The sequence below is a fragment of the Dryobates pubescens genome, chromosome 16, assembly GCF_014839835.1.
Source record: "Dryobates pubescens isolate bDryPub1 chromosome 16, bDryPub1.pri, whole genome shotgun sequence".
Taxonomy (NCBI): Eukaryota; Metazoa; Chordata; class Aves; order Piciformes; family Picidae; genus Dryobates; species Dryobates pubescens.
The window spans coordinates 16,850,443-17,135,018 of NC_071627.1; the positions used below are offsets into that span (position 1 = coordinate 16,850,443).

The 284,576-nt window shown below is 44.9% G+C and overlaps 7 protein-coding genes across 10 annotated transcripts; 5 read left to right on the plus strand and 2 right to left on the minus strand.

Moving 5' to 3' along the window:
• The first annotated feature begins 2,797 nt into the window (after positions 1–2,797).
• On the plus strand, positions 2,798–65,370 carry ERGIC1 (endoplasmic reticulum-golgi intermediate compartment 1). The gene is made up of 10 exons (XM_054168250.1): positions 2,798–2,927; positions 25,723–25,784; positions 32,390–32,462; positions 42,916–43,010; positions 43,609–43,733; positions 46,578–46,682; positions 51,804–51,864; positions 53,062–53,162; positions 55,852–55,974; positions 61,881–65,370. Exons 1-10 carry the CDS (start codon positions 2,908–2,910, stop codon positions 61,986–61,988), a joined length of 873 nt encoding a protein of 290 aa, XP_054024225.1. The 5' UTR covers positions 2,798–2,907; the 3' UTR covers positions 61,989–65,370.
• Positions 65,371–66,901: 1,531 nt separating this feature from the next.
• RPL26L1 (ribosomal protein L26 like 1) lies at positions 66,902–71,212 on the plus strand. The gene is made up of 4 exons (XM_009904642.2): positions 66,902–66,988; positions 68,082–68,254; positions 69,055–69,195; positions 71,041–71,212. The coding sequence occupies exons 2-4, from the start codon at positions 68,087–68,089 to the stop codon at positions 71,167–71,169; spliced, it is 438 nt and encodes a 145-aa protein (XP_009902944.1). The 5' UTR covers positions 66,902–66,988; positions 68,082–68,086; the 3' UTR covers positions 71,170–71,212.
• A 1,209-nt stretch (positions 71,213–72,421) lies between these two features.
• Positions 72,422–83,848, plus strand: ATP6V0E1 (ATPase H+ transporting V0 subunit e1). Its single transcript, XM_054168495.1, has 4 exons — positions 72,422–72,614; positions 74,830–74,877; positions 80,474–80,601; positions 83,348–83,848. The coding sequence occupies exons 1-3, from the start codon at positions 72,511–72,513 to the stop codon at positions 80,565–80,567; spliced, it is 246 nt and encodes an 81-aa protein (XP_054024470.1). The 5' UTR covers positions 72,422–72,510; the 3' UTR covers positions 80,568–80,601; positions 83,348–83,848.
• A 2,483-nt stretch (positions 83,849–86,331) lies between these two features.
• On the plus strand, positions 86,332–107,887 carry CREBRF (CREB3 regulatory factor). 3 transcript variants are annotated; one of them, XM_054168470.1, is made up of 10 exons: positions 86,332–86,437; positions 95,489–95,656; positions 96,652–96,777; positions 97,750–98,833; positions 99,338–99,439; positions 103,510–103,704; positions 105,453–105,642; positions 106,089–106,162; positions 106,557–106,679; positions 107,352–107,887. In XM_054168470.1, the coding sequence occupies exons 2-10, from the start codon at positions 95,648–95,650 to the stop codon at positions 107,465–107,467; spliced, it is 2,019 nt and encodes a 672-aa protein (XP_054024445.1). In that variant the 5' UTR covers positions 86,332–86,437; positions 95,489–95,647; the 3' UTR covers positions 107,468–107,887. The 3 variants fall into 3 exon arrangements, with proteins under 3 accessions (XP_054024445.1, XP_054024444.1, XP_054024446.1); XM_054168469.1 differs by lacking the exon at positions 86,332–86,437 and adding an exon at positions 86,634–86,863; XM_054168471.1 differs by lacking the exons at positions 86,332–86,437; positions 99,338–99,439 and adding an exon at positions 86,639–86,863.
• Positions 107,888–114,779: 6,892 nt separating this feature from the next.
• BNIP1 (BCL2 interacting protein 1) lies at positions 114,780–120,055 on the plus strand. Its single transcript, XM_054168344.1, has 6 exons — positions 114,780–114,886; positions 115,014–115,106; positions 115,385–115,476; positions 115,939–116,040; positions 116,791–116,909; positions 119,126–120,055. The coding sequence occupies exons 1-6, from the start codon at positions 114,803–114,805 to the stop codon at positions 119,320–119,322; spliced, it is 687 nt and encodes a 228-aa protein (XP_054024319.1). The 5' UTR covers positions 114,780–114,802; the 3' UTR covers positions 119,323–120,055.
• A 22,707-nt stretch (positions 120,056–142,762) lies between these two features.
• NKX2-5 (NK2 homeobox 5) lies at positions 142,763–144,430 on the minus strand. Its single transcript, XM_009904639.2, has 2 exons — positions 144,133–144,430; positions 142,763–143,370 (listed from the first exon to the last, which is right to left on the minus strand). The coding sequence occupies exons 1-2, from the start codon at positions 144,428–144,430 to the stop codon at positions 142,763–142,765; spliced, it is 906 nt and encodes a 301-aa protein (XP_009902941.1).
• Positions 144,431–176,322: 31,892 nt separating this feature from the next.
• On the minus strand, positions 176,323–187,852 carry STC2 (stanniocalcin 2). Of its 2 annotated transcripts, none has more exons than XM_054168266.1 (4): positions 187,522–187,852; positions 185,124–185,266; positions 182,347–182,558; positions 176,323–178,783 (listed from the first exon to the last, which is right to left on the minus strand). In XM_054168266.1, the coding sequence occupies exons 1-4, from the start codon at positions 187,676–187,678 to the stop codon at positions 178,390–178,392; spliced, it is 906 nt and encodes a 301-aa protein (XP_054024241.1). In that variant the 5' UTR covers positions 187,679–187,852; the 3' UTR covers positions 176,323–178,389. The 2 variants fall into 2 exon arrangements, with proteins under 2 accessions (XP_054024241.1, XP_054024242.1); XM_054168267.1 differs by lacking the exon at positions 187,522–187,852 and adding an exon at positions 186,471–186,807.
• Positions 187,853–284,576: the final 96,724 nt, after the last annotated feature.

Here is a 284,576-nt window from a genome sequence, read left to right on the forward strand (position 1 = left end):
AAACTAGGTACTTTTAAGGCTACTCCTGTCAGGAAAACGTTAGTTTATCGCTCACATGAATACAAGAGTTAACTTTTAAATCAGTTTTCAGTATCAGTTTACTCATTTCAGTTCTAATGATGTGACAACCACCTCGAATGAACCTGTGCTTTTAGTTCCCATTCTAATATGCATCATGATCTAAGCAGCCGCACCCAGCTGGACTGTGGACAAATTCCTGTTCTTATCTCAGCCTCACTAGAAGCCTTATGTAATTAAACAATATTGTGACGAGGGTCTTATCTTGGGGCATTAACTTCTTCCCTTGGCAAGGATGTAAGTGAGCTGGACCCAACTGCAAAGCTGTTCTGGCATTGCACTGAGTCCATTACTTTCTTCAGAGTTTGACCTTTTAGTTGCAAATAAAATCTTCACAATATGAGCTCTTACTGTGTCATGTTCTTGAGCCCTGAGCAAAAGGAACAACTCTTCAAGGCCACCTCAGGATTTGTCCCCTGAACAAGTGAAGTGCTTTTGTAACCATTTCAGCACTCTCTTGGCTCCTGAGAGAGCTCATGCCTCTGCACAAGACAGTTCATAACAGTTAATGATATTGGGGCTTGCCAGGAGCCCAGATGAACACTTGGTTGTGTAACTACAACTTGATAGGCACTGTTTTGTTTTGTTTTCCACTACAGATAATGCCCTCTGGCTATGCCTGTGTAATTGGTTTGACCTCATGAGAAATGAGAATTGTCTCATTAATTTCAGTGGGTTGTTCAGTTTTGGAGCACAATGCAAAGTGCAGCAGGATTTCGTGGCTGATCAGTTAGTAATCTGCTGAATAGGCTTGCACAATGCAGTAGGACAATTTGGATGTCTGAGATCAAAAAACCCCAATTAGATGTTTTGATCAATTCCCTGCAGGCTTTTAAGGGATTGTGCCTTGTTATCTCATCCTTGAGATGCCTCCAGTTTAGTTTTGACTATTCTCAGCATGAAAAATAATTATTTTCCTTTGAAAGACTATGGCATTGATTAACAGCTCCAACTTTTTTTGTAGTGTTTCTCTGCTTGGTTCAATCTGAATTTAGTTTTTTATCCAGATATAGGTCTAGTTTCTGGTGAAAGGATAAAATGGAAAGGGGTGGATCTCTCAGTACAGAGATGCTGACAGCAGGAGTGGAAGAAAGCTGCAGAATCAATTAGAAAAGGCAGTATGTTGCGCACAGCATACTTAGGCTGCTGTCATTTCCCTCTCTCGCTTGCCCTGCTTTTAGACTTAAAAGGCAGGAGTAGCTGTATTCCATAATTTGATGTGTACCTTATGTGAGTCACAGCAAGTGGTCACACTACCTGCAGCAAGAAGTCCCCAAATTATGCTATTAGCTGGCAATGTTATTAAGGAAAGCACCCAGAATGGGGTATGGAGGTAACCCCAGATTAACCATGTGCATAGAATCATAGAATCAATAAAGTTGGAAGAGACCTCAAAGATCATCAAGTCCAACCTGTCACCCAACACTTCATGACTTGTAAACCCTGGCACCAAGTGCCACATTCAATCCCCTCTTCAACACCTCCAGGGATGGTGACTCCACCACCTCCCTGGGCAGCACATTCCAATGGCTAACAACTCTCTGTGAAGTTCTCCTCACCTCAGTCCTAAACTTCCCCTGGTGCAGCTTGAGACTGTGTCCTCTTGTTCTGGTGCTGGTTGCCTAGGAGAAGAGACCAACCCCCTCCTGGCTACAATCACCTTTCAGGTAGTTGTAGAGAGCAATAAAGTCTCCCCTGGGCCTCCTCTTCTCCAGGCTAAACAAGCATCACACAAACATGGCAGGGATGCAGTCAGATACAAGAATTCAGGTAAAATGGCAGGACTGGGGAAATGTATGACTTAAAAAATGGGAAGTTTTTTATTTTCAATCCTTGGCCTCCAAGAAAACTGCAGAAAGATTTTCAAGAGCAAGTGAAAAAGCCATGCTGGCACCAAAGTTCATCCTCTATCAAGATGGGGTATATGGAGGTGCCTATCTCAGTGGTGTATGGAGGGTTCTCCTTCCTTTATAAGCACTTTGAAGTGTTAAGACTTTCTCCAGTCTGTCAGTGTGGGTTGAACGGTCTCCAGGCAGAGAAAAGACCATGCTGCATTCACAAACATAAGCTTTTCCTATTGCGATGCTGAGGACGCCCACCAAAATCTGTATTGCTGAACCTCTGGCTGCTGCCCTGCTCCAGTCCCGTGTCTGCAGGCAGCTCAGGATCATTGCAAACTTGCCCGCTGACTCCAGAGCCATGCTAATGCGGACAGTGCCTGGGGACAAGCAGGTGCACGGGGCTGAGCCTGCTCGGCCACACAGGACCATAGCTGGGTAGCCGCGGAGGCCGGGAGGCCTGGGGCTGCGGGGCAGCAGTTGGTGCCAGAGCCCGGACAGGTGCTGAGAAGGGCCATGGGGCACCGAAAGAACTCTGGGGTGCTGTAGACACCAAGAGGGTCAGCTGAGAGGGCCACCAGGCAATGGAGTGGTACCAGGGGCCATGGGGTGCTGAGCAGACCACCATAAAGGGCTGGCAGGGCACTGCAGGCATCAAGTGGCCCTTCAGAGCTGGGGGCCTCGTAGAGCACCGTGAGGAGCTCAGCAGCTCTCGGGGTGCTGCCGAGATAGCAGGCTGGGGTTACGGCGGGGCCCGCGGCGTGCCGCCGGGGCTAGCCGCAGCCCCCATCCCCACCGCCCCCGAGACCGCAGCTCCCACCGCTGCCCGTAACCCGGCGGCGGAAGCGGCGGCCGGCTCCAGCCGCCCAATGGGCTGGTGCTGCGCGTCGGCGGGGCCCGTCACTTCCTGGCCCTGTAGCCGGCGGCAGCGAGGCGAGAGCCGGGGCCGGGGGCGGCGGGGCCCGCAGGCTACCCGGCGCCCGCCACCAACATGCCCTTTGATTTCAGGAGGTGAGTGCGGCCGGGCGAACCGCCCACCTCTCCCCGCAGGGCCCGGCCCGGCTTCGCCCGCCTCTCGGCGGGGCCGCCGCTCCCTGCCCGGCCTCCCCCGGCCCTCCAGCCCCCGGCCGGGGCAGGCAGCGCTGACGGCGGTGGGCGCCTCCCGCCCGGGAGCACTGAATTATGTGACGCCGAACCGCCATGGCGAGGCGAGGGTTGGGCCCGTCGCTGTCTGCGGGCGAGGTGAAACCCGCAAGAGGAGGATGGATGGATGGATGAATGGTTGGATGGATGAATGGGAGAATGGGAAAAGTAGGTCTGGGCAGGGAAGGGACATGGGAAACTGGGAGGCTCAGCCCAGTGAGTGGCTGTTATTATATAACGCTGTTGTGTAAAGCAAAGAGGAGGTGTGTAGAGTTTCGGACTCCCCCAGGCAGGGCGGGTGAAGCAGTGGGGCCTTGAGGGTGACCACTGTGGCTATTGCACAGGCCCTGCAGCTGGTGTTGGGTCAGGCTGCTGGGCCCCTTCTCCTCCCACAGATCCCCAGGAGCTTTAGGAGATCACTTGTTACGGTGAGGTTCCGTGTGAGGAAAGCTAGCTGCTGCGGCCCTGGTGGCTGGGAGACAACGTTGGCACCTCCACCTTTGGTTTCGGCATTTGGAGCAGGTGTGAGTTGTGAAAGTTTGGCTGTGGGCTTCCTGCATCCTGTGGGCCGTAGCAGTCAGTTTCAGATGCCAAAGCAGAAGCGAAAAAGACCCTTTTGACTTACATGGACCTAAAATAGCAAGTGTGGCTACATATTCTTTTTTGACCTACTCGTGAAACAGATTTGTAACTTTCCAAATTCATAGATGCCATTGCAGAACACACACAGTTCAGTTTTCCCATGTAGGTCTTGGTTAGAACATTGACATTACAAAAAAAAAAAAACACATTTTTGGTAACTGAGAGATACAGTTCTTGCTCAATGCTTCTCATGTAGGACCATCATGAGCCATACATCTGCACTCCTTTGAGGTGACAGGGAAATGGTGATACTGCAGGTTCTTAGTTATGCCCCCCAAAAGTAGTGTAATGTCTTTTTGCTGTACCTCTAAATCAGCCTCTCATTTATACAGGCTAACAGGATCTTATATGTGTTCCATGGAGCACTGTTGAACATGCAGGCAGTTGCTTCTGAGTGGAAACTTGCTGAAGCTGGAAACAGCATCTGCTGGATCATGTGGGATCTGGGGCCCAGAGCCTTGTTTCTGCTTTTCTGTAAAATTTTGATAGAAATTTCTTCTCAGCTTTGGAGACATTCTGCCAGCTGCAACTCCTATTGCCATTTATTTTCAGACTCCTACAATACGTGAACAACAAGGGATCCTGGGTTGTGGCTGTCACTTTGTAATAGCAGATACAATGTTAGTTCAGATGTCTTTGAAAATGCAGTATTTTGGGGTCTCAGAATGTGCATGTGGAGACATTGGCTCACCCAGAGTAATCATCTTAAGAGAGAGCAGTAGTGCTTCATTTTGGAATGGAACAAAGACATTAAGTAAAGGTATGGTTGCAGAGTTCAAGTGACAAAAACATGGAGCCGTGGCTTCGGATCTGTGTTTTAAAGATTTGCAGTTGCAAATAACTTCTTTGTCATTCAGTTTGGAGGAGTAGAAATAGGCACTTCAGAGCACCTTTTCAAATCAAATAAGGTTACTCAAGTTCAGTTCTTCTCCAAAGATGAATTTTTAAAAGCCTGTCATTCATAAGAAGAACCTGAAAAGTACTGAGAAACTGTTGTCATGCTCTACAAACCAGTTTCCTGTTTTCAGAAGCATGAGCAGAGTTTAGGACCAAAGCCTTTGCAAAGGTTAGAGGCTTATCTTTTAGTTGTTGTGGGTTTTGTTCTTTGTAGTCAGTGGAATAAAATTATTGAGGTTGGAAAATTTTACTGTCATAGGTAAGGTATGATGCATGCATCCAAAAAAAAAGCAGCACAGTTACTTCCTGACAACTATAGAATGTGCAGCACAATGCTGCTAGAGAAATAAGGTTACCACCTGTAGTAAGTTTATGAAGGAAGAGGCGGTATTTTTGATCACATAAAATGTGAGGTTTCTCTTTCACAGATTTTGACTGGATGTTGTCTTGGGCAGGTGCCAAAGCACCCTGCCTTCAGCACAGACTTTAAAGGGGCTGTGTATGATTAAAAGGTTGGATTGTTAAGAACTTTGAAAGCTGCTTCTTTGTGTCTTCTAGAGTCCAAAATTCAGAGTTTCTAAATGGAAAGGCATTATGTTCTTCTGGAGACCACATGGGTCTGTGTTGGTACCACACCTGAAGAAATCACTGCTGTTAGCTCTGTTAGCTGCTTTGCTACTGCAGTTGGGAAGGCCAGTTCTTTTCTTGGGTTTTTTTTGTATCCTCCTCTCTTAGAGCTGGGCTTTTTGAAGAGTGCTAGGGCACTGATAGTTAATATCAGTTACAGAGAGAACCATAGCAGACCAGCTAGAAGTTTGGGCTTGAGTTTTGTTTCCACAATAAATAGCTCTAGGAGGAATAGGTTGCCCCACACTCTTCTGCAGAAGGTAGAAGCAGAGATGACAAGTAATGAAAACAGCCCATGACTAAAAAAAGTCCCTATTCTTCACCAGTTAAAAGTCAAAGAAAACTTTTTGGTCCATGTGACTGAATCTCCTTCCCGTCTCCTAGACTTGTGGGTTCATATTTGGCCAGGCTGAAGAACCCAGAGTGCTTGAACGTGTTTCTTGGAAGTTTTCTTCACTGGTCAGAGTCTGAGGCATATTGGTTGGTATCAGATATGGAAATAGCTTGTTTTATTACTTGTCCTTTTTGGTACCATACTTTTTTTTTTTGCCTGTTGGACTTCTCTTTTCTTGGCTTATCAGTGCCTGCCTTTGCTGGTATAGAAGGCATTTAATTTGTAAATAAAGTAATGTTTTCACAGTAATTTCAAGTGCATAATAATTATTCTGTCCCAGGTATCTTTCATGTTTTAATAATACTTAGGGCTCACCTAATACTTTTCTTTTTTCAAAGCATTTCATTTGCACTAATCTCTGTAGTCCTGCTGGGATGTTGGTAAGGAACCAAGTTTTCAGCTTCCAGATTGGAGGCTTCAGAGCAGGTCTGTTCAAAGCATGTCACGAGACAGCAGCCCTCCTACAGAACTACTAAATCAGTTCATGTTTCCGGAAGGCCTGATTCCTCCTTATTTTTCAGAACTTACTTGGCTGCAAGAGAGAGGCAGATTTTCCCTTGTTGCCTGTCCTTCTGGCTTGTTGGAACTTTGTCAGCAAAGCAGCTTCATACCTATTTGATCAGGGATTTTGAGTAGTATTGCTGGATCTGAAAGAGTATTTCCCACTTGAGCCTGTAAGACCCAGTGTCACCTTACTTACAGCACGTGTGAATGGTTAAAATCGTGGTAAACTGTAAGCCTGGGTCATTTTGAATGGTGATTGTGGGCCAGAAGGATTCTCAGATGTTGTGTGGTCCAGTTAACAGGGAGGCTTAGCTTCAGCAGCAGATACTGGTGCTGGACTGCCCTGGTGTTGAGAATTACCAAAGTAAAAATGAGCTGACTCCTGGGCACTGAATGTGGACATGATAGAGAGAAAGGCTGCCTGAGGAGGTGGTGGAGTCACCATCACTGGAGGTGTTCAGGAGGAGACTTGACAGGATGCTTGGTTGCGTGGTTTAGGTGGTGTTGGATGATAGGTTGGACACAATCTTGAAGGTCTCTTCCAACCTGGTCTGGTCTATTCTATTCTATTCTGTTCTCTTGAATCTGTTGGCTTTTCTTGGCATCTGCCTATTTGCATGAAAGAGCTACTGATGGACTTGTAAAGGATGGTGAAACTTCTGAAGTATTTTGGTAGCTTTAACTGATTAGACTGAGAAAAAACTAAAATAGACTGCCATTTTTGTTCTAATTGTGGGCAATTCTCAGTTGTGCCTGGCCACGTTTTTGGCACAGAGTGGCAAATACCTGTGAATCCTTGTTTGTATATTTCACTGAGAAATTCAGAACGTATTTCCTATGAGTAATTACTATGATGTTTTCATTAGGCTTTGTTGGTTTGTTGGCTTGGGGATTTTGTTGTTTGAGGTTTTTTTACTGCTTGATAATCTGAATGAGGTAGCAGTGTGTTATACCTGTTATACCTGGATTTTGAAGGTCATGGGGAAGGAGCCAGGCTTAGGAGGGATTTAGATTTAAATGCTGATTTAGAGTGGAAGTTCTTTGTGGCAAATACTCTTATTCCATCTGTGCAGTGCAACAGGCCCCCACAGCCGGCTGTTCTTTGCCCCACCTGTGATAAATGATACTTTTTATTCTGATTCAGATAGAAACAAACATTTTTGTTTGGGGACACAGGCAGGTCTTTGCTTTGGTTCCTGTTTGTCTTTTTTGAAATCAAATTGTCTGGTCTTAACCAAAGCTGACACACTTCCAACCTTTTTGCTTTTAGGAGAGGCAGTAAGTTTGGGGTTAATTTAGACCTAAGAGTTTTGATGGCTAGTAGGCAGACTGATGCTCAGACATCTGACCTGGCACAGTTGTGGAACTGGTGATACAGGCTGCTTTGTCAACATCAGGGAGGTCTGTTTCTCCGCCTTCAATTCCCAGCCAGATTACTGAGGGCAAACCAGTAGATTGTTGGTGATTTGGGGGCCTAAGAAGAAAAATCTTTTCTGAGCTGAGCAACTTCTTGGACAACAATTTCTCATTCACTTGTGAGCCTCTGGAAAATAGCTTTATTTTAGTCTTCAGTCTTAAGAAAAGAAGGAGCAAAGCTGCCTTTCATAATCCTATCATTTTTCTCTCAACAAATTTGAGACAGTCGTGACTCAAAATCTTTCTGTAACCCCTCAAATCTTGCTTAAACTTGTGTGGGATTTGTTTGGCCTAAGTTAGAATATTTGCCAGTTGTTAAGGAGAAATAGTGACTGTGTGGTGTTTTGTCACTGCCTGATAAGCAACAAATGGTAGTGGAAGTGTCCGTTTGCTCAGGAGGTATAATGTGGAGTCTCAACCAGCTCTGTGTTTCTTACCAGATTGTGGTGCTCTGTACTCCAGCTTGCTCTCTCCCAGCACATTGTTTAATTAGCTACATTAACACACTAGTACATTTGGCAAAATTACTCACTGAATGTGCTCATATGTGCACAAATGAGCTCATAGTGCCTGTCCTCTAGAAGGTGCATGGTGGTGATAGCAACAGGTAGGTGTGTTCTTGGCTCAAACAGTGTGGAGAGGACAAAAGGGAGGAATAAACTGCTAAAGCCAGCTGACACAGCTTCTGATTAGATGAGTTGTGCCTACAGGTTTGTGAGGCAATGGCATATCAGAAAGGTCTGTATGTGCCCTGTACTGAGCTGAGCATGGTCACGCTCACATCCGCAGCCATAGACATTTCTGCCTGTACAATGATTTTGTTCAAAATCTCATGTCTTGAATGTGATCAGGGTGATCACATCACTTCTCAATTAATACCTACATTTACAGCTAGTGGCTGCAGCATTGGGCTGGTTAGATAGTTGCCTCTGTACTTTGCAGGGACCTACACTTTTCCTCCCTAGCTACTGAGGTGATAGCTGGCCAGAGTGCCTGGTAACTCTGCAAGCAGATTTTCATCTTGAACTGCAGCCACGTCTGGCAGGCGTGTTCCACTTCACATTGTGCAATGTCGCTGGTAAACAAACCCTCCAAGTGGTATTGCTGCCACCTTACGTAATTACTAAAGTTGATTTTGGTGCCAGGCAGTACCATGACTAACTTTGTTTCAACAATAGCCCTTTGAGGGCACCTGAGAAATTATTCTGCAGTCACATCAGTCAGATGGACAAGCAGAGTTGTACACAGTCTGTTGATGTTCATGCCACAAATAACTGAATCTATGTAGCCTGCATGTGTGTAAATGTTTCTTCCTAAGTCTCCCTAATGCTTTATCTATCTTCAAATATAATTGGAGTATTCCTAAGTACAGAACTATGGAATAGAATAGAATAGAATAGAATAGACCAGGTTGGAAGAGACCTTCAAGATCATTGTGTCCAACCTATCATCCAACACCACCAGTCAACTAAACCATGCAACCAAGCACCCTATCAACTCTCCTCCTGAACACCTCCAGTGATGGTGACTCTACCACCTCCTCAGGCAGCCCATTCCAATGGGCAATCACTCTCTCTGTGTAGAACTTCCTCCTAACCTCCAGCCTAAACCTCCCCTGGCACAGCCTGAAACTGTGTCCTCTTGTTCTGGTGCTGGTTGCCTGGGAGAAGAGACCATCCTCTGCCTGTCTACAACCTCCCTTAAGGTAGTTGTGGAGAGCAATAAGGTCACCCCTGAGTCTCCTCTTCTCCAGGCTAAGCAACCCCAGCTCCCTCAGTCTCTCCTCATAGGGCTTGTGTTCCAAGCCCCTTACCAACTTTGTTGCCCTTCTCTGGACACGCTCCAGCAAGGTCTGGCTTTATAGGAAAGTTTTATGTTGTTCCTTCTGAACTTTAACTGTCCTCCTTTGTTCACTCGTTGATGACACAGATGCTTTCTTCATGCCATCATAGTTCACTGCTGTGAAAATGACTGAATCACACTGTAAACAGAGTTGAAGCAATACCACCAGCGTGGACTGAGGAGCTGTGGAAGCTGTTGAGCTTGTATTGTGAAGCGTGCATGTGTGTCTTTTAGGCACCTAATTCAGATGTTGGATGTGGTGAGGAAGGAATAGTTTTGCAGTGAACGAAGAAATAGTGGAATTTTTTTTGTCTCCTCTCCAAATACAAGTCCTGAACTGTTGCCTAGATATCCCTGTGCAGAGCCAGCTGCCTCCAAAATGGAAAACCTATTCTGCCAAACAATTAAGCACAATCTCGCGACGATCTACAACCTCATCTTTATGCTGAAATGCTGGAGTATTGCAGTAGTAATTGTGGCAGACACACACCAGTGAAGGCTGCAGTTAGCTGGACAGTGTGATTCACTGCATTTGAATTTTGTTTGGATGTTTACTTTTTAAGGATATTTCCAAATGAGATGTATCTAGTTTAATCCAGAGAAGCCAGAAAGATTTGCATTTAATAGAGGAGCCTTCAAAATGCTGTGTTATGGACAGGATTGTATTACTGCTAACAGGATTTCAGGCAGTCATGCTTGCTTAGTTTTTAACAGTCATATCCTAAGGCAGATCACTTGGCTTCCTAATTGCTGTTCTTCTCTCTAGACCACTGTGTGCTGTAAATAAAGGAGGACTGGAGAGCCGACTAAACCATCAGTGCAGCCAGTAATGTAAATAGGACTTTGTTTTCTGATAAACGTGAAGTCTCAGAGCCTCAGTGGAGTTTCACATCCCCCTAAAACAAATGTGATCCTTCTGAACTGAAATCTGAAACTGGCTGCTGCATTACAAGAAGTTATATCTGGACTAGCAACCACTGGTAAATCTGAGCCTCAGCTACAGCAGCAGGTCTATCTTGGGTCTATCTTGGTCTATATCAGTCACATTTTTCTGGTGGGGTGGCATCAATAGGGATGTTTCTTGGAAACTGAGTCAAACCCAGGAACTTCACTTGGAAGCCAGATGATAACAAATTAGTTGTCTCAAGTCAGGGTTCTGGTATTCCTAAGTCTTGTCAGCTTCAGGCCAGTAATAGTCCCTTTCTGAGGGTCAATTACTGGTTTCAAAGGGAGCTTACTTTGCTCATGCACTTAGCAGAGCAGTGGCTGAACAGTTTTCCCTTGGTGTGGTTTTCTTGGCGTGGTCCAGCATCAGGTGATGAGCCTAGCAGATCTCTTAAGAGTTTCCCTAATTGATATGGAGAAATCTGTCTATAATATAGTAGGGTATGGATTGGCTTGTGTGCTTTTGAGGGAAGCCTTATGAAGAATAAGCTGTTTTCTTCACACATCCCCAGGGGTCTTATTAGACCCCAGGGATCTTTCGTCTTCCCCAGGGGTCGTATTTGTTCTTGCTGTTTTGTAGAACTCTCTGAGTTATGTACTGTCCTGGTGCAGCTGGGTCTTAAAGCTTTCAGAAGGCAGCTTCCACAAACTAATATGTACGTGGTTCCAACTAATCTTATGAGACTTATTTCAAAGTGTTCAGCAGTGCAAGGCAGCAAAAGAGTCTTAATGTTTTCTGATTCCTAGAAGGTATGGGGAAGACTATGGTACAACTCTTTTTTTTCTGTGGCTGTCTCCTGCTTATGCTCTGAGTTGTGTGTAGGTAATTCCATGGAAATCACAGCCCAACTCTGAATTTTGCTCAGCGTCTGCTAGAGATCAGGGCTTTGTGTCTGTGGTTGGGGCTGAGGAGCTGGATGCTGAAGCTTGTAGCAGTAGTGCAATCTAGCTTTAGGTAGTGAGATGGAGCTGGAGAAACATGGCAGGAGACAGAGGAACCCTGAGCTGTCAGGTCTCAAATTGGGAAAAGGAGAGATGTTTAGGACTCTGGAGGTCATAAAGTAGGGAATGGGTGAGCGATGGTGCTGGAGGAAGTGTCTGGAGGATGCCATGGTGGGAGGCCCTGAGATATGCTGGGGAGCTGCAAAAGCCACAATCTCTGAGCTTAAGGGGATGAAAGCTCCGGGACAGAGAGGGTTACATTCTGCTTATGACATTCAAGTATCTGGACAGTGTACTTAGCTGTGTGAGCAGCCATCTATGTTTGATCATGTTTCCTATTCTCTCTGCCTCCGTTCTCTCTTTCTGATCTCCAGAACACCATACTGCTGCTCACAAGTGCAGTTGCTCTTGCTTACAGTCCTCTGAAGGGCTGGATCCCATTAAATACCAATCTCCTTACTTGAACATTTTTTCTTCATGACATTTTTCTCCTGTTTTGATGAAATAGAATATAGTTTGCTCACTTCATTAAAAATACATTTCTCTTCCATCTTTCATTTTGACACCTGCTTCACTGCCTAAAAGGAAATAAAATGCTTGCTGGCAGGACTCCACTATTGAGTATTTGAGATTATAAATGCTTTCCTCCTCCTAATTACCTTTGAAATATGTTTGAGCCTAACATTTCATTTGGGAAAAAAAAGTGATGTACTGCTTCCTTTCTTCCATTCATCAGTGCCACCCAAAATAATTTGCATTTTTTGGGTGTACTTCAGCAATAGCAATTGCTGCATGTGCCTGGGTGATAGAGAGCAAGTTTCTTACTTACTCAAAGAATAAGAGCACAGAATTTAGAATGTGATTGACAAAAAGGTGTTATACAGGACAGCACAATGGAGTCAGAGAGGCTAGCAGGAGTGAGAAAACAAGAGCACGAGCTCCATGGAAAGAAATCAGTTTAAAAGGAAACATAACATATTCATTTTGTGTGCCCTCTTTCTGAGAGTGTTGTGGGGATTCATAGTCTTTTGTCCTAGAAATAAATGGATGGTTGTTTTCTTTTCCCCCTCATACAAATTGTGTACCTGCTAAATAACTAGCAGACCAGATGATGTAATGCTGCAGGGGCTGATGCCTCTGACATTCTCTCAGCCCCTTTCCCTAAATGTCCAGTTACCCAAAGCCTGAGTTATATAATTAATGACAGTCCTGGCTAACCTTGTTTTCTTGTTCTCAGTACTCCTCCTTGTTTCAGAAACTTCCTCTGTTAGTTTCATTATGTTCTTGGAACTCGAATTAAGAGGGAGGAGCTGGCTGGCAAGGAAACCTATTCCTACATTTCACTCCTAAGCTTTAAGTCTGGAGAGTCAGCAGGTCAATGAAAAGAATATTATTTGGAGGATCATGCTTTGAAAACTGGTGTAATACAGAATTTGAGAACTGCAGTCTTCACCTGCTAGCAGTACAGATAAACTAATTTAGAGCTACATATGCCCCTCCATCTCCGTGCCCTGCTCTTCCTGTATCAGAGCTTGCTCAGTATTCAGGATCAAATGGTTTCCAATGTAATTTTGAAGCCTTGAGACTCTGACCACTAAAGCTCAACTTTTGCAGTATGTGTGCTAGTATCCTCTGGTGTGTAAATGAGGACTGGCTGATTACTCAATGGTGTTTGTGTATTCTCTGCTGTTACGCAGGTGTTAATCTTCTAAAATGTGTTAATAACTGCTTGGTATTTACAAGTATCGGCTCATTAGTCCTGCTTTGAATCTGTATGTGCATCTTGAGCTCAAATTCATGGCCAAGCTTTGGTATTTGTATATTCAGGGTTTACTTTCCATGTGAAGCTGAGTTTAACAGCATGACTTGTTTTACTTTCCACTTGCTTCCTAGTCAGCGTTCCAGTACACAAACCCATTCCTGATCACGATTGTTTGTAAACATGCACTCTAGGCACAATCCTGCTACTGAACCAAGGCTTGGCTCCTGCAGTGCACATTCAGTTTGTTTTCATAAGCCTATCTTCCTGCAGCTTTCCTTCTACAGACCTTCAAAGAAATTGGAACTTTGATCGGTAACACCTCATGTATCACCAAGGTTGGAAGAGACATCAAAGATCATCAAGTCCAACCTGTCACCCAAGACCTCATGACTAGACCCTGGCACCAAGTGCCACATCCAATCCCCTCTTGAACACATCCAGGGACGGTGACTCCACCACCTCCCTGGGTAACCTATTCCAGTGGCGAATGGCTCTCTCGGTGAAGAACTTTCTCCTCACCTCCAGCCTAAACTTCCCCTGGTGCAGCTTGAGACTGTGTCCTCTTGTTCTGGTGCTGGTTGCCTGGGAGAAGAGACCAACCCCCTCCTGGCTACTACCTCCCTTCAGGTAGTTGTAGACAGCAATAAGGTCTCCCCTGAGCCTCCTCTTCTCCAGGCTAAGCAACCCCAGCTCCCTCAGCCTCTCCTCACAGGGCTTGTGCTTGAGGCCTCTCCCCAGCCTCGTTGCCCTTCTCTGGACACATTCAAGTGTCTCGATGTCCTTCTTAAACTGAGGGGCCCAGAACTGGACACAGGACTCAAGGTGTGGCCTACCCAGTGCTGAGTACAGGGGCACAATGACTTCCCTGCTCCTGCCGGCCACACTATTCTTGATGCAGGCCAGGATGCCATTGGCCCTCTTGGTCACCTGGGCACACTGCTGGCTCATGTTCAGCAATCTGTCAATCAGCACCCTCAGGTCCGTTTCTGTTTGGCAGCTCTCCAGCCACTCTGACCCCAGCCTGTAGCTCTGCATGGGGTTGTTGTGGCCAAAGTGCAGCACCCAGCACTTGGATGTATTTGCAGGGTTTTTTAATCTGTAGATTTCAACTTGCTTGGTGAATGGAGGGCAAATGTTACCTGGTACCGCTCTGCAAAATGAAGAAGCCGAAGAAGAAAGAATTAATTGACTGAAGCAGAAATGACACAGTGAGTCAGTGCTGGGAGCAGAACAGAATTCAGGTCTGTTGGCTCCCACTGCTGCATCCCATCCGCGAGATCACAGCATGGCTGTCCCAGAAGCTGTCCTGAGCTGCTCTCTGCACATTATGTTCTCATCTGCCAGCAGACAGGAAACATAGAAATGTCATTTAAACAAGAATTAACAATCACCAGAGTCAGTAGTTCTATTTCTTCCTCTGCTGCCGACTTCCTGCCATTGTTTTCCCGCTCTGTAAAACAAGGTGATAGATTTCACCTATTTTGTTGGAAGAAGAGTTACTGCTTTTTATCTGTGCCGGCTTGTGTATGAGCTAAGTGTTCTTGCAGAGTTGTCAGAGCATGCACTTGCCTTTGGATGGGAAGAAGGGCAGCATGATCTGAAGAAGGGATTTCAGAATGAAATACTGAACTAATATTTCTCCATAAAAATAGAAAACTTAAGGCTTTTTATACAGGTATAGAGGAAGGCATTAGAATGAGATGCTTCTGCTTGCTTTCTGTGTAGAATTTTTTCCTTTGGTAGATCTGTGGAACAAAATTAGGGATTTTTGAACAGCAGAGGTAAAGCAAGGACCATAGGAAGTTGAAAGTGCTGAGGGAGTTGAAAGTCACTGCTTTTTGAGAGTAAAGTAAGAAGAGATTTTGCTTTAAAAGACATGTTCTCCTTGATGCTTCCCCAATAGGAAAAAACAGACCCAAAGTAAAACCCCTAACCACCAAAAAAAGCCAAACCCCAACCCCCAAAAAACACCAGAAAATACACCATGATAATTATTTCTGGCAGAACTTGCACTCTGTAAATCTAGTCATTTGATTTTAATGCTCTTTCCAGTGTCTGAGAGAAAGAGCCTGTCTTGCATTCTGACATTAGCTTCCTTCTCTATGTTGTTTAAATGTCTCAAACCTTCTTACATAGGGTAAGAAGAGGTTAAAAACTACCTAAGGCTGAGTCCCTGATGGCTTGTGCTGCTCAGTTGGTGTAGCTGCCCTGCTCCTGCTGTTCAAAAGGATCTTAAGGCTGCTTTGTTGACAGTTGTCCTAAAGTCATTATTTGAGAGCAGTGACCCAAGGAAACGGGAACAGTTGCTGCCTGTTAAAGAACTTTTTCTTTTCTTAAGTTTTTTAGCAAAGTGATTTTATTATTTCTTTAAATCTTTTGTTCTTCTAGTAGCATCAAAATACTCTGCATGCTTTCTCAGTTGCTCTTATTTTTTCCTAGCATTTTGTATTCTTTTCTTTTCTTTCTTTCTTTTGCTTTCTTTGTTTCCTCCCCAATGTCTGTCTCAAAGAAGCAGCCAAGAGCTGAAGTCCTGGAACAGCAATGTCTTCCCTTCTTAGTCTAGTAGCTACAGCCTGAGATTTTGTTTTACTTCGTATTTGTGTTATGGAGTGTGGGGTGGTGGGTGGGGAGTGCCAGTTACTGGGTCTTTCAGTGGGTCCTCTCTGGGAGCCAGCTCTTTTGCCGAGCTGCTTCATGAGACCTCTCAAATGTGTTGGCAACCACAGACCTGGAGAAGAGGAGGCTCAGGGTTAACCTCATTGCCCTCTACAACTACCTGAAGGGTGGTTATAGCCAGGAAGGGGTTGCTCTCTTCTCCCAGGCAACCAGCACCAGAACAAGGGGACACAGTCTCAAGCTGTGCCAGGGGAGGTTTAGACTCGAGGTGAGGAGAACTTCACAGAGAGTCGTTTGCCATTGGAATGTGCTGCCCAGGAAGGTGGTGGAGTCACCATCCCTGGATGTGTTCAAGAGGGGATTGGATGTGGCACTTGGTGCCATGGTCTAGTCATGAGGTCTGTGGTGACAGGTTGGACTCGATGATCCTCGAGGTCTCTTCCAACCTTGGTGATACTGTGACCCTGTCACAGTACAGGGAGCTGTTGGGAAGGCAGGGTTTCTCTTAAGCGTTTTATTCTTGATTAGTTGATGGACATCTCTTTGCCTGAGCAGTCAATAGAGCACAAAGATACAAATGGTCTTTGACACAACAGAGCATGCCTTTGGTGGGAAGGTTTCTCTAGAAACACCACTGGGTGCTAAAGGAAGGGCGTTTCCCTTCTGCCATTAGTCTCCAGCCTGAACTTACTCCGACAACAATCTCTCCAAAGCTTCCTTTTGATTCCATGAATTCATATAGAAGATACCCAATGTGGCCTGGGTTTTATGTTTTTCTCCATTCTGCCTCCAAGCTACACTGATTTTGGAGGGCAGAAGACAGCTTTTGAGACAGACATGGTGGTTAAATACTCATCTTCCCTGTGTAACACCAGCTTCCACTAAAATTTTCCTGGAGAGAGAAAATGGAGTGTGTTTGTGCATGGTCATCTTTAAATGTCAGATGGACTTAATCCAACTTGTATTTATCCTGATTGAATTCCTTCCTGCTTCCCATGTCCTGCTTCTAAATGATGAAGCATTTTATGCAAAGACAATTGCTGGATTCTTAACTACAAGTGGTATCTCTGCTGAGGTACTTAATAGCAGCAGGTATTAAATGAATCATAATCTGTAAGCTCTTCTGCTGTGTCTAGGGACAATTCTTCAGAGGTAGCAGCAGAAAGTAAGCTGTGTGGTAGCCCATGCTGTGGACTGGTGAAAAACACAGTTCCAGCTCATTTCGTGTGCACTTGAACATGTTTCCTGGAGTGGGGTTGAGGTTGCTCATTCTCCTCTCCCCATTTCATGCATGCCTTGGTTTCCTGAACTCCTAATGTGCCACTTCTGTTCTGAAATGACAAAAATAGGTACAGTTACACAGATTTTGTGGGAAGAGCTGGTTGTCTGTCTCTGCAACAGATCTATTGCTCCCATGGAGAATTAAATAAAGGTGACTGGACCAACCACCTCTGCTCTCTGAAGTCATGTGGCTGTAATACAGCAATGTAACAGAAATGTTTGAGAAGGCAGATAGGAAACAGAGGAAGGACAGAAATGTGTGGAGTGGCAAATCCCAAGGTTATGTCCTTGTCTTCAGGGAAAATGAATCTTTGTAGTTAAGGATGATTTGTTTCTCCAGTGGCAGCTGAATAGAAATTGTTAGTTGCCTGGATTCACTGATGTCTACATGAAGTAATTAGAGAGTCTGGTGTAATTCAGAGGGATGTGGCCTCAAAATGAATTTATTTAGAATGTGTCTCAAAGAAAAGAAGCCACTAGACTATTTCTAACCTGTTATCAGACAGAGCTGCCTCAAGATGACTCTTATCAAAGATTAAATGGGTGCTGGCTTGGCTTGACTGTCCATGTTTGTGTTTGGTAGCTGCCTTGCTCTTTGTGTACCTTCCACAGTGCATGTAGGTTTCATCAAAAGCAGCATGGGATTGTTGTTTTGAGTGACTGTGAGTTCCTAGAACTGCGCCATTCAGCAGTTTCTCTCTTTGCCTGAAAAAGAAACTCCATGTAATTAACAAGTAGAGTGTTTGATCTTTGGACAAAAACCACCTTTTGTTGTTTGTTTGGTTGGCTTTTTAAGAATGAATTTCTTGAAACTTCACATGTCTGCTTGGCATTGGATACCTCTGTGTTGTGTGTCTTGAACATGACAAGGTGACAGGCACAGTGCTTAATGGGAGAAATTCTCTCTTCCACTTTGTAGCTTCATTTGCTGGTGAGTCTGCAGTGAATGACTTTGTAAGGAACAGACATTAGTCAGGAATTGGGGGGGGGGAGGTGTGTGTGTGCAGGAATACTGACATCATGCCTTCCTGGATTCTTGAAGTTTGAGGTCTGCAGCCATGCTCTCATCCCCTTTTGTTTGGTTGCAAGAAAGATTTGACCGATAGGGAACAACCCAGCAGCAATATTGCACTTGAATGTACCTCCAGTTTGCAGGAGCTGTGCGAGCCGGTGTTAAACTGGGCAAGGGTATTACCAGCACATGAACAGAAGGGGAAGCAAGTTCTGAAAACTGCTTTAACCAGCTTGTCTTCCCCTGTGCAGTGGCAGGGAAACATTTCTTGTTTGTTAAAAGGCCAGCCTAATCTTGTTTTGCTTTGTGGAGCAGAGAGCTCAGTCTACAGATTCAGTGTTAGCTGGTGTGCCAGGTTTCTGAGCTTACTTTCTTGGTGTACAAAAGAGTCAGTGGGTTTAGTGTGACAGGGTCATGGCTCTGAAAAGGTTCTGAAAAGGCAGGCATATTCCTGCTCTCTGGCTTAATCTTGGGAGTGAATTAACATGTACTGCACAAATGTAAATACTGTGTGAGAAGAGGGAATCTGAGTGATACAGCCTGTGACAATGCCACACAGCCTCTCCCACTGAAGTACTGGCTGCCACTGAAGACAGAGTTTATTGTGTCTTTGCTTCTTTGTGTTGCAGTTTAAACTTGAGCCCATGACTAAGGGCTCTTGTTGATCCAGGAAGCCACCTCAGCTTAAGAAGGTGTATTGTTCTTCATTTCTTCAGACAACCAAGCTGTCCCTCTGTATGTCATAGGTGCCTTGCCTTTCACTGTTTCAGTATGCACCCCCTATGTTTCCCAGGGCAGTTGTGTTTCTTACCGAGAAGGAAGCAGTCGGGGACAGAGCTTTTACTGGCCTTGGCAGCCCTTTAGGACAGTTTAGTCTGTGAGGCTTCACCAGATGTGTTTTACTTATCTGGATCTTCCTGTGTATCTTGGAAACACTAGACATCTCCTCCACACCCTTTTTCTTCTGGGAGCCATTATGGTATCTGATAGATTATGATGGAGATGTTGCTTCTTGCCCATCCTACATGTCTGGCGCTGGGCCTCCAGTGTGCAGCATGTTGGAGTACTAGCACTGGTTCATCAGATTTCCTAGTGCACTAACAGTATAATCTTTGTAGTAGTTTCAAAGTTAACTTTTTTCTGTGTGTTACTTGGTAATTCTTCATTTGTCTAGTTTAGTCAGGTCTGCTATAGACTTACCAGTTGTTTGGTTAACTGAATAGTAAAGGTATGTTTCTGCTGTTAAATGTGTTGTTCTTGCAAGTCACTTCAGGTAGAGTTACTTGTTAATTATAGAACCAATAAGGTTGGAAAAGACCTCAAAGATCATCAAGTCCAACCTGTCACCCAAGACCTCATGACTACTAAGCCATGGCACCAAGTGCCACATCCAATCCCCTCTTGAACACCTCCGGGGATGGTGACTCCACCACCTCCCTGGCAGCACATTCCAACGGCTAACAACTCTCTCTGGGAAGAACTTTCTCCTAACCTCGAGCCTTAACCCTGGTGCAGCTTGAGACTGTGTCCTCTTGTTCTGGTGCTGGTTGCCTGGGAGAAGAGACCAACCCCCTCCTGGCTACAACCACCCTTGAGGTAGTTGTAGACAGCAATGAGGTCACCCCTGAGCCTCCTCTTCTCCAGGCTAAGCAATCCCAGCTCCCTCAGCCTCTTCTGGTAGGGTTTGTGCTTGAGGCCTCTCTCCAGCCTCGTTGCCCTTCTCTGGACACATTCAAGAGTCTCAATTTCCTTAAATTGAGGGGCCCAGAACTGGACACAGTACTCAAGGTGTGGCCTAACCAGTGCTGAGTACAGGGGCACAATGACATCCTTGCTCCTGCTGGTCACACCATTCCTGTTACAGGCCAGGATACCATTGGCATTCTTGGCCACCTGGGCACACTGCTGGCTCATGTTCAGCCATCTGTCAATCAGTACCCCCAGATCCAAATTGTTTCAGCAGCACCAGGTTGTCTCTTTTTTTCAAAGAGATCTCAAAACTACTGATATGTAATAAAATTTATGACAGTTGTTCATGGTGCACTGGACCTGTTCTTGAGGGTGAGTACTGTCACCAGGAATTAGTGACCTCAACTTCAAATGTGGTATCTGCTGGAAAATAGATGCCATTTCTGAATGCTGGGTAATGTGGGAGGTGGAGAATCAAGTGGTACTTCACTTCCACATTCTGCTGTGTGAATCACAGCCACAGACCCTTGCTGCTAAGGCAAGATGACATGATGTATTCATGCCCCTTAGTTAAATCAGTAAAAACAGACCTTGCAGAAGGGTCCATGAGCACATCCCACTGCAGCTTGCTCCAGAGTTGTGTTTCAGTGCTTCACAGACAGAGCTAAAGCATCTGCTCTTTGCAGTAACTCCACACAGTGAGTCAGTAATACAGGGAGATGGATAAGCTGTGCTCTGAATGTCTGTCCTGGGTGCCATGGCCAGTGCAGTGGTCCTTTGTTTGTGCCAGGGAGGATTTGGTATCATTGATGCAGATTACAAATGCTGTAATCTAAAGGAGGAATTAGTGTTTTTTCTTCTCTGATATGAATTCCTTTAGGTATCAGAGTTTCCATTTGCTCCAACACTTCAAATTTAACCACTGTTAGTTCTACTTTTAATTGCCTGAAGTTCTTTGCCTCTTGCTCGTGAAAAAGTTAACAGCATCTTACAGAAGTGTTGCTGTAATATTTTACTGAAGCTCTTTTCCAACTCCAAAGATATCAGAGAGAAGTTTTCTGTTCAGAGGAGTGGCAAAGTTAAGTGAAATAATGTATTTATTCCTTCATTTCCTGAAATACTTCAGATCCAGACTTAAATCTGTTCAGGTGTGTACAAAGCATGCCCTGGCAGGAAGCCCTGCCTGCAGCAGCTCCTGCTTGAGGGAGTGAGCTCATCCTCATTCTCAGGGCAGACATTTGAAGTATCTGCTGTAGAAAAAACCCACAATGTTTGGGTAGACATCTTCTCCCCTGTGTGTCACCCTTCTTGTAATGTCAATAAAATAGTTTTGAAAGGAAAGTCAAGGATCAGCCTAGGGCTGATAATATCAACTTGTTTCCTTCTGTTGAGTTTGGTCTATCATTGCCCATCCAGCCTTGGACATGATTGTGGTTCTCCCACTCAGATGAGCACTACTGCCTCTGGCCTTGGCTTGCTAAACACTTTGATGGTTCCTGGGGCTCTAGGAGGTCCTAGATAAGTGAACATGAGGAACATAGATATCTGTCTGAAGAAAGAAAAAAAGGAATAGCAACATCCCATGTTAGCCTAGGTACAGCTTTTGAAGTCCTTGAAATCTGCCATCCTTTTGTTCAGCTCCCATCTGCAATTTTACCTCACTGTCCACTTAGGCAGCTGCAGTAGGGTGAGACCAAATGTGGTTTCTGTGTTCCTGAGTGTTGCACACCTGTCCATCAGGCAGTTGGACTTCTGCCTCAGCCCTGGCTCTGTTTCAACCTATGTAAGAATGATCCATCTGCTGCTCTTCTTTACAATGCTGTTTTACCAGTTTGCTGACATTCCTGTCAGAAAGATGAGAAAGTTTTTTTTTGCTGTGTCCTTTCAGCATTGGACTGAGAAAAAAGGATCATAGCATTCCCTCATGTTAGTTCTGAATGGTAATGGTGATTCCTGCACAACTCCGACGTTGCCAAACAGCCTTTCTTCATGTCTTTATTTGCTGCCATGCTCTCCATTGAAAGGAAAGACAACAGAGAGACTCGATGTGTCAGGAGATCCCTTTGTTACGCCGACACAGCCTAGTTGTGTCTTCAGCCTTGAGCTCTGGCATTCCAAGGTCCAGCCTTCCCCTTGTGAGGATATCTATGACCTGGAGGAAGAACTTTCCTAGCCGAGAGGTCATTGTTTCCACTCTGCAGCGATGTCGGTCGGTTAACTCCGAGATACTGCTCCACCGTACAAGTTGTGCCTTTCTGAGTGAAGGAAGGAAGTTGCCAAAAGCTGTATATAAATAATGTGCTGCCTGTCCTGTGGATATGCTTTGTAAGTGTAAAGTAATGTGTCCCTGTGTGGGAGTGGGGTAAACTTCTGCACAGTACTGCAGGTGAAGAGAGTTCACTTAAGTTACTGTGAGGCAGCGAAGGTGCTGCGTATCTGCAGTCTGCTTTCTCATGGTCATCCAGACTATCAAAGTGGATGTTCACAGGGTGGTACAGTGTGTCTTGCTGCATTATGAGCTGGCTGGTATAACCTTTCTGAACATCCAGTCTTCCTCCAGCATTAGTAATGCCTTCCACTGCTTTGAATGTGCCACTGTCAGAAGTCTGTAAGGCAGCTTTTGCAATACATACACCACGAGGTTCTTCTCTGTTCCCAGGGCACAAATACTTTTTCCAAGTGACCAATGCCTCAGGAACCTCGAGGCTTACTGGAATTTTTACTGCAGGTTCTTGTAGAAACATCTGACCCGAGGACAGGTAAAACCTGTTCCCATTTACCATGCATACAACTCCATGGTCTCCTCCCTCCTACATTACAAGTCATCTGTGGTGTCTAATCCTCATTCTTTTCTCTTCCCAGGACAGTGTAAGTGATCACCCTTAGGTCTGATAGGAGCTGTGGCTCTCACAAGTCTCTGATTTCCTCTGTTCTTATTGTAACAGGACACCCTGTTACTCTTGTCAACCTCATGGATTTGGTTGAGAATTTTGCTTGGGTTACTTAGTTATGATAATTATAGGGAATTAATGAGGTGTACTTTGGGGTTCCATTGTCTACTTACTTCTGGGATTTCTTCTCTCTGGTGTCTCTCAAACACATTTCAAGCTGTCACTGAATCATATGCCTTTTTTATCTTTTCTAATTCAGAATTCAATTCAGAGTTAACAAGATAGGTCAGCAGCTCCATCATTCTCTTCACAGTTCAATGTCTTGCAATCTGTTTGCACTTCCAGCTTGCCCGTCTCTGAATCCATAAACCTAACTGCTGTTTTCACCATCCTGGAGCAGGCTGAAGTGTACTTTCTCAAGCTGTGGCTGGTATCAGATGCCTTATGGGAACATGCCTGGTACCTTGAAGATTATTGTTCTCTTTGCCAAAGGATTAATCCTCCTGATCCAGGGCATGTCTTTTCCAAGCAAGTAGATGTTCTGCCAGGATACTTGCACATAGCCAGTCCTTACTCTGTTGGTCTGATGGCCTCTTGGGCTTAACTCATATCATGTCAGTGAGCAAAATCTAGCCAGCAGTGCTGATCTCTTATTGCCAATGTGTCTTTCTCCACTCCCTCGCCGTTAATTGTTGTGATCATTTCAGCGTCCTTCTGCAAGCTTAAATATACCCTCCCTGCTTGCCTTCCGTTCTGCTGCTTGAGTCAGACCATGGATGTCATCCTTCAAGCCTCTGTGTTCATCCATCAGTTCTCAGCTGAGCTTTCCTCCCTACCATCTGGTCTGGTCTCATTGTCTTTTTTCCATATGTTGCCTACTCTTGATTCTGTTATTCTGCAGTATCTGTCACATAAGTAAAAATGTGTTAATTCTACGGAACAGAGCCAGGAGAACTTTATTCAGTTCTCCTGGGTTGCTCTGTGCTCTTTTTGTCTGTGCTGGACTGTAATTCCAGGGCTGGGATGCTCTTTGCCTAGCAAGCTGTGTGTCTTTGCCATGCTTATACCTTGAGTGTCCCTTGCTGTGCGTTAAGGGCTTCATGTGACAGCTCTTGGGAATCTGCTGTACTGTGGTTGTAGGGAGGCCTGAGCCTGGAAGTATAGACCCAAGAGTTGTGGTAGAAGAAGTAGGAAGCAGAATAGCACAGAGGGGGTACACTGCCATTTAAGTACTTAAAGCCAGGTGGTAAGTGTAGCTGGCTGGGAGCTGCTGATCACCTTCTGTAGTCTCTTTGCCTAATCTTAGCTTACTTAACTCCATGTAAAACTTAATTTGTAGGGTTTGGATGTTACTTATTAAAAGTCTGGAAAGAGAGCCCTGCCATGACATCAACTTTCCACTGGCTTATTTAAAAAGCTAGATTTTAAACTTTTTTAATCCTGTGATGGGGTCATCACACTAGTAAATAGTTCTCATTGTAAGAACAGACTTCCTTTTATAGTAGCCACATGCTGCTGCTTTTACTGAATCCAGCATAGAGCTTTTTCCTGTTTCAAATGGTTCACTCACACTCAGCAGCTCTTGTGTGTTCATGTGCTCTCTTTTTCTTCCAGCTTTTTTAGCCTTGTTGATCTATTATTGTCACTTTGGCCAGACGACACCAGCTTTCAGAATTTAATGGGCTGTGTGCAGGAATGATCAGCTACTTCCTCTGCTTGTGTGACCATCATGTCATCAGCTACTCTGGGTTGCTTTACCATCTGCTGCTGCTGTTGCTTGGGTGTATGTGGAAAGAACGTAAACAGCACTTCCCAGATGTTCTCAGGGCAGCAGGAGAGCCATAAATGGACTGTTTGGTTCAGGAATATTACTAATCTATTTAGGAGATGGCAGCAAGTAGAGTCATGAAAACATTCAGCTCCATGTGTATACTGTGCAGCATGCTCTGACAAAGAAGTGTGTGACTGTGGGTTGTTGAAAGGGTTGCATGATTGCATAGCTTGTTCAGGTCTTGGACTGGGCAGGTAAATGATCTCTATACCTACTCGTTTTCCCTCTTTACCCTTCCTTCAGCTTCAGCTCCTGAGTGAAACACAGCAACAATGTCCCTTCTAATCCCATACGAGGCAAATGCTCCTTTGTTCACCCAGAGTACCTCCAAGTGATCTCAACTGATGAAGAGTAAAAAAGAGAATCTAGTTTTGAAGCTCTAGTACTCGGTATAGTAGGAACTACTGAATAAACACAGGGGTGTTTCATCTTGGTTCAGTGTAGGATAGGAGTTTGGAAACTGGAGTCTCTCATGCCTCTTCACGGCTGGAAAAAGCATCAAATCCCACCCACTTGTGGTATGGCCAAAAAAAAAAGAGTTTAGTTTGGAGGAGAACCTTTTTTCCCCCCCCTTCTTAAGGGGGTATGTGTCTGTGTTTTTAATGCATTCATTAATTTTTATTGAGTGGTGGAAAAACTGATGTCAGAGCTGCATTGCAGCGGGGCGTGCAGGAGCACAAGGTTGTAGGAAATAATACAGTTAACATCCCAAGTGCAGTGAAAGTTTAACCATGGAGAGTTTAAAATAGCAAAGCTGAGCCATATGGATATTAAAAGATATGACTGAATCAAAACAACAATCTATTATTAAACTGGATTTTGCTGGGGGAGTAGCAAACTTCTTGAATTAATTTCTGTTGTGTATCCAGTGTCCAAGGGTAGGTTTCTTGTCTCACTACCTTGATATCTGACTTTAGTATTGTCCATTTCTGGCTATTGCAGGGTACAGACTACAAGAGGCAATATAGATTGTATTTCACTGTTTGTTTGGGTTTTTTTGCCAGACCTCTCTATTCAGGAGTCTATAAAGTATCCCTTTCCTTTTACAGTGTTCTATAAACTTGTCCAGCATGACTCCTTCCATGGCAGCTCTCACAGTTCAGCTTGCACTGATCCACGACAGCAAGGCAGAGGGAGGGGGAGAGAGGTGCTTTGGAAGTTGGAGCCAAGAAGGAGCACAGTTACATAATTGTACAAAAGAAAAGGATTTGGGTTTGTTTTGTTTCAGTTTTCCTCCTTATATCCTGCAAACTGAAAAAATGTTGTTGGAAGGCTGGGTGGAAAAAAACTTCAGCATCATTAATCCCTGAGGGGCCATGAAATGTCCTAAAATGTTCCACCTGTTTTATGGCTGTTGCTTTTCCTCTTCCAGGTTTGACATCTACAGGAAGGTGCCAAAAGACCTTACACAGCCAACCTACACGGGGGCTATTAGTAAGTAACGCTTCTGTTTGATGTCCTTGCCTACCCCTGATCTAAAATTAAAGATCATTTGGCTTCACTGTCTCCAGGGATTTTTTTAAAAGAGAGAGTGAACACTGGAAAGGGTGTCCTTTGTTGCTGAGACAGCTCATTTTGTCCAGTCTGCCAGGTTTACTACGTGGTAGACTCTCAACAAAAGATATTAAAGATGCATTGTCATGCAAGGGATCTCCAAAAAATCTAGTGCTGAAATACCCACTCTCAGTTACTAAGTAGCTAGAGGGCTTTTGCTAGTGGCTTGCCATAAGTAGAAGCTGTGAGTCTGCTCCAGTGGTGGAAGGGCTAACTGCAGATTTTTCACCTCTAATAGGCATCCCCTCAGTCAGTATGAAAAACTCCTGGGAACAGTTGCATTCACACTTGGTGTAGCCAGATGTTTGCCTGCTGAAGAGATTTGAGGAACCAAACTACTGCAAGCAGGGAATACAGGTTCTAGATCAGTAAGGAGCAGTGTGGGTGGTAGTAGGCAGTGGCTACTGGTGAAGATGATGGGGGGAACAAGTGTTTCTCTCACGGTGTACTCAGTGGGTTCATCTGGTGTTGTAGGTGGGACTAATAAGCAGAGATCTTGTTTTGTTGTTATTTGTCATGCTTTTAAAGAAGAAAAATTGCTTGGGCAGAAACCATCGATAGTGATCCACTCTCACTCCCATGTATCAGTGTACAGACTTTGGCTGATAGAAATCTCTTGCCTTGGGCCCCTTTTCCTTCCTTCCTTCCTTGTCCTGAGGGAGGCTATAGGCTGAGTAATGCAATTTTGCCCAATTATGTGCAGTGAGCAGGCTGTGTGTAGTGGTAAACATTGATCAGGTTGATCCTGCCAGGCCTGTAATTAGATCCCTAATGCAGCTTTCCTGTTCCACTGAGCAGTGACTTCCTTTGATCGTGTAGCCGCTCTCCATTCATCCATTCTCGTAGATAGGTCACTAGCCTTGTATGTCACTGCTGACGTGAGTGATGTCATATCCCATGGTGGCAGCGGGGCTGGAACTGAGTCAGTACCAGTGAATCAATGGACACAAAGAAAAGCCTTTTGTGACCTAAAGGAACTCCTCACTTCTTACTGTGAAGATGGTCAAAGACTGGGACAAGGTTGCCGGGGGTTGCTGGACATACTCAAAACAAGTAGATCCAGTCCTGCGTTAGCTGACCCTGCTTTGACCAGGGAGTTGGACAGGATGATCTCTTGAGAGGTTCCTGCCAGTCTCAACTGTTGTGTTGAAATGTGCACATTTCTCTAAATATTTACTCTGGGGGAGTCCTTGTCCTCTGTGTTCTCCTGACCACTGAATTACTTCTGTGTTGACTCCCTTTTAGCTTTGCTGAAACTGTGAACAAAGGGCTTGAATCAAAAACCTGTTGGCTAATTCAGAGGCATGGGAGATTCAGCGCTTTAAAAGAACACTTTGAACTTGTCAGTGATCCTACTTTCTCTCCTGTTTTGGAAACTAAGAGTTCCCACACTGTAACTGGGCTTCCTTTGAGAGTTTGTCTTGTTATGAATCACCTGCAGGAGAGTGTGTTTTAGAAACAAAAAAACCATCAAAGGCCATGGAGTGTTAGGCTTTCTGATCTGCAGTAAACAGCTCAAGTGATAAGTCTGTTGTGGGAAGGCTTGAAGGCTGTGACTCTTACTTAAAATTATTAGCTGTCTTACTTCTCTCTATTGTTACTTGCAGCTTCTCAGGCTTTGATTTTCTTCTCTAACTCGTTCTCCTCCTTTTTGTCAGAGTCCTTTTAGACAGGTTGATAGAGGCTTTTGAACCACACAAGCAGCCAAAAAACTGGTGGCTTTGCATGTGAGGATCTTGTGTGCAGCTTTCCTTATGGGCTTGCTGTCTGACCAAGCCTGTGACTTGTAATTTGATCTAATGATAAATGCTTGTAAATGTTTTAGGGATGTCAGTGTGGAATAACACTGAGGACTTAAGGGTAAGGGAAGGTTCTGCCTCTCCAAAAATCTTTTAGTGTCTGGCAAATAAGTGAAATGGCTATGGATGCAATTTTTTGTTTGTTTTCTTGGAGTCCTCCAAGTTTTACAGAGCAGATGTAAAATTGTAGTAGCTGATTGTTGATTCAAGCCCTTCCCACATGATTTCTGCTGAAATGTTAGTTTAGTATCACTCCTGGTGCTGAAGGCAGGATTGCTGCAGTTGCTTTTGGATTGCAAAAAGGTCTTTTTTGAAAAGTTTTACATTTACTAGGGAAGAAGGCATGGATCAGAACAAAAGGGATGGAAAATAGCAGCTTTTCTTCTGACCACCAGGGCTCAAGTGGCCAACTTTTCTAGGAAACAAGCAGCTCAGGGACATGAATGGAAAGGAAGGATGTTGACTTGCTGGAACGAGCCCAGAGGAGAGCAACAAAGTTGGGGAGGGGTTTGGAACACAAGCCCTGTGAGGAGCGGCTGAGGGAGCTGGGGTTGCTTAGCCTGGAGAGGAGGAGACTCAGGGGTGACCTTATTGCTCTCTACAACTACCTGAAGGGAGGTTGTAGACATGCAGATGTTGGTCTCTTCTCCCAGGCAGCCAGTACCAGAACAAGAGGACATAGTCTCAGGCTGGCCAGAGGAGGTTTAGGTTGGATGTTAGGAAGAAGTTCTACACAGAGAGAGTGATTGCCCATTGGAATGGGCTGCCTGGGGAGGTGGTGGAGTCACCATCATTGGAGGTGGTCAGGAGGAGACTTGATGGGGTGCTGGGTGCCATGGTTTAGTTGTTTAGGTGGGTTGGATTGGTTGATGGGTTGGACACGATGATCTTGGAGGTCTCTTCCAACCTGGTTTATTATTATTATTATGAACGGTAGAAAAGAGCAGGCAGTCTCAAACACAGGCAAGTTCAGAAGCCAACTGGAGGGTTATTGAGGCCTTCTATTATGTATGGGTTTGTAATTTCACAAGTTGCAGTGGATGCAGCATACAAGATATTTCAGATCTGTGTAGCAACCTTTCTGGCTACTGAAAATTAATAGGAATGAAGGAGCCAGGAACTGTCCCCTGCAGTTAACTGGTGAGGTTTGTATAGGCAACATGCCCTTGCTGTGGGCTTCTCTGAAAAGTGTTCAGAAGTTACTCCTTCCTTTTTCTCAATAGAAATCTCTTCTGTCAGCCAGCAATGCCATCTCTATGCCATTCATCCAGTCATGCCATTGTTTTCCACCAGTTGCTTGTGCCAGTCTTTGTAGCCTGCCCACCCCTCTGTTACATGTCTGTGATGCCAGCACACGGCCATTCTAACAGACCTGACTAATGTGGTGACCACTTGGCCATGTTTGGGTATGTGGGCAGCAGCAGCACATGCCCTGGCTGGCTGACAGTTGGCATCTAGCTGGACAAGAGCAGTCTGACATCTTGAGAGAGGGGCCAGCTGCTGTAACAATCCTATTTAGCAGTCAGTGTGGATTCAGTCTGCGTGCACATGTTGCTTGCACACATGGTAATGTTATCCCGAAATACTCTTGTGTTGTTTGGAGCCTGGAGTTTTAAAATACACATCAGGAAATATCAAAGTTATGATTCACATGGCATCTGTAGCACAACCCATTCCTTGCACTTCATAGCAGTTTGCTCCACTGAATAATAAATGCTATTAATTTTATGCCTTAATATAGGCATGGGTCCACGTCCTCAGTCTGTGCGATGTGTTAAACACTTCACGTTTCCTGCACTTCTTGTGAGGTGGGGAGGAAGATTCAGGAACGTGCATAGAAGGGGTATGTGTCAGAAGGGATATGCACAAAAAGGTCAGACTGTCAAAGCTAGTGTAGGAAAAAATCTCTTGGCAGAATTTCTTGTCCTTTTGGGATTACTGATTAGCCACCAGCAGGATCTTCCAGCGTGTCTAACACCAGCAACCTTTGGTGTATTGATCGTGTTATCAATTAGAGTTTTAAGCAACCTGTCTTAGATGGTCCTTGGAGCTCTGTGGGAAACATGGATGTGGACTTGCAGTTAAGCTGTGCTTTATGCATGAATCCAGGCCTTTAATCTACTTTTCCAAATATAATGCAGTTGTCAAATGTGGGTGGCAGGAACTGCACATTTGCATGGAAGCAAGTAAAAGCCTTCACTGTGAAATAAGCCAGCTGGAGTAGTCTGTGTGTAAGTTCTTATGCTGGGAACAGCATATATGCCTGCAGCTCCAGGCCAGGGAGAGAAGCTTGTGTTCTGCATCTAAAGAAACCCTGATTCTGGAGACAGTTTAATGCATATGATTTTCACCTGAGTCTCATGCCAGACGCACATACACCCCCTCCCCGCCCTTTGCAGGTTGAAAACTGACTATGGAGTTTGAAGACTGCCAAAAGCATTGAGGAGCTTTGAAAGTCACTCTCTGCCAGGTGTTTCAGGGTGTTCTAGCAAGATTTTTTTTAGATATAGGTTAGTGGAATTTCACTGGGCTCTATTTTTAAACTATTGTCACAAGCCTTCACTGCCAGAGCTGAATTAGAAGATGAACCTCAGGGAGCAAATATTTTGTGTACTGGGAAAGAAGAGAATTCAATGATGCAACTAGCAAAGAAGAAACTTTTAAAAATGGAAGAGAGAGAAAGCTCAGGGAGAGAATTTACAGGTAGCAGTATCAGGCTTGCACAGAAGTAGAGGGCAGAGCTGTGGAAAGCCTTCAGGATCATAACAAGCAGAGAGGAATATGGGCAGCAATTAAAGAAGAAATACTTGTCCCTGTCAAGCACTCTTCTGTGCATACTAGGAGACATCTTGTGTCTCTGCTCTTCAGTGGTTAACAGTAAGAAACACAGGATCAACAAGTCTTGTGCCTAGGGTGCTTTGTTTGTACTCTTCCATAGGTTTGTATGTTCTCATAAGGATTTGCTGCTGTGCTTTAAGCAGACCTTTCTCCTGCCCCAGGCTGCATGGTTGCACTGTGCCAATGGATTAGCTGGGTTACAGCAGTGGTGGTCTGTGTCTTGACAGCCAAGACTTGGAAGCAACTGTGCAACCACCTGAGGTTTCTCTTTAGAAATTAATATCCTTTCTAGCTTTCCATTTTCCTGCTGGTCTTTGACTTACTTTTTCCCTTTTCTTTCTTCCTTCATCCTAGCTAATGGATTTTTTGGCATCCTTTTTAATCCTTTGCACTTTTCAGAGTGTCAATACGTTAGTCCACCCTTGAAATTATTCTGATGAGGAAGGGGAAGCAACACATTTCTCCTTCCTCAGAGCTATGAACTGACTAATCTGAAGAATGAGGCACAAGGCTTTAGGTCACTTGAGAGTCTGTCTCAGTATTTGCCTCAAGTACCTCATCTTTCCTTCCTTTACTTATCACATCCTCTACCCAAGAGGGTTTGAACAGGCGCAGTTGTAGGATAAAATTGCTCCTCAGCTAGCTGTTGCTTGAGCTTCCTAAGGGAATGGGTATTCAGGCTGTATAGGTCATGTGGAATAAAGCTGAGGAATAGGGTTTTTCTTCTATATTTCTCAATCCTAATTAGTGGCTATGGTAAAGTGATCATTTTCAAAGGGTGCTTGGTCATTACAACTCTGCTGGGATTGAGGGGTGAACCAGACTGTAATCCTGTTGTCACAGCCCTGGAGTAGCATGCCATTTCCTGGTTTACTCTTTTGTATAGTGATTCATGGTGAACTTGGCTATTTTGTTTAATACAAATACACATTGCAGTCCTGTCTCCTTGAGTTGGCACATCCTTGTCTGCTCCAATCATCCCTATTGAACAGGACTTACAGCTATCCTTCCTTCCAGCCTCTCCTGCATGGGTCACTGACTGTCACTGGTGCATGAAGGTCACTGTACAATGTTTTGAATAGTTTCCTGATGAAGAATAACCAGTAATATGTCATTTACTTTGGGTTCCCTCCTTGTAACTCTAGCTTGGCATTCTTAGAAAAGAATGGGACTTGTTGTCTGAGTACTTCACAGTTCCTTCACTGGGAATTTTCCATCTCTGAAGAGTCAATATATTGGCAAATAGAGAAATCAGAGAAGTATCCAGCATTGGCTGGACTAGGTCACTGTCACCATGTCTTTGCCGTCCCAGCTCTATCTAGGGGATAGTGTAGGCTGCAAGATGACTTACACATAGACTGAGAACTTGACAAACAACCAAAATGTCTCTTCATCCACAAAGCACTATGTAGCTGTATTGTACAGCTGTATTTTTGAAGCAAGGAGCTGCTGATTCTTTTTCCTTTTGGAGGTTTTAGTAGAAATAAAATTACTTTTGGATCAAGGGCTCCAACAATGTCACGTTGCCAAGCAGCTTTGTCAAGAAGAAGGTAGTGCTGACAGGCCAGCATTATGTCTTGGAGAATTCAGGAGACGTGGGGAGATGGAAACCGGGACGGAGAAGGTGGCCAAAGAGTTAAGATACCCAGCAGGTTGTTGGATATTGACATGACATTGAAGTCACTGCTCTGATAGCACAATCTGGGTCATTGTCTCTAAAGAGTGTTAGTTCTTGAGTGTGTCTGTGTGGCATATCCATGGGGGCAACAATATGCTTGTGTGAAACCCATTTTTTTTCTTTGTTAAAGATGTGAAGCTAACCTTTTTCTTTTCTTGCCTCTTTTCCAGTCTCTGTCTGCTGCTGTCTCTTCATACTCTTTCTCTTCCTGTCTGAGCTCACCGGATTCATAGCCACTGAAATGTAAGTAAAACTCATGTTTTCCTGTCTTTGAATGTTGTGCACATGTGATTCTTTAGGGCTCTATTCTTGCAATTTGGAAAACTGTGCCTGTAATCTCACTGGGTCAATTAGTTGTCTGATGGGGTTTAGATCATTTTTGATTGAATGTGGATTGCACTTTTTAACCTAATAAACTGCACTAGGCAAACTTAGTCCTGAAATACTTCTGATAGTAGATATGCTTGATCCCTTATTATCTGCATACTGGAGCACACTGGATATTTTTCATATGACCACAGATCAGTCAAAACCCTCTGGCCCTTTTCAGTTGGTGATCAGGTGTAAGCTAGCCTGAGTGCTAAGATGGTCAATGCCAGTCAGTTGCAATTTCTCTCTTCTTCCTTAGGCTGTTGATGTCTTGTTCTCATCTGAGCTTTATTTCCCCTTCCCTCTGTATTTTCTGGATTCAAAGTGATTCTCAAAGACTAGTTTATTTTTCCTTGGTGATACTGTATGTTTAAATGCTTGGTGCCTGCTGGCTGAATCCATGTGCTGTGTGCTCTGAGACTGTGGGCTCTTACGCAGATACAGCAGGATCTCTGGCAAAACGTTTTCTTTTCCCCTTGCTTTGCTGTGGATAAAATGGGTACCACATTCCATCAACCTTCACTGCATCTTTTTGGAGAGGTTTTCTTTTGAAAAATGAACCATAGGAAATATGAATTATTATTAGTTTAATGATAACAATACCTCATTTTTTAATGCCAGAGCTGATATGTGCAGATAGCTTTCCTCATGTGTGAACTTTATCTTCTTTCTTTTCTTCTCTCGAGCCCTACCTGGAAACTCAGTTGACAAATTTTGTGCCTGAAGACAGGTTGTCCTCAGTAATGTTTTGGGATCTTGCTTTGAGCAAGGTAGAAATAATTTCCACTTTAAAAAATGGCTCATAGGACAAGTGCTTGAGTTAATCTGTTTTTTTTTCTGTTCTCATGTTCCTTCTGCCTTGAAGTAAATTTTTCTCAGTAACTGTTAACACAAGTACCTTTGTTTTGGGTTCTAGGAAACATTCTCCATCATCCTGCTGAGGTGGCAGTGAGCTCACTAGACTGTGATGCACAGTTCCTGGATAGTTAGGAAGGGTGGCACTTCTGTCAGACTCACATGATGGTCCAGGTAGCAACAGATGTCACTGCTGAGCAAAAAGCCCTGAAGTGCATTGGGCTCAGGTTGACCATGGCTTACGTGGCTTCTGATAACCATGAGGCTCTTTCTTTGTGTTTGTATTGCTCTGACTTGGGTCAAGAATATAATTTAAAGAGTAATCTTAACCTTGAGTAATGTTTAACCTTAAAACGCTGGTGTAATCCAGCTCTAGCTAATTTCTTGATGCCCGTTGCACATTTACTTCAGAGATGGTATCTTAGGTTTCTTACTCGGTTCCCTGCATTTGTTTGTGAAGTCCTAGGGTCACCTGATAACACACTTCTCACAGGAGCTCAGGCTTCTTGATTTTGTTGTTTTAAAAAAGTAGGGAAAAGCTAGATAAACTGCTTCAAGTAAAACACTACTTCTTGCTCTCCTTTTAGAGCTCATTCTCTCATCTAATTTTGTTTTAGTTATTGCTTTACAACAACAACAACAATAATAATAATAGCTTACCTAATTTTGATCCACTTATTTGAGTGTATGTGCCTTTATCTAGTGGTAGTTTCCTGACTAGAGATTTTGTTTTGAATGGCAAAGTCGTATGATTCTCTGAGGCCTCTTCATGCTATTTTCTTAACAAGCTGATGCATTTTCCACAAAGGTATTAGAAGTGCTGTAAGTTCCTGCATGCTCAGCTGGCAAGTTTCTCGTTAAAATATCAGAGAGGTGGTAAATTGCCTTTCCCAGGAGGAGCTGCATGGGGAGGAGGTGTTTGTAAGCAGTAAAGCAGTAAAATTTTAGAGAGGATGTCATGGAAGAGACTGAGGCAAACGAAGGCAGGAAACTGATTTGTCATGGACCATCCACCACAGTAACTCACAGAATATGAAAACCTTCTTCTGACAAGTTAGAGGTCATCAAAGGCTTTCTTGCTGGGAAAAAGCACCTGCAGCATTTGTGAACAGACTCCCCTGCAACAGCGGAAATACTTCAGAAGGACACATAACAAAGTGTTTCCCAGCTCAGCAACTTCTAAAGCAGGAGTAAACTTATTCTGTCTCTTACTCATGGCTTTCTCTTCTGGGAAACCAAGTACCTTAGAGCTGTTCAAAGATGCTGTGAACCTCTTGTGCTTCCCTTTCAAGTGTGTGTTACTGGCAGTGCGTTGTGAGGCAGCGGAGTCTCTTCGCGTGGAACAAGGGTGCAGGAGTGTGGAGCTCTGTGTGGTCTGGAACAAACTGTGAGAACTCGGTGCCACCATTCAAACTGGGTGGTAACAAATAACAGGGGAGATACTATCTCACAATGATATGTTCAGCCTTGTTTGCCCATGAATCAAGCATTTATGAAGATATGGAAGATTCCTTATGTGCAAACTGTTCAATTTCCATCAACTTTGATTGTAAGCTTTGAGCTTTTGTATGAAGAGTCTCCTACAACAGGTATCTCTCCTGTTGTGTGGCTTCCTGGTGCCAGCTAGGACCTGAGTGATTAACTAGAGTGTGCACCTATATGGGGTGAGCTTTTCTGCTTTCCCAGCGCCAGCTGTGCTGTGAGACTGCATCAGTCTTCCTCCTCTGGTGTCATATTTCCCTGAAAGCACTCATGTGCTCGACAAGGCCAGATGGCTGCACATTTTTGATGGCCAGGTGAAATGGAGAGCATTTGGCCTGGTGACTTACATCAGAGACCTACCAGGTTCGCTGATGTGGACTCATGCTTACGTCACAGCCCTATTATGCTGAGTAATTGTGCATGGTGTTTGGGCATTGGCAGCCTGCTTCAGGGCAAGCCAGCAGCAACCTCAGCAGCAGCAGTGCCCACAAGATTAACTGTCTAACTCTCACCAACAAGAGGTTTCTTTGCTATCTGCATCTACCACATCTGGTGTGGTTTGTTGAACTCATGCTGTAACATGAGAAAATAAGGTCTGCTCTGTGCCACGCTAACCTATAATACTTGCTGGCTTCTACCCAGCCAGCTGTGGTTGGACCTTCTTCTACATTCATATGACTGTAGCAACTTCAATTCCTGGTATTACTAGAAATCTCAGTTTGGTCACTCTTGCCCAACTTCAAAGCTGTTACTCCTTGACCAGCCCATTGTCTTGGCACTTACAGTCTCAACTGCTGAAGGCTTGTCTGGGTGGCAGAAAGCCAAGAAATTACGCCCTTATCTTGAGGATAACAGTCATGACACAAACCCCAATCAGATTAGCTCTGTGTGGAAGACAGCATGCATCACAGCAGCTATGTCAGTAGCCTGTGTGGGCATTTCTAATGAGCACTAGGATTGTGTCTGTGCACGGGAGCTCACTGCAGCTAGGACGCTCAACTAAGACGCTGTGTGCACTACAGAGGACATGTAGAAAGTTCATGTGGCACAGGTACCAAATGCACTATAAATCACATCCTGGTTTTCTGCTGGCTGGCTTCCTGTCTAGAGACCCCTGAGTAGGATACAAAATACCTAGTTTCTCATCTTCTAGATTTATTAGGTGGCCCTAGCAGGCAGTCCTCTGAGCAGCCATGAAGGAAATCAAAGCTAAGTTCTTAGGTGGGGCTACATCCTTTTCAGGAAAAGCACATTGAAGGACTGCTGAGGGAAGAGGTTTTTCTTTGCCCAGCTGTAATCCATCATTACAGTTAAGGGCAGTTAGGTTTAACCCTGGAAAAGGATCATCTTGATTATTGTTGTAATTTATTGTTTCTTTTGTCCAGACTGAGAATGAATGAATATTTAGTCCAAAACAAGAAGACAAATAAAGGAGACCTGTGCTCCACATTTGAACCTCTGCAAAACTGACAGTATCAAACACAGTTGTCCCACTGAGCAAGTGACTCAAATGGCTGAAGAAACAAAGCTCAAGTGTTAAATGTGTCTGGTATTTCCTTGGCAGTAGGTGGAGAGTTGAGGCTGAGGGCTAGAGATTGCTTGGCATACCTTTAGCAGCCTTCCTCATTCATCCTGCTGTTGTGTTGCAAATCACCTATCTCTTGTTTAATTAACTCAGATCGGGCTAGAAGTTAATAGCCAGCAAGATGATAATCTTGCTGCTTTATCACTGTAATTAGGTCATGAATTATGTTCTGTAGGATCAATAAGAGTTTTCCAAGTGTTCCATCATTAAGGAGGAAAGATGTAATTAACTAATCTAATCTGCCTTGCATTGGCAGCCAGGGGAAGGGGTAGGAGGGTATGAATATGCTACTTGTGATATAAATGTAGCTGCTCAACAGTAATTCATCTACCACAACACACTGTAGAAAGCAACAGACTATTCCTGACAATATTTTCTTTTTATTTCTCTTTATTTTAATGTAGTAACAGGCAAAGAACAGTCTGAAGTGACAAGTTTGCTACTTGGAATGCTGGGCCCCCCTGCAAGGCAATTAATTACTTAGGTAGAATATCTGTAATAAAGCATAAAAGCATAAACTCTGAGCAATATCCAAATCCCTTGTTCTTTAAGGTGACTGGGTCATTCACTGGGGACTTGCTTTGATCTTTATGAAAAATACCTTGGCCAGTCTATGAACATCACACAGCCAAGCTCCTATGCTGGGGCCACATCATGTGCAGCACAACTTGACTGTTCATGTAGGCTGTCAGGTACCCGCAGTGTGGGAGGGAGCAAAACACCAGGAGCTTCTGAGACCAGTGTTGCTTGTTCATACTGAGTTCATTTGCATGCCTAAGACCTGCAGTGAAACAGAATTCTTATCATACCTGTCTTCAGAGGGGTTTTTTGTCCCTTAGCTCTCCAAGGTATGTGGAATTTGTCTTGTGGCTCTAGGGCAATGAAAATTTCTCCTGCACAGCCAAGCTGCAGCTGCTGTAAGCAGCATAGCTTGATCCTGGTGCAACAAGAGTTCCTTCTGCTGGAAACCTTAGCCTGGAGAAGAGGAGGCTCAGGGGAGACCTTATTGCTGTCTGCAACTACCTGAAGGGAGGTTGTAGCCAGGAGGATGTTGGTCTCTTCTCTCAAGCAACCAGCACCAGAACAAGAGGACACAGTCTCAAGCTGTGCCAGGGAAGTTTAGGCTCGAGGTGAGGAGAAAATTCTTCACTGAGAGAGTTGTTCACCATTGGAATGTGCTGCCCAGAGAGGTGGTGGAGTCACCATCCCTGGATGTGTTCAAGAGGGGATTGGATGTGGCACTTGGTGCCATGGTTTAGCCATGAGGTCTGTGGTGACAGGTTGGACTTGATGATCTTTGAGGTCTCTTCCAACCTTGGTGATTCTGTACTGTAATCAGAGCACTGCAGCTGACCTGTCCTTGGAGTGTAAGCCATCTACACTGGGAGCACAGTGCTACAGCTCAGGTATTCTAACACTAAGCAGGAGATGCAACTCCAGCTCCACCAGCTAATCCAGTTGAGGCCTATGAAATGCTGGAGCAAACTAGACCAGCATAGGGAATACAGCCTAGTTAGTAGTCAGGGAGGAACGGGAGTTGTAATCCTGCTCTCGCTGTGGACTAACCTTGAGACAGACACATTCTGTAGAAGGATGTAATACTTAGCTGCTTACCTCTCCACAAGTGCTAAGAAGCTTAATTAAATGTTTGCACAGTAACTTGGAGATTACCTAATAAAAGGTGCTATATATTTGTGCAGTGTTGTTCTGCTGTTCGCCCTGATGCCCACGTGTGGGTTAGCAGGAAGCGGAAGGTCGTGCCGTGATGTCATCTGCAATTTCTGACTCAAAGCTACACTGACGTCTTTCAAACCCTTCTCCTTCTTCCTGCCTCCTGGAGAGCTGTTATTCCTTCCTTTGTAGGACAGTGTTTTCTGTGCTTCCCATCTGAGCCAAGACCTAATCTGGGACAAAGACCACCTGAAAGAAGAACCGATTGAGATTCAGGGCACAGAAGGAAGATTACCAATGGCAGAGCAATAGATGCCTGCACAATTTATTACACAGTAGAGAATCTGCTGACCTCCTTGTTGCTTCTTCACACAAACTGAGAGGAAGATGGGTTGTTTGTTCTGTGTTGGGTCTTCTCTCTACAACTGAAAAGACAGTAGTGGAAGAATCTCAGCTTCAGATGGTTGGTTTTCTGGAAGGTGGTTCATAGAGCTGAAACAGCAAGCGGAGCCAAGAGAGTTTGCCTGAGAAAGTCTTCTGAGAAGCTTTGGCTGCTCTCAAGGAAGAATAATTATTTTTCCTCTTAGGCTTAGGGTCCTGGAGACCAGAGAATGTCTCCTGGGAGCTGGAGGACAAAGTAAAATGCAGCTTGCTGGAGTAAGTGGTTGTATCTTCTGTATGGCTGATGACTGGAGAGGAGGGTGCCTGGTTCTTTGCTGCTAAAGAGTTAGAAAAAAAGGCTAAAACTGGAAGCAGAGACTAGGACAAGTTAGACAGAGGCAAGGATAATGTGTTTAGAGAGCTCCCAGGCAGCATGTGAAGGTCTGAAGGGTCAGTGCAGTGTGTTTCCTTTTGTATTAAAAAGGGCCAGAGGCTCTTCAGCTGCTGAAGCACTGAAGAGTCCTATGTTAGTGGCCAGGGCTGCTAGGTGGAAATAAGTGACTGGAAAAGTTTTGTTTCTAGGGAAACAAAGGTTTGGGCTCATAAGTAAGTAGGGGGAATGGGTCTGGCTTTCTTTGGATAAAATCCTAAAGAAATTCTGAGCTGCAGCTACCTCCTTTCTTTCTTGCTGGCATGCCACTTGCATGATCTGTAACTTTAGCCAAAGAGGCCCTCCAACTTCTCCTGTGTAATGCTGCAAGTTTGTAAGCAAACGGGAGAAGCAGCTGGAAAGCCCAGCAGCACCACTGAGGAATGTGAAGTATTTTGAAGTGGCTCTTTCTAGAAATGAAGCAGATTCCTTCTGTGTGGATCATAGCTCCTGCTGCATGGAGAAACTTTCCTCCTTTTCCTTAAATTGGCAGTGGGAGGCCCTGCTGGGGAAGAAGCCCATTTCTCACCTGTCCTATTGCCCTCATTGTACTTTCATACTCTACACCTCAACCCTGAGTTATTGTGCCACTTTTGTTCAAATAGTCCTTAACAGCAATCAGTTAAACATCAACTCTTACATGCTTTGGCAGGAGGTATGTGCCATCTCTGGAATCACAATATGACCCTATACACTGCCTCTCTGAACAGTCTTAGAAGAATCTGTGTTTACATTGTCCTGCTGCCTGACCTCAGGTGGGATTTCCCTTGTGCCTGTCCCAAATTCACTGTTAAGGACTGCTGCTCTCAGGACACTTTATGTTCCAGGAGGGACAGTTACAAATTAGAGCAAACTTCATTTCTTCCACTGGAGATGTTACTTATTCATGGAGAGTTACTAGAGGTGGCAAATAGTGTTTTTCCCAACATCCCAGCTTTGTCCGATTTGAAAGTTAGGAAGGGGGTGTGCAGATTGGCTTCTTGGCTCTGGGGGGTAGGATAGAAGACGAGTCATGAGTGTCAGCTCTCTGCCAGCTCTGTCTAGACTTAGGTAGTGGTGGTTCATGGGGAGATCTTGAAAGGAGTAGCCCTGACCCTGGCTGTTTGCTTTACCTGTGAGGTTTCCTGAACGCATTTTGGGAGTGAAACTTCCAGTTTGTTGAAAATGATGATGTTTCCTCTGAGGTTTGCCCCAGCAAGCATGTCATTGTGCCCTGAGTTACCCATAGCAGTACAGAACCTCTGTAACAAAGCAGGTCAGCACTTCAGAGCCACTTGGAAACCTTTATGGGTTTGCTATCTTGGGCCCTCTGCAAGGTGATGCTGCCAGGAGGAGGCAGTGGCCAGAGATGGGAGGCAGAAGCCAGGTTCAGCAGGCAGGGTGCTCTGTGAGAGCTGGCACTGCGGGTCTGAGAGAGGGTAAGGAAGGATAGACTGGCATGAGCTGTCACATGTCTGAGGAGTGATAGACAGGGTTATGAAATTTGAAATGTGAGTATGTGAGGGGCAGGGGGCTACTAGGTAAAGAGGAGGAGGAGGAAGCAGGCGTGAGCCTTGCTCAAGAGATGAGTTGGGAACCGTTGGTCCAGTGACCAGAGTGCCGAACAGGAAACCAGTTTCCTTTATCTGGACTAATGGGTTGTGTGACGTGGACTAACTGGCCTAATTCTCTTTGCCTCAGTGATCCACTCTGCAACCAGGTGACCTCACTGCTTGCCTTCCTATGTAAGAGCTTCCACAGGCTGCCTCTTTGTCATTTGACTCCTACCAGTATCCTCTTCTCACTTGTTTATCACCCAAAGGCTTATGTGTCTTTGCTTACAGACCATACATTTTCTGACAAGTTCAGAACTGGAAATCACAAACTACAAATCTTGACCTCCTAGAGATTTTCTCCAAAGAGCTAGGGTGTGTGGCTGCACTGCTGAACCTGACCTGCTTCTCTGCCAGCCCTGGTACAAGTGCTCCTTTTTGCCAGTAACAAAAAGTTGCCCATGGCACTGGCTGGGCATGGCCCACATCTCAGAGCTGGGAAGAAGCCAGGTGCTATTACGAAGCAGGTTGGCTGTCAACTGGGACCTTGATGGGAGGACTCCAGAAGTGCAGAAAGGTGCATTGCTTTAGGGGATTAAAGCCTGTCCTGGCTGGAACTGCTCCTCACAACCATGTTTGGACATATGACTTAATCCTGATCTCTACCCAATCTGCCAGCAATAAACACGTAGAAGATTTAATGCATTCCACTCAGGAGGAGAGGACTCAGTCAAGAAGCTTCTAACTAGGTCACTGATGAGCAATTTTTCCCCTCCCTCTGTGTCATTTTTATTAATCACTTGAAAAATACGTTGAGTAATGATTGCAAGCAACTTGTCAAGCCAATTAAAACCAGAGAAAGGTAGGGCTGTGAAGCTGAAGACAAATGCTGTGCTGGTTTTAAATGAGTGTCTGTAAACCCCACTGACCTGTGAGTAATTACATCCAAAAGAATTGGCAGCTGTTTGTTTCTCAGTGTGAAGGCTGAGTTCTTCTGAATCCACAGGGCAAACAGTTCATTATGGTCCAGAGATGTATCACCAGAGCAAAATCACTTTGACTCTGTCTTGTAGCTGCCCTTAGTCTGGTTTGTCTATTAGCATATAGACTCTTCAGCAAGGGCTTGTCAAAGGGTTTCACACACTTTGAGCATTAAATAAAAACAATACAGGGCATTTACTAGGGAAGGTAGTGAATAGAATAGAATAGAATAGAATAGAATAGAATAGAATAGAATAGAATAGAATAGAATAGAATAGAATAGAATAGAATAGAATAGACCAGGTTGGAAGAGACCTTCAAGATCATCACGTCCAACCTATCATCCAACACCACCTAATCAACTAAACCATGCAAAATGTAGCTTGAACATCAGTTTCTATGGCTTTATAATCTGTCCAGCTGGAAGATCAGTTGTCAAATCTTCCCATTTGATGAGGCTGAACAGCCTTGGATTTTGAGGGGGGAAGAGCTGCTAGGCAATCTCACCATCTTCTCCTTTCAGTGTGGTGGGTTTCCCTAGAGTGGATTCTCTAGGACTGTTCAGGACGTTTAGCTGTGCTTGCATTGAGGTTTTTTTGGTTCATATTTTACATGTCAGATGGATTGTATGTGCCAACAATAAATATTTGTACTCGTGCATTCCTTTTACTCTATGTCTGCATTTTGTCTCTGTGAGCTATGTGCCAGCTCCGTGGGTGCTGTGAAACAACATTACTCTTTGGGAGACTGATGCTTGGTGCGTTAGATCCTGCTGTCCAGGATGTTTCTTCCCATCTGTTCCTGGCTCACATCCTCTTCTCCTTAATTTTAGTGGTTGCTTTTGGTTACCATTCATAGACTGAACTGAGATATTTGGGAGGGAGATACAAGTATGCCATGCTGCCTCCTCTTGCTGCTGCTCTGGCAGCTGGGTGGCAATAACAAATGGCAATTAGTGACACGAATAAGCTTTCCTGTGGGATAGTTGAGAGTGGCCTTTCTCTGAAACTATTTATGAAACTAATTGAAAAGCACATGCTTCCCTCTTTCCTAAAAGGAGGAGGAGCCTAGGCACATGGAGGGCTAACATGCTAGCCTGCTGCCACTTCAACATTAGGCTCTTGTTTTCTGTCACCTCTGCTTAGGGAAGGAGACCCCAGAGCAGTGTTGTTTTCTGCTGGTGTAAGGGGCTTGTTTAAAGTCTCCTGCACTTGCCACACAAAGAGTAAACTTAAATAATGATGTGCTCCATGCAGTTAGGGAGGGCTTTTCCTGCTGTCTCTTAACTCTGTCATACAGTCAAACCTTCTGCTTCTAAGTCTCCTTTGTTTTTCTCTTCCCATGTAAGTTGTATTTTTCCAGTGGAAAGTAGCTATGTTCCTGAGCTCACCTGTGTTTTCTGTCCTCCAGAGTTAATGAGCTCTATGTGGATGACCCAGACAAAGACAGTGGAGGTAAAATAGAAGTGAATCTGAACATCAGTTTGCCAAACCTGCACTGTGAATGTGAGTACCCCTTTTCACTTAATAGTTTTTTTGTATTTTAAGAAACACTTGAAATGAGCCCATCTGGTACAGTGGCCCTTCTGTGACAGAGTGAATGGAGATCAAGTAGCTGCAGCCTTTGCCAATACCCCATCACTGTCTGTTCCAAGCCAGGACACCTGTTTTCTTGGACCCTCTGCTTGCTCTGCAGTCCTTGCTAGTGGCTGACCTCCCTCACTGGCTTCTTCCTAAATCTCATCCTCTTGGGTTTTTTGTAGCAGTCTTTTTTGTCTCTGAGAGCAAGAAGCCTTCTAAGTATCATCATAATTCTGAATGCACCAGCTGGTTTTTGGCTTTTCACAAATCACCAGCCTTGTCCACCTGAAATTTTCCTATTTGTGTAATGGAGACTGCAGTCAGCTGGCATGGCATGGGAGGTGCCTTTGTGTCAGATAGGCAGTCTTAAAAGTTTGGTCACAAAGTTCTTTCTGAAGAACTTTGACTAATATTTGACAAATTATATTAGTAGCACAGTTTAGTCAAATGTCAGGAAAAAAAATATATAGATCTTTTCCTATGCAACTCTCCTGTTACCTGTTTTGATTTTTGTCCCATGCAGTGGTTGGACTTGACATCCAAGATGAAATGGGAAGGCATGAAGTGGGTCATATTGATAACTCAATGAAGATACCTCTCAATAATGGGGATGGCTGCAGGTTTGAGGGCCATTTCAGCATCAACAAGGTGAGTAGGAGTGACAGTGGGTGAATGCTAGCAGGATCCACCTATAAAATACTGATGAAAATCTGTGTCAGTGTTTGTCCTGTAGAGTGTACGTTCCTGTCTCTAATCAGTGGTGTGGCTAAGCCTCTTGGTGATGCCTGATAGTGGACAGGGGTGGCTGCAGAGTCAGACCCATGAAGAATATGTTAGATCAAGCCTTTTCTTCATTCTCCAAACCATGGAATTGAGAGGGTATTGCAGAACAGCAGAGAGCAGCTCTGTGCTGTAGCCAGGGCTGTCCCTTTCAGCTCAGCAGCCTAATGCTGAGGGGATCTGTGAACTCCCTACAAATGCCGCATGGCTTCTGTGTTTACTCCTCACATATGCACCTCCAAAATGTGACTCACTGTAGAGAGGTCTTTGGCAGTGTCTCTGTCCAAGTGTTCTTTTGTTCTGAGAGCTGCAGAACGACAGGAATGTTCCCTACTGGAGGGTGCCAACGTAGCAGAAGCGGCCCCGTGCTGAGATGTTTGGAATACAGGCACACACTCTGCGCATGCTTTGTCAGGATGTTCCGCTTCTGTCTCAAAAGAATGAAAATGCAGGCCTGGAGGAGGCTCCTCTCTGGGATGGGTGTGTGCAGAATTGAATAATCTTGCTATGTAATGCTGGAGATGACTAGCTGGGGTGGGGGAGGCAGTGGTGGGGCCCACTGATGTCCTAAGAAGGGCACACCCTTTATTCACGCCTCTTCTTGTACCACGGGCTACAAAATCCTACTTCCTTCTTTTCCTCCCAGGTCATGTTAAATCACATCTAAAAATAACAGTCAGAACCTCTTACTGATTCTGTGGCATGGAAAGGATTAGGGACCTATAAAGAGGATGTTTCTTTCCTTGCCTGTAAGCCACCAAGGTTACTGACAGCTGATAGCCCACAAAACTGGGAAAGTGCTTCTTGAAAGGTAGTTCTTGTTCTGTGAAATCCTAAAGCACAGAGCTGAAATACTTGGGGAGCTGACTGCTAGATGTGGTGTGTTCTGCTCACCAAAGCAACTCAGAAGGGGGTTGCTCTATGTGGCAGTGAGGAACTCCCTTGACTGCTTGATGTGTGAAAGACCACTGATTGCATTGCTTTGTGGCTGGTGCTGCTGCCAAAGGTAGGGGACCTTTGAAGAAGAGGAGGCTCAGGGGAGACCTCATTGCTGTCTACAACTACCTGAAGGGGGGTTGTAGCCAGGAGGGAGTTGGTCAGGTTACCAGCACCAGAACAAGGGGACACAGTCTTAAGCTGCACCAGGGGAAGTTTAGGCTTGAGGTGAGGAGAAAGTTCTTCACTGAGAGAGTCGTTCGCCATTGGAATGTGCTGCCCAGGGAGTTGGTGGAGTCACCATCCCTGGAGGGGTTCAGGAGGGGATTGGATGTGGCACGTGGTGCCATGGTCTGGTCATGAGGTCTGTGGTGACAGGTTGGACTTGATGATCTTTGAGGTCTCTTCCAACCTTGGTGATACTGTGATACCGTGATACCGTGACCTGACCCAGACCTGAAGCTCTCATGTATGAGCTGGAAGCGTTCAGTCCCTTGGCAGAAATCGTACAGGGTTCTGTATGAGCTGATGTCTGCAGTGGAATGTGGTCAGGCCTTGAGACTAGGCTGAGGATTGCATTTGAGTGTTATGCCCAAACCTGAAGAGGGAGGACAAGGCAGCAGTGAGATGATTATATGTACTACTTACTGCAGAGTGTGCCACCCTGTTTACTGAGCTTGTGTATGACACAGCTTATGTCCACACCTGAAAGTGTTCCCAGGAGTGCCCTGATGTTCCTCAAGACAGTTAAATTAGCTTTCCTGAAAGCACATGGAACCGGCATGTGGCCTCCCATGGCCCTAATGGTGAGGTGTCTCTGCAGAGAGCACAATGGGCACCAGTTATATAACTGGCCTCCCACTCTTGTCTTAGGCCATGTCAGATGGCCTCCTTAGTGTTGCTTAACTTCCCAACCTTTTGATGATAGGAGAAAAAAAATCTTTCATCTTCCGTGACAGTGATTGAGCTGAATCTGCTGAAGGTCTTCAGAGAGTAGGGCTGCTGACCTGAAAAGTGTGTGCATGCTAGATCCTGTCAGAACAACACCAATGCTCATTTTCTGCCTTGGAGCCGAGTCCATTGGTGAAATCTGTGTTCTTCAGAACTTGGTATTTCTCTGCATTAAAAAAAATTCAACCTAGAAAGTCCTATACTTGGAAGGGCTATTCTCAGGGCTAGAAGCTGAAGGTCTAGCCTAGTTTATTTGGGAATCCCCACTGGTTCTGATGTTGGGGTTTTTTTCCCTCTTTCTGTATAGAACTCATGCATAATCTTCTCAAATGCAAGGTTAGTCCTGACCAGCGCTGCTCTAAGAATGCATCCACAGCTCTCTGGGGCTGCTGTGCAGCCGTGGGCCCGTATGCGAATGTGAGCTGTGGGAGGAAAATGTTAAGCAACTGTTTGTTGCCTGTCAGAGACATGAATCTTACTTTAACAGGGATGAAAGACATAGCCTTAAGTGTTAGGAATCCCTAAAGATGGGAGTGATCCACTCATCGCCTCCCAAGTCAGCAGCAGCAGCAATGTGAGGGTGCCAGACTCTTGGGCTGTGGGATGTAACTGATCTCCGCTCTGTATGCAGTACGGTGGTGTTGGTCAAGTGCAGGAAGGTATTTCAGAGCCTCTCTCTGATGTGCCAGAGGTTGTACACCGCTATGTAGATACAGCCTACCGAGCTGGATGGATTCAAGCATTTGTGCTTCGTATCACAGAGCCTAGCAGTGCCTTGAGGGATAAAATGTGAAATCCTGTCTTCCTTGTCTGGACTAATTTTAGGTCCCTGGTAACTTTCACGTGTCAACGCACAGTGCCACTGCGCAGCCTCAGAATCCTGACATGACTCATGTCATCCACAAGCTCTCATTTGGGGACAAGTTACAGGTGAGTTCTCTTCTCTGAAAATTCCCCCTCTAGGGGAATGAATGCAATCATTCGAGAGTTACATGAAAATTACACGCTTGTGTTTTGTGGAAGGGCCATGTACAGCATGGGGAGGAAAGCAAAGCCATCCCTTGCCTTCATGAAAAGTACACTCGGTCTGGAAGAGTTTGCAAACTGTTGGCATGCCACCACTTCAGGAAGGAGCAGTGTTCAGTCATAGAGTGACTTTGCTGTTTTCCTCTGAAACTGAAAGTGTCTTTGGAAAAATACATGACTGTCTTTCTGCAGGGAGCAGAGGGAAGGATTCATGGCTCTGCAAAATCCCGTGCAGTACTGTTTTCAATATTAATACAGCAAACAAATCTTGTCTGCCTTTGCAGAGGAGCAGTGAGTATACCAAGGGAAGATGTGGGCTTGCTACTGTTTATTGTGGCACCAGACAGGTTCTTTTTAATTCACTTCACTTTACTTGTATAGCAAACACCTATTAGTCAAACCCGTTCCATGAGACTCAAGTTAGATGCAGAAATGCCAGTTCCCTGCTGGGAAGAAGTTGAACGTGTGCACTTGCCCTGTGGATAGAGTTTCACCAGGTGTTGCAAGTTATGTAATAATTCCTGATTTCTCAATAAGGAGAGATTACAGCACTTCTCTAGCCTACTTCCAAGGAGCTGGCATCATAGGTGGGAGTCACATATGTGCACACCCAGTTTGCGACTCACCCTAAACATTGCTTACCCATAGTCTCTCTGTAATCTTCTTTCCTCGGCACAGACGTCTCATTAGTCTGCTTCTTGTACACCCACTTCCAAAACCCTTTTTCATGCTAACAAGTCTAAGCAGTGCTTTGTAGTCTTCTGACTCCGCTCCTGGCTTCTTTTAGGAAATATCTTGTGTGGGAACGCTGAAATATTAGCATATAAATAAGCTTGTCTTAGTGTCTGTAAAGCACACTGAGATTATGAAAAATATTAGGTAAGTACTAATGGGGAGTTCTGCAGTTTGCGTGGGAAATCAGTGCTCTGAGGTAGTGTTCCCATTGTTTTATCATGGAGGCTTTGAGTAAAGGAGTCAGAATCAGCATGAATGAGATGAGAAGCCTGGACAGTTGTGTGCAAGCTTCTTCAGTTCGGGTGGTGAGAAACCTGTCTAGCAAACATGTAATTGGCTCCCGATTTGGACAAGTTCTGATTAGTATTTTCAAAGCTCAGAATAACTACTCATCATCTCTGTACACAAGAACGGAGCATGTAGGTGCTGCTGATCCTGTAGGCAAACATGAGTTCAACAGCACAAATTAAAGGAAGATATGTTCACTAAACAGGTGCTGCCAAGATACAGCAAGCAGTGTACAAAGCCAGCAAGTACAGAGAGCTTTAAATCTGTCTAGATACACCTTTGGATATTTTGGGTTGTCTTTACCTGCTTTGATGTAATATATGCTCATGTCTTAAAGGGGATGAGAAGCTTCTCATTTGCTTGTGTCTTGTGCTGGGAGTTAGTTCTTTGTAGGTTGTTACCAGCTCAGCCAGAATGGCCTACTAAGGTCCATGCTGTGTTCTCTAGAAAAAGCAGTCTGTTTGAGACAGAGTTTTAAATCTCACCTGGCACTGAATGAGCTTCAATCCTCGAACAGTAGTTCATGCACGATAGTGGCAGACTGTTGTAGATTTTTTTTCCCCTCATGTAGATGAGACCAAAATTCAAACCAATGAGGTTCTTGCATGTCAGGTAACCTAGTAAAGAATAAGGTGTGGAAAGTAGAGGATGATATGTTTTTTATTCATAGCATTCTCTTCAGTGCTAGATTGTGGTATTGAGTAATCCTAGTTTTAACCTCTGTGAGAGGTCTTGGCTTCCCTTGATAGTCGCAAGAGTGGAAGTCATTTTGGCCTGCTCTTGGGCTTTGCCTGCCTTATGTGTCCAGTTAAATCTTTGCATGCATTTGTAGAGATTAAAACCCAGGGTGTTAAAGGCCCTTTTCAAGCATCTTTGTGAGGTCCATGTTGTAGGAGAATAAAGTATTGGCACTGTTAAACCACAGACTAGCCTGCTGTGCCTCTACTCCAGGTACTAGATTTGGCCTTGGGAATGCAGGTGAGTCCTGAGAACGTCTGGCTAAACAGGATTGCTTAAGTTCTCTGTTGCAAAGCAATTTTGTTACTGTGGACAAAAGCTTACTCCTGTTGAAGTCCCTCCAGGTACTTAACAAGGTACAAACAAGTATGTTCCCCCAAGGAACACACCTGTGCACTTTGTAGAGCAGAGATTAATTAGCAGTCTACGGACAGAAAGTATTGTAATGGGACTCCAGAACATTCCACAAGGAAAATCATGGTAAAACACTCGACTGGGAGTTACAAATGCCATTCATATTGCAAAGACAGGAGAGGGAGATGATAGAATCATAGAATTGTTTTGGTTGGAAAAGACTTTCAAGATCATCAAGTCCAACCATTGACCTAACATCACCATGGCCATTAAACCATGTCCCAAAGTGCCATGTCCACACGTTTCTTGAGTACCTGCAGGGATGACGACTCCCTCGGATCCCTGGGCAGCTTGTTCCAATGCCTGACCACTCTTTCCATAAAGAAGTGTTTCCTAATATCCAACCTAAACCTCTCCTGGTGCAATTTCAGGCCACTTCCTCTCATCCTATCACCTGACATTAGAGAAAAGAGACTGACCCCCACTTCACTCCAGCCTCCTTTCAAGGACTTGTAGAGAGCAATGAGGTCTCCCCTCAGCCTTCTCCAGACTAAACAACCTCAGTTCCCTCAGCTGTCCCTCACAAGACCTTTTCTCCAGACCCTTCACCAGCTTTGCTCCCCTTCTCTGGACATGCTCTAGCACCTCAATGTCCTTCTCATAGTAAGGGGCACAAAACTGAACCCACTATTCCAAGGTACCACCTCACCAGGGCCCAGTAGAGGGGCACAATCGCTTCCCTACTCCTGCTAGCCACACTATTCCTGATCCAGGCCAGGATGCTGGTGGCCTTCTTGACCACCTGAACACACTGCTGGCTCATGTTCAACTGGCTGTCAACCAACACCTCCAGGTCCTTTTCTGTCAGGCAACTTTCCAGCCACTGTGCCCCAAGCGTTGCATGGTGTTCTTGTGACCCAAGCGCAGGACCTGATGCTTGGCCTTGTAAAACTTCTTAAAACTGACCACTGCCCATCGATCCAGCCTGTCCAGATCTCTTTGCAGAGCCTTCCTATCCTCAAGCAGATCAACACCCCCACCCAATTTAGTGTCATCTGCAAACTTACTGAGGGTGCACTCCATTCCCTCATCCAGATCATTGATAAAGATATTGAAGAGAACTGGCCCCAGTACTGAGCCCTTGTGACTGGCTTCCAAATGGATGTAACTGTTCACCACCACTCTTCAGGCCTGGCTGTCCAGCCAGTTCTCAACCCAGTGAATTGCCCACCCATCCAAGCCATAAGCAGCCAGTTTCTCCAGGAGGATGCTGTGGGAAATGGTGTCAAAGGCTTTACTGAAGTCCAGATAAACAACATCCACAGCCTTTCCTTCATTCACGAAGTGGATGCACCAGAGATGATGCACCACAGGACCTGATGGCACAGAAACAGACAATTGTGGAGATGGCTGGTGGCTTTGGCTGTGTGGAGTTCTGTAAGTTTCAGCCATGCAAACTCGCTTTGTAGACAGATGCAGAGCAGACAACTTTTACATATAGACAGAAGTGTGGATGCTGGGCAGCCAAGGGCAAGAACATAAGTCCAAATATACAGCTACCTCACTTTTTTTTTTTTGCTGAGCAACCATTCAAATATTTACTATTAGAGTGTTTGAAGTGGCCCTTAAAGTCTCTGGTCCAGATATGCTATGAGATTTATATGTATCAAGAGTGGAACATAAGACTGGTCCCCAGTCCAGGGGTTCCCTTTCTGCATATGCTATAGACACTAAGGATAGGTACAGTCTGCATGTGAGTTTGGAAATGGTTTCTGATATGTAAAATATTTGAAATGTCAGCAGACTGCAAGGCTCAGTAGAAGGTTCAGTTGGTTGCTTTTGCTCTCTCCTTGTTCCCAGCACATTACCAGTTTGACTTGCTGATGATTTTGTCTCTTGTAGAATTTCCTTTCTCAGGAGAGAAACAGCTTCAGTTGCTGCTTCCTCCAAACTGTCATCCACTCTGTAGCGTTCAGAATAGGAAAACAGCCATTAGGGTGAGACAAACACATCCACATGCCATCAGTTGGTGAGAGGGTCTGGGAAGGAGGTTGCATTGCCCTGTTAGTGAGATGAAACTCTGTCACACCCACGACCGTATACTTCTTCCAGAGGCTTCTTCCCTGTTGTCTGGTTTAAGGTCAGGAATTTCTGGGTTGTGGAGTTATGTGTCATTTCTGTATAGCTTGTGGTGCATTGTGTGAATGATGCAACCTCTGATCTACAGTTGTTGCTGTGGGATTTTCCCTGTCCAGAGAGTTCACCAATTGATTGTTCTCTTGGTGGACATCAGACTACAGATCATAGTATGTGGAAGGCATGGGATGGAAATCCTGTTATTCTGGGCAGACAGATACTTGCATGCCTGGGGCCTGCTGCAGGAAAAGCTGAATGGATGGTAGCGTTGGCATGTGTCCTTCCCATCTCCAAGGGCTCAGTACGCATGGTATGAAAGCTGGGCTGATGGGTTAAAGCTCTACAAGCCCAACTGCTCTGGCATGAGCTACCTTTACATGAAAGCTCTTGAGTTTTAACCTGAATGTGATTCCCCTTTATTTCCCTTTCAGCTTGACAAATGAATTTCATAGTTAACCATGCGAAAGTCTTAGGAAACATCTCACAATGAGATTTCACAGCTGGCTTCTTCCAGTTGCAATTTCTTTAGCTTTGGAGTGGTTTTGGAGTTTCATCTTGTAAGATGTTGTGAAATTTACTTTTTTTACTTGGAAGCAGCCTCTGTGGTGATAGTAACTGACTGACATTTCAAGTCATCTTTTACTGGTTTGATGCTGTGTTTTGGGGAAAGTTGAGTAGATCTTGTTACAGGATAGGATAGGAAAGCAAAAATTGAGAGTACCAAGTCAGAACATAGTTTCTTGACATGGCTTCACAAGTCTTTTTGTTTTCCAGGTCCATAATGTTCATGGAGCATTCAATGCCTTGGAGGGAGCAGACAAACTCAGCTCAAATCGTATGTATTCTTGGTGATTACAGGTCTTAGCCACTCTCTACAAAAGGGAAACCAGGGCAATTCATGCAACACTGGTGTATCCAGAAGCCTTTAATTTGCCTCTTTAACCAAAAATGATCCAGTCTTTGCTGACTGGCACTTCCATTTTCTCCAGTACTGTAGAGAAGGCTTGGCACAAAAAGTCCTTTGCACAGCCCTTCTGCAACCTGGACATTGGCTCCAGCTCTGCTATAACTAGCTCAGAATTACTAATTTATTTCCTCAATCTCCTATTCCTATAGCTTCCCTTTGCTGCTGTCACCACCACCAGAACTCTTCCTTGTTCTTGTGGTACAAGAACTAATACTCTTGTGGTACAAGAACTGGTACTCTTACCCTGTGGCTGGAAGGATAAACATTTTCATTGCCATTCTTTATGATGAGCAGCACAGACATTTTCAGTGCATGCTACAATTCGTAGTTTTTTTTGTTCCTTTGAGTGTTCAGGCTCCTGCAGGGTATTAGGATGCCCACTTCTTGGAACAAAATTTCTGTGGCTGTTCCTGAAGCTAGGCAATTATGTTTTCTTTGTCTTTCTCCCGGAGCCAAATATTGTGTTAGACTTATCTAAAGGATCCTGCAGAGAAATAACTTAGAATTCCATTTTAGAATTGTTTCAGCAGACAGAAAACCCAGCACAATCCATTTAAATAATGGGGAAAAAATATTGTTAAGCAGATGTAGGAGAAGGAATACAAGAAAAAAAGGAAAGGAGTGCATAAGAAATGGGGCTACACAGGTTGTGGTGCCTCATATTTTTGTGTCAAAAGAAGCTCAGTGAGCTGCAGCTCTGACAGCTCAGTGAGCTCTAGCTAGTTCTTTGTTTAACCAAGACAGCTTATTTTTGTGGTGCTGCTAAGTTTCAAGCAGTTAGAAAGTTTCAAGTGACCCAATACTCATGTCCATGGGTTCTGGTACTAAAAAAGTCTTAGAATGATAGGCAGGTTCTGGTGTCATCCCACCACCTTATTAAGGTTTGTGCAAAGGACATAAACATAGGATATGAAATTGTTGCTTAGTCACAAAACCTGAGCTAAGGAGGAGGGACCTCCCTTTTCTGTGATTTGTTTTAGCTGATTTTGCACATCTACACTGAAATGTGTAGGCTGTAGTTCCTTTCTCTGAACACTGATGTATACTTTCCTTTCCTGACCATAGCTCTTGCATCTCATGATTACATACTGAAGATTGTCCCGACAGTGTATGAAGACATGAGCGGCAAACAGCGATACTCGTACCAGTATACTGTAGCAAATAAGGTAAAGAAGCATGTGGCTCTCAGAGCAGCTCCTCATTGCAGCCCAGTGGATGCATGGAGGATCTTCAGTCATCATTCTTTCTCCCTCTTGCTCCTCTGCTCTGCAGCCATGTACATTTGTTTGTAGGTGAGCAGTAGCCTCTGCTGGGAGAAGGAGGAACTGAAGCTCTTTAGCCTGAGGCTTCCTGTTGCTCCTGATGCTGGCGTTTACCAGGGTTGGGACTGTGAGGGCTTGTCAGCAGGTGGTGATATTGTTTTAAAACTAGAGAAGGGTAATTTCACACGTTGGTTTAGCAGATCTAGATTTCTATGAGCTACGTGGAAGGCTTTTACGTGCTGCAGAAGCCCTTGTGATCTGTGTCAAGGTGCATCTGGATGGAAACTGCGATCCAGCTAAACACACAGAAGAGCACTTACAGATGGTTTTATTAGTGAAAGTCTCAGTTGTGATGGAGGTACCAAACAAACAAGTCAGCAGAGTTTTTAGCTTTTTACAAATACTTATTTCAGATATTAAGCCACTTCACCTGCAGCAGTAAATACATGTTAGTTGACTATTTCACAGTACCTGGTTTATTACCGTAGATTGTGATGGTTGTTGTAACTTCATAATTCTTAATTTATGTTAAATGTGAAGATGTTTTCATTTTAATAATACAAGGTATTGATCTTTGAAAATACCCAGGCAAATCTGTTTCTTTTTTTTAAGAGAAAAGAACATTTTGAAATGGAACATGATTGCAGTCAGGTGCTCAATGAAAATCCCAAATCAGTTTATAATACCTAATTACTGCTAGCTTACCATAACTGAGAATCAAGCACATAGTCTCATGGACTGCTTCTCAGATCAAGATTCCTGTGTAGTGACTTTTAGACTTGCTTGTACAGTGTGTCCCAATGATTTGGATGTCTCCCTCTGTTCAGATTAGAGTGCATTTGTTCTGCTTATTGTCACAACTGGTGTTCTGATAAGACTCTTGCAACACAAGTTCTGAAAGTAATGTGGAGAACAGCAGCAGCTTTTGACACTTCTCTGACCATGGTTGCAAACTGGGGCGTTCGGCCAGCACTGACTCATTAGGGCAGAATTGCTGGTGGGGAAAAGGGGAGAGGAAGGAAGAAAATGAGGTCAGTCCTATCAAAACTGAAGTGCAAAGAAACAGTGCTGCCTCTGCATTTTCTTCTCATTAAAACAATACAGATACTCGTATCGGTGCTTCCGTTCTTGACTCCCAGACCCATCAATGGGAAAGAGAGATTGGAAGCTGTTAGGATAGTCTGGCCCAGACTGACTAGTATCAAGAGAGGAATAGAGTCTTCAGTGTGGACTGTCTGCCTCCTCTCCCCTCTTATCTCCTTGACCCTCTGGTTCCTTTCTTCCTCAGATAGCCACAGTCCCAAGACATACTGCAGAACTTCTGTACTAAGAGGCCTGAAAATATTATGACTATAGAGTTCAGCTGCCTTCTGCTTCTCTTGTCATCCATGGGAAAGAAACTAAACAAAGGGAAGGCTGGAATTTATAAGAGATTAGTGAAGCAAATATATGCTGTTTTACTAGCTCTCTGTGGGCTTGCAGAGGGTAAAATTATCTTTTTTGTACCATGCACGTTTCTTCATCTTTCTGGAATATCTGAGGTTGTCTTTGCTTGTGTGTCATGGAGAATTGAAGTCAAAGAGGTCATCTGAGTTGGCAGGCATGTCTTAGAACTAAAGAAGGGAAGAGAAGCTGGGTAAAGAGGCAGTGTGGGCCATGCCAGTGTGGATGGCTCTCATTGGATTGCTGAATCCCCAGCCTGTTTTTCTTTGAATTTTCTTCTGTCTGTCAAAATAAATGTCCTGATCCCTGAAAATTGATGGATATTTCCACTGAGAGCACAGAAAAAAATACTTGCTCAAAAAGACATGACTTTTGATACTAAGTTGATGTTAGTATCTGCTCTCCGTTGGCATTGTGCAGTGTGTCTTGCTGGGATGTTGTCCTGTGCCTGATTGATTGCACTGTACCTGCTACTAAAGAAATGCCTTGTTCAGGAGAGTGTGGCTGGCAATCTGAAGATGTCTCTCACAAGCCAGCTGGGAATATTGTTTGAACCTTTGCCAATATTTCTGTGCTTAGAGTTTCAGTTTGGCTTTCAGTGTGATTTTTAAACATGGCTTTATATGATTCATATTGAGTGGGCCAAGTATTCATGTTGTTGGTCCCAACGTGAAGGGAGCCTTACAGACCAGAGCTGCTGCTTGCTATTCTAAGTGTGTGGACAAGAATTGGATTTTCAGGTTCTCACAAACTCAATTCTCTTTGATTAATATCCCAGTATAAAATGTACATACTGACAGAAAAAAAAATTCCCCTGCAACAGCTTCGAGGCTGCTGGTATTTAAATGGAGCAGATCTAAGCCAGAGAAATCAATGACAACCTTTATGTTCATTTCTGTAGCTTTGGATGGTGAGAGTAAGCTCCATCACTCTCTGTTCCCAGCTATGTCATTATCAGACTGTAGGTGCTGCTTGATAAGGATGGGAGGTGGGCAGTCATACGGGAATTAGCTGTTTGCTTCTTTCAGTCTGATCATTAAGCACTAACCAGTGGAGGAAGGGCAGGATTTACAGAAGCAGTTATGTTGCAGACGTTGTATCAGGCAGGAGATTGCTCATGTTTTCTGCCCTTTCCCCCCTTCTCTTGCAGGAGTATGTAGCCTACAGTCACACTGGCCGCATTATCCCAGCTATCTGGTTTCGCTACGATTTGAGCCCCATCACAGTGAAATACACAGAGAGGCGACAGCCTTTGTACAGGTTTATCACATCGGTGAGTGACTCTCAGCCTCTAATTCTCCCTTCTCCTGCCTGCCTTTCTTTTCTCTTCTGAGCATTTCTTGTCCAGAAGAATTGAGTTTCTGTGTTCAGAGACACAGAAACATTGTGACATGATTGATATAAAGCAGTACATCACTGCAGTTGAACTGAAGTGTAAATGAGGTAACTGGCAACCCCTGTGCCGTGACAATTTGATTTAATAGCTAGGTTCAAGAAGAAAATGATCCTGTTCCAGAAGTGCCAAACTCTGTCTAGGCAAGATGGGTGCTATTGCAGCACATCAGAAACTTGGAAGTAAAGCTAATGGAGTATGCAGGAAAGCATGCTGCAATAAACCATCTCTCTAATGATGAGATGCAACTCACAGAGGCTGCAGGGCAGCTGTTTTACTCAGGTTGCTACTTGGCTTACAGTATCACAGTATCACTAAGGCTGGAAGAGACCTCGAGGATCATTGAGTCCAGCCTGTCACCACAGACCTCATGACTAGACCATGGCACCAAGTGCCACGTCCAGTCCCCTCTTGAACACCTCCAGGGATGGTGACTCCACCACCTCCCTGGACAGGCCATTCCAATGATGAATGACTCGCTCGGTGAAGAACTTTCTCCTCACCTCAAGCCTAAACTTCCCCTGGTGCAGCTTGAGACTGTGTCCCCTTGTTCTGGTGCTGGTTGCCTGGGAGAAGAGACCAACCCCTTCCTGGCTACAAACACCTTTCAGGTAGTTGTAGAGGGCAATGAGGTCACCCCTGAGCCTCCTCTTCTCCAGGCTAAACAATCCCAGCTCCCTCAGCCTCACCTCATAGGGCTGGTGCTCAAGGCCTCTCCCCAGCCTTGTTGCCCTTCTCTGGACACGTTCTTAATACGAGTTTGCCAGGTCCAGGCATTTGCTTTTGGGTAGAAGTGGAGGAGAGCTGCATTATCAAATTCCAGAGGTATTTTCCTGAGGAGTTGTGTTTCGATCTGCCCAGATAACATCCTGCAGTACTGACCTCAGCATCTCTAACAAAGCTGTGCTGTCCAAACTGCTAGTTAGGCAAAGAGCTATTTAAAGATCTTCCAGAACTTTAAAAAAAACCAATGTCCTGAGGCAGTTGGCTTAGAATTGAAGCTGCAGTCTGCTGTGCCAGTGAGGCATATTAGAACATGAAGGAGTTGATAAATTGACTGGAACAAAGACCTTGGATTTTCATTTCTAAACTGTTGGGATCTTTTAATTGGAAGTAACATAAACAATGTGGCTGTGTTGCACTTAAAGATTTTGATTTTGCAGTTTCAGATAAACACCAAGTTCCTTTCACTTCACTTCAGAAATGCATGTGATCTCTAAGATACACAAATATCAAGAGAAGGAGACTCCAACAAAATCTAAATGTTGTGGTTTCAGACCTTCTCTTCTTGGCAGCCTGCTTGGTTTCAAAACATAATCCTCAAAAAGGTCAAACATCAGCATTTTATGACTTGGCATCTTATACTGCCTCTACTTCTTTCCCTAACGATTTGCTGTCATAGGTTTCTTACGCATCTTCTGGAGGGTGAGGATGTGGAGGTGTTTTTAATGGGAAACAGTGTTTGGAATTGATTGATAGCTGGCATTATTCTTTGTCATGTCTGCTGCTAGCATTAATTTACTGCTGCTACGCCATCGAATGCATATAAATAGCACCTTTGTTAGATTTGATCCTGTGCTTCAGAGTTTACATAAGGGGTCCACAGGAGAGGCTTCCCTCACTGGTTGCCACAATGACCTTTTGGATTTGAGATGGCCCCCAAAAGAATTTTGCCCCATCCTGTCTGCTGTAAAGTTAGCCAGGCATGCTCTGGCTGTTAGAATGCTAGAAAAGAAGTTTTACAGCTGATTTTTGTCTGCTTTGGTTTTTATGAATGGCTGTAGTCTCAAGCAGCTCATTTGGGGGTCATTTTAATTGAACATCCTTCCTGTGGAGAGGGGTGGATGACACTGATACCTGCAACAGCTGTTACGCAGTACATCAGACATGGGTGCCAGACCCTTAGACCCTTGTCAGATGTGGCTGATCCTTGTTAGAGATGCTGTGTCTTGACTATCAATCTAGACCATCCAGCCCTGGTACAGATGACCTGCTCTTGCTCTCATTTAGGCTAGGAATGTTTTACAGTAGGGCAGCCTTGGCTGTGTATTGCTACACTTAAAGCTTTAAAGTGTTCAAGGTGGCATTGAAAAGGTTGGAGGAGGGGAGCAGTGCTGCAGAGGATCAAAACACCTTTTGTCGTGGGTTTCCTTGCCCTGTTTTGATGACATGTGCTGTTCCGTTGTCCTTTCCATTGCCCCTTCCTGTATCTCCAGCATGGCCTTTTACATCACAGTTGCTCTGGAGACCAGTTACTGATGATGAGGACTGGGCTGAGGTCCAGAGAGGGATTGTGCTGGGGCATCTGGAGTCCCTGCTGAAGGGGGCTGGCCATGGAAACCATCAGCTTTTTCTGAGCAGCAGCTGCTTAATTTAAAAACCACGAGAGCGGCTGTGAGGTAGGGGGAAATCATCTGCAACTCCTTTTAGTGAGCTGATTGTTTACTAGGGCACTCCAGTGGCTTTCAGTAGATGGAAATGTGTCCTGGGCACCAGGAAGATCCTGTGAGCTTGAAAGAGACTTTAGGGAGGAAACAGTGTTGATGTTGGAGGTAAGGATATACTGTGGAGGGACTATTCCATGTGGAGAGGTGCAGTACAAAAGGCATTGGTTTACACGCTTCAAAAAATTCAATACTAAAGAAGATTTCTGTATTGCTTGTGAATCAGTGTTAAGCACAGTAGGTTTTGCCTGTGACACTTTACTGCATAAAATCAAGGCATCTTTCCACAAAGGGAAGCCATTCATGGCCTCGTGGTTGAGGTTATGGAGCAAGAGGGAAAGTTTCACTTCTGAAAATTTATGAGTTCCTGTAAGAAGCCAAACTAAAAGGAGGTTTTATCATGAGGTCAGTCTAAGGACTGAGAGGGGAAAGAAGGGAAGAAACCAAGCCAAAGTTCTTCTGAAGCATTCAAAATCCAAATAAATGAATAAGTAATTTTTTCCTGATACAAGATTATTTGGCTGCCCTCTGGGTGTAAAAAACCTCAAACTGGAAATAATAATAGGGAGCAGAGAATGGTTGCAGGGGGAATTATTTCAGCCATGGGACCTGCTACTGACAGATATAAACTCAGTCCCATGGCGTTTTTAAAACCAAGACAGCATATTTCTACAAGGTGTGCCACAGGTCAGCCAGAAATCTCTGGGTGGGATTCTGCAGCTTCCTTTGCTAGGAATTACCCTGGGGGTCCTACTGGTCCCTTCCAGTCTTAAAAGTAATTCTCAGATTTTAAGACATCCCAGAGGTTCACAGTCACGTATCTGACACTTGCCCTTTTGTCATCTTGCTTGCAGCCTTGCCTGCTCCTACATACCCACTCATGTTTTCTATTAGACTTCAGTCTGCATCCCAACCACTGTCCTCTGATCATACTCTGTTCAAAGCCCTCATGTGTGTCTCACGTTAGATGATCTCTTACTGCTGCAATTATTACACTTCTATATTTCTTTTCCTTCCTCCTTTAATGGTTGGGCCTGACTCAAGCTGTAACCTCATGGAGCCAAAGGCAGATCATTCCCAGTATGAAACTCCATTAAATATAAATAAGTTCCTGCTGCCTAACTTCCTTCGGCGCTGCGACAGAGCAACGCGCCACACGTATTAGAACCGTGATGAGAGAGAAACGCAGTGGTGCAGCTTCTGTGCTGACCTAAAGACCAGCCCTGGTGCTACCTCTTTTTTTTTTTTGTCACAACGAAACGAGAGAGCTGTGTGCGTGCTGGGAGGCAGGCTCCAAGCGAATGCCAGGTGTGTGTGACTCATCAGCACTCAGCAGTGCAGAGCTGTGCTGATGAATATATATTATATATATATATATTTCATTCTTTTTTTCCTATTTCCCACCCCCTTGCACTGCTGCACTGAAATCAGATTTTCCTCCCGTATGATGCAAAATCTTAGTGTTGGATGGGTTGGTGTTGTTGGTGGCGTAACGTCCCCTGTCAGCTGAGCTGCTGTGGGCTGAAATAAGCCAACTCCGTTGCGGTCCCTTTCCCTGCGTCACGCTCTGAGGGACAGCCAGGAGGGGGGCAGAGGGCGCAGGAGCCGGACTTGTCCCCTAAAAATACTAACTCTGCCTGGAGCTGGTGCTCTGGTTTTTGAAGCCTTTATCTGCTGGGATGCCAACTGCCCCGCAGAAGCCAGGTTTACTGCAGCTCTTCGTTTCATCCAGCTCACTGAGTGCACACGGCCGGGTTATAAATACGCATGTAAATGAGCGCTTTATCCTTGCTGCCTTCGCTCACCGGTAATGAACTGTTTGTTCTGGTGCCACTGCTAGCTCCCTGCTGAGCTGAACACTGCTGCTGCTATGTTACTTGTTTGTTAACTTTGCCCACGGGGTGTAGTGATGTGTGGGAGAAGAGACATGGCATGGTAGGTCTAGTGTGGCACCGATTCCCTTCTGTGTCATTTGCGTTGCATTTCCCCGAAACCCTGCTACATTGGCTTATGGATTTGGGGTTCCTCTCTCTCTCCCAGCTTCTAGCTCCCAGCAACATCCTAGGCAGGCCCTTCTCAGGAGGTAAGCTCTGCATCATGTCCCCTCTCACTGACCTGATGTCTCTTATTTTCAGAGCCACCTAATCCTATGTAATGTAAAAGGCCACATTAAAAGAGCACAACAGTTATGAAGTCAAAAACGTGGGAGTTAGGAAATGCCAGGCCCTACGTAATTACAGCTTGGCTGTTACATGTTATTAGGTTACATTATTGAGCATCATACTTTCCATGTGAACCCTGCCTTGTGCACTGTGTGGCGTGGGGTGGCACCCTGTGAGCAGCATTTTGTCCAATCCTACAGTATTTGATTTTTCAGTAGCAAGTGGTTTGTATGAATCCAGACCCGAGTATAAGTTCCATATTTCCACAAGGACTCCAAGTTAGTTATTGTCATGGTACTGATTCCTTTAAATATGTTTTCCTTTGTGGTTTCCTTGGGAATCAAGTTTGACATTGTCCCCATTTCATAGATACAGGAATTGAAGCAATGTGTTGCAAGTTCATAAGTGATGCCCCCTGATTTTCAGTGCTCTGAGCCAAATTGGTGTGGTCATTGGTTTGATGTATCAAAATACTTTTGTGGCTTTTCTAGCACTGAAGTAGGCTGTTATGCTAATTGGGGGGATTAATTCTTTTTCCCCAACTCTGTTCTTGACAATGATCACATGTTTCTACCAGTGTTTAAGTTATTCAGCCTGAGACATCTTGCATGGCAAACTTTGGCCCACAAAGAGTTAAGCTGGCAGTACTTTTGTAATGGGTGCCCTGTAATGGAAAGTGTTAGACAGACTTAGCTGTAGGTGTCACTGGTAGCTAGGTTTCTCTGTTAGTCACTGTCCTTCACATGCTATTTAAGTTGTCTTCTGCCTGTTTTCAAATGCTGTATCTTGTGAAATAGGGAAAAGACTACAAGGCTGTGGTATTTATAATAGAAAACAGTAGTAGGAAGAGATGAGCAACACAGTACTTCTAGAAAGCTTTGTTAGGTGGAGTTCATCCCAGAAAGGAGCAGCATTTGTACTGCAGCCTCCTAGGAGCTGGGATTTATGATCAGCTCAGGCTGTGATGAGTTCAGGATAGCACTAAATTGTTCCACTGTAGAGGATGGTTTTCCTGAATGATTGTGCTATAATTATGTTCCCAGTGCTGTTACGCAGGTCTTAACTGTGCTTCCAGAAAATGCCCTAGCAGCAGGCAGTATTATCCTTCCCCCCAGTTTCAAGCTGCATAGATGGTTCCCTTATCACTGACAAACCTGTCTCCTCTCTCTGTACATTTCAGATATGTGCCATCATTGGAGGAACATTTACTGTAGCTGGGATCCTTGACTCCTGCATTTTCACAGCATCAGAGGCCTGGAAGAAGATCCAGCTGGGGAAAATGCAGTAGCAGTGATACTCCACCCTAGTCTTCAAGGACAGGAGCGAAGATTGAGAAATCTACCACTACCTGTTTTTGTCTTTATTTTCTATTTGATTGAATCAGTAAGTTTTCCTCTAATCAGGCTGTTCAGTGAAGATGTCTTCAACAAATCAAGGGAATCTTCATGCATTTCAGAGCTCTCAGAGTGAAAAATCGGTGGAATCAGGGTGTGGATTTCAATTCTCTTCCCCTAGAGAGCGAGGTTGAAATGTCATACATGAAATTCACCATGAAATCTAAGTGAGGATGACAGTCTGTTCTCTGGGAAGTTCCTATGGCAGTGTACAAACTAGGTAGTAGATTGCAAAGAGTTGAACTGTCTTGTGGCACTTTTTTGGAATTCTGTGGGATTTGCATGATTAGACAATCGATTTTTGTATAAGGCAAAAGTATACATTAGGAAGGAATTACACCCTTGGTGCCAAAAAGGTGATGTGTCTGTTGGTGAGGAATGGGAAGTGTTAGTCCCCATAGCAAATTTTAGAGACAGAGGGCAGAAATAACATCAAGAAATGTTTTGTGCTTTTATTGAAAGCTCTTTTGTTTAGATATGACCTTTCTAATGAAATGAGCATATGAGAAGAGGAAGCCTTCCCCCACCTACCTTTTCCTGGGTAATTTGTGATCCAGGCAGTGGAGGGCCTTTCCTTTTCTCTGGATGTAAAAGTGGTTTCATTTCTTCCCAGAAACTGAATATCCAGTCTTGTGTTTACAGGTGGCATGAAGTAAAAACCAAACTGAGCAACACAGTTTTATGTGGCCTTTGCTTTGAAAGGGAATAGTTGTCTTTACAGCATTAGCTTTTATTCTTTCTTATGTTTTTTAAACACAGACCACCCAACAGTCTGGATTCTGCACTTCTGATTTATTATTATTGTTGTTGTTGTTGTTATTTTGAAAAGTGTGTTCAAAAAAATGCTGCAGTCTTCTGGGTGGAGGAGCACAGCCTACAATCTTGCTTTGTGTGTGTAGATCAGATACACCTGTCAACACACAGGGAGTCTGTCATTTCAGGATTTAAGGTGCCTCCCTTTTCCTTTAAAATTCAGCCAGGCATCTTCTTTGAGCCCTAGACTGACACTGTTCACCCACAGGTACACCAATTGCAGGGCAGGCATTCCCACAAGCTGGCCTCAGCTAGTTGTTGCTTAGTTTTACTCCTTAAAATGGTACCTGAGCTTCCATGCCCATTCATTCAAGCCTTCTCTTCTGGAGCCTCCAGTGAATGGAGGTGTGAGAGGAAAAACCACTGCCAGGTGGGGCTTGCATGTAGTGGTAGCCATGAGTTCAGTAAAATTAGACCCATGCCAACCAGGACATTTTCCATAGCCTCTTAAATGTTCCTTAAGTAGTAACAGTCTCTGCATGCTTTGTAAATGTCTGAGCTGAGGATACAAAAATTTTGAGTGTTTCAGGATGGATAAAAGTCATGAGAATACAAATCTTTAACTCAATGCTGTAAAATCTTAAGATGGCTGTAGGATTTCTCTTGGATAATATCTACTGCCCACTGCCCTTTCCTGGAGGCAAAAGTATCCGAGCCTTATGATGTAATAATATGAATCTTTGCATATTCAGTGTTAATGCTAAAGTCAGATACATTTCAAAAACTATTCCTCATACATGTCTGTTGAAATTGTCTCATTGCTTTGGAAGTAGAGAAGGTAGCCAGTTTTATCCAGACATCAGAAAACCAGAAGCCAACCCTCCTTCCCTTGCCGTCCTCTGTCCCGCAGTGACTTCGGACAAATTACAGCATTGGAATTCTTCCCTGTTCTTACTATGGACTGATTGCTGTAACTTTAGGTGTAAACTGGATTGTGTACCTTCCTGTATCTGTTAATGTATGGATAGATTTTATACATATTTTTTTTTTCCATTTACAAAAATCAACTTGAAAATGAGATGCTTGTCTTCATTTCGGTGCGTGCGTCCGTGTGCCCGCCAGCGGTACCCGCCGGATGGCGGCGGTGCCCGAGAGGAGCTGGGATTTTCCATTGCAATTGCTTCTCTTGCTAGCTGGAGGATTTCCTCTAATCCACTGTGACCAGCTTGAAGCTTATGGCAAAAATGTCCTACTTTTTCCTCTTGAATTTTTTTGCATCTTAGCTCACAGCTTGTGAACCCAGTGGATTTAGAAGGATGTGATTTTTAGTACTGTCCCAGCGCGTGCTTCTCCTGAGCTGTGCAAGAGAAGATCTTTGCAGCAGGGGTGGATTTGTGCTGTTAGTTTTCTGAAGTCTCTTCCCTCCTATGGTTTCTTCGACACAAACGAGCAAAGCCGATTGGAGATTCCTGTTTGTCTCTGGTGCGTTATTTCTGCCCTTCTCCCCATCCTCTGTCCGAATTCGGTGCTGCCTTCTCTGCAGTCCAGGCCAGTTCTCTAACCCAGACTAGTGAAATTGTTTGGCTCTTTTTGGAAATAGCAGATGCATACTTCAGTGTGCCTGCTTTCTCTGCCAAAATGTCCACTGCAATAACCTAATAAATCACTTTTTTCACTAGATGTGGAAACCAGATTGTACTCATGTTCTGGCAAAACTCCCCCAAAGAAACAGTCCACGCTTCAGTCCCCTAAACCAGGTGTAAGCATTTAAGTACTGCCAAGCCAAGGCTACCTTCTGGGTCTGCTGGAAGTTGTGGTGAGCTTGTCCTTCATACGTGGCTGGCTTGGGTCATGTAAGGATGCTGCCTCATGTTTACAGAAGAATCTGCTCTTCATCTCCCCAAATGTGAAAGCGAGGTAGTTACTGTCACAGCAGTCCTGCCCCGTGCATACGTGTCTCATTAGATGCCAGTTTCATTTTCAAACACTTCCTAGAGACAAAATTAGATTAGTTATGCTTTTAAACACCAATGCAACCAATTTCAAGTCATAGTGGGAGGAAAACGATCGCTTGTAGATGTTGATCTGGTTTTCCTGACTTTCAAGGCAGTATTTTGCCAGAAGTATTTGTGGTTTTCCAAGAAAGATAGCCCTATAGGAAGTGAAGTATTTAGAACTTGTATATACTCCAGTTCAAGTAAGTCCCTCTAAAGCTATGCTCCATCTTACAGCAAGACCTTGTGGCATAAAATTGTTAATGTTTTTAGCTCTAGGGAAGTCCATGTTTAGGTTTATTCTAGGCAGTGTGTGGCCCTGCTGAAGGTTGGTTTTTGAGGGGAAAAAAAAAAGTAATTGAAATGGGGTAAGGAGCAGTGGCAAGACATGCATTTGTGAATGTTTGACCTGCTTTATCAAATACTTGCATTCAGCTGCTGCTCTGTAAGAAGTAGAATCTGCAGTGTGGATGGTAATGTCTGTATTAATTTCTGAATATTTCTCATTTAAAGTTGTTGGGGTTGTGTTTTTTTTTTTTAATCTGTGTGGTACACAAACTGTTTGGCCTGAAAATGACTGTGAAGGGTCATTAGAATAGCCATTTGAAGTTGCAGATGAAATAAGCTCTTTGGAAGAAGGGAAAGAGGGGCAGGAGGGAGGACATAGTCCTGTAGTATGTTACAGTGATGATTAAAGCACAAATCTCTTTCATTTTTACAGTGGAGGTTATTAAAGAGTTCTGGCATTTCCCTTTTAATTTGCAACCTTATGTTAATAAAATATTAGCCTTTTTAGTTCTATAATAAAAAAAAAAATAAAGCTCTCATGTGTTTTAATTGGCTTCTTGTTGCACTACTATTGCAAAATCAATCTAAAAGGGTTTTGGTTTTTGTTGCTTGTTTTTAATTATTGTTTCAGTGAACTAAGTGTTATCACACAATGAAATCACTGTAAGCCAGGTCACTGTGTAGAAAGTTAACACGAGGCTCTTTTGTAATCGGTACTGAGTCATGTCTGGACATTCAGTGCTTGGTCTTCAACGGTACCAAGTGTCCTAGCCTCCCTTTTTTAAATGAGAGGTGAGTGGACTGTGCTTGGAACTTGTTGGGTTTGGCTTTAGTCACCATGCCACTTGGTATACAAAATAACTCCTTTTTTTGTCCCGCTTGCCTTTAATTTCCCTTTGGTCTTACTTCACTAAGTATTTAGAAACAAGTGTCTGAGGCAATTACTAAAGATTGAATAGAAAAGGGTTACAGCACAGTGAATTGGACAGTATTTATCTACACCATATTAAGAAACCAATTCCTTTTAAGTTCTGGTATTGTCAGCTTACACTGGTGTCTGCAATACATCTTCATGAAGGGAGAGATCCTGCCTGCTTCCAGAGAACCTCAAGTACAGACTGGAAATCAATTTTCCAGAAATGGTGCTGAAGGTTCCTTGCTCTGTGTAAATGACTAAAGGCACTGGGAAAGTTGTTTGTCTAAGTCGTAGCCTGCTGCAACTGAACAGCCAGGGAACTTTTCCAGCCTACCTTTTTGAACCAAACCCCAATCACGTAAAATCACAGCGAACGTTCTGTGCTGAACCAGTTGATTGGCTCATTTCTACCAGCAGCGTGTTCTGCGATAATTAATTTTCCGTGAGAATAAATGAACCTGTGTCCAGGAAAGATGTAAGGGCATCAAATGTGCCTGAAAAGGAAGCAGTGCGTGCAGGTAAGTTAATGTATGGAGGCGGGGTTGCTGGTGGCGGCACACACCAGCCCAGGAGGAGGGTCTGGGCTGAGGAGTTCGAACTTGGCAGAAGCCCTAGGAAAGCGGTCTCTCTTTTGCCTGAGGGCCGCGGGCTGCCAGACCTGGCTCGGAAAGGAAGAAACTACTGGACGGGTTTTGTTTTCATCCACATTCGAGGAGGGCCTGTATTTGGAGAGAAACAGCTGCTGGTGAAAAGGGGATGTTGGAACGGATACGGGAACAGCGCCGGGGACGATGCCCGGCTGCACCAGTGGCCGCCAACCGCCAGGGGGAGCGCGCTGATGAGCGCGCAGGATCACGCGAGATGCCGGCGGCCGCTCGGGGAAGCGGAAGCGGAAGAAGCTCGCCCTCCTTTTTCCGGTGACTGTCGCGGCGGCAGCAGTGGGGTAAGGGCTGTGCGGCCCGGCTTGCCCCCATCCGTCTCCATCCTGTCCTGGGCGACCCCGCACTGGGCCCCGCTGGTCGCTGCGCGGCGGGCCCCCTGTGGCCTACCCAGCGGGGCCTGTTGAGGGAAGCGGGAGGCGAGCGGGAAAGGACTTAACCGGTTTGGGGCCTGCTGGCGCCGATGATCCCGGAGCTCTGAGGCGGCACAGCCGTGGTCCTCTGGGCGCGGGAAGGGGCTGCTCACTGCCAGAGTGGGGGAGCGGCTTTAGGCTGAGCCTGAGGCGAGTGTGCCCCGCGGGTGCTGCTGGCGTTAGTGGTGCGGGCAGAGGGGGTGTGGGCGCTGGTGCGGGAGTTTGGCCCTGGAGTCTGGTGGCCGGCGTGGCTGGTCGGGCAGCCCTACCCCGGAGCTGCATTCAGCTCTACCTTTGGGAGGTCAGACTACAGAGAGAGCTGACGCCTCTTCGGCCTGTTCTTTGGTAATGAATTTCATGGTTAATGCAGATCAGGCAGTGTACGGTCTCTGCAGTGTAGCATGCCCCAGCCTGCTGTGCAGCCCAGGCCAGTCTGTACAGGAGGTGCAAGTGCACAGTACTGGAGAGTTGCGGAGTTAAGTAAAAGCATCATCTAATGGATCTGCCTAGGTCAGGATGAATGGCATCATGACTGACAGCTGTGGTGTACCTGATGACATTTAGGGAAGGCCAGGGGTATTTTGGGTTAACAGATCTGTTGTATGAAGTGTTACCCTGCACTGGCGCCACCAAAGCACTGAGCTCCCTGGCTCTGCCAATCCAAAATACACCTTTGTTTTGTAAAGGAAGGTGGTGTGCTAAATGCTACTCAGTCTGGTCTCCCAACTTCTGAGAACAGAGAGGTTTACTTTAGAAAGAACAGCCTGATATGCATATGTGGCAGATGTGTCAGTCAGAGGCTTAAACCTTGCTTGAAGTCAAGTTTGTAAGGGTATACAAACGGAGCAGGATTAAACCTAAGTTTAAACTGCTTTTTTATGTCCTAGCAAACGTTGTGTGGGTGGACACTACAGTGGGGTGTGTGTGATGAGCATCTCCCAAGCTGTTGTTTTTCTGTATGCAGACAAAATGAAGTTCAATCCATTTGTGACCTCTGACCGCAGCAAGAACCGCAAGCGACACTTCAATGCACCTTCTCACATCCGGAGGAAAATCATGTCCTCCCCGCTCTCCAAGGAGCTGCGCCAGAAATACAACGTCCGCTCCATGCCCATCCGGAAGGATGATGAAGTGCAGGTAGCTGCGCTGCCTGGTGCTTCAGCTGTGCTGCCATGCATGAACTTCTTTCTGCCTGTGTGTTAGCACTCACATACAGGCAGTGCACTGTGGGGGAGTGGACAGGTTTGGATTGATACTGGAGCCTGGCCGTGAGTCCTGCAAAAATAATTCCTGTTAACACGGACTTGGCCTGTTGAGTGTTGAGATGTGAGGCTCGACAGGGTTGTGGGCAACCTGATCTAACTGAGGATGCCCTTGCTTACTGCAGAGGGGGGTTGGACTAGATGGCTTTTGGAGGTCCCTTCCAACCCAGAATTCTATGATGCTGTATCAGTGGTGAGGAAGTTACAAGGAGCAAAAGTGTGCTGACAATGTTACGGTGCTTCAGTTTTGTATATTGGAGTGAAAGGCTTTTGACAGTAAAACACAAAGCAAAGGATTGGGGGTTTTGTAGACAGTTTGGGACCTGTGACATTTGAAAGATCAGTTTAGAAAAGAATCCAAGGTAAATGGCTGGGTTTTATTCAAAATACAGAGACAGGCGGTAAAACTGATGAAGAGCTTAAGTTGACTCTTTACCTTGTGGTTGCAAAGGCACAGTTCCTTCATTGCTGCAGGAAAAATACTGTTATGATTCCTAATATTTTCCATTTTAGTGATTGCCAAAATGCTCCAGGAATTGATGATTGTGACTCTATACAGAGAGCTGACCTGTGCAGCTCTGGTGGGATAATCGGATGGGGATTCCTAAGACCTGGTAATTGCTTAAGGGATGTTTTTGCAACATGGGTCAGTGTGTTTCTTACGTTGGTGTTTAGGTTGTCCGGGGACACTACAAAGGACAGCAGATTGGCAAGGTGGTCCAGGTGTACAGGAAAAAATACGTCATCTACATCGAGCGTGTTCAGCGTGAGAAGGCTAATGGCACCACGGTCCATGTGGGCATCCATCCCAGCAAGGTACAGCGTGTGAAGTGAGGTCTGGAATGTGCGAGGACACCTTGTTGGGAAATGCAGATGCTGCTGCTGGCATGAGTAGAACCTTGTTATAGCACATGTTTCAGTTGGAATAACAGGTTAAGTTACTGCAGTATTGAAGGGTTATGGTGTCATGATAGAAGAGAAGTGACAATTGACACCAAGAAGTCCTTGATGGTTCTATGGTTTATTTGCTAGAGAAGCTGCAAGACACTTCAGAGTCTTGCTAAAATACTTTTGAAGAGCTTGGTGTTTATAAAACATAAGCCAGATCCTTCAGAACAATCCTTCGCTAAGTAGCATTTGCACTGGTTAAGGTGGTGTTAGAAATGTTTAGATAGATGCTCAGAGTCGTGATGTGTTCTTGAGGGCTATTGTGCACTAAGTTCTGGATCTGGTTCTAGCCTGAAGTGATCTACAATGTTTAGAGTTCACGAAAACCCAGCAAAGTCTGTTTAGATCATAATAGGATAACATCTCAAACTAAACAGAACACCTGCACAAAGTCTGCTTTAAAGCAGATGCAGTGAGTCTCCTTCAGCCCTGCTGTGTAGGCACACATATTGAAGTGGTGGTGAAAGAAGTCCGGTTGTAACAGGTTTTCCAGTTTAAATGGTCAGTGTGTTGAGCAGAGCTATTCCAAAACAACATAATGACTTGTGTGCAGTAACAACACTTGATGGCCAAGGTGACCTCCAGCATACATATTGCTGGTTATTAAAATAGCAGTGAAAGAAGTTGAATTTTGTGCTGTTTCTTTATTTTGGTGAAAGATTTCTCTGACTGGGAATGAGACCTTGGTAAAGCTTTTCATAAAGATTTGTTGCTTAATTCAAAACGCCCAGAAGAATATTTTGTTTGTTGTGGACAGTGGAGTGGGTGAACAGCTTCAGCCTTTCTGAGATAAAGAACTAGGAATTAACTGTAAGAGGGACCAGACTGCACAGTGGAGCTGAGTGGACTGTGCAGCCCTGTTGCAGCCTGTGTGGCTTTGCTAGGATTTGATTGTCGGTTGTATTTTTAAAGTACTCCTTTCAGGAATGCCAACACGTTTGTTTTTTCTTTGTCAAGGGGGCACAGAGCACTGAAGGGTGCTCATGGGATGGAAGTCAGTGCTTCAGTGTGCTGCTGCTTTGTTAGAAGTATCAGCAGACAGGCTGGGCAGCTTGCCTCTTCTATTAGCAGATGTGTCCTTTAAAGTGTCTTCATAGGAGTTGCCGTGGTGCCTGGACTTCGCGCTGTTGCCTGTTGTTTAGCAAGATGTGTTGGCTGTTCCAGCCAGGGCAGCAGGGGTGTGATAATGGCCAGAGGCAGCAATGTGGTTTTCCAGTGTTCCCAGTTTAGGGTAGTGCTGCTTGGAACATGGAGAAATTAAAATAATGATGTATTGCTTGCCTTTGTGGTGGTGGGAAGAAGCCTTGGCTGTATATTGTGTTTTAGATAGACTTAGTATCCATCATGTTTGAGCAGCATGAAGGAAATTAGATTTTCTTCAAAGTAATTATTTGATTATGTAGAGGGATAGAAATTTGGCTGCTCTTCAGTTTGTGCAAATGTTGTGGCTGTGCATTGAGAAGCTGTTTATGTTCTGATCCCGAACATACCAGGGAAAATTAATGCAGCTCAGTGTTTCAAAATACAGAAGGCAACTTGGTACCTGTGTTCTACTCAAACCAAATTAGACAGTCTGTGGAAATAAAACATTGGGTGATTTGGCACAGTTCTGTCAGCGGTGATCTTCCTGGGCCATGCTGTGTCAGCATGGTTCTGTTGGTTGCTGTGCCTTTATGATGAAGGGACGCTAAACTCTTTGTGTTCTCTCTCCAGGTGGTGATCACCAGGCTAAAACTGGACAAAGATCGCAAAAAGATCTTGGAGCGTAAAGCCAAATCTCGCCAGGTTGGCAAGGAGAAGGGCAAATACAAGGAAGAAACAATCGAAAAGATGCAAGAATAGATCGTTTCCTGTTTGATACCATTAAAGAACCGCTAAAACTAAACCTCTTGTTGTGTCTTCTTTAGAAAGTCTTAATACAGTGTGTCTGGTCAGTGTTGAAGTAGTCATTCTCATGCTTTGGTGTTGGCTTTGTAAAAAGTACTTCCACTAAATTAAAATATTTATGCTTTTTTTACTTGTAAGAAAGCTAAAGCTTTTGTTTTTTTCCCCTCATGAAGGAATGTGCCGGCCAAGGTTAGGGGTAGTGCAATCCTGACAACACACTTCTAGTGACCGTTGTGCTTCTGTCTTTTCCACTGCTCTGTGACACTTAGATGAGTTCATAGTTTAAGATGAACTTGTGCACTGCATATATCATCAAACATTTGAAATAAGCTATTTCTGGCTAGGAAAATCTCTTCTGTGATCCTCTTAAATTACAGTGTTGGGGTTTTTTAATGTCTTCTGTATTTGACAGTAGAGGAGAACATTTTAGAGGGTCACCAGGTGTGTTGTGGCCAAACAGCACTGAATTTACAGGGTGATTCTCTGGGGTCTTGCATGTATGCCATAGCTCGAGGATGGGATTTTACCTCACCACGGCTTGTGAGGCAAAGCTGTGTGGTTTGAAAGGGGTGGGAGTGAAGGCAGCCTCAGTGCTGTGAACACTGCTGGGTGAACTTTTCTGTTAGAAGAAAACAGGTTTTTAGTGGTTATACATTGGAACTGCTGCAGTGCATTGAGGACAGCCCTGCAATCAAATGACTCCTGGCTCTGTGGGTGGTCTCTGATGGAAAGAAATTCAGCTCCTGTCTGAACAGTGCTGGGAAATGGAACACCAAGAATCGAGGAAAATTGCACTTCTAAGAAATTTCCAGGCATTAATACGTAGGCTGCTTTAGAAGGTGGGCTTTGAGAGTTGCTGCTTTGTGTGGGCTCGGAGGTTTTGCCCCCGCAGTTCTGCCAGTGCGCCGCTGGGAGGTTTTTTCTTCACCTTGAGTTAATGCACTGCAAAAGGCACTTTCGGTATCTGCTGCTACTGAGCTGGTGTACGAGCACGGCCGGCGCTCCTGCGGGCCGACGGCCGTGCTCCATGAGCTCCAAAACAGCCCTTCCAGCCCTGACCACGAAGGGAGCAGCACCCTACCCTCGAGCCCACTGCCTCTCCGGTGAACCGGAGCCGCCCGGCCCGACCCGCAGCGCCGAGCACGCCAGGTGCGCCACCGCCCGCCGGGCTCGAGTGACGTATCGAGCGCTGATTGGTGGGCGGGGCGCTGCGGCCGTGAGGCAGGGCAGGGGAGGAGGCTCCGCGCCGGCCGGACCAAGCAGCTTCCCTCCGTCGTCGCCCCCGCCAGCCCGGCCATGGCGTACGGTGGCCTGACGGTGCCCTTCATCGTCATGAGCGTTTTCTGGGGGATGGTCGGCGGCGTCCTGCCGTGGCTCGTGCCCAAGGGGCCTAACCGCGGGTGAGTGACCGGGGGGAGGCCGAGGCCGCTCTGATGGGGGCGGCAGCCCCTTTTCCTTCGGGCATAAGCGGCGGGAGGTCGATGTGTGAGGAGGCCCCCGGCGGATCGTGGGCCCGGCTCCCCGAGGCGGCGGTAGTCGTGTTGCTGCAGACCTGCCGGGCAGCAGCGGCCTTGCGGCTCTGGTTGTGTCTGGAGTTCCCCTTTCCCCCGCCGTCGAGGCCTGGCGGCCGTCGCAACACCCCACAACTCCTTATCGCCGTGCTCGCCGCTCCGCCAGGCCCGGAGCCGCCGCCTCCTGCCGCAGTCCTGCGGGCTCGGTCGCCGTACTGGTGCAGCGCGGAGAGCTGGCGGGCCCAGGCGCCTCTGCCAGCCGAAATCCGGCCAGCCGCGGGAGGCCGGAGCGAACGCCTGCGAGGGCTTCTTGAGCGTGGGGCTGGAGCAAGGAGCGGCGTCTGCGTACCTTAATAAGCCATCACGCGTTTGAGGTTTTTCTCCTCGAGCCCTCTAAACGTATGCATGCATAGAGTCCTGTGGCAGGGAGGACTGTTGTTAAGTTAGGTGGTGTTTGAACCTTCAGTTCCTTTTTCTTTTCTTACTTGGCTTCTTATAACTTATTCCACCATCCTTTAGTTTTTTTCACACTGGATGAGACTGAAAGAGTTGATGTACTAAATTTCCATTCTGTGCTTAAATACATGCTCGTGGCCTTGTAGCTGTAGTAGCCTAAGGGCAACAGTGAGGCATCTAAGCAGAGATGTTTTTCCTGCGGTGATAAAAAAAAGCAGACAAGATTTTTTGTCTTTTTCTTTTCCTTAGGAGATAATGACTACTTAATCTCTCTTCCTCTCTCTGACATCCTCTCTACTCCACAGGTACCAACTGTCTTTTCTCTTAGTTGCTTAACTAAAGTTGGAGGAATTTTCCTCAGGTTCTGCTTAGCTGTGATATTTACTGTCTCAATTTCAAACCTGATGTGAGTTTTGTATGTGAAACTTTTGCCTGTCCCTCAGAAACAGGTTGGAAATGTGTCTTCCAGGCATGTATGTGGGCCACCAACAGATTTTTTTAGTAACTTTTCCAACATGTGACTGTTTAATCAATATGAATAGGGGATTGCTGATCTCTGATTCTATGACACATCTACAGTGACACTGTGTAGTCTGTTAATTTCTCATCTTCTTACAAAATCAACAAAGCTCTGCCCCAAACCTGTTTCTGAATAGGTTTGTTTGTTTGTTTGTTTCTGACAAAAGAAGTCCATGCAAACTTAAACTGATTTAAGAATTTGCTCTGTGTAGGTTAAAACTCCCAAACAGTGACTCTGGGACTCCTTGGAAAGAAGGGCTTCCTGAAGCTTAATGCAGGCTACCTTAGTTTTGTGTCATTCATTTGAAAGTTAACAAGGTGAACGTCTGTTGATAGATGAAAAACATTCAAGGTTATCCATGTCACAGAAGGTTTGAAGTTACTGACCTAGCATGAGTTTTGCTTACTTAGTTTGGAGGGGAAATATATAGAGCAAAATATCTCTTTGTAGTTAAAAAAAAAGGAACACCCCCTCCACACCCCACCCCCACCCCCTCTACTTTGCTACTGAGCTACATTGGTTAGAAAATCTCATTTCCTTCCATTTCAAAATCATGTGTGTGTATAGCTGCAGTTTTACCGTTTCCAGTTTCATGAGCTGCTTGGTTCTTGCTTCTTTTCAGCTTAACTGTGGTTTCTGTCACAATTTTCTTTCAGCGAGGAAGGACAATCTTGCCCTACAGATAAAAAACCCCAAAATCTCCAAGGCACTTGAAATGATTCAATTTTCAAAACTCTCCTTCATGGTGCAAAATTAAAGTATGTATTTTGATACTGAAGTTTGCTGTCAGTGGAATTTTGGAGTGGAGAACACGTTTGCTGTAGGTATTAGAACATCCAGCTTTGGTAGTTTATTGACTTGCTGGTAGCATTGACTGTGAAATGGAGCAGAGACAATGACTACATAAGATTTTGCTCCTCTGTAGTTTGTATACATCTGCTTTCCTCAGAGCTGTGTTACTTCCTCTGCACAATTTTAGCTGGAAGAAGTTAGAACGCTCATGTTGAGTCACCTTCCATATGATCAAAGTTGAACTTGTTCCTGTTCGCTGTTGTGTGTTTTTTTCCTATCTATCTTGTGGTCAATCATAACATGACACCTAATCAGCTGTTTCCTTCTCTTTTGCAGTGTTATCAACACAATGCTGATCACATGTGCTGTTTGCTGCTACCTGTTGTAAGTATAAATAATGTCTTTCCTCTTAAAGCACAGTTCTCATGTAATTATAAGTCCCTTTTTTTAATATCTTCAAGGCTTTTTTATCTCTTCAACGCTTTTCAAGGGTGTCATAGAGATGTAGACATACTGTATGCTTTGCCAGCTCTTAGAATTCTTCTGAAGTTCTTCATACTGCTGAAAAAAAATCCAAACATTTTGCTGTTGGTAGATACTGCATTAAAACAAACATGAATTCCTCTTGTCTTCTGACACACAACTGTCAAATAGTGTTGAGTGCTGACTTGGTACTAGTCCTTTCCATTTCACTGGCTTAGTTGCTCCCACCCATAATGGCAGTTTGTCAGTTCTAGAATTCTTCAGATCCACAGTAGAGCAATGACTTTTGCCTTTTCCATTGTCATACCCTTACTTGTATTTCTAAGGTGATACTAACTTAAACCTGCTGATGACTTTTGCTTTAATTAGTTTGGTTGCATGTATACAAATGACATAGCTTTGGTGACGAACTTGTGATGCTTTGATACATTAAGACTGTTTCTTTTTAAATGCACAGTATGTTTTGAGGCTGCCTTTGTAAGAGGATTAGTAGAAATAACAAAGTGACTTGTAGAGGAACTCTTCATACCATGTGTGATGTTCATTGGTGGTTGTGGGTTTTTTTGTCCAGAGATAAGCCGGCTCTAACTGGAGTCTGCAAGAGGAAGCATGGTGGTTGTTTTCTCCATCTCTTTTTCTTCTTTTTTACCCCTCCTCCTTTTCTTCTTGTTCATTTTGGTGTTTTTTTAAAGAAAGGCTGTAGAGACTGGTCCAAGAAAGTGCTGGGTGGAAATAACTTTGAAAGGTGTTTGGGAAGAATCCATTGTGAAGAGTAAATTGGTAAAAGTCTGGTTAAATCTTCAGGGTTAAGTTGCAATAAAGTCATTATTCAGAGTTCGACTCGAGCTGAGTATTGTTTGCACTTCCTGAAGCAATTAGGCATTACTTAGAGAAGCATAAGGAGCTTAGCATGGAGAAATGCATCTCCGGTTTCAAAACTCATTCTTAAGAACCAGCAGCGCCAGATTGTCAGTGTTGGCATGTTCCAGGAGGACCTTCTCTGGTTCTGTGTTGGCTTGGCCTGTGGCGCAGGTTTTATGCAGGTTTGATCTAGTTTAGTCATGTGATAGCCAAGTTCCATGCAGGTGTGGCCTTATTGGGTTTGTTTTGGCTTTTTGTTATTGCAAGTATTTGACAAGTGTGATGTCTTAAATCATTCATCTGGGCAATTGTAGAAGTACAGCAGAGCTGATTCTGTTTTGCACTTATGACAGTTTTTAAAGTTAAAGTTTTACAGAGCAGATGTAGAAACTTTGGAAGAGCTTTGTTATGGAAGCAACTTGAATTTGTGGGGTTTCAGTGCTATGAAGACCTCCTTGCATGCATGTAAAGTATGTAGCAGCCCAGTCTCATCGTAGCTCCCAAATGCTTGGCAAGGAAAGGGCAACTGGATACTCACTTGTGCTAGGTTACGGTTGAGGAGAATGATGGTTTGGGTTTGTTTAAAGGTCTCAGTTAAGTTCTTCCTACTCTGTATTTTAGCAGAAATGGTGTTCTACTCTTATAAAATCCTTAATGTTTAGGGTTTGTTTTCTTTGTTTGAAGAAGGAGAATTTCCTTGAAGCTGAGGCCGTGTGGCAAGTGCAGAGTCACCTGGACTAAGATGTGGAATGTATTTGGTGTAGAGTGCCTTAACTCTAACTGCTGTGAACTCTTCACACATACAGTGGTATTTCACTTTAAGATTAGTGACTTCTAATTTTTTTTTCCTACCAAAACAGACCTATTTTAAATCTAGTGTCATTAATATGATTTATAATCTGTTCTTGCATGTCCAGTGAGGGAGTTTTCATAATCTCGTGGGCTCTAACTTGCTGTCTTCATTATGTTTGGCTTTCTCCAATTACACTTTGAAAAAAGAAGCAGCAAAATCTTACTGTGTTTTAAACCTCCAGTTATTACCCAGCCACATAAATTAGACATAGTGTTTGCTTGCCAGAATACAACAAAAAGCAGATTATTCTCTCCATGTCACAAGATGAAATTTGTCTTATCACAGAGTCTTTTAGTTCTGCATAGAATCATAGAACAGCCCTGGCTTAAAAGGACCTTGAAGGGTCATCTGGTCCAAGCTTTTTTCCCCCTCTGTTTTATTCAAGCAAACTTGTTCTTGCCATATCAGTTTCATTTTTGGGGGCAGGACGTTGGAAACAATTCAGATGTTAATTTCAGTGACTAAAGAAGGAGACTCATTTTTCATGCCAGTCTTCTGGATGCCCAGAAGAATGGTTTTTTGAGGATTCTTCATCGATTATTCTAGGGTTTAAATAACTTGTGTTATCCCAGGCATGGTCTCCTACATTGGTGTCTCCTTAGTAGGTGGTTGGTGCTGTAATCTAGTTCTTTTTAGAGCTGCTTAAAATTCTGATAGACCTACTGTCAATTCTTCTTGAGTTACCTTTCCAGTTCAAAGTAGGGAAAAATGAGAAATGCAGCTGGGGTTGCTTAGCCTGGAGAAGAGGAGACTCAGGGGTGACCTTATTGCTGTCTACCTGAAGGGGGGTTGTAGTCAGGCAGAGGTTGGTCTCTTCTCCCAGGCAACCAGTACCAGAACAAGAGGACACAGTCTCAGGCTGCGCCAGGGGAGGTTTAGGCTGGCTGGTTTAGGAGGAAGTTTTACTCAGAGAGAGTGATTGCCCATTGGAATGGGCTGCCTGAGGAGGTGGTGGGGTCGCCATTGCTGTGGGTGTTCAGGAGGAGACTTGACAGGATGCTTGGTTGCATGGTTTAGTTGATTAGGTGATGTTGGATGATAGGGTGGACACGATGATCTTGAAGGTCTCTTCCAACCTGGTTTATTCTATTCTATTCTAAAACCCCAATTTCCTGTCTTCATTAAACAGCACTTGATTGACATTAACTTTAGCTAGCTGATGAAAACCAAAGCCCATCACATTTCAACTTAAAGCTGTTTCTTCTGTGTTTGTGTATAATAGTGATCATTTTGAATACCCATGTTGATGACATGATGCTAATTTGCTTGTTCTGCGGAGACTTTTTGCATAGGTAGGTGCATAATTTGTGTGCAGCAATGGTACCCAGTAGCCTTTTGAAGAACACAGCCTGAGGAACTTGGTGAAGTATGAGGAGTTGCTGCTGCAGAAATGAGAGTTTACCACATTGTGTGGTACTGTCCATCTCAATATGTTTTGCTGTTTACAAAGCAGCTCCTGAAAGAGCACCGTGACACTCTACTAACAAAGGCCAGGGTCCTTGAAAAGCGGTGTATTATTTGCTACCGATTCTGAAGGATTAAAATACAGTTGCTCAACGTGACATTTAAACAGAGATAGCAGGACCTCCATTTGTAACAGGCAGCCTAGACAGATGGCAGTTGTGGTAGAAAGACCTTTTAAAAAATCTTTCTGGTAGAACATAAGGGACTTTAATTTCCTTGTCTGAGCTGGGTAATTAACGCTAACCGTTGTAACTGGTATCTGGTAGAATTTAAGGACCTGTGGGTGGTTGGAATGCTGTACCTGATTTTAGCAACTAGAACATTACACACTGGATACAGAGGCTTGCTTTGTTTTACTTTGAATGCTACATTTCATTTTGTGCTGTCATGGATAGATTGTTGTGTGGAGCAGCATCGCTTAAGCAAAATGTGGGAAAAGATTCTTCATGACTTTATCTTGGATGCGAGGGAATTGTGGAGCTCAGTGCCTAACTACCGCTCGAAGTTATTAGGCCCTAGCAGAGCAAGGAGGAGGAATATGCTATTGACCTATAATGCCACTGTGGCTCAGGGCTTGGGTATCCAGCATGGTGCCAGCAAATAGCTTTTGAGAACTGCACAGTGCTGCCTAAAGCATGGTTATGCAGCTGGAACACGTCAATATTTTGAATGTGCTTCCAGAGCATTTAATTCACAGCCATGCTGGGTCTGAACTCAGGAAACAGAGAAGTGAGATGTTTGTGCATGGAGTTCCTTCCTTCAGTACAGTGAGAGAGAGAATAATGTCCTTTAACAGGCTTCTAGTGTTCCTACCCTCCTCCTACTTCTGTTAGTTCAGGATGCTAAAGGCAGATGGTGCAGTGCTCTGGCACTCCTTCTGTCTTTTGTATCTGAAAATTAACCCTTGCAAAATAAGTTATGTGGTATTTGCTTCTCCCTTAAGTAAATTTAACATAGTGATTAACATGACTTCAGAATACTTTCTTCTTGTTGCTTTGAGCAGCAAAGTAGAAACATGTCAACCTAAAGGTTATTGGCTCTTCCTGGTGGTATCTTGCTGATGTTTTAATTGCTTTGTGCAGCCTGCTATGTATTTCAAGGCTGCAAGACTGCTGTAGGCTCAGCACGTGGTTTTAACTAGGGTCCTACTTTGTGCAAAACTGAGAGAAGCACTGAAAAGAATTATTTGCAATTTTTAAGAGGATTCCTGTATTTTCTTTAAGTCTGGCTCACATCTTTTGCCCTTGGCTGTTCTAGCCGTTTTACAGCAGACCTGCACATCATTTGCTGGTCAAAGCATCAAGGTTTGTGTGGAATTTTCCATGACTGCCTAAGCACTCTGATACATTTGTGGCAGCTCCCATTACAAAGCTGCTCTGCTTTTTCTCCTCCTTACAAAGCATTCTAGAAATAGCAGACAGATGAGCCAGTGTGTTCACTAAATGTGTTTATATAGTTAGTATTTAACACAGATTTAAATCCATGGAAGCATCCATCGCTGCTTCTGAATCTTGTAATATTTACAAAGCAAATACATCTTTTTAACAGTGGAATATTTATTTCTGTTTAGCTTTCCTGGATGTTTTCCACACACTACATTCCTCTTGTTCTCTGTTCTGGCTATGGCTTCTGCGATGTTAGTTTGTGAACCGCTCTGATGACAAGGGTGCTGCTCCTAATGATCTAGGATTTGTTGTCACACTGGTTTTGTTGCGAGTTCCTTATTGGGTGTTGTCTGTGTTCCTGTGGCATTGTACCCTTTTGCTTCAGGTCCCTGTTGGCTTCTGCAAGGTTTAAATTCACTTTTATTTGGTCTCTGATGAAAATAATACTGTGTCCAAGAGTAGATTGCCATACACTGAAAATAGGAGCAGATGAGAGACTCCTCCTCAGAGGGCTGTGTTGTGTTGTGTTGTTTGTTTGTTTGTTTTAAAGGATGCTTCAAAGGCACCGAGAAAAGGGGTGTCTCATGTTTTTATCTTCTGAGTCCTCAAATACCTGAGCTTCCTATGTCTCAAAACACTTTCCTGTCAAAGCAAAAGTATGAGAAAAATGCTGTGAGGCGTTTTTGTGCTGCTGGAAATTGAACAGGATGATTTATTGTTTCAGTTGCAGAATGGTAACTGGTACCAGATCTTCATTACTGATACCTGGCTTTATGTATGAGATTGAGTAAAATTTTGGTTTGATGCTAGCCCTTGCTGGAAGTCATCTTTTCTTCTCCAATAGTACTTGTGCTTTGGAAAAGCCTTGCCCTTTGTCATGAGCTTTGTAATTTGGCTGATGTTCTCTCTTGGTTTGGGGGGGGTTGTCTTGCAGTTGGCTGATCGCGATTCTGGCTCAACTCAACCCTCTCTTTGGGCCACAGTTAAGCAATGAAACAATCTGGTATCTTAAATATGAGTGGCCTTAAGGATCTCTGTCCTCTGCTGCAACTCATTGACTAGGTGAGTATGATCTGATTTATTAATATTTGGTATGGTAAAGCTTCAGGAGAAACTGAGCAGTAGTTTGAGCAGTGTGTTCAGAATTGCTGGCTGTTTTGCAGGAAAAATCTGTCTTTCTATAGTCTATAATAAAACATACTTCAGATATTAATGTTGACTGGATACCATGAAAAGCTTGGAATGAATTCTTGTATGGTTATTTTCTCTGCTATCGTGGCATGCATACTGTGCTCAGTAAGCAGGGGTTTGCAAGAACAGCAGCACATTTCTTATTCTTACAGTACCAAGGTGATTGGGTTGGGGTGTCTTTTAGTAGCTAGCATAAGTAGATTTCCTAATCTTTAACAATTGTTAAACTGCAAGCCCACTACGGTTTCATCCAAGACCTGCCTGATTCAAAAGGCAATGTACAGTTGCCCTCCTTCATTTGTGAAATCAGAGTGAGACCTGCCATCAGAAGGGTTCTTGCCTGCTGTCAGTGCATAGCACTAATGCTGAGCTTTTGCAGATGAGCGTTTTTATTTTCTTTAATGATAGCCTGTGTGCATTTTTAATCATAGATGAGCCTGGTGGTTGCTATCTGGGTAGTGCTATTGGAATGCTGTTGTTGCAGTGCTTGGCCGTGTTTTCTGACATGACCAGCAAAAATACAAAGTTGTGTTAAGACTGCCACGATGAGTTCAGGCTCCTCTAGAAGGGCAGCATTTGGAATTGAAGGTTCAGCCAAAGCATAACATGGGAGGAAGTACCCCTGATTTAGTTGTTATACTGGTAACTGAAGAATTAGGCATGCTTTACCTGGGGTGGGTTTTTTTGTTCTTTTAGGTTTAACTGTCTACCCCCTTGCTGTTACTGCCTTAACTTCTATTTACAGAAGTCCAATAGCTGCAGACAGCTGATAGTTGATGTTGCAGCTCAGTTAAATGCTGTCTGTAAAGCATCCTGAACATTTACCCTGAAGCAAAGCTCTATTGCTTCAAAGTAGGCTTCATCTGAACTGTGGTGTAGTCTGACTCTGGCATGTATATGTCTGCATCTTGTCTTTTAAGCAGCAAGCAGAAGCTAAAGGTAGACTTGGCCCTGCTTCAGGTGGAGGGCTGTAATTAGCTGCGACAGTCAAGATGAATTTCCTAGGTGCATTTTCACTGCTGATGTGTTAATGCATGATGAGTTGGCTAAAACAGACCTGTGTATTCTGGTAATGGGCATGCAGACCTCTGAATCCCACAGGATTTCAGTTGCCTGGGATCTGAAACTGAAATGTAGTTATCTGGACAGCTGGATACTTTGGATGTAAAACTTTGGCTTCCTTCTGATTAATAAATTGTCTGTGTGTTGCAACCAGCAAGGACAAACCAGAGATGAGATACAACTCTTGGACTCTGAGTGCCCACTAAAAGAATCAGGGTTTTTCTTCTCCCTTTCAGTGAAGTGTTTTCCAGAGAACTGGAGGTAAACTTCTGCCAGGGAAGGGAGGGAAGCAATGAATTGTAGGATGGCCAGAAAGTTGTGTATAGCTCATGCTGTTGTATTGTATGAAGCAGCTTAACCTTTGACATACCTGATTTCACTGGCTTAATTTTGGAATAAAATCAAGGTTCTTTGTGAAAAAGCTTCAAGTAAAAGCATGGAATAATCCTCAGATATCATAGTTAAATATTCTTTCTTGATAGAAATGTGCTGCTACAGGGCAGACTATTCCTCACAATTTTGTGTGAATTACTCATATAGTGTTGAGTGAGCTGAGTGGCAAGGAGGTGGCTGCTTTGATCAGGCTGCAGTGTCCTGGCTTTTGCTGTTGTGTGCCTCTGCACTCAGAGCCTCCTGTGGTTTCTCTCACTCGACAGCAGCTGTGAATTAGATTCCCTGTGAAAGAGCTGGGATATGTCTCTGGCACTGCTTGGAATCCCATAAATACAGCTACCATTTCTTGCTTGACCAGTTATTTTTGGCTATTAAGATGTACTTTCCCAGCACATCTTAAAAAGTAGTACACTTTTTTCTGCCTTCCATTTCTCTTTCAGTTGAGGTTTGGATGAGTAATTACAGACAATGTGAAGAGTTAATTCAAAGACAACTAAATGCTTACAATTGAGGATAGTCTAAGCAAACCCATTTTAACTTGACCAGTGAAGCAGGCTGAAAAGGCATGTAGAAGGCTACTGCATTCTGGGGAGGAGCTTCTGCAGATGCTGACTTGACTGATCCATGCCAAATTACAGAAGTTTTGTCTTTCTTTCTCTGTGGTATCCCTCCAGTTCAAATGTATCAGATGACATGCCTATAAAATCAATTTAAGAGCTTGGATGGCTATATATAAGAATATGCAAACTTCTGCAGCTGTGGTAAATACAAGCTGTAGCCTCTTACAAGCAATGTGATCTAGCGTAGCCTTTTCTCAGTAACTTGGTCGATTTATGGTCTGTGTTCTTAGACCAGGAACTTTGTGAAACAAATGTAAGAAGGGCTGTCATGCAGATACCTGGCTGCTGTTCCAGCATTAAAAACTTTCTAGTAAAACAGGTGTTCTTCCAGCTTATAATGTAGTGAAAACTACTTTCAGTAACTTCAGACACAAAAGTGCTAAGAAAGTAAGGAAGTATATACTGTTCCTTGAAGCTCTGTGTAGATGAAGTTCCTGACTATTTCTCAATGCGTTTGTGGAATGAAAATAGTTACAACCAGGCCTGCAATTAGTAAATTGTCTCCACAGAAAGGAATAATTAAATTGCCTTTTGCTTTGCAGGTAAAGAGGAGATTTCTTCCAGATGAAAAACTCTACTGACCCAAAGATGCTCTTAACGTAGCTGGTTGGATACCAAGCCTGCATTAATGCCTTAACCTTTTTATTGTGCTTTAAACTGGCTTGTTGAAAGCCCTGTATTTTTTCCTACTATACCATTTAACAGTGTGCCTAATGGAATTTATACTTCAATGTTACTGTACATTTTTTGCCTGTTAGTTTCAGATATGATGGATTTTTTTTTAATGGGTCATATGTTTTCATTTTACTCTGTAGGAACACTGTGTAAATCTTTACAGGTCGTGGGTTGACTGTTGCTGTGCTGTTCACTCCTGTTCTGTTTGATGGCCCTTGGGGGAAAAAAGTGTGTACAATTAAAGTCTATGAAGAGAAACAATGGTGCCACTTGTTAATGGCATTTAGTTTTCAAAATGAGTTGTGTTCCTGGGAAATTTGGTCTTTGGTTTCTTGTACCTGGAAATAAAATTGATCCTCTGCTTTATACGAAGTGCTCTCGTGCCATGTTTAACTGTTACGATGTGCTTTTCTGTGGTTTTAACAGCTCAGTAGCTGGACAGAGTTGAGATGAAGAAACTTAAATGATGTGGACAAATTGTAAATAAAATCATATTAATGTGATGAGAGGAACATGCTACTGCCTGTGCCAAGACCAGGCAAGACCTCGGGTAGTTCTAAAATTGGGCTGTTTGCAATCTAAAATTTCTGAAGGGTCTGCAGGAAAAAAGCAAACACTTAGCCCAAGAGCCTTTTCTCCATGAACTTCTCATCATCAGATATTAGGGGAGACTCTGATAACTTGAATAATTTGAATGAAACTTAAAAATAGTACTTTTGGTAGTAGATTGATTTACTCCCTGGTCTTTCTGGAAGGTACAGTCAGTAACAAGCATTTTGAATTGAACAAAACCCATGGTGATTGTTTCGTACTGACTTGACGCTTGCATGTGGAATTGCAGACCGGATAATGCACATGAGTGTGGGCCAGAGGTGAAAGATTGCTGAGGTTCCTCAATGTCAGCTGTGTCTGTGGGGGTTGGGAACTGATCTTGTAAGGAATTGTTTCAAAGGATATAAATACTGCCATGTGCACAGGAGTAATTTCTTACCTCCTCACACCACGTCCAGATAAATCACAATTATTCCTTACTGTGTTTTGTTGTTACTAACAAGGACTCAATATTTCTCTTTTCTTTTGGATAGCACTGTTTTCAGTGGGATAGTACTTGTAACTCTTCAGGAAATTCCAAGATCCTGACAAAATGCTGTATTTTACAGCAGTTGAAAACTGAACAGCATGAACTGCAAAAGAGAAGAGCGTGTCCGCTATTGCAAACTAACACAGCGACACTTCGGACTGGAATAGTGGATTATTGACTACTGAAACCTGTGTTTTAACATGTGAGAAGCTGTACTCTGTAATGCTCTGTAGTCTTGGGCAAATAACTCCTAAGGAAGATGGAAACCAAATGATCTTATAAAAGCTTATGTTGTTTGTTCTGTGGTGGTGTTTGTTTTTTCAAAGTGTGTGCGGAGGGTAAGATGTGTTGACATCATATGGGGAGGAGAAATACTTCAAGATGCTGACAAATTTGAACACATAACAGGGTGTGGTTTTTTAATAGATTGATCTGCCTGTTGTATTTACCTGAAAGTGAGACATCAAGAAAGAAAACATCCAGTGAGCAGCACTGGTATTAGAATGTTGATATTGTCACTTAAATGAGCTTTCTATTTTAGGCTCGAAGCTATCACTCATTGTAGAAGATAAAGAGAAGTAAAACAGAGCTTATATGGTGTGTTCCACTGTTGGTGAATTTGATGTGAAGAATTATTCAAAGCCTGGACAAACAAGCTGTAGCTCAATGTTTATTTAGGTGCTTTCCAGATAAAGACATTTCTCTTTGTCCAAATGGTTAATATGTTCTCTGAAACAGATACCAGATAGTAATGTGATTGAAGAAGTGAAGAAAAATGTTTTATTTCTGTTCTGCTGTCTGCATTGTGATTATTAAATGGTCTGTTCCATGTGTTGCGAGGAGTTAACACTGCTTTGGATAACTTCTTTTTTTGCCTGACTGCAGCCACTGGTATTTAACAGACAACACAGGTATCAAAGCCTTTAACTGTTTCCTCTAGGTTTTACCACAGCAGAAGCGAACACCAAATGTTACAGTGTACATGATGGAAGCTTGTGGGTGCTTGAAATAGCTGGGAAAACTGGGTCTGCTGGGAACAGTTGGCTCTCTGGTATTGATAACTGGGGGGAATGTAAAAAGTGAGGAAGACAAAGACTCCATGGTTTAGTCTTAGACTGTTAAGCCATAAACACATCACGTAGAGTTATGTCAAATGCTTTCAACTTCTTTTGTTTGTATTGTTTAGGAAATTGAAGTATCTGCATCATTGCCCTTCACAGGAAACTGTTCTGAAGAGTTTATGGAAGTTTGCATTTCCTCTCCTGGAAATCATGGAAGCAAAGGGCTTTAAGTTTATTTCCCGAGGTGGGGGGGCTGGTCTCTTCTTGCCAGAATCACGTGTTACAAAGTCCTTTGGGGAATGTCTACTTTTTTTTTCCTTTCTCTTTTTTCATTGTCAAGCAGAAGGGTGTTTAGGTACAGTGGAAAGCAAGTGGTGGTAGTGGGGGAAAGTAGTAGTAACAGCTGGCTCTTTTTTCTTGATAATTTCCAGTTGTGTCCAGGGTGGGTCTTGGGTGCAGATGCATGCAGGCGGTGGTTGGTTAGAGCTATATGGACCAGACTGGACCCATAGCAGAGCGACGGCCCGCGGGCATCCGCCACCCTCCTTAAATACCCTCTGCGCGCCTCCGCCGTCACGTGACGGGGGAGGCCCCGCCGGGGCGCCACCTCATTGGCCGGCGGGTTGACGGCTGGCGATTGGTTGGTGCAGCCTTCCCCCCCTCCCTCGCCCGCCCTTCCCACGTGAGGGGGGCGAGTCACGCGATTTCCGGGAACCCGTCAGGAAGGGACATAAACAAAACAAACCCCGAAGCCGCATGGAGGGTCCGGGCCGGTGCGCGCGGGGCGGCGCCCCCTGCTGAGCCCCGGCCGCTCGGTGAGTGCGGGCTGCGGGGGGCGGCAGCGGCAGCTGCGCCCCGGGGAGGCGGGAGGGGGTTACGGGGGGCTGTGGGGCGCCCTGGGGCCGCCCGCTACCCAGCTGGAGGGGCGGTGGCAGGCGGAGTGTATCCCGGCGGGGAGAGGGGGGTGTTAGCCTCTGTGCGCTGGGCAGGAGGCTGTGGGCCGCGGCGAGGGGTGTGTCTGCCCGGCTCCCAGGAGAAGGGAATGGGAATGGGAATGCTGCCTAGTGGACGGGAGCGGAGCGGCGGGAACCCTCCACCCCCTCCGCTCCCCTCGCTAGCCTGGGGGGTGTGGCTGCCGGTGCTGCGGGAGAGCAGCTGTGCGCCGGGGGTGTCCGGCTTCCAGAGCTGAGGTTTCGGGCCCGATGGCTGGGGGGACAGCACCGATGTGGCTTCAGAGCGTGGTGAGAGGGGCTGCGGAGGGAACGAAGCGCGGGCTTAGTCGCGAGTTGTTCGCGTCCCTTCTAACCTCGATCTGTCGGGAGCGGCCCGTGTCTTTACAAGGAGAGGAAATCTGGCAGCGAGCGCCAGGGAAACGAAAGCGCCGTCCTGCCGGGGGAGACCGGTCGTGCTGGTTGTACGGGTGGAGGGGTTGCTTGGCTGCCCGGGACCGCGGTGCCGGTGCGGGAGGCACTGCCGCGCCGGGGATCGAGTGCAGAAAGGCTCGGCAGTTCTGCGCTCTGTTTCTTTTCAGACTCGTAGTCGTTTGCTCTGCTTTCGACCTGTTTGAATGCTCGGGATGGCCAGGGTGTATGGGTTTCTCCGTCTGGGAGTTGCTGGTGTCCAGCGGAGCGGCTTCGCTCCGTAGGGACGGCTGCGGGGCCAGAGAAGACGAAGAGGGGTTCCCGGACCGGTGGGCGGTCTGCGAGTCGCGGAGCAGGGCGGCGGGAGGAACTGTCCCCGCTCTGGTACGGCATTTTATGTAACTGATTGGGGCGGGGGGTTACGGAGGTTGAACGGTGAGCGGCGGTCCCGGCCGCTTGGGAAGGGGTTACCTCCCAGGCATTAAGGGGGTGCGGTGCAGGAGAGGCCGCTCCGGCCGCCCCCAACCTTCGTGGGGGCCGCAGGGCGGGGGCTGCCTTCTACGGGTCAGGGGAGCCCTCCCCGCCCTTCTGACCACTCCGGGATCGGGGGAAGGCTGGCGCGGGCTCCCCGTGCCCCATGGGCGGGTAGGCATGGCTCGGGGCAGCCCGGGGGGCCCGGGGCCGCGGCTGGTCCCCTTTGGAGCGGCGGAAGGGGGTTTGTTTACATGTCGCCTCACCCTAGCTTGAAAGGGCCGCTGGGCGGGTGAGCGGCGTGGGCGGCGGCGAATGGGAGCGCGCGTGGCTGAGGAACAAGCCAGTGAGCTGGCGAGGAGGGCGGGGCGGGGTGGCGGCGGCCGGGCTAGGCTGCGCTCCGCGCTGGCTGGCGGGGCGGCCATGTTGGCTGGGAGGTGTGTTAGTGGGTCAGGGGCGGGGGCGCGGGCGTCCGGGCCGGACGGGAGCTGCTCTGCCGAGAGCCGCTCTGCCGCTGCCCGCTGGAGGGATGGGGGCTGGAGCGGAGCCCCTGCTTGTGGAGGCTGCCTGCGGCCGCGGCCCTCCTGAGCGCTTTGCTTCAGGGCGTCTCTCACTTCTAGGGGTCGGGCCACCGGGGTCCGCAGGCGCGGCCGAAACCGTTCAGCAGCCGGTGCACAGCCCGGGCTGGGGTAGGTGGTGCCTGATACAGCGGTGGTCCCGTTTCCCACCTTCGAGGGGAGGAGAGGGGGCGTTCCCGCCTCCTGCTGTAAGCCAGTTCCCACAGACTTGACTTATAAAATACTGATAACTTTCCTGGGCCGCCTCGGGAGCTGCCTCGGGAGCTGCCTCTGGGTGTGTCCCCGGCTTTCGGCATCTCTCACGTAGGTCTTTAACATCTCCCCGGGTTTGAATTAGTCTCCTGGTTCACCCAGGCCTTGAGGCGTGGGCAGCTTGCGCAAAGCCCCTCATGTCACCAGTGACTGGAGCCTGAGCTTTATTTCCCCTTCGCCCTGAAACGCCCTGGACGTTATTTTATTTTATGTAACTCTGCCCGCGGTATTACTGACATGCCCTAATCTCATCCCTGTGAGCCGGCCGTGGTTTAATGCAGCCGTCCAGCATGGTGAGGCCAGCCCGCAGTGTTTTCCTCTAATATGTAATGTAACTGATCAGATATCAGAGATAATTTAATGATCAGAAAGGAACTTTTTCAAGTTCTCTATTCAACAGGCTGACGGTTTCAATCACTCAGCTGTGCCAGCTGAAATGTTAGTTTAAAGTTAAGTGTAGTCTTTATGCTGTTGCCACTTGAGGATAGCTTGTTGAAATCCTGTAACACATAACCTGCAACACACCATCAGGTTCTGATTATCTTTCAGATACTTGAAACTGTTTTTAAAGTGATGCCAAAAAAGGTTGTCCCACTAAATGCTCCTGAGCATCTTTGTGGGGAAGGGGTAATTACTATTATTAGGCACATATTTTCATGGTGAGAGTTACAGAGGGGCAGCCACAGGTGCTTTAGAAACTTAGTCAGTTTTTGTTCTTGGCAACTCAAAATTAGAAGCCAGAGTTTCTATGGTGATTGCTTTAGCAGAAAAGATTTCATGTAGAAATACCAGTGCTCAGTGATAATCATTTTTAGAGTCCTGAGTAGTAACTGGGAGACCTCATGCATTGGTTTGTAGCCAGTAGTTTACCTGAGCAAAGAAAGAATTCTTCTGTTTGTTGGGAGTATTAACTGCTAAGAGAAATCTGCAGCAGAGTCATCAAGCTGTTGAACAGCCTTGCCCTGGTGTTGTTTTATTTTATTTTTAAATAATGAGAGTGTCAAAAGAGCTTTTTGAGGGACAAAGGTTCTGAAGTTGCTTTAGCTCTAGCAGAAACAAATTGGGAATAAACAGAAGCTTCTGTCCAACTAATAGACTGATAGCATGGTATAAGTAAGGGACCCCCCCTGATTTAGATTGCCATGGCTTGCATGTCTATGCTGTATGGTTTTGAAGCCCAATTAAATGATGCTTCAAAATAAAAGTGTGATAAGGTTATTTGGCCCTTCCTAAGAAGTGCTTGGAAGTATTGCTTAGCTTGAAAGTCAACATGAGCTTGGGAGTCAAGATGAAACTTTTCTTGCAGTCACCGATTTAAGGTTTAGACCTTACTGTAATAATTACCCTATTTCTATATGTGTCTATATATATATCTATTAAGGTCTTCCTTCTGGTTTTTAATTTATGCTGGTTTTTTTTCACTTCTTTGTTTCTTTCAGTGCTTTACCTGATGTGTTTTTATGACTTCTTGCTGGCTTTGAAGTAGGCTCTACTGATAACTAATTCCAACAAAAGTATAAGAAAATGTATTTTTACAGTATGACAAGTAGACCATTCCCTTTACTATAAGAGGCTTTTTTTTTCCCCTCCTGGAAACTACAGAATTGATTGATTTATTTTTTTTACCCTGAAAAAAAAAATCCTGTGGGCACATAGAATACAGCTGAAGATGGTAAGCTAAATTGTCTAGTTTTGCTTTTGTTTTCAGTCTTTGCTTCAGGGGAAAATCTCTGGCTCAAAGCAAAATTGAATGTTAGTCTTACTGCTAATTTTCTTGTGCAAACAACTCTCTTGAGTCTACAGTGGCATTTTAATAAAGGTTTAGGCAATTCATATATTAACTACAAAAAAGTTTTGTAAATGAAGTGTGTTAATTCAACTCTAACAGGTTTAAGGTGCTGTTCATCCCACTCTTGGCATTGAAATAAAAATGAAATCTGAGTCTTTGTTCCAGAATGTACAGAAAAGGTACCACTTGTAGTAGGAATGTATTATTCTGGGCATAGTTGTTCTAAAATACATGGATGCAATACACTGTTGGCTTAAAAAAGAAAAAGAAACATAAACACCACACAGGTTTTTTTACTTCTGCCTCTTGCATGATGATCAGTTATTGCCATCTGCCTGTTTGCTTGTGCTTGCTGAAATGGAATGCCTCTCCAAAGCTGGGTAGCTGCCTTTGATGTATAGGGACAGGAATTCAAACTGTGACTGTAGTGCTGTCGTCTTGGTAGTTCATCAGCTCTTTCACCTGAGATGTTGTGTGTGTGTGTGATTGGAGGCCAAAGCTTCAGTTTAGTGGTGTCACTTCCAGATCTTGGAGTCAGTCTGCTGTAGACAAGTAGGATTAGAAAAAGAATACTGAGGGGGGAAGGTAAGGTCAGCACAGGAAAAGGAACCATGACAGTGAAGCAGCAGTTTCCCTCTCATGAAGGGAAGAGGTTTGAAAGAAGTGAAACAGTCTTCATACCTTCAGTTCTTTTAAATGGCTGTGCTCCATCAAATTTGGGCTTGCAAATGATGTTTGCTGTCCAGGATAGAGAAAGCAATGGGCATAATGTCTTAGATACTTAATGCTGTCATTCTAGTACAAATAGATCACTGAGAGGCTAGAGAGACTTGGCTTCTTTGGGTAGTCATATGAAGGAGGCTGGGTGAAAGCAGGGGAAGACCTTTTACAAGAGTATCTTTGCTCACCTACTGAAAAAAACAACCAACCAAAAAACAAACCCACATAAAACCCCTCAACAAACAAAACCAAACAAAAAAATCTCAACCAGGCAAAACCACAAAAGAAAACTTCTGTGACTTTGTGGCTGGGGAGAAAAGTTTCTGAAAACAAACCCAAAAAATTGTGTCTGGCTAATAATTGAAGAATCATACAGAGGGAAGATGGGGGAGGGAAGAACACTGCACTCAGAAGCAAAACCTAAGAAAAGGATGTTCTGCGCTTGAAGCCCGCACTGAGCAGAGTGTGTTCTGCAATGAGAAACAAATTGGCACAAACCCTGGAAGGAAAAAAAAAGTTTCAAGAGAAGCATAGGAGAACTTCTTGTGTCTTCATAAAATGTCCAAATGCAGCAAGTGCTGCATAGTGCATACTGGTTCTTTGAAAACGTGGCAAAGTGCATAGTTCGTGTTCTGCCAAATTCAGAGTTTGGTATTTTCAATGTTTTCACCTAAGTTTGTAGCTTTAGTGCTGTTTTTCTGTCTGCATCAAACATGTAGCTTCTGCAAGCTGCTGTATGATGCAGTCACCATCATGAAAAGTGTAATTGTTCATGTAATATATTTATAACAGGCATTTAGCTGCTGTGATAATAAGCACTGTACCATCAACAGCATGGTGTAGCGACACCATGCATTGTGCCCTTTGCATTGCACAAAATACACATCTGAATTGATACAGAAATAGCAACTTTAGTTACAGCTGCAGGAGAAGTGATTCATACAAGTCACTGAGGAAGACTTTTAAGAGTTGTCAGGCTCAAAGTTGGCAGTTTAGGTTTGTCTCTTACAGGGACTTCTTTGGAAGTGATGTGTTGTGGCAGAAAGGTGGTTCACTAGTCTAGGGAAACGGCATGTGCGTGGTAATGGCCACACATCTCCTTAATGCTGCATGTTCTGAGTTCAGGTCCTGCTGGCTGCCAGTTTAAATGTACTGTTGCATCAATAATGTCATGCAATGAGCTTACTATTCAAATGTTTGAAATTCAGTCTTTTCCCAAGTGTCTTGAGACCACTATTAAATTATTCTAAATGCATGGTTTTAAGAGAGAAATCTAAATGCAGAGGATTTTTATTAGGATTTGTCATTCAATTAATGAATTATTAATTCTATAGAACAGTTGTGGTTACTCCTTGATGACTGATGGGGATTTTAACCAGTGTATATATGTGTGCCTGCTTCCGTCGGTACCCCAAATTCTTAATTGTTAGATGAACATAGCAGTTCCTGAGAAGTCTTGCCCTTGCTCATGCCCAAATGTGAATGAGCAAGCCTTCTCCCAGAAGCAGGAGTGCAGCTTTGTGCTGATGTGACTCAAGAATCTGCAGACACAGAACCAACTCAGGCACTGGCTCCTTAATCACCTTAATCTGATTTAACTGCAGGCTGCTGCCAAAAGGAGCGGCAGCACCCTGCCCACTGCCTTGGGCTGTCTATTCCACCTGCGGTTCCCTTGCTGTGAAACATCTACAGGATTTCACCTCTGATCTCTGCATTTGGGAGGGGCTGATGTAAGGCATTAATGAAAATGGTCCTGAAGTACAGAATCCTGCTATATTTACCTTCAGTAATTCTTGCACTACTATTCTTGAGCTCTGCCGCAGATCTTTCAGCTCATTCACATCTGTGTTCATTATAGAGAAAATAACAGCTCTGCCAGTCTCTTCTAACTCGGTCTGGGGCCAAGAGTGCCAATAATGACAAACTTGGTAAAAATGGGACTTGAACTGCAGTCTGCAAAGTTCCTTCGCAGTCAGATCTTAACGTTTGTGCTTCCATACGTGTCACTGGCTTCTACTACACACCTTTATTTACTAGCTCACATAAAGTACTGGTAATTGAGTTTGAACACTGAGAGTCTTTCAGTAAAGATCTTTGATGATTTGGGGAAATGTAGAAAGCAGTTAGAAGTAGGCCTGCTTTGTTGGGAGCATGAAGCATGCCTACATTCTGCAGCTCCCTGAGGCAGTGGCTCTTTTTATGGCCTCACCATGCTTCCCCCTTGCGTAGAAGTACCAAGAAAAATCTTCTGTTGTAGAATACTGAAAAGAGATCCTAATGATCCTAAATCACATTTAAATATTAATATTCTAAAGTGTCAAAAAATAAAGAGAATTGGGGGAACAATGAGATTAGCTGATACACTGCTTTAACCCAGGAGGACATACAGTGCCATTCCTGAATGGTGCTAGAAGTTTATAGCTAAAAGATCACCCCAGCTAAAAGTATTTTGAACATTTAATATCTGTTTTGAGGTATTATAAATGATTCAAAAGCTCCTTGGTCCTGACACATGGAAGTATCTGTCAGTTGGAACTGAAATCAGTGCCAGCATAGATTAAGCTTCATCCCCATTTCCTAGTTGTACGTGAAACACAGTGGAACAGTTTCAGGTACATGTTCTAGCAAAACCAAACAGTAACCAGTAAAGAAGCCGCAAACAGCTTCACTTCCCTTTTCTATTGTGCTGTAGCAGAACTGTGACAGTCTCCCATGTGAATGCAGATGGTGGTGGTGGTGTTCTGGTGTTGACGTCAAAGTATTAATCTGATGTTCTGTTGAAAAAGGCATCGAGCCTTGCCAGTCAAGTATAGAGAGAAAGTAACTTACTACTTAAGTATAGATTGGTATTAAAGGTGATATCCTTCTGTTCTCTTTCTTTTAACATAATACTGTTTATTTGTTTTAAAGAACAGGTCTCTTCTCCTAGATCAGTCCAGGTAGAAATGTGCATTAGCTGTTAGGCCACTTCTAACAGCGTAGGAAGGACTAGTTCTGCAGTGTGAAAGGAGGCGAGGGTTGTTGAGGCACGTTGCCCTGGGACACAAACTTCAGTTTAAATGTCACTTTAAGATAAGTGAAGAGTTCTCTGGGCATTTTAAAACAGAAAGGAGATTTTCTCAGGAGGAAGTGGCTCTTGATGCAGGGCCCAACAAGGAATGCTTTGGCAGTGGTGGCGTGGTTTTACTGAGGACTTGACTGTAACTGGACTGTAATTGTTGGTCTTACAGCTGCTACCGAAAAGCAATGTTTTGATAAAGAAATACTTTCTTTTTTTTTTCTTCATAGTGTCTGATTTTACCACAGTCTGATGTTACATAATGCTGAATATAACAAAAGAGCTGAGGTACTATCTGAAAGTAGGAGTAATCACGGAGATGCTGTCAAGTGCTGGTGGGAGGAGGGTTCTGAGCGTAGCTCCGCCGTGGGACACTGTTCCTTTACTATTTGTTGTCAAAACTAGAGAATAAACACAGCCTGAGCAGACTGCACCTGAGTCTGACTTGGGAGCAATTCGCAGTTAAGAATTCTGCTTAAAGAAACAAATGTATTTTAGCTGATAATGCTGAAACACTGCACAAGTATGGTGGTTCAGGGTTTTTATTATGCCCCTATAAAGCTGCTCTTTTTCTTGAAGGGAACTTTTTTATGTAAGGGTTGGCATCTTGCAGTACGAAGGCAGCATCCTTGGAGACAGTGTAGTTACAGAAGATACAAAGGTTTGATGCTATGGACTGTAGGGTTTTTTACTATTGGTTTGTTTTTGATAGAAGATTGTCCTTTTTTACTTACTCTTACTTATTTTACGAGTCTTTTGTCATTCTTTTAGTGTAGACATAGTTACTGAAGTCTAAGGCTCTTGCTTTTTAGTAGGTCAGTTTTTCCTTGCATCCTTTCAGGGTTAAGCAGGCTATGAGGCTTGGAATAGGCAGGATGTGAGTCTTCAGATGTACATTTGAGCTAGCACTGGCTCTGTAGAAACTACTAAACTGGTAAAAGTGCTCACAGATAAATTGGACCAATTTCCACATGTGCCTTGCTTGAAATTAATGGAAAAGACAGTTTGTTAGACAACTCTGAATTTGGCACAATGTTTAATTTGTACTGTTGGCAAAGTCTGTCTTCCCCTCCTCTGCTGCTGGGTGGTGAGCATTGCTTGCTGTTATCCCTCTGCCACTAGATGTTGCTGTATGAGTGATTGATATCTGGTGCTGGATGGATTAATCTCTTAAGCAAAGGAGAAGATAATGCTGAAGCAGTATTACTGCCTAATCTGAAATTAGTATTTTGAGACATTTGCCTGAGACATTTTTAGAATGTATTGGCTCTGTTATTAGTCATAGAGATTGTTTCTCTCCTGAACACCCAGCAGTTTGCCAGTCATTATTTCCAATTAGGGAGACTTTTCTTTTCATAGGTCTATAGAGCTCATGGTCTCAGTACTGAGGAAAAAAGGGTAGCAAAATGCAACTCTGCCAAAAAGGTTTTTGCTAGAACTTTTTTCTGTAGCATCGGTGGCTTTTCACTCATGAAAGAGGGCAGGGGAAGAAAATTGCTGTATGTTCCAGCATGACAAATAATCACTTTTTAGGGGAAATTCTTGTCTTTACTTCACTTTGCCTGGTTTTTAAGCACTACCTTTTCGGTGAAGCATTGCTTACCTCTGTGGGGGTTCCCTGTGTTTATTCTACACAGAAATCTGCAAATAGAAGAGGTCCATCAGGGTAAATTGAAGTTATCCTAAGGAAAAATTGATTGTATAAACTCACTGAGACTGAAGTAAAGCTGGAAAAGAATCTACAAGTGAATAAGACAAGAAGTTTGGAATTGGATTTAGGGAATCTGGGCTTGGAAATGCCTCAGGTAAGTCTGTTACCATTTTATGTGCTTCCCTAAATAATTTTGCTTCCTTGCTTACCAAAACCAACCAACCAAAAAGTCTAAGAACAGATTTGACTAGCATCATCAGGGAGAATTCACAAGAGATTCAATGGTGCATATTTTTAGGGTCCAAGTAGTGTCTGTGGTGGAAGCTTTGTTGCTGTTCTTGGTGCTGTTATTTGTTCACACAGCAAGATTCAGCAGAGTTGTCGTCTTGAAGAGGGTGGATGCCTGGAGAACAGCCTTTTATTACTGCAGTGATTCACACATCAGCACACTGAATGACTTTCAGCAGTACAGTGTTTCTCCCTTCCCAACCCTCAGGGCGAGTGTGTCTAGAAGAGAAATAGAGGTCTGGAATTAAATGTAGCAGAAAGCCTTGCTGCCCATTCCCTGCATGCCCAGTCATCCTGCATAATGGTTTTTTTGCAAAGTTCCACTTTTTTTCTCAAGAGATGTATAACACTCTGGATTTAGTCATAATAACTTTTGCTTTTGTTACAATGTCAGGTGGAAGTTTTGTGAGTTCTAATGGTCCTGAAAACAGGCAGCACTGCTTTAGTACCGAGTAGTTTGTGTTAGGCCAAAGGTCCTGCAAGCATATAGTGCCTATTGATACTCACAGATCTTGCCAGTACTCACTCTCCTCTTCTACAAATGCTAACATATCCCTGATCCTGGCAAACGCATGAAAATTTCAAACCAACAATAAAGAATGAATGAGCAGTGCTCTTGCTATATGGTGAATACAAATGTGCCCTTTGATTAAAGAGCTGCATGTCGTTAGCTGCTCTTTAAGCGTTCTCTGGCTCTGAGAAATTAGGTGCTTATCTGTGTAGGTAAAAGCCTTCCAGATGGCAAGTACAGCACCAATTCAGAGACTTGGATGAAATGGCAATAGTCTGTTACGTTTTCTTGAAGAAAAGAATGTGCCTTTTTGTGGCATGCTTCAACTGTCAGTATCAATTCTGTTGTAGCCCAGTGTAAGTGGAATGGACCCTCCTTTTGGGGACGCCTTTCGGAGCCATGTGTTTTCAGAGCAGACTCTGATGAGCACGGATCTCTTGGCAAGCAGTTCAGATCCAGACTTCATGTACGAACTGGTAGGTCTGTGTGTGTACACAACTTCCTGTCCTTAACTAATGTCCTGAGTTTGTGCAGTAATAAAGGGGCATTTGTTCAAGAGTGCTAGAAGATTATTCATTACTGCTAGCTACTGATTAGGGAAGAGCCTGACTGCTTGTCCAGCAAAAGTGGTGACTCCTCAATAGACGCTTGTTAAAGCTGGCCATCAGGAGAAGCTTGATACACAAGTCTCAAATAGAGCTGTGTTAGCATTATGTAATGATGCTTGAGACTCTTCCTTACATTTTTTTTTCCTGCAAGAGCAGCTGTATGCTTCTTCACCCAAGCTGTGAATGCAGGGGAAGCAAAAGAAGAGTTGACTCATGAGCTACTTAGCACTTTTTTATATATTTTTTTCCCCTTAAGAAGAAAGGTAGCAGCTCATAGTCATGAAGGAATCATGTTAGAATAAGGTTTTCCAGGAACTGGTAAATTTGAGCATGTTCTGTTAAGCACACAGCAAAGATGGACCTAGGTTACTGGAGACTAATCACAGCTTGCCTGTGATTTCTTCTGTATTCTAAATGCATGGATATTGGTACTAGTCTAGTTCCTGATTATCAGATGAATTTAGCAGAAAAAGAATCCAACAGCATTTGACTTCTGTCTTTAGCAGTCTCTTCAGAAGGATCCATTGCAGATGCATGGGAACTGGACTTCATTCTAACCCTCAAAAGAAGTTTTTAGTTACAAGCTGATGAGTCTTCTTCAGCTTCGCTGGAATTGAGCTCAACATACTAGTTTAAGTAGAGGGCAGAGACAGAATCGTAGCATCACTAAGGTTGGAAAAGATCTCCAAGATCATCAGATCCAACCATTGACTTAACACTGCAGAGTCTGCCACTAAACCGTGTCCCTAAGTGCCACATCTGCACAGGTTTTGAACACTTCCAGGGAAAGATAATTGGCCCTTTTTTGTATTAATTCTTAACTTGTTTTATTATGCACAGGACAGAGAAATGGACTATCAGCAAAGCTCCAGAGACAACTTACTTTCAATGGAGGACTGCAAAGACCTTGAGAACTTGGAGTCTTTTACGGACATCCTGGACAAAGAAGCTGCTCTCACCTCAAAGTGGGAGCAGTGGGACACATACTGTGAAGATTTAACTAAGTACACTAAGTTAACCAGCTGTGACATCTGGGGAACAAAAGAGGTGGATTACTTGGGCCTTGATGACTTCTCAAGCCCATACCAAGATGAGGAGGTGATAAGCAAAACACCTACACTGGCTCAGCTTAACAGCGAGGACTCCCAGCCTGTTTCTGATTCACTCTATTACCCTGACTTGCTCTTTAGTGTAAAACAGAACCCTTTAAATTCTTTCATACCTGGCAAAAAAATTGCAACCAGAGCAGCAGCCCCAGTCTGTTCCTCCAAGAACGTTCAGGCTGAGGCACCTTTGTCGGACTGTGTTCAGAAGGCAAGCAAACCTGCAACTCAGCCTGCTTCCAGTACACAAATCATGGTGAAAACCAATGTGTACAATAATGAAAAAGTGAACATTCATGTGGAATGTAAAGACTATGTTAAAAAGGCAAAAGTAAAGATCAATCCTTTACCACAGAGCAGACCAGCACTGAGTCAGACACATGCTGATGCAGCAAAGGAAAACACCTGCTATTGTGGTGCCATAGCAAAGAGACAAGAAAGAAAAGGCATTGAGTCCCCACACAGTCACAGTACACCTCCTGTTCTGCCTTTTAAAGAGACACAAGAACTGCTCCTCGGTCCACCCCAGGAAACCCCAGGGCTTGTTGTGGGGGAGAGCAGTCTTTCTGCCAGCACCTCAGCATCAGATTCTTCACAGAAGAAAGAAGAGCACAATTACTCTCTTTTTGTAACAGACAGTTTGGGTGAACAGTCTGCCAAAGGGGACCCTGAAGAAGATGAGGATGATGAGGACGATATTGAAGATGAGGACCATGATGAAGGATTTGGCAGTGAGCATGAGCTGTCTGAAAATGATGATGAGGAAGAAGATTATGAGGATGATAAAGATGACGACATCAGCGATACTTTCTCAGAACCAGGTACCAGCAGCCTTAGGCTTTGTTAACATGGAGGTTAATGGATTTGTCTACCCGGTGGGACAGAATGTTTTTTGAATGCTTTAGAGTTAACTGATGAGCAGCACTGATCTTAAATTATGAACTTTCATCCCAGATTTTCTAAATGCTTTGCAGAATGCACTCAATAAAAACTGTGCAAGGTCTCTATTGCCTTGGTCCAAGAAACACTGCATTAAGTGTGGTCATGCAACAAAAATAATTATAGAGAATACAGGAAGCCTAGCTCATAGCCTAAGGTTGTAGAACAACTACCTGCAGTTGTGATGATAGGATGTGCTTCTTGTGCTTCAGTAGGTTGCAGCTGTGAATTTATCCAGAGTTGTGTCTCTTGATAGCTGGTATTAAATCATAGCTGAAGGAAATAATTTCATAATTACTGAAGTCCTACTGTAGGTACAGTTTTCCAGAGAATTTAAAGGATACCTACCACTGAAACTAACAGAACCATTTCTTGGTGGTTTTCAGCAGTAACACTTAGTGAGTCTTCAAAGGATACTGACTTCCTCTCTTCTGCATGTAGAAATGGAGCCTTAACAACAGAAATAAGAACTAACCTTCACCTAGAAGGTAACAAAGCGGTAATGTTGTGTAAAAATAACATCTGAAGGGAAAGGGAGAGGACTGTAACCAAGTATTAGTTTCATTGTAGAAAGTATTACAGTAGTGACATTTTATAAATGCTCTGCTGTAGACTGTAAGAACCCAGGTATTCAGACATTGTGCAGGAGCTCACTTCAGGGGGAAAAGCAGCTGAAATTGTGCCTTTTTTTCCAGAAGAGCAGCTTCCCTAAACCTTGCCAGTGTTTGCCACAAGGAACTCTCAGATTAAATGATTTTCTGAGTACATTTCCTGAGTTGGTATTAACCTTGTTAAGCATTATGCCCTTTGTGTTACTTCTATGTGTACATAAAACTATTTTTATTAGCATTTTAAAACCTCTTCCTCCATTCTTCTGCACTGAACTCCCTCTCCTTTCTGGAGCTTTTGAATAGCTATTACAGCTCTGCAGCGATTGCTGTAGTGCACAGCGCTTTGCAGCCCACGGAGGCACTTTGCACAGAAAGCCTGGTAACCTTGAGAAAGAGCTGTCTTGTTAAAATGCTGGGATTTCAGTTGGAATTACATTAAGTGTTTGCCATTTTTTCACTTCACTGAGAAGCATTCACTGTTGCCTTCTAAACACAACTGCTTGTTGCACTGCAGTAACTGAGGAGCTTGACTTGGACAAGCTTGCTAGAACTGTGAGTGAGTGAAGCCCTTCACCTTGAGTGTGGTGATACTACGAGTTTCACTGTGTTGTGATGAAAATACCTGTCTCCAGGTATTTTAATTATTTCACTCTCAGAGTTTGTGTTGCTATTTTGCCTTTAGAGCAAAAGTAAACAATGTGGGTAAAGTTTCTAAAAATAGGCATGGCCTGGGAACATTGAACCTTCTTTAGTTCTGAAACCAAAGTGACTTTATAATGAAGATGTAATTTACTGAAAGGAAAACACCTTACCAGTTATTGCTCTGAAGTATTTTATACACAGTTTGCTTTTGTTTTTTCTTCCTTCTGTGTATTCTTGGAATACATGAAATGCTTTACTGAAGTGTTAGTGTTGTCTCAGGAAATACTTTGATACTCTAGGTGATCCAACTCTAGCAGGGGGGTTGGACTGGATGATCTTTCAAGGTCTCTTCCAACCGCTAACATTCTGTGTGATTCTGCATGATAGTGAATTCAGGAATGTGGAGAAATAACTGAAAATGTGACTGGCTGCTTGGCAAGTTTGGGCAGTGGGTTTTATTATCACCATGGTAGAGATGTAGTAATTTTGGTTACCAGTGAAGGTAATTTATTTGTGGGAATTATCATCCCAGGCCTTTTCTGGCATTTACACTAGTAATGGCAAGAAAAACTTCGATTTGTACCTATCTCATTTAATAGAAATATTTGTAAGTGACTGCTTCTCCCATCAGGTAGTCATGAGATTCCAGAAATAGGAGATGCAGCAACTGATTGAGTTTTCAGTAGCAGTGGAGAAGAAATAGCTGAAAAGTGCTTGTAGAGACGTGGAGGTAGTTTAAAGAAGTTGCGTTGCATCTATTCTGAGTACTTGGCCCATCAGGTGGGGGAAAAAAGAATGGTTTGACAGAAGTCAGTATGATTAACTGGTGAATTAGAATAGAATAGAATAGAATAGAATTAACCAGGTTGGAAGAGACCTTTGAGATCACTGAGTCCAACCTATCATCCAACACTATCTAATCAACTAAACCATGGCACCAAGCACCCCATCCAGTCTCCTCCTAAACACCTCCAGTGATGATGACTCCACCACCTCCCTGGGCAGCCCATTCCAATGGCAAATTACTCCTTCTATGAAGAACTTCTTCCTAACATCCAGCCTAAACCTCCCCTGGTGCAGCTTGAGGCTGTGTCCTCTTGTTCTTGTGCTGGTTGCCTGGGAGAAGAGACCAACCCCCGCCTGGCTACAGACCTTCATTCAGGTAGTTGTAGACTTAGTGGGACCACTTTTTCTTCTAATCTGGTAGGATGCAGAAGTCATGTCTATCCTGTTCTGTCTTTTACTTGATTTAACCATGGTGAATTTAAACCCAAAACAATAGTAAGGATACAGTAGGAGAGGCTTGCAAAGGATTTGAAGTGTAAATACAAGAACTCTCGGTTTTCTCAGAGCCCAACAAAGTAAGTAAGGCTGCTGTATGATCTTGGCTAAGAGGAGAATTGGGGGAGGATGAACACAGTGCAGAAAAGCTAAACAAATTAGTTGCACTCCTCTGTGTTACAGGCTAGGTTAGGTCGTAGTGCACTACATAACTTTAAAATGATAGCAGGTCAGTGGCAGAGTTGGAAGGCAGGATGCATTAAGTCAATTTAAGTTGCTAACTTAATTATAGTTTAAATAAGCAAACAGGAAGTCTTGATTTTAACCTTGTACATTTGTACACATCAGCTCTTAAGGAGATTTGTTTTCATCCATTGGCTTAATTCTGTGTAATCATGAAGATGGGCTGAATTTGTCCATAACTACATAATGAGTTACATGGTTTGATGTTTTTTCAAGTGGGAAGTGTTCTGTTTGGTTTGGGGGGGGGTTTAAGAGTATTTTGATATTTATGTTTAACAGCATCTGGGTAAGATGGAAGTACAGTTACAAAGATTTATGGTCTTTGAAACTATATTCAATGTAAATTGTCATTATTTTGATTATACAAGAATAAGGTTTTATAAAGCTTGGTTCCCTGTTGATTGCCTTTTAAAAACTGCCTTTTTAACAAACTGGAGAATCAAAGTAAATGTGATGATGAAATGATTAGAAGGAGAGCTTCAGAACCGATTGCGTCCTTCTGTGCAGCTAACTTGTACTCATGTTTTGGGGTTTGAGGTGAGAGTCAGACCAAAGCAAAGAAAGTTTAATTTTTCAAATGTTTTTTAAGTGAAAGCAGACTAATTGAATGGGGCTGTTTTAAACAGAAGAACGTGTTCTTGGTGCTACTGTTAAAAGATGAAGCAGAGCTCGAGCATAGGGGGTGGTGAGGCCTCGGTAAAGCTCACAGTCCATGCACTGGTTGGCTGTTCTTTATGTTTCATCAGTGCCTGTGATGGTTTAAAATGCTGCTTTTTTTTTTTTTTAATGTAAATGCAAGCTATTATACAGCATTTTAATGCAGAAGGTGATGCAGTGGTTTGGGGTTTTTTAACAGTATATGTTGTCTTTTAAATCCTGCTTATGCTTCAGAAAATAAAAACTGCAGTTTGTGTTTACGTAATTATGGTATAAATATTTATGCAGTGTGGATAGTGGCATTAGGGTTTCCATGTACTGCACAAACAGCTCATCATATCAATGAGATAGGCATCAGAATATCTCTCTGTAATATTGTGTAGATTTAATGTGGATCATTTCTCTTCATTGCCCCAAAGGGGTAAGGAAGAGATTGAACAGCTTGTGCCCAGATCCCTTCAATTTGAATGGGCTTTTTTTTATGGGCTTTAGGTCATTGTCCTGATAAGAGTCCTCTTCTCTAGTCTAATAAAGATGGGTGGTTTATTTTATTTCCCAAAGGTATTCACACCCAAAGGAGAGCAGGAGTTAGACTTAATGGTCCTAACAGGTCCCATCTAACTCAGAATATTCTGTGGTTGAATATTTTTGCTTTCTTTATTAGTATTTTGCTAATCCATTTTTATCACTTGATTTTCTTTCCACGCTTTCCAATTAAGGACTAATTAAAACGTGGCAACAAGTTAGGATTATGATCCAGCAAATTTATGGAGAAAGTAGTAAGGATGGAAGAACACTTTTAACAGCTGTTGTCTGTACTCTGCAGTGATGGGATTGGCAAAGAGAAGAGCAATAGAGCTTAAGGGGTCAGAGAACATATAAAGGGGCTTTCAATGCATAACTAATTTGTCTCTTTTCAACTAATGAAGCACTGTCAGTGGCTCAGTGTTTAACCCTGGATTTAAGGCAAGTACATGTAGTAGCTGATGCTGAAAACAAAGTCTGTTAAGTGTAAAACAGGCCTTGTCTGTGATTCTGCTCTTAACTTGTATACTCAGTCCACCCTTAAAAGGCCAGGAACAGTGTTGTCAACATTATGTAAACAATGCAATGCGTCCTTTTAGGCTATGAAAATGATTCTGTGGAGGATTTAAAAGAAATGACTGCAATATCCTCTCGGAAGAGGGGCAAGCGAAGATACTTCTGGGAGTACAGTGAGCAACTAACACCATCGCAGCAGGAAAGAATGCTGAGGCCATCTGAGTGGAATCGAGATACGCTACCAAGTAACATGTATCAAAAGAATGGTCTTCATCATGGTAAGAACAAAGTCCTATCTTCAGTAGCCAAACTCCCATCCTTGCAGGTGCTGAGAAGTTGTGCTTTGGACATGAAAAGAAATCATTAGAACACTGTCCGTCTGTTGCTCAGTTAGCGGAGCTCTGCACAGTGTCCAGGGAGGGCACAGTGACCACACAGTAGTGGTTCCTTCCAGAGGGTGGTGGATGAATTGAGAGTTGTAACTTCCAAGGGCTTTCACAGGAGACCCCAACCAAGAGTGTGACATTTTCTCAGTGCCATATTGTAAACATATTGGAGGGATCACTTGACTGATCCTTGCTTCTCATAGCTGTTAGTTTAATCTTGCTTGTCTTAGAAGTAAGCAGGGAACAATCTGAGATGCAAAGTTCACCTTAACCGTGGTATGCACTAAAGGACAGGCAGTTGCTGTCTCTTTTTGCTCCTCCCTGTTTCTTCCACCAATGTGAATGCAGCACAGTGAAGCAGTTACTATTCTGTATGCTGAATAAACTATTTCTTTAATATACCCTCTTACATACTTTAATTGTTCTAGTAACTGTGTTTTATTCCCATAACTTTCTGATCAGTAATTTGTTGTACTGCACAGATGACTACCACCACCCAGAACAAACCATTCTAAGGACTAATTGTTATCACAGGACTTCTTTGGTAGGCTGCTTCATTTTGAAGGAGAAAATGAAAACAGCTTCCTTGGCCATAATGTTAACATTCCCTTACAGTTGAAAATTACCTTCTGATAAACCAAAAGGGTATCTTTATTATTTTACTCAGGCAAGAAAATGAATTGTTTTACAAATTTCCTTAGATTTTATGTGCCTATTTATTTTGCAGTGAAATACCAGTACCTAAAGTCCTTATCACTTTCCCTTCTCATTAAGGCTTATATCTGTACTTGCTAGCAAGCAACAAATAACCAAACATGCCTTGAGGACTCAGGCCTCACCAGCAAGTGACCTGTAAGTCAGGTTCCTATGCAAGGGATTTGCACTTAACACCCAGAAGCTATAGAATATAACAAATGCAGGAGTTTTTTATTTTCACACACAGGCCTGTACCAAGGTCATCTAGTACTTCAGATAAGTACTGCTTAAATTACCAGCTCTCATAAATATTTCTGAGATTCTTAGGTTTAGTTTAAAATTTTTACCTTATGTAACAGCTGGCATTTTAAATAGAAATCTGGGAAAAGGCACATAGTAGTGGCAGGAATAAAGGTTTTGCCTTAAATAAGTCTATTTCCTCAGGAAAACCAGGCCTTTAACAGCTTCAAATACACATGCAAGGGGTTAACTGGCCTTTATGTGAATCATTTAAGTTCAGCATCACTGAAGATTAATTTCAGGACCAGACCTCGACACTCTTTCCTAATACAAAACCAATAAGATTAATTAGGAATTTAATCAGCTTGAGTGTGTGCAAGAGGATGTACTGGCTGAACACATGAGTTAGCAAGTTAGAGTTGTGGCAAAATAACTGGATTTGAACCTGTGGCATAGGTTTTTCAGCACAGCTGTGTATATACTGTCGGTCATACCCAGTTGCCAGGCCAGGATTTGCTCTTACCTGATCTGGAGATAATAATGGTACAAAGCAGGTTGTCTGGAAATGCTCTTTCTATTGTGAAACACCATAGGGACCACATGATTACAGTCCGTATCTTCTAATGAATAAAGGAACTTTTTTGTGCAGGTTTGTGTACATTTTGTGTCGCTTCCCAACTGATCTTTCTGTGTGTTTAAAACAGGCAAGTACGCAGCAAAGAAGTCACGGAGGACTGATGTAGAAGATCTGACTCCCAATCCCAGAAAACTTCTCCAGATTGGTAATGAACTGAGGAAGCTGAATAAGGTGATCAGTGACCTGACACCAGTCAGTGAACTTCCCCTAACTGCCAGACCAAGGTCAAGAAAAGAAAAGAACAAGCTGGCTTCCAGGTATGTACTAGGTAACACTTGCATGTGTGGGTAAATTTGGACTCCTGCAACTGTATGAGTAAGATTTAACTAATCTTGCCTTGAGATTCTGCTTCATCAAGGCAGTTCCTGCAATGGGCTAATTACCAGTTTATCAAGAAGCAGGGCTACTGGCACTTTGAAGACCTAGTTTGCCCATTCCTTAGATAACAATGTATTTCCAGTGGAAGCTGGCTTGCTTAGCTGCAAGGCAAATGCTTGATACAGTGACAAAAGTCACAAGTGAGCAATGTTAGCAAATCCAGGTAGCAGAGCACTTTTAGTGAAGGTGAGTGAATAGATAGATGATTCTGTATGTCACAGCTCTGGCAGCACTGGTTGATGAGTTCATGTGGCTAACAAGCAGATGCTCGTAGTGCTCTGGAATTTTTGTTAGTGTTCTAATTCTTCCCCTCTTCTTGCTATAGGGCTTGTAGACTAAAAAAGAAAGCCCAGTATGAAGCCAATAAAGTAAAACTCTGGGGTCTCAACACGGAATATGGTAAATACAACTCTTCACATCTTAATTTTTCTTGTGTTTGGACAAGTGTGTGTTTTGCACCGTCATGTAACCTGGGTCATGCCTGAGAGTTTATAGAGAAAAAAGGGTTGGTAGAACCCCCCAATTTCATTGGTACAAAACCAGTCCACTCCATAAAGTGTATGTAAACTTGCCTGCAGTGTTGAGCTACTTTACAGATGTAAATTATGTAAATGTCTGCATGTAATGGAACTTTTTTTTTTTTAAAGATGTAGAGATGTAAACTATTTCATCTTAATCTTACAGTAAGTGTGTTGTGATGCCTGTGACGCAGACAGAAGTGTGTGGACAGCTGCGGATCTCTTGCTCCAGCAGAAGCAGGCTGTAAATCTAATCCAGGCTTTTTGCCTTGCAGATAATTTACTGTTTGTGATCAACTCCATTAAACAAGAAATCGTTAATCGGGTGCAGGTACCTAAAGATGACAGAGGAGTCAACATGGAACAGAAGCTGAACGTACTTATTAAAGACACTCTCGGTAAGCAGTAAGCTTCGTGTATGTGCTTTCAGGTGTAGGGATGCATAATTGTAATGGGTTAGGGCAGATCCCCTCCCCACCACAGGCAGAAATAACGACTCAGACAAACGGATTGCAAAAGTGATGAAAGTTTAAATAGAAAGCAGTGAATGTTACAGAAAACCCAAAGCGCAGTGACAAAGAAAGATCCCATCCCCACCTGAGGGTGCATCCAAAACCCCCAGGGCTCCTTCTTCCCCCTCCCTCTGCTGGGCTAGTCTCAGCTGGCCAGGCCTGAGACTGCCCATCCCCCTGTGGCCTTGGGCCCAATCAGGCCCATGGCCGGGAGATCTCTCCCCCAGTTACCAAGTCTCGGAGAGGGAAGGAAAGAGGAAGTGCCAGACCCCACCGCAAAATTTATAGTGGTGCAAGGGATTATGGTAGAAATACCTAATTTCCTGAGTCCACCCACTGGGACGGACTTCTGGACACAGGAAACACCCCTGTGGCAGAGGGCACCCAGCCCAAACTACGACAATAATCTATGACACATCCATTTGCAAACAGTTTCAGTTGTCTACCTTTTGGTTGCTACTCAAAGTGTTTGTTGGCTTTGTGTTATTCAGAGGAATGTACAAACACTTGCGAAGAATAGTAACCTTATGGCACGTTTGCTTACCCTCCCTTTTTTAGGCCTACCTGTAGCTGGACAGACATCAGAATTTGTGAATCAGGTTTTAGAGAAGACTGCAGAAGGAGACCCCACCGGTGGCCTTGTAGGGCTACGAATACCAATGTCAAAAGTTTAAGACATGACTTCAGCTGTTCTCATCGGTCAGCTTCTACCTGTGTTGTCAAGTACTTCATTGTAAATTGCGTTCTGGTCTGCATGTCGGTTTAGCGTTCTGGAAACACTTACAATTAGGTTCCATTGTTGGTTTGTTGTGTTTTGTTTTTTTAAGTAACAAATGTAGTCAAAGAAATCAAAGCATGATATAAAATGCTTAAATAGCATTTTTTTGGACCATAAACCAGATAGTTTTCAAAGCTGCTTTAAGCTTCAACGCAGAGATGAAGATTCTTTTTCAAATTAAGTTGTCTAGGACCAGAATATATCACGTTTGTTTTAGAAGCAAAACCATGGGTTTGCTAGTTAAAAAAAAAAATAATCAGCATATGCCAGACGTTGTTGACAGGTTTATGCTTCAAGTAAAATGAGAGGAAGCTTTTTTTGGAGGTATTTTTGGTTAAAGCTGTCAATTTGAGGAGTTTGTTTTGTTTTGGTTTTGAATTGGAGTTTGTTTTGTTCTTAAACCAGTTAAGCTTTCTTTGCAACCATTAACTTGTACATAGCACACGTGGCATTAGAGCTAGTGTGCCATATAAGACTTTAATTTTTCTGAGCTTAATATAGTATTTAAATGTCTGTGCAAGCAAGAGAAATAAAGTATATTCTTTGTGCCTTGTATTTTGGAGGGAGAGCTATCAGTATAAGCTGGTAAAGTTTTGTATGAAGAAAAACCCCGAGGGGCAAAACCGAGCTGTATAGATGGTAAAGATTATAGGTTTTAATGTATTTGTTCCAGCTCTTAAAAAAAAAAAAAATTTTTTTGAATGTATATAGGAATATGTTGAAAATGTAGATATATGCCACAGAGTCTATGTATTGTATAAAAGATGGCTCTAGAAAACTCAATTTTCGGTACTTTGGCCGGAAGAAAACAAATACTTGCACATTAATGCGATTGTTTATTTTTGTACCAAAGACAAATGCAACTGATATGGCGAACTGCCAGTCTAAGTAAAGTTTTGCACAGCTTATATGATACTGTACTGAATGAAAAAAAAAAAAACAACAACAACAACAAAAAAAAGACAAAAAAAAAAAGAAAAAAAATAAAAGGTAAGGGTTAGGGATCTTACTGAACTGTGAATTATTTTTTTTTTTGTTTGGGTCCAATTATCTACAGAAGGAGCATTCATACACAACAATTATTATTTTGCTGGTCTTGTAGTTCGCTTCCATGGTAGATAAGTTGGTGGCCGTCTCGGAGTCTTTCAATCTTACCTTGGTTTTTGGTTTTTGTTGGTTTGTTTTTTTTTTTTCCCCCCTCTCTGCACTTAACTGTAGGAGATTTTAATATATTTGGATTTTAGTAAGCTATTGGTAAAAAAAAAAAAAAAAAATAGTTTTTGGACTTTGAGAATTTAAGAGAAAAAAAAAAAAAGAAAAAGAAGAAAAAAAAAAGACAAAAAAAAAAAAGAGAGAGATATTTAGCTTGTTGTAGTATACTTCCACCAAACAACCAAAATAAAGTTATTTTTATTGTAATGTGTATATATGTAAAGAGTTAAAAAGAGAAAAGACACCAACAACAAAGAAGAGCTACAGATACCTAATTCCTTAGTTGCCACTTTTTCCAGTTGATGTATTGTTATTATTATTATGCATGTGATGTTTCCAAGGATCAACACAAGCTTCAAACAAAACAACAACAACAACAACAACAGCAACAACAACAAAAAAAAATTTATAGACTTTTATATTTTTGTACAGGTATTTCGAAACTAGCTTCTTCAAACTTGTATGTGACTTAACTCTTGTTAATTCAGTAGTTTCTATGATTGAGGAATATTAACACACAGTTCTTATTTGCTCTTCTGCTAATAAGAGTTGGCTTTGTAGTCAGTGTTAACGTACAGATTAAAAGCTTTAGCCTTTGATGAGAAAGTCCTTTATCTCAAGGCAAGATCATTCTCTGGTTTCATGGACCCCCCCCCTCCCCTTTTCCTCCCTGTTCTTTCTCTCCCTATTTAAAGATGACAAAACACTGTTTACTGAAAATAGAAATACCAAATATTTTCAAATGTAGCTGCTGAAAAAGAAAAATGCAAAAGTCCATGAAGGCTTTCTCCCCACTCCCTTTGGGGGATTTCTCCATTTCTGGTTTGTCTAAGTTTGTTTGTACTGTGATTCCTTTTTGTTTATAAGTAGATTATTTTTATATCCAAGCGTGTAATATAAAAAGTCTGACTTGGTGATAGTGCAGTAAGAGTGGCCGATGAAGGTGGCAGTCCTGCCACGTATTTGTGAGTGTGCACACAGCTTACTTTGTATCTAAATATTTTGGAAGACTCAAAAGGGAGGAGGAGGCCAAAATACCACTACTGAGCTGTACAGAAAGTCTCTCCTGCAAGAGACTGAAAAATACCCAGGGCAATTTAGGCAAAACTCTGTAAATCCACTTAAAACTTGGAAAATCTGAGTGGAATATGGGTGTTCTCATTTCAGGTGGTTTGGTGGTGGTGGTTAGGGCGAGGTGAGAGTTGGCTGCTGCTTTACACAGTGGGTCAGATGTATTCCTGTTGTAATTCTTGCCGATGTTGCAGTTATTCTGGAGATGCATATGGCCCATAAAACCCCGACAACGAATGTCTCTCGTGAAGTTAAGGCCATGTCTGTACCCAGATTTGAATACTGTTGTTCTTTTCCGATGAATGGTGTTAATGCACTGCTCAGATACAAGAGGTCCTTATGCTATAGCCAAACAGCATAGACAAGGCAGCACTTCTAAACGTTAAGACAGCAGTTTTACAATCGGGTAAAAAAACTTCTGTGACAAATTAACTGACAAGGTATTAAAAAGCCCCTTTTTTCACTGCTCAGAAACACTGGGCAAGTACAACTTTATAGCTTTTTGTTTTTGTCTGAAAACCAGACTATGATTTTGGTCTAGCATTTCAAAGTAGACTTTGAATCTTTAGTGAATTCCATACCCTCGCATTTCAGTGTTTTCTATGTGTTATTTTAAGTTAAAGCTTTGAAATAGTTGAGCTTTTTAATGTTGACACTTTATTTTGTAACTATTTATATGTATGTATATCTTAGAAAAGCACTTTGTTTAAAAAAAAAGATTAAAGAAAAAGAAAAAGAAAAAAAAAAAAAAAAGAAAAGTTTAAAAAAAAAAGAAAAAGAAACTGCATTTTATATGATTCCTGCCACTTGCTGCTAACTCTGGGCTGGTCAGAATGCTGCAGCGATACTTGATATAAATAAAACCTGGCAGTAAAATGTAGAGTAAAGATAAGACCTTTTGCTGGTTTAACTTTATCATAAAGGTGACATAGGCAAGCTGTGCAGCTTTACATTTTAACCAGGGGACTCTGTGGCATTTAAACCGTCTAGAAATGGTTGTACTTTAATGCCAGTAACAATCTGCTTCCTCTAGTGTCATTAAAATATATACATTTAGTGTGTATACTTATCACAAACAGCAACAACAACAAAAAATAAGGGTATAAAAAAAAAAAAATAAACCAACCAACAAATGTACATGTTCTGTTTTTTGGCAATTGTGGCATGCATTTTGGGGTGATCTTTAGGGAAGAGCATTTTCTAAAGATGTTCAGTGTTCATACATGGTATGTGGATCTTAATGAAGTCCTGGATTTTCCTTTGGTTTGTTTTTGAGTGTAGGCATTGTGAATATTCACTTTTAATCCTATATCCAAAAACAAGTACACATTTATTATTATGATTTATTTTTTTTTTATTTAATACAAACAGAAGCTCTTCCTTTCTCTGATACACTGGATTCTCTAGAATTTGTTTCCACATTAAAAGCATGCTGTCATAACTGCTCTTGTTGAGATCTCGTCAGTCTGACCTTAGGTGCCACACTTTGAATTGATGGACTGCTTGTTCTACTGTACCATGTATGTTTCTCGTCCTTTCCTACTTCATGACAGATGATGATGTGGCTTTATATTGTGCCTTACTTGTACATCTAGAACTAAATGTCTTTCATTCCCTCTGAACTCTTCAAACCTAACCCTCCTGAAATTGAATCAGAACTGATAAAAGCATCCTGAAGGAAGTCTGGATAGATCTGATTCCAGTTTCTCTCAGTAGTAGTCCTTTTGTATTTATATGGAAGACCAGTTTTTGAATGGCCTTGCAAAACGTGGGGGTGCTCATGAAGGGTGGGGGTTTTTTTAGCCCTAAAACCCCTTTTGCTAATGCTTCTTTTTATGGTTTATTGAACACATATACTTGGTGAGTACTTTTTTTTCGTTTGAGATGAGAGAGACTTGCTACTAAAGCTATGTTTACGTGTGGATGGGCTGGATTTTCTTAGCATACCAGTTGAAATCATTGTGATTTCATGAAGTTGCGTTGCTGTAAATCTGAAGTGAGAGTCAGCCTCAGCTTGTGTTCAGTTCCTACTCCTTTATAGATAAGACTTCGTTCCACACTAAAGAGGGCCAGGAAAAAGTTCCTTTTAAACAAACAAGCAGACAAAACCCTAAAATAGATGAGGAGTCTTTTAACTAACCTAAAAGCAACCAGACACTTTTGAAACAGTGGTGTCAGTTTTGATTTTATTTTAAGAAATCCCCCCCTCCCCCCCCTTCCCCCCTTAATATTTATCTGATATTTGCCTTTATTAATAAAACAGTTAGCTTATTCACAGAATATAAAGACTGGATGTGCTTTTATTTTCCATAAATCTTTTAAAACATAGCTATTTTTTTAAAGCTCTAAAAGGCTTTATCAGGAGAATTTCAAAGGGTTGTATACAAGTTGCCTTCAGCAGAAATAGCAAATGCAATTCTGTTCCTCAAACGTGCTTGCTAGTCTTCCTGAACTTCTGTTGAGGCATCACACAGCTACGTACCTGCATACCGTGAATGTTAGCATCTGTATTTGGCCTTCAGACCTGAATTTCCAGAGTGCATCTAATCATGATTCTTACTTTCTTTTTGAGTTGGAGGCTTCAGTTGGACTCATCCAGTTAAGTGTGCTGCTAGATGTGGTCTTGGCTTATTAACACAGCCTTGCACACAGCTGAGGTTTGTTTTGTTTACCCCAGGGATTGTGTGAAGTACATTTCAAACAGTCGCTGCTTCAGTGACTGATTTCTTCTTGTAACTGTATTAAGGGCATTAGTATGTTGAGAAAACACCACTCTTGAATATCTCCCAGTATAATTTGGGATTCTTAAATGTCATTAATAAAAGATGGCACTTTTAGGTTATCTCTTCTTCGCAGCATACAAAAATGTCTCTATCTCTGTACAATTTGCATCTAACAATATGCCATGTTTTTTTCCCCCAGTGCTTCTAGCATGATAAGGAGGAGTGTGTGCACACTGAATTATAATCCTCAGCCTCTTAGACATTCATGGACTTCCACAAGAGCAAATACTGACTATGCATTTATTGTCTTTCTAATGAGCTCTGGAGCTAAAAGTGGAGGGGAAGCTATTTTAAGCCACACTTTGGGGGTTTTGTTGTTTTGGTTTTGTTTGTTTTCTTTTTCCCATTAAAGCTAGACCTTTAAACTTTACAGGTAACGTCAGTGTGGCAGAGTTTTTCCTTGACTTAAGAATATTTTGTAGTTGGGTGCCTGTGTGAGTCAAATTTGGGCGAGTTAATTAGCTGCTGTAAGGAAAACTTCTGGATTTGAGTTGGTATTGGCAATAGCACACTCTGCTTCGTCAAAATCCTCTGATTAAGCAAGAGAATCTAGTAGTAGCATTTAGTTTTCTTAATCTCTCTTATGGATAGTCTTACATTGTGATTTGGATCAGCTATCCTTCCAGAATATTACATCCAGATGAAACTTGCTGCTCAGTATTTGTGGTTGAGTGAACTCTTTAAGGCTGATGGCACATGCAGATGTAGGTGGTCGACAGGGAGGGAAAAAAAAAAGAAGGCATTTTGAACAAAACATGGCATCCTGTTCTGCCTGTGCTTGGGGTCATGACTGTAATGCTGTCCTCGATATCCTATAATCAACTTCCAACTGGAGCTCAGAAAAACTTACTGAAAGTCTTGTCTCTGTTAGAAAATAAATTTACCTTGTTAAAAGCATGATCTGTTAAGAGTTGCAATGTTTAATGTTGGTTAATAGTTGTGCAGTTTTTTTTGTTTTTTTTTTTTTTTTTAAAGAGGCACAATTAAACTATTGACTTTGTTTACTCTGTCACCCTCGCTCCCTAGCACTTCTATTCAGATACAAATTCATCAATGTATGCAACATCCTTTGTAATTTAAAATAAAAATTGTGGAGGAAATACTGTCTGGAATCGTTGTATGTGGATAGTGAATGCCCTTGGTCTCCTGATGCTGTCTCTTGTGAAGGGTTACAGCTAGGGAAGGCAACACCTTTCCCCCGAGGTCAGCATGGTGGGACCAGCAGGAGAACCTGGACTGCAGCCCAGCAGGTCCTTTGACTGGCCATCTGCAGTGGCCATGAAAATCGTTTCCAGCTTCAACACCTGCAAGCTTTGTCCACACCTGGTTTGTTGCGCAGCAAGGTTTGAGGGGAGAGAGGGGAAAGAGAGGGCCCCAGGGGAGGAGTTTGTAGGAAAAAGCAGGGAAAGGGCATGGTCTTCCCTGTTTGTGGGGTTTTTTTGGTTGGTTGGGGGATTTTTTTATGGGTCATAAAGGTATCTCATGTTCTCCCAGCCTCTTCACACTGGGTTGAAGACCTTATCAGTCTAGGCCTGTCCACACAGCACCCTTGGGAGGTTTGTTGGATTTGTTGGGCTGCTCGGGGAGGTGGTGGAGTCAACATCACTGGAGGTGTTTAAGCAGAGACTGGGATGGGGCGCTTGGTGCCATGGTTTAGGTGATTGGATGGTGTTGGGTGATAGGTTGGACTCAATGATCTCCAAGGTCTTTTCCAGCCTGATTAATTCAATTCTATATAAAAGCGGGCAGCTTCTGAGGCTGGTGCAGCCCTGCTGCCACGTTCTTCTCCAGGTGTCACGGCAGGTGCCGCTTTGTGCCCTGGTTACAGCTCACGAGGGCGAACGTGACCTTGTCACGGGTTAAGGCCTTGCACGCACCAACGCTTCACTACCCAGCAGACCTGCAAGAGCTGCAGCGCAGGCAGCCGCAAGGGCACACGATACGCGTCATGCAGCAGAGGGCCGACGCTGCTAAACAGCACAGCCGCCTGCCGCTCGCCATAGCGCGGGGGCTGGGCACCCCCTGCCCTCTCAGGCCGAGCCCCGCCGTCGCTCTCCCCGGTGGGCTGGGTAAGGCGGCCCCGGGGCGGCAGCAGCCTCCTGGTCGCCCGCATGAGGGCGCTCGCGGGCTGGCGGCGGGACGTGGCCTCCGCTTCCGCTCCCAAGATGGCGGCGGCCGCCGGCGTGCCGGTGCGGGTCTGCCACCAGGAGATCGTCAAGTTCGACCTGGAGATCAAGGCGGCCGTGCAGGTACCGCTGCTCGCTCCTGCGGCGGGTCCTCTCTGCCGGGGCTGCGGAGCCACCGCCGCCTTGTGCGGGGAGCCCCGGCCGGCCGAGGCCTGCCGCGGGCCGCGCTGACGGGGCCGTTGTCTTCCAGGACATCCGAGACTGCCCGGGGCCGCTCAGTGCTCTCACGGAGCTTAACGCTGCCGTGAAGGAGAAGTTCCGCCACCTCCGCGGCCGCATCCAGGTGAGGCTCCCGGGCGGGGATCGGCTGTTTCCTCTGTCCCGCACCGTGCGGCCTGTCCTGGGCTGCCTGCGGGCTGTTCCGAGTCCCGGCCGTGGAGTGTTAGTGCATGGGATCGGTCTTCGGTTAATTCATTCCCTGGCCGGGAGTCCCTGCCGGGGAGCTGTTAGTTTATCGAATCAGTTTGCTGTTAATTCGCTCCCTGGCCGGGGGTGGGTTGTGCGAGTTGCAGGTGGCAGCAGTTGTTGATCAGATTTTCGTGGTTTTACTTTCTGCCAAAGGAGCTTGAACAGATGGCCAAGGAGCAAGATAAGGAGTCGGAGAAACAAGCATTGCTGCGGGAAGTGGAAAACCATAAGAAACAAATGCTCAGGTGGGTCGGGCAGCTGGTGCTGTTTACAGGCTCCCTGTAACCAGAAATAATCCCATTTCTGTACAGTGTCTGTTGAATCCTGCTTTACCAATATGGTCCCTGGCACTGTGCTGTTTTACCCAAGAGCGAGGATCAGGGATGGAAAAAGCAGGACTCCCTTCTTTCCCCATTCCTGTCCAGACTCCCTAACCATGGTCTGGTCCTTTGAGCAATGAAGCATGTAAGTAGGTGGCTTGAGAGTCTGTCATTTGACAGCTGGCACAGCTTCTCCTTCCCTTGCTTCATAAATGATACACTTAGGAAACGAAATGACAGGATAAGGTATTGCTGTTCTGCAGTGTAATGCAAAGTCCATGCAGATATCTGGGGTGCTCAGTTACAGTGGTGATTGCTTTGTGAAATGTTTTTTCACTTGCAAGGTGTTACCATCATGTTAACAGCTTTGTACTCCTGTGATTTCAGCAATCAGGCAGCTTGGAGAAAGGCAAATCTAGCCTGCAAAATTGCTATTGACAACTCTGAGAAAGATCAGCTGCTGCAGGGAAGAGACTCCTTACGACAAAGGTACCAGCCCGTCCCATGGTGGGATCTGAGATTTAAGCAGTGGATGTTGCATTCACTTGCTTTAAATGGAAGTGGCATAATGGTTTTAAGTTACTTAATGGACTTCAGAACTACTTACATTCATTCCAGTCAAGGTTATAAACAAGCAATGGATCATTAAGCAAGCTCTTTTCATGCACAAGACAGGATGTGAGGATGTGTACCTTTGGCATTGGAAACTCGGTGTGTTTAGTGTCGTGGAACCACAAATGGGATACCCAGGATAACACAGTGGTAGTTTCTGTCAGTGCTTTCATATCAGCTTATGAAGTTGTACAGTCATGGGTGAAGAAGTGGTGAAGTATGGCCCCTCATGAGATTCTGAGCTACTGGCAGTTGTTTTGGTTCATGACTCTAATTTTTTTCTGATTTTTGTTTTCATCATAGAATGGCTTAGGTTGGAAGGGACCTTAGAAACCATCTGCTCCAACCCCTCTACCATGGCCAAGGACATTTCTCAACCAGACTTGGTTGCCCAAGGCCTCATCCAGTCTGGTCTTAAACACCTTCCACAAACACTCTGGGCAACCAGGTTTTTTTTTGATGGGTCACTGAAGATAATCTGAGTTTCCCATGCAGTGAAAACTAGTTGTGTCTTTTGTACGTTTGTGCCAAGCTCTGTTTTAAGCTCCCTGGCAGCAGCATTTTCCCCACAGTACCCAAAGTCATAATTTTATCCCTTTCTGCTTTGCTTTTTTCCTTCTGTTTCAGGAAGACTACAAAGGAAAGTCTGGCAGAGAGTGCAAGTAACATCACAGAGAGTCTGATGGGCATTAGCAGGATGATGTCACAGCAAGTCCAGCAGAGTGAGGAGACTGTGCAAACCCTAGGTACAGATGTTACTTGGATGTTTGGTTATGGATGGGGCAACTGAAGCACCTTCCACTAGTTCTCTTATGATGGGGACAGGCAAACTGACAACCTGCTTTGCTGTAGGAGATTGTACTGTGTTGATAACTAAAGAACCTGTCCAAAGCCTCTAATAGTCAGACATAAAAAGAAAGCAATAATAACATGCCTGATGTGGAGCTGTTTCCTGGGGTTTCTGTTTCAAGATTATGGAAAGAGTGTAGGAAAAGGGGGAAGGATGAGAAGCTTTTGGTTTAGTTTCACATTAAAGCAATTGTAAAAGCAGTGTGAGGTCATATGCTGCTAAGAGCATGTTTGCTTTAACTCTGTGCTACTGTCTTGGCAAGCAGTTGGTGATAGCAGAGAAAATAAAAGCCTAGGTACAAGTCCATACACAGAGGAAATCTAGCATGGCTGGAAGACTCTTTTTGCCCACTTTCCAGCTGGGATGACTAAGAGACAAGGAGATCAAGTGACTTGAACCCAAGGTCACTTGCTCTGTCAGCAGAGCAGCAGAGACTGTGAAACCAAGATTTCACCCAGTTCTTTGGCTTTGACTCCTAAGACAATAAATCAAATGACCTGTCAGGACGGGTGATTCATGAAGCATTTAGAAGTTAGGTCTGTGTTGTCTGGGCCTCTTACTAGCTGTGCTTTTGGGCAGAAGAGAGAACAGTTTAAAGACACGGATAAATTAGGCAACTTTTGCCCTCCTCCTTTCTGCCCCCACCTGAGGATGGCAGCTGGGCATGGCTTGTTCATGCAAAAGTAGCATGTTTCTTCTCCCATTAAAAAGACAACTTTGGCAGGCGCTTTTTCTTCCTGCTTCTGACTGAACCGCACCGACTGAGTTCAGCAAGGGGGAAAACCATCAAAGGTCATTTACAAAACCCAGCTGCAGATTCTGAATCTTCAGATAGAATTTCCCTTTTTTTCTGAGCAAGCCCACTCCTCAGTGAATATACATCTGTGGAGCAGGGAAGCTCTGCTTTGTCATTCACATTGGGAAACAACTTTGCTGCTTTCACTCTTAAGATGGGATCCTCATCATGGTTTGCAGAACATTAGAAACATATTTCTGCTATGCTTGTTCTTGTGAACCAGACAAGAAGCTTGAGCTGGACATTTCTTTAGTCACTTCAGTACAGCAGTACAGCACCACTTGCTGTCATACAGGGTATGCATTCTGTAATGTAAGGAATAGGAGACTCTTGGGTTTATACTTTCATTTAGTAACTTGGAAGGAGGAAGGCTGAAGAGTTTGGGGTAGCTATTTATTTGCTTGTTCTGTTTTCCTACAAGGAAAGAGAAGTTGAAAGGCTTCAATTTTCCATCTTGCTGTTTTGGCATATTCTCAAATTCTGTCTTTGGTTGAGACCAGTCAGCTTCCTTTAGTTAATGTTTCTCTTTTTCACTAGAAAACAACAGCAAAACCAACAAACAAACCCCAACATCAGCAAAACAAACCACAAACAAAAAACCCCACCAAACAAACAACAAAAAAAACTCACCCCCCCCCCAAAAAAAAAGCCTCACCCCAAAAGAATTATGTTAGTCCAAAAGAACTATTAAAAGCTCTAAATTGGTTGGGATGAATAATAATGAGTCTCTTGCTGCTGCATGCTGCCTTTTCACATCTGTACCCTCACCTGAATCACTTGGACTTACTGTTCTGGCCTGGGGGAACAGTTTTAAGTTGTGCAATTAATATGCACGTGTCCTGCTGCTGCTGGAGCTGCTGCTGGCAGCCATGGTGATTTCTCTCTCTCTCTCTCATTTAATTGGTGGTTCTTCCATTTTCACTTCACTCTGCTGCCAGCAAACTCATGTGGGCACTGACTTAGGTCATAAAAGTGAACTAGATTTGATCCGGAAAGCTAAAAGATTGAACATTTCAGGGTGTGGTGGGTTAACTCCCAGTTAAGGCTCAAAACCACCACACAGGGATAGGGTGCAGGGCTTTTAAACCATTCAGTACTCCTACTTTGCATTTTTCTTTCGCACATTGTGGCTACTAAGTTGTGAAAGCTTCTGCAAGAACAGTCTGCGTTTGTCAGTGTGACCCAGAAGGAGCTCCCAGGCGCTATCTGTGTTGCCAAATACTGCATGCTTATGTCCTGGCTCATGTATTTGTGAAGCAAAACCAGCTGATTTTTTTGATGTTGAGTGGGTTTTTTTTGCCCCCTTTTACTTTCAGCCAATTCTTCACGAACCATCCTGGAAGCAAACGAAGAATTTAAGTCCATGTCTGGGACGATCCAGCTGGGGCGAAAGCTGATCACGAAGTACAACCGCCGGGAGCTGACGGACAAGCTGCTCATCTTCCTTGCCCTCGCCTTGTTCCTGGCCACCGTGCTCTACATCTTGAAAAAAAGACTTTTTCCATTCTTGTAAAATTCCAAAGCTGAACTGGACTATTAGAAAAGGTCAAAAAGAGATGGCATAATGATGGTGGGGCTTTTAAATGAAATGATGAAGGCATATTGCAATAGTGAAGGGGCATTAGAGCAGGTGTGACTTCATGCTGTCCCCATGGGGCACCTGGCCTGCCTAAGATGAGATTAAATGAGCACGAATTGGGAAGAGGCAGGTAGATCAAGGTGTGGAAAGAAGGAACAGCAGTTTGTCTGTGGGCTTGGGGAACCAGACAAACACTTGAGGATCTAGGCACTCAAAAGTGTCAGTCTTAACTTTCAACCTCTTTTTCTTCTGCCTTTAATTTAATTTTTAGTCCTTGGCTTGGGCTGGAAGCTGCTTTGAGGTCAGCATGTAAGGTGCTGAGAGAAAAAGGAAGGAGGGAAGAGAGAAATACACATTCCATTAATAAACTATTTATTGTAAACTGAGCTTTGTTTAAAAACTAAGTCTAGTGGACTGAAAGGGCTTGAGAGTAATTTCTCATGTGAAAGTTCTGTTTAACACTACTTAACAGTAGTGGTTTCTTATGGATATTTTTTTCTGGGAGCATAGCACATGTGCAGTCTGGCTCTGTTCCTCTGGCCTTGAGAGGGCTCTTACCAAAGCAGAAATGGGAGCCCCTTTTGTTCTATAAATTCACACCATAGATTTGGGAGTTGCATTGCCAGCCTGTTGAAATCAGGCTTGTTTTGCTCCTTTTCTTTATAAACTTCACTTGGCAGTATTTTGCAAATATAAACTATTACTAAGTTTTATCTTTGAAGGTTTTTTTCCCTTGTTCCTGCAGCTGATTTATTTTCTCATTGAGTAAAATCTTTTAGAGTGATTACCCTCCCTACCTTGTGCTTTAGCAGTGGGAGTTGTTTTGTTGTAATAATACAAATGCCAACCTGCCATGCTCCACATAGTTACCCTCAATTACCAAAAACTGCACTGTGGTGTTTTTGAACCTTCCCCTCTGGAAATGGTTCTCTTGCTTCTGTGGAGCTGACTGGTAAAGCTGTGTACAAAATCTCACAGAAAGGTTAAATACCACCTGAATTTAGTAGCTGGGATTAATCTTTTTTAGAAGGTGGTGCTACATACAGGCTAAGAAATACAACTTCAAGCCAGCTGCAGTATGGTAGATTTGAGGCTATGTTACCTTTGTAGTTGGTGCTCAAGAGTGCCTGTAGAGCAAAGAAGTGACAAGTAGATCATCTCATTGTCAAACACTCATTTACTAGGTGTTGCCAGTAGTGACAACTGGCAGGTGCTGCAGGCCTCGTTAGGTACAGAAGTGGCCATAGGTTGAACAGTTGCAGTGGTGATTGTGTGGCTAAATGCATAAACAAGAAAAGCTGGAATTTGTAATGGAGTTCAAAATTGAGGGCTCTGCCTGAAGAGCCTTTCTCCTGGGGCAGTAAAAAGGGATTTGGAAAGCTTGGCACTAGGACTGGTCCATCCCGCAGAGGGCACCACTGCATGGGAGTGGGAAGCCTTTCCCGGCCCTGGAAATGCAGGAGGCAGAATGGTTGAGGCTTCTTCCCTGTCACTTGTCATGTTTCAGTGCAGCCCTCCTCATAGCTCTTCTGAGATACAGAATTACACAAAGACTGAAGTAAGCTGACAATGTGCCTTTTGTGGTTTTGAGTAAGAGAGGAGTTACTCAGCTGCTAACAAAGATACACTGCACAAAGTTAACGTGCTTTTTAATGGTAAGAAAAGCCTTGCTTTGGAAGAAATCTTCCTATAAGCAGGTTTCTAGCTAAAGAAATTATGATGTGGTCTGCAGATTTGGGCTACAACATAGCAAGTTGCATCCAGCTTGGTAGTAACTGGCTCTTGGGCTTCACACCCATCATCTCTGGTATCAGGCTCGTGCCCTCTCTGAACCTGCTCACCCCTGTCATCTGCACAGGTGTCTACAACCAAAGGGTGATAAAAATGTGTCCACCTCTCCTCCAGTCTTGGAAAACACAGCTTTAAACACAAACAGTATTTAAGGCATGAAAATTACTTAGATTTATAGATACATTTCAGAATGCTGGGCAGCAGTTCCTGTCTCAGATCAGCAGGGCAGTGCTTTTTTTATGCCACTTGAGAGCAGTCAATACAACTCTCTGGGCTACTTACTGCTCCCAGGCCAGGTGTAACAGCGCAGCTTTATTTTTCCAGCCAGCCTGAAAACAGCCTGGTCCTTCAGAAACACAGTTCCTGCAGGTGGCCAAACGCCCATGGTCTCAGTAGTTCCTCCCTCATGTGGATGCAACATAAAAATAGGTTGCTGCTAATCTCTGAGATACCAGGCCACTAAGCAGGGGAGAGAGCTGTGCTGTGAGCAGCCGTGCGGTGCGCCTCTGCGGGAAGTTTTGCTGGGTCTGTTTTGGCGACCTGCTCCCCTCAGAACATTGATCAACCTTAAACAAAAAGCAGCAGCTTTCTCGGTGCTGGAATCCCTGGGAAGGGTTTTAAAGGGGTGATCTAAAAGGTGGGCACTGTCAGGTAGCACTCTGGGGAAAAATAAAGCATCTGTTGCTGAATGTCTTGGGTTTTGCTCTGTTCTCATCTTGTTACTGAAAGTTCAGCTTTCAGGCCTTGAACTGCTAGAGCACTCTGAGGTCAAAAAATAGCTTCCAACAACCTTCCTTATGACATTTGCTCTCTGTTGCATCCAGATCTCATAAAAAACCCCATAATCTAGTCCTTTTTGCAAGCATACCTATTTGCTCTGTGTAAACTGACTGTCAATTTACAGACCTTAGAGACAAGGAAAATGAGTGAAAATAGAATATTCAGGACCGCTGCACGTTTTGAGGAGAGAGGAACTGAGTAGAAATCCTCCCTGGCATGCAATTAAGTTGACCTGCAGCACTTGGCACTTGAACTGTTTCCTTCCATGAGCAGCCAGAAAGCATCTAGGCTCCTGCTGGGTCACAAAAGACCTGAAAAGAGAGAATCAGTGGAGACAGTGAGATAAATGTTATTTCTTCTTTGGGGTAAGAAGAGTGATATGATGAAGCACCATCTCTAATCTGTGGGGCCAACCCCCAAGTGGTGCCTCACTTGATGTCCTAGCTTGGTGATTGAGTGGAGCAGAGCCACAGCTGCTGGTAGGTGCCTTGGATCCCTCCTATGCTGTCTCATCCTAGGATGTCTCAATCAGTTGGGCTTGTGCAGTCCTTCTGTGTCTAGAGGTGGATTTGTTTGCATCTTCTGTCTTTTGGGCAGCCTACTGGTCTGCATGGCCACTTCTGAATACGAAGGTGGGGTTTGAATGGTGCCAATGGTGTTTATCGGGGTCTTGCTTTTGCTGCATGCCCAGTTCTGTGCTGTGAAGGGTAAAAACTGGCATCACACCAATTCATTTGAAAGGGAGTAGTGTTTCATTAGGTGCTTCACCCTTCAAATCTTCCTTGACAAGTGCAGCAGACCCATCAGGGATGGTGAGAAGAGGATGGCCTCCCTCTGCAACTTTGGGCTCAAGTGCAAGGAGGGGTCTAGGGTTGAAGCCCTCCTGAGATCAGGAGCTTGAGAGCTGTTGAAGCAGATGGTGCCTAGGGAGCTTTAGAGGTAAAAATAAAGAGGGCTCTGAAGAAATGTTCAGAGCTGTGCTGGAGGGTTCATATACAAATGAAAGCAAAGCAGAAGTGCTCCTGTTATGAGGACCCTTCCTCTCAGACAGCAAGTATTGGATGTGGTCACTGCAGCTGCTAGTGGGGTTCACTCTCACAAAACTTGGGCAGAGAAAATCTTTCTCCTTCAAAGAATGTAATTCCCTTAAAACAAGGAAGTACTATGAGCTTAAAAAGGTTTTGAAATCTTGCTCTGGAGTTTAGGGGCTGGCAGCAATCTGCAGCTGTGGGTTATTGAGCTGATTGAACTTCTCAGGTGGTTAATTACTTCTGTCCTCCCAGCAAATGGGAGTGAAGCCATGCAAAGGATGCTGGGTGCTTTGCTGCACAGGTGAAGCCACTTAAGGATGATGCCTTAACAGGTTTAGAGTTTGCTTGTTTGTGAGACTCAGTGTCAGGTCCTGCTTATGGAATCCAACCTTCTGGGATCAGTTTGGTTTTCCTGCATACCTGTGGAAAAGAGGAGAAGCCTGGAAGCTGACCTTTGGTGGGAGAGGAGCCAGACAACATTTCCAGGTACTGTGCTGCCAGCATGTGGTTGGTGGGCTGTGGGTGCGATCCTGGGCTCCATTCTGTGTGGTTGTGGTGGAAAGCCTGTGGGCAGGAGCAGCTGCCCACAGAGTATCTGCGTCACCATAGCTGGGGTTGTGGGCATCTCCCAAGTACATCCCTGAAGTGTGCAGCGTGAAGGCCATGTGGTTAGATGTATGTTTTCAAGGAAAGTCATCTTTTGGTGATTGCAATAAAATGTGTGCCTGAGGGAAGGAACTTAAAATGGTTTTAATATATGGTATAAATGTGCTGAAAAGACTGACTTGATCTGACTTACAGGCTTTGTCGTTATTGGTTATAGTGTCAGCAAATACAGAAATGCCACAGGAGTGTTCTCTGTGGGGAAAATAAGTGGAGTGTGGTATTATTCCCCCCACACTCGAAGAATTGAGGGGAAATGGAGTCTGTGTTTGAAGTTCTGCTTTTGAAATGCTTTCCACATAACTGGCTTTACCAAAATGGAAGGGTGAATTCATAGCTTGGAAGTTTCTAAAAATGTCTCTGCCAAATGTGCATGGCTGCTATCACATGCCAAGTGGTCCAGAGCAAGCCAGGCAAGTCAGGCTGGAATCTTTGGGGGCTGAGAATATCCAGGGAGCATGTGCATACTTGTCTGCAAATATGTGGGGCTCATCTTTGGAGGGGGTGGGTGGGTGTGGAATCAGCTTCCCATCGCTTCGTCTCCCTGTTTGTAATGTGTGATTCAGTCAGAAGAGAAACCTTAAGCAAGCATTTCAGCAAGATGTGGTGGCTTTGTGATTGTATATTGCTGCAAAGTGCACCAAGCCTTTCGTGTAGCTGGTGCTTGAGGGCATGCTGTGTGAGACAAGTGCTCTGCGAAGGGGCAGCAGGTGCTGTGTAGGGCAACCGAATGCACTCAGTGCTGCCAGAGCAGAGTTGGCAGCCTCAGTATGGGCCAGCCCTGGTGCTCTGTGGTTTAACTGCCCAAATAGCCCCCAGTTAATATATTCTTTTGGGTAATTGCTGAAAGGTTGAAGTAGTTCTTTCTCTAAGGGTACCTGGTGAGGACAGGAACCTTGCTTCAAAACTTAGTGCTTTCCAAAGGGCTGGAAGTTTTCTCTGCTGTTATTCACTTCCCCTGGTAATGTTTCTCAGAGTCTCAGATCACTCGAGGTTGGCAAGGATCTCTCAAGTTCGTCTGGTCCAAACCCCTGTTCAAACAGAGCCATCTAGAGCTGTTGCCCAGGACTGTTTCCAGATGGTTTTTGAGTGCTTCCAAGGATGGAGACTCCACAACCTCCCTGGGTAGTCTGTTCCAGTGCTTGGTCACCCTCACAGTAAAAAACATACTTCCTGATGTGGAGCTTCTCAGGGCTGAGCAGCAGAAGCTGCTTATTTGTACTTCTAAATATGGTACTTTTGCATTAGTTGAGAAATAATTTCAGCTTAAAAGAGTTGGAGAGATCTTGCATTCATACTTAAATTTAGAGTACAATATCTGCTTCTCTTTTCTCATGCAGCAGTTGATGATATCAGTGAAAATTTCTCATAGACATCTTAAGGTATAAAATGGAATAAGGTATAATGGAATAAGGTATAATGGGCTCCACTGATGATGGTGGAATCTTTCCAAGGCTTGATGGCTGTAGAATCTGTCACTAAGCTATAAGGAAATGAGAAGATTAATGTAACCTAAGTTGTTCACAGGTAGAGAAGTAAGACTTCTCATCTTTCTGTGTTGTACACTGCATTGCTCAAAGACTGGTGGGGGAAAAACAAAATCAAGATGCCAGACCTTCCTGAAAATGAATCTCAAATGACATACTACTTAAACAGGATGAATTTAAATGACAACTAGCTACTGCAGTATCTGGAGCAGTATCATCTTTATCTTCCCTCAGGGCCCCTCAGTTTAGGAAAGATGTTGACTTGCTGGAAAGTGTCCAGAGAAGGGCAACAAAGCTGGGGAGGGGTTTGGAGCACAGCCCTGTGAGGAGAGGCTGAGGGAGCTGGGGTTGCTTAGCCTCGAGAAGAGGAGGCTCAGGGCAGACCTTATTGCTCTCTACAACTACCTGAAGGGAGGTTGTAGGGGGTTAGTCTCTTCTCCCAGGCAACCAGCTCCAGAACAAGAGGACACAGTCTCAAGCTGCACCAGGGGAGGTTTAGGCTGGATGTTAGGAAGAAGTTCTTCATAGAGAGAGTGATTGCCCATTGGAATGTGCTGCCCAGGGAGGTGGTGGAGTTGCCATCACTGGAGGTGTTTAGGAAGAGACTAGATGGGGTGCTTGGTGTCATGGTTGAGTTGATTAGATGGTGTTGGATGATGGGTTGGACTTAACCAGGTTGGAAGAGACCTTCAAGATCAATTCTATTCTATTCCCAGTTGTGCAGTGTACCTTGAATGTCCATGCTCACATCAAGTGCTCACTGAATAAGCACTTCTCAAGCTGACCCATCCCTGAAAACTGCTGTTCTCCTGGTTACAGGCTGTGCTGGGAACTTTGACTCATGGACTAATTGCAACTGAGAGTCGCATAACCAGTTATTACTCTGTCTGCTATCTCTGCACCTGTCCTATTGTGCCATCAGGTTTTCAGCTGTGCAAAATGAGCCCAGGGGCTCTTGCGTCACCCTGGTGCTCTCTAATGCTGTTTGAGGACTGGCTTAGCGCAGGTGTCAGTCCCTGCAGCTAACTGCGAACTCATTCAGGCTGAGACTGTTACATCAAACAAACTGAACTTCATTGGTATCTGCTTGCTCACAGAAAATTGTACAAACAGGGTCTGGGCTGTTCTGTGCAAGAAGGCAAATGACAGTGCTCCTTTGCTGAGGTGTTGTGCTCCTTACAGTAGCATACAATGGAAGAGTTAGTGCCAGTTCCTTCAGGTGGTGCTTTGAGAGAGATGCTCTGGATGTGCAAGTGCACTCTAACTGTGCCTTGAAGGTCTGATCCTCTTCCACATAAAGAGAGCGCTACAGCGTGAAGGACTGGGAATCTTTATTGAGTTAACTGAGTTCAGGGCCTGGCCCTTTGTGTGGTGTACATTGAGATCTGCACAGACACAGCACGTGAGGCTAATGTTAAAGTCCTTCACTGTCTATAATTATTCACACTTCTGCAAAGTCTCTGGAAAATGTTATCTAGTTGTGTCTGTGTCTCCATGTAAACGCACTTGGCTACGAGCAGCAAAGCCAGTACTGATTTCCGAGGCTAAATTCCCTCCTCTGTGCTATGGGCTGGGGCTGCTGGTCCCACCAGTGTGAATAATATGTGGAATAAACTCCCAGCTTCTGGCACCATGTGAGAAGTATCAAATTCTGTAGAAGCAGTGGTATGGCCTTCACAGTAGCAAACAAATATTAAATGTGAACCCTGTGGAACGCTTCACTAGAAAGCAGCTTTTAATTTTATTTGCCTCTGGTTTGGGATTTGTATTTAATGTCACAACCGTAAGCCTGTCGTCTAAGTGTTGGGTGCCTAAATCACAGGCTTGGACCACAAGTGATTGCCAGTTTCTCTTTGCCTAGCTGCATCCTCACCCACTGACTATTCCTGCTTACTCTTCTTAAGCAGGAAGGACCCAGCATGGCCTCCCTAGGCTTGCATGGTGTTGAGGCAAATGCCATGAGTCCAACACGGACCTTGGCTACTACTGTAAAGGAAGAGCTGCAATAATCATGGCCCTGTGTCTGCATCCAACTGATGTCTTGGGTGCCAAAATGCTGGATGAATCATGAGGTTCATGCAGCCATACAAACTCAGAGGAAGTGATTTGGTAGGAGTTGTGAGAAGCACATCTGGTGAAAGTCTCTCCCTGGGGTGCTGTGGCCGTACCTTAGACCACCCCAAACTCTTACTTCCACTTGGGCTTACTTTTATTTTTAGCCTCGCAACGAGGCCGATCAGATGTTGTCGCTCCTGACCTTTGTCTCCTGCTGCAACATCAGAGCTGCCTGGCGCAGGCCACTTATCTCCGGCTTTTAGAGGCTGCCAGGCAGGGTCGCAGGCTGCGCCGCGGCGCTGCGGAGAGCTTTGCCCCGCGCTTGGTGTCAGTGGCTGCATGAAAGGAAAATGCCACTCGGCTGCTCTGAGCCTGGCCTGGTGATAATGCTGCGTGCGTCCCTCCGAGCCCGCGATAAGCGCCCAAAGGGCAGGCAGGGAGAACGTCTCCTTGGGGATCAGCACACACCAGGCCCTATAGATAGAACCACATATATATAGAACAACATGAAAGCTTTTTGCTTTCTTCTTTTCAACAGCATGATGGCCAAGTATCGCATCCAGGGACGCTTTTGGTCCTGACCCCTCTGGGGCTCTGATCTTGTTGTACCCGCAAGTCCTTCAGTTTGTGTCATCCCAGTGAGCGTAGAGATTTGAAACCAATACTCACACAGGCTGTGAAGCATTATTTCTTAGTCCAAATAAATGCACAGTGACCAGGGGAGGATGAGTTGGTTTCTCTTTATCTCCAAAACGGACAGACAGCAGGACAAACTTTTCCTCTTTGGGTTATTGGCTTTTCGTGGGTGTCGCCCAACTACCAGTTATTGCTGCTGCTGATGGGAGATAACTCTGTCAGTGGCATCTAGGTGCTGACATTATGGCTAGCTATTCCAAAATGAAGATAAGATTGTTCTATATTGAGCAAGTCTATTGATCCAGTTGGCCTTCTGTCCTGTGTCTGATAATAGCAAATCCTTGATGTTTCCAAAGGGAAGCAAGCCATCCCTGCTCTATACGTAGCTATATGTTGTGCATATATATATATCAAAATGATTTTGTATTGAACAGTGAAAAACTCCTTTCTGAGCAGTGTTCTTAAAAGCAAGCTGCTTTTCCTTCTTCTCATCTGGGTGTAAAACTGCAAATGCTGCTAAGGATCATAATGTTCTTCCCATTTGTTTTAATGTCAGAGATTATACCTGAAAATAGCTGAAGCAAAAATGCAGTAGCTTAATGCCAGTGACTCCTGGCTTCCACTGACTGGTTTATGCCAGTAAACTGTCTGCTTACTCAAAACCAACCACCCAAAAAAGGGAGAGGAAAAGAAGGAAAACCAAAACAAACAACCCCCCCAAACAAATAAACAACAACATCAGCCCCACAGTTCTCTTTATCTTCATAGTTGTTTAAAGCAGTTTTGTCTTTGCAACAATATCTTTGGTAATTGCAGATTTTTGACCCAAACTTAGTAACTGATCTTTCACAGACTTAATGGTAAATAACTTTGCAGAAAATAGGGTAATATTCATGCTGAAAGACAGCAAGTGGGAATTTGTGTTCTCATTACTGCGAGTTAATTAATATCTGTAAAGAGGGTGAGTGGATGTTTAGGTTTGCAGGTTTCAGTAAGAGCTTCTGGCCTTACCGCCCTGTGGAAAAAAGACATTGCATTAGGTATCTGCTAGAGGACTGCAAAGAAGATAGTGAGCTTTGAGAGATAAATTGCCAGTTAGGAAAGCATAAGGCCTGGAACAGCCAGCAGTAAATACAGGATACTCCCCTCCAAAAGAAGAAAGCAAACAAAGCAACTTTTCTGTTCGGTATTAAACTCTAGATGAGGACTCTGCTGCTGTCCCTGCAAGAAGGGAACAACAGCAAAGCCATTTATGTGGATTCAAGCCAGAAGATATTAGTAGTCCTTTCTGCACTCAGCCACGGTGCCTGGGGCACTGGATTTGGTGGTGTTGCAGTAATAACCACACGTGTATTGTTAATTGACATATCTGAACCTAACTCCTATGAGGTACCTTGTCCATGACCCTGCAGGCGATGATGTTTGCTTGGGTCGCTGGCACGATCTGGGCACCACTCAGAGGGGCTGTGGCTTCTCTAGAAACATGTTCATCAGCCCCAGAGGCTGCTGGTGACACATGACATTTTCTTTGCCTGTGTACACTAGGGCATAAGATGTGACGTTTACATCCAAGATCAATTATTTTTAACTGAAGAATGGTAGCCCTGTGTCCAAGTTATCTCGGGGCTTAATTCACATCAGTTAAACCTTTTCAAAGGCTTATTAAAATTCCTTAAGTGTGTCCAACTTATCAGCAGTTGAGTGTTTGATGGCATTATACAAATGTTGCTATTGGAAATAACTGTTAAGTATTGTTTGCCTGTATTATTCTCATATATATATATTACGCCTGTGACTATTAATACTACTTAGTACTTACATGAATCCTTTCATCTGGGGATCATAAGGCATGGCCCAGAGAAGCAAGTACCACTGTCTACCTTCTAAATATGGGAAAACTGCTACATCCAGCCACTGTGCCTCATACTTGAGTTCAACATCTTCCACCTAATCCTGCCAGGCTGGGTTCTCAGTCTGCCCTGGCAGTTTTTTAACAGGAGCTGGATTGCCTAAGCCTTTCCCCCTTGGCACCCAAGCAATACTGTCTTGTGTAGGTAAACACAGGGCAGTGGTGATGCTAGAGAGCAAACAGATTGGTATCTAGATGAATACAGACTGCAATGCAATGAGGAGGTGACACTGGGCAGAGCAAAGGGAAGTTGGAGGGGAGCAAGGATGGGGTTTCGGATGGGCTCTTTCTGATGAGTGTCCCCATGCAGGCAGGAAATATGGCAAAATTTGATCACAGGGTCTGCCATTAACATCTTGATGCTGTGGGAGAGGATGAAAAGGAGAGGGATGGTCTCTAAAGGGTCTCTCCATATTCCTGTACAAATGCTCAGCAATGGTGAGGAAGGAAAAGTTCTGGATGAACAAAGGTGCAGCAGGAGGTTGGGATGGGGTTGTCAATGTGCACATGTGTGACTATCCAGTCAGAAACATTTGAGGTAAGTTCATAAGTGCTCTTAGGCATTTTGTTTCCTTCCTTTTTGTTCCCTGCAGTGTAAATACGGAGTTCCTTCCCATCTTGGGCAGTGTCAAGGGTTTAGATTCTATGCAGACTTGTATTTACTTCACATTCAGGTTCTGTACGGCAAATGCATTTTGAGGAGCTGCTCATTTATTCCAGAAGCCACTAGGTAGCACTGTGAAATCAAGTTCTGCATCGTCCTTCCCTTCCTAACCGGCCCCAGCAGAACAAAGACCATGTGGATTCCAGAACGTTTGCATGGATAAAGGTAGCAAGAGTGGGTTTAAAACTTTCCACTCTATCGGGTCTACAGTCACACGTGGGAGAAACCAGCCGCGATAGAAGCAGCACTGCGTTTGCTCGTAGCTGTTTCGGGCACTATTCATCAAAGTCCTGCCGCGCGTACATGCCCTGCCCTAGGTGTGAGAGTTGCCTGCTTGTGCTGATGAGGCAGAGCAGAGGCTCGCCCAGATGAAAGCCCCGGGTTGAAAGCGCCAATAGGTGTCACGTTTTAGTCTGCTCGTAAGTGACTGTTAGCATCCAAACTCTGCAACACAGATGCTGCAAGCATTTCTAAAAGTAATCTTTGTGCTTTGCTGGTGAAAGCTGCACGTGATAGCCAAGGTGTACTGTGCATACATTTCTTGCACATTTGCCTTATAATGAGCATTTTGCTGTCATAAAAAAACACCCCAACCACCAAACCAACTCTTTACTGGAAGATAATTGTCTAATTTTTATAGAGAAATTATGAACAGAGTCAATTAAGTGCAATTCAAGTACATTAATTTTCAGGTTGATATTCAACATTATCTTTGGTTAAACTCTGGAGTTTCTTCTCCCCTCAACAGGATTTATAGATTTCTATTAAGTCTATTTTGTTGCTAATTTTCATTGGAATGTATCACAAAGGAAAATGGGTTGTGGTGATTTCAGGGGTTTTCTTCCACAGGAATGGAGTCAGGTGAAAACTGAGGTTTGATTATTAATTGGCTTCATTAAAATGACTTTAAGTTAGACCCAAGAAATACTTTGGATTATGAATCCCAAAATTACTCTACAAATGAAATTGGCAGGTCATCTGTTGGCACTTTTGAGCTTCAACGTAGTAGTAGGTTCACTTTCTGAGTTTTGGTGAACTTGATTTCATAGAGTGAAGAGCATAAACCCACTGCACAGCAGCTTATGCACATTTATGTTTAAATACCCACAGCACCATATCACTGCTTTTTAAAATTAGCCCTCACTCTGGCTGCTGCAGGAAGAGGAGACATGATAAAGGGATTGAGCATCACGCTCTGCAGCAGCCATGGGGCTTAAGCACACCAGTTCCAGAAACCCTGAGCTGCCACCCCTGCTGGAAAGGTCTGTGTGACTACTGGCTTCAGGGATCACCATGTGCATGATAGTCACTGGCAGATGCCTTGGAGAACTCCAGCATCAGTGTTAGCTGAGGAGATGGAATTTAGCACAAGGAGAATCACAGAATCAGCCAGGTTGGAAAAGACCTCAGAGATCACTGAGTCCAACCTATTACCTGTCACCCAACACCTCTATATATTTTTCTTAACCTGATATGACTGTACCTAATGTAATGGTTTTTCTAGCTGCAAAGTAAGGCAGTTGGTTGTTATTAAGGCAGATGATCTTCGTAGGACACTTCCAGCTGAACTATTCCATTCTGAAATAACCATGTTCATAAGAACATTCTTTGAGATTCTGTCATTGACAGCCATCAGGGAAATCCATGGAAAGTGATGACCCAAAAGGGTGAAGTGTTTGCTCTAAGGGCTGCCTCTTGTCTTGTGCAAGCCAAAGGTGCTCCCATTTAAACTGAAACAAATGTCCTTATTTTGCCCTCAGAAGGGCCTGAATTTCTTGATGTTTGCACCTTTTTATAGGTTTGGCCACCCTGGCTTACAGCAAAATAACATTGTGGCATCACCTGTTGTTCTAACAGAGTTAGAACAGTTACTTTACCTTATCTGGTTGCTTCTGCAACATCTGCAAGTTATGTGGTATTTTCATCTCCCTGAGGATTTATGGTGACCTTCTGGGGACCTTAATCGTTGGATCAGTACGCTTCTGACACCTGTAGATCAACATAAACTTGACCTTTGGTCTTGACAAATCTATCACCACAGTGCCCTTTTTTTAAACATCCCCATGGTGGGGAGCAGAGGGGGTTTGGGCTGGATGGAAACAGTGATGGTGGCAGGGCAGAGTCCCATCCTCTCAAGGTCAAAAGTCAAAATGATAAAGGAACCTGGGTGGTTCACCACTGTACCCAAGCAGAGCTCTGAGAGAGTGGGGCAGCAGCTTGGGGAAAAGGCCCTCCAGGCTTTTGGGGTACAGCCAGGTCCCCAACAGGACCAGTAACTGTCTGAGATGCTGGCCCTGCAGTGACCCTGATGCCTGGGGGGAGCTCTGTAAAACACTACATTTGCTGAAAGCGCTGTCCCCTCCTTGGGGACTTCTGATAAGACAAGATCCGCTGCTTTAAAAAGCTGCTGGTTGTTGTGCTCATCCTATCTTTAGCTCAGGTCATCAGAAAGCATTTTCTCTTTTGGAAAGTCTCTGTGCAAAAGCTTTCCTGCAATCACTCCCCCACCCCATCCATTTTTCCATTCAAGCACTCCCAAGCAGGGATTTCTGTCCGTGTCTTTGCAGCCTGCCTGTGTTCAGCGGGCGACGGAGGACCCTTGCTCCTCACCTGAGCTCTGTGTCTCTGTAATGCAAGACATGAGGTTAACGGACACCTGGAGATTTGCACCGAATGAATGTCAGGGTCATAATTAAAAGAGGGTCTTCCCAATTCCAAGATCTTATCAACTCTGTTTACTGGGAAAAAATAAGCAAGTAAGCAGTGTGTGATGCAGCAATGACAGGCACAGGCTAGGAGTGCTCAGCAGAACACTAATTACAGCAAGGCTTCATTTTCACAGTGACTGATTTTTCTCCCCCCTCCAACCCTCCTCTCCCCTCCCCCTCTCCCCAAATGTTTTCCATGAAATATCAGTGGCACAAAAATTCTCAGGTCATCAGTTCTGCTTTTAAGAAAAAAATAAAACTACAGAGTGATGTCCTAAAGCCCCAAACAGTGTTATTCTCAAGTGAGTTTTTTGTTTTGTGATCTCCTCTAAATACTTCTGTTTCCCCTCAGAAAGTGGGTGGGATGCTGATATCTTGGCTGATAAAACAGGAATGGTCTCAAAGGAGAGTTTTGATCTGAAAGCTTGGCTCTAATGCATTTTGAAGGGGATGATGCTCTTCAACTGGCACACACCAAAGTCTGCAAAAGTGCTGTGATGTTATTTCACCTTACAGGGGTTACAAAAAAGAGAGTGGTGGAAGTGGGAACTGGTTGCTTGAATGGCATCTCCAGTCCCAGATGTCTGAACTTGACTCCTGTCATTTATGTTCCTTCAGCACATCACATTGACTTCTGAATGAAAGGGCCAACTAGAGCTAATGAATCCCAGTGTCTGTTACAGCTGTGTGAGGAGCTGGAATCTGCCCAGAAAATGAAAGGAATGGTCATTTGTAAGGCAAGAGAAGGAGAACACAGTCAGGGGACATTTCCTTCTGCTCTGCAGTTAATCAGAGTCTCTATCTTTCAAGACAGATCTTGGAGAACCAGTTTGGCTTTCCTGGAGAAGAATCTTTAAAACCAACTAAATCTGCATTTGTTGTAAGGAGACAATTTACTACCAGGAGCAAATAAAGCATCTGACTCTCTATTCTGTTTTGGTTATACACTGAAGTTTGAGTGGATCTACCCCTAAAATATCTTCCTACAAAAGACAATTTGAGCATGGTGGTATTGACTTTTCATCAGAAGAGCATCCTGTGTTCCTAAAGCTTAGATCGTGGCTTTTCTGTACTGTAAAGGGCCTTGAACTCAAGTTTGGGTCTGAATTACATGACATGTAGAATCACATTTATATCCAGCCTTGTTTTGGAGATCCATCTAAAGAATTTTAAGGTTAAAAAAAAGAACAAGTAGGATAATCTAGCTGGTATCTTCTATGATATATTATCATCACAGTATCAGTCAGGGTTCTTATGACCCCTTCTCTGAGTAAATAGTGATATGGTACCAATATGACTGTCCTTGCAACAAACCTGGTGTAACTCTTGCTGTGACCAAGGAACTAGCAAATCAAAATCACTGGGAAATAAACTTTCTGTATCATGGTATTGAAGGGTGTATGCCTTTGCTAAGTGCAAGTAGATGGAGTCAGGGTAAAACTGAACTTACTGTACACTAAGGAGTCCAGAGCACCAAATTGTCATCTTCTAGGGGCAAGTAAGGGAAGCAGTGGGTGTGTAAACAAAAACCACATCCATTTTTCCAGTGACTTTTATGGGATTTAAAATACAACTGGCAGCTGAAATGGATTCTTTTATCAGAAATCTTCACTTCACCAGAGCTCAGTCATCAGTACAGGACCTTTGATGTGAAACTTTGGAGTTTCACCTCTAACACCTCCTGGTCTTCTAAGTAACTTGAGTTAGATCCTTGTTTCTGGACGTACCACTTCACCAGCTCATGAAATGGTGGTCCCAGTAGCTCCTACGGATGGTGGTGCTCAAATGAGTTGCACTTGTGTGTGTGTGGTGCTTTGAAATGCTAATCTGAAAGATCTGAAGAAGCATAGTTCATTATTATTTCTAATAGGACCTAAAATAAATATTTGGTGGCTGTAGCTGTCAGGTGTTGTGCCTGCCCCACTGCTCTCCCAGCACAGGTTGATTTCAGCATTTGTAATCTGGACACACACTGCCAAAAGCCATCTGTCATCTGCTGCTGTGACCTTGTACCACCTGTCTGTCCCATGCAAGGCCAGCAATTAAAATGTAAGGTAATGAAGACAGCAAGACATGAAAGGGCTTTTCACTAGCTGATCAAAGGGGCAGAGCACAGTGTTTTCACAACCAGAATATTGAGACCAATAGGACTGGAAAGGATTGGGAAAGAAAGGAAAGCAAAGAGGATATTTGGAAATTAACCTACAACTGTCCCTGGCATCCTGTTGTGCTGTGTCAGGGGGTGAGTCCCTCGTGGGCTCTTACTTATTCTCCCCCCCCCTCCTCTTTGTTTCTGTCGTGGGGAAAAATATCAAGTATTTGCTTTTATTTTGTTGCATAGGAAATAAGCTTTGTGTAAATAAAAATGAAATGCTATAGATGTGTTACCACCAAGGACTGAATAGGAAAATCTGGTTTTCAGTTCTAATGCCTCACTGTGTAAGAAATCATTTAGGCTTAAATTCTAAAGGTGAAATATTGGTGTGCTCTAAGTTGGTGGGTGTCTAACCTGACAAATGTAGTCACTTCAAGCCTGTCTCTCAGGGGTGCCCATGCCAAGCAGCTCTCATTGACTTTTGGTGGGGTTTTTTGGTGTATCTGAAAGGAGAAATTAGCCTGAGGTCCCAGACAGGCACACTGGATGCCTGTGAGTGTTGGATGAGAGATAGGGCAGAAGGTCTCTTTTTATAGCAGCAATTCCACTATCGTGTCTTCAGAACGAGGGTTAAGTAAAGCAGGGGTTTGGGAATTGCTTAAAAAGTGCTGTCCATAAAGATGTCAGTGAAGAGCCTGCCTTCTGAGCACAGCTGTAGGCATAGCATCTGGGTGTTTAGTGGCTGTAAGACTGGGGACTCTCACAAGCCCCACTGAGGTACTGGGTATGGGTTGCTTTCTGGGCATGTAATAGGAAAGAAAAACTCAGATATGCCCTGAAACACAGAACAAACAGAAAAACTCCTCAAGCCTTCATAACCAGAAAGAAATGGCACAAGGATACTAGAGCCTCAGGATGGGAGGATGCCAGAAATGTAGCTGGGTGTCAGCATGTGTGTCTACTTCCACTCTGAGCCCTCGAACGCCGTCTGTGTCAGTATGAGAATCTTCAGTGGGATTAAGCATGTCCGTAAAGTGAAGTGTGTGTAATTGTAGGATGGATCTGGACCTGTCTCTGTGGGTATGCAGCGGAAAGGGAAGCAGCAGCTGACAGGACACATCGCACAAAGCAGTACATGAAACCTCAAGCCAACCAAGATTTATATTTTCCTTCCCTGAAACAGCATAAATCATCTCCTTAATATCATTAGGGCTGACTTGCTGAAGCCAGGCGGTAGGACTTTGTTCTAACTTTGGGGTTTTGTACTTAAGTAAGTTCCTTCTATTTTTATTCCACCATTTGAAATGGTTTTGGATTTGATTTTGTGTTTTTGTGACCTGATTTTTTAACAGCTTCCCTTGATGACAGCCGGTGCTGTGCACGTGTGGACGCTGCACCTCTACTGACTGTGTGTCTGCTCTGAGAGCAGATTTTGGTTTTTCCACAGATAGTAAAGAATACCAAAAAATCCTGGCCAGGAAAAAAAAAATAGGATCTGGGGGCAATTTCTAGGAGCCAGTACTGTGGTTTATTCAAAGCTTACGCTGGAGGACAATACAATCTATTCAGGAACTGTCTGCTGGTATCTTCTTGCAGCAGCAGAGTGCACCAAATCTTCTTCCTAACACACAGAGCACCCAGCAAATGTTTGTGACAGTAGGTGTTTGTAAGTGTGGAAGTGAATAGTGAATACACACCTGGTTGCTTCTGGGCCTAAAACTCTAAAATTGCTTTCTAAATTACATTTGTTGTGTTTCTTACTAAATGGTAGTTGGAACAGTTCACAGCATGTGAAATACTTGATGAACTTGTTTTTCTTTTCCCATTTGAGCCTGCTAACTCCTGATCTCGTGTGTGCAGTAGTGTCATTCATGCACGTGTCTCCTTCAGCCTACCCATCTCCACGAACAGTAAGTTAGCTCCAGGATGTCTCCCCAAGACCAATTCATTTTACCCAACCCTAAGAAATGAAATTATTTTTACCACTAAGAGATTTTTGCAAGACCCTTTCCAAGTTACATTTTCTTTTGAACATCTTTTCTTTTTCCCCTAGCACATCAAGTATTGAGTGACCTCTGCAAACCGTATCGGTGAACCCCTGCACTTGCACGGCTCCTGTTTACGGCTGTGCAGGGATGAGGGTCTGCCTTGGCTGCCCCAAATGCAAACACAATGCTCCTCTCTAATGGAGCTGGGAAAAGTGCACAGATCTCCTGACTTAGAGACCTGTGGTGCAGCCATTGCCCGTGCTGCTTTGTTGACACCAAAAGATGTTATTTTAAGCAGGAATGACTTAACAGGCATGCTACAGTCTCGGTGGAGTCAGTGCATCAACGGCTTAGCACACAGAGCTGTTTTAAAAATGCCCTGCTTTGCCTTTTTGAATTTTCACCTCCCTCCCCGGGCTTCTGTCAGCTTTTCCTTTTGCTCAGTTTCTGCGAAACTGTTTATTTTCTGTCATACTCTTAAGCTCCGTTGGTATGGCTTGTATGTGATTTGCAGTTCCAGTAACTCCTCTACACAAAGACAGAGAAAACTATTTTTACTCAGCCAGCCCATCAACTCTAGTAGCCATTTCAAAGCAACAGTCTAGGGCAAGTCTGTGCAGTACTGCAACAGAAATGGTGGAGATGCTTTAAAACTGGTTGATTAGCTAAGGCATGGCAGTACAACCTTCCCTGTAGCCAGAAGCAGCAACAGCCTAGTTTAGCTGGTGCTTTTGTTCTGTGTTTTCTGAGGGCTGCAGTGGGAACTGAGAAGATGGGACTCTGAGATTCTTAAAGATCTGTTGTTGGCACCTAGAAGGAATAAAAATCTGTGTGGATCAGTACACTGCCCATGAAGTAGAAGAAAGAGCAGGGACGAGACTTCTGTTGATGATAGACTGGAGTTTGCTCTAAAACTATAAATCAAGTTGTTTTGAGCAAGGAAAAGCTGATGGAAGAAACCCACTGGCATTCCCTTTGGTGTTGAAGTGAACTAGCTAAAGGTTAGAAAAGGCCTGTGGCTGATGGACTGTTCCTAGAATGATCCTGTGTCTAAATGGGGCTTTCTTACTGAAAGATGCTCTGGAGTGGCAGGGTTTAAAATGACTGCAAGAGAGGCAGAGATCGTCAAGTAACTCATTCCAAGTCACTTTGCTAAACCTTGATTGATGAACTTTCACAAATGTATTGTCAGTGCTTCACCTTCTGTTAGGAGAAATCTTCACTTCCCTCTCTTTCTGCACCAAAATGAAGCATAAAGTTCATATTGCAGTCAGTAACTAACCACCCAGGAATGAAAAATCAGACTCCAGCCTGAAAGCCTGTCCCTTTCTCACTTTGGAGGCAAGGTGGAGCAGCATTTTAAAGGTGTTGACTCTTCTTAATAATCCCCATTAAGAAGAAATCACTTACTGCTGATATTGATCTAAACTGTTGTCAGTGAGATGAATTAGGAGCAGGGGGCTAGGCAGAGAGGGTTGTTGATCTGTTGTTTTCCTGCTAGGCTCCTTGGGAACATTGAAACATTTAGCTAATTCCTGCCAGGACCATATCTCCTGTTTTCTGCCTCCAGAGAATAACTTTCTATGTCAAAACTCCTTGCACTTAAGGAATAAAATTCTGGCCACAGATGCACTTTAGGAACTGCTGAAATGTAATTTGGGAAAAACAATTAGTTCAGTTCCTGCAAAACTGCTAAAGGCAAGGGATTTGCTATCAGTCCCCTACAGCTGACAACTTGTTTCTGTACAAATTGCATGAATTCCAAATAGTTTGTACAAACCTACCATATGCAGTTTGTCTCAAGAAGACAAGTGGTGCTGAGCTGCACTCCCTCTGTTACCTTCAGGTGCAGCTGGGGCTCTGAATTCTTCTTAAAAAGCTGTTCTAAAACAGAGACATGAATGCCAGTGCCAGGTTGTGTAACCAAAAAAACCAAACACAACCAACTTAAAAAGGACTTTGAGATCAAATCCAAGTGCAAATCTTATTATACCTCTTTCCTACACCCCTTAGCATGCCCCTGAGCTCTGAGAGGATCTCTGATTTCAGGTTCTCTGGAGAAGTGCCAGTATCCTGCACTTGCCTCTGAAATAATGTTTTCTAAGCACAGGCTTTTCATAAGGCTCTGTAAAAGTGAAACACTTCAGGTTTAGGCAGAAAAGCATGGCAAGTTTCATGCACTCCATCTTTTTTTAAGCCTCTGAGAGGATTGGACTCGGCAGAGCATATCGCCATGCTGCGGTGTGTGCCAACAGCCCTGGTGCCTTCAGAAGTCCCAGAGAGACCTTTTATCAAGGCCTGACCCTGTTGGCTGCACTGTCTGCAGAGGCTGCTCTTACTATGAAGCTGCAACCCGACATGAGGCAGACCTGGAAGAGCAGGACTAGTAGCAAGGGGGTGTCTGTGCATGTGAGGACGGCGAGTCCCCCTTGGCCAACATCAGCATGCTGGGGGTTAATTCCTACTGTACTTCTTCATTGCAGTTCCCCTTAAGCCAGCTAATGAAAGACCTTTTGCTGTTCCTGGCACTGCGGCTGCTGGTGCCTCTGCCAGAGGTGGGCGGCCGCACTGCTCTCGGCCTCAGCCAGCTGCAGTTGTGGCCTCTGCCTAAATCATTTTCTGAACTGGCTCCAAGCCTCCAGCTGCTGTTCCAAGCCCCTGTCTTATCCTGCCATGCATCTGCTTGTGATGCAATTCCCACAGGAATGGGGAAGCATGGAGGGAAGGGGAGCATGTTAGCATTGGTGTGGACACGGACTGCAGTACATCCATCCATGCTGAGAATGAGCACAGTGCAGGCCTGGAAATCAGACCCAAAGCTGGTGCCCAGAACAATGGCAGGCTAAGTCCCATGGATTCCCTGATAGCTGTAGCTCTGAGATACTATGGGAGGAAAATAAACAAAATTTGAAGAAATTAAGGGATGTAAGGAAATGAAAGGATGTTGGGACTATGTGGAGATGTGTGGAATTAGTTCTTCAGGATTTTTTTCCTGGGGTCTCAGTGCAGTCCATCATGGTAGACAACTTATTACAGGGCTCTACTCAGGGCTGGCTTCTGAAAGTAGTTGTTTAAGTTTGAGCTGATCTTGATGCTGTCCCTCATGTTAACTTGGGACTTGTCCTGTCTCCTGAGGGCTTCCTATGAGCTCTGATCCTGTCCAATCTCTGAAGCAGCAAGATCCAACTGCCAGTGATACCTGCATCACAGAGTGGGATGGCAGAATTGGGCTTACCAAACTGGGACTCCCTCCCAGCATCTAACAGTGGCAGAATTTAAAACCAGCTTTCTCCTGAGTCTCCCATGCACTTTCCCCAGGGGTCTCAGGAAGGTAGAGACCCTTGGCTGTCTTAGATCAGCGTATTTTCTGGCTAACCTCCTGCCTCTCTACCATCTGCTGATGTCTGTGTGTCCTAAAAACACAAAGCCTCTACAGGAAGAAGGCAAAAGCCATCATGAAGCTAGTGATACCAGATTAGAGAGGTTTCACATGAGAGGGAGAAGCAGCCCTTGCTGCTTCCCAGGCCACAGAGCTGTAGCACTGGCCCCAGCTCCTGAGAATTCAGAGGCAGGCAGCCTTGTATCCCTGATTCAAGCTGGCCCTTTGCTGTAACAGACCCAATGTTCTTCTGCCTCTCTGGGTTAAGTGCCCCCAAAGCAGACTTTTCTGTGAGGTAGCAAAAGGCCACCCTTTGTCCAGCCCTGAGCCCCAGACAGGTGTCTGTGCACCACATTGCATCAGGGGCTTTGTGAGCAGCACCCAGGGCTCCCCTTCCATTTGCAAGGATAGGAAGGTCAGAGCTCCTTATCTGTGCAATTCTACCTCGAGGGGTGTGTGAGGTTGGTCCCCTTGGGAAGGATGGCTAGAGGCTGCAGGCAGCTTCCATTCACTGGTAGCCTGTCATCCCATGTCCCAGGGCCACAGCCACCCTGTCTCCATCCCTGTTTACTGATGGGGCCGATATAGCCAAGGCAGGAGAGGTTGGAGGTTCCCCTAATCGCCTTGTCACCGGCCGGACAATCTCAGACACTCAGAGGATGTTTTGACTGCGCTGAATTACAATGTTTGTTGTTTCTCACTCCCAATAATTGACATTTGATAGTGACTACTGTAAAAGTGTCCTAGAGGCCGGGGCTGAGGCAGAGGAGAAGCAGGGAGCCGGGCGGTGGGGAGGACCTCTCGCTGTCCCTGGGCAGTTTGGGGGCAGGCAAGGGGTCCTTTGCCCCTCTCCCTGCTGGGCACAGGGTGCGGGGGGGCTGCGGAGACCCTCCTGCGGCTGCGCTAGGGGCGACTCTCGAATATAATAGAGTAGAATAGAATAGGGCTCTCCTCCGGCAGAGCCCAATCCCCTTGGATTTGTATGGCTTGGGGTGTTTGTAGCCCCATTGCATTGCTTCTCCACCCGCTACTCTTGGAGATTTGGAGCGAGGCGATCACCAACGGGGAGGAACAGGACCGGCCCTCACCCCAGTCCTGGGGCGAACATAGCGGTTCTGCTGGAGCCGTGGGCTCAGAAAGGCGCTTCTAAGTTATTTTTGAAAGACGTTAAAATACAAGGACCGTTTGCAGGCGCTACAGTGGGAATTGCAGAAAGTAGGGAAGCGGGAGAGAGGAACAGCAGGGAGAGGGTCCCGGGGCAGAGGAGGGGCTGGGAGCTCCGCACTGACCCCCGCCGCGGGGTGCTGGGGAGCCCGGGTAGCGCAAGGAAGGCCAAGGCACGCGTAAGGTTAAGCCACTCTTTAATGACAACTGGCTGACCTCCATCAGCTCGTACAGCAAAGGGAAACACGTACCAACGGGCGGCGGGTCGAGGGGCGGACAGTGCATCCATACTAACTCACGGTTTAGTGCATAACCCTACGGGGACCTGGCGGGTCGCAGTGTCTGTATTCCTTGGCCGGGGGCGTGAGAGGGGCTCTGTCCTCATCCGTGCGCTGGCGAGAGCCAACCTTGGCCCCGCTTCTGGCCCGGTACCGATTGCCTACGGGCAGAGCCGAGGCCGGCGTTAGCAGCCTCGAAGAGAAGACCTGTGGGCTGTCGAGATAGTGAACTGGCCAGGCCGTGGAAACCGTACGGGAAGTGCAAAAATTAAATGTGGATCTCAATAATAATTAGTATAGGGTAAAAAATAAAATTATAGGGAGAGGGGAAAAAGAAAAAAAAAGGAAGAGAGAGAGAGTTGCAGGGCTTGGCTAGCTGTCGTTGGGAGCAAGTCAAGCGAAATGACCAGTTGCTTTGCAGGAAGGAAGGGTATTACCGGGGCAAAGACCCCAGTGGAAAAGGGAGAGAGAGGGGTCGGGCAGCGCCGGGCTCTCCTGGCCCCGTCGGGAGAGCAGCCATCGCACGGAGCAGTGCCGACCTCCCCGCTGGAAATGGCCGCCACGCCGCTGAACTCCGCCGGGATGCTACACAGAACTGTCCTCATCCCCACCACCGCCCACCCCGCAGCCTGGAAATGTCCCGAGACCGGCTCGCAGGCGCGGCCGAAGCTCCTCCATCCCTGACCCCCGGGTCTCGCCGGTGGTCATGGTCCACAGAGGGCAGCAGGCTGGGTGCGGGGGCGGCTCTACCAGGCTCGGATCCCGTGTAATGTGGAGATGCCCGCGTTGCCCTGCGCGATGGGTGTCTGCACGGAATTCAAGTCCCCTACGCTGAAGTTCATGAAGTTGTTGCCGGCCGCCGAGGGCTGCATGGTCTGCATGGATGGGTAGTTGCAGTTGTAGTTGGCGTTACAGGCGGGACTGTTGTAGTTGGTGTACGCGGGGTAGGCATTGTAGCTATAGGGGTTAATGCTGACATTGTACGGCGAACTGTAGGGAGAAGACTCCCCCAGGCAGGGTTTCCCATCGCGCACCAGCACCGGCACCGCTATTCTCCGGGGTGGAGGGATGCCCACCATTTCGAGCGTCTGATCCTGTCTCTGCCTTTTGCATTTATACCTTCGATTCTGGAACCAAATTTTCACCTGGGTGGAGGTGAGCTTCAGGACGTTCGCTAGATGGTCTCTCTCGGGAGCCGAGAGATACTTCTGCTGCTTGAACCTTCTCTCCAGTTCGTAGACTTGGGCTTGAGAGAAGAGAACGCGAGGTTTCCTCCTTTTCCTCTGCCTGGGGCGCTCGGGGTCTTCCAGGTCTCTTTTCTCCTGCTCCAGGCTCTTGTGCAGAGAACACAGTTCTGCAAAAAACAAACGGGTAAAGGAAAAACGGGGGAGGGCGGTGGGGTGGAGGGGAGTGCAAAAAAAAAAAAAGTACAAAGCACTGTTCAATAAACCGTGAGTACTGTCAGCGAGCCCTGCCCTCTCTCAGCCCCCCAGGTACAGCGGTCCCTGCGGCAGTGGGACCGGCCCTGCCCCATCTTGAAGTGCCTCTTCAGCAGTTTTCCGTGGGTCCCTTGTTTGTTTGTTTGTTTGTGTGAAAACAAGGATGCTCCGTGCACTGATCTGAGTCACGACCACCTGGGCTGCAGCCTAGGTTTATCGCAAGTAGCTTCGTACTGAATCACACCCCGGCACCAAGGGCCTACACTCATTCTAGCGAATTAGAAATTAGATTTGTCGCCTAATTTCTGGACAAGCTCGAGGCCTCATGTGTCATCCTGTAGCTTTGCCCGTCCCCTCGGGCAGCCAAGGCGGCCGCAGCCCCGGTCGCGGTCGGGGGAGCCGCGGGGGTCGACGGGACGCTGCTCACCGTGGGTCTGTACCGCTCTTGCCCCACGGAGCCTGGAAAGGGATGAAGATGGTTTGACTACTCGCGTTCTCCCTGCTCCGGGCCCAGAGGTCGGGCGCGGTGCCTCCTGCCCGCAGCCTCACACCGTCTGTCCCCTGCCCGAGCCGCCCCCGTCCGAGTGCCCATTCCCCGGCTGGGGGTCGCTTTCCCGCTGCTTTCCTTTTTTCTCAGCTGGGAGGCGAGCCCTTGCCAGGATCACTGTACTCGTTACCTTTTTTCTCCGCCTTGGGGTCCTTGGCCGAGTCCACCTCCACATAGCTTTTAACGTAGTAGGAGCCGGGGAAGGCTGCGGCGGCGGTTTTGGCCGGGTGGGACTCGGGCAGCTCCTCCCGCAGGTCGGGCAGGGCCGGGGGCTCGGCGCTGTAGGTCTCCTGCTTGAAGGTGGCCAGCATGCAGGAGGGGGAGGACAGCGAGGAGAGCTCCATGGAGGCCAGGCCACTCTGATGCTGTTCCAGGTTCAAAATATCCTTAACGGAGAAGGGCGTCGTTGTCACAGGGCTAGGAAACATTGCGGAGGAGAGCAGGGCTGCGGCCGGAGCCCAGGGTCATGGAAAAGTAGATGAGGAGCAGCCAACCTGGAGCAGTGGTGGAGCGTGGGCTCACGGAGGGGGCACATAGCATTCCCACGAGTAGCCTTGTCTTGTGCACTGGAGGCAGGTAGGACCAGACCATAAGGGAAGGGAAGGAGGGACTAGGCAGTTTTTGGGTGACTTTAGCTTTCTATTGGCCAACATTGCAGTGATGGTATGAGAGATGCAAAGTTCCATGTCACCTAATATAGTAATACATCTCAAAAACATCCCCACTCGTTTAAAGGGGCGGCACTGTATTTAAGCAGCTTTTCCCTGCTGGGTTTGTTGATCCATTAAAAAAAAAAATCCAGAACGGCCTAATGTGTACAAAGTCACTATCTGATGCCATCTATCATACAGTCAGATTAAATAAACAGGCCGGGAGGAAACCATCAACCAAATATGTGCTGATTTCATTATTTTTTTTTTTAGAGAGGGAATGGAGGTTTCGTTTTTAGTATTCTGCAATATCCGATCCCAGGAACTGGAGAACGGGATTTCACTCTTGTGGCAGGAGCATTCAAAGGGAAATCAACGCTTAAGGTTTATAGGGATATTCTGAAACAGCACAACAGCTGATAAAAGAGAGACCCTAATCAAAGCCCCTGCCTGGCTTTGGAGGGGAAAATTCCTGTTAGATTTCCCCCCAGCCTCTTTGTAAAGCTTTCAGACAAAAAACCCCGCCGCTGTCCGCAAAACAAGAAAACAAAACAGAACCAACCAAACAAATAAGAATAAAAAAAAAATAAATTATGAAAGGAAAAAAAAAACAAACCACAAACCAAAAACTCGGGGAAAAAAATAACCACGTGTTGAAGGCTTTGCAAAACATACAGGAGTCCTCAGGGCAAAAGAGGAGTAAGTCAAAGCAGCCGACGGCCGGGCTGTGGCCGGGAGCGGGCGCCAGTGCCGGCTGCGTTCCCCCATCACGGGTGGGCGCACGGTTGCCGCAGGCCCCTGAATTCACGGGGCAGAAGAGGGATCCCGTTAATTTAACGCACTCGAAGTCGCCGATTGAGGAGGGGCGTTACGGCGCTTTGTGGCTTCGGGGGGAGAGGAAAAAAAGATGTAAAAATCTCATCTGGAGACTTTCTGTTTGCGGAGCGCCCGGCCCCGAATGGCTCGGCTCGTCCCCTTCGAGCCCCGGTGTGGCTGAGGGCGGTGGGATGCGAGACTGGGGTCTGGGAACCGAGACCAGAAGCCCCGCGGGGCTGCGGTAAGGTGGGGAGTACCTTGCCCGGGCCTTTGCCAGGAAGACTGCGAGGTCGCAGGGCGAATCCTCCCTCGTCTGCAGATGGAGGAAACGTCCCGAGGTAGGGAAGAACACGGGCACCTGCCCGCAGCCGCCCTCCCTGGGCTGCTCTATCCTGAGGGTAGCTGCTGCTGTCTGCCCTCCAACTCCCCTCCGAGATTTTTTTCCGACACTCTCGGGTTCCCTTCTGGGGTATTTTTGCGAGCGATTTTTGTTCCACTCTGGCAGCCTCCTGCTGCAGTCTTTTGCCGGTGATCTGGCAGCAGTTTGCGAACCCACTCCGGATCCGGCGATGACAGCTGGAGAGATGAATATGTACTGGAAGACCTGAAATGTTGCTATTTAATGAGGGGAGGGGGGCGTCCAAGCGATCACCTCGCTCTTAGTGGCTGCGCTTCCTGCGGACTTCCCTGGGAAAAACTCGGAGGAGATTTTCCTAGTTTCGGGAGAAGGGGAGAAGTGTCCGGGGAAGGTGGAAGCAGCCCCGGCAGCCCCGCCTGAGAGAGGGACATGCAGAAGGACTTTGCTGGGTGTCTGCGGTACCTCCTGCTCCCTCTGTACGGCTCGGCGGCCTTTCGAACCTGGTTGTCTCCTTTTTATTATAAGCTAATCGTGATAGGTTAGATAAATACTAAAATACCGAAGTCATCCCAATTTTTCCCCTGATCCAGACCTGCGTATGCAGGTTCGCCTGCCTTGGTGGCGTCCACATCCCTGGGGACAGGAGAATCAGGTTCTAGTGCTCCCTTTTTTCCATCCTGGGCCCCCAAAGCCCTTCCCAGATCAGACCCGGAGCTCGCAAGGCAGTGCCTGTCCCCGGAGGTCTTCCTTTGCCCGGTGAACGCGGAGAGGAAAGCCACCCTGAGCCGATGTGGGTCCGAGCTCGGCCGCTCCGGTCTCGGAGTGCATCCCTGGCGGCGGGCTCTGCACACACCGGAGGAGAGCTGCCGGCTCACAACCGCTCTGGGCTGAGGACTGACTGGCTTCCTCCAGACCCCCAATCACACGGCAGCTCCCGATCGATGTGGGCCCGGCTGCAGAGGGTGGAAGTGATTAATTGAATGATAAGACGAAGCTATCATTTGGAATGTCATTAATGCGTCGGGGAGACATTCATTGGAGACAGACAGCGTTATCTCCGCTTTATCTTCAACAATGCATCACTTCTAATACTGCAGTTTAGAAACAAATGGGGGCTTTAGCCTTAGCCCTTCTCTTGATGTTTATATTTTTGGAAGAATCACAACTAGTGGGAGTCCCGGGCTCGGCCCCCTGATAAATGAACATTAGCACTTTTTAGAACTACTGTATCAACAAAAAGAGCTGCAGGGCCGCAATAATTGGTGAAAAAGCAAACACTCCGCAAAGAGAGGCCAGGTCTGCTCTGTGTCCGGCTGATTGATGAACAAGTTACTGACACACAGCAGCTCACGGACTTTCCGGGTCGGGGCTCAGCACCCATTTCCACCCCCCGCCCCCGCTTTCTTCCTTTCTCGGTGCTCTCCAGCAGCCTGCTGAAGCCAGGCTCCCACAGGAAACAGCGTCTCTGCCCTGGACAGCCGAGCAGAGGGGACAAAAGTGTCCGGTTCACTCAGCTCCGGACCCTGCATGTAGCCCTCAGTCGCCGAGGCTCGGTCCCCGTCCTGCCCAGCCCAGGGTGAACTGCCCGGCTGAGTCCCCGAAACAGAGGTGAAGGGGGAGCATTATTCACATTTTGAGATCTCCCAAACCCTTTGAGGTCGCTTTCTATTGAAGGCCGGGGGAAGGGGGAGGAGGAGAGGGCGAAATAAGAATGGTGTTTAAATAACTCACAAAAAGGAGTAAAGGGAGACAGGACCCCGGAGGAGCCCACTGAAACACCTTCTCCAGCCCACCCATCCAACTGGGACCCAGGCTCCGTGGGTATAGGATGGAGAGAGCCGGGACGAGCCAAGCTGTGTTTGTGGCTGCAAGGGGAAAGCGGGGACTGCCCGACTCCCTTCCACAGCCCTCATACGGTTTGCAGGTTGTTCTCGATGCCCCTTTGGGACCGAGCCCAGAAAAGCCCCTCGCAGGGTCTTCCACACCTCGCAGCTTCTCTCCGGAATTGCTCAGTGTTACTCGTTGGTGTTGGGGTTTTGTTTTAAAAATATTTTCTTGCTGAAAACAACCAACCACCCCTCCCAAACCCTGCAATTAGCTCCAGAGAGTACATCCTCTCTCCCCTTGAGCTTTCGACACCTCTGACTGTTCAGTGAGAGAGAGATGGGGCCTTTTAAAAAAGTTTTCCTCTTAATCCCAGTCCGTTAAGATGTCCCAGGGCCCCCTCCCGCTCTAATTCCCGGCTATCTCCTGAGGATTCTGTTTATACCTCACCAGTAAACGCCGGGGTTTGAAACCTTGTCACTAATTGAGTGCTAACACTTCAGGTGCTATAGATTTGTTAAGAGCCAGTAGTCCAGAAATAACCTATTAGGGTTTCCTTGGAGAACTCGTGCCAATCTCCTGGTTCCCATCGTGGGCGGCGGGAGCTGGTGGGACCTCGGGATCTCTGCAAGTCCCCGAGGGCTCCCCAAGGTCTTTTGGCCATTTTGTTCATTCAAAGGATTGGAAGGGGATGCTACAAATCGGCGAGCCGTGGTTGAATAAATCCTTGGGGCGTGATAGCCGGTTGCGGTGATTGTCTGCTGTGGTGGGGTCCCGCAGGGGACGAGGGCTGAGGGAGGGGGCATGGGGGGAGGCGTACTTGCCCGGCTGAGGGAGGCGGCTAGAGCCGGGGAAAAGTTTGCTTGCAACCCTCCGGATTTCTGCTGAGAAAACTGGATTTGGAGCTGTCCAGGAGCTCCATTCTGATGCAGCTAAACCCTTTTCCTTTTCTTGCTATTTTTTTACACTCTTCCCGCCTCCCCCCATCCTCCCCTCCCCGGATTCCATGCTTTTCTTTTTCCCGCGGTACTTTCCACCTCTACCGAAGCCCTTGCCGGCCGCCTCTCTTTGCTCCCAGCGCCGAGGTTGCTGGCGAGGACAATAGCCCCACTCCTCGGCCCCGGCCTCGGGCACCGTCCAAGAGTAAGCGAGTTTTGACCTTGACGTGTGGGCGACCTTGGCGAGGGGCCTCCGCTCTGCCCGGTGGTAGGGGCCGAGGCCCCGGCAGCGAATGTGTGTGTGTGTGTCTCCTCCGGGACAGCCCTGCTTGCTGGCGGCAGGGCAGGTGCGAGCCGGCCGCTCCGCTGCCATCCTCTGCCGCTGCTCGACCTCCAGGGCTCCGGCCGCCGTTCCTGGATCCCCGCCGTACACTAGAGAGAGCATCGGCCCTTTCCCTCCGTGCAAACGGACTGGAGGGAGCTGATGCGGGTGGGCAGGATGGTGCCAGGGCTCAGTACGGGAATACAGCAACCAGAAAGCACCGAAGTGTCTCCTCTTTATTTCTGGACAATTTATGCAAAGCGACGAATAAAAGCGTCTGATGTCGTTTGGGGTTTTGATGTCCCTAGACCCGCTTTTCTGGGTGGGCTGCGGGCAACAGCCCGGAGGCGTTCCGGTCGCCGCTTTCCACATCTGTCGGTCACTCTGGGTAGGGGGACTTGGGCAGCGAATGCCACTGTGGATTTTCCCCTCCTATTCTCGGCCCTGTGCCTGGAATCTGATAATTAAGTTGGCTCCTTGTAACCCTGGAGCTGGAGGTGGGGGTTTTTGTCTCTCTCTCGCTCTCTTTTTTTTTTTTAAGTTTACTTTTGGTGGGATTTTTTGTTTATTTGATTGATATTTTTTTGGTTGATTGGTTTGCGGTTCTTTTTCCCTCTAGGCTGAAGCAAAAGCTGAGAGCCAGTCAGACAATTAAAAAGCTTTAATTGTACCCTGCTTACCACTTCTTCTGCCTATAGCTGTGCTGGGTTCGCTGGGGACGCAAGCCTGATCTGGGGTGCTGCCTCCCTTCCCTCTTCCCCTGTCCCCGCACTGAAGCCATCTCGCTACTGACACCGGGTCCGGGTTCGGCCGGTTTTTTGAGCTCCAGTAAAAACTTTTTAATGCGGCCAGTTGATTACAAAAGCCCTTGTTCGTTACATTTCCAAGGGGAAAGCAGACAGGACAGAAGCGATACGGTTATTTTAGCAACAGGAGAATTAAAGGACCGAAGAGATGTTCACGTTTGGTAAATGCAGCAACGGTTTGACACACGCATTCGGCAGCCAGGTGCCCGGGGATGGCCAAGAAAAGTGTTTTTAAAACGAAATACCTTCCAGGCATTGTGAGGCGCGAGTTGTTTCGAAAGATAAAGCTCTAAATGAAGCAGGGCTGCCCTTGCTCTCTCCCTCGGAGCTTTGGCCCGCTCTTCTTCCCCTGGGCGGAAAGGTTCCCACCGGCTCCAGCGGGAATGGGAGCAGTGCTCGGCCGGGGAGCCTGAAACCGCCGCAAGGATTTCAGGGTGTTTGCAGCTTGTCTGTCCGCAGGACGTTTTCCAGAGGAGATAAAGGTCTGACTTCTCGGATACTTCCTGCTGGCCGTGCAAATCCGATCCGTCTTGCGATGTCACCATGCGCGTTTTGCGCTCCCCAGGATCCTGGCGGGGGGCGCGCCGGGCTGGGGCAGGACCGGGGCAGTGGGGTTCTGCTCCGACACCCCCTACCTCACCCCGTCTCCCAGCACCTGGGTCTGCCCCTGGCCTGCGTAGCGTGAAGAAGGGGAGCGCAGCCTGGGGGAGCAAGTCTGGGGAAGCCTTTTTAAACATGAATCCGTGTTTGGGCTTTATTTGTACTAAAAGTGGTTTTCCCCCACCACACACACACTGAGGAAACGAGGGACCGGCACCCTTCCGAGCCATCACCCTGCGCAGGGGTGCCACCTCTCAGCCTCGTGGGTCTGTAGGGTTCCCCGGGAAGCAGGACTCAGCCCAGGCTTTCTGGGAAAGCCCCTTCCTTGAACGGGTTGGAGGATGGACCCTGGCGAGTAGAGTTACAGAGCCCTGACCCCCACCTCTGCTCCGGCGTCTCCTGGCGCTGTCCTCTGCTCCGGCTCGGGTCCAGCCTGTGACCCACAACCAGAGGGGCATGAAATTGACTGCCCTAAGGGCAAGCCGCGGGTATGGAACTATGTTCCTGTCCCTGCCGAGCTGCACCCTCCATCCCAGTTCCCCTCAAGCCTTTGCGAGGCGGGTGGCTCTGCCTTTCCTCTCTGTCCCCCTGCCCCGGGAAGGCGGCTTTCTGAGACGGCCGCGTTTCTTCTCCCGCACTTGCCCCGGTGCAGCGAGGCAGCCTCGGGGGAAGCGCGGCTCTCACCCCTGTCCTGCAGAATTCCACTCCCTGGCCCCAGGGTGGCTGCTGCTCTTGGAGGGAGACGAGGCCGTCTTCTAGATTATAAGAGATCATTTTTCAAAAACACGACAAAACCCCCTCAAAAACAAACAAACAAACAACCAAACAAAAAACCCCAAGTAAGCAGAAACCAACCAGCACCAAACAAATACAAAGGGGAAACAACCACCCCTACCCCGGGAGACAGACGGGAGGGTTTGGCGGAGATCGGAACAGAATTCCCACCCCTGGATTCTGTAAAGGGAGGCGCCGGGAACATGGGATTGAGAGCCCGGGGGGGACGACACACACGCTGCCCGCCCCCGCAGGGCTCCCGGGCGGTTCATCGCCGGAGCGGCACCGGGCCTTTAAGCCGTTCTTTCTCTCGAAGCGGGCAGATGATTCGCTGCGATTTTGCGTCGGTCTGTCGGGTGATGGGTCGGTTTATCCGAAGGGTCTCGTTTCTGTATCCTCTCCACAAAACAAACTCCGAGTGCACCCGCATCTTGTTTTGCGGAGGGAGAAATGGTTGGGAAGAAATCCGTGCAAAATTGAAATGTATGAGAGTGAGAGAAACTGCTTAATACGTACGTGGGAAGTTTTTGCCGTCAGTCTGATGAATATACGATTCACCGAACATAAAATAAGATGTATGTCAAGGGTGTGACAGGAAGAAAAGAGTGAGAAACAAAGGAAAATCTTGCAAGAGTTGTTCTAGATTTTTACTCTTTTTAAACTTTTTTTTTTTTTTTCTTTTCGGGTAAAATTTCGTCTTTTCGGGTATCTTCACAACTTTCTTTTTACATGTCAAAAGAAAGCAGCATAAATAAAACCAGATCTGCATTTCCTTGCCAATTCCTGCTCGAATTATCCCCTTTTTGGAGCGGTAGATGGAAAAGCGTTTTTAAACTGCAGCGTGTTTAAAGTTTATTTTATTTTCCTCGGAATTCCATCAATACTGAACCCGTTTCTCGGTGCCTGCCTTGCTCCCTGTCGGCTCTGAGGGCTTTGCCGTCCTTTTGCAAGCCCAGCTGCTGCTCACCTTCTCTTCTTGTCAATTAAAGAAAAAACCAAACCAAACCAAACCCAAGTGAAATGCATGAAATTACAAATGCCCTTTGATTTCACACACGGAGTTTATTTCTTATAGAAATCGAAGAGATTTGGGTTTTCTTGGCGTTTTCTTACGGTTTTGCACACTTTTATCCTGGGCAGCCCTAAGGGGTTACTTTTGGGTTTTAATTGCGCAGTAACTTTAGTTTCTGAAAACGAAAATTGGCGAGAGGAGCCGTCGGGGGATGGGGCAGTGCTGCTTTTGGGAAGGGGATCCGTGGGGAGAGATGAATTCCAAGATGCTGTCTCTAGGGTGGCCCATGTGAAGGGGCTGGTCATATCCAGGAGTCCTGCAGCTGGTGGGGAAGGCTGAAAGGGACACCGAGAGATGTGAGACACGAAGGGAGAGACAGGAAAAGCTGGAACCTGTTACCTGCTGTGGCTGAAAAACACAGCCCTCCGTCTCACTCTTGGATGTCTCCTGGTATGGGTTATGGCACTAAGCCAGGGCCTTGGGGTGTACAGAGGTGTGTGGGGCCAGGAGGGTGGCTGGCTTCCTTCAGTGTTGATTTTGTAAACCGTTGCAGGGGTCTGCAGCCCCTGGTTGTATATTGATGTGCTCAGACTCCTTGGAAGCCCTGAGCTGCGTGTCTCTGGAGCTATGGAACTCCAGGGTTACATGTCCCCAGGACTGAACTCTGCCGGGGCAGCACCTGCTGCAGCTGGAGGAAGTGCTGAGGTGGGGTGTTGGAGAAATATCACCTGGGCCCATCTTTCAGGCCCTGTTTCTCCAGCTTTCTGAGGCAGCAAATCAGGAATAGAACCCTGGGGAGGCAGAGTAGCCTTTCAGGGTACCTTCATATTGAATGTTAGAGTTGGAGTCAGAAAAGATCCCTCCTTCCTGTATCTGCTGTTTTTTGACCCTGGCCCATCACAGTTTTAATATGCAGGCTTGATCAGAGCTCAAGAGGATATTTCCTCCTCCAGTGTTCCTCTGGGCAAAGAGGCACCAACAGATTTTTTCCATAATGATGAAAACATCTGGCCGTCTCTGAGCTGTCAGGCTCTATGTTGCTTCTTCTCAGATCCCTTCTCCCTTCCAACTCTCCAGCTGCCCCAGTGCAGCCCCTCTGTGCCCCTGACACTCGCTTGGGCGATGCACTCCCGACCTCCAGCCCCAGCCAAGAGATACTCGACATGGTGTCTGCACAGGGGGACAGAAACCTCCAGGATCCTCACTGCAGCAGCTTGGGTTTGGAAACACATTTTAGGCTCCGCCAGTCTGGGGATATGAAAATCTCTGTCCTGAAGTTTCTGGGACTTTTTCCCCCTCACTGCCTCCAGCAGAAGTTGAGTCCCTCACTATATAGCCCCACACATGTAGTTCAGGATCGGCTGCCTAGGGCTTCCAGCTCTCCTGTTTGGCAGAGTCCATCCCAGAGAGGGACAGACATCTGTGCTTTCAGCCAGGGCCCTGATCTTCACTGCTCATGATGTTAAAACATTCTGTGGTAAAAACATGTCCCTAGTTTGTGTCTACTGGAGCTGGATTATATATCAGCTTTTAGGAAAAGTAAAAAGACAGTAACTCCCCAGAAGAGAAATAAGGAAATGTGTAAGGGCTGATTTGGTAGCATCCTAAAGTGCTAGTCACATTTAAGTATCTGAATTACAAGGATCACTCATGTGCTTGAAATATCATAACAGAACTGAGGCTCAAACTAGGAAGTCTATTACATAGTGTGATTTAAAAAGAGAAAGTCACAAAACAGAACTGCTCCTGGGAAGTGAACAAATGTACATCCAAGTGGCATGACTGGAAAAAATAGTTTCTAAAGTCACAAGAAAATGGTCTGAAAGATGCATTTGGATCAAAGAAGCCAGAGCCCTGTCTAGGGTGACTCTTAAAATTTCAATAATTAAAAAGGAAAAGAAGGATGTCCTATGTTTAAAAATACGACTTTACTTAGTCCCAAAGAAGAATAAACAAAGCAAAGGCAAACCCCTAAATGCCTCTAGAGACAAAAATGTGTTTAACCACAATTCTAAACTATCCTTTTCCTTCTCTCTCCCCACTTTAAAAAAAAAAAAGGACAAATAGCAGCCAAGCTCAAAACCCTTGTGTCATATTCCAGCCTCTCTGGCTTTGCCCTCATTGAAGTCAAAGTTCATAAAATAACAATAATATTTGCAAAACATGAATCTGATCCAGTTGTTCACATGCAGGCAGCGCTCTGCACTGGTGGAAGTTGTGGCAAAATGGATCAGAAAATGGCTCTGTATCTCCTGTCTTGACAACTCAGTTTTCATCAGGGATGTGAACCTCTGATCCTTGGCTGCATTAGTGCTGAGAATTCAGGTGTCGTGCAGGAGGAGACAATGGACTTGCCACTGCTGGTGTAACTCCATGGCGGAGATCTAATGGAGAGGGAGTAGATCTGTTTGCTTAGCTGACTGTCTCCTGTTCTCATTCCCACCACTTTTATTCTACATTACTTGTTAGCATTACCTAGATTAAAGTCCCAGTAGGATAGTATGTCCTGCAAGACAGATTTCTACTCCACATTTTGATGTGAATAAATGATGTTTGCTCTGTGTGATTTTTCTAGCAGCCCTGGAGTAAATCTGCATTTTGAAAACGCCTGTTGTATGATTAGAGTCACTCTGAACTACTTTTTGTATTTATCACACACCAGCAAAAAGGAGGCAAAAGGGACATTGTGCAAGCTGCAAAGCCAGGGACTCTGCACTGAGGGTGTGACTCCCTGTTGTGTGCCTTCCCCATGGGGCTTTTGATTTAATCTCAGCTTTGGTGTTTTTTTCCCCTAAAGCCCCTGTCTCACAAGTGTACTGGGTGCACAGTGCTTGTGCAACAAGCAGCCATTCAGTGTTTAGTACTATCCCTCCTGTTGAGCTCCAGGCCTTGTCACACAAAGTGCCAAAACACAGAGATGGAGCTTTTCAGTTCCTCTTTCATTCCAGGGGTATCCGAGTGCTTTGAAGGTACAAGTGGTTGTGCCTTTGTCTATTCTTTATGCAGGGAGGAAATAATCCAGGAGCTTTATCTCTGCTGCCTAAAGAATCTGAGGTGCACAGTTTGAGGTTAAAAGCATCCAGTGATTTGGGCTACTCCATGTGACATAGCTGCAGCATGAGTTAACAGTATTTTTGATGTTAGAAGATGATACAATCTTCCATGTGTGTGGAAAGCATGGGGGAAAAGCTATTTAGAAGAGTGTATGACCTGGCTACACTTAGGACAATTTTTATGTAGGTGACAAAAAAGCACAAGGTCAAATCTTTGTCTAAACGCAGAGGTGTGCTACAGTTTCTCAAAGCAAAGGCCTCCAGAGTTTTTGTGCTGCATCATTTTTCAGCCTTGCTCTCCACTGAGGTTTTCCAGAACGTGGAGAGCTACCATTTTGGGCCAACTGCTAAAAATTGCAGAGTAGGTAAAAATAAAGGAAATATAGGGCAAGTCTCCATCAGAAGAGAGAGCCTGCTCTGTAGAGAAGCAGCCACTGGGTTGTTGGACTGTGTGGACTGTCCTTCCATGGCTAAGTGCCATTTTGTGACACCTGCAGTCCTGCCTGGGAGCCCCCAGAGCTTGCATGGTTTGGGGGTCACAGGATATCGAGAGCGTGGGTGCAGATGGTGAGCAGAAGGCTCTTGCTGCTGCCTGAGAGGCTGGCTGTCCTCAGGAATGCCAAAAGCACCACTAGAGAATAACTTGGTGATGAAATTTGCCCAAAGCAAAGCAAAATGGCATGCAGCCCACAACAGCCAAGTAACTCCCTGTCTTTGCCTAAGTGAGGGCAAATTTTGTCTGTGGCCACAGATCGACAGGGATGAGATGCTTTCTCTAGCTGATGATCTTGGAAAGTTTTTGTGCATGAACAAACAGCACACAAAAAAAGAGGCTTACTTTAGGTAAGTGCCCTGAACTGAGTGCTTGCAAGCTGTCCTCCTGCTCAGGTGGATGTTTTTGTTTAAATGAGAGAATGTATCACAGAGAAGTGCCACTAGCAGCTCGTGCATCTGCCCAATTTGCAGACACTAGGACCATTCTAAAGCCAGGGGGAAAAAACAAAGTAGAACTCCTCACTTACTTTCTTTTTGTTTACTTTCTGATTTGTAAAATCCTTCTAATTATGGCTTTTCAAGTGAACAGTCCATTAGTACAGACTTTTAGCATCCTGCCTACTGCTTTTCACAGGGAATGCTATCTCAGTCTGTTTTGTATTAGCTCTGTCTGGCTTTGGACACCCCATTCTTTGTGTGGGTTTACTTGTACCAGCCATGGTGGTACATTGTTCTGATGGGAAAGGCTATCCTTAGGAACAGAAGCCATTACCTCATCAGAAAGGTGTTAGGTGTTAGGCCTAGCTTTTGATCACTTCATTAACTCAGATGTGATGGCACTGCTGTGGCAATTGCATGACCAATACACCAACTCATCCTGTCAAACCCATCCCTCTCTCCTTTCTGCCATCAGAGTCTTGAGATAAGCAATAGTGAGATGTCTGTCTGGTTGATGGAACGAGCAGTTCCTAGTCTAATCCGTGCTGGGCCACAGCACAAGTGCTTACCAAGGATCACAGAGTAGTATGTTTTATTCAATACAAGCTCGTGGGTAAATTTAGAGTTGACAACTCCCTTCTACAATTGGAGGACTCAAGCACAGTCCTATCAGGTGGCAACTGGCTGGGGGAGTATTTATAATCCATTTGCTGACTGGAATTAATATGAATCTGTCATCCCTTGTGTCACTTCGGAAACCACGTAACCGAGGGCTGACGATGCCAATAGCTGTCGGTGATCTTTTCTGGCAATAGCTGAAGACATTGCTCCCAGCTGATTTCAGAAAAGAAAATTGTCACCAAGATAAAGCACTGTCTGGATCCTCTTTTCTCTGAGCTCTGCAGACCTGAGGAAATGGGACATATGACACAGCCAACAGATTGTAGTTTGGCCAAAGCACAGCTGTCTGGTCCAAGGAGCTGACAGCTATCTATGCAGCAAAATCAGGACTTCTTTCCTCTTCTAATACAGAGCAGCATCTTCTGCTCCTGCCTGATTCCAGCAGGTAATGTGCTCTGTTATCTGTGTCCACATAAGTGGAACTAGGACTTACCATATGTCTATATGTCCAAGTTTAGGATGCATGTAGATATGAGTTGATCTGCTTATCTGAGAGCAATGCCTGCAGCTGATATTAATCTAGTTACATGGTGACCATTTGACTTGCCATTTGGCTGTCTGCATCTCCTGGAGAAGTGATGCAGTTCATGTCACAAATACACACTGGTTTACACCCCCTGGATGTTCACCCAGAAGTCCCTTCCAGCCTGCTGTCTGGATAAGCTAATTGTATTAGTTGTCTTCTCTCAAACACATTGAACCAAAATAGCACAGCTAGTTAACCTTTCCACAAGCTCCAGTTCCATCCCTTCTCTGCTCTTCCCCTCTATCTTCTTTTTTTTCCTTTCTTTTCAGCTTGAACCGTTGTATTCAGTCAGCCTACCCCTGTCTGTCTGATATGAATGACTTGCTGCCGTTCCTTACCTCTACCGTCTGGCTTTTGTGTCTGTTAAAAACAGCCATGAGTTGTCTCAGCAGGAGTTAACTGTAAGCAGTGTGCACCCACGTGGAGAGTTCTGTAGGCTGCAAACAGCCACCCACGAGCTCCTGCTCAACAGCCATGGCTGGGATGAAGCTATTCCTTGCATGGGAATAAAAAACCCTGTCTGTTGGGTAGCCCTGTGTTAATGTTTATGATTCAGCACCCCTAGCACATATTCTCCTCTTATTTCAGTCTCTGTAGATGTGTGTAAGAGGGCTGCCACAGGATGCACTGCAGAGCAACTTCCAGCCTGAATGTACTTATGATGGGTGCTGAGGAATCCCTGATGTGATATGACAGTAGAAGGGAAAGAGTGATGCAGGGTAAAGCCACAGGACATGTGATTAGACTACAGCCTGTCTGACGGGAGCAAAACAGGCTGTTTATTAATTTCAGTGTGGCAAGTATCCTTTATTGCTCTTTGGCAGGAGGTGGTCATGTCTGCAACTATAGACAGCAGCAAGCATCTGAGAAATAGTCAAAAGGGCAATCCAGAGCCCTACTTTCTGCACGGCTGTGTCCAGGAGCCAGGCACACATACATATGTAGGGATATAGGTGTGGAAGATTGAGGTGTCTTGTGGGAATTGAGACATTTAGCACTTAACAACTTTCCAGAATGAAAATGGAAACCAGGGAGAAAGATTCACTGTGAAAATACAGAACCCTTTGAAGGTGAGTGAGTCAGGAGACTATATATATACTCCACTTTGCCAGTCACATTAGCTAGTGAGAGCAGACCGAGTGGCTGTCCCATATTTGAGATCCATTTGCTTCCCATGCTGTGGTTTTCTCAACAGAACTGCTGAATTCTTATAATATAATGCCCCTACACTGGAAAACACACCTAGCACCTATCCACTGGATCCAGCTTGTTCAGTTGGCTGCTAAAAAATACCAAGTCCTAACAGACCTACCATGAGCAGGAGGATATGCGAGGTGTAGGTCACCATGTATCAAGAGCCACAGCAAAAAAGTCCTACAGGGTTACTAGAAATTATGTGAGGTTTTCCTCTCTGCCATTACAAGGAAAGTCCAGCTTACATTTTAAACCCTGGAATGGCTCTCAGAATATATAATTCTGCTCCTCAGTCTTTTGCAGGTTTGGCCCAGGCTCTCTGCAGACTGCCCATGGATGGTTCTGATTTAGGTAATAGTGCTGGTTTTCCATGGTGTGGCTCCAGCAGCACTGGGTCAGTGGTCCTAGTGCCCCTCCTGAATTACAGCCATCCTAATTGTAGCAGCTAAATGGGCACATTGCCAGGGGTATCCCAGTCTGAATCTGCTTCACCTGCAACATGGTGATAAGATCCCTTCATGTCTTTACCATGTCTTAGGAGCACGATCTGTCCTTTTTGCATGTGTTTGTGCAGCACTTGCACACCAGTGTGGTCTGGACTGGGTATTGCTTTTATTAAACTCCCCTGAAAACAAAATTATCAAGGCAAATACTTTGCAACATTATTTTCAGGTTTATTGGAAGCCATTTCTTTTTCCCTTTAAGCTGGCTTCAAAGGTGGTCATTTCCTACCAGGAAAGATGAAGTGCAGGTTAAAACTCCAGGGAAAGTTGCGGGCTGCTTTTTGGGCTGTTGGAAAAGAACAAACAGGATTTGATGATTTTTCCTCAGGCCTCCTACTTTAGTAGATCTAATAAATGGAAATAAAATCTGGGACTGTTGTAGGTGAGAGGAATTTTAAGAATCAGTTAATTTCTCCTGGCTTTTGATGTTTGTTTGTGTATTTCATTCTGTTTGCAAAGAAGAGACTGCCCCTGTCTTTTCCTCTGTTTGGACACTAACCTCTTTCCCTGGAAACACAGTTTAGCCACAGCTTATCTACAGCTCCAGCCTCATGCTGATGCTTTCTCCTGAAGTTGGCTATGCAGCTTCTTTCCTGCTGCTGTGCCCCAGATGGACATGGCCTGGTTTCAAATCTTTGTCATCAGTGCGCTGGAACAGTTAGAAAAAAGGTTGTAGGCCTGGTGTGAAGGTTCCAAACAGGGTCTTACATTTCCTACTATTTTCTACCCACAGACCAGGTGGAATTAGCACTAGATAGTTACAAGGGCAGGACAGGTCATGAGATGAGACTTTTTTCTGTGACTCCAAGGCCACCTGTATCATGTGACAGCTGAGCATATGCACCAGCTCTGCAAAGTTTTAAATGTTGCTTCTAAAATCAGCATAGGCTGCTGTGCACAGAAAATTGTTCTTCCTTTAGAGACAGATTACGCTGTCTTTCCAGACTCCTACATTCTCCTGCAGCCAGGAGGTTTTGTCCCTGAGACCTTCTTGCAGTTTGATTTTTTAATTTATTTATTATTTTTTTAAAAGGACAATTAATTGACCATAATTATGCTCACTACATCTGAGGAGAATAGAATAGAATGGAATAGAATAGAATGGAATGGAATAGGATAGGATAGGATAGGATAGAATAGAATAGAATAGAATAGAATAGAATAGAATAGAATAGAGAATAGAATTAACCAAGTTGGAAAAGACCTTTGAGATCATCGAGTCCAACCTATCACCCAACACCGTCTAATCAACTAAACCATGGCACCAAACACCCCATCCAGTCTCTTCCTAAACACCTCCAGTGACCTCCTTGGGCAGCACATTCCAATGGCCAATCACTCTTTCTATGAAGAACTTATTCCTAACATCCAGCCTAAACCTCCCCTGGTGCAGCTTGAGACTGTGTCCTCTTGTTCTGGTGCTGGTTGCCTGGGAGAAGAGACCAACCCCCACCTGGCTATAACCTCCCTCCAGGTAGTTGTAGACAGCAGGATATGCAATCTTCTGGTTTCAAATGAATGGATTCTGGTTTCAATGGAATGAAGCTGGAGGTGGGGAGATTCAGGCTGGATGTGAGGAGGAAGTTCTTCACCATGAGAGTGGTGAAGCCCTGGAATGGGTTGTCCAGGGAGGTGGTTGGGGTGCCGTCCCTGGAGGTGTTTAAGCCCAGGCTGGATGAGGCTCTGGCCAGCCTGATGTAGTGTGGGGTGTGCCTGCCCATGGCAGGGGGGTTGGAACTAGATGATCCTTGTGGTCCCTTCCAACCCTGACTGATACTATGATACTATGATACTATGAAGTTCCTAGAAGTTTTAAATGAAACTTCAGATAGATTTGATGGGGGTAGCTTAGGGCAAGTAAAGTATCTGTGGATAATACACAGAATTCACCACTTAGCCTGCGACTGTGTGGAAGGGAATGCAAATCTTTCTAGTCTGACATGCTGCACGCACCTAGAGGAAGCTGCATGGTAACCCACAGCTTGCTTCACACCAGATTGTTTCAGTATCTGAATTTGGTTTCAAGCCCACGTATGTTTCAGAAGAGAACTATATTCTGCAAAGCTAAATCACATGAACTGCTGGAAGTCGGCACAGACTTGTCCCCAAACAGAAACCAGAGAAAAGGCTCCGTTCCAGAAAGTCTGTTGCCAGATGGTCATTTTGAGCAGAAGGAAAAGAAGAAAATGTTAAATACTGCTCTGCTTTGAAGAGTGGTTTCATAAGTGCAGCTTAATGCACACTAATGTTATTGCTTGTTCTTTCCAAAGTAGTGTCAAGAGGTAGAGGTATATAATTTATCAATGTGCCTGTTCCCTAAAATGAATGGAAAATACACGTTGAAAGTCCTGAAATTATTCTATGCTGCATCTCCTTGTATTCTTCTCCTCTGCATAAAATACATTACAGTGTTGCACTACTTACTACCGACCAGCCCATGGGTCCTGCTTTTTATCTTGTGGGTTTTTTTTCTTCAGATATTTATTTCTCCCAGTATTTTTCCTGGCATCACAGTTAAGCAGATAGTTCTGCAACTGCCTGATTCCTCCTGTCCCCTGCTTTTGAAGAGTAGAGGTTACCTTTGCCCTTTGCCCGTCTGCTGGTATCTCACCTGTCCCTCACAAGTTCACTAATGGCTGAGATAACTGGCTCCCCAAATATCCAAGGATAAAATTCCTTGGGAACAACTGATTAGGAAATATCACTCTTATCTGCATACTTTCCAGCTTGTTCTGTCCTCGCTTAAAACTGAGCTCATGGTCTGTCCCTGCTATTAATTGTGGTCGCTGTTGATGCTTTCAGTGAAGAGAAGAGCCAGGACAGGCAGTGAGTGTGGAGGAATCAGGGACACGTGTGCTCCCCACACAAGGAATCTCCTTCCTACACTTCATATGAGTGTGATCAGAGTTAAATCGAATTTAGAGGAGCCAAATGAAAAGTGAGCAGAGTGCAAATGCCGATGAATCAAACCTTACAAGAACAATTTGGGTATTTCTCGTCCGTGCCTGGAGTTCAGCCTCTCTCCACCTGCAAGGTGAGAGATATCTACTGGGTGAAGCGGCTGTGGTGCTTTCCCGGCCAGGGTCTGCTTATAGACATGTGTGGTGCAAGGTTGCCTTCAAGTGAAAACAGCAAGGTACTGCAGGGAAGGGAGCAGGAGTACTATGGATCTCGTGGAAGGCTGAAGTAGATTTGGCAGCTACAGTTGGGACATGCAGAGTCCAGAGCACCAGAGGGTCTGTGGATCAAGATGACACAATAAAACCCCCCAAACCAAAGCAATAATTTGAGAAAATGTCCATTACTTTGGTAACCCCAATCATAACCTGTGGTGGTTGTTCTCAGCCCTTCTCTGCTTAAGATCTTGATTTTTTTCTCTAATAGAAATGAGTTTTTAGGTACACTCACACCGACTGGCTCCAAGGGGCAAATGGACCCTGCAGTGTGCAGGAGGATGACCTTTGCCCTGTTTGACAGCTGTACATCATTCTGCTTTGCTTTTATTGGAGAATTAACAAACCTGACACCTTGGTGGTAGGTAATTCTGGTGCACTTGGATTATCTTTCTCGTTAAAAAATGCCATTAGCTTCAGAACTGATGACACAAATGGGCTGAGTGTGACTTGCCTGAAAATAGCCTTTTCAAATTCTAATTTGTTTTACTGAAAATGCTCATGAAATGATCACTTAGAGCTTACTTCAAGTTAGCATCAAGCTTTTACTGTTTCAGAGCCCACTGGCCATTTTTTTTGGTGCTTCTAAATTAGTTTTCTGTCTTTTCTTTCATAGAATCATAGAATCAATAAAGTTGGAAGAGACCTCAAAGATCATCAGGTCCAACCTGCCACCCAACACCTCATGACTGCTAAACCACGGCACCAAGTGCCACGTCCAATCCCCTCTTGAACACCTCCAGGGATGGTGACTCCACCACCTCCCTGGGCAGCCCATTCCAATGGCTAACAACTCTCTCTGTGAAGAACCTTCTCCTTACCTCGAGCCTGCCTTTCAAGCAGATTCTTTTCTTGCACCTCCTCTGCTGTTATTCTCAGAATTATCTGACAAATCTAGGTACTGACAGGAGAAAGCTGAGTTTGTTTCCAGAAGTAAGAGCTGAAAGAGTGTCCTCAAACAAACTGAAAACCTGAAGCAAACGCCTCCATATGCTCTGTGTCCTTTCTCCATTCTTGTCATGTCTGATATTGCCTAAGCAGTGGGAGGCCGAGGAGCATAAAGGGTCATTTTGCTGCTGCTATGGTTTCAGTTGCATCCTTTGCTCTCCCCAGTGCTCTAAAACTGCATGGGAGAGAGCATGGGAAATTTGGGACTGGGCAACAACATATTAGAGGCTGTGGTGATAGAAACTTTTTTAGACTCCTGCTGCTGCCTTTGTGCATAGAAGTCACGCTTGATTCCTTCCTCTTGGGGATGTGGTTCTGCTGGTGCAGGACAAGTTGGTGGCTGCTGGAAGGATGTTCTGGGAGCAATGCTCACAGGGAGGTTCAAGCAAAGAATTTAGCAGATAATGGGGGTTCAGCTGAGTGAAAAGCAGTGACAAGCAAGGTAAGTAGGCAGAAAAGGGGCTGCAAGGGCAGAATTTAAGAAAAGGCTGAATCCTGCAAACTATTCTGAAGTTCCTCATAGAAAGAGAGATTGGCCATTGGAACGGGCTGCCCAGGGAGGTGGTGGAGTCACCCTCACTGGAGGTGTTTAGGAAGAGACTGGATGGGGTGCTTGGTGCCATGGTTTAGTTGATCAAATGGTGTTGGGTGGTAGGTTGGACTCAATGATCTCAAAGGTCTTTTCCAACTTGGTTAATTCTATTCTATTCATGAACCCTGATGCTGGGGTTTGTCTGGGATGCTAGAGATTGTGACACTCTATCCCTAACCAAAATCTTCTGTTTATCGTCGGTTTCACTCCTGGTTGCAACCAAAGTCCGGACTGCTGTGTCCTTCAGGTCCACCTCTCGGTGCTGTGAAAGGTGCTCTCCTCCCTCCTGCTGCAAGGTGGTGCTGCAGAACAGGGAAATGAGTCTGTGAAAGCTGCTGGCTCTCAGAGCCAGGCAGCAGCAAGCCTTGCTGCTGGACGACAGGGCCTTCCCTGCAAAGGCTGTGAGCGGCTGCAGGAGCTGCTGGCACCATGAGGGGACCTGGTGGGACAGGGCAAAAGAGGGCTGGTGAGCCACGACAACTCTCGGGTGGGCTGTGGGTTGCAGCTAATGTGTGATGATTCTTCCCACCCAGGGAAAATTGACTAACTGATGATCCCTCCATCTCTTGCTTGCTCTGCAGATATGGTGGTGGCAGGGCACTAAGGGTGGAAATTCCTTATCTACCTGTTCTGTATGGCTTTTTCTGTGCTGTGCACAGGAGGAGAAGGGCAACTTTGACTTGAGTGCACTGGCTGGTATATACCTGAGTGATAGAGGTCACTGACGTTATCATGCTTATGTTCTGGATGTCTGTCCCTGTCCTGCACTGATCTAGGTTGCAGTTACTTCCTTGCAGAAGTCCTGGTTCTCACTTTCAGGACTGCTCACAGCCAAACTTTCTGGCTCATGTGCTCTGGTGAATGCAGCTGCAGGAGTTTAGGACATGACTGCCCACCTGTTCCCCGTTTTGTGCTCTTGTGGGACAGGTTCAGCTGTGCTTCCACTTCTCCAGCCTGATAGCCTTTTCGGAGGGGCCAAACTAACCTTTGTCAATGGCTTAAGCTGATGTAACAAACTCCTCTCTGGAACTCCTGAAATAGAGGTACATGTCCTATGATGCCTGTTTTGCTCCAGGAGTGGTAACCATCAGCAAGCCATAGCAAACCCCTTTGCCCATCTTAAACTGGTCTGCTGTGGCTGACCAAAAGGATGTAGGTGAGAGCCCCTAAAGACAGCCCTTGCACTACATTTGTTCTGGTTTTTTTGCCATACTTGTACCCATTTACTTACAGTTATACAACTGATCAAAGGTTTGTTCAGGTTCCCATGAGGATACTTTATTATGTAAGAAAATGATGCACAACACCTTATTTTTTCCTTCTTTTTAAGAAAAAGAGGCCAGACTTGGTTTTCTTTTGCGATTTACCTTAAAATTTATGAGGATTGAAATGGGAATTCAGAAAAGATATCACGAGAAGGAATTATTGCCTAAATCAAACTGTCTAATGTATCAAGTACATCTGAAAGCCAAAGTAAGTGTATAGAGGCCTGTTCTACTTGTAAAGCTGATGTATTAAAGTAGTATAAAGCAGTGAGTTACATGAGGTGTTTGTTCTGGTTAGGGTCCTCAAGGTTTTGGTACTAACAGAATGAATTCTGAGCTACCATTTCATGGCTAGAAAAGCCAAAGAAACTTACTACTGTCCAAGTCATTGACAGCTGAATGATAAATTACCTCAGTCAAACAGGTTGAATAAATCAGAAGGAACAAATCTGATTCCAACACCGCCCCCCCCACCCTGTATTTGCAGTAACAATTATTGTCATCAAAATCTTGTTGAGCTTTTTGGCCTGTTCTGGTCATGGTCTCTGGCTTCCACCATTTCAGCAGTTTGATTTCCCTTTAAAAAGCTGTCATCAGGTATGAGTTGTGCAATTTTTCCCTGTAGTGCAAAGGATTTCAAGAGAGGAAGGTATAAGTTTGATTCTATTTCTAATGACATTTATGTGTGGGGGAAATGAAGAAGAAAAGAAAATCACTAAGTTCTTGTTTATCTACACCATGAGCACCCACTGGCTGTCTATGTATAACCCAGCAGGGTGCTTTCAAGCTGACCCTGGTTTGGGTGGCTGGTGCTGACCTTGACTAGCTACAATGTCTTATCCTCATTGACTTTTTTTTCCTAAAGCACATGACCCTAGGAGCTGTTCTGAGGGGTTTGGACCTTTTTTCCTTCAGAGCCCACACAACTGCTTCCAAATACTGCCTGGAGGTTTTTCCCTGGCACAGAGCTGAATACTTGTGTGGGGAGACAGCCTGGCTTGGGGCATCAGGTGCTGCTCTTAGAATAAGCCTGTAGTCAATTTTGCAAACTCAGGTGTCCTACTTGGCTTTCAACTGCTGCTCCAGAATGTCAACGGTCTCCAGGAGGTCCTGGGTCATACCTACCAGCCCCAGGTGGATGTCTTGGGTAATCTAGCATGTATCAGTTGGCTCCTATATTTGGCAGCAAATGTCTTTCATCTTGCACCAGACATTGCTGTTCTGCTGCATGCTCTCGAACGAGTCACTTCTCACTGCTCCTTTCATCCTTTGCTGTGGCTCTTTTGAGCATCATCTCCTTGGTCCATGAATTCTTGTACCATGTATTTACCTGGATCTGAGGAGGGAAAACAAGAGTCATGATCACGTGGCCCAGGCCCAGCTGCCAACCGCAGCAGGTCTGACAGGTCCAGCTGGCTGGGCACGTGCACAGGGCACGGCTTGGGGAACGTGTGGGGGCAGCTTGCCCAGAGCTCATGCCCGTTTGAAGATGGAGCTTCCCAAAATCTGGAAACTGAGTAGGGCACTGTAAAGGATGGGACCAGAAAGTTGGGGAATGGGTGCAGGAATACCAGGGGATGTAGTGGTTGTGGACTCAAAGTAATCAGTGTTTTGGCTTTCCTTTCCTGTTGGACAAGCACAACCCTTAGCTTTTGGGGCAGAGTTTTCAGGGACCAGAGCAGCCTCCCTCTGCTGTGTTATATTGCATACATAGGCTAAGTCTCATTAGCAGCTCATTAGTGGCTCCCTTCCCTTTTTAATTGAGTATTTTTAAACTTCTCATGTCTTCTACATGCAGCAAGCAGGCAGAAGAGTCAGTGGAGAGGTAACATCTCTGCAGTAATTCCTTTACTCTTTGTGCCTTCCACATCTGCCCAGTGTCTCCCTGCAGAAGATGTACCTCCTCAGGGAAGGGACCAGTGAGTTTGCCTCTTGCTATCCACCCCCAGTGAACAATTTCTGCTCTCAGGTCCATTCTCTTGAAACACCTTTCCTTCTTTCCATATCTTCTCTTCTTCCATATCTTCCCTTTATTTTCTGACTATTCTTACACTGTCCCTTCTGTTTGTTATTTCCCTTTCTGTTTCTTTCTTCATTTTTATTCATCTCCTTCCTCTCTCTTTCTCTCCCTCTCTTTCTTGCTGCTGGATATTATGAGCAGTGACAGCAACGCTGGGAGCTGGAATCCAGGGAGATAACAGCATTGCCATGAGAATCAGTCTGCTCAGCTACAATTAGCCCTGCTGATATCTTTCACCTGGACAGAGCTGCCTTATCATTGCTACTTCTTGGAAAATGAAGGGTCACAGATACTGATCGTAGATAGCATGACTCTGGCATTTCCCTCTGGTTTTCATGTTGCTGGAATCCCTTTTTGGCTCCCTTCTCTGTACAATTAGTTTTGCATCTCTTGTTCAGCTGTGCTGCTGTCAGATGGAAAGCAGGCACCAAAGCTTTCCAAGGTTGTATATCTGAAGCAGAGACCCTGGGTAAATTCACTTGGTGTGAACAACGGCACACATCCATGAATCCTGGATGCTTCTGAAGTTCAAAACCAGAAATAAAGTAATGTGTCAGTGCCCCAGGGTCTCTTTATGGTAAATCTTTGCCCTGTCTTTGGAAACTATTGAGAAGGGTGCAAGGCAGAGCCAGCTGGGCTTGTTAACATTGGGCTGATCCACCCACCCTTCTCCTGGCTGATTGCGCAGTTCCTGACTATTGATGTGAAGAAGTTGGCAAATGCTCCCACAGCTTTATTTTCCACCGTGGACAGGCTTTAGCAACTGTTTCTTGAGCCTGGATACGGCAGTATTGTCCTTCCTGGCCTTTGTTTTGGTGGCACTTCCATCTATCTGATAGAAAGAGACCAAAGCTCTTAAAGGCAGCTAATCCAGTCCCTGCTTTCATTGTACCTATTTTTTTTTCTGATATCTTTATTTCTCTTTGCCTGCAACAGAATATGGTCCTGCAACAGAAATAAACCCTAGTTCCTTACCTTTTGGGAGCTTGGAAGAATCTGAACTGCAGGACAGCTTAGGTGCAGGGCCACATGCAGCAGAGGTGGCTTTATGACTTGTATATCTTCTTTTTCTCTCTTTCCAAGGCCTTAGAGACACACTTGCTGTTGTTAGAGATCTGTTAGGTTGCAGTCAGATGTTAAGTATAGAGGTACTGAAACTAAATGAATGGCACTTGGTCACAATCAGGAGAGAAAACTTAGATTTGCAGGGAACTGGTGCCTCCCTCACTGACCATTTAATAAAGTCTGTATTTGGGACAGGGGCAGGGATGGCTATCAATGTATTCTTTCTCTCTCTCCCTCTCTGCTTTTGCTACAGATTTACTCCATTGGCAGACAGTACTGAGTGGGAAACAGTACTGTCCACCCTGTGGATGAGGGCTGATGTCTCTATGCCTTTGTTTTGCCTTCTCCACCTTTCCTCCTGATCTGGTTAAGGTTGTTTCCACCCCCCCTTCATTTTCATACAAGGGTATAGCAGCCTCACCTGGAGCCTGTCCTACTAGTACTGCCAGCAGCAGCGTTTTAGCTAATTGCAGGCTTTGTCACTGTAACCTGTGAGATGATGCCATGTGCACTACCAGATAGCTGATCACTCACATCCAGTTGAGATGCCCCACAGCAACACACTTATATTTTGGTCGCTGGGAGCACAGGGTTTGGAACCAGCTTCATGCTTTTGCAGTAATTTTGGAGGGTTGTGAGGCTGCAAGCAGAATGATATTTATTTATCCAATACCAGATACCATACGGGGGGGGGCACCAGCCCTCCTGTCCTACGGCTGCAGAGTGGCACCGGAGCGTCCCTAGGACCGGCCCTGGGTGCTGCTGCAGAGGAGCGAGCTGTGTTTGAGGGTGTGTGTGCCTTCGAGCGTATCAGAGCCAGGCTTGTGTAAGCATTACTACAGGTCTACCACGTGCAGCTGCACCTGTGGCACTGCAGGCGCAGCCAGGGAGCAACCTTGGATCCCACAGCACCCGTGAGAGCTGCTGGCTTCTGAGGGCTACAGCCTGGAGGACGGAGCGTGCTCAGCACAGCAAACGTGCCTCATGCAGCCTGCACACAGGGACGAGGGCTGTGGGGAGGCTGCTGAGTTAAACTAGCTTGTGCCTTTTATGTAGCTGTCCTTCCAGCAGCGCTGTGCCTCACTCTGCTGCTGCTGTCAGGCATGGACACATGCCGTGCCTGTGGTGGATGAGCCACTTCTCAGGTTATTCCCTCCCTTCCTATTGATGTTGCTCCAAAGCAATCCCTCGGTGGTAGCACTTGGTTTATCATGGCTTGGCAGGTTTTATGGCCCCTGAAGGGTTTTAAGTTCACTCACTTTCCCATCCTTGAGAGGCTTGCAAAGTTTGGAAAGTACTTTCACTTTTTCTTTCAAGGTAAGGATGGGTGTTGCTTTGGCCTGCAGTTTCTTTTCCTTCTGATGTTTAGGATTTCCATTGCAGCCTCTGCCCATTTTGTCCTGCCTGTGCCCTGCGCTGTTGGAGAACACAATCCCCCTCTTAGCTGCCCACCATCCACTCAAACCCCTAGTCCTCAAAGAAGAAAACATAGGTGAGTCGCCAGAGGAATGTGAATCCAATAAATTGCAACATTTGTGTGTTTACCTGACCTTCAGTGTTTACAAATTTAGCTGGCAGTCTCATGAGAGAGGGTTTGACCAAATTATTTGTCAGCTGGACCTTAATGCTCGTCTTGTTTCTGGTCAGTCTGGCATTACTGTAAGGACAGCTTGTTCCAAGCAAGCTCCTAAATAAGCTTATGTGCCTGAACAGCATCATCACATATTCTCAGTACTGTCTCCTGGTCCTTTTTTAACTCCACCCTTTCAAGTGTTTGACTTCTCTGCTACTGCTCAGAATAATTGCTCTATTTTCCCAAATAAGTGGTATCATCTTGCTACTGTCTTCATTAGCAGGGTATAGCTGGTCTTTCCTCCTTTGAAGAGAGGGCCTGATGGCTTTCCCAGGCTGTGCTAAAGCTTGCACTTGCCAACAGAAGGAAAGGGAGAGGCCATTACGTATAGGATGGCCAGAATTCAAGCAGTAGGGTATATAATGTCATAAAGCTTGGTAAACTCGATTTCAGGTTTTTCAAAGCAGCATTCAAGCCTTATCTTTGTCATATTTAAAGCATCATACAGTTCTAGATGCTGTTCAAAGGCACTATGGGTCGCCCGCTCTTCCATGGTTTGCAAATGGTCTGTGCTTAGTGAGTGCTGCAAAAAACCCCCATGCCTCAGATCCAGGCATTTCTGAATGTGGGATGCTTGAGAACAGATTATTTTCAGCCTCATCTATTTTCTGATTTTGTTAAGACTATTCCTGATAAGCCTATGTAGTCAGGAAACTTCAGTGTTTCCCAGCTCCAGCAGGAACCTAATCCCAATGTCCTACTATTACCAGTAAGATGTTTTACCAGGGGCTGTGGTGAACCCAAGATTTGGGCTTTAATTATTATCACATCCTCATTCACCAGCCCTGGACTGTTGACTGTGGCCAGCTTTCACTAGTCCATGCAATGCATGTTGCCATAAAATACATCTCCTCTTCCAGGAATCTGCAGAGTCAGCTGGCTGCCACCGTAGGCTGCCCAGAACCTTGGGAGCTCTTCCTTGATGCAGAGCAGTTGCAGCTTCCCTGGGCATTCTCTGCTGCCTCCAAGGCATCCTGGCTGCTTTAACTCCCTCTTTCTGTACAAGCCAAAATGCTTTTAATGGCCTTCTGCAGACTCATCATCAGCTGGTGTTAGCTATGGGACTAGCAAGCGTAAGTGGTAGATCTGAGAGAAAACCACATAATTCCTGTCATTACTGTTCAGAAGCAGCTTGTGCAGGGAGTTAATGCTGAGTGCCCAGGTAGGCACTGTTTCATTTTCTATATGTGGAAGCAAAGGAAGATGCTTCCCTCTACATGTGGTGATGGAAACTCTTTTTGGCCACGAGTCTATCTTGTGATACATGGTTCAGCAGCCCCTGACAGCCTGGAGCTACCACAATTATAAATAATAATAATAATAACTTCAAGAATGCTTCAAGCATGTGTGCTGCACCCCTCTGCAAACTGATTTTGTAGTGGCTTGATTTCATGTCAGTTTAACAAAATGCTGAATGTGCACAGTTCTTTTTCATTTTATCTTAAAATAGGACATCTAAATAAGGCACTCTGTAGGCCTTTCCCAGTCTCTCCTGGCTGTCAGCTTTCACTGAGCTTCCCCACACCTCCCACTGCATTTTTTTCTCCAGGGTAGGAAGAGATTCTGCAATGTAAGTGGGATTATTCATGGGTGACAAATGTAGCCTGGTGTGATTGCAGGATAGAGAAAAGCAGATACACACTGCAGAAAATCTGAGAAATAGAAGTGAGGTTTATAGAGGGATTATGTGCCATAATGTCTTAAGATAGTGGAGGGCTGATCCTGTGCTGTGTTAAAATGCAGTCTGGCTTTAGCCTTTCCATGAGCTGCTGTTTCCAATGACAGTGGAGAAGCTGGCGCTGCCTTTGCCATGGGGGTATTTTGTTCTTGCACTATCTAAACCAACTCAGGCTTGATTTCAACCCTCCTGAGGTCCCTCTTGCACAACCACATCAGAGCTGATCTCTGTGGTGTCACCAGAACCACTGAGATGCATGGCAGTGTATCAAGCTGAGTGGCTCTGCCTCTAGGGCACCACTTTCCAGCAGGGGAGGAATACCTTTAAAAATAAAAAGCTATATCCCCATCTACATGGAGAGCCTCACAGCAGACTCCAAAAAAAATCACTTTTTTTATTTTAAAAGAACTGCTAAATAAACTCCAAACCACATTTTTATAAGGGAAGATGGCATTTGCAGAAAAGGTCAGGGCTGTAACCAGTCAGTATCCTCAGAGATAGGAATTCTCAGCCTCTGCAGCTTCCCATAATATGTCATGTCTTTAAACCCTCAAGTTCCCGTTTTCCATTCCTGATCAAGAAAGACATGAGGTTTTGATTTCAAAATTAAATGTTCCACTGGTTGGGATGTCTTTCCTTAAAGAAAATGCACAGAAAGAATGATTGTTGGAACTTCATTAGTTACGTGGTTATGCCCCAGCTCCCTCCATGTGCCAGGGCCTGTTAGTGCTAGCACTGCAGGAACAGATCTGGGAGGGACCTTTGGAGGCATCAGCGGAGCTCCTGCACCCGGGGAGGTCCAGGATGCACCCCCTTGCATCCTGTCTCCATAATTCAGTTGTGGTTGGTGACAGGGTAGGTGACTGTGATGAGTCTGGGTGATGCAGGCTGCCCGGCGCTGCTCAAGGCTCGGGATCTGCTGCATTTGTCACCAGGGAAGCGTGTGGCAATCTCTGACTTTAGCAGGTGTGAGAGAAGCCTTTCCTGCGAGAGTCTGCGAGGAGAGCATGGAAACACGAACATAACTAGCAGTGAAAACTGAGTGGGATTTGTGTTTCTGGTGAGGTGTCAGGAAATAGCTTTAAAAATGCACTGCTGAGAGGCTTCCCAGCAAGCTTTAACTATTCCCTCACCTGGGAAGATCGCTGTGATGAATTCATCAGGCGTGACGCAGCAGAGAGCTGCTCTGGAGCTGCCTCGGCTCTCCTGGCATCTCTAGGCGTGGGCTCAGGGAGGAGAGCAAAGGGCAGTACCTAGGAATCATTAAAGAGGAATGCAGAAGCATTGGCAGTAGGCTTGACTCAGCTCTCTACGTGGGCTGACATATGTAAATTGCCATATACATTTGTAAATGTTTTGGTATGCCTGAGCAAGCCAATATCTGGAATTAATTTTGTTCTTTTGGGAGGCTAGACAGGGAGCCTGTAGGAGAATAAATCCAAATGGACCACATCTATGAATCTCGGTTGGATTTGTTCAGCTGGATGAGACCTGTGTACGTGCATTTGCAGTTTGAATTCCCTTTATTTGCTTTTCCTTACCTCACTTGTAAAGTGACTCAGACCAAGCTGAGCTAAGATCACTCCAGTCTTGAAGCAGACTTATATGCTAGTACTAAACATATTTTAAGTTATACACTCCTCAGGGTTGTGCAATGCAGAATCTCTGCTCTGCAGTCTGGTTTAGGGCTTCTTTTTCTCTCCCTGCTTCTGCACTTTTGAATGTCAGCACTCTGTTACTGCGCTATTTTGCGCAACGTGACGCCCTAAGGGAAGGTGAGGGTCACTTCTCCATCACTAAAGCCTAGCCACTTTTTGGAGCAGAATGCAGTCTCACCACTTTACGCATGAGGAGATGAAAAATAACCTCTCTAGTTGAAATGGCAAGGAGGATGGTAGAGGGCAGAATGCAATTACCTGAGCTTCACCACAGCCATGGGGTGAACCAGCTCCTGAGATAAAAATTCAGTGGGGGTCTTTCCATGTCAGTGGGTGGTCCAGCACCAGCACAAGCTACTCCTTGGCTGTAGCCTGACTGCAGGTTGGTCTAAGATCAGACCTTGCCAAACTATCACATCCCTGCTGGCAAGAGGCACTTTCCCACTGGTGTTTGACCACAGTCTGTGGCAGGATTATAAAAAGCTCTTGCACCCTAAACCTGAAGGAATGCTACAGGTCCTGGATTGCTGCAGATCACATTTAGGCTTGTAAAGCCCATCTCATCCAAAGGCTTCAACTGGATTAGTTATTTTTAAACCCCACAGAAGGAGTGTTAAAAATGTGCTTTTTCATGCAAGCTGCCTTAAAAAAAATATCCGTGCTTTATGTTCTGAAGTGCTTTCTCATAATTTCCCTGTCCCTTTGCTGCCTACACCCCAACGCTGTATGAAAATGACTTTGGAGACAACATAAAGTGCTGCTTCTGCAGCTTGCTTTTTGTAGGTCTTAGGATTTTGCTCTTCTCCTTTGCTTAAACTTCACTAACCATTTAAGATTTTGATATCTGATCGCTGCTGGGATGGCAATGGAGTGATCTGAGAGAGAATTACTGCTACTGTATGTTCCTGTTATATCTCTGTACAGAGCCACTGGCTGGTGCTTAATGATAGATTATTACTAGCTGACAGTGCAAAGCCAAATGGAAGTCCTCTGCTTTTAAGGTAAAATCTTCAGTGGTAACTTGCACTGCATGAACTGACAAGGTCTTCTATAGAATCACCAAGGTTGGAAAAGACCTTAAAGATCATCAAGTCCAACTTGTCACCCAAGACCTCATGACTACTAGACCATGGCACCAAGTGCCACATCCAATCCCCTCTTGAACACCTCCAGGACAAACCTTTTCAGCTGACAGCTTTTAGAAAGCATTGCTGTTTTATTTGCTAATAGGTCTGACTAAAATCTTAGTGCGTAGGGCTTTGGCCCCATGCTGGGGGCTGGGGACACCTTACCTGCAGGCAGGTGCCATGGTCAGCCAAGATCCCATTCTTGGCCAATATGGGATGCTGAGTTTCACCTATAGCAAATCTAACCGAAGACTGTGGTGCCAGTGCCAGCCTCCCAAGGAGATTTTGTAATCTATCATCAAGGTAGTGAGAAGAAACCCATGAGCACTTGCATGCCCCTACTGTCTTCCTAACTTGAATACAGTCTAATTTAAAACAGTTGAGGTGCTTCTGACATGCTGCAGTGAACCAAATCTATGGTTCTTGCTGAAGGAAACACCTCCTGAAAAAGACAGGGACTTTGCCTGAGCCCCAAGAAGCACACAAGCTTCTGCCCCTCAGGTTTTTTTACCCTCTGGTTTGCTCTGCACCTCTCTTTCTACCTTCAAACCACACAGCCAATGAGTTCTCTCTTCCCCAGGGGGGATTGACAAGCCAGTGACCAGGTTTCTGCCCCTGTGCTGGCTCTCCCTGGTATACAGAGAGAAGTGGCTGGCTGTGTCCCCATGTCCTGTCCCAGATGGGGCACCTCTGCCCAGCCGACACTGCGGGCCGAGCAGACACATCACCTCTGCCCCTTTGGCTGACCCTGCTGGCTCAGCTTCAGAGGGCTTGCCTTCCCCCTCGTCACAACAGCTGACATGCCAGATAAACAGAAACCAGCCACAGACTTATTCAAAACATTTATTAGTGTTTAAGGAAAATAATAGTGTGAAAGGTACAGAGCTTTGTCTAAAGCCATATGCATTGTCTTTTTTTACAAGCTTATTTGGCTGCAACTTCTACATGAGATAGAACTAGTATGTTTTTTCTCCCAGAGATTTGGAATTAAGGACAGTTTGGTATATTTTTTTTTTATTATTATTTTATATTTTTTTCCTTTCTCCTTTGTTCTTTTTTTTTTTTTCTGTTTTTCCCTTTTAGTTCAGCACTTCAAGTTAGGACAGCATCTTCCAGGGTTTAAACTGCTATCTCTTTTGGTTTGTTTTTCTCCAGTAGGCATTTCGCTTCTCCCAGTATTTTCCATTCCAGAACAAGGCTCATTCCAGATGCAAAGCATAAAGGAAACATTCATACCTTGGCTTTTAAGCTAAACCTCCTTCATGAACAGCGAGTTCATAAGGAATGTTAATTAAAGCATCATACAGTATCTAAATGGACTTCTTTTTTTTTTTTCCCTGTTTTGTTTTTTTATATAAAGAATTAAGGCTATGTAGATGTCACAATAAAATAATCTCAGGTAAAACGCACCCTATTTGTTAAGATATGAAAGGAGGTTTAACAATAAATAAATGATTTATGCTGTCAATAACATTATGGAACTGTATAAAACTATATTTACGCAGCTTTAAACATAAAAGAAAAACAAAACCAACCCCCTCCCCCCCTCCCCCCCCCAAAAAAAACCCCAACCCCAAACCAAAACAACCAACCAATACTAGTGGCATGAATATATACAACACAGGTCATGACATAGGTTTAAATTATAACAGCCAGCAGTGTTCATTTTTTTTGTTGTTGTTGTTGTTTGCTTTTTTTTTTTCCTGTTTTGTTTTTAAATGGAGACACTATAATAAATAGAAATGTTAAATATTTACAATAACAGCATATGTGGAATCAGTAGATGAACACATAAAAATCTTCACACACAGAGGAGGAAAAAAAAAAAAAGTTATGCCTTGTACAAAATAAAATAGAAAATAAAATATCCCTCCCACCCACAGCTTGCCCTCCCTCTCCCCCCTCCCCCAATTTTCACTGACTAAACAAGGGGAATGTACAGTTTTTCCCCCCCTAGAACAACTGAATACAAATAAAACTGTATGCATGCTGAGGTGGTACGTTGAGCGAGACATTCAAGGATGTAGTGCTCTGTGTTTGGTTCCCATTGATAAATCAGACCTCTAGTGAGGGAGGGATCTTATTTTTGTTCGACGCAAGAACGTTGTTGATAGCAAGTTGTTTCTGGTTTGCATTTGGTTTTTCTTTTTCCCTCTTGGATTGTCTTTTTTCGTTTTTTTTTTGGTTTGAGCTTGTTCTTCGTGGTGGCTACGTGCCACCAAGGGGAAGAGGACACTCACAGGAAACCTATGGAGGCATGCTAGAAACCTTAGAGGATCACCAGTAGCCACTTAAGTTTGTGGAGCAGAAGAGCTGGCCATCAGAGGTAGGCCCAAACAAACCTTGGCAAGCTCCTCCATGGGACAGCCGCACACAAGCCAACGGAGCAGTTGGCAATGTCATGGCTAGGAGCTCTGCTCCTCATGTTGACATGGTCTTTGCTCCTGTAGTACCTGGTCTGATCCCACCTCTTTCCAATTAACTCAAATGAAAATTTTATCACAGAACATAAGTTATAATCAGGCAGGATCAAGGTCATATCTTCAAAGACTTGGTGATCACATAGAGACACACCTTTCCAACTTTAATGGTCCTCTCCTGCTTCCTACGTGGCTTCTATTAAAAGCAATGCCTATAGCTTCTGCGGGTGGATTCATGCATTAAACCCTGAATACAGCTATTAGGAGCTGTGCTCACTTAGCAGTAACTAAAATCCGAGTTGGAAATTGTAGCCAAATTCCAACACCTTCTCCTGTTTATGCAGCTCCTTCCCACCATGCGGCAAGACGTACGTTACTTCGCTGGGTACGTTCTGTCTCTACTGAGATGCCTTCCTGCCCCCACAGCCTTCCTCCCAAACTTTCTAAATGAGAAGGCTCAAATCCCTGGTGTGATTCCCACTTTCTAAAGGAAACTTGCTTTTTCTCTAGAGGAAGCTGAAGAGTTCACCCTTCTGTCCCTGTGGATGCTCTAACCTCCATTTCCAGTACAGTATCTGGGGATAAGAGATTACAGATCTGCAAGCTGAGAATTACAATTGCATAGGGGGTAGGAGAGACCTGTCCAAACACCTTGTTCACACTTACAGCTGCTTAGAGACACTAAGCTCTTTACACTCTCCATCTTCAGTAACTCATTCTACAGAGATTGGTGGTCATTATCTGCATGACAATTAAACACCAAATCCACCCCCTCTCCTTATCTTTGGCATTTGGCTAAACCACAGCTGATAGGCAGGTTAAAGTGGGGCTCCACAACCCAGCAAATGCACCATGATACTGCTAAGGAGAGACACATTTCTGCTGGGCCTCCAATGCAGCCCTGCAGAAGAACAAAGTATACCATGTCCTTTGTTGTCTGAGCCTGCACCCATCCTGTAACTTTGGGCTGTCTCTAGGGGTGAAGGATCTCTGTCATCCAGTGGGCAGGTGCAAAGCAGAGAATATGCACAGGGGGTCCACCAGCATACTTTTGGGGGTCCTCCACATTGTGCAAGTCTTAACAGTCACATTGCCTTTTCTGGAAGCTGACTAGTCATCTTCAATATGCTGAATTGTCTGGATTAGCAAGTGCTAAGTTATGCAGTGGTTAAAAAACAAACAGGGGGCACTTAAACTAGGATGGGAACAATGGCTCAGAAGTTAGCTGAGAGAAAGCGGTGGAGCTCCAGACCACATGGTTCCTGTTCAAGAGACAGGGTAGCTATTTCAATTAGAGAGTGTCACATAGAGAGCCTTGAGCTCTTGTGTTCCCAGCCACAGGCAGAAACCAAATCCCCCTGGAATTCAGCCATCTGCTCTAGGGCTGTGCCCTAAACCTTCAGAGGTGCTAAGCCACAAACAGCCACATGCAATCTGGCAGAGCCCTCTTGGAACCTTCTCCCCTGCCAAGGGAGCCAAGAAAAAAAACAAAACAAAACAAACCCCCCAAACAAGATCCTAAATTTCAACTGATGTCCATTTCAGAATAAAAGGGGAAAAGAATTTAGTCTGAGACGTTTTGCCACATTCAGTGGCTGCTCAAGTGTCGAGTTTGCTGGATATATAACCCATTGCCACTGCTCTCCCTTTGCTACTATATACACTGTTGCTGAGGTCCATATATATCTTGCAATGCCCTGTGCTTGACCTCTGAATGGGAAATGCTTTGGAATGTCCATAGATGGGAAGATGGGACTCAACGGAGGAGGTTTCCAGTGGAGGGGGAGGATGGGGGTAACAGGGAGTTGGTGCCGTTTTTCACCTCCGGATGTCAGAGAAGTCGGACAGTTCATCTGCCCGGTCCGTGAGCCCGTGTGCCCCTTTGGGGCCGTGGCCCCCAGCTTTCACCCGGACATGAGCATTCAGGTGGCCCTTGGTACCTCTCTCTCCCTTAGATGCTCGTGAGCTCTCCCTGTGGTCTGAGTCGGAGTGGGCCAGCATGTCCCCACGGCCCCCGGCGGCTTTGCTGGCTTCACCTGGTTTCTTCTCAGAACCCAGGACGGCGTCACCATGCACAGCTGAGGTGCAGAAGCTCAGGATGGAGCAGAGGCTTCCCCAGTTCTGTTCGCACTGGGCCTGGACACTTTGTGTTATTGCCTTTTTCACCTCCTCGCCGCAGGTGAGGAGGATATTCACTAGGTCAACATATGGCCTGGAGGTAAAGGAAACAGTGACAGGAGAGTCAAACAAATGTGTAAGGGTCATCTATCAGTAAACCAGTGTAATGGCCTCTCTGCCTTACCCTACCCTCTGCAAAGCTCAGTTCAGGAGCATTTCCCCCTGTTGCCCACCAACTTGGCAGCCTTGTAGAGCAATTCTGCCCCGTGCTTTGTTAAGCAGCAAAATCAGCCACAGTGAGAAATGCACATGACGGCATCCTGTCAAACAAAGCTTCACTCAAGTGATTGCTCCCCCATTTGAGATGCTCTTGGAGAACTGTAATGTCAACCACAGGAAGAATATGAGGTCTATACACTTGGCAAATAGGGCTGTTAAAGGGGAGAAATGCTTTTGCCCCTACCTCCTTCCACGATCCTTCATCTTTATTAGTCAGGATACACAACAAAGGAAAACTGCTCATGTCCAGAGCCATCAACCTCAAATAGCTTACTATATCCAGGTGAACAACTGCTACAAAGCATGCACTGATCACTGGCCTGCAAGAGGAAGGCATTTCCACACCTCTGCAAAGAGCAACATTCAGCTAGAGGTTCTCTAGCTTTTCCAGTCATCTTACGATTTCCCATAAAGATGCACCAGCTGTTGACCTTCACCACAAGCCAGACTCCCAATCCAACTGCAGAGAGCTCAGAGACACGGAAATTGGCTTTGGTGACACCGTTTCCTCCCACACCAAGTGTTTGCTCTGTATTTCTTCACCGAGTTGAGTGCAGCTTTCAGTACGTACCCTTCCCCAGGCAAACACGGACTCCAAAGGAGCCATGGCCCAACACTATTCCTGCTTCCCACCCGCCCGTCTGGGCCCCACAGCACAAGGCGGCCCAGGCACAGGCACTTTGGCTTCCTCAAGCCACAGGTCACGGAGTGCAGCGATTTTAAAATAGTTGCGGTCACAAGTTTTGTGGGTCAATATTGATGTTGTCTATTGACACAACTGCTCAGCTGCTAGCAGGCCCAGAAGAACGTGCTTAAAAGTCTTCCAGGGTAGGAACCATCCGCAGTGCGCAAACGAGAACTGCCCGGGGTCAGCGGCTGTGGTTGCGCGAGGGCGATGGGGCTGCGCCTTCTGGGCGTATCGTCCACCAGCTCTGGTGGCTATGGACAAGTCTAGATCTCTTCCCATGAACCAAGCCAGAAGAAGGTGAAAAGTCAAGAGATTGTAATCAGTCTCTGACACTACCCTGATTTTACTTTGCCCAACTGCTTAAACTCATTTTTGAATAACTGATCTTGGAGAGCCACCTATTCCCCATCTCAGAATATTTCCCATATTTGGATTGTTTCTGCCTGTTTAAAAAAAAAAGTTACTTGGAATGCAGCAATGACCAATGTGCCAGGGCCTGTCACCACTTCCACCGTAGCAAATCAGCCTGACCCCCACCACAGCTGACTCAGAAGGAGACTTCACCGCCCTGACTGCGTTCCCCAACGCTCACCAGGAGAAAACAAAGCAAAAGTCAGAGAACAAGCCTGAGAGCTGCCACTTGCTTCTCCACTCTGTTTTTGTTTTAAATGTAAAAGAAAATGAGAACAGAGTACATTGCACACAAAGTGACCCAGCAAAAGGAAGAAAAAAACCCCAAACAAACCAAAGCAAGATAAATCAGTTGTTGAAATTGGGCATAACCTTTACAAAAATCTGCAAGAAAAAGGTTGCTGGTATGACTAAAAAGTGTCTCAGCTGCCAAGTATTTCAGGTATTCAGAGTCTGCCAGAGCCCTGTGGATTAATGCTGGCCTGTTTCTCCTTCACTGTTTTACTTTCTGCATTTCAGCTGGCCTGACCATAGTACCTGAACTGAGCACAAGGCTGCAAGTCAGCAGACGTGATTTTATTTCCAGCTCTGCCACACTTGCCTATTGATCTTGAACAAGTTCCTTAGTTCAAGAGCTTCAGAGGCCATTGCCTCTAAATTTAGGGGAGAGGAGGAGGCTGGCTGGCTTCTATTTGGGGAGTCCCACATAGGAAAGCTAAGCTCTGACTCCGTGAGATGCTGAAGTGTAGGAAGCTCTAAATGAGATCATGCAAATTATAGGTGTTCAGCTGAATGACCCATCTCTTCTCAAACCAAGAACCCCCCAGTTAAGCTCCCCAGAAATAGGCACCTGCCTTTGAGCATTCCTGCTTTAGCCTGTTCATAAAATGAGGCTAATTCACTCCTCCTTTGACAGGCTTTTGGCTCTCATGGTTCTTCTCATCCTCAAATGATGGGAGGCAGAGGGGGCGTTAATTGGTGCGAAGTACCCAGTTTACAGCCTACTAACACAGTCTGAGCAGTGCCCACAGAAAGATGATGCTGCATCATGGAGCCCTGTTTCCCCTCTCCCCCAGGCACCAGGATGCTGCTCTTTGCCCTGGGCACAGCTAGCAGCCTTAGCAAGGCCAGGATCTACCACCAGCCAAGCCTTTGATCCCAGCCTCAGGAATGTCCATGGCAAGGACCTTACTTTCAGGACACCACATTAATCTTCTGTGAACCACAGCAAATGATTCTGCATTTCAGTACACTGGCATCAAAGCGTCTCTCTGCAACTGCAGCTTAAGTATTGGGGGTAGTTTCAACAGAAAGCGAATCAGAGTACAGCTTCTTTGGGTACTAATGCAAATGCCAAGCCCAAAATACCTGATTCTCTGAAAACACTTATCTGTCACAATCACTGGGATGTGGAGTTTCTGTGCTAACATCTGCTAGGGATACAAAGAGGCATGGTAGGAAGATGCTCTAAGGTAGAGCCTGTTGCCAGGCTGTGGCTCAGCCTTGTTTGGGAGTGAGACGTTCACCTGCAGGAGAAACAGGCTCTGATTTTTCTCATTTGTGCACAGAATTGGTACAACCAGCTTGTGCCTGGTCTGTTGCTGTCATGTAGCAGCTTTGATCAATTCCAAATAGGATTCATGCTTGCCATTCCTTGGAGGGCAACTGTGTTCCCAGTCAGTGGAATGAACTCCTCAAACTCCAATTTGTGCCTTCATTTTGTACACCTCCATGTTTTATTAAAAGGCATTTGAGATTAATAAAGAATAAGATGAATGGGAGATTACCTGGGGGACTGCAGCTCTTTCAGGGACAATTAACTACAAGATCTTTGAAAGTATGTGTTTAAAAAAGGAATGATCATCTTGCTGACAACTTTGCACAGCCCTTCTTCCCCCTTTCCCCTCTAGCTGTCATCTTTAGGAGGATACTGGGGTCTGGACAATGTCTTGGAGCTCAGAAAGCACAGAGGCTTCACAAGACGCCTCTGGCAATGGCAAACACTGATGCTGTATTTGCCGAAGGACCAACAAGACCTCCAGATCCAACTTTAACCCATTTCATCTCCTTCCAGTCACATCTATCCCTTTGCAAAGAAGTAGCTTTCAAGAGCCCTTGAAAAGAAAGCATTACCTTGGTCTTGTACATGGGAAAACAAGATGATCTTAAGGCCAGAAGGAGATGAAACAGCTCTTGGGCAGATGCACAGCTCATTGGCATCATCGTGCTCCTGGAAAGAGCTCCCACACCCCTGACTGCACTAGCAGGGAGGCACTTACTCATGCTGCAGCAGGTCTTTGAAGTGAATCATCTCCACAATGACCTGGACGTTCTCCTTGGCAGCGGAGCAGAGGTCATGCTTCAGGTAGCACTCCCGCTGTAACTGGAACACCATCTCTTTAATGGCAGGGCACTTACGGCTGATGCAGCTGAATTTATGCCTCAAGGCATGAGCCTTACACTTCAGAGTGTCTTTAATGAAGGATTTTCCCTGAGAAGAAAAGAAATGGAGTACGTCTGTATTTTTGTCCATTAAGCACAGCAGCTGATTTATGCCCAGCTAGCTGCTCCTCTGTAGGACCATGTCAAGGGTTATTAGATTGCTAAAGGTATCACTTAATGGCTTTTCCCTCTCTTTGTTTCTCTGCTCTTAAAGACCATGCCAAGTTACCTGGGGCTTTGCTATCCCAGTGGAGTTGAACACAGGGCTTTCTCACTGGTGTTTTGAGGGTTCCTCTACCCCACCATCTGAATGCCCAACAAGGGAAAGGGCAAAAGTAAGCACTTTGAAATAATTCAGTGCTCAAAGCACTGGCTTCATTTGTTTCTAGGGTGGCAGCACAGCAGCTTCACACAAAGGAGAGGGCAACCTGGCATGGCTGAGGTCCCCAGGACCAAAGGCAGATACCCGTTCAGTAATGGGAGCTGGACAAAATGAGCTTTGAGGGTCCTTTCCACCCCAGTGCAATCTGTGAGGTGCAAACTAGGTTTCAAAATTTATTTTTTTAAAAATTTTTATTTTAAAATTGGTTTTCAAATGCACAGACATAAGTGAACTGTCTATATACACCTGCCCCATTCCCCAGCTGGCAGTATTTTCTCTACCACTTCCTCAGAGAGGGACTCAAATCAGTGTAAATAATAATCCTACAGTGTCTTGATGTCTGCTTGCTGCAAGAATTGAGATTAGGAAAATCAAATCAAGAAACTATAAAGCTGCAGGAAAGCTGCTTTAGCAACATCTCTTCGTGGTTCCTTCATTCAACTGCTTGGTGAGCATCAAAACTCTCCCTTCCTTTCCTCCTTGCTCTCTGATACTATAGCTGCAATACACAGTGCATGTGTCACAGTCTGACAGCACTGCTCAGACCCCCTCTATGTTGCTGAGCAATAAGTATGTAGAAACCTCCTGCACTGGCCCCATCTCTCCACTAGCTTCAGATTATTTTACACAAATGCTTCATGAAGACCAAGTTCTTGTTATCCTTTCTCCAGAGAGTACACTGGCACAGCTCCACTGACATTAAGATTCACCCAGACCTGCAGGCAGATGTCCCCAAATTGTTTCAAGCCAGAAATGTTTCTTGCTGATCAAAGAACTGCTTCAGTCATCATCCCTTTCTATTCCCCATACCAAAAGCACTTGCCCTTCCCTTCAGCAACAAACACACACAGCACTGTAGGCAACTAAGGATAAAAATTAAAATTCTTATATAAACCAAACCTGACATCAACTCTAAGGTTACAGAGACAGGAAAGCAGAAAGCAGAGCATAGAAAATGGTCAGTGTTAGTCTTCTTGTCATTTAAGGCAGCCTGAAATAACTGTAGATAATACAGAGATGAGCCATGAAAAAGCCATGTCATAGCAGAGGCTACAGTCACCTCCATAGCAAATGAAGCTCCAGGGGCTTAATACTGCTACACTGCAATGGAGACAGCTTGGGTGTGAAACAGGCTGTATTTGATTAGCAGTACCTGGGGATCCTGGGAAACAGGCATCAATGACTACACTCAGCCTTCATAGGCACTTTTCCCTCCCCTCCCAGCTGGGCTTACTTCTTTGGTCAACTCTGCTCACTGACAGGATATTGTGCAAAAATAAATAAGCATTTTCTGGAAGACACTTGGAAATAAAGGTTTTCAAATACCCACTGGTCAAAATTGCACTTTTAACAGCTACCCAGACCCTTCGTACATCCTTGATGAAGAGCTTAAAACTCCAGCACTTCAAAAGTGTTTCCTACTGGGTGATCCCACTATCACTCATGGAAGAGGCTGGATCCTGAAGGTAGCTCTACTGTATACCACACTTTTAACAGTGGTTAATAGTCGGTGCTTTTACTCAAGTTCTACTGTAAACTGCATGTTCAAGTCAAATGGCCCTTCACAATGTTCTCTTCTCTCCACACTGAAGTGGGAGAGTAGGTTTACAAGCCATAATAACAGGATGTCTCAGTGGTGCATAAATGGTCTGGAGAGAAATTGAAGGACACAAACTTAATACCACATACCATCTAAGCAATGTATTTTAACATCAGTGCTTGAACCAAAGACTGATTTGAATACAGCAGCTTTAGGAGGTTGCCTGTATGGGTTGCATGCATGTCTTGAGAAACAGCTTTAGTAACTGCATAATTGGGAAGCGTTTTGATATACCTCAATGAGCTGGGAGCTCAAGCTGCATTTCAGAATCAGCTCTAAACAAACACAGTGTAGAAGCCTAAGCCACACAGTGATTCTGAAAGCCATGTTGAGCTACATTAGAGTTCTGATGGAGTTATCCTGGGTACAGTGGGTGGAAACGATCCAGGGAGCTGTAGCTAGAGACAGCCTGTCTCCTGAGACAGACTCCACACCTCTACTCTATTACTGTTCTGGGGTCTGGATTCTGGGCCCTTCAAGAGAAAAAAATCTTAGTGAAGCTGGTCATGTACAAAAGCATACGTGCTCCAGAATGGTATTCCCCCATCCCCCCAAGATGTGTTAAAGAACTAAAATACATGCCAAATGGATATTAGAAGCAAGCAGATAGAGAAGACATTTCACTGTGTTACCTGGGCATCAAATTTTCCAGCGTTGTGCAGGAATGTCATGCAGATCTCGTGTAAGCCTCGGATCTCGCAAGAATTGTTTTCAAAGCATTCAAACACTCCACATCCCACATCGCCAGCATTAACCAGGCAGTGCTGGATTTCAGCTAAAATGAGCATTATTACAGTTAATTCCAAGAACTGTTCATGGAAGCTGGTGCTGGGTACGGGTGGGGAAAGGAAAAAAGTTATTTTGCTAACATCATCAATTCAAAAGAAGAACCACGTGACAACAGCTTTTGGACCCACAGCATACCCACTTTTTGCAGAAATCAGGCCAAAACTTGGGCGTTATGATGTTAGGAGAGTGATACCCAAGAAGCAAATGCCAAATCCACTATGCTTACGTCAAGCTGTTTCACTTCAGAACTGCCTAATGCTTCTGCATTCCTCAGGAGCAAAAGATGGACATGATCTTTGCTGTCTGACTTGTACAAAGTCCCCCATCAAATTCAAGTGCCGAACGAGAAGCCCAGGACCCAGCTGGCTAAAAATGCCTCATTTCTGGTGCTCTGAGCTACTTTCTGGTGATTTAGTGCCACCTTTTCTCTTTCTTTTTTTAAACCTGATCTTTTTTTTTTTTTTCAAACAGAGCACTGGGCTTCCCCCTGTCATCACGTCTATGAAATTAATGACAGAACTCCCACTGACACAGCGCTTTGCGCTGGCTCTTGTATAAAGCTGCAACAATGCCCTTGCCCATGCAGAAATCAATTTAAAGAATATATAAATATCTATGTAGTACATAAGAGAAATCTAGAGCTAGCTGTTACGCACATATCCAGTCTGCCCTTTCAGATGTTACGTAATATGCAGGGAGGGGGGAAAAAAAAAACGTGCTGTCTAATACTCACTAACCAAAAAAACCCCAAAAATCTAACTCTTAACAAGACAGCTTCTGGTCCTTTTTAAAAAATTGTTGTAGTAGTACTGCCAGGGGGAAGGTGGTTGCTGAAAAAGCCCAGGGATAAAGTTAAACAGGGGCAGCTTTTAGACCAGAACTGAGGATGCTAAGAATTCCTGTACTCTGTGCCCTAGTGGTACCTTTAATTAAAGCTCGCCCTTGGGAGCCAGCCTAATCCCCCTCCGAACCGCAGCGTGTTTCAGGCATCCCCAGCCCCCTCCTTCGCCATGCGGTCCATTTGCAAGTCTTTACAGCAACTTTCGGTCTAATTCCAACCCGCTGCAAGGCAGAGAGAGGAGCCGCGGATGTAAATGCGGAGTCTGACTGAGTTCCCATGACCCCCCCCCCCCCTCAAAACCAAATCACTGCTGCTGCTTCCCTTCTGCCCCCTCCCCCCCAGCTTCTACCTGCCCCGAAGCGCATCTGGGGGTGGGCCACGGGAGACCCGGGATCGGCTGCTGGGATTGTCTCAGCCACACGCGAAAAGCTGCGCAAACACACACGCACCAGGGGGGGTGTGTGGAAAAATGGAGCTCTTTGTGGAGCGCTGCAGAGCGTGGAGCTGGGCTTTTTTGGGGCCGGGAGCTCAGCTGTAGTGCTTGTGTTGGCATCCGGATGCAAACCCTTTGCCGGATCACATGTCCTGGCTCCAGCGTGCTGAGAACTGCACAGTGCCGTGATTCACATGTGGCAGTCCCTAATGGGCATTCGTGCATTCCTGCTCGTGTGTGTTTAAACACGTCTCGTAGCACTGAGAGTGTTAAAAAATAAAAGGGGGGGAGGGAGGGAAGGAGGGGAAAAAAAAAGGAGGGGGAGGGGAAGGGAGAGCGGGGGGGGGGGGGGGAAGGGAAGCGTCTGGATCCCGCGCTCTCTTTGCACGGCTGGGAAGCGATCCAGCGAAGTGCACGCCTCAGCTCTCTCTTTCTAGGCAGATAATACCCGGGGGAGGGAGCGCAGGGGGCGGGAGGAGGAGAGAAACCCCCGGTCCGTTGCATCATTGCACGACTCCCTATGGAGGAGGCAAAGCACCAGTCACTTCCAGCCGCTTCCCTTCCCTCCTGTCCCCCCTCGACCCGGTTTCAAAAGCTGCGCCGACAAACTTTCTCCTCCCCAGCCTCAGTACCTCCGCCGGGTTCCCGCCGCCCCCAGCCCCGCTCCCCGTCGGCACCGGGCTGCTCGGCACTGACTTGCTGCCCGGCGCGGCTGCGGAGTCGCTTCTCCCGGAGAAGCCGCGGCTGTGGCAAGGGCAACACGTGCTTTGCCAGGCTGGGCTTTAAAGGTAATTAGGAGTGAGCTCGCATTTCCTCTGCCCATCTACGCCCGACAGTCCGACACCGGAATTAAACGCCTGTCAGAACTCAACGCCGCGATTTCTCCGGCGCTCCAGAAGCAGCAAAGGGACGTACGGACAGCCCCCTCCCCCTACGCTTGCATCCCCTCGTCGGCCACCCGCCGTACCTGTATTCTGCAGGGACAGACGCCCCTTTTGCTGCGGGGTCCTGTCCTGCGGCCCTTCCGGCGGGTGGGTCGCTTCAGTGCCCACCGCCGCCCGAGCGCTGGCGAGCAGTAGGGCCAGGGCCAGGGCCAGCAGCTTGCCACGGAGCTCCGCGCACATGGTCGCGCTTTCCCCCCGCCGCCGCCGCCGCCGCGTCCTCCCCCGCGGGGTGCCGCACCCGGGCCCAGCGCGCTCCTCGCCGCGGCCCCGCGAACCGCATGTGCCCGACGCGGCGGCGAGCGCGGAGTGGCGGCGGCGGCGCCGGAGGGTGCCTCAAATATCCCCGCCGAGCCCCGGTGTCACTCGCATGAGGGAGCCGAGCAGGTGTCGCTCCGCGCCGCGGCCAATGGCAGACGCCGCCCGGCTCCGACCGCCCGCCGGGGGCCGGCCCTGCCCCGCCGGCAGGTTGCAGCCTCCCGCCTCCCCCGGCCCCCCCGCCTTGTCGCTCCACGGGGGATGGGCGTGCAGGGGGCAGCGCGCAGACACTGCAGCCCCCCCGGTGGTGGTGGGGAAGGAAGGTGCGGTATAGGCGGGGGGGAGGGAGGACGTGGAGGGTGGAGGCACAGGGGGGGGAGGGGGAAAGGTGAGGAAACGGGGTTTTAACAAGAGCGCTGCTTTGGAAGGAGGGAGGCAGCACAGAGCGGCCGGTACCCCCGCAGCTGCGGAGCCGGGAAGGCAACTTCGAGCGGTTCCAGGCATCGATGTTGCCCTTGTCTGAAAAGCCGCTGGGGTGCCGGTGCTCGGAGCCGGCTGTCCTGCAGCACTGATACTTCACTGCAAGACTTGATTTAAAAGAAAAAAGCCCCATCCCTCTCCGAAGCAGCTATTGCCCTGACTTTATTCGAAATCCTCTTCTCCCTCTTCCTTTTATTTGTTCCTCCGGGATTTTGGACCCTGCGAGCTTCAAAGGGATTTGGGCCAAATCCATCACCTGGGAGGGAGGACATGGCACCTGAGTGCAGAGCCGGCAGGGCGAGCAGGGCCAGGTGCAGTGTTCCTTGACCAAATCTCCCCCCCCACAAGCCTTTCTGCCATTGTGGGGAGAGCATCACACCCCTGGCAAGCCCCCCAGAGTAAGCCCCTAGCCAGCTCTGGCTGCTCCCTTTTGTCCCGTAGCTGAAGAGGGGGAGGGGGCCGGGACACGTAGGGAAATCTCTAGCAGGTGATGAGAAGTGCCGCGCTGGCTGGGGAGGGGGCGTGTGTGTCTCCCCTTTCCCTGCTGTAATGCACATCGGCTATTTCATCAGACCCCGCAGGCCCCATGCGGCTCCTACCTCCCCCAGCAGCCCGGCAGACCCCCAGCCTCCGGCGCTGCTGGGGCGCGCTGGTTCGGGCCGGGAGCGGGGGTCCCGCCGGGGGGGGCGCAGTCAGGAATGTCTCCAGCTGCTGCTGCCGCCCGCTTCCTCACAGCTGTCAAAATGCACTTGAGGAAATCCACTCACACCTCCCCGAGCAAGGGTCTCCTCGGCGGGACGTGACACCGCGCCGCAGGACCATGGCTCCACGGCTACGCACCAGCAGGCACGTTTTGACACCCCCCTCGCAGCCCCCGAGACATCGCCCCCCCGGCTCTGCGCGCCTGAGCCATCCCTTGGTTTGTCCCAGGCCAGGAGGTTTGTTTGCTGGGTCTGAGTGGTGTGAAGTTTGTCCTTCTTTAGGATTTGACTTCGAAACATCTTTTTAAGATTGAAATTCTTAGCGTGGTGCCAAAGCTCATGTGGAAATTCCCTTTCATCGATACGCTGCTGCCTTGTAAACTGCAACTTGCAGCTTTCCTCTGAGGAACTGGCTGTGCCAGTGCAGATGTCTGCAAAGCCCCTGTGCCCCTGGGATGGGCTCTGCCCTTTTTGACAACAGGGCTATTAAAGGAAGAAGTTTTTCTTCTTCATTTTTACCTCACCCTGAGTGTCTGGTGGCCCTTCTTTTGTCCTCGTTCTTTTACTATTTATACTGCTGAAGAATTTTGCTATTTAATTGCCTTTGCTAGGTCTAACTCACTTGACTTTAACAGTTCTCATCTCCAGTGCTCAAAGACCAGACACTGAACAAACTCAGGAGCAACACCCAGGGAATTTGGGCAGGAGAATTTAAGGGACAGCAGTTTTTCTCTGTTGAAGGAGGTAACGGGGGTACAAGTTTGTGTTATACATATAATATGCTGGGGGGTTTTTCTTTATTTTTTTTTCTTTTCCCCCTTAAAGCCTCACAAATTGTGCTTTCTCCTGATGCCTTTTCCCTGCTGCTTTAGGTCTGATGCTCTTCTGCAGCCGTTCCTCATCAATCTTTCTGCCTCTATGCCCCAGATCCCAGGTTGCTCCCTTTGGTTAACTTCTCTAGTCAGGTCTCATCATTTCTCAGAGCATGTCCTTCAAATCACACGGACCTGGCTGCCCTATTGAGGCAGGTCCTCCCCGTCAGCCCATATTGTATTCGTTGCTCCATCCAAGGTTATTTTCACATCAGTTCCTTACCAAATCCGTGCCTAAAACAGCACCCCCTCGTGTCACTATTTGGTGAAGAAATCTGCCGGCTGCCAGCAGCACGTTGAGCATTTCCCATCTTCTCCTGCTCAGCAGACAGCGCTGGGCGGTGGGTGGCACGTAGAGCTGTAAGATTAGGGTGCACTCATTAGGGTGCTCCTAGGATTAAAGGATCTGGTCTCACTCAGCCCTTCCTTAACAAGGCAAGAAGCTGTGCCTGCATTCTAAAGGTGAAAGCTGTCAGGAAAAATGCTTGTGATACACAAGTCATGCTCTAGCAGATTTGGCATCTTCTGGAGCGTGGTGAAACTCGCTCCCTGGCAGCACGATCAACTGACGCTTTGAGTGCCAGGTAATTTTATAGAATTGTTACCAGCTCTAGTGATTTAGAGCCTGGCTTCCAGGAGACTTGGGATGCCTGAACTGCGAGGCCCTGAGGCCCTGAGCCTGCAGCTTTGCTCCAGTGGCAGGGAGAGCTTGCATGGATGCAGGCACTGCAGAATGTTGACTGGTTGTGAGACATTTAAGTGACTTGTCTGAGGAGCAATGCTTTGGAGAGGACCACAACTCCTTCCAGCTGTTTTTAATAATTGTTGGCTTTTGGGGATACACTTTAGAGTTCCTTTTAGCTAGTCTGTATGGGTTTTGCTTTTTAAGAGTGTTTCATAATTTTATTAAAACTTTATACGATCAAGCAGCAGCATGAGCATTTTGCAAATATCTTCAAATGGGAAGCATTTAATTGTCTGAGGTTTTTAGGGAGATTAGCTACTTTCATGATTATTAACAGGGCTGTGTCCCTGCAAGGCCGTTGCAGGCAGGTGAAGGCTGAGGAATGCTGCGCAAGAAGCTCTGGCACACAGGGAGAGAGCAAGCACACCCAGTTTTGAAGGACGGAGAGGCAGATGACTTCAAAAGGGAAGAGGATGCTGTGGGGAAGGTGTGCCAAGGTTTGGATTCTGGGTTTTTTATCTGTGACTAAAAGCATTTCACAGTAGAGTTAGATTAAGCTGTGCTGTGCAGCCCCAGCAGTGCAATGGGATTTCATCACACTTGAGAAAATAAGCAAGACAGGGGAATTTATTGTTGTCACTTCTCATGGATAATTTCCCCACCTCGAGGCTTAGTGCAAGGTGCTGACTTGCAAATGACACATCATTATGAAGCCGGCCCAGAGCTGCAAAGCATTGCTGGGAAAGTGGTCAAGAGAGTGGAGGAAGCTGCCTTTTGGACTTGGTTCCTCCTGGTGTGGGACCTGCTCTGGGAACGTGTTGATTTAATTCCCACAAGTTGGTTCTCGGGTGGTGTGAATAAAGCTGCTGACAGTGACTGAAATGGGATTTGACGCTGGAGAACCCGTGAGGCTCAGTAAATGTAGGTCTTTTGGGAAGATTCAAAGGACTGTATTTTAAGCCACTTTTCCCCCATCATCATTGATTTAGTATCTTTGAATCTCTGTTACCTGTAGCTTTTATGATGAATGAGCAGAAGATGACAATAAAACCACAGAGAATGAAATGCAAGAGAAAGAGCTATTTATAGTAAAAATCATACAGCCATCTCCCCCTCCCTTGATAGCTTGTATAAAATTCAGATATTTGAGAAATGGCCTCACTGAGTTATGAGCAAGGTTTAAAGATGGCCTGGCTTCTTTGATAAAATGTGAACTACTCAAAAGATTTGTAAGTGTCAGAAATCCTGCCCAACGTTGTAGCATTTAGAGCAGCAGGAAACCACTCTGTGATCTTTATAAAACAGGTGTTTACTCAAGTAATTGGTTACTTTTTTTATGTGGAATAAGAAAACCTGGCGCAGCTACACTGGACACGACATAAAAGAGAGGTATGTAATTTGTGACCAGAAGAGTGTGGAATGTACACGGTGTACCTGGGGAGGTATTTCAAGAAAGACAACTCCTTGAGACAAAAAGCCAAAACAACAGACACGCTAGGTTGCACTCCAGAATTGTTTATTCCTCAGTTAATCAGCTGTGTAATGAGTGTCCAGAAACAATCCCTTCTGCCCAGGTACTTTAAATTTCAAACATTGTGAGCTCTGAGGCCTTTACGAAAAGGATTATGTGGAAGTTGGATGAAACCCACATGTTTCTGAGAACACTTTGGTTCAAATGACAACAACAACAACAACAATAATATGATAGGTTTCTGAGAACACTTGGGTTCAAATAACAACAACAACAACAACAATAATAATATGATGACAATGATGATGAAGTGATGCCAACAACTTTCTACAGAGTATCTGAAGCAGATGCTGTTAAACTAGAATTCCAAACAGTTTGCCAGAATTATGTGTTGACTTTATTCTTTAAGTTAAACTAAAGGTATGCTTTAGCTCTGTTGGTAAGTATGTGCAAAAGGGTCATCAAAATGTGGCTGTTCAGATTAAAGACATCTCAGACTGCAGTCTGCTTAGTCACTAGATATGAGCAATGGTCAAAACCATCTTTTCCTCCTATTTTTTTCCCCAGTAGTACTCCCCCCCCCACCATCCCAAGAGACTAGTGAAGAGATCTGTAAGACATGCAGAGTTGCACTCTTAACTAAAATAGTGCATGGAAGGGACTCTCGTTAGGAGATACTTGCAGGCAATCTCTGAAATGCTGGTTCTTATCCAGATGAGCTGCTATCTGATGGTTGAAAAGATAGACATTGATGTCAAAATTGCCATCTTGAAAGGGTAGAGTGAGTTTTAGCAGGAGTTTTTATGACATTATGTGTCATTCAGGTTATAAAGGGTTCTAGCTGGCACTCCCACAAGCTGAAAGAATCTTTACCTGCTGTCAAGAGGCTCTCAGAAAACCTCAAATAATTTCCTTGAGTGAAGTGGCTACCTCAGCCAGCTGCAGCTTGATGCACAAAAGTGCTGAACATCCTGTAACACCCATATTCTGAGGCTGGACTTCAAATCAGCAGAGAGAAAAGTACACCAGAAACTAGGGAAAAGAGTTTGAAGAAGGAGTTTTGATTCAGAGAATTGTTCAGCGGGCACCAAAAACTGAATCCCCCTGTGTGTTATAAAGAGAAGGAGAATCTGCAAAAGATTTGCAGTGGAGTCTCTGGTTTCATCCAGACAATGGCCCGCTGGGACACAGCAAGCTCTGTCTCCTGACCAAGGGCTGCAGTGTCAGATCCTGCTTGGAGGAGGATGGAAACTCATCAGAGACCTTCTGCAGAAATCCTGTTTGATTTGGGGGGAAAAAAAGTGCTTGTGTATAAAGAGTTATCGGAGTCTTCCATCACAAGACCATCTGGTATATAAAGAGTCCTCTTTGTTTTACGCGGTTCAAGGTTAACATGTGCTTTGTCATGGGCAGGATCAAAGCTGGGAGATTAATTGGGTTCCACCTGCAACACAAGATGGTTTTGCATTTTTGAACCTGCCAAGTCCTGCAGCAATAGCTGTAGCAAAGATGAGAATTAGCACTACGCTATAATGCCAAAGCCCAATGCAAATAATTTAATTAAGTTTAAGAGTCATGGCTGATGTATTTATCAGACACGCCCAGCTTATGTGTATTTATGATGCAGTTAGGTGAGGCAGAAGTTAAAGATGGGTGAGATGTGTTAGTCCCATGATGTCCTTCTCCTGTGCCAGATTCTTTGGATATTATGGTTCCTCGATTCCTCCTTCACTCCAGCTCCTGAAGAAGTGATAGTACTAGTCAAGAGAACATTGCCAATGTGGTTTTTGCTCTGGAAGAAACTGCCTCGGCATTACTGGCCTTCCAGTTCATACTAACCTTACCAGCTTTTGGTCAGGCCAAAAAAAGTGGGATTTCCCATTGTGCTAGGACTATCAGAACCCCAGGTCAGGTAACGGGACTGTAATTTCACGGGGCTCGCCAAGAAGGAAATGTGCCAGTGCAATTACAGAGGTAATTATAGCACTGTAGTCACCACCCACAAAGTACGACTCTCTGCAGAGTACAGTGATTCCAGAATCAAGAGTCCAAACAATATAATGCTCTTAAATCATCCTACCCTGCCAGTCCTGGTGCTCAGTTGTATTTGCCTCGGATGGGAAGTGAATCTGCCTCTCTTGTGAAAGGCCATGCAGATACCAGCAAACACAAGTCAGCTGGATGGTTTGCCCGCCTCTCCTCCGCTTTTTCTCCACTGATTCACTTCAGCCGATAGCTGCTGCTGAAATTAAGCATCAGTTTTTGTTTTCACATTGCACCAAACAAATTCAATGCAATTCAGCAGAGTGAGTAAGAGCAATGAGGCAGAAAAGCACCTCCACAGTCCCATTTTGGGCTGTCATTGGAGTTTCATGACCATATTTCACTTTGTACCTGTAGGCAGTTTTGCTGCTGCTTTGGGACTCCTCACTGGAGGTCAGACAAGAGCTAAGCCATGGGTCTCACTGTTTCTGTGGTGTAATGACAATTGCTTGGTGGCACCTCACTTCACTCATGGGATTTGGGCAGATGCTCTGACACACGGCACAGCCTGTAAACCGTGTTGGCTTAGAGATGCTAGCATTCGTGTCCTACATGACACAGTTTATGGGTTTCTATTCTTCTTGTGCAATATCAAGTGCCATGAGTTGAAATTCACATTGAAAACCACCACCACCAACAAACTTTTTCAGTCAATAGTGAATTGTCAAGCCCGGATAGATGACACTGACAAGATTCCTCAAATCTTAGCAGTTATGGGCAGGACTTGCAGACTGCCTGTAGAAAAAACAGGGAGTCATAGAGCTGTGGCCCTGCTGCTTTGTGAGTGTTAGATGAGTGGAACAGGCAACTTTTAATAAGCAAATTGAAGTCCTGCTGCTGTCATGGGGTCTACTGGGACCTCTTGGATGCAGGAACCTGCCTAATCCCCTCTTTTTGCAGGGCTGATGCTAACACCTATTTTCAAACTAACTTTATTGTCCCAAAGTAACTTGCAGCTTGCCACTGTGATGTCCACGTTGCCTGCATCACTCATAGTTGTATTTATTATGCTCGTCATTGGATGTGTTTTTATGATGTAGAGTTTTGCTTCCTGTGGAAGCCTTTTCTTTTGCAGTGCTGTGGTGGTGGTGGTAGCTCTGTCCTGTTGCTTATATATTGCCATGTGCTCTGTCTTGTGCACAGTGTATCCACAAGCATGCATGCCTGCTTCCAGCGGGATCTGGCGCCAACAAAAGCGCATTCTTTGAAGAGATAGGTAATTACTTAAGGCTTTGTCTAATGTTGTAGCAGGACCAATAAACTATATGAACCAGTTTAGTAATCATAGTAATACGTGGTCTTGAGCTGAATAAGAAGCTATAATTTTTTTGAGGGGTTCCACTGACATAATAACCACGAGAGCTCAGCTAGTCATCAGAAAGCAAAGTCTGGATTATAGCTGGGCTCATCACGTGGAGCTGTACGTGGTAGTTTCTCATGCCTGCAAAGGGATTATTTAAGTAGGTTTTATTTTCTTTTTTTTTTTTTCCTCCCCCCTGTCTTTATTCTAAATCACTTTAAATCTATAACCCCAAATGGGAGAATTGCTAGATGCTGTGTTCTGTGAAAAAGAAAAACCCTCAGAGAGAATATTTGCTGTCTTCTCTATTCTAGTGTAATCAGATTTTATTCTGGAAACACATCCATGAATGGAATTCAAGTATTTCACTCTTTTACTTGTCCAACTACAAATGAGTTGCGGTGCTGCAGCGCTGTACAACTGTGTCTGCATGTCTGGCTAGTGCATGGATGTCCCCCTGTGGTATTGTTCAGGTGGCTCTTCTCCAATCCACGTTTATGAAGCGAGACTGGACCCTATATTTATTTAAATGCATTCTGTCTATGGGTTGGGTGGGTCCTTTCTTGGGGCTATTTCAGCTACACCCATTTTCATTGCCAGTAGTGGGTCCCATTTGCCAAATATGCTTTGATTTTTTGGGTTGATGTCATATTGCATTTATAAGTAGTTAGGGACCATTTCAAAATAGAGATGTGTTTATATAAATTTTTATATGCATTTTTGATAGCCTCAGGAAAGCAAGTCAATGGCTGAGGAAATAAATAGGCATGGAAAAAGATCATAAGGCTATTGTTTATGAGTAGATTATAGTCAGATGATAATAACAAGGAGAATGAATAAATTGGAGAGAGAGAATTGACATGATGGATACTAGCTTTAATACTTCAATACTGAAAGTTCAGTACATCTTGGGTTTGGGATTCGTATTTCTTGAAAATCCACAGGAATAAATTGGACTCTGGGTAAGTGGTTCAGACAGAGTGACTGAAGGGTAGAATGTGCAGAATAAGACCACACGCTGGGTGTCCATGGTTTTCTGCTGCCTCCTGGGACTCCTCTCTGCCTTTTCAAATCTCCATGTCTAGTCAAGTTTCTATTTTGATAATTGATGGCAGATTGGCTGAGGTAGGTGCTGCCTGTGCTTTTGTGTTTTCTTTCATCGGTGCCTTTGCTCGGTGCTCTGAGACTGTCTGTTGAGATTCACCTATGTGTGTAATGACCCCAGCAGGAAGGTTGGGGTTGGTTCTTCCCAGTCTCCTGTGACACATGGAGTGTTTCATCCCAGGCTCAGGTGTGTAGCATCTGTGGAGCACAGCACTAGCAGCCTGGAAGAGGATGTAGCTCCCCACAGCACATGGTTGGTAATGTGGCTCTGTGTCAACCTGTCTCACTCTTGGGGTGGGGAATATGATGGAGAATGGGCTCAGCAACCATAACACTGTCTAGCTGCCAGAGTCTTTTTGGTAAACTTTGCAGGGCACAAACTTGAGACTAGTATAAATTACACTGAGGCCAGTCTCAGCTTGGATGGCACTAGGATTGGATTGCCAGAAGGTTTTTCAATAATAACAGCAACTGTCCTAACTAATGACATAGTAATACCCATTTCTGTGATTTATGGGAACTCCAGCATATACAAGCAGACTGAACGTCTTTTTAGCATCCTGAATAGAGGCAGCCATGTAATACACAACAGGAGCTTAGTACTTGTAGGAATATCCAGCACTGCCTGTGGCTGGAGGAGCTGTTTACATCCATCATTTCAACTGGCCCCATTAGGAGTTTTTGAAAGCAGCAAAGAAATTTTGCTGATGTTGAGACTAGGAAATCAGGTAGTCTGCTATCTATGTGATATTCCCAGGTTCACCTACTCACTTGGGTAGCATAGTCAGGCATGGGGATGTTTGTATTTGGGCCTGGATTATCAGTGAGTATAGAGCTTGTATTGTCTTGGCTGGGCCCATCGTTGTGGGCAGACTGTCTGACTACAGTGGGTTGAGTCCTGAGATCATACCAGCAATTCTTCTTCCACAGCCAGTCTCCTGTTATAGGCTTTTGGAACACATTGGGGTATTTTCAAATTCTTTTCTGCATCTGTCTGGGAGGGTTCTGGAGTTCCCTTGGCATTTGCCGTTCTTTCAATGAACTTGTGTGGCAGTCTCAATGTACTAAGCAGGCCAAAATCTTTGGATTTGCATTTGCAGAACATAGGCTGTTCAGTTCCTTCATTGCTGGGTGAGATTTGTTAGGTATGGAAACCTGTGTACCCCCACCAGAGCACTCTTTACACAGCACAACCCAGGGCACCCTTGGAAATGTATGGGTATATATGTCTGTATGTGCTCTCTGTGTGTACATTCCTCATCGTGGACCTGGAAAGCAGCATTCAGGGCAGATGTCTTCAGCTGGCTAAAATGAAGTGAGAAAAGATTCAAACTGGTCTTGTGACAGTGTTAGGCAGGAGCAAGCCAGGAAGCCTGAGGGGTTTTTTTGTGCATCAACAGACCTAACAAAAGAAAGCCAGACTTGGGAGGCTCGATGCAGATGAGTTTGTGTATGTTAGCCACCCTAGAAAAAAATGGGGAGGGGGAATGGAACATGTCCCCCGGAACTCCAAGCTTATTCATGGTCTTCACAGTTGTCCGTTTTGCAGTTTACTACTGCAATACTTGTTTAGCTCTGTGGATTCCTCAAGTGGCACAATCACTGCCTATCAATCATCTCAACTGGTTCAAATGCAGGCCGACAGCATCTTGAAGGCATCTGGGGGGAGATGAGGTGGATTGGTGATTTGAGGTCTGCTTGGGTTTGGCATCTTTTGGATTCTGATAAAAGAGAAGAGATTGATTTTTTAGGAAAATTTAACTGTCTAAAATGCATTGAGCATTCCTTTTTCCAATCAAAAATCTCTATTAATTAGCTGACATAATAGTTCTGTACCTCTTTGGTGACATTTTTTGAGCAAACCTGTACAATTTCCTGGAGCCTACAGATAGCTCCATCTCCTTAGCGTGTCTCCTGAAGTAATCAGATGATTAAATGTCTCACCAAGAGGATATGATTTCTTTCAAACCAATATCTAGTCCCTGCAAATTTAAACTTTATCTCATTAAAATGATTTGGAGTCTGTTACTCTCCTACTAAAAGTTCCCTCTGTGTTTGAAGGATACAAACCACATAATCTAAGTGGAAGGTGTTTTCACTTCTCAAACCTTGGGTTAGATTGTGTGTTATTCTCTGACGTCTCTCTCGAACATTTAAGGGTTTGAATGACCTTCAGTAGACTGGGGTATCACTGTTTTGCCATGATGTTTAGGTACTGTTTTAGTCTGACAGCATCATATCTAAGCTATGAGCATATTTCACTCTTGGTGTTTTATCCTGAGTGTAACATTAGATTGCTTTGTAAATGAAGGTTTCAACAGTCAATGCCTAAGTATCTCTTGGCATTTCTTACTGCTGCAGTTGGATCTGCTGAGGGCAATTTAGGTAGTTGCCTCTGGCTGTGTTCCAGGATATGATTTTGTTTCTCTTTCATTTCCATCTGACCAGCGTGATGATGGCAGAGGTTCTAGAGAACTGTTTCTGGTTTAAGCACAGTCCAATTTTGGCTGAGGGCTACATCCTAACTTATTTATTCCTGGAGATGGGATTAGTGTTTTGTGTGAGCCATTCTTCTTGTTATGTCCTTTCTCTTCCTTCTGCTGTCATGTTTGCCAGCTTTAACTCGCTGAACTATTTCAGAGACAGCCCTGTTGTGGCACCTTGTGCACTGAACTCTGTCCCTGTGACATGACTTCCCACCAGACACACCTCTTATTTGGTCACGTCATTTTCCTGAAGAATATGATCTTTGGCACAGCATGAAACAGCTAATTCCCACCAGTCAGTTGAAATGGTATCAGCACCTGGAGAATTCTTCATGTCGTGAATGGGTTTCATGAGCAGGCTTCACCGCGGTTTTATTTGGAGTTCACATGGGGAGCAGTTTGTCACTCAGATGAATGGTGCTCCCAGAGTCATCAGTTGTTCTTATTCCCTTCCACTGGAAATGGAAAATAAAACCATAGAACCGTAGAACTGTTGAGGTTGGAAAAGACCTTTGAGATCACCAAGTCCAACCACTCATCTAGACCTTGCAATCCCACCAGTGTTCAGGAGAAAATGTGTTAGCATGGTTAACAGGCTCGCAGTTCTTAGTCTCACTCCAAACCTGCACTTTACTCAGTTGGCAGTGGTGAAACAACAGGTAGCTGAGGTGAAGGTCTCACAAGTTCCCCCAGCACTAAATACAGTGATCATTTTATGAGAAGTTCCCTGGCCCTATATAGTCATGAACTTCCCTAAGAGCTTGAGTTCTCCTGATGTAGCTGATAATTATGGTTTCTTTACTACTTGCAGTTCCCATGTACTTCATGCCCCATTTTCTGTGGGTCAGAGTTATTCCTGATCAGCAATGTGGCTTTCAAGCTGTCAGTGTCATACCTTCAATGGCAGCCTAGCGGCTGGCCGGCTTTGTCTGGGCCTTGGGAAGAGTTGCTGATGGTGACTCTGCTGCTTCAGCAGCTTCTAGTTTTCCTCCATGTGGTTTCCCTCCATTTGGGTAATCCTGTCACCGGTGACCTTTGCTTCTATACTGCCTAGAATGTCATCTGGCCTCAAACCCACATGGGAAACAGATGGTCTCCTCTGAGCTGTGGGACACCTACCACAAGCTTGCACGTGGGTCTCCTCCAGTTCTCAGCCAGTTCACTAACAATCCCTTTTGGAAGGGCTTTATCCTGCACAGACGGTAGGAATGGAAATTGGATACAGATGGGAATTACAGCTGGTGCTTTAACAAGACCCCTATTTCTTCTTCCCTGGGGGAGTCTAGCTTAAATTCAGGTTCATGCTGTACCTTCTTTTTCTTCACCAGTGTGGATTTTGAAGTTCCTTCATTCAGTTGTTTATGATCTGACCTTTCACAAAAGCTTTTGTAATGGAGCCCTTGTAAGAACAAGCGTCTTTTCCCCTCATGAGTTTTACATTCAGCTCAGTACAAACTGCTTCTCAAATCCATCACTGGGCTCAAGTGCTCCACCAGGACCTACCAAACCAGCCTCCTCATTGCATGTTATGTGCCAGGTCCATCTCCTCCCTCTGTCTGGCATTTCAAAAAGGTTTTCATTGTAGCTGTCTGCAAAACTTGAATCCATGCAGGAAACAGAGAAAAAAAACCCCAAAAAACTAATAGCTATTGCTATTAGCATTTTGGTATAAGGACCTAAAATCCTTCATGAATGCTGCAGTGGCTTCTCAGCAGCCCTTCAGTCCACACAGCACCCCATCTGATGTGCTTTTGCAGACTTCAGCTCATCTGCACCCTTCTGCACGTCTTCACCAGTAGAATAACTTTTTCCTAGCTGAAAGCCTTTGCCAGCTGTGCTAATACTTGCTTATAAAATTGCATACAGAGATTTCACAATTCCAGCAGGCAGGACTTTACTCTTAGCCTCTGCTTAAAGTGCAGGCTGAAATCCTGAACTTGGCACTTTCTGAGAAGTAATTTCTTTTACTCTGCAGGCACATTGCAGTGAATGTTCATCCCCTGTTTCTCCATGTAAACCAAGCAGTCTTCTATGAATTTCAGCTAAAATAAGTATGCTGTATTCTTTGCAGTGAAGTAAAAAGAAGTCCCTTACAACACATTTCCACTTAATTAAAAGAGATTGTTTTGTAAGGGGGTTAAGGGTATTACGTTAGGCAAAGTTTGCTAATGGGCGCTGGTGTTATTTGTCTGATCCTGTTGGATCATCACCGACTAAGTAGCCATGTACCTGCTTATCATCTTTTTCAGCATTTTCCTTTGATAGCTCTGAGACAGAAGACTGGAAACCTCCTTTGGTTAGTGCTGACACAGGCTGTATTTTCACAGATTGCACTGGGGCGGAACAGACCCTCAAAGGTCATCTTGTCCAACCCCTCTGTAGTGAGCAGGGATGCCTTCAACTTGATCAGGCTGCCCAGGGCCACGTCAAGTCTGATCTTGAATGTCTCCAGGGCTGGGGTCTCAACCACATCCCTGGGCAACCTGTTCCAGTATTTTACTACTCTCATTGTCAGGGTAACTTAATCAAATGCTGTTGAAATACTGCCTTAGGCCAAAAGCTAAGATCTCTGGCAGAAACAGATGCAACACAGCAAGCATCTGCTGAGAAAAGTGCACTGGAGAGAGGACGCATGTTCCTCCTTGCTACACCTGCTGCGAGGAAGGTCCCCTGAAGTCCAGTCAGTGCAGAAGCAGACGTGCCACAGCCTCAATGGGAGTGGGGCTGACTCTGGTGCAGCATCTGTGAGAGCTGAAGGCAATGGAAACACAAACTCGGCTGCCCACCTGCTGCTCCACCTGCACAGCTCCTGCCTCTGCCAAGCTCTCGGGTGGGGGGATGGAGAGCAAGAGGCTCCCTGCTGGGGTGACCACATAGTAGTGTTGTCTCTGCTGCAGGAGCTGGTGCAGATGTGCTAAAATTAAATTCATGGATAGCAGCAAATTTGTGTGGAATTAGGGATGTGGAAGAATAGAGAGGAAAATAGAGAAAGGAGCTTCATGCAGATTTCATTGACACCTATTATGTGTTCTGTCTCTGCCTCTCCAGCCTTGGGCTAATGTTTTTCCATACCAATAGGAAAATGTACAAGTTTCCTTCTGCTGTTGAAACCCTGACTTTATAAAAAAGGAAAATTATCTTGGGTTTAGATTCCTGCTTCTGTGTCTGTGAACATATTTCCAAGATCAGGTTCTCTTGCCCACTCATTCTTTGGGACTCAGCGGGAATCAGCGCCATGATGATTAATATAGAGACTCTCTCTCTCTCTCTCTCATTATTTTTTTAGCTGCATAGTTTAAACTGGGACTTTTGGTATTTCTGTGCACCATTTGCACAAGGATTTTGTTGTTTTAAGCTGTTTTAAGTGTCAGCCGAGATAGTGTTTATTTCTTTGTTAGTATTGTGGCTGTAAAGGAACAGTATGTTTTCATCCGTAGTGTTCCTTTTCTAAGCAGATCAATCCCAATGAACTCTTAGTCAGCAAATGATATGGGTTTTACTAAACATTTGCTCAGAAAATACATTCCATGGTTAAGATATACTGGCATGTTTGCTGATAGGAACATGCTTCAGTGGTACACAGTCAGAGCTGGCCTGTGATTTATGATAGTGGGGTTGATTGTAAAGCAAGGGTTTGTTGCTTTGTTTTAAAGAAGCACTGGGATGATAAGGGTAAAAACCAAATCACATTTTAAGAAGTGTATGAAATGTAAGAAGAAATGAGAAAAAATGTTTAGATTTCAGTTCTGTGAACCCTGACAATGTCCTTTTGAGTGCCCTGTACCGAAAAAACAAACCCTAATTATTCTCAGGCTGTTTAAAAGAAGCAGAAGAAAGAGATCCAGTCCTTCATGAAGCTCTGCCAAAGCCTCAAGTAGAGGCAGACGCTGATGTCAGAAGAGAGCTGCTCTGATTGTCTTGTTTCCTATGTGATTGACAATACATGTGACACCATCCCTGTGCCCAGTACAACTCTGTTGGAGTTTTTCCATTGGCTTTGGTGAGAACTGGCTCCAATCCTACGTTTGTCTAATGTGTTAATGTGTTAACTGTGTCAAAAACTTTGCGACACCATTGACTATTGTACGGCGGATGATCTATTGGGTGATTGCTGCATCCGAGTAGGACAGTTGACCGCAGGAATTTCCTTTAATGTCTGTTGCATTGTTATTAAAGACAGAACTGTCATATGGCTCTGACAGTGCAATTTCATTATAACAACAGTAGAATTTCCAGGAAGTTGACTTTAGGGTTGCCACTTACTTACCAAACCAATGAAGTGTTGTTAGACTGAACTGAGAACACTTTGCCTTTGGTGGAGTGGTTATTATTTTTACAAGCATCACATCCTTGCTGTAGTTATTTTTTTTGGGTCAAGAATGAAAAACAAGTCTCTGCTTTGTGTCCAAGCATTAGATAAAGAATATCATAGCAGAAAGTACGGGAGGAAAGCCTTAGATGCTCTCCTTTACGTTTCTGTCATCAAGAGGTTTATTTTAATGGGGTGTGTGTGTAGAATTGAATGGCCGAAGCACTTAATTTGCAGTTGCAGTATTTAATGGGTGTTAAATAATGAATCTATACAGCAGTCACATCTGCAGAGCAGCTCTGCCTTACCATTCTAGAACATTATTAGGACAAACAGTCCCCCTAAGTTGAAAATGAAGCAATGCTTCAGCTTTGTTGATCAAGACTGGGACCTGTGCCTTTTCCATTCTCAGTGCAATGCAAGGTATGTGTTTTTTGATGACCTTTCACTGCTCACAAGTTTTGTTCTGTAAAGGTAAGAGCTTTTGTGTTTTCAACAGCTGCAGCCTCTTAGAGCCCCTTGAGGAGGCCATGGCTGAGCCCCAAGGTCCTTTCTTAGTCATGACTCTGCCTAAGCTGAGCTCCAACTGATTTAAATGGAAGTTTTGTGTGAGGAAGAGGGTGAAATTCAGGATTTGGTGCAGTGTGTTCTGTGAAAGGACATTCACCCATAACCTATATTGCCTTGACTTGGCAGTATTGTTTTATCTTGTATATCTGACAGTCTCCCTTTCACTGCTTACGTAAGAAAATAGTTTGTACTGTCAACAGCTCTGTTTAACCTTTAATAATAAAATTAGTAACTAAAACCAAGAGGCCCAAGTCCTGAGGCCCGTATTTGGGTAAAGACTCCATTGAAGCCAGTGGTAGTTTTGCCAGGGACAGGTTTGGAAAAGCCCTGAATTTTGAACTCAGACTTCACCCCTGCAAGCTTTTTCAGTAGCCTCCGTTTCTCTTCTATAAAGGACAACCAGGACTACAGTGGCAGGGAGAGGAAATGTTAGAGGAATCTTTCTGTACTTTCCTTTTAATGACTTTATTGGACAAGACATCTGATGATACCAGGTTTTTCTAATTCTCATTTTTATAAGCTATCTAATGCGCAGGAACGTCAGTTCTGGGCATATGTTCCTGTCCCTGGAGTCTTGTTCAGACATTAGAGAAACATTTTCTAACTCAAAAGATAAACACTTCTGCTAGAGTTCAGGGACGGAAATTGTTTTCATCGCAGCAGGTGTTGCCTATTAGTTCTACTAGGACTAAAACCCTAAGCTGGGCTTTAAGTGAGATGCATAATCAAGCTCTTACATCATTGTGAGATGTACCGTACTTGAACCTTTTGCTTGCTGAGACTGTATTTCCTCCAAGAAACATCCTGTTTTGCAATCCTCCAAATTCCCCATGTGCCATACAGCATTAGGGATTTCGTCACCTCCTGGGCACACGGACTATGCTTTCTGCAGAAGACCCATAGGGAGGGAGAGACAGAAAGCCAGACAAGTCAGAGGTTTCTGTACTTCCTGGTGGGACCATGTGACCTATGAAAGATAGCTTTATAGCTTTATTTTTATTGCCTCCCCCTCACCCTCCCCCCCTCTTTCACTTCACACTGTTTCCATTCTAGACCTGAGTCTGCCTAGCAGGCTGCTGAAGGCTGCTGGTTGCATCATGTTGAGGAAGGGATCATGCTCTCTTCAGTATGCTTCTCCCTGTTCAATTGTTTTCAGGTCCCATCTTGCTTTTAATGGTCTTGGCTGCTTTATTTCTGTCCTTTGCCTTGCATGCAGTGGACAAAATAATCAGGCTAGTATAAGGCATTTCTGTTCCTACAGTCCAGGCTTTATCTCCACCTTTCACTGAGGTTTACTGCTAAAGGCAGTGGATTTATTTGCAAGCTCCCACTTTGTATTTGAGAACAGAATACATCTCTTAATAATTTTTCACTTTGCATCTTTGCTGTAACTACTTACTTATTTCTTACAGACCTGATTTGACTCACACAAATTCACTGGAGATCATTACTCTGGGTTTATAAAGAGGTTTTGCCAGACCTCAGAGTGTGCCAGCAGGCACTGACTGCCCTGAGTAGCTGTGCCCCCCCCCCCCCCCCCCCCCCCCCCCCCCCCCCACCCCGCCTGTGCCTGCTGATCCTGATCTGCGCTGAGACTCAGCCCTTGATGTTATGGAGCTGTTTGGCTTGGCATTGTACCTTGACTTTCTGGCCTGATTTGGCCATGCTTGGGGGTCTAGATTGTGGCTGACCCTGGTTGTGGCCACTGGACCTGCTCAGCTATTGCCCAGGTACTGGGAGGCTGTATCATTTGGCTTTAGCTGGGGTGGCTGCCCTGCTGTTGCCCTCGGTCCTGCTTAACTGTCCTCTGCAGAACATCTTGCTCTGTCTCCTCCCCGGCTGTGGGAAGCAGGATCTGGCCTTTAGATGCTGCAAACCCTTTCAACAGTGGTTTGCCCAAAGGACTGCTCACTTGTTATGTTTTGTACAACTGACCTAGGTCATGGTTTGTACCCTGCTTACAGCTCTGCTGCTTTTTCACAGATCATACCACAGCTGCAGTGCTCATTGTTTAGCAACAGCATTCCACTTTTTGCCTTTTTACAGCCAGTTCTATTGGTTGATCTCACAGACAGAGGAAAATGGGCTGGATTTATTTATTTAGTTTTCTGTCCTAAGAATTTTTCTTCATTTTTTCCTTGTGGCAAGAGAAAGGTATAATGGTAGTTACAGCACTCATCTGCTGGACTAATCACTGCTTAGTCGCCTGCAAGACTGTAGTTTAGCTGGCAGTGACTCGGAAAAGTGCCAGGCAAAGCTGGAAAGACAAGATTGCCCCTAAAATTTCTTGGTGAAACCCATCAGGACTTTTGGAGCTAAGGAGCCTTGTTAACACAGATCTAGCAGATGTATGGAGTGGGAGAAAAGGAAAGAAAGAAAAAAAATCTTAGCATGCTTATCTTACATGAATGTCCTCTCACTGCTGCAGCAAACAGCTTTGTGCTGGGGGTTAAAGCAGGTCTAGGAGGGGAAGGCAGGCAGTGAGAACAGGGCTGGCAGAGCAACCCAGAGCAGCACTTTTTCCTCATCCCACTAGAGGGTGGGTGCAGTTTGGACAAAGCAAGGCTTTGGCTGCCTGAACTCTGCCTGGCTTGGCCTGGCGCACAATGGGAGTGCGAGCATTAATTTATCACCTAACAAGGCTGGCAGGGCTGCCAGAACTGGCAGTTGGTATTTAGCTTGAGGATGGATGTAAGCCTTTTCCCTCTGTAATTCAGGCTCTGTAATCAGAAGATGCCCTGAGTGTTACTAACGTATAAATTGAGGAAGCCAAAAGGTTGTTATTTTGTTTAGTAGCTTAAACCAAAAGTGTCTGCACCTCTTAAAAACGAATTCAGAAGTTGTCCATGGTAGCATGCTCTACCAGGCTCACAGGCAGAAGGCTTTAAACAGTGTGTGTTTCAGAGAGAGGCAAAACAGAAGAAATAATGGATCTAGTGGTATTTCCTTTTGATTTAATATTTGCAAACCCAGTCATTTTGCAAGAAAGGCACACAAATAAAACAGGCCCCTGAAATGAAACAGGGTTTGTAGTTAAGTAAACATCAGCACTTCAGAAGGAATATGATCCCTTGTGCAGCCACCAGTATCATCAGCACCACCGTCCCTAAACTCTGCTTCAGCTGCAACAGGCCAGAAGAGACAATTTCAGGGTTTCCTTTTAATATTTTTCACTTTTCACCTGGTCTGTTTGTCTGTATTGTAGGAACTGAGGAGGCAATCTTATTTTAGAACAGAGCTAAACATTTTTGGAGCTGAACTACATAAAGCTTGTCCAACACCAAGTGGGATAAAGGTAGAAACCAATAAAAATCTGTTAAGTTTAGAGTGAGAGAAACTCTCTAAAAAGAGATTGAATAGACCAACATTAATTTTGTGTTGAATGAGGCAAGGCAAGGGATTAGATCTCTGTGAAACAGGGATAGGTTCAAGAAAGAATCTTATGAAACTTCTTCTGTAAGAGAAGATAATGATAATAATAACAACAACAATAATAATATCACTTTCTGGCACAAAGTTGAATCAATCTGTAGAGCCCAGTCTATTGAAGAGTCAAAGATCTGATCTTAAGAAGAGGATGTGCAGTTATATTAATGAAGATAAAATAAAGATGGAAGAGAAAAGGACATCCCTCTGACTTTGGCATACGTTTCTTTCTGACAGCACCTGTCAGGCTTCCATATCTGGGATAACACAGTATAATACTGCACAGTTGTACATAACAGTAGTGGAGTTTTGCCCTGGCTCAGGGGCAAAATATTGCACAACTGACCCAGGTGCCTTGCAGGCTTTGTATATCCATTCTTAGTCTTCTGTTAAAGCATCAATGTTGGCTTCTGCTGGAGACAGGAGACAAGGAGAAGATGGATCGCTGAGTCTGTTCTGGCATGATAGTTCCTATGTTTTGTTCCATAGAAAGGGTTGTGATCAACAAAAACATTGCCAACCTAGGTCACTTGCCAGTTTATGAGCAATGGGATTGCTTTGCTGGTTTCTGCAGCACTGGTTGTTTTTGCTGTTATTGAAATGTGACATTGGCTGACAGCTCTGTGGGATCTCACATATGGAGACTTTGCTCTGCAGGGATGGGAGAAACTGGACAAATTGTAGCGGATTTTCACATATGGGGCCAATTCATGCCTGATGAACCCCTGTGGAAGCTGTTGGCACTGCACCAGCCAAGAGGCTGACCCGTCACATCCACTGAGTCATTGTGGTGCCGTTTGTCATGATTAAAGCACTTGAAATTTTCCCCCTAATGGGGGACCATGCTGAGCTCCAGCGCGTACCGCTCTGCTGCCCGCCCGTTTCCGCTGTTGCTAGATCTTCTGGAATTGTTTGTGTTTGTTTAAAAGGAGAACAGCTCTCCAAGATGGTGGTTGAAGCAAATGTGCTTTACGTGGATTATAAAAGCATTTGACATTCTTTTGTCATCTCCTTAAATGTGTGACGTGAATTGGTGTGAGAACGGGCAATACGGATAAAGAGGAATCAGATGACAGAAATGAGACCGGAGTGGTGGAAAGCAGAGGAGATGGGAACGCTACAGGGGTTTGCTCAGGGATGGTTTCAATCCATCCTGCATCCAAGTGGCTTGGAAGCAGATAGCGCTGCCATGGCAGTGATATACGTCTGCAGAAGATGGTACCCTAAGATAACCAGAGGTGGAGGGGAGAGGAGCGCACTGGGGTTTGTGGAACTGAGAAAGGAATTCCCAGATCTTTCAATTGAATTGATGTGTGTGAGCATCAGTGGGGGGAATTTCACCTGTAGCTTGTGTAGGGTCGAATGTTGCCTGGTAGATTTGCTAGGCTGTATTTGCAGTCTACTAGAGAAGCTGATGAGGGTATAGATGTGACAACACAACTGTCATACAGTTTCCCCAACAATTTACGGCCATGGCTTAGAAAGCAAAGAAGTGAGGATGTCAGTAGGAGTGATTTAGTGAAACCAAGCTCAGGTCTATTGTTATAAACAGTCTCTCAGGGCATAGTATGGGGCTTGCTTCCACTGCCTGCAGTGTGTTCTGGAGTAGGGGACAGGCAAGAAAAAGTAAAAATCCAAGAAAAATATGTTTGAAACTTAAAAAAAAAAACCCTAACAGGGCTGTAGGCTTCAGAGAACCAAAGAGGCATCTCATCAAAATAATTTAAGATGCTTCAGAATGGGCTGAAAGGGTGAATAATGATCTGGCAACTGAAAGACTTGTGTGGGTTTATGGCTTGTAGTGGGGTTTTTTGGTTTAGTTGCTTTGTTTGGTGTTTTGTTCCACAGACACCCCCCCACACACTCCCCCACCCCCCCATTTTCTCCTAAACAGAGCTGGCAGCAATGCAGTCAACTAAGAATGGCCCAGTGGAGGGAAACTAAGTAGTCATGTGGGATTGGAAGGGGAGTAGGTGGGAGTGGGAGAGTGTCTCAGGGTGGTGGAGAGACCTGGAAGCACCTTTCTTTGTAGGCAGTAGGGCATGCAAAATAATAATTCACTTTGTCTTGGGGTTCTGTTTTTATGTGCTGCTAACTTTGGGCTACAACAGCGTATGAAAAAAGGAAGAAGACGTAACTGTGGCCTCTAAGTAGTCACCAAGAAGTGACTGTGCCCCTAAGCCACCACCTGGTGATTGGTGTAGTGTTTATTAACTGAACAGGGACAAACAAAGCTATTTTAAGCAGACCACATAATCTGTCTGGTAAGGCACCATGGCAGTTAAGAGCATTCTTTCTTTTGTGCAGAAGTGCTTGCATTTTAGCAAGCTCTCCTCAATAGCAGTCAGTTGCTCTCTCCAGACACTTAAGCTCACAGGTAAGTTCTGTTTCAGGTCAAGTTGTTAGCACTGATATTGTGTATAAAGACTGATAGCAGGCCATAGAGAAAAGCAGTAGTGATCATGCAGAGCCCTGAAGCTCCAGAATAAAACCTGATTTTCATGTGCTGTCTGAAAGCAAGGAAAATGTGTGAGTACTGCAGGTGAAAGCAGTGGAAGCACAGCCTTATATCAAAGATTTATGATTTGATGAAACTTTATTCTGCATACTTTGGAGGAAGAACTTTGCCAGATGATTGTTCTTTCTCCTCGATTTGTTGGATACAATGTCTGGTGAAGCTCTGGAGTCAGAAAGAGATGTGAGGGTGAGCTGGGGTTGACATACAAGTGTGGTGTTGGTCATGTCTGTAGATGGACCATGAGAAAAGTGAAGATCCAGGAAAGAGAGGATAGGCTTGGAGCACACAGCTGTGAGTTGCAGGTAAAAAGAAGACGCAGTGATGAGAAATGGGCTGAAATTGAGGGTAAGGAAGGTTCAGAGTCAAAAGGCATAAGGAGGTTTGAGGCAGTAAGAAGGCTGAAGATGGAAGATGTAGCTGAAGGATATCGAGCACTTCAGTATTCACACTTTTTTGGAGTTCTTCCACCTCTTTTATGTCTCATTGTGTAGTCCAGAGTCTTGAATCCCATTTCATGCTCCTTCCACTGAGCACAGCCTCTCACAGAGACACCACTTGGGCTGGAGCATCTCAGCCCCCAAACAAGCAAAAATCACAGCCCCTTACCAGCTCTGCAAGTACTGCTCCAAAGGCTAAAGTCCTTCCTATAAAGCCTCCTTGTGATGGATTTTGCCACTGTATTTGAGAGTATGTGCATTCAGTGTGCAAGCTGCACTTCTTACAAACTAGTAATAAGATGATAATAATAAAAAGAGGCTTTATTATTGCCTTCCACATCTTGCTTCTGTAATCTGCCTGCAGAATCTCCAGGTAATCGTCTCCCAGTCTGGATGTAGTTTTGGTTTCACAGGCACAGTTTTTGAAGGGCCACCTCTCTCAGCCACTATGCATTAGAACTGCAAAAATAATAATTTTACTCCCTGGAAACCAAATCAAACCTCAGCACAGATCTGACAAGCTGTCCAAGCAATTGAAAACAATCAGTCACAAAATGCCTTTACATCAACAAATAGAGAACCCAAGAAATATCAAGTGAGATTAATCACTATCAATTGTTCCAAGATTTTATAACAAAGGGGTAGGAGGAGGAATTAGTCTTGCAGACTTCACACACTGTTGTGTTGTGTGTGTTTTTTTTTTATGGGCAGCAGTTATCCAAGTCAGTAAAAATGAGGTAATTATATTGCAAAATTCTTTGGATGAGAATGAGACTTAGCTCTAAAATCTGAAGCTACATTTACCCACAGCAGAAAATTGCTGGAAATCAGGAGAATAGCAGCTTGCATGTTTATTTTTCCTAGAAGAAAACAATTGACTCTTCAGAACTTGTTTTGGAGTGACTGAAAACAGATGGTAGTGGAGATGCTTTGCAACCCAGAAGCATCAGGGCGGTTATGGATTCCTGGGAGCCTGTGTTGTGTTTGCTTGCCTCAGACTTAAACAAATACAAACTGGACTGGAGAGCAAAAGAGACTTTTCAGGAGGCAGGAGTTCTCAATCACTGGTCTCTCATACTGAGAAAATGGGAATGCAGCTATGTTCTTTCTTCTGCTGTGATTATTAATTAGTTTGTTGTGTGCTGGAGGCTGGGCAGAGCTGACCTTGCCTTCCACAAATCCTGCAAAAAGCTGTGTTTGAGTTCTGTAGTAGGAGGAAAAAGGTGTTCTAGACAGAAGCTGGAAAAAGAGGGTCCCCCCCACTTTTCTTCACGGGCTTGTTTGGTGGCAGCAGATCTTTCTGCAACTGTATAACAAAAGTTAATTTGTATTGCAGTACTGCACTCCAGACGTGTGCAGTACCACACCAACAGTCAAAAAAGAAAGTATCCCTTCTTGGGTTCAGGGAGATCTGAGTGGATCCACTGATTTCAGTGGTTTGGGGATCCCCTACCCTAAAGGGATGCAGGAAGAAGACACATTTGTGCTATGGAGATCAGTTTCTTTATCAGAATAAAGCTGGTTGTTCAGTGTTTCTTTAAAACACCTTTTTCTCCTTTTCCTTTTCTGATGCTTTTTCAACATAAATGCACCAAGAATTCGAATTCTCTTTCCAAGCCAACAAGTAAATGCAATCATGCCATGTTTCTACTTGCCAGAACACCCAAACCAGGCTTGTTATTTTTCTATTAGCCATTGAAGACAGAGGTATAGACCACTCTATTTCTGTGTGCTATATATATAGTCTATAAGACACAGCCATTCAATGTATTTTATATATTTGTCCTCTTAGTTTCTACATTTATGTTACTTACTGCATGACTTTTGCCAGGTACTGCTTCAATTAATGGTGCAGTTAGAGAACACTCATGACAATACCCTTCCCAATCCAGGAAAGGATTTAAGTAAATGCTTAATAATTTCATACTGTGAATGGTTACCCTTGGTTAAGAGAGGCTGCTGTATTTAAAGGCTAGCTGGTGTGTCTGTGCCTTGGTGGACCCAGGAGCAGGTGCACATTTGCACAATGCTGTTGCTTATAAAGCTAAAGTGATGCTGGAGGAGATAGATTGTGAAGCAAACTCCCATTTTTAGGTCAGAATTGTAGCACAGGAAACTGCCTGGGATCTGAAGGTGGAACTGTCACTTTTATGTCACTTTCTTCATCCTTAGTTTAAAAGATGAAGATGGGCTAGGCTTGACTGGCCATGACACAGTCATTGGAGCAGCTGCAGATTTTCAGGGTTTGCTGATGCAAGGTTAATTAGTGTTAAGTTTGACTCCTTGCCTCCCACTTTCTCTCTCTGAAGTTACAACTAAGCCCTTGTGCCCTTTTATTTACCTTGCATCTTATCTCTGTTATCCTCTCCCCAGGAGCCCAATTCTCTCTTCATAGCTTCAGTCTCCTTTCTCTCTTCTTTTGTTATACTGAGCCTGTGGAATTCTTTTACTGAAGAATGGCTGGAGTGAAAAGTCCCAGCAGCCCAGCTCTCACATAATCTGACCTGAGCTTAATCCAATTTGTCTTGGCAGGAAGTTTTATAGCTGGGATGGGCAGCCTCAGAAGAGCAAACCTGGGCTGCCTGTACTGCACACTCCTGCCTTGTTGCACCACAACCAGCTTGGTTCTGGCCAAGAAGGTGTTGTAGGTTAAGGTCTTTAAATGAACTAAAAATGGATATGTAGCTAGCCTGGAGAGAAAGGTCCTTGCATCAAAGGAAGAAGCTAGGATAGAGACAGAGCAACATGTCTGACTTAAAGGGCACTGAGGGAGTGGGTGTGTCTTGTGCAAGTCGTTATCCTTGGAGGTTTCTTCCTAGATCCACTCTTGCGTCTGCCTTCTCCAGAGGGCTTCTTCTGGCCCCTGAACGTGCTGTCTGCTTCTCTCTGCACTCCTCTGAGGGAGTAGAAGGAATATGACTGCTGGTGGCATCAGTTGGAAGTATTGATGTGTTGCTTAGATTTATAGGAGAGCCTTTCTACAGAGCATTTTAATAAATCATCTGCTCAACTAGTCCTTGGTTCTTGGCAGTATCCTGTTCTTCCCCTCACAAGGAGTGGGGTGAGCATGCACCAGCGCAACGAGTGGCAAAATCTTTTGGGTGGATGGGATGGGTCTGTCCCAACATGCTGAAGTTGGCAAAGTAACTTCAAGTCCCCAGGAGGATTCTGAAGGATATGCTCCTTTTCACTGTGCTTGTTTCAGGCTTTGGGTCATTTTGGTGGGAGTGGAGAAATAGAGGAGGAGGTATAAAGCTATGTGTTGCCTGTATCCTGAAACCACAGCTTCTTCTGAGTCTTTTGACCCAAACACTGCTCTCTAAACAGCCCAGACTTGTGGTGATGGTGGAAGCCTGTGTCCATAATGCAGGAGGGGCCCTCCTCTCAACAAATAGTTCCTCAGGTGCTTGCTAATTTAGAAACACGGCTAGAGTGCCTTGGATGTGAGAAGTACTCTGTTCATGTTTACAAAGCCTCACAGTGGCATGATATAATGTTCCTTGTGTTAATGTTCCATTTAATAATAGCAGTCAGGCCATCTAGGTAGTCCATTTCAAGGCATTAATTGAACTTCTTGGGTGCTCACAGTCATTAACCTTTGGCTGCAGCCCACACTAGAGGCAAGCTAATCACTCCAATGTTCTCCCCAGTGTGCCTTATTGCTTAAGCACACTACAAGAATGTAGTATATCACTGGATAAATCATTCACCATGATATCATCAAAACTGCTGGTTTGCCATTTAATTCTAGTGGGGTACAGAATGTTTCAAACCATGGCAATTAGCATTTGCATGGGCTGGAAAACCTGGCTGAATGATATCCATGTATGCTTACAAAAAAGGAGGGGGAGAACAACAGAAGCAGCAAACTGCATGTTGGCAGGTAACTTCATCTTGCTTCCCTGGCAGGTACCTCAAGCTATGTGGTAGTTATCTCTGCTGATCTGGAGCATCTGCCAGGTCTTTGCTATTACTGTGCTGGAGGTGTGGGGTTTGTTTGTGGTGTAATAATGTGCTATAATGGAGAGTACTGGGATGTAGCCATGCACACAGCCAGAAAATCTGAAAGTATTCAGAGGAAAAGCAATGGAGGAAGTTTCGAAGTCTGTATTAGGAAATTTATTTTCTCCTGTCTGGTGAAGTTCTCTGGAGGATGTTAGTTTTGAACATTTGTAGAAGTGTCTCAAGCTGAAAAGTGACTTTGGGCCAAAGCTGACTGTTCTTGCTGGGGTGAAACTCACACTGACTCTTAAAAGAGTTGTCTGAAATGACAGGGTTCAAGGTTTCCTTGCTGGTACTCTATGGACTTCTGTAATGAGCTATGGTTGGTGAAATTACCAAGAAAATGAATCAAAAGAGTTGTGTTGCTAACTCATTCTTCCCACACAGCTAAAGAAACAACAAAAAAGGATCTTCCTAAACCCTGCTCTCCCACACCTTTTGATTGCCAAGTTCCTGTTATAAGAGAGGGGCTTCCTGTCCTCCCCATTCTGGGCACCCCCTTGTCCTTTTCTCTTCTGCTGGCTGAGCACTGAGCTCTCTGCTCCTGTGTCCCAGTAGCAGCTATTTGGAAGTTCTCAGACCACTGTATCCAAACACCAATTTGGGTCTGCTGGGGCTGAAATGCATTCAAAGACTGTTCTGGGAAGTAAAGGGCTCTGTCTGTCCAAAGCTGGAGGCAGAGACATCATCATTGATGCCTGACGATTCCAAGAAGTAGCTTTGTACTATTCTTGTGCAAAAACCTGCTGCCATGGGGCTGACAGGGATCTGGAGGGTAACCACACACGAGTGGTAGCCCTCAATTACCAGCCACAGTTCCCACTGAGAGGTACTTTGGTACTAGAGACAATAAGATCAGAATATTCTGTGCCTGTCTGTGCCAATGTGACCTTAAAGCAATAGGACCAGAAAGTGGAGCTTCCACATTATGTGGCCAGTGGCTACAGTCCTGAAGGAATCTAAAAACCTCCAGTGTGCCTATGAGCAAAATGAAGAGGAATGTGTAGCTACTGGCTTCGTGCTAGGACACTGCAGTCCCTACGTCTAGCCTAAACTCATTGCCAGCGCAATGAAAGAGCAGAGATGAGTTTGAGGGAGCGCAAAAGAACATGAGCTCACCCTGGAGGTCTTAAGCTGCCAAGGTTTTCCTGAAAAGGGAGCTGATTTCATGCAGACAGAGTACAAGGACTCAAATGTCCCCAATAGGAAAGTTTCTATTAAAAAAAACACCCAACCACTTTCATATTCATGTGAAAAATTCTACTGTTGTTTACAAAATCAGCTCTTTGGAGAGGGGGAGAGGAGGGTGATGGAGGTGGGGGGGGGGGAAGGGGGGGCAAAAAGAAAAGTAGCTTTTTGTTAGCAAAATGAAATCCAGACAAATATTTATAGCTACTTTCAAGTGGCTTGTTCTAACATGAGTCGACTATCCTTAATACCTTCCCTTTAGCACCATTAAGCATCTCGCTGGCACTCAGAACAAATTTGTGAATGTCTTATAAAAGTCAACAAGCCGCAGGAAAAAGAAAATAAATAAAAAAAAGGGCCTTGTGCAAACAGTGCTTCATCACAAGAACTCAAACAAAGAAGGTCATAGTCATCATTTGCTCACAGAGAGGGAAAGCCAAGACGACTGTTGAAAGATGACACAAGGCCTGGCTGACTTTAAATCTCCACCTAACAGGAGTTTCTGTAGGTGCTGCCAGGGTGGCCACACTCCTTGCAAGCTGCTCCCTTGCCTGCTGCCACATCTCACATGCTCTGGTAACTGCTGTTCTCCGTCAGAGCGTTGGCTTTTGTGTGGCTACTGGGATAGGTCTGAGCCATAAAGTCACTTGAGGGGGTAGAGTCTTGTCCAATGAAGTGTGCTGGTCCATGGGTTTAATAGAATGAGGTGGAGGGTTAAACCTGGGACTGCAGGGGTATTTAGTATGTAGCTGGGTTTTTGTCAAAACAGTCATTCTAACTGGAGAAAAACTCCTTTCTTGTGGCACCTGTGACATTTGTGATGAGTCACTGAATTATTTTGCCAGCTCTCAAACCTGTGCTCTATTCTCCTTTTCTCCAGCTTTTGGAAATCTGATGAGAATTGAAACAGAGAGGGTTTGTGTTCTTTATTTTCCATAACAGAGAAGCATGTGTGTGCACACAGTTCATACCACACACAGACTGCTGGTGTGATGCAAGCACATTGCTGCATCCTTCTGAAATGGGAGTTATTCTCCCCACATAGCTGCAGAAGCAAGTGTCCCACAAGGTGACCACTGTTACAGAGGAGAGCTCATCTCTTTAGCTTCCAAAGCTATGAAATGCTTGGAAACTGGATAAATGCAAACCTTTATTCCTATTTGTGATGCTCCTGTGTTTGAAGTTACCTGGCAAAAAGACTGCTACCATCACACTACTGCTTGCTTTTGTCTGGAAGATCTATGCCCATGAGAGAATTTGCAGAGTTCAAGTGAAGGGGAGTGGAAAAAGCAACCCTCAAACTTTTCATAATTCAAACTGAAAAGAAATAGAGGGGTGGGGGTGGGGGGAATAATAATCCACTGTGGGATGATGAAAGAGCCTCATGGATTTGAACAACAGGTTTTTTTCCTAGGGTTAATGTCTGCCTGCTGCAGAGTTAGACTTTCTCCTGCTCTGAAACCGTGTAAAAGTTAAACAGTTCAAGAGCATTTGCTGCTGTAAATTGTTATCCAGAATCCCAGTGCCTTTGGCTGCCTATGGTTTATCTCTCATGCTTGTCTTCTCCTTCAATATTTAAGGTCATTTTCTGCTTTATGGCATGACATAAACTGATAACAAGACCTTAATAGTTGCTTTAACCACTTATTTTCTTTCAAACATTTTGTCTTGCCGAATTATTGAGTCAGCTGCAATGACCTTGATGTAAACATGTACTTTTGAACTTAAGTGAGGATCACAGGCAAAGCAATGCTAAATGGAGGCTGGAATCTGGAAATGATCCACGTGAAGGTGGCATTAATCTTCCATTATTTTTTTGTTATTTCATTCATTTTTGCAATGCAAAGTCCAGAGTAAATTTGAGATGGAATAAAAGTAAGTGTTATAAACGCCAATGCTGCAACCATTGCGGCCTCTTAAAGTTAGAATGGAATGGAATGGAATGGAATGGAATGGAATGGAATGGAATGGAATGGAATAGAATAGAATAGAATAGAATAAACCAGGTTGGAAGAGACCTTCAAGATCATCGCATCCAACCTATCATCCAACACCACAACCACTACCTGAAAGGTGGTTGTAGACAGGAAGGGGTTGGTCTCTTCTCCCAGGCAACCAGCACCAGAACAAGGGGACACAGTCTCAGGCTGTGCCAGGGGAGGTTTAGACGCGAGGTGAGGAAAAAGTTCTTCACTGAGCGAGTCATTCGTCATTGGAATGGGCTGCCCAGGGAGGTGGTGGAGTCACTGTCCCTGGAGGTGTTCAAGGGGAGATTGGACGTGGCACTTGGTGCCATGGTCTAGTTGTGGGGTCTGTTGGGACAGGTTGGACTTGATGATCCTTGGGGTCTCTTCCAACCTTGGTTATACTGTGATACTGTGATAATGTGATACCACCTAATCAACTAAACCATGCAGCCAAGCACCCTATCAAGTCTCCTCCTAAACATCTCCACTGATGGTGACTCCACCACCTCCCTGGGCAGGATATTCCAATGGGCAATCACTCTCTCTGTAAAGAATTTCTTCCTAACATCCAGTCTGAACCACCCCTGGTGCAGCTTGAGACTGTGTCCTCTTGTTCTGGTGCTGGTTGCCTGGGAGAAGAGACCACCTAGCTACAACCTCCCTTCAGGTAGCTGTAGAGAGCAATAAGGTCTCCCCTGAGCTTCCTGTTCTCCAGGCTAATCAACCCCAGCTCCCTCAGCTTCTCTTAAAGTTGATCTGCCTTGCTCCTTGCTCTAGCATGACCATCCTCAATAATAATCATGCACAGATGGCACAGGAGAAAAAAACCACCCTGTGTTATATTCTGATGGTTCTTTTGCTTGGATTCTCTGACTGGAGTAAAATGCTAGCCAGGAAAAGTAGTAGACAGCACTCAACTGCAGGCTGAGGTATTTGAAAAAGAATGTATTTGTCTGTACTAATTCTCTTCTTTAAGAAATGAAAAAAAAAAAACCAACCAGGGAGTTCATCCTCCCTAGGCTATGTTTATGATTTTTTTCCCTACAGGATCAGCTGCTTATCATTTCTAAAGAAAGCAGCCAAAATTTTACTGAATAGTAAAGTTAGAGCCTTTGCTTCGCCGATGTGAAGAAATGAGAGATGAGTTCTGCTGGCAAAGAGCAGTTTTGCTTCACAGTTTTTCTGACTGCTGGCGCTGGAATTGAGAGGAGGTTTTGTAATCTGACATTTAACTCTGCTTAAGGTGACTTAGAACTCAAAACCAAATGTCCTGGGCATCTTATGTGCTGCTGTGTGAACCTGCAGAGAAATGGAAGCCCCTTTCAGAAGTGGCCTCTGATTTCGTGGACCTGCCCTCTTAAATGCTTGACTTTCAGTACTGGAGCTGAGATTGAGAGCATCTGCAGCTTCCCTTGGCTTTAGCTGGAAAAGAAAGGTGACTATCTGGAAAAAGAAAGGTGACTATCTGGAAAAGAAAGGTGACTAGCTGGGGAAACCAGGCCTGTTTTGTTCCTTAGGTTGGACATTCAGAATGAGGAGACACATTTAAGCACCCTATCTGACATACTTGCTTGTGTTATGAGGGCAGACAGAGCTAACACAATTGCAATAACCCAGTTTCCCAGCTTTCCTATACTTCATCTTGTAGCCTGCTCTTCCCTGTTGGTAGGTGGTAGGAGCGGGAGGCTGTCTGAGGTCAAGGACAAGAGTGGTGTTCTCTTTAAAAAGAAAACAAGCTGTTCCCCTCAGCCCCCCTCACATCCCCCTCAATGTTGAAATTAATAACCCCCCCCACTGTAGCTATCACAGCTCTGTTGTAGGTTTTTTTTTTTCCCTGGGTTTCCAGCGAGTGAGTATCTAAAAATGTTCAATATTTCAGAAGTTAATTTTCTAGGTTTTTTTTAGTGGCATTAAACAGGAGGTAGATTTTTATGGAAATGGATTCTCCAGCAGCTATAAATCCCCCAAAGTAACAAAATAGGTTGCCTTTTCTGCCTCCCCCCCCCCCCCCCCCCCCCCCCCAGCCACACAGTCTTTAAAATATTAACAGGGTTTTTAAAGTTTGATTTGTACCAGTAGTCATTTTTCCAGTTGGTGAGCTGATCAGCACTTTCATTTCTCTTCTCTCCCAGCCCATCAGACATGTTTACTTTAAACAAAACAAAACAAAACAACAAGGAAGAAGGAAGATGCTTTGAGTCCTTGGTCTTATTCCTAAAATATCTATTTTTGGGTGCAAGTAACAGAGCCTTGTCACCAGCCTTCTCTGCACAGAAGTCCTCTCGATCCTATGCAGCAACATTTTACAGGCTTGAATATGGAAAAGAAGCTGCTGCCATTGTAACATTGCAAGGAAATACTTCCTGTGTATTTTTTTGCACACCAGCCCAGTTCTGACACCAGTGCAGAGTCAGATCTAAATCTTTTTGGGACTCTGCATTCCTGCACTGTGGCACAGGGCTGGAACAGCAAATGCTCCCGGTAACTTTCCACTTGCCTCATGGAGACCCCCTGCTCACAAAACCCACTCATCCATGAAGAACTTTTCCACTCCCAATTGATATTCTGGGCCATTTACCTTTTTTTTTCCCTCCTCCCCCCTTCCCTTCCTTCTTTTGTCAGGAAAAGCAATGTATTAGTAGGCTGGATGTAGGTCAGAGTAGGGGAAAAGGACATTCCCAGGACCCTCACGTGAGGTCTTTTCTAACTTGTTTTAGGCTCCCTGCAAGGGGCAGCTTCACTCTTCATACTTCTCCTGAAACTGCTGCTGAAAGTGTGTGTGTGTGAAACCTTGAGACTGGCCATGATCCCAAGAGCTCATGGTACAGGGATATTGAGCACTGTCCATACTTCAAGAGCACCAAATCTTTTCATATCCTGCAGCTGGCTCTATAGCCCTAACAGTCCTGCTATCTACTTGTGAACATTTTACACTGCTATTTTGATTTGGTTGTATAAAAACAATTAGCAAAGAGCATCAACTGAATCAGTCACAAGAGGTCTACATCAGCAGCACCTGCTGAGATCACAGGGGGCAGATGAGGAAACCAATGTCTGCACATTTGCTGTTACCTTTGGAACTTTCTAGTTTATAAAAGGAGGTGTGTCAGGAAAGCTGCACAATCTGGAACTTGGATGGAAAATGAGTAGGATTCATAGAAACAGATAATCCTAAGAGAAAAAGAAACTCTTAATGAAGTGAATGGCTCAGTGTTTTGAGCAGACATTACCAGCAAGTAAGAATTTAACAGACCTGGATGTGTATGACCCTTCTCTGCTGTGCAGCTCAGAGTTTAGGATATCTATCAGTCATGGTCAGCAGGGTTTTAGTGGAGTGGAACAATATGCCTTTATGCCTTCTCTAGAAAGTGATTGAGTTTAGGGTGGATTTGGTGGGTTGTCCTGATTATGCTTTGCTTCATCTCAATGTTTTTGCTTCTAGATTGTTTGGCAATCACAGCCAAGTGACACAAGCCCCAGTACCACCCATTCCTACTTGGTGCATTTTGGCTTTCAATTATTATGGAGCAGGTTTATAAATAAGTTGACATTCACTGGTCTGTATCTGGGTTACCTTTCTGCTTCCATATCCTTTAAGTTGGCAGTGGATTCTTGGGCAGCACTCCCAAATTTCTTGGAGGAGACCATTCTTCACACCCTCTGATGTTGAAAGCTTTGGGACCACAGTTCTGCATATTCTCACTGTCCTCTAAAGACTGATGTGGGACAAGATCCTGCTCTCCTTTGTTTAGTTGTTCTAAAGATCATGCCTTTCGCTTGGACTCTTGCCCAAGTATTTTTACAAGTCCAGACTTTCACTCTGCCCTTGAGAGCTGCTAGGGTTTTTTCTCAGGAGTTTGTTTATATATGTCTCTCCCTAGCCTGGATTTTTGGGGGAGGGAGAAATGCACAAGAAGAGCTAAAGGCCTGTGAAATGATAATATGATATCTAGATATATGATAGGACATATGAAAATTTGTTACAATTTGTAATGAAAAAATCAGGTGCTCAGCTTGATGTAATGTCCAAGGGATGTTTAACCACAGCAAAGATCAGCTGGCAGTCAAAGTTCTTGTACAATAGCGAAGGAGCATCAATCACTCTTTCATTCATGATTTTTTTCCCCCCAACTTGCCTCAGTAGAACTGTGCTGGTGTGAAATCTAATCTGCCCACCAAAGCCAATCCTATCACAAGGACACTCTTTTCAGCACTGCTGGGGGGCAGGGTTACATCATACAAGGTGAAATTGCTGAAGTCTATTCACTGCCATCCAGAGGTCATGTTCCAGATGGGCATGTGGTTTGATTTGCCTGCCTGCCCTCCCTTCCCTGTGGCAGCATCCTCTTCTCTCAAGCCAGGGAGGAGATTTGCAGGCTGTGTCCTTACTAGCAGCAAATGGGATGGTTTGGTTGTGATGCTGTGAACCCAGTCAGGAGGCAGTTCGCTTCCTGCCATTTTAACGTGGTTGGTCAAAGATATCTACTGTTGTGTTCTGCCAGTATCCATTAGGTCCAGGCAGGAGCTTCTTTAAGTTTCTCAGCCTTTTTGGAGCTCTCTCCAGAAGTCATGCCATATCCAAGGCACTGCTGTGGATGCAACAACCATGGAAATTACACAGAGTAGAACAGAGATGGTTTATAAAAACCTGCTAGATTTGGTTTTCCTGATACCTCAACTTCCAAATCCCTTTCAGGAGGGAATGTATGACTATTTCCTTCTTATTGAGATTTTTGCTGTCTTCCCCCTTCCCCTAAACTGGCAGAAGTAAAATGTGCTATGTTACACAGTTGGAAAGAGAAGTCACTGTGATTAGCATCCTGAAGAGAGACTTGACTCGAAGAACAGACAGAAGTGTCTCTGGGGTCACACTGTACACAGGGTGCTTTACCTTATTTGTGTTTCAGGTGTTACTTGCAAAAGGCAGCCTATTGTTATTTAAGGTAGATCTCAGTGGATAGGCATGCTTTGTTGTTACGTGATTTGTAGTGCAACGAAACTGGAGTGTCCTTTGACTGAACTTGAGGCATTCAGGAAAGTGCACAAGAGTAAATGGTTACCTGGTTTTGTAGTCTTATTCCAGCATTATTTGTGTGTCTGATTCCATGTCAGGTCTGTACTCTCTGTGTTACACTTTTGCAGGTCTTACTGGTGATTTTTACCTGCCATGATCACAATTCCGTGGTCCCCTACAGGAATGATGCCTGTAAACTGTTGTAAATGTCTGTCTGCAAATGTAAGCATGAGGATTCATGGAGAGATTCATGGTAGTTAAACTGTCTGACAAGCAGCTCTTGAAGACTACCAGACACTCGGGATTCTCTTTTCCTGCTGAAGTAGGGCAGTAGGTTCAGAAATGAGGAAGAAGTTTGGGTGTGAACTTGAAGACCATGATGAAGCCAAACAAAAGCTTCAAAAGGAGATGGTAAGAAGTAACACGAACTTTTTCTGATGATTTTTTTCCCCTACAGCACAGCAAGAATACAATGATGCTTACCTTGATTGTACCTTCCTAGCCTGCAGTAGTATGCAACTGAGAAACGTTTGAACCAGAGATTTGTTCTTTTCACCTCTCTGAGATCAGTGGCAGCTGTGGGCAGCCAGTAATCTCTGAAGCCCAGGCTACTATATTTAAGTGTCTAAATATAGATGTAGAGGCCTATGAGCCTGTGGGTACCATTGAAGTGGACTGGAAATTTCCCATTTGCCTGTTTGGGGATTATATTTGGCCCTATTTCAGGTAACCAGCTTGAATAAGAAAAAAAATAAAATAATAAATGGATAAAGTGGCTTGTGTGAGATGGTTGAACAAATGGGACAAGTGGCTGTCAAGGCTCAGGAGCTCTGGATGCCATTCCTGTGCTCCGACTGCTGAATTAAATTTGTTCTTGTATAGAAGGAGCTCATGCTGGTAAGCATGCAGTAGAGATGCAAAGGCATCTTGATTGCCTCTTCTCAGAGTACAGTGCTGCAGCTTTTTTTTTCTTGCTTTCTGTTCTTTACAGCAAGGTCTAGAGAGAGCAGGACCTCACAGGATGCTTTAATATGACTTCTGCTTGGCTAGCAATGTGATTGAGACAGAACCTCCATCTGCTGGCCCAGAAAGGATTAAGAATTTTCAGTCCTTTTGTTCATCCTGAAGTGTACATGTGTACATAGTTATGTAATTTAGTGCCTCTATTTCAAATAAAGGCATTTAGAGGGGAGGACAGCACAGAATTATCAGTATTTTGCTGTAATGGGAAGTAGATACAATTTGGGGATTTATCCTGTATGGGCTTACAGCTACTAAATGAATCTCACGGAGATGAGCCAGCCTAGCAGTGAGCTGTGCTGCAAGTATGTGCTGGGGCCTAGATCCCTTTCCCTTTGAAGACAGGGAGAGTTAAACCATTGACTTCATTGCAGTGGGGTTAAGCCTGTAAATAGTTCATAACACTTGCATATTATTAGTTACTCTCATGGCCAGATCTAAGCATACTTGATCTCTGGAGGAATTTGGCTTTGCATACAGTCAGACATTCCTCATTTCTCGTTTCTCATTAGTTAGGTAAACACAAGTGCACAGAAGCTGGGTTTGTCATCTTAACCCAGTTGCTTCTTCCTGAGAGGGTGATGAATATTCTTTCAGAAACTGGATGAAATACAACATTTCTGAAAAGAAATCTATAGTTGATCTCTCAACGAACTATGGCTATGACAGCTGAGCAGGGAAGGCTCAGGCCATGCATAGGCTGAAGTCTTTTATGATGTGAGGCTGTTGGCATCTGCTCTGCATGTCACAGAACATAAGGACAGAGAGTGGGTGGCTCAACAGCTGGGATGGGAGTCGAGGGGAATGGCAGTGAGCTGTCATCTGAAGGCTACAACAAAGGGAATGAGAGGCTTCAGAATATTGTCTGTAATTTAGTGTGATTTGCTGCGTGGTGTGTTAAGCTTATGTGAACTCCAGTTCTCTTCCTTTGTCTTCATCTCCTATTCCCCAGTACAACTGCATGCTTGTCCTTTCACACTCATATAAAGAGAGAGACACTTCCCTGGGGATTTCTCATCAAGCAAAAAGAACCAGCAGGTGCACCTGGCACATCACACAGAAATGAGTGGGCTGCAATGCCAGTGCTGGAGTAGCAGCCAAAAGGTGGGAAGCTGGATACACACGAAAGAGATATGTCAAGGTCTGAAGTACTTCTGCACTCCCTTCCTCAGTCATCATGGGGAATGATCACAAGGCTCATAACTGGGTGGCCCAGCATGGTTCTGAAGTGGGAGGTGAATTAATGCACTGAAGCAGTCATCATGACATGACAGAAGCATGGCTTGGATAAGCAGACTTGAGACCTCCTTAGTGTTGTAATGCTTGCAGTTGGGTTTTATCACTCATTAAGCTGTTAGCCTATTCTGGTCCTCATTTCAACAAGGTAGTGCTGCTGTAGCTTAATCATATACAGTGCACTTATAGCTCATGTTCCTCCTCTAAGAACTGAATGAGTTGCATCTTGTCTGTTGGTATCTCTGGGCAAATTCCATGCAGAAGGCATTGGGCAGCCACACCCAGGGCCAGAATTTTCTCCAAACCACCAGGGGTTGGTTTTTCCCAATGCTATACATGCAAATGCAGAACACCAAGCCAGCCAGTTTTATTTGCCCTTTCCAAGTTCAAAGGCTTGGACCTGGACATGTGGGTAGGAAATCAGTCTAAAATTAGACTTACCTAACCTGACTTTGCAATTAAGCTTGATATCTAAGCATCCATGGGAATGATCCCCAGGCTTGAAGTTACTGCCTGTTGTGAGCTGAGCTGTTTTCCCGTCTGAGGCTAGTACTGTATTGTTCTCTTAAAGGCTGTGTGAGTCACATCTTACATGATTTGCTTTATCACTCTAATTGGTCTACATATTGAGGGGGGAAAAAAAAAGAAGGGTAGACAAAAGGACAAAGGCAAAGCATATTAGGAGTCCCTGCAAACTTGTGAGGCTTTCCATATGATCTTCTAGCTGAAAAATAAACCACTTCTAACTTCTTTCATCTAGACTCCACCAGTGAAATGCCTCTTCCACATGTCAGTGGTGTAATCTACATAATGAGCACAACTTCACAGAGGGACTGGCTGATGCAATGGACATTCTTTTCCTAAATGGCTTCTCACTTCTATCGTTTGCTTTGGTTTCCCACAAGATGGGCTTAATGCTGTCAATTGCTGAGCTATTGCTTCCTACGTTGCATAACTTCTAAAAGCGCTGCGATTCATTGAGTTGAGATTTTGTTCCAGAATCATCAGTGGCACAAAATAGCTAGGGGAAAAGAAGGTAGACATTAAAAAGAGTGGACTCCCCACCTCTTCCCCCCTCCCCCCCCCCCTCAAAAAAAAAACCCCACCCCAACCCCAAACCACTTTGGAATGTGTGTGTCCTTTTAAAAAGCAAATAAACGCACACACCCCTTATCCCCTTCTGATTTCATACTTCACTCTTTGACCAATGTCATTAAGTTAATGTTGGTTTGTTGGTTTTTTTTTTTTTTCCTCCCCACAATTTAAGCAATGGTACAGCTCTCCTGACTGTCTTGGAACTTGTTTGTGCCCTTGGCTTCTGAATTTTCTTCTTTTTTTTTTTTCCAAACTTGTTTTAGGTTTTATTATAAATGCTTTTTGAAAACGAAAGGCCTTTGAGGAATGCAGGAAAATATTTGTTTTGAAGTCCTGCTTTCACCTTCCTTGCTTTCCTTGGCCAAAGCTCACCACTTATTCAAATTCACAAAGTTCTAGGACTTCAGATTTTATTTCTGTAACCCTGCTTGGTAGGTTAGAGATCAAATCCTTTCTGGAATCCTCTCTCAGTCTTTCTCCAGAGATGGTTGGTGGTGACGTCGTTTTCAATCCTGGTTCAATCTGGACTCCCAATTCTTGCTGGATCAGAAAGGTAAAGTCAGAGAGGTTAAATTTACTATGACTGTGTGTCCAGGACTTGGAAAAGCTTTGTGGAAAACAAAAGTCTAGTTTGCATGAAAGAGGGCATTTTCTTTTGCTGTGTTATAGGGACGTGTCATCCCAGCCAAGAACCTGGAAGCCATTAAGGTATATGTAATTGTCACAGACATTGAGGGGTTTAAGTTTTTTTAAAGGACCAGCTGCACTTTTAGAGAGCACAAGGTGGATCTGCAACTCACAAGTAGGTATGAAGGTGACATTTTGGTTACCCAGTAACAGCAGTAATGTGCAAGAGCTCTTGGTTCTCATTAGGTATGTGTGTGTGGAGTATAAAATTTTATGTAGTGATGGTTTTCAATAAAAGGAAAGATATCTCACTCTTGGAGTGGAACTCAGACTTTCACTCATCCAAAGAGTTTGCCTAAGGCCTCCCCAAACTCACACTATCCTTTTTTTTGTCTTTCATAGCTGCCTGATTGCTGGGTCTCCAGCATTTATTCTGTCTATGAAGTATGTCTGCTGTCCAAGTGAAGGTGTCATTACTCCACCTCAAGCACCCAGACCAATAGTGGTGTAATGGCCGTTGCAGATGCTTAGAGTTGCCAAATATATTTGCACACTCAGGCAAGCATACTGAGCCTGAGCTGAAAGTCCTGCTGCTGTCAGCCATGCTTCTATACTAACCTGATAAGGTATTGGTAACACTACATTGGGGATGTCTAAAACAGCAATGCAGGTCGTACTGTAAATGTAGGTTGTACTGTAAATGCAACTTCAGAAGTTCCTGCAGCTGGATCAAAGCCGTACTGCTTTGACTAATAGTAGGAAAGTGTGGAGAATGTGTGGTCCCTTCCCTAAAGATTGTACATGTCCTCCTAGAGAGGTATTTTGTATCAGTTCAGATGAAATGTTGATGCCTTAGTTTGAAGCTGAAGCCTTTCATAGAGGTTTTGCTTCCATCTTTCTTTAGATTCTTTTTAGGTGTGGCACTAGGTCATGTCTCCCCTCCTGCTCACTTGCCCAGGACCATGACCTCTGAATGCCTTGCTCTCTGTTTTGTTTCTTGTCCTGATGCTTTTGGGCACAGAGCTTGCAGCCTGTGATTTACAGGGTGAACCACAAAACCCAGGATGGCTTAAACAGCTTTCCTGGGGACTCACAGGCAGGTGAAGATCGAGCCAGGAATTGATTCTGTGTCTCTTGAATCCAGATGAAGTGCTCTGTCTGCTGTTGTTTCTTTCCCACATCTAGAGGAAAGTAGAGAACTTTGTGATATTCCATGAGTCCAACATTCTTCTGAAGCTGGAGTTCAAACCCAGCATGTTAAACCTGGGTGCTAGAAGTGAGATGCATCCATTTTTGTTTTGTCATATTAAGGAGTGCCACTTTCAGAAGCGATGTCTGTCCTCAGCTTCCAGAGTTCCACCTACCCACTCCCTCTGCAAACCACGCACTCTATTTTGAAGCCTAGCAGACATATTATGCCTATACAGCTCGTGGGGGTTTGTAAATTTGGAGCCAAAGTGCAGTCTCTAAGGGCTGCTGACACCTTCTTGAACTTGGAAAAAATGTCATCAATGCCCAGTGTCATCACATGCTTCAGACAGAATTTATGCTTTGACCAATTTGAGATTTCCTAGGGGAAGGAAAGAAATTGGAATGCATCCAGTCCTGGGCCCAGCTCAGATAATCCTTGGCAGAGGGAGGCAAGTGAGCTCCTGGTGTATTATTGTCTGTCTGTAACATGATGCAACTGCTACACAATGGCAAAAGAGGTTGCAGTTGTAGACTGAAGGATTCTTATTTGAGTATCTACTCAGCTTTGTCCTTTTCTGCCCATTCATCAGTTTAGTTCTAGATTAACAGCTGACTTGTTAAGAGCCGTTAATCTTTGGGATTTTATTCACCTTTCTGGACTCGTTGAGTACCTAATGAAGCCTCAGTACCCAGATTATATCAAATTCAAATTAACTGCAATCTGTTAGAGAATACACATAATATTGTTATTGTCTCCTTGACTGGATGATGAGTGCGTAAGCTTTTCCAAAGTAAATGCAAATGTGCTTTCCATGAGCATTTCTGCCAGTAAAATATGATCTGTCCAAAGCTCATGGCAAGCTAACACAAAAGACGTGTGAGTGTGGAAGGAGCCACTATATAAATATTCAAATGAACATTCACATTGTTAACTCTTCATTTAGCTCTCCTGGATTTATGCAATTATCCTTTCTTTTTTGTTTGTTTGCTGTAATTTATTTTGCTGGGGAGGACATTTGGTCTGTGCACCACTCCTGGTTTAGATGCCCTTTTCAGTCTGGCTTTTACCCTTGCATGCTTTCACGTAGACAGCTGGCTTGGGCAAGTCATCTTGAGACAGTGGGCCAGCCCCCTTAGTGCTGCATTTCCAGTTCCAGCATGCTTTCCTGGGGCCATTGCTTGAGAGGATCCCCTCCTGCAATCACACTGTTGTTATCATTGTTCTGAAGATCATCTGGTCCAATTCTAAGCCTGAAAGCAAGCAGGGCTAAAGCAGATTCATCAGGGCCAAAGCAGATTCATCAGGGCTATGTTGAATGTACCCAAGGATGGAAACTCCACAACCTCCTGGGGCAACTTGTTTAGTCATTTAAACCACTCTCACAGTAAAGCAACTTTTTCTTATGTTTAAAAGGAGTTTCCTGTATTTCAGTGTGGCCATTGCCCCTTGTGCTTTCACCGAATACCACTGAGAAGATTTTGACTTTGCCCTCTCTTCTCTACCCAGCAGGTATTTATCCACTAAGATTTGTATTCCTGCAGTCATGCAATATTCTAAGCACTTCAGCATTTGTTTAAAAATAGAATGCTTGCCTTCTCAGTCAGAGGGACATATAACAGTTTTACTCTAAAGGCACAGGAACCAGGAGGAAGGTGGGGTTCAGATTAGAAATGTCATCCAGCCCTGTGCTCTCCCCTGCAGAATATTCTGCCTCCTACACTGACAGCTCTCCTCTGCTTGGAGATATGCACAACTATGGCACCATGGTGTTATCACACTGTAATATTAAGCAAATAGCTTTTGTTCTACTTGCCCATGTGTACCAAATCCTTGGCATGAGGGAATGTCACCTGGCGTGGGAGAGAGAAAGGTGAATTTGCTTCCACAGCTCATGCTGAGACTCTCATCTCATTTACCCCTCCTCCCTTTTGTCTTCCCCATCTTCTCTGCCTTATTATAACCTATCTAGGGACAGAGAAAAACGTTGGCTTCCTGGGCTGGATAGTGCAGTGGCAACTCTTAAAAAAAAAAAGAAGAAGTAAAAAAAATTAATTCTAATTAAGGAGTTGTCCTCATGATTTGTGGTTTTGTATACTGGAAAGCAGGCCAAGGCTGTCTGATTTCATTTCTGTAAAAGAATGTAACTCCAGTTCCTTGCCAGTTTATACCATTCCCCATGCCGGGCAGTAGATAATTTCTCATGGTCCCAAAGCTTTCAACAATACTCCATTATGTTTCATGACTCATAAATGGGCTGGTGCCCATGGAAAGCCATGTGTCTCAGTGCAGGCAGCACAGCTCCCCGCAGTATGTTTGTACTGATTTCATAGCCTCCAGACCTAGCATGGTTTATTATTTTCCTGACTTGCTTGCTGTTTTCATTGTTGCTAAGACCATATTGCATCAGTAGCAGGAATAAAATTAAAGGCCCTGATGCGTTTCGATGCAAAATTAAAAGCATGATATGCAGAGCTTCAAAGGAGTGCAAAAGAGAACACAGTCGAACAGAAGACTGAACTGAAGTTCAGATCTAATAGCTCTTTGAGATAAGCAGCTCATACAAACTGTGGAGACAGCTGATAGATAAGACAATATTATCTGCACTGATTTAGCTGTGGTGATTACTGCTGGCTTACCTGTGCACTCGGGGCTCTGCTGGTGAATGTCACAAACCTACTATGATAGGTTGGACACGATGATCTTGAAGGTCTCTTCCAACCTGGTCTATTCTATTCTATTCTATTCTATTCTATTCTATTCTATTCTATTCCATTCCATTCCATTCCATTCCATTCCATTCCATTCCATTCCATTCCATTCCATTCCATTCCATTCCATTCTATATTCTGCTCCCTGTTAAACCAGAATAAACTAAAGGAATAAGAGGACAGGAGATATGATTTTGAGTCTGCTCCTGCAACTTTTATTCAGTGGAGCTGAATCAATGAAGCCAACTGTTACTTGCAACTGATGTCATCTATCTACCTGGACTTCTGTAAAGCATTTGACACTGTCCCTCATGGCATCTGAGTCACCAGATTGGAAGAACATGGACTTGAGGGGTGGACCACTGGCTGACTGGTCACACTCAGAGGGTTGCAACCAAGGGCTCAATGTCCAAATGGGGATCAGTGACAAGTGGTGTCCCTCAGGGGTAGGTGCTGAGACCAATGTTGTTTAACATCTGTGTCACTGACATGGACAGTGGCATCAAGTGAACCCTCAGCAAGTTTGTGGATGATACCAAGCTGTGTGGTCCAGTTGGCACGCTGGAGGGAAGGGATGCCATCCAGAGGGATTCAGACAGGCTTGAGAGGTGGGTCCAAGCCAACCTTGTGGAATTCAACAATGCCAAGTGCAAGGTCTAACACCTGGGTCAGGGCAAACCCCCCAAGCACAAATACAGGCTGGGTGAGGGGTGGAGCAAGAATGATCTTGAGCAGAAGGACGTGGGGGTGTCAGTTGATGAAAAACTCAGAATGAGCTGGCAATGTGAGCTTGCAGCACAGAAATCCAGCTGTATCCTGGGCTGCATCAAAAGAAGTGTGACCAGCAGGATGAAAGAGGTGATTCTCCACCTCTACTCTGCTTTTGTGACAACCCACCTGGAGTACTGTGCCTGATTCTGGTGGCCCCAGGACAAGAGGAACGTTGAACTGCTGGAGTGGGTCCAGAGGAGGGCAACAAAGATGATCAGAGGTCTGGAGCTCCTCCTCAGGAGGGGACAGGCTGAGAGAGCTGGGGCTGTTCATCCTGGAGAAGAGAAGGCTCCAAGGAGACCCTACAGCAGCCTTCCAGTACCTCAAGGGGGCCTACAAGAAAGCTGGGAAGGGACTTTTTACAAGGGTTTGTAGTGATAGGACAAGGGGGAATGGATTGAATCTTGAGGAGGGTAGATTTAGACTGGTTATTAGGAAGAAATTCTTCAAAGTGAAGTTGATGAGACACTGGAACAGGTTGCCCAGGGACACTGAGGATGCCCCTCCCTTGGAGGTGTTGAAGGCCAGGCTGGATGAGATGTTGAACTATCTGGTGTAGTGAAAGTGTTCCTGCCAATTCCAGGGGGATTGGATCTTGATGATCCTCAAGGTCCCTTCCAACCCAAACAATTCTGTGAATCTGTGAATCATCATTACTTGCTTCTTTGTGCCTCCTAAGTACCACGCAAACATACGTGAAGCCACAGTCCAGACCTTGACACCTGGGTAAAGGTTGGGAGATTATAGTGTTGAGTTTGTGGCTCAGTCCTGCTTTTATTAATGTCCATGGAAAAACTCCTGGTTGCCTTCTGTCTTCAGGATTTTTTAATCCTATTGTGATTTCCTGGGGTTTTGATTCAGTTGGCATGATCTCATCAGCCTTGTGATACGGGGAGGGCTGTTCCAGAGGGGCCAGTTTGGAATGGAAGCCAAAAGGGGATCAGTTTAGGAGGTTGAATGGAGTGGTTTTGTCTGCTGCTGTGAAGCCATTTTGTAATACTCAGATAACTTATTGAAACTGCTGCCAGGTGCTGTTGCAAGCATATGATTGTGGAAATAGCTGTTGGAGTCATAAGAACAGTAGAATTTTTTGGGGGAAAAAAACCCCAATCCACAATTTGTGTATTATTTATAAAAATTTATTTTCTTTTTACTTTAGCTTGGATAATCAAATCAAACAAGTTAGTATTGCTTTATTTGCCTCGTTAGAATCTTATAGTCCAGGCTAAGAGGACGTTTAAGTTGTTATAGATTGAAGACTCAGTTAAAACTTCTGTGGAAATCTCTCTCCTGGTTTTGCTGGGATAGAATCCTAGGGCAGCCATGGTCTGCAGGCTGTTAGCAGTTTGGAGTCAGCCAGGGCAGGTGACCTGTGTCAGCTACAGGTGTACCCTAGACCATAAATGTTATGCTGTAAAGGGGGAAGTTTGATAAGAGTGGGGTCTCTTGGGTTTTCTGCTTGGGGCTTCTTTCCATTCCTGGAAGAGCTCACATCCTGCTCCTGAGGACTGCTTTCCTGTTCATTGTGACTGCCATGATACACCAGGCTCTCTATAGCTTTGTATCCTTTATATGGCACTGGTATTATTTTAGCTGTTTCATTAGAATGACAATAAAAAGCATTTTTATAAATCTATTAATGCTAAAAAGAGGGGCAAGAAGAACCTTCACTCTTTATTGGACCTGGAGGGGAACATTGTAACTAAAGATGAGGAAAAGGCTGAGGTACTAAATACCTTCTTTGCCTCCATTTTCAACAGTGAGGCAGGAGGACTTCAGGGTAACTGTCCTCCTGAGCTGGTAGATGGGGTCAGGGAGCAGTGTAGTCCCCCTGAAATCCATGAGGATACTCACAAGTATAGCCACTTGGATCCCCACAAGTCCATGGCACCGGATGGGATCCATCCTAGGGTGCTAAGAGAGCCGGCAGATGAGCCACCAAGCCACTCTCCATCATTTACCACCAGTCCTGGCTCACCGGAGAGGTCCCAGATGACTGGAAGCTGCCAGTGTGATGCCCATCCACAAGAAGGGCTGGATGGAGGAACCTGAAAGCTACAGGCCTGTCAGCCTGACCTGAAGGGAGGTTGTAGCCAGGTGGGGGTTGGTCTCTTCTCCCAGGCAACCAGCACCAGAACAAGAGGACACAGTCTCAAGCTGTGTCAGGGGAAGTTTAAGCTTGAGGTGAGGAGAAAGTTCTTCACAGAAAGAGTTATTGGCCATTGGAATGTGCTGCCCAGGGAGGTGGTGGAGTCACCATCCCTGGGGCTGTTCAGAAAAGGATTGAACGTGGTACTTGAAGCCATGGTTTAGTCATGAGGTGTTGGGTGACAGGTTGGACTTGATGATCTGTGAGGTCTTTTCCAACCTTATTGATTCTATGGTTCTATGACTTGTTTTTCAAAAATAATTCCTTTCCATTTCCCTCCTCTGTATCTCTAATAAATACATTTATTCAGGCTTAGATATTGAAATTCAAAACAAATAAAAATTGCTCTCAGATTTATCCTCAAAAGAGCATCCATAAAGTATTTTAAAATGCATTCTCTTATTCAAGTTGTTCTTCATTACATAATTTCCCAATTGCCTTCTTTCTTTCCTTTTTCTCTTTTTCTTCCTTTCCTTTTTCTCTTTTTCTTTCTTTCCTTTTTCTCTCTTTCTCTCTTTCTCTCTTTCTTTCTTTCTTTCTTTCTTTCTTTCTTTCTTTCTTTCTTTCTTTCTTTCTTTCTTTCTTCCTTTCTTCCTTTCTTCCTTTCTTCCTTTCTTCCTTTCTTCCTTCCTTTCCTTCTTTCTTTTTCTTTCTTTCTTTCTCCCTCTTTCTCTTTCTTTCTTTCTTTCTTTCTTTCTTTCTTTCTTTCTTTTTCTTTCTCTTTCTTTCTTTCTTTCTTTCTTTCTTTCTTTCTTTCTTTCTTTCTTTCTTTCTTTCTTTCTTTCTTTCTCCTTTCTTTCTTTCTCTCTCTCTCCTTTCTTTCTTTCTTTCTTTCTTTCTTTCTTTCTTTCTTTCTTTCTTTCTTTCTTTCTTTCTTTCTTTCTTTCTTTCTTTCTTTCTTTCCTTCTTTCTTCTCTCTCTTTCTCTCTCTCTCTTTCTTTCTTTCTTTCTTTCTTTTCTTTTCTTCTTTTCTTTCTTTCTTTCTTTTTCTTTATTTTTGGTGATTTAGCAAGTTATGAAGGTTTAAATGTACGTATTTATTTGAGAGGGCTGAATGTATTTGGTCTAGTGAAAGAAAAGTATGTTCTATAAACAGATCTGTTCCTTCAGCAAAGCTTCATCTGTTTAGCCATTTATTTTTTTTTTGGAAGGAGTTGCATCAGTAACATTGGAACTGAGTTTGGTTGCTTGAAACAATTACTGGGCATTTGTACAGAAAACAGAGATGCAAGTCAGGAAGCTTTAAGAAGTAAAGCATGTGTGGATCTGTTGTGATGCTTAATGATTCATTTAGTGTGCTGTGGTTAATGATTATAATGACTATATGTGGTAATCCTGCTACCACTCTCACCTCCCCCTTCCTCTCTCATCCCTTTCCCCCCTGAGATAGACAAGCAAACAAAAATCTAGTAGCAGACAGTATCAAACGTGGTGCTAGGCAGACTTGGCTAGCAGCAGGTACGTGTATTTACCACCCTCAGCAAGAGGCAGAATCGATTTGGGAGGCCAGGTTTCCCACAGCTTGGCCCATGCTTGTAGCTCCCATTGATTTTCCACAAGCTGCAACAAAGAAAATTTCCTGCTGTAGACCAAGCTCAGTGACTTGAAACTACAAGGATGCAGTCCCTAGCTGTGATTAAAAGTGCCTTCCTATTAGTTCATGCAGCTGGAGCCAAAGGACCTGGTTTCATTCTCTGATGCTGAGGGAAGCAAGAGCAGTAATTAATTAGCTAGACGAGCTTTTCCATCGCACAGTCTGATCCCATGACCACCCTAGACAGGTTTCATTGCAAAGCAGAAGGAAGATTTATTTACTAAAGCTTAAGGCAATGGTGCAGATAGGTAAAAGTTTTGGAAACAACCTAAAATCCTTGCAGTGCGCAGCAGCCTGGGGAACTGTTTACCCAATTTTCATGAAGAATGCCCTCCTTCCATCCCACCTCTGACCAACTCTAGACTACCCACCTGCCTAGACATGCTCTTTGGGGATTTTTCTCTCAATTCAAATGCAAATGCTATGCTGATAGCTTGCTCAGGAGGTTGGCAGCTAACTTACTCTGGGTGCAGTTACATGAATGTTTTCCCCAGGAGCAGAGGCAATTTAGAAGTTTTGCCCCCACCTTTGGCCACTTACTCTTGGCACTACCACACAGTTGATTGCCCCCTCAGTTGTGCTGAGGAAGCTCTTTGTGGAGACATGAAATGATGCAAAATGAGAAAATACAACCCAGCTGCTATTCAAAAGAAGTTTCCCTGACCCAGTTTACTGCATAGCCCTGCAACCAGTTGCATCAACGCAAGCAGACAGGAGGTTAACAGAGGCAAAGGGATGTGAACAGGAGACCTAGGTCAGGCAGAAAAGAGGGAACTTCTCAAACTCTTAATTTTTCCTGGAAGAGTGGTTGTGGAATTACAGCTTCAGGTTGTGGTTGCTCAGTACCAGATCTGTACATCCAGAGGTAGTAAACTGCAGTAGTTCAGGGATGGGAATGCTGCTGCCTTCCTGCTGAGCACAACATTTGGAATCCTGGCTTTACTGCTTTATTTCAGCTTTATGCTGGTGGCAGGAGGATAGGGAATACCTGATTCAGCATAAAATTAGAGTGGTGCAGACAGGTGATATTTGATCAGGCATAAAGCCTGCTGGCACAAAGTTAACATGTTGAAATGTCTTGAACACATTTGAACTTGCAAAGCTTACACCTATGCAGCATTTTGTCCCATGGTCAACATGAACTGGACTTGGTGTGTTGGCAAAGGAGATCTTGCACTTCTTCCTCCATCACAGCTTTTTACAGGAAGCTGTTGATCTCCTGAGTGAGGTTTTTCCTTCTGGTCTTCATGGTACCCACCTACCTTTAACATAATTTTAACCTTCCATACCTCTTGTGTCATCAAAACCAGAATGAAGAGCATGGATGCTTTGCTGTACCCTGCTTGGTTCTCCACAGAGATTGTCCAAAACCTTTAGATGTGCCATAGCAACAGTGAGCAGACTGGCAAACACAGTGCTTGCTTGGACACAAGCTATTGGGACTGATCTGCCCTGTTTCCTGCTGTCAGGATTTGGGATTTCTGAGGTCCCAGATGGAGTGGAGAAAAGCAACCTACCTCCCTGAAGGCAAAGGAAAGTGGAAGATGCAGCTGTTGTTTCCATCAGTGAGGTGAAGTTCAGGGGCAGGAGGTGGATGGAAAACATGAATATTTGCTGCAGATAACATGGAGCTAATGCTGTTGACCACTAGCTTGTGTGGAAGCAGTTTATTAATCAATCCAAAACACAGGCTTTGCGACTGCTTCTTTGAAGATTGTTCCAGAAGTCTGCTTGCTTCTGATGTTTGACTCTATGCTGCAGTTTCTGGCCTAGCTTCTAGCTGGCAGATGTGGACAAAAGCTGTCACTTGGCAGGAAAGGAAGGTTTGGTTCTGATGTCCATCAGGACCAGAGCTTCTCCCACGAGGCTGCTGCTGAGGAGATGCAGAGCTGAGGGTGGCCAGACAGTAGCTGTTACAGAGCAATTACTGTCATGGCTCACATTTGCTAATGTAATGATTTAATGCCCAAATAAAATTAGTTAGAACCTAGTTAAAATATCATGCTGTGTCAGAGAAGTGATACAAGCTGATGCCTTTTGGATATGCATTGCAAACTGATTTCTGTCTGAAGGCTATGAAAATGTGAACTGCTGGCTGGCTGGCTGAGAGATGCTGCATTACTGAATAAATGTCAGAACCTCTGAAAGCACAGACCCAGATATTGCAATAGCCTGGGCTGCACAACTGGGGGATTGTTTTCCAGCACAAGGGCTATAAGTGTGAGCAAGTAATGAGGAGCTAAGTGCAAAAAGTTAATGAGGTGAATTTTTCTGAGTGGTACCTAGCATATCCTCATAGTCCCAGTGCTTGGATAGGCAAGTCTGAGGTGTGGGCATGAGCATTACACCTAGCAAAGTGTTTTTAATGACGATATTTGGACATGCAAGCCAACACACAATTACTTTTGTTTCCCTTTTCCTCTATTTTTTTGTTTAAAAAATGATTAGCTAAAGGTACCTAAAGGATGCTTTGATCCACTGTAGCTCCTTTCCCATCATTCAAACAACCTTCATATGCTCTTCTGCACAGCGACCGGGTTTATATTTGTGCCGGCACCCCGAGCTTGTGCTGACTTGTACCACTGCAGCAATAGAATGAGTGCAAATGTGTTCCTGGAAAACCCTTGGTGCTGGAGAGGCATCTCTTGACTGCAGTGATGCTCCTGGCTATGAAATAGCTGAACACCTGTTCCTTGCTTGGTGCAAAAAAACCCCAACAACCCCCAAACACCAAAACAAACAAACAACCCCCCCCAAACCCCAACAACCCCCCACAACGACCCCCAGGAGCTCCACTGCCTTTTTAATTTCTGAGTGCCCCCTGTCTGCAAGGCCTGCTGCTGAAGCTTAGAAGATTGAATTTTCTTTTGTGCCATTCCCTCAAAAAATTGCCACATTCCTTTTTCAGCTCAGAAGCAAACCCTGCTCTTCTGTTCTTGCGTGTAAAGGGCTGTTGTGATACAACAGATGGAATTGAGGGTTAACCATCAAGAAACAATTCCTGCAAAATCCAGAAGGTGGTGGGAGGAGAAGTGATATTTGGAAGGTTCTTTGGCTTGGTGACATGAGGATTTTTATGTTCTAATGCTGACCTGTAATCGTGTGAGCCTTGCCTAATCAAAACTAAGAACTGGGCTATATTTGTTGCTTAAATATATTTGTTACTTGCTTTTGGTAGGCTTTTACTGCAAAGTTTTACATCACTGCTGCCACCAATGGTACTGTGCTGGTAGATGTATTCATGCAGGGGGGTTGGCAGTCATGTGTCTTCTATCAGGTCTCACAGTTCCTCATTGAACATATTTATTCCTTTTGGGGGGGAGCATTGCACTGACCTGACCAAGTAATTTAGAAACTGATTCACAGCAGTGTGGTCCTCTTATGTGATTTTACTTCATTCCATTTGTCCCTGAGATCTCAAGTCACCACAAGCTAATATTCAATGACTGAAGAATGCTGTCAGGATGGATTCAGCTGCAGTAGCTATTCCCAGGTACTCTTAGTATTAATGGGGACAAAACCAATCACAGAATCACCAAGGTTGGAGGAGACCTCAAAGATCATCAAGTCCAACCCATCAACACAGACCTCATGACTAAACCATGGCACCAAGTGCCATGTCCAATCCCCTCTTGAACACTTCCAGGAATGGTGACTCCACCACCTCCCTGGGCAGCACATTCCAATGGCTAACAACTCTCTCTGTGAAGAACTTTCTCCTCACCTCAAGCCTAAACTTCCCCTGGTGCAGCTTGAGACTGTGTCCTCTTGTTCTGGTGCTGGTTGCCTGGGAGAAGAGACCAACCCCCTCCTGGCTACAGCCTCCCTTCAGGTAGTTGTCTAAGAGTCCACTCAAGTGCATGGGTTGATGTAGTCAAATGTATTTTGATTTTGGTATGGCAACACTTGCTAGGGGAGCTTAGTCCTTTCACTGTCATCCTAGCAGTGAAAAAAGCAATGGGGAGACACTTGAAAAAAACCTGAATATGCCTCAAACAATTGAAAATGTCTTATCTGTATAGTGCTCTGCTTGGTGCAGTCTGCCTGGGCACACAGTGATGGGGCTGGTGGTGGCACATCTCCTGTGTCATCCCAGAAATTGGATACAGGAGGTTGATTAGAAGTGGCTTGAGGACAACCTGTGAAGGAGAATTTAGGTTGGATATGTGCTACTCAGGCAACTTACCAGGGTGAATCACTGCAGCCTGTTATTGCCCCAGGCTTTTCTCCAGCTGAAATTCCTTCTCCACTGCCGTGATGATGAGGCTGATGAAGACTATGGAGGAACTTGGGGTTGTTTAGCCTGGAGAAGAGGAGGCTCAGGGGAGACCTTATTGCTCTCTACAACAACCTGAAGGGAGGTTGTAGCCAGGTGGGGGTTGGTCTCTTGTCCCAGGCAACCAGCACCAGAACAAGAGGACACAGTCTCAAGCTGTGACAGTGGAAGTTTAGGCTTGAGGTGAGGAGAAAGTTCTTCACAGAAAGAGTAACTGGCCATTGGAATGGGCTGCCCAGGGAGGTGGTGGAGTCACCATCCCTGGAGGTGTTCAAGAGGGGATTGGGCATGGCACTTGGTGCCATGGTTTAGTTAGTCATGAGGTGTTGGGTGACAGGTTGGACTTGATGATCTCTGGGGTCTTTTCCAACCTTATTGATTGTATGAACTGCTAACCTGCCCACCACAGAATTCAGCTGCCACCATCAGGTGTAAAGCCCCATCTCAACTCCCAGCGAGGCTATGGGGATCTCTTCAGCTTTACGGGAGCTGGATGTGAGGAGAACTTTGGTGTAAGGGAAAACCAGAATCCCACTGAATAACTTTATCAATGCCTTTTAAAAAATCCCAGCTGCCAAGAAACCCACAAACCAGCAAACAACCAACAACTCCAAAATCCCCAGCCAAACAGAAAAAAACCCAACTGTGGAGCCAGGCTGTCAGCTAGTATAAACTGGGCTCACTCCTAATAGCTGAGGAGCTGGTCTGCATACAAGCAGATTCACAGTTGGCTTTTCCTTTCTGCACTTATTTTGCCATCTGTGTGGTGATTTATTTTTCTTATGAAGCAGTACATGAGTTGCCTCACCTTCAGCTTTGAAGGTCTTACTGATGCACTGGAATGGAGTTCCTTCCCCCTCGAATATTGAAGAGGATGAAGATGAAAGGCTCTCTTCATCTCTAGATTCATTTGGCAGCTATAGGCCACCTCAGGGATCTGTAACTCCTCCAGGGCTGGGAACAAACAGTTCTTGACTGTTTTCAAAATCTATCTGTACCAGGCACTTCATCATTTTGACTTTATGATACGTGTGTCCACAGAAATATATAGGACCATTTTAATAGCTTCAAGCTGTACTAGGTTGACCTACCCTAGCAGGTACTGGCAAAATCTGAACCTATTACTTCATTAGCTGTTGTTTGTGAGACCTGGGAATGAAAAATAGTGGTTTTTTTTTCTTTTCTTGGGTAGTGGTGTGAATTTCAATACAGGACAGACTGAATATTGGCAGATGATGTGAGATGAATTTAATGCATTTCAGTTCAATTTCTAGGGAGCTGAAGAATCACATGAGTTAGCTGCCTTTTGTTTTTCAGCTGTGTGGAATGGTATATAGAATTTTCTTTCTCCCACTCTATCTTTACCAGAAACAGTTGATCAGAGTATTAAACAGTTAAAAAAAAAGAAAAGAAGAACAGAAAGAAAGAAAGAAAGAGGGAACAGCTGTTTCCAGTGATTAGTAATGGGGTGGAAAGAAGGCAACAGTTCAGGATGTTTTCCCAGCCTGGGAAAGGTGCACTGTGTTGTTCTTTTGCAGCTCTCTCCATGGTCAGAAGAACATGTCTCCAAATGGGGCAGAGTGGGCAGGGTCTGACAATGGGGTAAGGCTGGGGGTGTCCCTCCAGACACCTCCTGCCCAGCAAAGGCCTTTGCTATGGGTGTTTGATGGCAGTGGAGAGGGGTCAGTGAGCCCTCCATGCCCTGGTTCATGGCAGTAACTCAAGGGGAGCCTATATTATAGAATCTGGGTGGTTTTTTTTATTGAGGGATGCCTTCTACTGCTTGGACCTCAAAGCTTTGGTACAGGCTCTGAACTGACACTTTCAATTCGGACCTCCCCAGACTGGCAGTCAGAATCCCTGTACAAATGTTGCACATCAACCATAATTCTGCATGAAACTAGATTGATGCATCCAAATCTGAAGGAGCTTTTTGAGAGCAGCACTTGAGCACAAGCAGTCAATATTTGTACATTACAGCATTAAGCTGTTCTCAATAGAAGAATAATTATCTGATACTTTACACGCTACACCTTCAAGTGAGAAGTCAAACACTTTTTGCCTGCTGTTACCTTAGTTACTCTGTATATTTGGGATAAAATGAGAACCCCCTACAACAGACCTGTGGAGCTGTTGCAAGTGTTAATAAATGTTTGCAGAGCTCTTCAAAGTTCTCTGATTAAAGTAATTAGGAACATGTGAAGTGTTAAAAATCTTTTTGCAGACTTGGCTGCTGTGAAAAGGACTGGAATAGAAGATGCTGAATCTCAGTGTTGAGAAACTATTGAAAGCAGAATTTGAAACAGAATGGTTATGTGTTAAACTGTAACCAGAAGAGATTTTATATATTTAAAGAAAGGCAGATCCTGTGATATTGACACAATATGCCAGGCTTTTCTCTGTTCTGCCAAGTCAAACCACCCTGTTTCCTGGTAGGGCTTCTGAGAAACACACTCTTCTGTTTCAGATGTACTTTCTTATCCATTACAGACCCTCAGAAGTACAGACATAGATATCTCCCAACAGAAGCTCTTCAAGAGGCATTCAGGGGGAAGAGGAGTTCACACAGTTCACAATAATTTTAGAGTCAGACCCAGAACACCATTTCTGTTTGTATCGTCTTCTTTATTTATTTACTTTTTAAATGTTAGTATTTTTATTATTTTTTTTTTCAAATTACAAGCTGGCAGTGACTCTCCACCTCCCTTTGGATGTGTAGTGCTCAGAGCTCCATTCTTGGCCTTTTTGGTGGTGCTGTATTAAAAATGTTTCCTCATAATAAGGGTTCCAGTGTTAATGGTAAGACAAGAGGCCTTAATGTTTCTAGGCTATAATTGACTTGAGTCCTCCTCTGCAATAGGCAGCAGTAATGGAGACCCTGTGCCAAGTTTTAGCCTCAGTTACACCCAGACAACCCTTGGACTGTAAGGGACAGTAAAGTGGGGGATTTAGCTCTAGTATCATCAAACTGGAGGGGGGGGGAAATAAAGCCAGGCAGTTGATTTTTATGATACATTGAGAGAGTAGATTTACTAAATCCTTAATAGTGTGTTTAGAAAAGTCCAAACCAAGTCACAGACTTCTGAGGCTGGGTGTAGGCAGAGATGTTAACAGAGCAAAGTGGCTGTCTGACTCGGCCACAGAGACTTATGCAATTATAACTAAGAGCGGAGCTACCTACGTAAGTGAAAAATTAAGAGTATTTCTGTCACCAATGACTTGGTGCAGAAATCAAAGCAAGGAAGCTCACTTACCATGACATGCAAGAAACCCCAAAGTCTGGCACGTTCCAAGAAGCTCAAATACATTCTGTACTGACTGCTGGGAATTGAAGCAAACATCTTGGGTGGTTTGCATGTCATGCCAGACAGACCTACCGGCTGAAAACAGGACTACTCCCTGTCACACGGAGAGGCAAATTATCAAGGGGGGGAAAAAAAATCTGGAATCAAGGTATTTTGGAAGGTCTGTTTAGCCAAAGTGATGGTGAGATGGATGCTGTTGCCAGGCTGGAGGAGACCCTTGGAAAGCAAATCCCAAACATGTGATGAAGGGCATATCGCCAAATACAGAGGAGCCTTGGGCAAATCCTGATGGCAAAAATACCCCCTGGAAGAAGGTGGTGTTACCTCTACCCATATGTTGTGATTAGGGTGTCCTTTCAAATCACAATAGTGTTACAGAAACACTGTAAGATCATTCTAAGACTTTCCACAAGGAACCTCTGCCCCATACCTTACTGCAGCAGTTTCATTGTTACTGTCAATTGTCTTTCAGAGGTTCATTTCTAAACCAGGTATTTTTCCATGGACTGCTGGTATAAGAGCAATTAGTGATGTCATTGTCTAAGTATCATGCAGATCAGGTTAATGACATGTAAAAAGGCCCATTGGCAGCTGCCTAAGTTTTGGTTACAAATTTCCTTCCATTGATTTACAGAATTGTGATTTTTTTTTATTCTTCTTTGCTTGCACCCTTGCAAAAATTCTTAAATATATGGAGGATAGCTTCTCAGTGGCAGTTCTAGTCAGCTCCTTGCTGACAGCAGCTAATCCAGAAGGCTCAGCAGAAAAATATGGGGCAAGAAGACTAAACTGAGATTCCAGCTAGATTTATTTAAGCCAATGTGTTTATACATTATACATTTATTTAAATTAAAAATTGGGTAAGATATATAAATGTTCATTATATATCAAATATCTATCTGTCTATCTATCTATCTACCTATCTATCTATCTATCTACCTATTTATCTATCTATCTATCTATCTATCTATCTATCTATCTATCTACCTATCTATCTATCTACCTATTTATCTATCTATCTATCTATCTATCTATCTATCTATCTATCTATCTATCAGTTGAATAGCCTTAAATGCAAACATAACAGCTATGAATTACCTAGGATATACCACAAGGAACAGTAAGGAATTATACAGTCAAGATTTACTAGGCTGTGGAATTATCTTCTCAGGAAAGTAGGGAACTTCCCCATGATACTAAAATGAAGTGAAATGAAAAACATGATCATGCTATGCCATACCTAGGTGGAATACCCATGCGGTGACAGAGAGGTAAGTCAGAGACTCCTGAGATGTCCAAGGATGGTTTTAATCATGAACAGCTTTAGCCAGTAAAGCAGCTTTGAAGCTTGCATGCAGGGTGAAGTTTTGAAGCTCAGAGTCTGGGGGGGGGGTGTGATTCACCTGACCAAATACAGAGATCTCCATCTGCACTCACTGTCTAGACCGCTGTTACAGTCAGCAGAGAGAAAGCAGGCATTTCTGGGGCATGGTCCTTCTCCTAAAATAGTCATCTGGGATATGTCAGGCAACTGCTTGGAGACAAGAGTCCAAAGATGACTTAGCAGTATGGAAATTTGTGAGCCAGAAAACTGTGTTCTGAAGAACGAAGTTGTTTTTATTACTATTATTTTTTCCAATAGCTGTGTTGAGAGCTGTAAACCATGAAGCCTCAGCGTCAAAAGATGACCTGAACTGAAATGCCTGGATGAAGATTTCCTCAGAGGGTAGCTGTTGCCTGCAGGTCTGAGCTGCTTACTGCACATTGGCTGTGATGGGAGCCATGGTGCATCTGGCCTGTCTCTTATACCATTTTGTAAAACCTCCTCCTGCTCTTTAAACTTGCTCTTTAGTGATTGCTTTGCAGCTGATTTTTGATCATTCCTTCCCACAGATAGTGTTATCCCAGCAGTTATGGATGAGTCTGTCAAAATCAGCCAGAGGAGGGCACTTTTGAGCTATGGGAGACCTCCTGGACAGTGGGGCTGAAGGTGCTGCTTGTCCCATTAGTTCTATTTGCTGGACACTTCCTTAAAGTCCTCTGGCAGTAGGCTTGGTTCAGTGTCTGTCCCCCAGCACAGGTAGTGATGGCCTTCTTCCCCTTTCAGACCTCTCATTTTGTTGGCTCCCCAGTTGTGGTTGTATCTGCTAGGAGGTGACGAGAACCAATGCTTTGTCTATGAAGGGTGATGGGCATGTGCTGCAGAGTCTGGGTGTGGCTGAAGGTGTTGGTGCCTCACTTCCAGGCTTTGGGTGCTAGGAGCTTGTCTGGCTGGAGGTGACTGGGCTGGCTAACATCCTGAGATACTTCTGAGTTAGTGAGCTAAACAGGACGCAAGCTTGAGGGCAACCACACCACTGATTTTGCAGTGTTAGCACCCTGGTGGCAGGCTTGTGGCCTGGACCTACTGTTGTTCTGCTAGATGATGTCCAGGCATGACTGGAAATAGCATGGCCAGAGACTGGTTTTGATTGGGGGTATTGCCAAGATGCATTCTTTTGGTAAGGAAGAACATTTATCTCTGTGCACTTGGATGCTGCTGCGTCACTCAGCCACCGAGCCAGAAAGCAGATCTTGGTCTGTATAGACTTGCAGTATGAGGGGTGCCTTGATATCCATTAACTTGCGTGGGTTGGGAAGCGTGGGCCCTGTCACGCCAAATGCTTGGCTACATTTGGGACACTCTTCTCCTGAAAAGGTCAGGCCACTAGAATGCATAGCAGCAAAGTTGGAGATCTGCTCAGCAGCCGTTCCTGCAGAGAAGTGTTTTCAGGGAAAGTATTTAAAACATTAGCAGTGGGGGGTAGGGTGGAAATTGCAGGGAGAGTAAAATCCGTACGTATTGTACATATGTTTGCTTTAAAGAGCGGGTGACCCCTGCTGAGTTTCTTGGCACCGCAAGCCAGGCCAGTGAGGACATCACCAGATGGGTTCATTACCAAGGCATTTTCATTATCACCCCTTGGGGCCAGCCCCTCGTTGTCCTCCTGGTTGGAGCATGGGAAGGAACACTCTGTTCTGAATCCACAGAGGTATGAGAACACAGGGGGAAGTGCTTGTTTCTGGGACAAAAAAAGCCATGGTGACTGATCACACCATACAAGTTCACGTGAGAAGCTGAAGGCCAGTTTGCTGGTCTTACAGCCCCCCTCTCTCAGCCTGTGTGTGTAAGTACACTCAAGTTCAAATGTGCTGTTAAGACCCAGTAAGTGCCAATGGAAATCTAGTTCATCTCAGATGAGGCTCCCCCCACATGACCCTATCAGTACATTAATTCCAGCGGAGCTTACTGGAACTTGTACAAAACTAACACGAGCAGACAGAACATAAGCAAACTGAGTAAATCTTGGTTAATCCAACCTGAAGGAATTCCCTTCTGAAAATGGACTGGTGCCTTGAATTTGTTCCGATGTATCTTGTGATGTTAGTTCTCCGAAAGCAGCAAAATGATAATTTGCAACACTTGGACTCCTTTAAAAGCTACATGTGCAGAAACAAAGACATCAAATTAACCTGACAGTGCTTGGGTTCCTTCTCTGAGAACTGCTGTGCCCTATGCAGGCTGCTGCCTTTCCCAAAAGTTGTCAGCTGCAAACAAGGACATGGGTGTAAGGCTGTGCCTCCCTTGGTCTGGTTGCAAAGATGACATGGGTGCAAAGGATTGGGTTCTTCAGCTAGTGTTGTTCTCAGATTTTTATTCTGAGTGTGAATACAACTAAGGGAGGTTGTAGACAGGCAGAGGTTGGTCTCTTCTCCCAGGCAACCAGCACCAGAACAAGAGGACACAGTCTCAGGCTGTGCCAGGGGAGGTTTGAGCTGGAGGTTAGGAGGAAGTTCTACACAGAGAGAGTGATTGCCCATTGGAATGGGCTGCCTGAGGAGGTAGTAGAGTCACCATCACTGGAGGTGTTCAGGAGGAGACTTGATAGGGTGCTTGGTTGCATGGTTTAGTTGATTAGGTGGTGTTGGATGATAGGTTGGACATGATGATCTTGAAGGTCTCTTCTAACCTGGTTTATTCTATTCTATTCCTATTCTATTCTATTCTATTCTATTCTATTCTATTCTATTCTATTCTATTCTATTCTAATATGTGGCCCTGGATTTGGTGAGTGATTGCTCTACAGTTGGAGTGGATGAAGAGACCCTTTAGGTCTGTTACTGTTGAAGTTTCTCTTTAAAATGTGACCCAGCTCATAACCAGAAGCACTTGCCTTCCCATGGCATCTGGATGATACTAAAATGATCCACTGGTATCAAGCCTGACATGACAGCAAAAAGTATCCAAACTGATTTTACTTTCCCTGCAATTTCCACCCTACCCCCACTGCTAATGTTTTAATGTTTTGAGACCTGTAGGTGGGTTGAAGTTGTGTTAGTGATATTTAGGATTCAGTGGAGCAGGTAAACTCTTTCTGCCTCAAGCAACCTCGTACACTGTGCAGAACTTGCATGCTAGACTTGGAAGTGTGCAGGGTGGAATTTCTATTACCTCTTTCCCAATTATCATTGTTTACACAGGAAGCCACCTGTCCTCTTGGTACCTTGCCATGGTGAAAGGAAGTTTCTTTCTGTATTCCCAAGAGAAGAGAGGGATTAAGAAAAAAAAAGGAAAGCATTTTAACATTTATGAAGAAAAAGCAAATACATATTGCAACAGACCTGGAAGGGTCAGAATGGACTGAATGTTCCTAAACCTTTATGGTAATTTGCTCCAGTAATTTCCATTATAATTAAGAAGCTGATACTGAAGCCATTATTGCTATGAGTCAGGCTTGCAAGATCTGCTTCTACAGCACATGTAGCTGCAGGCTGCCCATATTCAATATTTAAAAGCTATTAATTTAGAAATGGTTACTAGAAATGCATCTCTTAAATGCAAGGTTTGGAGCACTACAGATACACAAAGTTGATAATAAACCCCAGCTGTGGGGAAATGAGGAAGTTTTATGCACACCTTAGGTCTCTCCATTCACCTTTGCCACCAGGAATATATCAGAGTAATCTTGTGGGATTTTTTTTAAGGCTGCTGTGTCCTGTTTCCCTTCTGCTGGTTTTGACTTTCCTGTGGTGTGGGTGTGAAGAAGTAAATCACTGTTCATCTTGGTGAAGGCAGATGTAGCAAAGGTCACCTCTTTGCCATGCTTGTGATCTGTCCAAATTGGTGTTGCTAACTCTTGCCCATGTTGACCTCCACGAGGGCTGCTGGCTGTTGGGCGCTTCTGAGAAGCAAGATGTGTTGCTGAGGTGCCAAAAGAGTGACACAGATTTTATTTATGTTTTCTCTTTGAGTATTACAGAGCTGTTGTTAGACAGATGGTTGATATGAACAGATTTCAGCCCCGGAATTGTTCCTAGGTTGTTGTCCCCCTGAAAATTTGCTACTCATTGTTTCTGCTCTAAGATAAGATGACTGACCTTCAGGAAATACTGAATACAGATCAAGTTACTGGTAAGAAGAATGACAGCTACCCTGTGAAACACCCTTTAGAGTAGACTGTCCATGAACAGCAGGGTAACAGGGAGCATGGACATATCTGGAATTTGCATAGTGCTCAATACATGGAACATTGGATCATCCCCCTCTGCAACAAACTGCTTTTATTCCTCCTCCTCAGGACAGGTGTTTGCCAGATTTGTGGTGTGACATGCACCATGGTGAGCAGTGAATCCTGCCTTTGTCTGACTCCTACTTTGCTAGAGCCACCACCAGGAAAAGACTGACTGATCGGCAACATACTGATTACCTTTCAAAGAAACAGAATGTGGTTGACCCAGCTTGCTGGCGTGTCAGAGTCTGGCTTTCTGCTCAGCAATTTTGTATTCTCTTTGAAAATAATTTTTAAAATTACTCAAGAAAATCTTGGTCCTCAGCTCCTAGTAACTAAGACCTACACTCAGTTGCTTTTAGAAAGCTATGGGAAGGTACTGCTGAGTCACCGTGTCAGATTTCTGGTGTAGAAGTGTCTGGTGGGGTGAAATGTCTGGGACAGATGTTCTTGTGGCTACCAGAAAGAACCAGGAGTTGTGAGATCTAGCTTCTAATTTAGGTCTCTGAACATAAAATGAACTACAAAAGTCTGTGGTACTTTCATGTTCTAGAAAGAAGCAGTATGTGCAGTATGCTTTGAATTCCTCTATCGACCATCTCCACTGCCAACACTGTTAGGTAGGTACTTTTTGCTGTCACGTCAGTCTTGATACCAGTGGATCATTTTAGTATCATCCAGATGCTATGGGAAGACAAGTACTTCTGGTTATGATTTGGGTCACATTTTAAAGAGAAACTTTAACAGTAACAGCATGGTATGTTTGGGATGCATCTGCAAGTGAGTCTGCTTTGATAGATCCTTGCTTGGGTCCTCTTTGGTCAGCTACAACAGTTGGTTCTGCTTGCCCTTGGCAGCCTGTGCTGTGAACACAGAAACTCTGAATTATATTCCTGGTGTGGGTTGTGTATGTAGCCTGATAAAGAACAGAATCTATTCCTACATCAACAGTGAATGAAGCATGCAATGGTGTTCCTGCCCTGGACATAGCATATGTTGACGCAAATAGTAGTCCTGCACTTCAGGATTTGCAGCCCCAGCACATATTGCCTGTGAGAGTGTTCCCTGCAGCACAGTCATCTCTCACTGCATAGAGAACCTCAAATACCTTTTTGGATCGCTGGGGAAGAGCTCAGAAGTGTAATCATTTGCTCTGAGAGTGAATGTGAGAGATTATAAAAAGCTTTTGCAGTATGACTCAGGAACAAGAATTACTGCGTGTTTCCCAGTGAGAATACTAAAGCTCCTATAACTGAGCTTTTTTTCCAAAGCCAAGGTTGACCTATTAGCCTGCATTATGGCTGAGGAAAGAGCCACAAAATTATGCAGCAATACACTTCAATATTAGTTTTGAAGATAAGCCCAAGCAAAAGTTGACAATACAGTCTGAGCTAATGGTGGCTATATAATAGGAAGAAATAACCCTTGCTTTCACACATCTAGGTGGCTTCCTGGGTCCATGAGTGAGCTGTAAATACAAACTTTCACTTCCTTTGGGTCCTGAAACAATAAGTGAAAATAAAATGATCAAATAATCGAGACAGTATTTCATGCAAGGATATCAGATAATTCACAACTAGACTTGTGCCACTTACACACTGTTCAGATTTTGCTTAGCTGATCTGAAATCTAAATCACAAAATCTAAATGTGTTGATTTTTTGTTTATTTGTGGCTTTGTTTTTACCTTTTTGCTGGGGGGTGGGGAGGAGTGGGTGGGAAGTTTGTTGGTGGGGCTTTTTCTGGTTTTGGTTGGTTGGGTGTTTTGTTTGGTTTTTTTCCTTTGGAGTGTGTGTTTTTCAGTGAAAACAATGTGTTAGAATCAACAAACATCCAGTCAACCTACTGCTGCCTGTTTTGTGTTCCTACAGCTGAAGGATTTTGCCCAATTCTACCTCCAAACCTCTGCCCTAGGCAGTAGCAGAGACCCTCATCATCACGGTCTGATGCTGGACAGCTCTGAGAAGAGCACTTTGTTACCCTGGTACCAAGGGCTGGGTAATATCAGTTGACTGAGACACAAATGAAAACTGTGGAGAGCCACTGAGATGAAAAGGATTGACCTCTAGAAATGGCTGATTTGGGCAGGGCCGTGAGGGATGGCTTGTGGCTGCTGCTGGGGAGCCACTGCAGCAGTAGGAGTTCTGGCTTACAGGAGCTGCTCATGGAATAAAATGTTCCCTCTGTCTCTGGCATGGATTGAGATATGGCTGGGCAGTGAGCTATTGACCCAGCACAGGATGTCTGTGGGATGGAAAGGAGATTTTTTTGGACAAGGGCTTTGAGAAATTCTGCAGAATAAAGTTCTGCAAACAACTGCATTTAATCTTGGTTTCAGCTCAGATGTGCATGCTCGTGGTTTGCAAAGTTTGTTCAAGAAGGGGTCAGCTGTGTAACTCCATCACAATGGACATTGGAGGCATCTTACTCCTTCACATGAAAAAGATTTGGACAGGGCAAAATAGCTATCTGCTGCCAGAGGAAGTGAACTTTGAGCATTGGCTAGCCTCAGTCTGTGGTAGGTTCAATTATAATAAAAGTGTGTATTTTATGCTCCCAGTAATAACCCAATTAGAGGCACTTTGAAAGGAGATAATGCTTGATCTTTTTGTTGAAACGTTGTCCAAAATGCAGAAACTAAAAGAGAGAAAAGAAAGAATTCTTTGGAGCTCACATCCTCAATAATGTCTGGACTGAGCAGACTTTAGTTCAATGGGTTCTAACCCTCCTTTCTACCACTCATGGGAGGATTAGAGAAGTACAACTGAGAGATTCTGTTTGCAGCCTTGGAGTTCCTTCTCCCCCCTGCCTTATCTTGCCTCAGATATAGAAAACATTGTTAAAAGCCTGTAAAGCTATTAGGCACCCCCCTGGCAGAAATCACTACTGCAAAAAGAAAGGTTTCAGTGCTGACTGCTATCCTCATCTGTAAGGTCTCAACCTGAAGGCACTCTTCATGCGTTACTCACTTACATGTGTGCATCTCTCCATAAAGCTCATTCCTGGGGGGAAATCCAATTTATCCCAAACTTAGCAGCTGTAGCTTTACTTTACTGAATCAGGCCCATGTGTACCAACACTGAACATGATTCATTAACAAAATAACATCAAGCTAGCACTGCAGCATGAGAGACAATTATACAGTATGAGATTAGGATTGGGTAAGAAATGGTAAGAGTTATTGTTGAAAATCTTGGGATAGGAAATGTGCTGAAGGAAGGATCTGAAAGACAGTAGGATATTCAAGGCAACCATTTGTACTATCCCTGTAAGAACTGAGCAAACTATAATTTGTGATTTGGCTACAATGGTGGTTAAAGGAGCTTTGATCTGTGAACCAAACAAAGCTGAATTTTCTCCTCTAAAGGCTGGAAAGATAAGGTTTATAGTTAGAGAAAGTCCAGCCACTCATGTCCTTCCCTCAAGAGGAACAAGGAACAGAAGGGAAGATAGAAGCAGTAAGGAGATGTAACTGGGTAGTGTGAGAGTTGTAGGAAATAGAGAACTGAGGGGAACAAGGACAAGTGAACTTATTTGTTAAGTGTTCTCTTTTGTTTAAAATAACAACAGAAGGCTTCTTAGTTGAGCTAGCAGTATCTCCAAGGTCTGTAACAGGTGACTCCAGAAAAAGACAAACTACTTGCTTTACTTGGAATGAAGTAGGAGACAGATGATGAGAGAGAAAAATCCATACAGTGTGACAGAAACAAACAAACAAACAAACAAAAACCCCCAACCTTCGGCATGGAAGAGCCATGCTGGGAAAAATGGGAACAACTCACAAGGATGTTGCTGGGTTTTGTCCCAGTAGTTAATATTCTAGACAAGGAAGGCTGTTCTCTGTATTTCTTTGTGTGACTACAATGCCTGTTTAAATATATTTGCTGGTGACCTGGAGTTTTGGATGGACCTTGGCTGGAAATTTCTTTTTTTGTTACAGAGATTGTTTCCCTGTTTCATAATAGGAGAAATTTAACTCTTCTAAGAAAAGACAACTGGGGCCTTATTTACGTGGTAATGCCAACAATAATAGTTACTATTTTCTTGTGCAAACATTCTTTCAACACAAATGACATTCTGTACAAAATATAGGGTTTTTTTTTTCCCAAAATATTGAAATTCTTTCCTAAATGCAGTGGGAGTTTGCACATTGATTTAATGGTTGCAGTATCAAGCCCCTGAGGGAAATTTTTTCCCTTTGATCTTCTAATTGATCTTCTTACTCTTGTTATCTTCACTGCAGTGAAACTTTTCTGTACAAGGATGAGGTTGCTGTCTTGTCCTCAGAACCTCTGGTGGCCCTCCCTCACTTTGACTTGTGAGCATATCTGCAGTTACTTTTTCTGGCACATATATACAAGTACCTGAAGCAGCTTCCTCTGCCCTGGTGGCTAATAGAGACAAGAATACCTCTTCTAACAGAAAGGGGTGATGAAGTGGCAGATACCAGGTTCCTGTACATATCATAAAGAATTTGGCTAGTATTGTTTGCATTTCTGCTTGTTAATACCTAAACTGCTGAGATGAACCTGCACCACACATCCAAATTCTCATTTTCTGATTGCTGGCATCACCTTTCCCTCATGCTGTTAGCAGCAACAGGGCCACAACCTGGTGCTGCTCACTGGGGCTACATGCTAGAGAGTTTGTCCTCCTATTGAGGAGACAATGGTATCACCTCTTGGATGGAGACCTTTTGCCCTTGTACTGTGACAGTGCCAAGAGGAAGGGTGTTATTGCCTGTGTCTGTGCTGTGGGTGAAGGCATTTGGTATCTCTTATCTTCTGATCTTGCAACCAAGAGAAGCTGTTTGAACTCATCCCAACTCCTTCTCTTCATGTGCATTTGAGTGTCTTCCTAAAAGAAATAAGGCCATCAAGAGAGGTTTTATCTTGATATTGGAGGAGGACTTGTGGGCACCTGGGCTCTTGAGCTGTGGGGTGCCTGGAATGGCTGTGCCTGCCTAGAAGTCTGGGCATAGCCTCTGGGAACAGTTTGGGTTCACAGGGGAGGGAGTATGGGAAGGAGAACAGAAGACTGGAGATGCAAAGGTGTTTTAGATATAATTTTGCCTAAAGGATAAATCTGCAAGCTTCTGAAGGATCTGGGGAAAGTGGGGCTGAAAAATGAGGTATTTAAAACAACAAATCAGTGGGCTGTTTACTGCTTAAATACCTTAGTCAGTATGGCCTGATGAGGCTTCATTTCTGTACTGAGGTGAAATGACCTGGCATGTTTTCTATGCACATGGTTTCCCCTCTGCAGAGATAGCCTGTGCATATGTTTGGTGTGCTAACAAGGCACAGTGTCTGCAGCTGCACAGTACATGGCAGCTAAGAGATTAGAAATAGTTATAATCATATGGCCAAAGGAGGTAACAAGAAATGAGTTTTCCAGCTTGATCACTAGCAAATAGTGATACGTCTTGCAGCCAGCCAGGGGCTGGTTAAATGTGCAAACCTTGCAGTATTGCACTCTCAAGCTGGTCTGCTACAAAGGGAGAGAGTGCCAGGGCTGGGGACCATCCTTGGAGAGGCCCCGGCCTTTCCCAGGCATTCCTCCTCCTGTGCATCACAGCCAGATCCAAGTGCTGCAGTAAGATGGAGTCATGCCTCAGACCTTTCCAGAGGCTATAGGACACAACTAGTACCATGAACCATGGCCATATGTTGTCAAAGCTGGCTAACTCCCCCTTGTAGTCAAAATTGCAAGCTGCATAACTGAAACCTTGCATTAGATCTGGAAAACAAACCATTCTGTTCCATACCCATCACCATCCCCAGTATGGATAGCAGGGATAACACTTCAGCTGGCAGCACTGGCCATGAGGTTTAACAGAATGCAGCTTATTCTTCCATGACTCTCAGTCCTGGAGCGCTGACAGAAGGGACTAGAAGTGGGCCAGGGAAATTGATGTTGAATGTGAGTCTGGTACAAGGCTGAATTCAGCTTGGATTTAATATTACTCAAATACCACAGGTGGTTTCTGTTAGGATTTGGCCTCATATGGCAAGCCTGAAGTCAGGTCAGCTGTTCAGTGAGACCCAGCATTGAATTCTCATGAGCATGGTGAGCTGAGTGAGATTTCAGTCACACCTGAAGCAAAAAATAGTCCCTTTCCTGTTTGGGTGTGAACTTGGGACCAGAAATCACAGGGGTTGGTGTGAAGTGTACATAGATGTAAGAGTGGGCTTGGGTGTACACACACTTGAGTTTTCTTTAGCTTAAATGGGATTTGTAGGAACGAGCTGTCACCCGGGGCCCGACGTGGGGCCCTGTGACTGGAGGCTGATCCTTTACCCTGCTAATCCAAGAGTGGCTCTTTTATCAACTTCCAGTTGGTCACAGAGGAACCTCAAGGTGTACTCTCAGAAAAGCTGTGAGAATTTTTGAGACTGTGGTGAGAAACCACAGCAGCTCATCAGGTCATAAGTTATGTCGTTAGCATGTTGAAGCTGAGCCATGTGGGAGCCCTCCACAGCCCACCGGAGGCGAGCGCTAAGATGCCTTTCGTGCAGCTGGCTCTGATTTATTCCATGCATTTTTGGACCTTGCATTGCTTGTGGCTATTCTGAAAGAAACTAAGAGACCTACCAATGTAAAGAGGACTTTCCAAGACGTTCAGGGATCCAGTTTGCTATGTGTTGATTAGGATTGGCTTTTGCTAACCTGGTTTGTTTAGAAACGCTCTGGAGAAATGCCAGGGAGTGGAGCAAGATGGGATTATAACCCATGAGCAGAATACAGTCATACTCCAATACTTCTAACATTATACTACAAAGAAAGGATGATTTCTGTGCTTTTTGAGACATGACATATAAAAGCAGAAAAAAACTTCTGTGCTGGGTCAAAATGATCATCCAGAAGCCCAGAGAAACCTGTTGGTGTTGGTTTGGTGACATCACCAAACTCTGTTGAGAAAGGAAGAATTACCAAGAGTTATATACCAAGGGTGGGTACATTGGACCTAAAGACATGGGAAATAAAATGCTTCCAAATACACAAGTATTTGGAAGCAATACACAAGTATTGGTCCAATACACAAGTATTTGGACCCCAGAGGAATCTGCAATGGCTGCAGGGGCCAAAGGGGTAGCACCAACCACATCCATGGTTTTTCTAGGCTCAGTGTTAGTTGACCTGACCCTAGTCATATCTTCATCTCTGCTTTGTGACTGGCCAAATCACTCACTGGCAATTTGATCCATCATAGGCATAAATTAGCTGGTTTACTAGCTCATTTGTATCTGTATCCACAATTTAATCATTACATACTATTCCCCTTTATTAGTTTGACAGTGAAAAAAGCGACAGTTATTTCAGGGAGAAATGGGCTGTTTTATTAATTTCTAATCAATGAACAGCATAGAGGATTGGGGTGTTTTGGAGTTTCAGCAGTGCCAGTCACAAAGGTACAGAGACTTTGAGCTATTTGACTCTATTTCTAAAAGAAGACTTTGTCCTTCACACTAGTTTGATTTTAAATATTCAGCCTTCCCTCTTCCACCTCCTCCCCATGCACAGAGGATTTGGAAGAGCCTGAATCTCAGCGCCTGGTTTTTGCTATCCTGAGGCAGTAAAATGATCAAATATGGCTTCAAAAATATACGAAGTGCACAAGAGCTGGGTTTTTGTTTTTTTTTTTTTTTTTACCAAAAGGCTGTTTTTTTGCAGAGTCATTTTTTTGTTTATAACTATATACTAGCAAAGCCTGAGGGAGCCGTGAGATGGATTTGTGGAGGTGGGTTTGGTATTTTTAATCCCTGTGAATTTCAGCTGTATTGCTAAGGTTGAATCAGAAGCAAAAAAAAAAAAGAGTTTCTATTAATCAAAAAAAAAAAAAAAGAAAAGAAAAGAAGAAAAAGAATGAGAGAGAGAGAAGTGCAAATCCTTATTTTCCAGCCCTGGATTTACCCAGGTATGCAGCAATTTTGTTTTATCACTGAAGCATCCTTTGTATTGGAAAGCCTTGTTTACATGAGGCTAAGCCCCCGGCTGATGGGCAGAGCTGTTTCAATTTCCTTCAGTCATTCCCACCAGGGATTGTATATTGAAGGGAAAATCCTCACTGCAGCACTGGACATGCCACGCTCTTAGCTGACTGACGTTTATTAACTCATACAAAGTTGCAAATGATGTACCAACACAGCTAAACAAAAGAGCCCAGTGTTGAGCCTAAATCAAGGTCCTAAATCATAAGCCATGTTGTGACAAACTGCACAATGTTTGCCAGTACTTTTAAAATGGGGCTTTCTTGCCAGGCTGAGAATCCATAGAGCCCAGCCAAAGAAAACAATGGGAGGGAGCCAGGGTTCTCCCAAGCCTTGGCATGAAATCCACAATAGTAGCATTGGCTGAGGTCCATGGACTTGAGCACATGCTCCATAAGGTCACTTCAGAACACCATAATTACTTGGTATTTACTTCAGTGGGTTTTGCAGATAGATAATAATAATAATAATAATAAATAACACCACCAAAAAAAAAAGAGAAGTGCCACCAGCACAGCTTAGGGTCTCTGTTATGATCCCAGACATTTGCTGTCTCACTGTGCCCTGTCTCTGGTACTGCACTGTGCAGTGAGGAAGCGTGGTCCAAATGGCTAAATAATAGCAGTGATGATAAGTAACACATCACGCTGGGGGGAGTGAGAGTGGACTTCATTTCCTGGGTTGTCCTCAAACTCATCAGCAGTGTTTGCCACTGCCATTCAGGGGCTATTTACTGACCTTCGGGGGCTGAATTTGGGGGCCACTGCTGAGTTTACCTAAGGTGAGTTTGCTTTTTACATCACTTCACTTCCTGGCAGTCCCACTGGAGAGGTCAAGATCTGAGCAGATCATTAGGACTGGAAAACAGCCCCAAGTCTAGAATACGGCTCTGAATAACTCAGAACGAGACAGGGGGACTGAAATGCCAAGCCAAATCTGAATTTCAGAACATGTATTAGATGGTGCAAAACCTCCTCTGACTCTGGAGTTCACAAATGAAGATAGTTGACAGTGGGACCCTAAACCTTTCTCCTAAAACTGATCCCTCCATCACAGAGGAAGGAGTGGGGCTAAAGATCCTTGTCCTGCCTGCGCTCAGGGCTGGTTTTGCTCTTAATTCTGGAGTTTCCAGGACCCAGCCGTAACTCACTAACACTCAGCCTTCAATATTTACATTTTTTAAAAAGAAACCACATTTGATTATTCAGCATTCTTCTTTTACATTTTTATTGCCGTTTGCAGAACTGCTCTGAGGGCCAGAAGAAACCTTTCTGTTTGACATATTTAATATTTTAGCACTTCATAGTGTCTTTAGACAAAAACGTCAAACATGCACATGTGTTTTGGCAGCTCTGCTTGTGGCCTCTCTTCTGTCTCTGGCCTTGAGAAGCAAAAGAATGAAAAGGAGGGGAAAAAAAAAAAAAACCCCACCCAAACCCACAAAACCCCACCCTTAAACTGGGTCAGCACTCTTGCCTTCGTTTTTGTTGATAGCTCCATTAGGAATTTATGCATTGATAGAGAGGAAATAGGGGAAAACATATGCCCTGAGCATATGCCCTTGAAAAACAATGTCACATCTTAGTTTTCTTGGGCTGGCAGTGCATGCATTCCACGCTCTCTGTGATGTAGAACTAATGAAGATAGAAGTGCAAGAAAACCTATAATCAAATCCAGTACATACCAGGCATAGCACACCAAGAAGCACACCCGTCTGAAATCTCATGATGCTGGGAGAAAAGCCCAGGCTGTGCAGCCACGACAGCCCAGCATTTCTTACTGGTGATTTTTTTTTTTTTTCAGGCAGAGTTCTGCATCCACGGGAACCAAGCAGAAGGGCTGCCTGGCGTTGCTTTGTGTCAGAGGCTTGTAACCAGTGATATTCGGGGGGAGGCTCAAATACGCAGCAGCGCAGTTGTTAGAAAAGACTAAAGGCGTGAACTGAACATTTTCTTCTGGTCGTTCAGGATCTCTTTCCCTGTGCTTTAATCCCCTGGGTGCACCCTGGGAGCTTTGTGCATATAAAGTGTGTATTACTGATACCATGGTGATGATTAGTAACCCCAAAAGAGACCAGACACTCTGTGAGCCTGGAGTGAGGAGGGCTTGCTCGGCTGCATGGTGCTAGGTAGCTCAGTCTCCCCAGTGCCTGCATGCTCCTGTCTGCCTCCTTCTATCTGATTATTATTACACTTTTTTTCGGGGGAGGGGGGAGGGGTCTGTGGGGAGTTGTTAGGGCATAAATTCCTCTGGGCAGAAGAGGTTTGAAGCTTTCTACAGAATTTTGTGGGCAGAGTGAGTTGCACAATGAGATCCTCGTTTCTGAGAGGGGTTCCTGTGGTAATGCCTATGGCAGCAAGGGTAGAAATCATAGTAATGATGATGATGATGATAATAATAATTATTAGTAAAAATAAGAAAAATGTAAACAATAATTACAAATACATAAAAAATATAAAAATATTAAATATAGATAACTTTATTGCTATATGTGTTTATATAGGAAATAATAATAATGATGATGATAACAATAATAATAACAATAACAACAACAACAACAATAACAATAACAATAACAATAATAATAATAATAATATAACAACAACTATAATAATAATAACCTGAACCAACAGCTGATGAGAGCAGAAGCAGAAATGTGATGTGACTTTCCAGATGTCACACAACAGCTCAGTGTCAGAGCCCTGAAAATAAAACCCCTGTGTGCCCCGTCTGCCAGTCCGGTGCTCTGGGCTGGAGAGGACAGCGCTGGCTGGTGACACCTCCTGATCTGCATTGATTTACAGGCTCAACAGATTCAAGGAGGAAGAAATAATGCAGATCATTCTTTGTAACTGTGGAGTTCCATTTCTGTGGTGTTATTTTAAGCCCTCGCCTTAAAATCCTGTTAGCCTTCAATCCTGTTAAATATAACCCTGTAAATCTTGTTATCTTCTACCCCATACTATTGCAGCTCAGCCAGTGTCTTAGCTGTCTTGTGCTTCAAGCAAGTGGCCAGTCATGGAGGCATTAGCCAAGAACTGGGATTTTTTAAAATAATAGTATTTTTTTTTTTATTTCCAAGTCTCCACTGGTTTTAGAGATCCTCTGAAAATCACTTTGCTTTTGCATCTTTAGGTGCTTGAATGTAATCCAGGAATCTTGACTTGTCTGACAAGCATTAGCTACACAGACAAAAACTTGGGGATGCCCTGTTTCTCTTAGCTTTTGGATTTTATTATCAGGATTTTTTAGCCTTAGTGATTTGCAAATGCCATCCATCACATATGCTCCTCAGTTTAGGAAGGATGTTGACTTGCTGGAGCGTGTCCAGAGAAGAGCGACAAGGTTGGTGAGGGGCTTGGAGCACAAGCCCTATGAGGAGAGACTGAGGGAGCTGGGGTTGCTTAGCCTGGAGAGGAGGATACTCAGGGGTGACCTTATTGCTCTCTACAACTACCTGAAGGGGGATTGTAGTCAGGCAGAGGTTGGTCTCTTCTCCCAGGCAACCAGTACCAGAACAAGAGGACACAGTCTCAAGCTGCACCAGGGGAGGTTTAGGCTGGAGGTTAGGAGGAAGTTTTACACAGAGAGAGTGACTGCCCATTGGAATGGGCTGCCCGAGGAGGTGGTGGGGTCGCCGTTGCTGGGGGTGTTCAGGGTGAGGCTTGACAGGGTGCTTGGTTCCATGGTTTAGTTGATTAGGTGGTGCTGGATGATAGGTTGGACACGATGATCTTGAAAGTCTCTTCCAACCTGGTCTATTCTATTCTATTCTATTCTATTCTATTCTATTCTATTCTATTCTATTCTATTCTATTCTACTCTACTCTACTCTACTCTACTCTACTCTACTCTACTCTATTCTATTCTATTATATTCTATATGACTGACTCCTGGCAGTCCACTGCCAGCCATCTTGGACCCACTGTGAGTTACTTAGCTATCAAATTGTTCAGTCTGTACTAGGAAGTTATTTGTCCTTGTGCACAGTGCTCCCCCATCCTCTTCTCCAAAAACAAGCTGATGGAACAATGCTGCATGGTCATCAGTTTGTACTCTGAAGACTTTAGTTCTTTATAGTAAAAGTGAAATGCTCACCTTGCCTCAGGTCCTCCCCCTGTGCTACACCCTGGCTTGTCATCTACTGAGTTCCTGCTGTCCTCCTCCCAAGCATGCTTGGTGAGCTTTTGTAGAGATGGCAATTTCCTCATCTTCCCATTGTCTCAGCCTTGAAGAGAGCCACTCTGGGAAATATTAGAGCATTGTGTTGTTCTCATTTTCAAGACCGTTGCGGTCAAAACGTGTTTGATGTTAGCTTTGGCAGGGCCAGGATCATACCAGTGGATACTGTCCCGGGCTGGAGGAGAACCTCCATACTCTCCAGTTATTTACCTACCACTGCCCCAGTGAGCAAACCCATGTTTACACAGGGAAAAGCATGGACGTGGTTAATCTGAGGTGATTGGGCAGGCATGTCTCTGCCTGACAGCTTTACATCCCTCACAGATGTGACACCTGATAGGGAAGCCACTGGTGGGAACTGACAGAAGGATATAGAGGAGGCAGATAAGGAATAGCATGAAATTGTCTTTTGCTTCCCTGTGAGTGCAAGGGGAGAAACCAGCAGGTGTTTTCAAGGGGTGAATGGCTTGAATTGAACACCAGAAACCCAATTCTCATCTCTCAGGATACTCTTCCTAAGCCTCTTGTGAGCCTAACTTCTTGGCTCTGGTGGCAGCTCAGTATGGTTGTTGAGTAGACTCAGATATCTGCACATCTGTAAATAATGAACGATAGCAATTACATGTTCTTTCTGAAAGACAAAGCAGTACATTGAATACAGTTGGCAGGGAGCAAAGCCCAGGAGGACCAAACTTCGGGCTGCTGATTTGCTGATTCCAACCATCCCCTCCAGTAAAGGGACACAGTTGTCATGGTGGTGCCTTCCCATAACCTTCTTCCTTCTGTTTGCTTTCTTTTCAGTGGTCCTTTCTTTGAAAAAGAAGCTTTGATCTACAGACCTGCAAGAATGTAGATGGGGAAACTGAGGCACAGGGAAAGGGATAGTGCTGCAAATTGTGGGAGTGAGTGGCACAACCAAGCAGAAAGTCAGTTTCTTCTGGTTCCTCATCTTGTGCTCAAGCATTAGGGATGGATGCCGCTTCATTTCTGGCAAAATTAATAACCCCTTGCACGTGTCATCCCTGGCACATTTCATGCTCAGCTTGTGAAGAGCTGCAGATAGCCTTCTGCAGTACCGTAGATTTCAAAGCCTGGCTTGCCTTCTGCACGCTTGGAACCCCTGTGCTTGCCCGTCCCAGGACCTGTTCGCGTTGTACATTTAAACCCAACAGCAGGGAGCAAGCCTGTTTTGGTGAAATGAGTTCATACATGGAACCATGCCAAAGCTTAATGAGCAATCAGAAAGGTGAAGGAACATTCAACACGCTTCTTTGTCACTGCTGTTGCTCCCAGGGGCGTCCTTTAACCCTCTGAGTTCAACACTGTATTATGCAAGTTTTGTTTTTGTGCTTAGTGGAGTGTGTAATTGTCCCTTTGGTGACTTGAAGAATTCTGAATGTTCAAAGACCATTTGGGGAGCGTGGGGGTGGAGGGGGAAACCCAAGCAGATAAGTGACCTATTTAGGCAAGGTTCACGTTGATTTCGCTTTCTGTTCGCTTTGCATAACTGCTGCTGGTGTGAACACCTCTTCCTTCTGCACCAAACTCCAGAACTTCTGGCACAAGATTATCTTGCTTCTTGGTTGCTAGTGATGTCTGTGTGACGTGGTGGAGCCTTCTAGGCACCGAGTCTGATACACTTGGAGTTAGGTTCTGGCTAAAATCAATTAATAAGTGCAAATAAATTGGTTTACTTTACCTTCAGCTGGAATAAAATTCCCCCATTCCCCATTCAGTATTCTGCAATATGAAGTGACAAATTCAGAAGACAATTTGCTTGGGACAACCTAAAAAGATAAAATGAAATAAGTGCTCTTCTCCTGCCCTGTCCTGTCAGCCAGCTGCAGAGAGCAGACTCATCTCCCCAGGGCAGCTTCAAGGGGATTGTGGGAAGTTAATTTGCAGTTCCTGGGTAACCTCTGTTGGTTTGGCAGGTGCTTGGGTGGCACTGGTGTTAGGCAAAAAATGAGGAGGAGAGACAGGCCAGATCTATGCATCTGGACACTTAGAAATGTGAGTTACACAAAAATGACAGGTTTGGAGAAGAAGATAGAGCGACGTGCTGGGCTGGAGATTTGGCCCCGAACCAGGAACATCGCTGTAGGCAGGGTGGAAGCTCCCGGGGAGAGACAAAAGTAGCTGTGGTTAAGGTGGTTCTTGAGGGCAGTCTTTGTTCAGGCAATTTAAAAAGAAACACGTAAACTTACACCTGCAAGAAGTGCATTCGTGTGGGCCTGAGCCAAACCCCGTGGAAGTCAGGAGGAATCTTTCCACTGACTTCAATGGGCTTTGAGTCCAGGTCCCCAGCGACTGGTTTGAAGTGACACATAGGTCTATTTTTGTCTGGCATTTTTTTTTTTCCCCTTTCTGCATTTTCCAAAAACACCAGGAAGGGAAGAACAAGTGAAAACTTCATCTGTTTTGCTGAAGAACTGAAGGTTGTATTATTCCCTAGCATCCCGGGGCCTTTCTGTACAGACTGGCAGGCTGCATAGCTGCAAAACTGAGAGGTCTTTTTTCCTCCCCCCCTTTCTTTCTTTCTTTTAAATGAGATAAGTCATCTAAGCTATTTACATTCTTCTTCTGCAGATTGAACCAATGGAATGGAAAGATCTCTGGAAACATTAGCAGCTGTGGTGTTTACTTGCTGTAGCGCGTTGCTGGTCGCAGTAGGCGGATGAGACAATTTTTTCCTAAATTTGCAGAAAACAACTAACAGATTCTGCAACCATCTATGAAGCAGGACACTGGCCAGAAGTAGTCTAACACAATGGTTGGCAGTAAGGGGCTTGTTATGCATTTCAGTTCTGTCTCTTTGAAGTTCCCTTCATCTTAACTGTTCTTCTTCACCTGGATCTGGCGTGGGCTCTCCTGTGGCTATCAGCAACATGGATCCGTAGAGGCCTCCAGCTCTGTGATTAAGGCATTAGACATCTAATTTTTCCCTGTTACCTAACTGCAGAAGTTTCAAAGGAGTTTGGTTGCTCTTTTGATGTAGTCTTAAAGGATTTTACAGTTGAATAGCTGTAGATGGGTTGGCATACAAACTTTGCTGTTGCTGTAAAAGGAATGTGTAAGAAAGCATTGACTGATGCATCTCTAGAGACATCATGCAAGAGCTTAACTTAGTCGTCTTTTTTAATAGAAACTTGGATCTCAAGCACTACTCTTGTGTAATGACAAGCAAAAGGAAAAACTAACAGGCTTGCTTTCTTTCTAAACCCTTCAGTAGGCTTTAAAGAGGGACTTCTAACAGCACCACGTATAAGGGCAAAACGATGACCAAAGTGCTGATGAAAAACATTTTAAATGCAGCTAGAGCAATGTGATGAGTAAGTTAGGACTGGCAGCCTTTCCAAGCAATGTGTGAGGCTGTGTTTTCTTCTGTCTAATTATTGGGAGTGCCTTTCCCAGAGTCAAGATGGTCTAAATGACCAGTGGGAAACAGTGGCTCCCCTTGAACCTGGAGGGGTGTCTGCCATCCCTCTTCCATGTTCCTGGTTTTAACTCTCCCTGGGTTAACGTGCATTCACCTGCATGCAGACATGGTATTGGAGACCTGATGTATGGGTCCTGGGAGCAGGGTACAGCAGTGACAATCTCTCAACACCACAGCAGTTCCCAAACCTTTCCTGTACATCCTACTTCCAAGGCTGGCTTTTAGAGTCTGTAGCTGCCCCCTTACAATTTTTCCTACATCATGGTCTTCCAACACACAGTTTACACTTTCACAATGCTTTGCAACTCCATCCACAAGTATTTGTCTCTATATTTAATGTGTTTTGCCCTTTAATTAAAGCTTCTGCTGACAGCATGCTTGGCTAGGGATGTGCCAGCTCACAGAGCAGGGTATATGATGGCAAGAGAAGTGTGTTATGCTTTGAAAGAGCTATTATTACTGCTTGCATTTTCAATCACAGAGCTGGACTTCGGCTTGCTACTTCACAGATTCCAAACCCATAATTACTGGCTGCTGCCTCTGCTGTGAAACACTTTATTAAGTCTTTAAAGTCATTAAGGATTTTCAGGAAATTTATGGGAGCTCAGGTCACATCGCCTATTTGTTTATACAGCCTAGGATCTGCCAAAAATGTGGCCTGTAGAGTTTCTGTAGTGAAGCCTGTGCTCACCCACATCTGCTTAAGAGCCTGATGGAAACTGCCTGTTTCATCTTATGCTGCCCTGTCTTTGTGTGAGCTGTGGTGGGCAGCGGGGTGCAGCCCCACATCGGGACAGAGAATGACTCCGGCAAAATTAAGTGAGGTTGTTGCACTCAGAGCCCATCTCTTGCTGGAGACAGTGACCTCTAGAGCAGTCAGAACCTGGACATGTGCTACAAGCTCAGGTAATGCTGCCACTGCCTGCAGTGGGAATAAGGACTGAGCTCAGAATGGGTAAGAAACCTGGGAATTGGTGCCAAGTATTATAAGGGATTATTGTTTCCTCCTGCCTTGAATCTAAGGGAGCCAAAGGGAGTTTGAGGCTTGCATGGCTGCTAGAGCCAGGCAAGGTGTGGCTTTGTACGGGATTATGCTTGACTGAGGAGCATTAGTACTCAGCAGGGCGGCTCAGAGGTGCAATTCATGATCCTAAGTCCCACAATTTAATTAATATGCTCCTCTTTTTCTTTTTCTTTGACAAGATTTACACTTTGGGCTTTGCAAATGCCCTGCTGTGTCACAAACATGTGGCATCAAATGTGACTTGCCCTGTTGTCACACAGATATGTCTACCCCGCTGAACCAGCTGAGCAATGGAAGGCAACCTACTGAATATATTAGTACCATGATGATGTTGTGTAATGTTTGGGGGTACATTTGCAGTCCATTTTAGGTGTGTGTTATGACAGACCTCAGAGGTAGCTTTCAAAGCTGGAACTGGGACTCCAGACTGGCAGAGTACAATGTGAAATAATTGTCTCTTGGTCTGTAGAGCATTCATCTATTACAGGATTAAAAGCACTTGTAATGAACAAAGCCAGTTACTATTATAGTGTTTTAATAATCACGTGTAGCACAGTGAAAAGATAACTTTACAGCAATCAGCTCACTTCTGACTCCAGTCCAGAATGGTCTGTACACAGTGGGGGCTGATGAGTGTCCCTACAGAAAAGGCTCAACCCCACCCATGTGGAACAGCAAAGCCCAGTGTGTCTGCAGGCGAGCCAGATGAGTGTGTCTGCATCTACACTGCTGTATAACTTTGTGGCCAGTCTGCAGTTATTTATCTCTGGGTGCTCCCTGGGATTTACCCAGCTGGTCCACTGGGATGGAATCATGGGTCTCTCCTCTGCTTTTAAGTGCCCTTAGCAGTGTGGATATCTGCTGGAGGCAAGTTTTGCAGCTGACTTGGAGCTGACAACCTCTGTCTCTGCCATCTGGACTTGCAGTGACAGCACATGTACAGCATCAGGCAGACACATGGGTCCAGGGTCTTTCTCAGAGCCTCTTGGGATTGCCTGCCAGAAGGCTGACAACCTGAGCTCATCTGGGAAGGGAAATGCCAGTGTGTGCCTCTGAATCTCAGGACCGCCTCAAGGTGCTCTAGAGGCTCCCAAGGTAAGTATAAGACTGGCACTTACCCAACAATATAGGCACATGTTCCAATATCCTTGTGTTAGTGATAATTACAGCCAGCTAGGGCCCAGAGCCTGTAAAGCTTTCTCTCCTCACTTGTCTTTACAGAGCACTAGGTGTGTAACGTAGGCTAGCAGTGATACGCGGTGTTATCCATGAATTTTAAGGACGGGAAAGCCCGTGCCAGGGCAGGATCAGATGGCCCCCTGACTCTCAGACCTTCAACAGGCCACTGGTTTCTCTTTCTCACCAGCGTTAATCGGCACAGCTTTGCTGACACAATGGAAGTGTCTGCAGGAGCAAAGGCAGCTCTGCCTTGGCAGCATGCCTCCCAGAGCTCCAGGCAGGGGAGGATGAGATATACCATACGCCTCCATTTCCTGATTTGCAGTATATCAAGATATAGACAGATCTTTATTTTTTGATGTGAAAGCAGAATGAAAAACTAGGTTAAATCAGTCTTGAGGGATATTAAGCCAGTTCTCAGGAAGCCTATGCAATTATTATGCCTCATCCCAGCCTTCTTGATTGGGAACATGCCTTTAAGAACATGATCAGTCCCAGGAGATCTCCCCCGTAGCCTGGGAATTCCACTGTGTCTGCTGACAAGGAGGGAGGCTGGGCCACGAAACTCTCCATTCAGAAGGGAAAGCTTTTCTTCCAATTTTTCTTTCTCCCTTTTCTCTCTCCCCCACCAGTCACCACCTTCCTCCCCTCCCTCCTTCCCCCCCCTTAATATTTTTTTTTTGGGCAAATTATGAATGTGCACGTTGGCTTCTTTTGTCAAGCAAATCTAAAGGGACTGGCCAGAGCTGACTGGCTGGTCTGTGTGATGCTCAGACTCGGTTTCTTTTCTTTTCAGGTGCTCATTGCTTTTTTTCAAATGATGATAAGCATCTGCCTTTGGGCTTAGAGCAGCTGTGGACACTGAGCTGTGTCCCTGGCTGAAGGGTGCCTATGGGAGATGTAATTTCTTATGTTAGGCTGGCTGGGCTTTGGGTATGAAGAGGTGCATCTTTGAGAAAATAGAGTAGGGCTAGCAATGAGGATTTTTTGCCTTTTAAACAGGTGAGAAAGGCCTTCAAAGTTTGGCTTTCATTCATATTCCCTTCTGCTTCCTGCAAATAGTCAGGTTCCCAGTTTAGCTAGGATGAACTGGTTTGGGGGAAGATGAGAGAAATAAAAAAGTTAATCAAACCCCAAGCAGTAGCACAATACTCAAAGCCAACATGCCTGTGATTTCCTTTGTTACCCTGTGAAACTTCTGAGCTACCTGGTCCCAGGCTAGCTAGGGACACAGCTCCTGGAGTCTGAGGGTGTTTTTCCATGGCATCTAGAGCACAGGCTTCCAGGTAGAGCATTTTACTGATTTGATATCCTGACAAAATCCACCCAGGAATTCCAAGTGGAGAGAAATAATTCCAGCCACTACAGCTGAAAGAATGTGAAACCTTCAACCTGGCAACTGCTAGAGTGGGCTTCCTTCCCATCCCCTGTGTCTTCTCCACAGCCCCCTGGCCCCAGGAAAATATGTGATTCTCACACACACCCACAGACACACACACAGAGACAGCCTGTTCTGTTGGGAAATTTACAGTTTGCCTTTGAGAGTGACCATCCATTATGGTTCAGTGCAGCTGTTCACGTGAAGACAGCTTTAACCTCTTCCAGAAACTGCTGGCACACATCTGTGGATGCCTCTCCCTCCATCCCTTGCTCAGTCAGTTCCGTGGGGTAGGAGCGAAGTGCTGCCACCCCCTTCACCCTTGGGGGCCACAAGGGAAAACCTGGTGGCTCTGCACACATCCCACTCACATGCCCACTTCTGGTCCCTTTGCCCTCATGTCAGTTCTTCTGTAAATGCACACCTCACAATCACAGAATTAATCAGGTTGGAAAAGATCTTCGAGGCCATCACGTCCAATCTATGACCCAACACCATCTAATCAACTAAATCATGGCCCTAAGTGCCTCATCCAGTGGGGCATTTCTCTCCCTAAGGTGGAGGATTTGGGTGGCTCTGATTCATATGCACAGCCTGTGGAAGGCCCCCTGGGGCTATGTTCCGCTTCGCACATCAGGCAGCCCAAGGCCAACTCTGGTCTCTGCAGCATGCTGAGCCTCTGATGATTGGTGAGGTGGCACTTGCATGAGAGCATGGCAAGGACAGGGTTACTGCAACCTGTTGAGAGCAGTAAGGATCCCAGGGTGGGGAAAAAATGGGCACTGTAGCCACAAACTATACTTTCAAATGTAAAGCAATCCAGTCCTTTCCAGCCAGTGTCTTTTCCCCAGCTGTTCATTTCCAATAGAGTATTACAATCAGTAATTGATACTCTCAGATGTCTCTGTACAATCCCCAGAGAAGAATAGCCAGGGCAATATATTTTTTTCCCGACCCAGTGGAAAATTGAGCCCCAGCTGGGGCTAATAAGGGTTTTCATTAAAATACTGATCTTAATCCAAAACTGAGAATAATGTCTGCTCTGTGTTGCAGCTCTCCTCAGCTCTGACATTGGGCTATGCTTTTTAACAAGAAATGAAAGGAGGATAAATAGACACTTCTCACCCCAACATCATAATAACACCAATGTTAGGTCCCAGTGAGGTCAATGTTTTTTTGATTGCACCAGCGGAATGCGTTCGTGGATTTTTCCATGCGATGAGCTCTTGCTGCTGATGGAGATGGGGTGTATGGCCAGAGTACCCTTCCATCCTCCTCCTCGATCCATCCTGCCCATGGGGTAGTCTCACAAGGAAGAAAATAGGGATCAAGAATGCTTGTCTTGGTGCTGTGTGCATGCCAAGATGTGTGTGTTGGACCGCAAGGCGAAACTGTTCCATGATTTCATCGCAGGAGTTCGTTTTGTCCTCCCACCTTTCATTTTCTTCTGGCCAAGGCAGAGACATTATTACTAATATTTACTCATCCAGAGCTTCTGAAATGGGGAGAAGATTTGCAAACCACATCTTGAAAAGTTGAAGTGTTTTCCCCACATTCTCACCTAGCTTCATGCAAAGACAGAGAGAGATCTGCTTTTTATTGCTAGGAATATGGCCTGTAAAATTCTGAGTAAAGTTCAGCGAGCAAAAGCGAATGAGAAGAACTTAGTTTCATGGCTTTAGATACTGTCCTGTTTCCATGGCTGGGGATGAGTTTTGTTCTGATCAATAGTGAGATCATAAGGCATATCTTGCTAAGTGTTCACGTTGTTTGGCAAGCAAACATAACAAGACACAGCTCCTCTGCCTCTCTTCCCTTGCTCCCATTCATCCTGTTGTCTCCCCATTAGACCTTTAATTTGATGGTGATGTCTCTACTCACATATTTGCTATTCATGCTGTTCTGTACCAGAGGCAACAGTCAGGGATGCTCTGTGAGAAGCCTCAGATGTCCTGGGAAGAGAGGATCTTGAGATGCTTTGCAAGTAAGACAGTCTGGAAATCCCAGAGGAGTCTTCACACATGCATCAGGTTTAAAATGTATGAAGCTGATGGCTATTTGAGGATGAACTACTGTGACTCATTGCTGGAACAGGAACACATATCCTGGAGCTCCTGTGAGGAATGCTCCAGGCATATATAGAGGTGTGGTTAGATGCAAGTTCTGGTAGATGAGGTGTGCTGTAAGGAACAGCTGAACTGTTGGATGCTTCCCTAAAATGACTCCTCTTTTTTTTTTTACCTCCAATCTCCCTCAGTGTCCAGCCTTATGGCTACAGTTCCTCTTGGGGAGAGGAAAAGGGCATTCCAGGTAGCAGAGTTATAAAGCAAAGAGCACAAAAATAGAGAATTCATCAGATGCCTCTGAAATCATCTGAGGAGTCATACAGCCCTGGGGAAGATTTTAAGCCACTTTAATGAATGGCTGCTCTGTAATTTATCCTTTTCCCTACTGAATCTAGGATGCCTTCTTTGAACATCAGCACCTTTCTTTCACACTCATTGGCCAATAAAAGCAAAAGACCAGGCTTTGATATTTTCACTGACATCAGATGACACATTATTTCTTAAGAATTGCCCTTCATTTCATTGGCACCACTCATAACTTGTGCTTGGTGCAGGCAGGGATTTCAGAGCCTGGCTGCCACCCTTCTGTAAAGCAGTGTAAGACCCCACATCCATACCTGATAGAGGGGCCTCATGCAACACTGGATGCACCTTGAAATGTGAAGGATCAGTTCTCCCTGTCCTACTAATGTCACTGCAGGCTGTAGATCCCTTTATAAAATCCTCTTGCTTTGTGAAGCTCTTTTCAGTATTAAATGTAAGGGTATGGCATCTTGAGTGCTGGTTTTGGCTGTCCTTCTGTGGATCTATGGACCAGCAATCCCTCAAGTTTTAGCACAGAACTCTCAAAAACCCAGTGAATTTTGACCTACACTGCCTGATCTCAGGGATAAAGCTCAGGACTATTTGGCAAAGACAATATTAGAGCTGTAGTTAAAACTGAAGCGTTAGGGACATTCCATATGGATTCATGAAAGCAAGTGGAAAACACAGGGATTTCACAGCAAATCTAAAACCTTGCACAGCTTATTCAAAACAAAAGTTAAGAGACAGAGATCATAGCTGGAAATTGCCTTCCTGAACCACACTCAGATATAGGCTTTTGCAGAGCCCCATAGAGCTGCCACTCTTGCTTCCAGGACTCCTTATCCTCTGGCCACTGCAACCAGGTCTGGCACCATAATGGCCCTTTACCTCACAATATCCTATCCAGATGTTCATCCTATTGCTTAGAAATATGTCTGCACATTTGTCTTTGCCTGTAGCATTATCTTGCATCTAGTCTGCAGGGTCTTCAGGGCAGGAGCTGCCTTCTGTGGTTTCTTGTGGAGCACCTGACACTTCCAAGCCTGTCCTGTGATGCTGCGACACCACTCTGCACTTGCCTGAGTTCTGTCTGGGAGGGCAAAGGATGTCTCCAGTTACCATCACAGGGTAACCTGCAGTTGAGTATCCACAGCACAGCTCTGCCCTGCTGCCAGCTGAAATCTGTTCAGCTCCCCAACCAGCCCAGAAGGACAAACCATTCATTCAGATTGCACGTAACCCTTTATAAGCCAGGAAGCTGAGAATAGCAGAGAGAGGGGTTGGCAGACTCCCCTGTGGGTTAAGAAGGAGCTATTTGTTCTCATAATTACTTGTCTAGGAGAAGGGTCTGTTTGACAGTGCTTTCCTGCAAAGCATCATGTTTGCTCTGAAGCCAAATAAAACCTTGGTGTAAACTTCTGCCCAAAGAGAAGAAAAGGCAGCTCAGAGGGAGCTTCTGTGAATAAAAAGGCTGTAGCTTTTTTCAAAGCATCTCTTGTGCATCAAGCAAATGTGATCCCTAATATCTCAGATGCCAAAAGGCTCTTTAATATCCAGGAATAGGCACAAATGTGGGTTGCTTTGCCTTCTCCTCACTGAAGGTTTTTAACTCTGTGTATGTCAGACCCCTCTCCCATCTTGCTCCACTGCCCACCCCCAGGGTTTCCTGACACATTTCAAGAGAAGCCAGTGCTGACATCCTGTCTGCTCCTTTGCCTGAGCAGAGCGAGCTGGAGGCTGCCTTCTGGGGTAGCTGGAGAGATCAGGTGCATGGCGCTTGGTGTTTCCCACAAAGACAATGGCTGGGATGGCTGAGAGCAATTTGGGCAGAGTGGCCACTGGCTGGTAATTGTGGCTTTGGGGTTTTATGTTACCCACTGACTAATCCTGTGCAATCTTCTCAGGTTTACAAAGATTAGTTCAGTCAGACTGCCCATACTCTTGCTCCCTTCACGCTGTGGTGATGAGATTCAGCTTTTGTATGGGAGAGCAGACATTTTACTGTGGGCTTGACCTCTTCTAAACCACTGCTCAGACTGCAAAAGCAATCATTGGGCAAGCAGCTCCTGATTTCAGAACTTTCCTTTTCATCAACTTTAATCACTTTACTGTCATCTCCAGTAATAAATGCACCCAATTAATGGGTAGAAGTATTTTTTGCCTCTGTGGGATATGGTCTGAATGTCTCAGCTGTGTCCCACAGGGTCTGTCATGCTGAAGGCTGAGGAAAATCAGCTGTGTGGTAAGTGGGGCAGGTGTGTGTTTCTGGCTGAGGAAAATCAGCTGTGTGGTAAGTGGGGCAGGTGTGTGTTTTTGGGCCAGGCAGACATAAATTCTCATGGCAAGCAACTGCTGTGGCACTCGAAGTAGCTGTGGTGTCCTGATCCCAGGTAAGAGTAGGGAACCGGTTGGAAATGCAGGAAAGAAAACAGCATCCTGACCTCTCTGAAGTTATAATGGCTCCAGAGTGAATAAGAGACTGTGGGTTTGCTTTTTGTTAGAAAATTCTGTATCTATGACTTGATGACACATAGGGAGCAGGTGCACTGTGCAGGGTAACAGCAGTTAGTGGCTGTTTTTAAGCCTCTTTCTTGGTTGTCCTAATATTTCCTGTAAAAGACAAGTTTCTCCCTTTGTTTGTATAAATGCTGAGCTGAGGCTAGCAGAGCACACGTACACCAGATGCCTGCAGAAGCCCAGCCTGCACAGGGGCTCTTCCAAGCCTACAATGCTTTGGAGACCTGGAAGGGAAAGATGCCTGGTGACCTGATAGTTGTCTCGAGTTGATATAACTACTGCTTTCCTTGGCTTCAGTGAAATGTTTGGTGGAAAAATAGCGAATGGGCCAAATCCTTTTATTTTACATCAAGGTAATCAAAGTGGTCACTTTGCTGGCTGCTTCAGAATAAGCTATTTCCTGTCTGAATAAGCCAGTTTGACCTCCAGTTTCTCTCCTCTTTGAAGAGTAAGTGGGTTGGTGGCTGAATGTCCAGATAAAACACCTCTAAATTAATCTGGGTGTAGACTTCTGAAGAGATTTGGCTGTGTAAGATTTCATTGTGTGCCAAAGCAGCTTTAACAATTCATTAAAAGGGGTGGGTGTGTGGGAGGACAATGTAAATGAAATAAAAGGATGGACCCTCAAACTGATAGCAAAATTTTGAGGACCTCCTCAGGATGTTTCAAACAAACATTTCAAAGATTGGCTGAACATTTTGGCCACTGACTGTCATACAAAGCTGATAACATTTTGTTTATCAGTTTTACCACTTCTACAATCTTTTCCTCAGCTTTTCTGTTTAGGTTTGTGGTGTTTTGTCTGTGCTAAGTTGTAAACTGCTTATTTCCATGTCCAAAAAGCTATGGTTCCCTTTGGAGTGAGCTTTCACCTTTTCTCCAGGAAAGGATATAATTCTCTTGCTGACAAGACCTTCCTTGCACACAAGTGTTTAGGTTGCCATATTGGTTTGGCTACAGGATTATGTTTTCAAAGGCTTTCAAAGATTTTTGTGCCTCAGTTTTCTTTTTTTGTGCATTCATGCTCCTTGGTGCAGCTGAACAGAACTCTATGCTGTGTAGATGCTTAGTTCTCATAAGTTGCTTAAGTATCATTTGCTGGACCATCCTTTTGGAGCTGGAATTAATTCCTGGCACATCTTGTGTTACACTCTCTCTTTCAGAAGAGAAGGATATAGGACTACAAAAAGATGGATTTACACCCCACTCTGCCTCTTACTAGGGTTCAATACTGCAAGCCATTGACACCACCTAGGCTAAAAGAAAGATTAGGGTTAGTTTTTCATATTATGCTTAAAGCTTTCCAGTATAGCTGATCCTAGTCTTGTCTACCCTGTAGGAAAACCCTGCTTGCATGTGTGACAGTTTAGGTTGTGCCTTTAAGAAAGGATAGCTGCAAAATTCTCTAGCTGAACAGCTATTTTTTTGACCAAAGTCTGTGCTGTAAACCCCACAGAGTTAATCAGAGATTCAGAAGTGGCACCTGGATAGCATCTCAGCATTTCAGAGCTAAGGTGTGCTCAGGCCAGGAGTACAGCTTCAGGTCCTTATGCAACTGAAATACATCACGGATACACTTTCTTCATCCCAATAGATGCTGCATTATGAATGGCATTAGTCTGTACTGATGGAATTTGGCCTTTTGTCAAGATTAATATAATAAAGATGGTTGGAAGATTTTGAAGGGAGATTTTTTGCTGTGCTGGGAACAGATGGTGGCTTGTTCCAGTGAGGAGACAGTACAGGACCAAGAGGTGGGGCAGGTGTTTCACCAGCAAGTTGCTGCACTAAGGGGTAGCAGAGTTGATTTTAAAAGGTTTGCTATCCTTCTCAGGGTGAAAAACACTCAGCATCATTGTGTTTCATGAGGACTAAGCCTTAAGATCCTGTGCTCAGATATCCAGCAGTGATGAGCTGGGTTTTGGTTTTTTTGTTTGCTTTATTTATCATGTTGAGCTGGCAGTGTTGAGAGCCGCGACTGAGCAGCCGAGCTGGCAGCAGAAATGGCCAGGCAGCCCATGAACAGCAGCCTAATGCATGTGCAGGTACAGCCTGTATTTATATCTGAATGCACAGTCTGTGTCTGTGCACATGTGTTCCTGGGAAAGTTTCTCAGTGAGTGGCTAATGCATCTCAATTACACCCCAGTCTGGAGCAGCAGCCTTGCTGAGGAATTGAAAATCTGTAAAGAATCCACTGCAGTTACAAAACACCATTTGGTTTCCTTCGCCAGAGCGACACTCATCAATATCTCTTTCTGTTAATATCAGAGGGTTAGAGCCTTGGCAGTGTTCTCAGCCACCAGATGCAGGCAGAGGGTTTTTTTGGGGGTTGGCTTTTTTGTGTGTGTGTGAGAGAGAGAGAGAGGGGCAGGCAATTTCCTTGCTGTTGGGTTGCAGCTCCAATTTTGCCTGACGCTGCAAGTTTCAAAAGCAGCAAGACAGAGATTGGGGTACAGACTCCTGGCTCTTCCCCTTTGTATGTGTCCTGTGAATGAACAGGCCTCTTGTTTTAGCTACATCAGGGTGGATTTCCTTATAATTCCCTCATGCCTAGGGATTGTGTGAAACCTTGGGTTCCCTGAAGTGAGAGACTGGTGCTTTGGTGTCTCCGCTGCATTTCTGGATAGTGCACGGCACATTGTAAGAGGTGATGGTTGCTGTGCCAAAGGAACTGAGGAACACAGACAATAGAATAGAATAGACCAGGTTGGAAGAGACCTTCAAGATCGTGTCCAACCCAACATCATATAATCAACTAAACCATGGCACTGAGCACCCCATCAAGTCTTCTCCTAAACACCCCCAGTGATGGCTACTCAACCACCTCCCCGGGCAGCCCATTCCAATGGGCAATCACTCTCTCTATGAAGAACTTCTTCCTAACATCCATCTTCGTCATTTCATACATGGTGCAGGAGGAAGGGTCCTAACTTAGCCTCAAGTTTTCCCTGCTTCAGACTTAGGATCAACCTTAGCAGTGATGAATGTAATTTCTTTCTCTAATAATAAACCCTATGTTCTTCCTCTGTCTCACGAAGGACGCTCCTCCCAAAGCCAGTAACTGAGCAGATTTCTTCAGAGATCTGCTATGCTGCACAACCCTGCCTCTTAAATTTCAAGCCGCTTACCCAAGGTTAGGCAGCAGCTCTTTGGCTTCACGCTAAGTGACTGAAGCGCTCCTGATTGCGTGGTGGTTGTATTCCCATCTCCATGGTGAGGAATTTCCTCTGGTGCTTCTCAGTTCATTAGTGTGCTGCTGTCTGACACCAGCAGCCTGCCACAGCTGCCCCCAGCCCGGGCTGCTGCAGGGGCTGCACTGCACAGATGTAGACACCTGGCCAGTGCAAGCCCCCTGTTCCTTGGGAGCTTTGCAGCTCGAATGCTGACATCTGCTCTGAGCTGAAAGTTGGCATTAGAAGGGTTTTGGCCTTGGGAGGAATATGTTTACTTTGTGCAGCTTTTCTGTAAAGAAGCTTTGGATGGAGAAGCTCAATATTCTATTTAGTCTAGTAACAGCAGAGCACGCCAGTACTTCTGGAAGAGCACCCCCCCGCCCCCTCCACCCCCCACACCAGTGCAGCTGCTTACTTGTATAATATTTTCCTATAGGAGTGAAAAGAGATGCTTTATTCCTCCCCCTTGTTCATTCTTGCCCCACAGCACTAGGGCACTATAATTTTGTCTGGCTTGGCAAAGTACCTTGCAGGTCAGGGTGGGAGGGGAGAACAGAAACTTTTGGATCTGAAGAAACAAAGGTATTTTCATGCAGTTGTGGGGAAAGTTCTATCTTGGGTATCACTTTTATTCCTCTCAACAAGACCTGCTGCAAAAAATCTCTCCACATGGCCCTTTGCCGCTCATGGCTAAATTCAGCTGCATACTGCTGCAGGTTTTGCTTTTACAGGGTGACTTTCAGCCAACTAGTTCTGATAACACAGCAAAGGTTGGCTTGTTAGGAAAAAGTGTGAGGATGAAAAGCATTTCTACACCCTTATAACGTGGAAAAACTTAGCTGTAACTGCTCTGTGAATGAACCTGATGATGGGAACATGCCTATGTTAGGATGTTGGAGCCAAGTGGGTGAGTGTGGGATGCCTCATCAGACTGGGGAGGACTAATTGGAGTCCCCATCCCATGTCATGAGCCTTGAGCAAATCTTCCAGGATTTATGAAGTCATAGAATCATTTAGATTGGAAAACATCTTTGAGTCCAACCATAAAGTCCAAGTCCCACGTTATCTGCCCTGTCTCAGTTAAAGCAGTGGTCACCAAGGAAGCTGCTAACCTGTGCTGCAACAGAGCAAAGGGCATGTCAAGAAAAATAGCTGAACTAGGGAGGGGGACTGTGAAGTGAGGGACTGGAGAATAGAAGATGCCTGAATGGGTGAATATTGGGCCAAAGTGGTTCCCTGGAGATAGACTCTCAGGAGAGGAAGATTGGAGCCTTGAAAGGATAGAGCCATTGGGAGTGGAGAGGAAAGCAAGGCAGGGATGGCAGGCGCTGGCTGATCTGCATGGCAATGCATTCTCATGATAGCTGGGGGAGGGGGGGTGGAGGTGGTGTGGAGGTGGTGAGAGTGGGTGTTTTTTTAAATGAACCTTTTGCAAAGTGTTTGTTCAACAAGTTACCCATATCCCTGGAAATTGTCACCTTGGGGATTTCACAAGGCTGGTGTCCTGGGAAGGGGCACACGTCGGCCCTGGAGACAGCCAAAAAAGCAGCGTACGGGTGTCCTGCCAGGATGAGCCTGTGCCCTGAGGACAGGGTGCTGGCCAAACCCCACATGGCACCTCGGGGCTCGCTGTGTTTGGATTCAATTCAGCAAGCTCAGAGCACCGGTGCCTGGCTTGGAAACCTGACTCTGAGGGCTGGGGAGCGTCCAAAAGAGGCTGTGACCCACCTAAGTCATTGACACCTCATTTAAACCCACTAGATGCAGCGTGAGGGGTTTATCCTCTGCCGATGAGTGCAGTCCTGAGGGCAGGAACAGCTTTGCACCAGGCAGTGTTGTGCTGTCTCCAAGGAGGGATAGTATGGGGTGCAAGGGCGCACGGCTGGTGTTGATGGGATGGGGCCAGGAAGGGCATGCTGTGGCTGAGCTGGCCCTGCAGACAGTGTACAGTGTCTGCCTGTGTTCACTTTGGCTCTACACAGAGCTGACATGTCCTGGTTTGTGAGACATTATGTGATAATTATAAAAATGTGAAAATATGACTCAAACTACTAAGCAAGCAGCACGAAGCTTCTAGCAGTCCCATGTGTGTTTTCCTTCTCCTCAGAGTACAACTGCCCCTTTAGAGAGAAGAGAGGAAAAAAAGTCTCCTGCTTGGTATAAGTTTCTCATTACTTCATTGGGGTTCTTCCTATTAGGGCCCTTAAAGCAGGAGTAACTGGCAATGGGTGGTACAGTTCCCTCAGTACACAGTGATCTAGTTCTGCATGCAAAAGAGCACAGGGTTGTTGTGGTTGCTTCTTATTTACTGCCAAGCACCAAAGGGGGTTGATGTGAGCCAGTGTTAATGCTTTGTCCATCTAGGAATGGATGTTATGGGCTAAACTGTGGTTTGCCATTTGTTCCTCCCTATTATCTATACAATGTCAGGTCTCCTCTGAGCCACCTCCTAGGGGAAATTGTTAGTTTTCTCTTACTGGGTGGCATCAGCTTGTTTTTTAGCATGGGTTTCCTCTGTATTATTGACAGCTTCCAAACCAGCATGGAGTGAGTGTATTGCATGGCAGGATGAATACTTCTGTGGTCCAGCAGACAATGGGACATGCTGGTTTGTGACACTAAGGCACAGAGGAAGAAGCAACTGGTTGTGGTGCTGCAGACATACCCCCAGTGCTCTGTGGGCTTCCACTCCTGCCACTTAAGTGCTTTCAAAGTCAGGATGAGACCTCTGAGGATGCTGGGATCTTGCTTCACAGGTTTTGGATAGTGGATTTATCAAAGCTTAGGCATGAGGCTTGCACTTTCTTTTCTTCTAACTACTTTTTGGTCTGGGGGTAAGAAGATTAATGGAAAAGATGAGTCTGCTGTAAGACATGCAAAGGTTTGGGCCATTAGTTTAATTCTTACTGGCATAATATAGTAACTCTAAAATTTGCAGAAGGGTTATCAACTAGAAGCTCAGAGCTGCAGCACAGGATAGCCTGGTTTGGCTGAGGAGCACAAACTACAGATTTTAATACAACCTGAAGGAAAGGCAAACATCTGCAGATGTGATGTCCTATCCTGAAAGGAGTCCTGTGCTTGGTGAAAAGGCTTAATGTTGTAAATGTGTATTTGTGTATGCCCCTTATGCACACAGCAGCTGCAGGTCAACCAATTGTGTTTATTTCAAGGGGCATCTGGATGAGCCTGGGGGGTTTATCAGAGGGAAAAAAGATGTGCATATGAAGACAGTGAAGTTGAGGAAGGCCATCCAAACAGGTAAGAAAAAGGATCAAATGAGACATAATTCAGTTTCCCCTAAGAACTGGGAAAAAAATTGCCTTTTATTCTGATTCTCACTTCATGTTGTTAAGTTTCTCTTCAAGACAGGCACCATGTGCCTTTGCAGTATCGGGAGGAGGATTCCAGGTTCAGATCTGTTCAGTTCTGTAAATATACTCCTGATTTTTTTAGCATTCCTAAAATACAGGCAATCCATCATTGTCAGGAGACAGCGATTCTCTTTAGTTCCGTGGGCAGACTCTGATTACCTAAAAGGGTTTCTTTTTTTTTTGGAAGAAATTCTTTAAGAGAAGGAGAAGCAGCATTATAAAGGATTATAAAGCAGGTATGATCTTCCTACCCACTGATGTAGGAAGCTAATATGTCATATGTGTGAAAACAAATGAGAACTTAACCAGAGGAGGGAATAATGACTCAAGAGAAGTTTTGGTTGTTACACAACCAGAAGTCCCAGGACCTCCAAGATATTCTACAGCATAATTTCCTACCACCCCCCCACCCCCTTCTGTCAAAAGATAAGCAAGGTCTCTTTTTTAATATGTAATCCAGTGCTGTCCTGCAGTTTGAAGCTGCAGCTGATGTATTATTTGGTCTTAAACAGTTGTCTGTTGGAGAACCTGCAAGCAAATCGAGGGAAAGGAAATCTAATGCTGAGAGTATGTTTTAAAATGAAATGACATTCCCTGGCAGCGTGCATGGTCTTTGCACTTTATGGTTTGCTATCGTCTTAGACACATGAGGTCCAAGAAATATGCTTTGTGGTGGGCAAAAGTAGTGTTATCTTATTCCTGATGGAAAAGACAGTCCTGAGACACCCTGTCCAAACCTCTGAAAATGAGTTTAAGTGATAAAGAATGAAGATGTGCAGTGAGAAAAGTGTACTTATGCACTGGCACTCCCTCCCCTTAAACGGATGTAGCAATGCTGCTGTCACAGCATGCAGAGAAAAGGATGTGATGCTTTATTTCCAGAATGATGATAACTTCTGTTAAGAAAATCAAATGCTGTCCCAGAGGTGGCGGACCCTTGATAAGGACCTGTGGGCAGTGAAGCTGCTGAAAGTGATAGTTCACAGCAGTGCCAGACCTGATAGTGAGCAGGCTTTGAGGCGTGTCTCCACTGGCTTCTGGGTGAAAGCCTTCAGCCAGGTGCAAGGACTGATGAGATCTCACTTCCAGAGACAGCTGATTGTAGCTGCTGAAGCTGTCATCATCCGTGGACCTGCAGACAGAAGGCTGGGCAGCAGATTTCTAAGGCATGGCTGGAGCTCTGACTCCAAGCACAGGGAGTGATACGGTAGCACAAGATACTCACTTTATGGTGTTGCAAGTCAAGTTATGTTTAGCCTCTTGGAAAAAATCCCAGCCCGCCAGGAGTCATTTCTGACTAACAGGCACCCCTTAATCTGCCTTAATCCCCTCTATAATTTTACATTTATTTAGCCTCATCCAAATAAAAACCTACAGTCGATGAGGCTTCCCATCTCTGCTGGGAAATGAATATTATAATATCCTTTTCTAAACAAGCCAACTGTCCCTTGATGAGACAAATAACTTCTCAAGAGAGGGAGTACCAGGTCTGATTGCAGATGCACTGCCAGTGCCCTGAACCAACTACAAAACCCACAGTGAGGACAGACACCAGCACCTCCCCACTGAGCTCATGCCGATGGGCCGGTGGAATTCAGGGAGCATGTCTGGGCCAACCGTGGAAGGGGACGAACCATCCCCGATGGCGTAAATGTGAGCAGTTCTTGTGTGTTCCTGGTGGTGTGTTGGGAAATGCTTGTAAAACCAGAATACTCCAGAGATGCCACTGAGTACGGGCTGTAATATCTGCAGAATCTGGCATTGTCAGCAAGCTATAAAACATCCCTGCTAGTTTGCTAGCAGCTGCTCTCAATTTAAAATCTGCCAAAGGTACACAAACCCCGGGGCTGGCTGCATGACACCTTGCGCTGCCACTCGCTCAAGCTGTGTTTGTTCAGAACAGATGATGGCAGGATGGTGAGGCTGGGATGCTCTGCTCAAACAGAAAGACTCTGCTCAGGAACTTTTCCAAGCATATATATCTTTTTTTCTTTTTTTTTTTAATCACAATGTGAGCACTTTCTGTTGGTACTGGGAAAGTACAGCATGTATTTTTCATCTGATGCTCTGCAGTGCTCCTGAAATGAGGGATGTGCTGTGCTTTTGTGGGGCTGGACTGTATTACCCAGAACTGGACTTATCTTGATTGGACTTCCAGAGAAGCAGGGTCCATTTTTCACCCACTGTGAAAAATACTGAGAAAAGTTGCAAGAGAAGTCCCTCATATTGTGTTTCCTGAAGACTACAGAGCTGCAGTCTTAGAAGGGAGGGAGTGAAGCTTGCTGTGTTCTGCAGAAACACACCAAGAATAGCTGAGCCATGGAAGGGAGCAACAGCAGCAGCAGTGTCCATGGGGAGCACAGGAGCTGTTGCAGATAGTCATCAGAACATTTGCTATTCCCAGATCCTGGCATAATGATGTTAAGGATAGCTGAGCTTTTAGAGTTGTCCCCCCTGGGGAGAGCTTACTGCTGCACACTTGCCTGTTGTTTGCCTTGCTTGCACAGCAGAGCAAATAGCATTGGTTGGGCAAGGGATGGAAAGGTTAGGAGGCTGCCACACAGGCAACACCTGAACCAAGTTCTCTCTCTTAGTTTTATTACCTGAATCCTTAGGTGATGAAGCTGCTTATGTACAGCTAAGGGAGGAATGCAGCCTCGTTGTACAAAAGTCCTTTCTGGGGTGGTGGCTTCCTTTCTGCAGCGCAGAAATATTGGCAGATGCAATGGGTATTAAATCTGTGGCTATGGCTGACAAACTGATGGTCTGCCCTGCTGGCATGAGTCTAGTCTTTTGGCCATTCCCACAACCCAGAGGAAAGATGTTAGGACTGATCTGGAAGAATTTCAAGCTTGTGAAGGAGAGTGGAGCTCAGGGTCCCTGCAGGTGGCACATTTCTGCTGGGAAACTGCTGGATCTCACTGTCCTTGGAGGGTGTCACCCCACTGGTTAGCAGCTCAGGTTGCTCAAGGGCCCTTCCTAAGTACCTTTGAACGCTTCCAGGGTTGGAGTGTCCACAGTTTCACAGGACAACCTGTTCCAGTGCTTCACCACCTTCATGGTGAAGAATTTCTTCCTAAAGGGGATGATAAGCTCTTCCACCAGGCCTGGGTCTCAGTTGCTGGGAATGGGATCTGCATACCGAGTTTTTTGGCTTGTAGGAACAGGACAGTGAGGTAGACCTCCCTTCACCTCCCCTCCTGCTCCAGACTAGCCTCTGCTCATGTGCTTTGCCAGGCTGCTGTCTCACTTTGGCTGATGAAGGTAGCATCTCACTTACTGAAGAAACGTTTTGTTGACTTATTTTATTGGGAAAATGGCTTTTGAACCAAAACAAAAAGAAACTTTTGAAGAGTGTTTTCCACCAGACTTCCCTCCCCACCCCCCGATGTTGTTTCTGTTTATAAAGGTTCCCTAATTTAAATGAAAAATACAGCTGAAAAATATTTGTTTCCTTAGGATGTTTTCGTGGGGAATAACAGAAGTTGTTTTGCTGTTTCTTGGTGTTAGCAGCTTCAGAAAACAAGGCAGATCATGTGAGTTGAGTTGGGAGGTCAGTTTTCCTCATGTTTTGGTTTTAAAACTTTAGACTTCATTGTGTTTGCCCTCTCTATTGGTGATGCAGATGAAATGAGCATGCAGCACAACGGTGACATTTCTAACCAGTGAGGGGAAACTAGGACAGACACCGTGAAGGGTGGTGAGGAGAGAGGTGGGGTAAGATAAGACAAAATCAAACTGCCTGAGCAGGAAATGATTTTTTTTTTTCCTTTTTTAAATGGAAACACTGTAAAAACAAACAAACCCCAAAACAAAACAGGGAAAGAATCATCCTAATTTGAAAACTCATGGCTCTGGTAGTCAGGACTGCTTAGAAGGCATGAAGAGGATTAGTAATGACAGTGTGAACTTGTTCTACAGCTTTTTGGCTGAAGATGCCAGCATGAAGTCTTGTGGATTGTGGGTATCAGGGAAGACATGGCTGTGCAGCTCTGTCCATGAACCTCAGCTATGAATGCAGCTTCTTTCTATGCCCCTGCACCCAGTATGAGCAGCAGTGTGTTGGTCACAGAGCCGGAGGTTGAACAATTTGAAAGGAAGGTAGTTAAAGTGGAAGAAGCTGCTTCATATGAATGTCTGGAAGACTGAAATCTAATATGAGCTTGGTCTCTTACATCTTGGTCACAGTGTCTGAACTGGCTCTTGCTGCCATGTCCCATGCTGGACAGCCATCTAGAGGTATGGATGTGCTGGGAAAGGAGGTGTGTTTTTGGTGGCTCAGATGTGATGCAGGACACAGCAAGGGCAGGAAGCGACCTCAGGACTATCAGGAGACACTGCTAAGCTGGGAATCTGCTAGTGGTACAGAAGCTTCCTCTAGCGGTGGTGAAACTCACCAGGAAGTGACAACACAGGGAAGCTCAAAGCTGATCTGAGGCATAGACTGGGCTCTTCAGAGTTACAGTGCCAAGAACTGGGCTGACAAAGGCACAAAAGTGTTTAGCAGGTAGAACTGGTGCTGCTTTTAGGATGTGCCTTTCACTTAGGCAAATGCCAAGGATGGTGTATCTGTTAGATCTCATAGAAGAGTATAGCTGGGCAGATGTAAAAAGCTTAGGATAAAATTTCAGGTCTTGGAGAAAGGTAGCAAAACATATGTGGGACAAATTACAAAATTTAATAGCTGGCAGAAACACCTTCAAGAAAAGAAAACTTACTCTGGATGGTCCTGGTCCTTGCCTAAGCTCCAGCAGGCTTTGGTTCTGATTCCTTAATGGGAACTTCAATGCTTTGTCCTAGAGTCTGGCTTTCATGCTAGAGTTAGCTTTTTGCCTTTGATTTTTACAAACCAAAGACATTTGGGAAGTGCAGAAAGAGTCGTGCAAGCCCTAGGAATTATTGTCATCTGTCTGAAGGGCCAAATTAGTGCTGACAAGCCCAGTCAGACTGGGGATCTTCTAGTACCACATGTTGAAGAGCTTCAAAAACATTGGGGTTTGGAGCCACCTTGATCTTGGGCCTATCCTGGCACTGGTGTGGTCCCAGAAGAACACTGGGACTTGCTGCTCGTTCTTCCAGTTGCCAGAGGACTCGAGAGATCTGGCAGCAGAGGAGTCCTGAGGGGCAGGTACAAGCAGCACAGTGCCCAGCCACAGTAACATGGGCTGGTAGCTTTTTTTCAATGAAGTCATTCTGGGGATTATTTTCCTTCCAGAAAGTTCTTGGAGTTTGTGTTTTTCAGAATTCACAAGGTTTTTCCCCCCTTTGTTTAAGAATGCTTTAGCTGTAAGTATATAAAAAGAAACCCACAGCCTGACTCAGGAACAGCCTGGGTTGTAGTTGTGTGTCCCATTAGAGAGCTGAGCATTTTGCCTTTTCAGTGATACAAAATTTCCTGGAGACAGCTGACTTATGAGTCAAGGCTGAACATCATCTGCTGATCGTCAAACTTGTCAGCCCGGGACTGCTTTGTGCAGAAGGAACTGGTGACTGGCTAGGAGGTATTAACAGATGAGTGAAAGATGGTTGCCCCAGCCTGCTCAGAGGGGAGACTTCAGGAGGGCAATGACTTCTCTCAAATACGCATGCAGTGTGCCCCACAAGATACGACTTGAGTAACATTTCAACCCCACAGAGATGAGGAGTGCGTCAGGGCTGTTCTTTATGCAGTAACAAAATACTTCCTTGTGACTGTCTGAGCTGCATGCTGGAAAGGCTCTGTGAGCTGCCACGCCACAGCACCTCGAGCAACTGTGAAGACCCAGCTGGTCAATAAGTTACTTGTATTACCAAAGCAGGTCCAGGATTCAGCGAGTGTGCCATAGACCTCAAATGAACCTCCACTACGTGTTGCTTAAAATCATCAACCGCCTTCCAGATAGCCTTTCTTGTGCAGAATGTGGTTGAAGATCAGGATTTGAGGATCACCTGGTTGGCACTGCTTTGGGGTGCTCTCAGAAAATACAGCAGAGATGATAGGGGCACAAATACTAACGTTGCCCTGGCTTGGAGAGAAACTATTTAGAACAAGAGGACACAGTCTCAGGCTGTGCCAGGGGAGGTTTAGGCTGGATGTTAGGAAGAAGTTCTATACAAAG

What these genes read in the sequence shown, in the direction of transcription:
- ERGIC1 (XM_054168250.1), top strand. Translation starts at nt 2,908, where the DNA reads ATGCCCTTTGATTTCAGGAG. An exon ending in GCCAAACCTGCACTGTGAAT is followed by an intron (nt 43,011 to 43,608) that starts GTGAGTACCCCT and finishes TGTCCCATGCAG; the next exon opens with TGGTTGGACTTGACATCCAA. An exon ending in AGACAAACTCAGCTCAAATC is followed by an intron (nt 51,865 to 53,061) that starts GTATGTATTCTT and finishes TCCTGACCATAG; the next exon opens with CTCTTGCATCTCATGATTAC.
- NKX2-5 (XM_009904639.2), bottom strand. Translation starts at nt 144,430, where the DNA reads ATGTTTCCTAGCCCTGTGACAACGACGCCCTTCTCCGTTAAGGATATT. An exon ending in CCCCAAGGCGGAGAAAAAAG is followed by an intron (nt 143,371 to 144,132) that starts GTAACGAGTACA and finishes TGTTTTTTGCAG; the next exon opens with AACTGTGTTCTCTGCACAAG.
- RPL26L1 (XM_009904642.2), top strand. Translation starts at nt 68,087, where the DNA reads ATGAAGTTCAATCCATTTGTGACCTCTGACCGCAGCAAGAACCGCAAG. An exon ending in GGAAGGATGATGAAGTGCAG is followed by an intron (nt 68,255 to 69,054) that starts GTAGCTGCGCTG and finishes GTTGGTGTTTAG; the next exon opens with GTTGTCCGGGGACACTACAA. An exon ending in TGGGCATCCATCCCAGCAAG is followed by an intron (nt 69,196 to 71,040) that starts GTACAGCGTGTG and finishes TTCTCTCTCCAG; the next exon opens with GTGGTGATCACCAGGCTAAA.
- ATP6V0E1 (XM_054168495.1), top strand. Translation starts at nt 72,511, where the DNA reads ATGGCGTACGGTGGCCTGACGGTGCCCTTCATCGTCATGAGCGTTTTC. An exon ending in CCCAAGGGGCCTAACCGCGG is followed by an intron (nt 72,615 to 74,829) that starts GTGAGTGACCGG and finishes TCTCTTTTGCAG; the next exon opens with TGTTATCAACACAATGCTGA. An exon ending in GCTGTTTGCTGCTACCTGTT is followed by an intron (nt 74,878 to 80,473) that starts GTAAGTATAAAT and finishes GTTGTCTTGCAG; the next exon opens with TTGGCTGATCGCGATTCTGG.
- CREBRF (XM_054168470.1), top strand. An exon ending in AACTAACCTTCACCTAGAAG is followed by an intron (nt 99,440 to 103,509) that starts GTAACAAAGCGG and finishes GCGTCCTTTTAG; the next exon opens with GCTATGAAAATGATTCTGTG. An exon ending in AAGAACAAGCTGGCTTCCAG is followed by an intron (nt 105,643 to 106,088) that starts GTATGTACTAGG and finishes TTCTTGCTATAG; the next exon opens with GGCTTGTAGACTAAAAAAGA.
- BNIP1 (XM_054168344.1), top strand. Translation starts at nt 114,803, where the DNA reads ATGGCGGCGGCCGCCGGCGTGCCGGTGCGGGTCTGCCACCAGGAGATC. An exon ending in ACCTCCGCGGCCGCATCCAG is followed by an intron (nt 115,107 to 115,384) that starts GTGAGGCTCCCG and finishes TTTCTGCCAAAG; the next exon opens with GAGCTTGAACAGATGGCCAA. An exon ending in CATAAGAAACAAATGCTCAG is followed by an intron (nt 115,477 to 115,938) that starts GTGGGTCGGGCA and finishes CTGTGATTTCAG; the next exon opens with CAATCAGGCAGCTTGGAGAA.
- STC2 (XM_054168266.1), bottom strand. Translation starts at nt 187,678, where the DNA reads ATGTGCGCGGAGCTCCGTGGCAAGCTGCTGGCCCTGGCCCTGGCCCTA. An exon ending in CTGGAAAATTTGATGCCCAG is followed by an intron (nt 182,559 to 185,123) that starts GTAACACAGTGA and finishes TTTTCTTCTCAG; the next exon opens with GGAAAATCCTTCATTAAAGA. An exon ending in AAAGACCTGCTGCAGCATGA is followed by an intron (nt 178,784 to 182,346) that starts GTAAGTGCCTCC and finishes CTTTACCTCCAG; the next exon opens with GCCATATGTTGACCTAGTGA.